The following is a 288,358-nucleotide window of genomic DNA, read 5'->3' on the forward strand; positions in this document are numbered from 1 at the left end:
CTTTAAAATGTTAAAAAGCAAAGATGTCACTTTGAAGACTAAGGTGCACCTGACCCAAACCATGGTATTTTCAATCACTTCATATGCCTGCAAATGCTGGAAAATAAATAAGGAAGACTGAAGAAGAATTGACACCTTTGAATGATGGTGCTGGTGAAGAATATTGAATTCTGGACTGCCAAAAGAATGAACAAATCTGTCTTGGAAGACGTACAGACAGAATGCTCCTTAGAACCAAGGATGGTGAGAGTTTGTCTCCCTTACTTTGGACATGTTATTAAGAGGGACCAGCACACAGAAAAGGACATCATGCTTGGTAAAGTAGAGGGTCAGTGAAAAAGAGGAAGATCCTCAACGAGTTGGATTGACACAGTGGCTGCAACAATGGACTGAAAATAGCCACTATTGTGAGGATGACACAGGACCAGGTAGCGTTTCATTCTGTTGTACATGGGGTCATTATGAGTCAGAATCGGCCCCACAGCACCTAATAACAACACCACCACTAAATCTTGTCGACATTTTAGATATAAATCTTTCATAGTTGCAATACCCAGGTCCATACTTCTTAAACAGAAAATTCAGAACTTAATTTAGTTTTCCTGATGATTCAGTCATTCTCAAAAGCAGAAGGGATCAGACTATACTACATCCCAGCACTGTCAGGTTCTATGGAAGCACGAGGGATTATTTATCCCTAAACTTGGTGGTAGCTCCAGATTGTTCCATACGTACAGCTTTTTCTGTCTTCTGTCTTGTTACTGGGCAGTCGGCCCTCAGCTGTTGATGTTCTCGGAGTACTTACCCATTTCATCTCATCTTTGCTCTGTCCATTTGCTGCTTCTAATATACTTCAGGCTTGGAAGCCAGATAAATAGGTTCTATTAGAACTACAGATAAAATAAGAATAAATAAGCACTGAGTAAGGATCTAAGAGAATTGCCTACACGTAAAATACCTTGAGACTGAATGTGAAAAATCCAGAGGCCTGGATTTTTAATTAAAGATGCATGTGTGTGTGTGCATGTATGTGAGAGAAAGAGGTAGGGAGAGAGAGAATGAGTGTGTGTATGTATGTGTGTGTCAGTGTGTTTGTCCCTTCTGGTCCTTTACTGTTAAGTGTGTGGCAGCTAAGTCCAAGATAAGCAAAGTGTAACAGTCTATAGCTTGCCTAGAGAAATTGGAAAGCATAGAAAAGTATAAGAAAGTCTGTAGTGTTGCATATAAAAGATAATCATGGTTGCCCCTGCTGTTATACAGACCCTGTGATGATTATAAAGCCCTGTAAGGAGAAACATTATCTCTGAGAAATGGTGGTTACGTGATTAGGCCATGTTCCTAGGGGAAATTGGAAGAAAATGATGATTAGAATTGAGGTCTCCTGATCCCTAAACCAGAGTTCATTCAACTACTAGGAAATGCTACCCACATAATAATTATTGTTAGAAATGACAAGAAATCCTACACCCCTGCAATTCTGCACCACATTGGGATGACATTTAACCAGGTGATGTGGATTTGGAGTAAGTCAACGCACCCCAGAAATCAACCTCTGAGCATGCTAAACGGGATCACCTGGAGAGCTTGTTAAACGTACAGATGCTTTGGCTCCATTACCAAGAGTCAAACAGACTGCGATTAAGACCCGAAATTTGGGAGAGATTTTCATCCCTGAATGCATGAGCATCTACCCCGATCATAACTACAATGCCATTATCACATCCAAGTTTGATTTTATGAGAAACCCAAATTGTCTCTGTGTTCCCAACTACTTAGTATTCAGGCCTTGGGCTTAGATAGTCGGAAGGTCATTGCTGTTTCTCAGAACACACTCTCCTTCCTGCCCCTGACTTTTCTGCTCAGCTCACTGTGTACTTTTCAGTCCCTTCACCTACGCCTGTACCAAAATAACAGGACATCTAGGCATGCATGAGATACCACCTGATTCCTTTCTGTTCTACTTCTGCTGATGGTGCTCAACTGATAGGGGTGACAAGGTTACTACAGGACATTCTAACTAGTCTGGCCTTGCTTCCCTGGAAGGTGGAGGCTTTTTCAGCAATGATCATGCTTCTGAAAGAAGAGGCAAATGGTTGAAGGTGATGTTAATAGTAAAAATGGTGATGGTGATCCAGCCAGCAAGTAAAAGTGTTCTACAAGGTTGAAGTCACAGCCACCATATTGTACAACAGCAGCAAAATAGGTGCTTAGTGACAGCAGATACAGGGACAAGTGCTTTGCACGTATCACCTCATTCAACACTCACACCAAACCTAAGATGGAAATATTGTTATCCCTTTATCTATCTATCTATCTATCTATCTATCTATCTATCTATCTATCTATCTATCTATCTATCTATCTATCTATCTATCTATCTATCTATCATCTATCTATCTATATATATATATATGTAATGAAACAAAGACTGAGAAGTAATTTTTCCAACTTAGTACAGCTATCAGCCATTTGCCATCCACATACCTCTCTTCTTTGCTCACAGGGCCCATCTCCCATTGTTTAGGCCGACAACATCAGGTACTCACTTTCCCAGCCTCCCTTATAGCTAGGGCATGGGAACATGACCAATTCCTCCAAGAGGCTTCTGAAAAAGGCTTTCCTCTCTCTTAAAAAACAGAAATGTTCATGAAAATGCTCCCTCCGTTATCTCTGGCCAGGCAGTTGGCAAACGTTATCCTCTTTTATCCTCCTACCAACCCTATGAGGCAGTTAATAATAGAATCCCAATTATACAGATGAGGAAACTGAGGCTTAGAGAGGTGAAATAACTTGATCAAGATTGTATCTAGAAATGGTAGCACCAAGATTTGATCCCAGATCTGTATGACTCCTAAGCCCTTGAACACATTATCATAGTGCCTTCCAGAAAATGTGCAAATTTAGATATGTTTAGCTGGGAATGGAAACCCTGGTGGCGTAGTGGTTAAGAGCCATGGCTGGTAACCAAAAGGGTGGCAGTTTGAATCTACCAGGTGCTCCGTGGAAACTGTATGGGGCACTTCTACTCTGTGCTATAGGGTTGCTATGAGTTGGAATCGACTCAATGGCCACAGGTTTTAGCTGAGAATGGTATCAGAGTAGCAGAGAGAATTCTAGGAAAAAGTAGTATCTTCATAAAAGCACAAATGGAGTCAAGTAAAGCGTGTGTTGACCAAGCAAATAGCCAGGTTGAAGTGGAGACAAGCACACTCAACTTGAGTTTATCGAAGTGAAAATATGGCCAACTGTGCTTCACACATAAGGCTCTCAAATCCCTGCAGGATTGGTGTGGCTACCCTTGTTCTACAGGTAAGGAAACTTACTGGCCCCAAATCCCACAGCTAGTAAAGAGAAGCCAGCATTGACACCTACAGCTCTGACAAGCCCTATTGTTCTTTCCACCACCTTACAGCTGCCTGCTGTGATTTATTCCCACAGGAAACCATCTTTGGGAACAGCTCATTGCCTCAGGATGTGGGCAGACATTAGAAGGAACACTGTGGAAGTATAGCATTTGCCTCATGTTCTATACTTCTACTTGTCCTTGGCTCTCTGAGGGATCAAAAGCAGGTTTTGGTTTTAGACTTCTTAATAACTTTTGAACTTTATTTTTAAACATTACAATGATTTCATTTAGATACACGTTTGAAGGCAAATGTTACATAAAATTGGGTTTCATACTATCAAGATGATTTACAGTTATCAACCTAGCTAAATTGTTATTCAAACCACTGTTTTTTAGTCCACCTATTCTGAAAGGGGGGCCCTGGTGGCACAGTGGTTAAGAGCTTGGCTGCTAATCAAAAGATTGGCAGTTCAAATCCACCAGCCACTCCTTGGAAACCCTATGGGGCAGTTCTACTCTGTCTGTCCTATAGGGTTGCTGTGAGTCAGTTTATTCTGAAAGTAGAGCGATGTTAAGAATATACATGGTAAGAGACAGTTTTCCTTCCCCATAATCCCTTCTAATCAGAAAGTAGGATGAAATCGCTCCAACTCTTTTTTAAAACTTTCTAAATGGCCTAGAAGCTGTCATATGAATTCATAAAAGTAAGATCAGGGTCATTATTTAGAAAAAATACATATCATAGTATATAAACCAGAAACAAAACCTATTGCCCTCGAGTCTATTCCGACTCATAGCGACCCTATAGGACAGAGTAGAACTGCTCCATAGGGTTTCCAAGAAGCAATTGGTAGACTCTAACTGCTGACCTTTTCGCTAGCAACCGAGCCCTTAACCACTGTGTCACCAGGGCTACATCATAACATATGGTCTAGGAAACAGAAGGAGATGCTGTACTCAAAATCGTCTAAAGGAAGTCATCAAAAGTCAATCTTACTTTTCCAAATATGTGAATGATATATAAAAATACAGAAATGTTAAGATTTTTTAAAAATCATTTTTAGACTTTTCTTCAAGACTTAATTGGTTGATGTGACCAGTTGCAGTTCTTCTTTGTGCTGTCTCAGAACACCCAACTGCAACTCCCTGATGGCCTCATTTCCCCCTTCTGTTGTTGTGCACTTCACTGCAGTAAAGCTAATAATTCCAACTAATTACCTTAGGAATTGCCTTGAGATAAGAACAAAAGCACTTACATTAAGAAAGATTGGATTTAGGCAGAGAAACTAGTCCCTTAAAAGGAAAACTTTGACCTTTGGCTTCCAACTCTTCCAACTCTGATGTCACCAAGATTGTAACCTTGAGACTGTTGCTATTCTCTTGAGTGTGTGCTCTACCACCTGGAAGAAATATATAAGGGAAACATTCCCCCCTTTCCCGTATGCTGGGGCTGGAAAAGCTCATTGATACTATGAGTCAGTCATTCCACATTGTCTGAGAGGAGCTCTAGAGTGCAGAAAACAGAAGGTAACAGTGCAACCATACATTCCAACATTGTGAATTCCAAAAGGGAAGGAAAATGTGTCTGCAATTGCCTTTATCATTTAGCTCACCCTTCCAGAACGTGGTGATTCGTAACTCCTCTTGCACCGCTTTTATCATGGAACCCAGCCTGGTAACCTCCAAACTCCAGTGCCTGGCATCCAAAGCTCTCTATTCACCAACACTAACTTCTCATTCCAACCTGCCTCCCCACCACTCCTCTACTTGAAACTTCCTTTCTAACCAAATGACTCCATATATGTTTGGCAGTTTGGTGTCATTTTGTCTCCCTGTTCACAGCACTTCCCCACTGGAATCCCATCACAGACTAGTATAGATGAAAAGGCACCTGTCCTCCAGTCCAGTGGTTCTAAATTGCCTACCCAGGGACCAGATGTATCATAGCCTCCTGAGATGCTTCTTATAGATCCCTGGGCTCAATCCCCGATGATTCTGATGCATAGGACCACTAATAGCCCAAACTCACTCATCCAGTACAGGGCTCTTCTCTGCACCATCCTAAGATGTGAAAATCTAGCCTCTGCTTGAACATTCACCATGGTCTAGAAATCACCACCTGATTAAAGAATCCAATTCTGTTTTTAAACAATGCTAATTGTCAAAAATTTCTACCATATATTGAGGAAAGATCATCTTCTCTGCAAATCCCACTATTTGACCTAATTCTGTCATATGAATCTTCCCAGATTAAGTCCAGTAACTCTTCCCAGTAACAATTGTTCAGATATCTAAAGATAGACATCAACCTCCCTTCACCACCCCTGCTCCTAAGCCTTCGTATTTTCTAGCTGAACAACTCTAATTCCTTCAAATGTAAACCATAATTTATATTATCATAATCTTTACCATAGCTCCATGAAGCCTTCGTATTTTCTAGCTGAACAACTCTAATTCCTTCAAATGTAAACCATAATTTATATTATCATAATCTTTACCATAGCTCCATGAAGTAGACGCTGTTAATTATTTTCATTGTACAGAGATGAGGAAACTAAGGCTGTGGGAGGTTTAGTAACTTGCCCAAAGCCTCATAGTAAGTGGCAGAGTTTGTGTGTGAAACAAGTTACTCTGCTAATACTGCCACCAACGTTTTCACTCTCCTTTGGACGGTCTCCAATTTTAATGTTTTCCATTAAATGTGATATCCAGAATGGAACACAATGTTTGTGGTCTTGTCTTCCCAGCACAGAGTACAGGTTTTCTCTTACTGCCCATTGTACTTCTTATGTTAATATAGCCCAAGATGGTCTTGGTATTTCCTAGCAGCCCCATCACACAGTTCCCTGATCTTGAACCTCGTATCGGTGAAAACCCCTTGGTCTATTTTCACATGGACTGCTGTAAAGCCAGGTATTATTTCTATTTTATTAATTGCCTATCAATGTGCAAACACACCTAACTATGAACTAGGGATACGGGAGTAGATACAGTGTTAGGTAAGGCACACCCTGCTCTCAAAGGAGAAAATGAAAGCAAAGGGAGCGGAAAGTGCTGAGTGGAAGAGATTATAGAACTGGTTCCCAACAACATCATTGGCATTATAAAATTGCCAGCTGGGGAGGTACTGGGAGGCCCAGTCCTTTTCCAACTTTGTGACTGATATTATTTTGTGACTATGCAAAAGAAAAAAAAAATTTTTTTTCTTAATCCCTGTAACTCAAGGATTCCACAGAAGAGTAAATTAGATACTTAAAGTCACTACCCTATATTTCTCATGCTGTACTTGTAAGTTTAATTTATTTTAAACCTAAAAACCTATCTTAAGTAAATTAAATTAGTATATTTAATTATTTAAATTTTTTACTTTAAATTTTTTTAAGCATAAGGATTTATCTTCTATTTGTAGTCAATTGTATTCTATACATTTATGAGTCTTGGCCAATCTTTCCAAAATTTAGAAGCTTTTTATTTACCCTGAGTCTGCGGTACAATACTTTGATCAATATTCCCAGCCCTGAACCTTTCACGAATGGAGTTAACATATCTTCTATGTCACTGATAAAAATGTTGAATGGGACTTGACCTTGAACAGATAGTACTGTAGTAAGAAGACATAAGCTCAAACTGGGGAAGGTCTAAGTCAGGCTTATTTGTCACTGACTCACCAGCACATAACAGGGCTTCGCATAGAGTGAATACTGTGCCAAAAAAAAAAAATAGCCCTGTATAAATCAATCACTCGATTAAGACCCTCCTCCAGTCTCACACCATAGAATGTAACAATATCGTAGCTGGAAAGGACCTTAAAAGTCATTTAATTCAACATCTTCCCTTCATTTAGTCAGAAAGGAAAGGCCAAAGAGGAACAACTACTTACCTCAATTCACCTACTTTGTGAAAGATCAATGGCTTAGGCCTCCTATTTTCTAATACTGAGCACTTTCTACCACACAAGCAGTAGATTTTATACTCTCCTTTTTTGTGTTTTTTAACTATACTATTATTATCTAGTCTGGGGTATCCTATAGAAACCTTAGTTAGGCCAGAAGAAATACCTTTTCTTTCTGACTCAGGTCAAATGCTCCTTAGATACCAAATTTGTCAAAATAAGAGAAAGACCCTTATAACGGAGAGCTCTAGAAAGTAGCTCTGAGCTGCGGATGGAGTTGGGGTGGGGGAGCGTCCATCATTCCTCAGACACAAGGAAAACAATTGCCCTCCAGAGGAGCTCTCCTGGGCACTAGATCCGCATCTGAGGTATCTGACCCCACAGGCCTCAGCATTCTATTTTCTATTCTATTGTGAAGTCTGCTGTCCAAACCATAACAGATGTTCAATACAGAGTGCCTACTAAGTGTCAGGCATCAAACTGGGATTTTACCTTTTTTATTTCAAATTCTCATCACAACTGCATGCTAGCTTTTATTAACCCTTTTTCCAGGTGAGGAAATGAAAATCCAGAGAGGTTAAATAGCTTTTCCATGATAGTAAGCAGAGAAACCAATATTCAAACTCAAGTCTACCCATCTGTTCTGGATTGAATTGTGTCCCCCCAAAATATGTGCTGTAAATCCTAACCTCTATGCCTGTGGCTATAATCCCATTTGGGACTGGGTGGTTTTTGTTACGTTAACGAGGCAGGATTAGTGTAGGGTGTATCTGGAGTCAATCTCTTTTGAGATATAACAGAGATTAAACAAGCAAGCTAAGTAGCAGAGGTAGGGGAAGAGAGATGCCAAGCCACATGAAGATTGCCCAGGAACAGAACTCAGAAAAGAAAAGGACCTTCCTCCAGAGCTGACAGGGAGAGAAAGCCTTCTCCTAGAGCCCTACAGCCAGCACCCCAAAATCCGACTTCTAGCCTCTTAAACTGTGAGAAAATGAACTTTTGTTTGTTAAAGCCATCCACTTGTAGTATTTCTGTTCTAGCAGCACTAGATATCTAAGGCACCATCTGAATCCAAGATTCAATCCAAGGTCATGCACTTTCCATAACACCAGGCTGCTTTCCTCAAAACCTGTCCTAAATTATTCCAAGCTTGACCTCAAATAACCCCAAATAAGCTTTGATCCCAATTCAGAAAAATAAGAATTTGGCTACCACCCATATCTGCAGCCTTTCCCATCTGCTACTCCAGACCCGTCTCCCAGCGGGTTCTTAATGTAGCCTGTATTTGCAGCCTTCTGCAAGAGCTCTCTGCCCCAAATTGTTTTATTTACTAATCACATTATAAAATCAAAAACAATATGACTTCAAGGAGACATTTAACTCATACAGTGCTGCTACTGTAGGGAGTGGTTGTCTTAGTCATCTAGTGCTGCCATAACAGAAGTACAAGTGGATGGCTTTAACAAAAAGAAATTTATTTTCTCACAATCTAGGAGGTTGTAAGTCCAAGTTCAAGGTGTCAGCTCCAGTGGAAGACTTTCTTTCTCTGTGGGCTCTGAAGGAAGAAGGTCCTTGTCCTCAATCTTCCCCTGGTTGAGGAGCTTCTCAGGCACAGGGACCCTGTGTCCAAAGGACGCACTCTGCTCCCGGTGCTGCTTTCTTGGTGGTATGAGGTCCCCGACTCTTTGCTTGCTTCCCTTCCCTTTTATCTCTTGAGAGATAAAAGGTGGTGCAGTCCACACCCCAGGGAAACTCTTTACATTGGATCGGGGAGGTGACCTGAGTGAGGATGGTGTTATAATCCCACCCTAATAATCTTAACATAAAATTACAATCACAAAATGGAGGACAACCACACAATACTGGGAATCGTGGCCTAGCCAGGTTGATACACACATTTTGGGGGGGACATAATTCAATCCATGACAGTGGTGTTTCTTGGTTTGTTTTTGTTGTTGTTATTTGTCTCATTACTAAAATGAAGATCATAAAAAAATTTTAAAAGCTATATTTCCTAAATACTTATAGGAGTATATTTGTTTTCTGTTTTTAAATGTACAGTATAATTTTTATTGTGGTGAAAATATACATAGGAAAACATACACAGACTTAACAATTTTTACACGTACAATTCAGTGACATTGATTACATTCTTCTAGTTGTGAACGTACAGTACGATTTTTATGTAAATGAATAATTTGTTGTTTATTGAGGTATAATTTACATAGTGTAAAATGCATCCTTTTAAGGCACACAGTTCTATAAATTTTTACAAACTTATACAGTTGTATAACCACCATCACAATTACAATACGGCATATTTGCACCGTTCCTAAAAGTTCTCTCATGACCCTTTGTAGTTAATCCTCTCCCTGCAACCTCCAATGGAGAGGTTTATTGTCAAATACCCACTCAATATATTATATCAGATTATTGGTAACCGGGGATCTGATTTCTGTTTCTATAGCTTTACCTTTTCTAGACTGTCATATAAATGGAGTCATACAGTATGTAGCCTTTTGAGTCTGGCTTTTTTAACTTCACATAATGCTTTGAGACTCATCCATGTTGTTTGTGGAAAAAAATATTTTTTGGTGAAGGAGTTTTGAGAATATATGAGAGACATAAAAGAGAGAGAGAGGAGGAGGAAGAACAGGAATAGAATAATGGTTTTGAAGGGAAGGATGTTGGTTGTGTCAAGAATCAGATGTTTGGAAAACTGGTCACGTGCCGCATAGCGTCTATTTGAGCAACGTCCTACTAGCGGATGCCCACAGCGCAACTTGGCAGTGAGCCCTGCCACTGGGCGAGTGGGCGCCTGACTCTGCTCCTGAGTGCCTGACCAGGGTGGGGGCACTGGGTCATCAAGACTGCTCCCTTGCTACCTGGGCCCAGCCCCAGAGCCTCCCCCGATGACACCGGGCAAAACCCGGCTGAGCAATTACCTGAGGCGTCCACAGTGGGAGCTGCCCAGGCCATGCAACACACGGGAGTCACTGGGCCCTGGCACCCAGGGCCCAGGTGTTTGCACAATGTCCAAATCTGTTTCACAGAAAGTATCTTGAACATTAAGCAACACATGACTGTACATTCAAAATATAGTACAAATAATTATTTTTTATTTAAAAAAAATCTAGTCACGACAAATCCCTCCCTTCTCTCTCTCCTTGCTGTGGGGTTATAGTTGAGAAAATCATATTTCTCAGTTCCTGATATCCAATTACCCCCAGACTCTTGCTCTAATGCGTTCATTATCCGTGCTTAGGTGTATATTGACCCTTAGAGCCTATATAGGGCTGATTTGGGTATTTATATGTTTTAAATTTACATAAAGGGCAATGTGGTGTAGAGCTGGTGTTGCTTCTTTTAGACTCAGCACTGTTTTTAAGATCGATCCATGATAAGTTAGCGTATACTCCTTTGTAAACTATAAAGAACTCAACAAATATTTACTACCACTTCTTGCAATAATAATAATAGTAACAATAGCAATAATAATTTATTCAAGAAATCTTTTTGAGCACCTATTATATTCTGGAAGAAACCCTAGTGGTGCAGTGGTTAAGCACTTACTTGCTAACCGAAAGGTTGGTGGTTCCACTTACCAGCCACTCCACATAAGAAAGATGCGGCAGTGTGCTTCTGTAAAGATTACAGCTTTGGAAACCCTTTGGAGCTGTTCTACTCCTTCCTAAGGGGTCTCTGTGAGTCGGACTTGACTCGATGGCAACAGGTTTGGGTTTTTTTTTTTTAGTATTATAGGTAGTATACTAACCTAACCTAACCCATTGCCATCGAGTTGATTCCGACTCATAGCGACCCAATAGGACAGAGTAGAACTGCCCCACAGGGTTTCCAAGACACGTCTGATAGATTCAAACTGCCGACCCCTTGGCCAACAGCCGTAGCTCTTAACCACTATGCCACCAGGGTTGTCTATGTAGTATACTAAAAAAAAAAAAAAAAATACTAGGCCCTGGAAATAGAGAAAAGATTTGAAAAGACAGTTCCCTATGGAGAAATACAGTATGCAGTAATTGCATAATTAATTATATAAATATGATAGTAGTAAGTCTAAAATGGTGCCTTAGGCTGTTTCTTTAGAGAAGCAGAACTAGAGTGTATATAGAGAGAGAGAGAGCTATTTATAACAAGGAACTGGCTCAAGTGGTTGGAGAGGCTGTAAAGTCCCAACTCACGTAGCTGCCAGAGCTGACAAACCCAAGATCTACAAGTCAGACAGCAGGCTGCTGGCTCAAGTATCAAGAACCAGAGTTCACATAACGAAGAGCCAAATGCAGGATCCAGAACAGAGCAAAAGCCAGAGAGCTTTGCCAGAAAGTCCATACGTATTAGATGCAGGCCATACCCCCAAGGAAACTCCCTTTTAGCTGACTGGCTGCTCATAGCAGATCTCATCATGGAGGAGATTATATCAGATCTCATCATGGAAGTTATTGGATTATTACATAACTGCCAAACTACATCATAACTGCCAAATCACTGAGAATCATGACCCAGCTCAGTTGACATCACAGTCCACCCCTTGTCAACCTGGCACCAGTACACATCTTCTGAAATCATACATAATCTCTAAACAAAGGCAATTATAAAGTCATGCTTGCACCTAACATGATACAACTAACACACGTAGCTTCACAGACACATTCAAACTCCCTGAGGGACTGAATTACTGGGCTGAGGGCTGGGGACCATGGTCTCAGGGGTCATCTAGCTTCATTGGTCTTAGCACAGTTTATAAAGAAATTGTTCTACATCCTACTTTGGTGAGTAGGGTCTAGGGTCTTAAAAGCTTGTGAGCAGCCATCTAAGTCAGTTCTGGCTTCTCCCCTTAGGGAGCGAGGAAGAATGAAGAAAACTAAAGACACGAGGGAAAGATCAATCCAAGGGCTAATGGACCACAACTACCACAGCCTCCACCAGACAGAGTCCAGCACAACTAGATGGTGCCTGGTTACCACCACCAACTGCTCTGGCAGGGATCACAAAAGAGGATCCCGGACAGAGCTGGAGAAAAATGTAGAACAAAGCTCTAACTCACACACACAAAGAAGACCAGGCTTACTGGTCTGACAGAGACTGGAGAAACTCTGAGAGTACGGCACCTGGACACCCTTTTAACTCAGTACTGAAGTCACTCTTGACCTTCACCCCTCAGCCAAAGATTAGACAGGCCCATAAAACAAAACGGGGCTAAATGGACACACCAGCTCAAGGGTACGGAAGAGAAGGCAGCAGGGGACAGGAAAGCTGGTTAACAGGGAACCCAAGATCAAGAAGGGGTAAGTGTTGACATATCGTGGGATTGGCAACCAGTGTTACAAAACAAATGTGTATTAATTGTTTAGTGAGAAACTAATTTGCTCTGTAAACCTTCATCTAAAGTACAATTAAAAAAAAAAAAAAAGAGCCCAGCTGGATACATGGAAGGAACATGGGTTTGTAATTTATATGCATATGACTTTGCTGTCTTAGAGCTTTGCTGCACAGCCCAGTTGAGGACTACTGAGTTGGTTCACCTGTGGTTCTTATGAAAGAAAGCACACTCGCCTGATGACCATTTCCGATCGGATGAATCACAGACTGTTCGGTGGGACGTGGGGACCAATGTTTACCTCCCGGGTAAACTCTGCCTTACATCATCAGCTTTCCAGAGGCACAGCTGTACAAAGGGATCACTATTATTAATTCCCAAAAGACAAATACATTTTGTAAGATTGTTTTTCAACGGAAAGAGAAGCATGAGCTTCTATGAAGGGCGATGGTATAATTTGGGAACGGATAAGGGTGATGGTTAAACAACATAATTAATGGCACTGAGCTGTGCAATGTGAAGATTGTTGAAATGTCTTTTATTTTGTAACATATTTTTACCACAATAAAAAAAAAAAAAGAAAAAAATACAGGATTAAGGCTTTGGAACTAAGTACTTGACATGGTATTAATTTTGCTTTCATGTGAAGAAGGAAGGAGAAGCAAAAGAGAGATATACACAATCTAAAATCAGGACACATACCCACATGTGGATGTTCAAGCAGCAAGCAAATCCCAACTCTCTGTACACCCAATAGTCTCAAGGAACAGCACGGCTGGGTGGGTTAATGGCATATACAGACATTCTTCCCTTCAGTGAAATAGTCAGACAAGGATCTCGACAGCTGGAAACAGGATTTTTTTTTTAATGCAAGCCTATGTAAGTGCCTTTCTTCTTCATTTAGAAAGCATTTATATATTTTCTAATAATGCAGATTTATTTGAAAACTGCTTGGTTTATCCTTCCCTGACCTACTCTCAGCCCATGGATTAATCTCTTAAAAATCTGTGTTCTTTTGTTTGAAGGGTGACAGTACATTATAACTGCTTACCGATTAGCAATCCTCTGACTCAGGGAATCTGAAATCCCAGGCCACTAAGAGGATTCACCAAAATGCGTGATGCTTAATGGTGCCTAAAAGACTTAGCAGTCATGGCCTATTTCAAAAGTATTTTGAAAGCCTCTCAATTTCCCTTTTTAATATGTTGACGTGAATAGAGATTTAATACCAGATTGACTACAAAGTAAGGAAAATCATCCTTAAACCCCAACAGTAAATCCACACAACTTTTTTTAGTCTTACCACCTTGCCATTTGAATATGGTTCAGAGTAACAAATACTTATTGAGCTTTTCTGTTATATTCAAGAGAAAAATAAAAATGAAGACACAGGCTTAAAGAGATACACCTCAGGCCCTTAAACGAACTTCCAGTGATGGTTTTACAACCGCATTGCCATTGGATATCCATACCTCTAAATCCATTTAGGGGAAATGGGGCCCAACGTTCTCATCATATTCTCAAAGGCATCCGTGACTTCAAAACACTTACGGATCGTAGTTCCAGTTGTGGGACAGGTCACATAAAAAATTGAATGATAAATTGTTGAAGCCGAAATGGACATTAAAAATCATCTATATCAAATGTTTTGTTATATATATCTTTCTGCAATAAAAAAAAAAAATCATCTAGTCCAAAATCAGCCTCCTTCAGTTTACAAATGATGCAACTGAGGCACGGCAAGGAAAAATGACTTGAATGCCAGAAGGAAATAAGAATGGGCCCCAGTCATCATTCTGGAATTAACTGTGGATGTGACTAGGGAATGGTAAGGTACTCACCAGAAAGGAATTATGGGAGAAGACAAGAAAGATTCAATTTACTTGGCAGTGTCAAAAGAGACTTGATGAGAAACGTGGCCTTTGAAATAGTCTCAGATAATGGATTTTGAGACACATTATTGGGGAGGCTAAGGTGAGAGTCCACCACTCGTTTGTCAGTTTGTTGTACTGTGGTGGCTTTCTTGTTGCTATGATCCTGGAAACCATGCCACCAGTTTCATATACCAGCAGGGTCACCCCTGGTGGACATGTTTTGGATGAGCTTCCAGACAAAGACAGAGTAGGAAGAAAGGCCTTGTGATCTACTTCCAAAAATTAGCCAATGAAAACCCTATGGATCACAATAGGATATTGTACAGTATAGTGCTGGAAGACAAGCACGCTAGGTTGGAAGGCACTCAAAATACACAGTAGCTGCAACAATGGACTTGAGCATACCCACGATCATGAAGATGGCACAGGGCTGGGCAATGTTCTGTTCTGTTGTATGTAAGGTCGCCATGAGTCAGAACTGACTTGGTGGCAACAACAAGGTAAAGTGGGTAGAGTATGAGTGTCATCTAGGAAGAAGAAACATAAGAAAAATAAAGCTAGGAACATATAAACCAAAAAGCCTCTTGCTGTCCAGTGGATTCTGACTCCTAGTGACACCGCAGGACAGAGTACCACTGCCTTTATAGGGTTTCCAAGGCTGTAAATCTTCACGGAAGCAGACTGCCATATCTTTCTCCCATGGAGTGGTTGGTGGGTTTCAACCACTAGCCTTTTAGTTAACAGCCGAGTGCTTAACCACTGCGTCACCAAGCCTCCTTTGTTTTGTTTTGTTTTGTTTCAGGAACATATGGATCCTCCTTAAAAATAGGCAGTTGCCTTAGCGTGAAAGTCATCCAAGACCAGGAGGAGGCCTTACACTGTATGCACAACACAAGTTGAAGAATCAACGAAACCCAAACACGTTGCTGTCGAGTCGATTCCAATTCATAGCCTCCGTATAGGACAAAGTAGAATTGCCACATAGAGTTTCCAAGGAGCACCTATTGGATTCGAGCTGTTGACCTTTCGGTTAGCAGCTGAAGTACCATATATCTCCTGTCAAACTACCAAAGACTTCTTTAAACATACATACTTGCTCAGCATTGGCAACCACTCATAAAAACGGCTGACGGGATTGTAAATCGGTACAACACTCTCTAGAGGGCAATTTGGGAATCAGTATCAAAATGCTTTGAAAAGTGCAAATCTTTTGACAGAGCAATTCCTCTCCTAGGAATTTATTCCAAGAAAACAATAGCGAGTGTGCACAAAGATTTCTTTCTAAGGCAATCCATTGCATTGCTAGTTCTGAACCCAAAACCAAACCCACTGGCTTTGAGTCGATCCTGACTCATAGCGACCCTATAGGACAGAGTAGAACTGCCCCATAGGGTTTCCAAAGTTTTAAACCTTTACGGAAGCAGACTGCCACATCTTCCTCTTGGCTGCTCGTTCTAGTAATGAATAAGGAGAAATCACCTGATGTCCACACACAGGGTAAAAATTAAATTATGGTATGTTCTTATGATGGAACAAAACATGGTCATTAAATTAAAAAAAAATTTTTTTTTTTTTTTTTAAAAAGAGTAGTTAATTGCACGGGGCAATGTTCATGACAAATTGTGAAGATTTGTTTAATTTGTTTTATTTTACCTTCCTGATTATGTTTTTCTCAAATAAGAAGCCAGAGGTTTTGAATTTACCTGTGTGCCTTACCCGTACAGATACAATTTTAGTGAAATAAAGCAAGCTGCAAAACAGTAAGTTTATTATCATCGCTAGTGTAAAAAAGAATATAAATACATGTATAGAGGCTAAAAGAATAGCCATCAAAATGTTAATAGTGGTTATCTCTGATTATGAAATTCACATCTCCAAAATTTTACTGTTTTTCTATGCTTTCAAAGTTTAAAAAAATGATAATACACAATGCTTTTGAAAGCAGATGAATAACAGGTGTTATTTTTAGAAAGAGAGTAATCCCTAACAGTGTTTATTTTTCAATGAGGAGATTGGTCTAGCCAGTGTGATTTCTGACCTCAGCGGTTCTTTCTCTTTTGTAATCATAGCAACCTGCCACATGACACTTCTTTTTCTCAGTCCTTCCTCTCGTTTTGAAACTTATTTCGTTGGGGATGATTTATTTAGGGCTTCATTCACCTCTTAGTACTTCCTGCCATTAGTGAGCATCTCTATGAACCAGCTTTTTGAATATGAATCTCAGAAGACTCCCACCAAACATATTCAAAACTGACTTCCTAGGAAAGTTACTTCAGGTTATGTTGTCAACCGTTCCACTACTATCAGATGACACTGGGTGGTCAGCTGCTAATGACCCTTCCACTGGTCAACAGAGGGAAGAGGAAGTTGGCTCTTGGCTCTAAATTACACTGGCCTCCTTCCAGCCTGACGTCTCTTTGTACAGGGAAATAACCAGTTCGTTGCCGTTTGTTGCTGCAGATTCCGTGATGCCATACCAACTGATATTTCCTAAAGAAAGGAGGAGGGCTCTGCTATACTCAAGTGGGGAAAGATCGTATATTATTCCCAATAATCTTCCAAAGATGATCTCTCCTACCGTCACGCTAAAATAGTCTTAACCCAACTACTCTGGACTTCTGTGGCGTTTACTGCTCAAACCTGGCCATCTCCCGTGCACAGTAGAATGGGTAAATAAATTGTGGTGTATTCATGCTTTGGGTCAATATACCACGTGGGAGGGGGCGATCAAGAGCTTCTGGGGGGCTAGTTCTGTTTCTTATTCTGGGTCCCGGTTATAAGGAATGTGTATAAAAAATATATTCAGTGTACACTAATGACACATGCGCCTTTTGGTACGCATGATATACTTCAATAAAAAAGTTAAAAAACAGAAACCTAGGGAGCACTACTGCCACCCTCAGAGCAAGGAAGGATCCTAGTATCTTTGTTGGATCAGTGCTGAACTTGCCACAAGATCTATGTTGTTGTTGGCTGCTGTCGAGTTGGCCCCCAACTCATGGTGACCCAATGCACAACAGAACAAAATGCTGCCCAGTCCTGTGCCATCCCCATGATCAGTTGTGGATTGGACCATTGTGATCCGTAGAGTTTTCACTGGCTGATTTTTGAAAACAGATCACCAGACCCTTCTTCCTAGTCTGAGTCTGGAAGTGCCGCTGAAAACTGCTCAGCAGCATAGCAACACTCAAGCTTCCACTGACAGATGGGTAGTAGCTGTGCTTGAGGTGTTCTGGCTGGGAATGGAACCCAGTCCCTCACATGGAAGGCGAGAATTCTACCACTGAACCACTATTGCTGCTGAGAAGACCTATAGGCTCATTTATATGCTTTGTGGCCCTCTTGAGAGTAAAAGGAAGGGAAAAGGAGAGTGGAAAATAGGAGTGACCTAAAGGCTTGAAAACATAGTTGTGTATCTCATATTCTGAGGAACTACCCAGGTGGTATACCTCAGGGAAAAGAATGTGGGGAGATTGTCTAAACACAGGTGTCTGCTCCCAGTCCTGCTGGCAGAGACTTGGCCCACGGAACATCTCATCTTTCCTCTGTGCACTGCAGCTGGAGCAGCTGCAAAATGGAGGCATTTGACCTAACATACAAGGACCTAATGGCTTTGTTTGCACTGGGGCTGTATGTTTAAGGAAAGACCTAATTTGGAGGAAAAAAAGTATTGAAGAAATAAAGCAATGACTGGCGGAGTTGTTTTTCTTATAAAAAGCAAAGTCAAGCATTTACGAGTCACTCTCAGGTCACTCAGAGACAGGATGGAAGCTGAGTGGTGACAAACCCCATTTTCCGGAACAGGATGACCATTGTGTAAGCTGAGTGCTTGTGGTCAGCAGAGCTGGAGTATTTTGGGGGCTGTGTTCACAGCACGTTCTTGGTTTGTCCATGCTCATGGTCAAAGTCCCATGGAGAAGCCGGAACTTGTTCCATCCCTTCCCCTCCAGAAGGTGTTAGGGACCCACAGGCAAGGTCAGAGTCGCCTCTCTCTCTCCCTGTTAGTTTTCCTTCCAGCATTACCATCAACGAGACCCTCAATGAGGTGGATTGACACAGTGGCTACAACAATGGGCTCAAACATAGCAATGATTGCGAGGATGGCGCAGGACCAGGCAGTGTTTTGTTCCGTCGTGCAGGGGATCGCTATGAGTTGGAACCGACTAAAGGGCACCTAACACACACGTTGCCACCGCCGAGCCAGTTATCAGCGACTTTGCTCTACCGATTCTATATACAAACTGTGTGTACATCAACGCAGGAGTGTGTATGTGTGCAGCTTGGACTGAGTTGGCTATTTTCAAACAAACTGGTGGTTTAACTGAATGCAGCTGTTGACAGATTTTTACAGCAGCAGTTTCCACACTGTGTTCTGTGGAGCACTAGTACTCAGGGATATTCATGTATATTCCTTGACAAAAGAATGTGTGGGCAAATATGTTTGGGGGATGCTGGGTTCATCAAAGTGTTTACTTTAAAATTTCTCAGAGATTTGATATGCATTAAGAATGCTCAAGAAGAGATACCAAAATTCTTGAATCTTTTTTGTAAGGAATACATAGTAATTTCTCAGGCCACCCAGCTTAGGGAAACTGATACGCTCATTCATTCAACAAACATTTATTAAGCAACTACTATATGCCAAGCAGGAGTCCCTGGGTGGCATAAACAGTTAAGCGCTTGACCACTAACCCAAAGGTTGGCTGTTCAAACCCACCCAATGGCACCTTGGAAGAAAGTCCTGAGGATTGGATTACAAAAGGTTACAGCCTTGAAAACCCTGTGGAGCAGCTCTACTCTACAACATGAGGGTTTGCTATGAATTGGAATCAAGTTGATGGCAACTGGTTTTTTTGTTTGTTCCTTTGTTTTGTCTCGTTTGTTCCCGGCACTGTTTCAAGTACAGAAAAGATATGTCTTTCTTAAGCTCCCTGTGTTCATAGCATTTTTATTCCAATGGTAAGAGAAGACAGTAAAGAACAAGATAGCATCAGAGTGTGACAAGTATCAAAGGAGGAAATAGACAGGAGCTCGTTTGAAGGCCTTACCGTGAAATTACCTGAGGTGAACTTAAGGGTAAAGATTGAGTGAACCCCAGGAAGAGCCAGAGGGAAGCATTCCACAGAGATGAGCAGCAAGTGCAGAGGTCCTAAGGTCAGAAAGAACTTGACCTGCTCTAGGACCAGACCAGGTCTGCCCACGCTGGTGAGGCAGGAGGGCAGTGAGGAAGGGAGAGGTGGTAGTAAATGAGGCTGGAGAATATACAAGTGTCAGATCATTAGGGTCTGGTAGGCCACCATCAGGAATTTGGGTCTCAGTTCAAGGGCAACGAGAAGTAACTAGAGGCTTTAAGCAGTGGGGCACTGGCAAGGGAGTTGGAGCCTGGGTGATGCAAACAGCTAAGTACTCGACTGCTAACCAAAGGCTGATGGTTCAAACTCACCCAGTCACTCCACAGGAGAAAGACCTGGTGATCTGCTTCCATAAAGATTATAGCCAAGAAAACCCTATGGGGCAGTTCTACTCTGTCACATGGGGTTGCTGTAACTTGGAATCGACTCAATGACACCTAACAACAGCAACAGAGCTGACGGACTGCCTAGTACAACTGTTCGGACTCTCCATGCCTGAGCACCTCATTTGTGCTATGCTGGTAGTCTCTCGTGCTATGTGCCGCTGTCTCCTAATTCAGCTGCAAGTTCCATCTCTCTGGGTTCTGAGCAGGAAGCAAAGAGCAATATGTGGGTATCTGAAGTCTTGGGCTCAAAGTCTAGGTTCACACTAACCAGCTGTGAGTGTGGACAAATCACTTCACCTCTCTGGGCCCCGGTAACCTCATCTGTAAAGGGAAACTAAATGACTAAATCATCTACTACCAGTCTGTGTATTCTATGCCCCGCCAAGGCAGGCAGAAAACCCAAAACCAAATGCATTGCCATCGAGTCAATTCCGAACTCAACTCATAGTGACCTATAGGGTAGAGTAGAATTTCTCCATAGGGTTTCCAAGGCTGTAATCTTTATGGGAGCAGACTGCCAAATCTTTCTTCCGTAGAGTGGCTGGTGGGTTTGAACCATCAACCTTTTGGTTAGCAGCCGAGCGCTTTAACCACTGCACCACCAGGGCTCCTTAAAGCAGGCATACCGCAAAAAAACCCAGTGCCGTCGAGTCGATTCTGACTCATAGCGACCCTATAGGACAGAGTAGAACTGCCCCATAGAGTTTCCAAGGAGCACCTAGCGGATTCAAACTGCGGACCCTTTGGTTAGCAGCCTTAGCACTTAACCACTATGCAACCAGGGTTTCCAAAGCAGGCATATAACTAGATAAATGGAGACAGGGGCATTACAGATCTGCCCCACACCGCTTGACAGATAGCAAAGAGGAACGATAAATGGTCCAAAATGAGATATCGTATTAGCGTCCTGCAGCTGCTGTAACAAATTTGCACCAACTGGGCAGCTTAAAATGACTGAGATTTATTCTTTGACACCTCTGAAGGCTAGAAGCTGGAAATCAAGATGTCAGTAGGGCTGCTCTCCCTCTGGAGGCTCTAGGGAAGATTTCTTTCTTGCCTGTTCTAGCTTCTGGGGGCTCCAGGCGTTCCTTGGCTTGTGGCCGTGTTACTCCAATCTCTGCCTCAGCAACTACATTGTCTCCTCCCCTGTTGTCTGTCTCAAAACTCCCTCTACCTCACAAAGTTTCTTTATTAGTGGTTACCAGGGATTTGGGGGAGGAGAAAAGGGAGAGTTATTGCTTAAGGGGTACTGAGTTCCTGCTAGGAGAGATTAAAAACTTTTGGAAATGGATAATAGCGATGGTTGTACAACACGGTGAATGTAATTAACGTCACTGAATTATACACTTAAAAATGGCAACTTTTATATATGTGTTTCACCACAGTAAAACACACACACACACACACACACACACACACAAAGCTAAAACAAAGAACCTCCCTGTACTCTCTTATAATGACATTTGTGATGGCATTTAGGAACAACCCTGGATAAATTCCTCCTCTCAACATCCCTTTTTTTTTCCTTTCTTTTTTTTTTTTAATTGAACTTTAGATGAAGGTTTTCAGAACAAACTAGTTTCTCATCAAACAGTACACACATGGTTGTGTGACATTGATTAATAACCCCATGACGTGTCAACATTCTCCCTTCTCAACCCTGGGTTTCCTATTTCCAGCTGTCCTGTTCCCTCTTACCTTCCAGGCCCTGCCCCAGGGCTGGTGTGCCCCTTTAGTCTTGTTTTGTTCTGTGGGACTGTTTGACCTTTGGCTGAAGGGTGAACCTCAGGAGTGGCCTCATTACTGAGTTGAAAGGGTGTCTGGGGGCCATACTATCAGGGTTTCTCCAGTCTCTGTCAGGCTGGCCCATCTGGTCTTTCTTCTTGAATTGGAATTTTGTTCTACATTTTTCTCCAGCTCTGTCTGGAACCCTCCATTGTAATTCCTGTCAGAAAGTCAGTGATGGTAGCCAGGCACCATGTAGTTGTACTGGACTGAGTCTGGCAGAGGTTGTGGTAGATGTGGTCCATTAGTCCTTTGGACTAATCTTTCCTTCATGTCTTTAGTTTTCTTCATTCTTCCTTGCTCCCGAAGGAGTGAGACCAGTGGATGGTTGCTAGATGGTTGCTCACAGGCTTTTAAGACCTCAGACACTACTCACCAAAGTAGAATGTAGAACATATTCTTTATAAACTCTGTATGCCAGGTGAGCTAGAGGTTCCCTGAGACCGTGGTCCCCACAGCCCTCAGCCCAGCAATACGGTCCTTCAGGCCCATGTGTCTCTGGAGCTACCACGGGCTTGCCTTGTACAGATTGTGCTGGCTTCCCCAGTATTGTGTACTGTCTTACCCTTCACAAGTTACCACTTATCTATTGTCTATTAAGTGTTTTTCCATCCCCACCCCTCCGCTCCCTTGTAACCACCAAATAGTGTTTCTTTTTGTCTGTAAACCTTTTCATGAGTTTCTATAGTAGTGGTCTCATACAATATTTGTCCTTTTGTGACTGACTTATTTCACCCAGCCTAATGTCCTCCAGATTTTTTTTTTAATGTCCTCCAGATGCATCCATATTATGAAATGCTTCAGTTTCATTGTTGTTCTTTAGCATTGCACAATACTCCGTTGTGTGTATGTACCCCGGTTTGTATATCCATTCTTCTGTTGATGGGCATCTAGGTTGTTTCCATCTTTTTGCTTTTGTGAACAATGCTGCAATGAACGTGGGTGTACATATATCTATTCGTGTGATGACGCTTATTTCTCTAGGATATATCTCTAGGAATGAGATTGCTGGATCAAATGGTTTTTCTATTTCTAGCTTTCTAAAGAAGCACCATATTGTTTTCCAAAAAGTTGTGTCATTTTGCATTCCCACCAGCAGTACATAAGAATTCTGATGTCCCATAGCCTCTCCAACATTTGTTATTTTCTGTTTTATTGATTTGTGCCAGTAGTGCCAGGGTGAGATGGTATCTCATTGTGGTTTTGTTTGCATTTCTCTGATGGCTAGAGACAGTGAGCATTTCCTCATGTGTCTGTTGGCCGCTTGAATGTCTTCTTTGGTGAAGTGCCTGTTCATTCCCTTTGCCCATTTTTTAATTGAATTATTTGTATTTTTGTTGTAGAGGTGTTGGATTTTCTTGTAGATTTTAGAGAGATTAGACCTTTGTCTGATTTGTAATAGCCAAAATTTTTTTCCCAGGCTGTAGGTTCTCTTTTTACTCTTTTGGTGAAATCTTTTGATGAGCTTGTTTCATTTTCAGAAGATCCCAGTTATCTAGTTCATCCTCTGAAGCTTGTGTGTTATTGGTTGTGATTTGTATCCTGTTAATGCTATGTATTAGGGTCTCTACTCGGGTGGGGGAGTGCGTGGGTCAGTATTGATCCCATTTTTTCTTCTATGAACTTCATGGTTTTTGGCTTTATATTTAGGTCTTTGATCTACTTTAAGTTAGTTTTTGTGTATGGTGTGAGGTATAGGTCCTGTTTCATTTTTTTTGCAGATGGACATCCAGTTTTTCCAGGACCATTTGTTAAAAAGACTGTCTTTTCCCCTTTGGGCCCTTGTCTCAACATCCTTAACTTAATCACGTCTTTTGCCATATGAGGTAAAATCCACTATTTTGCTATATAATATAATATTCATAGATTGGGGTATTAGGATGTGAACTCATCTATTTGGGGGCCACCATTCCTACCACTACAGATATCAATTACTATCTCACCCCAAATATGCCCTCACACTACCTCCAGGTATTCATTCTTCCTTTTCAGGGCATCCATTCCACTATGACTTTTGTTTCTTTCATTTCTCCATCACAGTGGCTAGTAAAGAACTTTGCACGGGGTAGGTAGTTATTCAATAAGTGCTGCTCCCAGACAGAAACTTCCAGAAACCCTTCAGTTAGTGTATCATGGCCACTTCCCTTACAGCTCAAAATTTGGAAAATCAGCTAGGCATCATCAAAGTTTTAGTTATTAGTTGGTACCAATGTGTTTTATAACTGATGAGGAAAATCCCCCCATCATGTGAACATTGGCTTTCTAAAGAAAGAGACCTAGTGCAGTTGGCTTCTAGGAGCCCATGTGCCATTTACATTCCACAAGAAGAATTCAAAATTAAATATGTTCTTCTTCATGAAGGTCCTTTGAGACGTATTTCCTCTAAGTTACACAAGGAAAACACAAATTTTGCCCTGTCCTGTTACAATTTGGGGGAAAGCATTTAGCTAAAAAAAGAAAAAGACTGAAGTGAGATTAAAAAAATTAAAAATCTTCATTTTCTAGTCCTGATGGCCTTGAATACTTGAGGGTTTTGCAATAAGAAGGGTCAAGTTTCAAAGATTGCTATCTCTGCAGTGAGCCCTATTGCTGTTTTGGAAAAAGTTAGCAGATCCTTCAGCTAACAAATGTTCTTAGGCCTAGGTACATATGCCCAACTGGGTGCCCGTTCCTGTCTTCTACGCTTATCTTATCTTCCCCTAGCATGCATTCAGGAAAATTTCCTTCCGTAAATAATTGGAAGAGCCAAGATATTAATGACAGAAATTATAGCAGGGGAGTCAGAAGTACAGGAAGAGGAAAAGGATTATCCTGCCCTTTTCCCACACCTCCACGGGCCTTACTTAAGCCTCAAAAAAAAAATTCATGAGCTTTTGCACGAGCGAGAAAGGAAGAAAATAACATTAACTAAGGACTTACTATGTGTCAGGCCTATTCCCAGTTATTTTATCACTACAGCAGCTGCCCCCGAACGAACAATAGATAATATCATCTCCATTTAAAAGATGTGTAAACAGGGATGGAAAAACACTAAATAGACAATAGATAAGTGGTAAGTTTTGTGAAGGGTAAGACAGTTCACAATACTGGGGAAGCCAGCACAACTTGTCCGAGGCAAGGTCTTGGAAGCTCCATAAACACTTCCAAACTCCCTGAGTGATCGAATTACTGGGCTGAGGGCCGTGGGGACCACGGTCTCAGGGAACATCTAGCTCAACTGGCATAACATAGTTTATAAAGAAAATGTTATTCATTCTACTTTGATCAGTAGCATTTAGGGTCTTAAGAGCTTCTGAGCAGCCATCCAAGATACTCCACTGGTCTTACACTGTCTGGAGCAAGGGAGAATGAAAAAAATCAGAGACACAAGGGAAAGACTAGTCCAAATGACTGATGAATCACAGCCTCTACCAGACTGAGTCCAGCACAATTAGATGGTACCCAGTTACCACCATTGACTGCTCTGATAGGGATCTGGAGAATAATGTAGAACAAAATTCTAACTCACACACACATAAAAAAAGACCGGAGTTACTGGTCTGACAGAGACTGGAGAAACCCTGACAGTATGGTCCCCGGACATCCTTTCAGCTCAGTAATGAAGTCACTCCTGAGGTTCACCTTTAGCCAAAGATTAGATAGGCCCATAAAATAAAATGAGACTAAAGGGGCACATCAGCCCAGGGGCAAGGACTAGAAGGCAGAAGGGTACAAGAAAGCTGGTGATAGGCATGAGACCCCAGCCTCTGGGTACCATTTCCAACCCCCAACTTGTAAGTAGAGTAGCATGAGCCACCTCCCCTTCCGTTTTCTCCAGGTGTTTTTCAGACAATCGGCCAACTTCCTGCCTAAGACAAGAAAAACAACAGGCTGGGGTCTGCAGATCACAGAACCAGTTAAGATCAAATCTGGCCTGTGCAGAATTATCAACCCTGTCTTCTGGGTGACCCCGGAACTTTTCTCCCACTGGACAGAATCAAACTTTAGTGGACCAAGACTGGGGGTTCTGAGCCTAAGATCTGGTTTGAGAGACCTCCTCCTCTTTTGGACTGAGCAAGTGCAGATGACAGAACCGCCCCGGAATGTCATCTTTGGGCCAGACCAATCAACGACCTTGCTCCTTTCCCCAGGATCCTTCCCCTAATAAAAACTGTTTGGGCCATTGTTCAGGGAGCCATCTTGGTGACACAAGTCCGAGTGTGCTCCTTTGCTTGGCCAACCAAATAAAGCTTCTTCTTTCGCTTTCACCTATTTCATGACTTATGGTCATGCCAAGCAGACCTGGAACAGTCCAGGTACAGGAAAACCAAGGTCAAGATAGGGAGAGTGTTGACATGTCCTGGGGTTGGTAACCAATGTCACGAAACAACATGTGTACTAATTGTTTAATGAGAAGCTAGTTTGTTCTGTAAACCTTCAGCTAAAGTACAACAAAAAATTTTAAAAAGATATGAAAACAGAGATGTTGATTGTATAAGGTCACAAGGCCATTATCAGGAAAAACCAGGACTTGAACCTGCGTGTCTAATGTGATAATTTATCATATGGGAAAAACAATCAGTAGAGAGTGATAATATCGATCTCCAGACAAGCAGAAACAGCAGCTGAATAAACAGCAGCTTTTTTTTTTCTCATGTCTACCACAAGCTAATTTCCTGACCTGAAGTTGTTTGTCAGAAGAAGACTTGGTGGGTAAAAAGCATGTTAACACATCACTCATTGATCACTATCTAACCATATCCTCCTAAGTCTCTTTACGCGGCCTTGTCTGCTGTTTTATCCTCTGGCTCCACCTCTATTTGAACTTTGAGAACAGTTAAAGAAACAGAAGGAAAATAAATATGGCTTCTAAAACCTACAAATAAGGGCAATAATGAGAGTAAATACAGTGATTCTCTTTACCCAGTGTCACAGGATTATTGAGAAGCCACTAGACTGCTGCAAAAGACCTTTTTAAAGTGTTAAAAACAAAGATGTCACCTTGAAGACTCAGGTGCGCCTGACCCAAGCCATGGTGTTTTCAATCACTTCATATGCATGCTAAAGCTGGACGATGAATAAGGAAGACCGAAGAAGAACTGACGCCTTTGAATTGTGGTGTTGGCAAAGAATATTGGGTATACCATGGACTGCCAAAAGAATGAACAAATCTGTCTTGGAAGAAGTACAACCAGAATGCTCCTTAGAAGCAAGGATGGCGAGACTACGTCTTGCTTACTTTGGACATGTTATTAGGAGGGATCAGTCCCTGGAGAAAGACATCATACTTGGTAAAGTACAAGGTCAATGAAAAAGAGGAAGACCCTCAACTCAATGAGATGGATTGACACAGTGGCTGCAACAATGGGCTCAAGCATAGCATCCGTTGTGAGGATGGTGCAGCACCAGGCAGTGTTTCACTCTGTTGTACAGAGAGTCACTGTGAGTCGGAACCAACTCGACAGCACTTAACAACAACTAGACTGTAACTCCTAAGTTTATCTTTGTCTCCCATCCCAGGTATTTGGCATAGTACCTGGCCAACAGCAATATTTGCAAACGTTTAATGAATTCAATTAAATTTTCAACTTTGAGCCCCAAACTTGATTGAGGAGAAACTCCGTCTCGATCAACCTAAATACTAAGTAATCCAAAGTCTCTAACAGAAATGGGTGATCTAAGATTGTTTTTTGTCCCTCCTCCACCCCTACACAGATTAATTCTCCATATTATTGGGTATCTTTATCAAAGCATTTCTTAAGAAGGTATAAGTATTTTCGCGGCAGCAATAACGCCTAATGTTTACTGAGTATTTGCTATGTGCCAGGCACGGTTCTAAAACTTTTTATTCGCGGCTCATTAAATCTTCACAACAACCTGTGAGATAGGTACTGTTATTTTCTCCACTTTAGTGATAGGGAAACTGAAAAACTTGCCCTGGATCACACAATAGCTGAAGAAATCTGCCATTTATGGCCACTTTGCCTCGCAACTCAAAATATTCAATCACATAGTACAGTACACGAGAGACCATGGGACCATTTCAAGGCCAATTCTTGACAGGTCTGAAGTGAATAATTTCACTGAAAATAAATGCCAAAAACAGACATGCTGCAGGCTTGGAATGAAAACCCCATTTGAATTTCAGATTATTTAGTGGTCTCTCTGTCCTGAAAATTGGGCAGAGTGAGGCTTTGGTAGTTCAGTGGCAGAATTCTTGCCTTCTGTGTGGGAGACCTTGTGCGCAGCCACCATCTGTCTGTCAGTGGAAGCTTGCAGTGTTGCTATGATGCTAAATAGGTTTCAGCGGAGCTTCCAGACTAAGACAGACTAGGAAGAAAGGCCTGGCGGTCTGCTTAATCAGTCTATGAAAATTCTAAAATCACAACGATCAGATTCACAACCGATCATGCGGATGGTGCAGGACTGGTCAGCGCTTCATTCTACTGTGCTGGGATCACCAAGGGTCAGGGGCTGACTCAACAACTGCCTGGAAACACAAGCCTTCCCTTTTTTCCTCTTAAATGTTCACTAATGAAGCTGTATCTATTGCTAAAGCTTCACCTCCTAGGAAGTTGTATAACAACAAAAAAAAAAATCTAAATTCTGCCAGCATGTGGTGCAGTTTATGATTTAGGGGTCAAATCACTTCCGTTCCGGATCAAACGGTTATTTCGGGACACCTGGGTGTCTATTCCACGTGTGCAAACAACACCTGTGGGACATGGTGGAGATCATTTTACCTCGCTGGGCCAAGACTCCTTCACTTGCGAAATGAAGAGTTTGGCCCTAAAAACTGTAAGATCCTTTCCAACTGAGACTTGCTGTAACCAGCATTTAGAATAATGAGTTTCACAGCCAATCTGTTCTTTTTTTTTTTTTCCCAGTTATGGAGTTTTTGAAGGAAGTTTCTCGCGATTGGGCAAGTCACTTTCCCTCTGAGGTTTTATGGCTCTATATTAAACATATCCTGTGTCCACTCCCTGGCTGCCTTCCTCCCACGGGTCTACTCACCTGGTACCTGTGTGTAGGAACACCTTGTGATCTGACACAGGAGGTTCAAACAGTGGTGTAGGTAGGGGGATTTTAAATAGCAAGGATGCCTTCAGAACAGGAATGGTCAGGACTGGCCCGCTAAGCTCAAGTCTCAAGCTTCTACATTTCCCCAATTTCATATTTCACAATAGTAGGAAATACACTGTGTAAACCTTTAACTATCTACAGGTTGGAGATAGCCAGATTGGTGAGTGGAGGATACAAGAATTCAGCTAAAATCTATTCAGTGTCAAAAGTCATACCAAGGTCAGTGAGGGTCACTAATGCAAACACCCCTGAGCCGTTAGAGGTGACAAAGATTCTAGTCCTCTAACCAGGAGTCATCGTAATTGGCCTTTGTTCTGATTTCCGTAAGTGTCATGCAGGCCTGTAATTATCCCATATTTCAGTGGAACCCTTGAGGAGCTGCAGTAGAGGCAACTTTGCTGGAGCTGGGCAGTGGGGAGGGCGGCAAAACAGGAGGCCACTCTCCCACATGTATGTCCATCCTGTGACCACGTGGGCAGCGGTAGGGCTGGGCCACCTTGCCGCTGCACAGCCACAGACCCCGCCCCAACTCCCCCAGGGAGTGACTCCTCAGCATCTTCTTACTTAGGAAAAGGTTTTTAGTAAAAGTAACTTTGGATCGTGATTGAGTCCCTCCCCTTCCACCCTGTTTTTTTTTTTTTTAACTGAAATACTTTTTAAATGGAGGCATTTCAAACTCCTTACTTTTGGAAGGCTATTGGGAAAGGGTTTAAGGTTGCCAGGGCTGTTTTGTTGTCATTGTGGGTTTAAAAACACAGTATATTTATCAACTTCAAGATGTAGCGCTGTTGTAGATTGGTTTGAAGTCCTAACCTCTGGGAATGTGACCCTGTTTGGAAATAGGATCTTCGAAGATGTTATCAGGTTAACATAAGGTCGTATTGGAGTAGGATGGATCCTAATCCTATATGGGAGCCCGTGGGTAGAGGAAACGGTTAAGCACTTAGCTGCTGCTAACTCAAAGACTGGTGGTTCAAGTCCACCCAGAGATGCACTGGAAGAAAGGCCTTGCGATCCACTTCTGAAAAATCAGCCATTGAAAACCCTATGGAGCACAGCTGTACTCTGACACACGTGGGCGCGCCGAGTCAGAGCCAACTCAATGGCAACTGGTTTAGTTCAATTTTTGGTTAATCCTAATGACTTTGGACATGTTATCAGGAGGGATCAGTCCCTGGAGAAGGACGTCATGCTTGGTAGAGGGTCAGCGAAAAAAAGGAAGGCCCTCAAAGAGATGGACTGACACATTAGCAGCAACAACGGGCTCAAGCATAGCAACGATTGTGAGGCTGGCACAGGACCAGGCAGTGTTTCGTTCTATTATACACAGGGTCGCCGTGAGTTAGAACCAACTCAATGGCACGTAACAACAACATATGACCGGTATCTTTATAAGAGAGGAGAAGAGACACAGAGACAGGGAACCAAAAGAAGGACGTCAGGTGATAAGGCAGCTACAAGCAAGCGCAGGACTGCTGAGAGCCACCAGAAGTGAGAGAGAGGCATGGAACGGTTTCTCTCTCGGAGCCCTCAGGACTCAACAGGCCAGATATCCTGATTTGGACTTGTAGCGTCCAGAACTATGTAACCATAAATTTCTGTTCCTTAAAGCCACCCAGTTTGTGCTATTCTGTTACTGCAGCCCTGGCAAAACAATACAAACACTAAACCCAAAGAGTCCTCCAGAGCTGCAGAGGACCTGAGCTACCACCACCCAGAACAGCAGCCCTGGGAAATTGCGATCTAGCTCATTGCCAAGCTTGGATGAGGACATGGTAAGGCCTTTTTGTTCCAGTTTGATAGAAGAGCCCTGCTCAGAGGCTGACACCCTCCAACCAGGATATCCTGCTCCCATGTTTCTAAATCAGGACCAAAGGCAACAAAGTATAAACTCTACATTCCATTCCTTATGTAAGAAAGCCTGTGAAGTTCCATTCTGGGCAAGGGAGAAGGTGGGGGGACATTGTGGAACTGGGAAAGGAGTATGCTTTAAAGGCAGATCCTCCCTGAACTCCTTGGGAAAGACTTCTCTCTTCAGAAATATTTCACATATGCATTGGGCACGGGAACTCTATTTTTTTGTCCAAAGGGACTCTCTAAAAGAGAAAGAAGAACACCCTGCCGGGTCTACTCTGCCAACAAAAGCTACCAGGGATAGAATGCGGACTGTGTGGGCATGTTGAACATATATCCTTGTTGTTGACCCCATGCACAATGGGATCGACCTTTGTGCACAGGCTTTTCACTAGCTGATTTTCAGAAGGAGATCACCGGACCTGTCTTGGTAGTCTGTCTTAGTCTGGAAGCTCCATTGAAACCGTTCAGCATCGTAGTAATACTATAGTAATATACAAACCTCTACTGACAGATAGGTGGTGGCTACGCATGAGGCGCATTGGCTGGGAACTGATCCCAGGTCGCCTGTGTAGAAGGTGAGAATTCTATCACTGAACCACCAATGCCTCAGGGAGCATATAAATGCGTCCTGTGCAGAGTTCTGTCAGGTTTGAATTAAATGAACATGTATTAGCTCATTTAATTCAAACCTGACAGAAACTCTACAGGGGATGCATTTATTCCCATTTTTTAATAAAAGAGGTAAATGATTTGTGTAAGGTCTAATAAGGAGCAGAGCTAGAATTCACATCTCTAGCTGGCCTGACTCTGAGGCCACGGCTCATAACCACTTGACCTCCAGCTTCTTAGAGGGTTGCAGGCAGTGATGGATCCAGGTATTAGGAACCCTATTTAAGAAAAAATACAAAATGAGCATGAAAGTGAAAATATATTTAAAATGAGAAAGGAAATCACAAGAAATTTTAAAAGATTTTTAAAGCTAAGTATTATAAATAAATTCTATCAAAAGAAAAAAAAAAAAACACCAAATCCATTGCAGTCAAGTTGATTCCGACTCATAGCGACCCTCTAGGACAGAGTAGAACTGCCCCATAAGGTTCTCAAGGAGCACCTGGTGGATTCGAACTGCCGACCTTTTGGTTAGGAGCCATAGCTCTTAACCACTATGCCACCAGCGTTTCCATAAATACTACAGAATCCAGAAAAATAACATAACATTTTTATATACTGCCTGCCTGAATACCCCTATAGTTTTTATTTTGTCTGCAACATTTTTGGCTGCACACTCTTTAGATTGCAATAATTTCAGGATATAGAGAGAGACAGAATATACTTTCACAGACCAGCCTTTGGCTCTGTGCATTTCAAATCCTGCTTCTCCTTCACTACACACGTTCTTCCAGTACCAGTTTCCATAAGACACGTCCAATTTGCAGTATGACCTCTGGCCCTGCATCTTCATGTCACAGCAGCAGGTATGCTGACACAGTGAACGGTATTCTGGGAAGTTATTCTTCCTCCTAGAAAAAAAAACAAAAACCTAGGAAACCCATTGGTGTTGAGTCAGTTCCGACTCATGACAACCTCATGCACTGTTGCAAAGTAGAACTGCACTCCATAGGATTTTCAAGGCTGTGACCTTTCAGAAGCAGACAGCCAGGCCTTTCTTCTGAGGCGCCTCTGGGTGGGCTCAAACCACCAAACTTTCAGCTCAAGTCCCACCCAAGGATTCCATCTCCTCCGAGACAGACAACAATAATTTAACCATACTTAAAAATGACTGTGATCAATATAAATACATCCCAATAAACCCAAACAAAATGCGTTCTTAGCTCAATTTTCCTGCAACTGCCCATCGCTCCAAGGTCCCCTGTTCAGAAAGGGAGTGTGATGGAGCAGAAGTAGGAGTAAAAAGAGACAGCAGCCTTAACCAATTATACTTGGAATCTACCTTATTATTGCAAATGCTATAAAAAACATACAACCATGTGCTAGGACACCTTCTAGAGCCTCCCCAGGCCCAGGCAAGTGACAGTCCCCGAAGCTTAATTTTCATTGGCTTCATCAGAAATGTACCCCTGAACACAGGTTGCAGAAAGAGATCACTGTCCCTTAAAAAAACCAACAACCAAACCAATTGCTGTTGAGTGGATTCCAACTGATAGCAACCCTATAGGACAGAGTAGAACTGCCCCGTAGGGAACCCAAGGAGCAGCTGGTGGATTTGAACTGCCAACATTTTGGTTAGCAGCTGTAACTCTTAACCACTGCACCACCAGGGCTCCAACTGTCAGCTGAGAGGTGGAAAATCCTCTTCACTGCCTGAGCCCTGAGAAGTTTGATTCTTGAATTTCAACGTCATTTATATTTAAGCCTTGCATACCAAACCTACAGCTAAAATAGGGGTAATCCCTTAGGGAGAGTATCTGCCTGTTATATTTTACACAAATAAAAAATATATAAAGAGTCACATTATTTTTCGGCTGAATTTTTTCTGATGAGTAGTGGTATTAGAATTTGACTCGGAGCCAGTATCATCACTCAAAGTGTTGTGCTCACCTCCGCAGTCTCCGGAGGCGGGAGCTGAATCTCCTGATTGAGAGCAAAGCAACTCTTGCCATGACGTCATCTCCTTTTTCTCCAGGCGTAAGTGAGGCAAGGGATGGATGCAGACACACTAAAATCCGGAGGTGAAACCCAGTGTTTCCCCCACACCTTCTGCTCACCTCCTGCACGTCTTATATCTCCCCGGAGGCTTGTATTGGTCCAGATTGTCTTGGATTTTTGAGTCTCTAAGAATCTCAGTGAATTCCATGCTCCAGATGGTATTATAGACAGAATTAGTTCCTCTTTCTGAGGAAGAAAAAAAGCAGGAAGAAAGTACATATGGGATCAAGAGGTGGCCATTTAGAAGTTGAGGTCCCTGTTAAGATAGAGGATAGCAGGGGAAGAGGGGAGAAGTGGCAAGCCTTCTTTCCTTGCTTGCAGAACAGAGAGGTGGTGGTGGTTGTGAGTTGACAATCCAGTCAGTTCTGACTTATGGCGACCCTACGTGCACAGAGTAGAATTGCTCCATAGGGTTTTCAAAGCTGTGATCTTTGGAAGCAGACTAACAGGCCTGTCTTTCCAGGAGCCTCTAAGTGGTTTCGAACCACCAACCTTTTGGCTAGTAGTCAAATGCTTAATCGTTTGCACTACCCAGGGACTCCTAGAATAGAGCTGTTGTTGTTTCTGTATGCTGTTAAGTTGATTCCAACTCATAGCGACCTCACAGGACAGAGTAGAGCTGCCCCATAGGGGTTCCCAGGCTGTAACCTTTGAAGTAGCAGATTGCCAGGTCTTTTCTCCCATGGAGTGGCTGGTGGGTTCAAACCACCAACCCTTCAGACAGCAGTCAAGTGCTTAACCAGTGCACCACCAAGGCTACTTAGAATGGAGATAAAACCAAGAAACCCAAACCCGTTGCGTGGAGTCAGTTCCGACTCACAGCGACTCTACAGGACAGAGTAGAACTGCCCCATAGGATTTCCAAAGCTATAATGTTTACAGACTGCCACATCTTTTTCTTATGGCGTGGCTAGTGGGCTAGAACTGGCAACCCTTCAGTTAGCAGTCAAGTGCTTAACCACTGTGCCACCAGGACTCCTTTGTAAAGTAACCAAGTCCCTAAATTACCCAAAAAGGATTAGATTTAAAGTACAAGTGAAGGAATAAGCCTCGTAGAAGACATGAACCCCTTCCTTTGAGATTAAGGGAATAAAATTTTATTAGGGTGGAGTCTAGAAGCTGGGACATTCATGTCAGCTGTTCTGTAGAGTAAGAGATATTCAACCAGCAAACACTTTCTGAGCACAAGGAAGGTCATCTGTTGAGGGAGGGAAATGAAAGCTGAGTGAAGAACTTGAAGAGTACTGCAAATACGTATAGTGTCTGTGAACACTAGGGGAGTCCCTGGATGGTACAAACTGTTAACGTACTCAGCAGCTAACTGAAACGTTGGAGGTTTGAGTCTACCCAGAGGTGCCTTGGAAGAAAGGCGTGGTGATTTACGTCTGAAAAATCAGCCACTGAAAGCCACCATATGGAGCCACCATAAGTCAGAGTTGATTCAGTGACAGGTGTTTTTGGAGTCAACTCAATGACTTTTTTTTGTTTGTTTTTTAATGAACATTAGGAGAGGCAGCTGAGCAGAGGACAGATGGATTTCCCAGAGCTGTTGTGGGCTAGCTACAGCTAGAGACATTTCTCAACTGAATCAAAAGAAGAATTAGTCGACAGTCAAATCTGTCCCAACCTGTAATGGGTTTTCCACTGGATATGGTGGACTCAACCATTTGTGGTTGGTTTCAAACGTGTGAGGGTTTCAACCACAGGCCAGATCAACACTTTTCACCCACAAGTTTATGGATTAAGATTAGTCATGACGAGAATTAAAATACTAAATGTTTTGTTACATACATATTTACCACAATTTTTAAAAATGCAATAAATAATAAAAAGATTAAAATTCTAAAAAAGCATTTCACCACCAACTTTTGCAAATGAATGACTTAAAAAAAACATATAATTTAACTAATGCCCCTGGGTGGTACAAATGATTAACTGCTGGACTACTAGCTGAAAGGCTGGCAGTTCGAACCCACCCAGGGCTCCTTGGAAGACAGACCTGGAGATCTGCTCCCAAAAGGTTACAGCCTTGAAAACCCTATGGCACAGTTCTACTCTGCACACCTAGGATTACCATGAACCGGAATTGCCTCAATGGCAACTAACAACAACAACGTTTGTTAAAAATACATTTAGAACCTTATAATCAAGCCTCTCTGTTATAGCATCCCTCTTAATTGCCTGCACTATTGATTCACTTTGAGCGGAAGGAAAAGGAGTGGCGCAAAGTATGAGTGCCAGGAATTACACGTAACCTGCAAGTTATTTCATCAGCACAGGTAATGTATCTCACACGTGAATATTATCCACCGAGTGTGGGGCAGTGGATAAAAGGGATGAGAACTGCCGTAATACATGCAGTGTGGTAGTGGGGAATCCAAGAGCTCGGGGCAGAGTGGTGGGTTGAATTGAACAATAGTTAAAAAACAATTCCAGCTCTGATAAGATGCTAAGAGAACACCTGTGCTTCTAGACATTCTTTGGTTTGAAAGTAAAAGCTTCATGTAAGAGTCATTACATAAATTATTCAGGGCTTGAGGTCCTTCAGAGAATTGCTCTCTGGTTCTTGATTGAGACAGGGATCGTCTTCCATATTCCGAGTCTGAGTCAAGGCTGTATTTTTGATCTCTCACATCCAATCGTTAGGCCGACCCAGTCTTGCAGCATTATCAAAAGCATCATCTCCTACATAGCTTGTAATAAATTCTTTCCCTTAAAACCCAGTTTGTTCTCTGAGCTGGGTTAGGTGTTGTTGCAAAAGGATTTACTAGCTAGCAGGAGACACTGTGGTCTAGCAGTATGCCTGGGTTCAAAAACCAGCTTTTCCGCTTTCCAGGTGGTGAACTTACATAGGCGGCTTTTTGCTCAGGGCCACCCTTATCATGGGTAAAATGAGGTTAACAATGTCTACCTCATAAGGTTGCTATGAGTTGGAATCAACTGGGCAGCGATGAGTTTGGGTTTGGCTTTGGTACCTTCGGGTTATCATGAGGAGATAATACACATCGAGTGCTTAGAACAGCACCCGGCAGGTATGAAGGTGAGTCCTCAGTCCATTTTAATTATTATTATATAATTCCTGCCTTCTAAGAGCTGGGAGAAAGACACACTTAGACGGGCATACCTTTACAATACATGCAGCCAACAAAATAAGAACATGAAAGAAACAAAATTAGTGGGTACTTTATTACTTCTCTTTTTTATCAGTTCTGGGTATTTATATAATTAAGTACCAAGTCTTTGTTTAGCTTGGCATCAAGGCCCATCGTGATCTGATTCCAGCATTTCAATGCTCAGGACACATGTTTCCCCATCAGGTAAGTAACCTGCACTCAAATCAAATCAGGCTTAAACCAATAAAACTTACAGTGGTCCCAGTGGGCTCTTCACCTTCCCATCTCTCAGATCTCCTAGTAATGTCTACTCAAACTGTAACATACTTTTCATTCATCTTGTGGGCCAGGTGACTTTCTCCGTGGTGTCTTTCATTAAAACCCCAGCAGACAGAATTTATCTATCCCTTCTCTGTGCTCTCTTACAATTTTATGCCTCGATCACCATACTGACATGCTCCCTGAGCTTGAGAGTTATTTTGTGAAACTCGCCAGATTTTAAGTACCTGGAAAGACAGGAGCTGTCACTTACTCATGCTCATACCCTTATCTCTGACGCCACTCCAGTAGCACCACTCCCACAATATACACATGGTCTGCCATATGCTCCCCCCTGCAAAAAAAAAAAAAAAACACAAACCCATTGCCATCAAGTCGATTCTAACTCATAGCAACCCTATAGGACACAGTAGAAGTACCCCATAGGGTTTTCAAGGAGTGCCTGGTGGATTCGAACTGCCAACCTTTTGGCTAGCAGCCATAGCTCTTAACCACTGTACCACCAGGGTTACCTGGTCTACCGTAGTGCCTTATATACTCAGTGGGCATTTGATAACTGTGAGCTGGGAATGTGACTCTGTAGGATGTAGGTAAGCATATTATCAGAATCAAGAGTGAGAAGAGTTCCCAATCTGGCCTAAGTGAGGCATGAGAAAGCAGATGGCTGTAGCCCAGAGGCTGTGAGCATTTATCAATATCAGATATTTAGCGTCTAGAACAAATTCTTACCCACACTCGGTATTAGACATCCTTCAGTTGTTAGCCATGCCCATGCCCCCTTTGAAAAGAAGGGCCCCCACTCACAGCTTCTGCTGAAGTGGTGGGTGAGTCAACTATGTTCATTCCACCACAAGCCTCCTCCAGCTTGGATTAATCAGACCAGGGTGAGTGAGCCACAGAAAGCCTAGTTATGTATGGCCCAGTGAGGCAATACGTGCTCAGCCAATGTTTCTTCCCACTGAGAGTTTGGAATTGGGGCATGGAAATGCTCACTGTGAACACTGGAACTATGATAATAGTAATAGTAATAACAACAGCAACAGCTGTATTTATGGAGCATTTACTATGTGCCAGTCACTGTGTTGAGTATTTAAGGACATTATCTCATTTACCCCTCACAACATCCCATGAGCCAGGACTATTATTAGACCCATTTTACAGATGAGGAAACTGGAACCAAGAAGTGAAGTGTTAAATCAGGAGTCAAGCTCAAGCAATTTGTCTCCAGAGCCCATGCTCTGAACCATTGTGCTTAAGTATTTATTTCCCAAGGTCAGTTCAGCTCAAGGTAAACTGTTCTGAAGACTCAAGGATGGGGCACCCATTGGATGGCCATGGACAAGCCAGTGTGTAAGCAGAGGAAGCCAATCTATGGAATAAAAAACAACAACAGGAGGAGGAACAAAGAAAGCATAGATGAAAGATTGTGCAATGATAGACAGCAACAGGCTTATTTCCCATGAGCTATAAAATCCCCCAGGGCTTGGCAATATTGCGTTTCCTGCTGTAGGATTCTGAGATCCCTAACGCTTATGATAAGCTAAACTCTAAAAAAAAAAAAAAAAAACTCTGCATGAGCTAAATCTAGTGGGGCTTCCTCTCAATGAAAAGAGCCCCATGTACACTTGTTAAAAGCCTTTGTCTCAGTATTTAATGTTCAGCCTCTGGACACAAAAGTCAAACCTATGGCATGGCTCTCAACTTAGGTCACCTCCAACTAAAGACCACCACACTCTGGAGAGAATTGCTTTCTCAGAGTCAGAAGACCTTGTTGGAGTTCTAGCTCTGCCGCGTGGTTAACTGAGCAACCCTGAACTTGTTCTTAATGTATTTGAACCTTAGCTTCATTTATAAAATGGGCAAGTGGGGGAAGGGGCTGTCAATAACAAAAATACTTGCCTTGCTGCCTGCCTCCAGCAAAGGGCTATAGCCAAGGCTGAACTAAAGCAGTTTGTGAAGAGGCTATACAAATATGGAGCAATTCTTTATGCTTAGCGTTCTTGAGGGCTCCTGTTTAAACCATGGCTTTTATCAGTGGTACTGAGCCAGTTAGTAAAGAAAAAGGTAATGTTATCACCACGGCATTTCCCTCCCTGGAGTCTCTGTTTACAGAGTCATAGGTATTGACAGAAAATACCCACATTCCTTTGTTCTTACCAGTGAGTCAGCTCTGGAAGCACCAGCCACTTTATCAGTAAGAAGGATCTATTTTTCCACTGCTCTATTTACCATTAGCAAAAGCACTCTCCTGGGCTGGTTCTCCCTTAGCCTTGACCCTGGGTATTCTGGTATTTTCTGCTTTGCCAAACTTTACCTTCTCAGCACAGTTGGGCCCCTACGGAGAGGGACTCTACACAGCAAGGGTTGCAATGATCCCTACCCCAGGGATCCTTAATGGATTGTGTGGAGATAAATTTACCTGGCAAGAAAGACACGGGCCAGATAGGTAACAGTTCAACAGTTCATCCAACTATATGATTCTCTGATACAGTTAAATTTACAAGACCCAGAAGGCTTTTTAATTTAGTTTGGTGGGTTTGTTTTGTAAACGAACCATGCCTCCCTCATAAATATTACTTATTGTGTGGTTTTCCCCATGTTCAGAAAGGTACAATGTCTCATTAAAACCAGGAAACTCACGAAATCAGTCTTCCTAGCTTGTAACTATAAATGTTTACCTCATGCAGATATGACCAAAATTCCCTACGTACAAATTACAAGATAGCTGCTTGTTTTCTTAGTAAGTTATGGAGTGGGGACAACCCTGGGAGGTAGAAGCCCTTGAGATAGGACTGCCAGACAAAAAACAGGGTGCTCAGTTAAATTTACATTTCAGATAAATAATGTGTAACCAGTTGTCACAGAGTCAATTCTGGAGCCTCCATGTGCGTTGGAGTAGAATTGAGTTCCATGGGTTTTCAATGGCTGATTTTGGGGGGAGTAGATCACCAAAAAAAAAAAAAAAAATATATATATATATATATATATATATATATATATATATTTAGATCACCAGACCTTTCTTCCGAGGCACATCTGGGTGGACATAAATGTCCAGCCTTTTGGTTAGCAGCCAAATGCATTAACTGTACCACCCAGGGATTCTAAGTAATGAATAAACAACAAATATGGCAAGAGACATACTTCACTAAAAAATTATTTCTCTGAAATTCAAATTTAACTGGGCATTCTGTATCGTTATTTGCTAAATCTGGTAACACTAACCTGGGGTGGGGGGCAGTTCTGACTTTTAAAACAAGTAGCATTTATCTTCTCCAATCCTCAGAGTCCTCTATAAAATGAGAAGGCTGCAACAAGATGAATCCTAAAGCTTCCAACATCTGAATAATTATGAATTACGTAATTCTATGACTCAAATACTAATGGACTGTAAATGTGATATTGGGCAAGGTATGTGATCTCTTGGAGGATCCATTTCTTCATCTTCAAAATAAGGATGATAAAGCCAACGTCACGGAATTGTTAGATGAATGGACTTGGCTTATGCCTTCAAAAGTGCTTGGCATTGTAGCTTGTGCTTAATAAATAATCATTCATTTATACATTGAAAATACTATAGGCTTCCTCATAGTCAGACTATAGCTAATCAAAATTTGTACAACTTAATTGTATGTGAAGAAAGGGTTTTTGAAGCGAATTTTGGGTGTAAGAAAAGGTATGGGAAACTTGCTTAAAATATCACTAAGTCTTAGCAAATTGTTGGCAAGCAATACAAGTGATGCAGTTGAAGAATGCACCTTATTTTTTCACTAAGGCAGCTTTTAAGATTTGTCCTTCTCACCGTTTTTGTTGACATGGAGTTGGTGGTCTATAGACCCAAAATACATATATTTAAATTATTCTAGGATTTGTATGTTAGCGCTCAGCTTATCACCACCCCCTCCCTTCTTTAGTCCAAAATGAAGAGATTTCACAGTTTCTGAATAGGGCAGGGTACGCCATCGATTTACTTACACCTATACTGCAGTAGACCTGAGCTGGGTCTGGGTAAGGAGCATGGATCCTATTTTTTATTTTTCTTTACTCATTTGATTTCTATTTTGAACATGAGACTGAATTGTGAGGTAACTGTGATGCTCACAGAAGCGGTCATGGGCAGAATTAGATTCCCCCTTGCCTCTTCGTATTAAGTACTCTTTCATCTTTCTCAGATTAGTCCTTCTTCTCTACTTCCATTGATGTTGTGTTTGTTCTGGTCTTCATCACTTCTTGCCTGAATTATTCCAATTCTGTTTTAGCTGGTCATTCCACTTCCAGCTTCACTCACAGTATTTGTTAGGATAAGTGACATGTAACAGAAATAAGAGTGGCATAAATGAGATAGAAATTTATTTCTCTCTTGCTTAAAAGCCGGAGCTAGTATGGCATCTCTGGACCACAGCGTCATCCAGGGCCCAGGCCAGGAGGTTGCCCTTCCATATGATTCAATTGCCTCTTCTCCATGTCTACTCTTCAATCAGTGGAGAAAGGGAAAAAGGTAAGGGGAAAGCACAGCTTTACCTTTAAAGGCATGACCCAGAAATTGCACTTCAGCTCATAACTTGTTAACCAAAACTCAGGCATATAGCCACACGTAGTTAGAAGGCTGGCTAGAAAATCTAGTCTTCGTTCTATTCATATACAGCCATGTGCTCAGCTGAAAACTTGGGATTTCAATCAGCACAGATAAAGAGGAGAGGGACATAGAGCTGTCTTAGTCATCTAGTGCTGCTGTAACAGAAATACCACAAGAAGACGGCTTTAACAAAGAGAAATTTATTTTCTCGCTGTCTAGTAGGCTACAAGTCCAAATTCAGGGCACCAGCTCTAGGAGAAGCCTTTCTGTCTCTGTCGGCTCTGGAGAGAGGTCCTTGCCATCAGCGTTCCCTTGGTCTGGGATCATCTCAGCACAGGAACCTCAGGTCCAAAGGATGTGCTCTGCTCCCAGTGCTGTTCTCTTGAGGTATGAGGTTCCCAACTCTCTGCTTGCTTCCGTTTCCTTTTTATCTCTTGAGAGATAAAAGGCATCCCAGGGAAACTCCCTTTACATTGGATCAGGGATGTGACCTGGGTAAGGGTAGTGTTACTATCCCACCCTAATCCTCTTTGACATAAAATTACAATCACAAAATGGAGGACAACCACAGAATACTGGGAATCATGGCCTAACCAAGTTGACACAAATTTTGGGGGGATATAATTCAATCTGTGACAAGAGCCATGCTGTCCAATATGGTAGCCACTAGTCACCTGCCTTTGAATTATGGTGCTGGTGAAGAATATTGAATACACCATGGATTGCCAGAAGAATGAACAAATCTGTCTTGGCAGAAGTTCAGCCAGAATGCTCCTTAAGAGCAAGGATGGCGAGACGTCTTCTCACATACTTTGGACATGTTACGAGGAAAGACCAGTTCCTGGAGAAGGACATCATGCATGGTAAAGTAGAGGGTCAGTGAAAAAGAGAAAGACCCTCAATGAGATGGATTGACACATTGGCTCCAACAGTAAGCTCAAACATAGCATCAGTTGTGAGGTTGGTGCAGGACCAGGCAGTGTTTCATTCTGTTGCATATGCGATTGCTATGAGTTGGAACCAACTTGATAGCCCCTAAAAACAACAAAGCCACATGTACCTATTTCATTTTTTTTAATTAAATCACATTAAAAATTTAGTTCTGCAGTTGTACCAGCTACATTTCAAGTGCTCAGTAGCCACAAGTAGCTAGTAGCACTGAGCAGCACAGATATAAGACCATTTTTATCATCACTGAAAGCTCTACTGAATACAGCTGATACAGACAGGCAACAGTCTCATTAACACCCCTCCAATTCATTCTCCATACAACTGCCAAAGAGATTTCTCTTCAGTTTCCTGGTGTCTGGGATTGGATTGTGTCCCCCCAAAATATGTGTCAACTTGGGTAGGCCATGATTCTCAATTTCATGTGGTTGTCCTCTATTTTGTGATGTGATGTAATTATCCTACATTTTGTGATAAGTTGCAAATCCTAACCTCTATATATTAATGAGGCAGGATCAGTGTAGGGTATATCTTGAGTCACCACCTTACAAGAGAGTGTGACTCAAGTCATACCCTTACTCAAGTCACACCCTTGCTTGAGTAACACCTTTTATCTTTCAAGAGAGTGAGCAGAGAGGGAGGGACCTCACTACCACTGAGAAAGAAGACCTGGGAGCAGAGCATTTATTTTGGACCTGAAGTCCCTGGGCTAAGAACCTCCTAGACCCAGTGTAAAAACGGCAATGGTGGCAGTGTCTGACCTCTTCTAACTTCACAAGGGGGAAGGAAAATCAAGATCAACAGCTCAAGGCTGATTCCTAAGAGGAAGAGGTCAGATGTGCCTTCTCTCTCTGCCATCTTTACCAACTCTGACACCAACCGTCCCTCCCACAGCACTCTCTACTTCTCTGCTAGGTTTGATGATTCATTGCAATGGCCACACAGAACTCACAAACCATACTCAATTATGGGGTTTATTAGGGAAGTAACAGGTTACAATTCAGGCTCAGGAACACTCAAGGATACAGTTCTTCCATCAAGACAGCCTCTTCCCAACCATGTTCGTAGGCACGCCTCTCCCTGGCCCTAGGCCTCTGCCCATAGGCACTCAGCTGTCTCTCTGTGGACCAGGAAGCCCACTGCACCATCTCCTGTCACCGGGTCTCTGCTGCAAGATCTCTCCTGCCACTGCTTCTCAGCGCCTTCAGGGTTACAGCTTGCCCTCTGTCTCCTGGGTCCAGGAGTTCCCAGGTCCAAAGGACATGTTGGCCATTAGCTGTTCTTCCTTGGTGGTGGTGGGGTCATCTCTTCCCTGCCTCTGGGGTGGCTCACCTCAAGCCCAGTGGGATGGCAAAATTGACCAATCCCTTTTGTGGGCCACAACTACCCTATTACACAGTTATAAGACCATGGTGAGAAAGGCCACACGGAAGTGATACATCACACTGCACCCAGGGAAGGCTGATGTCAAAACACACACAGAGATCTCCAAGGAACCAGGAAGCAGAAGCTGAAGAGACAAGGACCTTCCTCCAGGGCCAACAGAGACAGAGAGCCTTCCCCTAGAGTCGGCACCCTGAATTCGGACTTCTAGCCTCCTAAACTGTGAGAAAATTAATTTCTATTTGTTAAAGCCATCCACTTGTGGTATTTCTGTTAAAGTAGCACTACATAACTAAGACACCTGGTTAAAATTTCTCAATGGGTCTCCACTCCTTTCAGTATAAACTCTAAATCTCCTTAGTATAGCACATGGATCCTTTCTTTAGTCTGACCCCTTCCTATTTCTCCATCTTCAACTTCTACACTTTTCCACAAATGCCTTTCACTTGAATTATGTGGAATTTCAGGTCCTCAAACACATCATGCCTTTGCATATGCTGAGCTCTGTCTACCCTCAATCGTAACTCCCTTACCTTCCTTGCCTAGCTTACTAACTCCTTCTCATTTAACCACTGAGTACTAAGTCACAGTATCATCTCCTTTCACAAATCTCTCACTTGTCTTCATATCATTTAGATACTCCTGTGCATCTGGAAACCCTGGTGGTTTAGTGGTTAAGAGCTATGGCTGCTAACCAAAAGGTCGGGGGTTTGAATCCACCAGGTGCTCCTTGGAAACCCTATGGGGCAGTTCTGTTCTGTCCTAGGGTCACTAGGAGTCACAATTGACTCGAGGGCAACGGGTTTGGTTTTTTTTTTTTTAAATTATGCGCATCTAAAGCATCCTGAGCAGAGGCAGGGCCAAGATGGCAGTGACTTAGTCATCTAGTCCTGAAATACTACAAGTGGAAAGCTTTAACAAAGAGAAATTTATTTTCTCACAGTCTAGTAGGTTACAAGCTCAAATTCAGGGCATCAGCTCCAGGGGAAGGCTTTCTGTCTCTGTCGGCTCTGGAGGAAGGTCCTCGTACTCAATCTTCCCCTGTCCAAGGAGTTTCTCAGGTGTAGGGACCCGTGTCCAAAGGATGCACTCTGTTCCTGGTGCTGCTTTCTTGGTGGTATAAGGTCCCTAACTCTCTGCTTGCTTCTCTTTCCTTTTATCTCTTAAGAGATAAAAGGTGGTGCAGGCCACACCCCAGGGAAATTCCCTTTACTTTGGATCAGGGATGTGACCTGGGTAAGGGTGGTGTTACAATCCCACCCTAATTCTTTTAACATAAAATTACAATCACAAAATGGAGGACAACCACAGAATACTGGGAATCATGGCCTAACCAAGTTGATACACACATTTTGGGGGCGAGGACATAATTCAATCCATGACAAGCAGAGTAGTCTTGCAGTCCCTCTTACAATAAAACCCGAAAAAACAAGTGAATTGATTACATATGACAATTTAGGAGCCCTGAACAGCAAAGCCAAAGTTACAGAATCAGACCGAAGAGCAGAGAGTAGGAGAGACAGTACAGAAGCAGCGAGGAGTTGCCAGACCTGACCCAGCCAGAACCAGCACCCTGCAGCCTGGATCGGCTAGTGGGAGCAGTGAGGCAAGAAGTGGTGCTTGGGATGTGTTTACTACATCGGGAGAAACTGAGCAGCGGAGAGTCTACTCAAGCCTCCAGAACCAGTGAAAAGCAGTGCTCAATTGGCAAAGGATAAGTACGTGCATGTACATCAAAAAAATACCCCTTTTGAGAAGAACTTCTCTCCCTTTTACTTGACCCCTTGCTGCTCTGCACTGGTTCCTGGACTGGCTACAGAGATTGCCATGTCTCCTAGGCCAGAAGTAGGACCTATCATGCATTCTGAGCCATTCTCCCAGCTTTGGAGACAGACCAAATCAACAAAAAGGAAAAAATAATCTTCCAGCTCCCCTAAGCTGGGATCCCAGGGTAGGTACAGCCCCTTTGCCTAGGCACAGACCTAAGGGGTCCATGGAGTATGAATGCCTTTCACCCCTGCATAGACCTGTGTGGGCCCACTTCAACAGCAGAGACCCTCATTAGTACTGTAAAACAGGGCATATACCTGAACCTTATTAACATCTGTATCTTCTATAAGGGGGAGTGGCAGATTCATGACATTTGACACAACCCTGCCCATTAAGCAGGGTCCTCGCCTACCCACATCAGGGGCCTAAGGACTGGTGGCTCCTCCCATGCCACTTAGCCACCCACAACATGAGTCCAAGAACAAGCAGTGCCTCCTGGTCCATACAGCCAAAACCCACCCACCTATGCACTCTGCTTTCCTCGCAGACGCTCAGGGGCAGCCATCAGCCCCCTGCCTTGCTCAGCACATGACCCCCTACGGCAGCCAGATACCTGAGCCTACACCAATCACCCCTGCCCATCTAGGACTGTAGGTGAGAGCCTACACCACACTCTTGGTTACCGACTGCCTGGACACCTGAGCTTAATTCGTATAACAAAAGTAAACACACACTTGGGCTCACATACTTAGTAACAGCTCTAACCACCCGGTGACAGGATGTGAGAACTTCAAAGGTGCAAATAATCAAACTAGCTCACATGACCACCCTATTTGGGTATATCAAAACAAAACAAAAAGCTAGGACACAGTAAGAAAACATAAATATATATATAAAGTAACTTATTGACAGCTTCAACAAGCGCTCAAAACAAAGACTCAAGGAACCTTCCAGAGGAAGAGAACTCCTTGGAATTACTGTAGGTAGAATTCAAAAGATTAATATACAGAGATCTTCAAGAGACCAGACAAAATGCAGAACAATCCAAGGAACACACAGACAAAAAAATAGAGGAACTTAAGAAGTTTACTGAAGAGCATAATGACAAATTTAACAGGCTGCAAGAATGCATGAGAGACATCGAACTGAAACTCAACAGATTAACAATAAAATTTCAGAATTATACAACTCCATGGAAACTCATAGGAGAAGAATTGAGGCAATGGAAGTCAGAATTAGTGAGACTGAAGATAAAGTACATGACACCAACTTACTTGAGGAAAAATCAGATAAAAGAATTTTAAAAAATGAAGAAACCTCAAGAATTATGTGGGACTCTATCCAGAGGAATAATCTGCAAGTGATGGGAGTACCAGAACAGGGGGGAATAACAGAAAATACAGAGAGAATTGTTGAACATTTGTTATTAGAAAATTTCCCTGATATTGTGAAAGATGAGAAGATATCTATCCAAGAAGTTCATTGAACCCCACACAAGGTAGATCCCAAAAGAGGGTCACCAAGACACATTACAATCAAACTTGCCAAAATCAAAGATAAAGAATTTTAAGAGTAGCTATGGATAAACAAAAAGTCATCTACGAAGGAGAGTCAATAAGACTAAGCTCGGATTACTCAGACATGACTTAGACTTAAAGACAAAAATTCAAAGGATGGAACAAAATATATCAAGCAAACAACAATCAAAAGAGAGCGGAAGTGATAATATTAACCTCTGATAAAACAGACTTTAAAGTAAAATCCACCACAAAGGACAAGGAAGGACACAATATAATGATTAAACAGTCAATACACCAGGAGGACTTAACCATAATAAACATGCCACAATCAACCAACTTGATCTCATAGACATATATAGAACACTCCACCCAACCCAACAACAGCCAAGTATACCTCCTTTTCCAATGCACATGGAATATTCTTCAGAATAGACCACGTATTGGGCCATATAGCAAGCCTTAACGGAATCCAAAACATCAAAATATTACAACACATCTTTTCTGACCATAAAGCCATAAAAGGAGAAATCAATAACAGAAAAAGCAAGGGAAAAAAAAAATCAAACACATGGAAACTAAATAACACCTTGCTCCAAAACTACTGGGTTATAGAAGACATTAAGGATGGAATAAAGAAATTCACAGAATCAAATGAGAATGAAAACACACCCTACCAGGACCTTTGGGACACAGCAAAAGCAGTGCTCAGAGGACAATTTACAGCAATAAATATATACATCCAAAAAGAAGAAAGGGCCAGAATCAAAACATCCACCCTACAACTCAAACAAATAGAAGTAGAGCAGCAAAAGTAGCCCCCGGGCACCAGAAGAAAGCAAATAATAAAAATTAGGACAGAATTAATGGAATAGAAAAACAATTGAGACAGTTAACAAGACCAAAAGCTTGTTCTTTGAAAAGATCAACAAAATCAATAAACCATTGGCCAATCTGACAAAAGAAGAACAGGAGAGGAAGCAAATAGCCCAAATAAGAAATGAGAAAGTCAATATTACAACAGATCCAACTGAAATTATAAGAATTATAACAGAATACTATGAAAAATTGTACCCTAACAAATTTGAAAACCTAAAGGAAATGGACGAATCTCTTGAAACACACTACCTACCTAAACTAACACAGAGGTATAACAACTAACTAAACCTATAACAAAAGAAGAGATTGAAAAAGTAATTTAAAAAATGCCCCCCCCCACCTCCAAAAAAAAAAGCCCTGGCCTTGATGGCTTCACTGGAGAATTCTACCACACTTTCAGAGAAGAGTTAACACACTACTACTAAAGGTATTTCAGAGCATAGAAGAAGATGGAATACTCCCAAACTCATTCTGTAAAGCCAGCATAACCCTGATACCAAAACCAGGCAAAGACACCACAAAAAAAGAAAATTACAGACCAATATCCCTCATGAACATAGATGCAAGAATCTTCAACAAAATTCTAACCAATAGAATTTAACAACATATAAAAAAAACAATTCACCATGACCAAGTGGGATTCATCCCAGGTATGCAGGGATGGTTCAGCATTAGAAAAACAATCAATGTAACCCATCACATAAATAAAACAAAGGACAAGAACCACATGATATTATCAATTTATGCAGAAAAGGCATTTGACAAAGTCCAACACCCATTCATGATAAAAACTCTCAGCAGAATAGCAATAGAAGGGAAATTCTTCAACATAATAAAGGGCATTTATACAAAGCCAACAGCCAACATCATCCTAAATGGAGAGAATCTGAAAGCATTTGCCTTGAGATCAGCAACCAGACAAGGATGCCCTTTATCACCACTCTTATTCAACATTGTGCTGGAGGTCCTAGCCAGAGCAATTAGGCTAGAAAAAGAAATAAAGGGCACCCAAACTGGTAAGGAAGAAGTAAAAGTATCTCTATTTGCAGATGATATGATTTTATACACAGAAAAACCCAAAGAATCCACGAGGAAACTACAGAACTAAGAGAAGATTCAGCAAAGGATCAGGATACAAGATAAACATACAAAAATCACTTGGATTCCTCTACACCAACAAAGAGAACTTTGAAGAAGAAATCACCAAATCAATACCAATTACAATAGCACCCAAGAAGAAAAAATACTTAGGAATAAATCTAACCAGTGATGTGAAAGACCTGTACAAAGGAAACTACAAGGCACTACTGCAAGAAATCAAAAGATACCTACATAAGTGAAAAAACATACCTTGCTCATGGATAGGAAGACTCAACATTGCGAAAATGTCAATTCTACCCAAAGCGATCTACAGATACAATGCAATCCCAATCCACATTCCAATGGCATTTTTTAATAAGAAGGAGAAACAAATCACCAACCTCATATAGAAAGGGAAGAGGGCCCAGATAAGTAAAGCATTACTAAAGAAGAAGAACAAAGTTGGAGGCCTCACACTACCTGATTTTAGAATCTATTATACCATCAGGGTAGTCAAAACAGCCTGGTACTGGTACAACAACAGACATGTAGACCAGTGGAGCAGAATTGAGAATCCAGATGTAAATTCACCCACCTATGAGCAGCTGATATTTGACAAAAGCCCAAAGTCCATTTACTGGGGAAAAGACAGTCTCTTTAACAAATGGTGCTGGCATAATTGCATACCCATCTGCAAAAAAAAAAAAAAAAAGAAAGAAAGAAACAGAATCATACCTCACACCACGCACAAAAACTAACTCAAAATGGATCGAAGACCTAAACATAAAATCTAAAATGATAAAGATCATGGAAGAAAAAATAGGGACAACACTAGGAGCCCTCGTACATGGCATAAACAGTATACAAAACATTACTAGCAATGCACAAACACCAGAAGAGAAACTAGATAACCGGGAGCTCCTAAAAATCAAATACTTATGCTCATTAAAATACTTCACCAAAAGAGTAAAAAGACAACCTACAGACTGGGAAAAAAAACTTTGGCTATGACACATGTGACCAGGGTCTCATCCCTAAAATCTACAAGATATTTGCAAAACCTCAACAATAAAAAGACAAATAATCAAATTAAAAAATGGGCAAAAGAAATGAACAGGCACTTCACCAAAGAAGACATTCAGGTGGCTAACAGAAACATGAGGAAATGGACATGATCATTAGCCATTAGAGAAATGCAAATCAAAACTACAATGAGATACCATCTCCCTGCAACAAGGCTGGCATTAATCCAAAAAACACAAAATAATAAATGTTGGTGAGGTTGTGGAGAGACTGGAACACTTTTACACTGCTGGTGGGAATGTATAACCACTTTGGAAACTGATTTGGTGCTTCCTTAAAAAGCTAGAAATATAAGCACCAAAGATCCAACAATCCCACTCCTTGGAATATATCCTAGAGAAATAGCTGTCATGCAAATAGATATATGCACACCCATGTTCAGTGCAGCACTGTTCAAAATAGCAAAAAGATGGAAACACCCTAAATGTCCACCAATGGACGAATGGATAAAAAAATTATGGTATATTCACACAATGAAATGCTATGCAATGATAAAGAACAAGGGTGAATCTGTGAAACATCTAACGTGGGTGAATCTGGGAGGCATTATGCTGAGTGAAATTAGGAAGTCACAAAAGGACAAATATTCTATGAGACCACTATTATAAGAACTCAACAAAAGGTTTAAACACAGAAGAAAACATTCTTTGATGGTTATGAGGGTGGGAAGGGAGGGAGGGAGGGAGTATTCACTAACTAGATAGTAGAAAAGAATCCTCTCAGGTGAAGCGAAGGACAACACACAATACAGGGAAAGTCAGCGCGACTGGACTAAACCAAAAGCAAGAAGTTTCCTGAATACAACCAAATACTTCAAGGGACTGAGTAGCAGGGGCAGGGGTCTGTGGACCCTGGTTTCAGGGGACATCTAGGTCAATTGGGCTAACAAAGCTTATTAAGAAAACGTTCTTCATCCCACATTGGTGAGTGGCATTTGGGGTCTTAAAAGCTATTGATCTAAGATGCATCAATTGGTCCCATCCTACCTGCAGCAAAGAAGAATGAGAATACTAAAGAGTCAAGGCAAATGTTAGCCCAAGAGACAGAAAGGGCCACATAAGCCAGAGACTCCATCAGCCCAAGACCAGAAGAACTAGATGGTGCCCATCTACCACCAATGACTGCCCTGACAGGGAATACAACAGAGTCCCTGACAGAGCAGGAGAAAAGTGAGGTGCAGAACTCAAATTCTAGTAAAAAGACTAGGCTTAATGGCCTGACTGAGACTAGAGGAATCCCAGAAGACATGGCCCACAGACTCTTTGTTAACCCAGAACTGAAACCATTCCCGAAGCTAACTCTTCAGACAAAGATCAGACTCGGCTATAAGACATAAAATGATACTTGTGAAGAGTGTGCTTCTTAGTTCAAGTAGATAGATGAGACTAAATGGGCAGCTTCTGTCTGGAGGTGAGATGAGAAGGCAGAAAGGGATAGGAGCTGGTTGAATGGACACAGGAAATCTGGGGTGGAAAGGAGGAGTGTACTCTCATGTTACAAAGAGAACAACTTGGGTCACATGACATTGTGAGTACAAATTTTTGTATGAGAAACTAACTTGGGTTGTGAACTTTCACTTAAATCACAATAAAAAAATAAATAATAAAGCCAATAAATAAATAAAGCTTCCTGAGCAATATTCCATCATAGCACTCAAAACACTGAATAGTGATTTGTAGCCAATTGTCTTTTTCACCTACTACCTGAAGGTTGCATGAGGATAGGACATCTCGTTGGACTTTATATCTAGCACGTATATGCTTGTTAGGCTTTCAGTAAACGGTCATTAAATAAATGTGTGATAAAGAAAGATAATAAATTATTAGTTATTCAGACTCTTCCTTTTTATCTTCTAAAGAAGACAGATCCACATGAAGATGCTTTGTGATTGTTGGGGATGCAGATGGCAGAAGTCAAAAGAGAAAGGCCAAATTTCTTTGCGTGAGAAAATGTACAGACAGATTTTCTGGGGGTAGAGGTGTTTCCCCACTGGTATGGAGAAGAAATGTTGGGTAGGAAAATGGGATTGTTTGGTGAAAAGAGATATGGAGGCTGGCATAGGGAGTACAACTTTAGAAAAAGAGAAATGTTGACGAGTAATGTGCAATGTATCCGAAAGAAAGTAGTAACAGACTTCCAGCCAACATGGCACCATAGACAGAAGCACCACGCTGTCCCTCCATAGCAAAGACCCAAAAAACTAAGCAAAACAGAGACAAATGTCATTCCTGGGACCTGAAGTGTCAAATGATGAGATAAAGAAATCAGCCAAGCACCAAATGGAATACGAAACTGACAGAGGACAGGGAACGAGGAGAGATACGTGCTGAAGGCCCCATCAGCTAAAGCAGCGCAGATCCACCATCTTGGACTCCTTTCAGGGATCAGCAGACAGGGAGCACGGGAAAGCAGCTTCATGAAGTTCCCAGCAGGAGACAGAGCACCTGGTAACAAGAGAAATATGCCTTCCTAACCCCACCTTCATCTCACCCCCCTCAGCCTCCTCTGCTTCCTGCCAGCTGCAATCTCTTGGCCAGGAGGCAACTGCTTTAGCATCAGGCTGCTTGGATTCGCCCTGCCCACATTGACCAGGCCCCTGAGCTGGTGTTGGTTCTTTCCGTCTCTTTTGGTTTCTTCTGTGCCTCCTACCACCTCCCCCTCCTTTCTCTGGAACACCTAGCTCTGTGTGCCATCTTTGCTTCTTCTTGAAAGACTGGGAAGCCATGCTTAACTGGGGAACCACTCCCCCAGCCCATGACACCACACTGGTGGGAGCCCTGGGGCTTTTTTTTTTCTCCTTGTTTTGCTTTGTTTGTTTGTTTTCTTTTTCTTTTTGCAGCCTGGGAGTCCCTTCTAGCTAAGCTGCACTGCATGGCTTAGGAGCCATGCCCCCAATCTGCACAGAGGCATGGGTGGGATCCCTGGAGGCATTTCTTTCTTCTTTTCTTCCCTCTTTCCTTCTTTTTTCTTTCTCAGTTCTTGTCTCTCTAAACTTATCTTCTTTTCTTGTCTCCTGAATACCTGGTGCTGTGTGACGTCTATACCCCCTCTAGCCAGGAAATGCTGCCCAGCCTGGGAGCCACTTCCTCAGTCTTAGCAGGCCCACCTGTGGGACTCTGGGGCTCCTGTGGGTTTTTCTGTTCCAAATTTTTATCTAGTTATTTTTTCTTTCTTTCTTTTTTTCCTTTTTGCTTTCCTCCATTTTTTCAGTTTCTCATCTGTCCACTCCAACAGCAAGCTCCCTTAGCACTCATTTTTTTTTACTTGTTTGTCTGTTTGTTTTTGGCTCCTGTTTCTCACTCCTGTCTCTCCTCTTTCCCATACCCCTGTTAGCTTCACACATCACAACCTCTCCCCTCTTTCTTGCCTACCTGCACCGTGCACTGAGCATCACATTCCAGAGCAGCACAGGCACGGCCTACTGGAACCTGCCCAGCACTGATTCCTGGCCCACCCTGTTGGCCCTAGTACCTGCCACAAACAACCAGTCTCAGCCCTTCCCCTTCAGCTGGATCTGCCCTGCTGCACCATAGCTGAATGCCTGGCCCTGCCCATTGGACAAGGAGATAAAAAGTACTGTGAGTACAGATGAGCAAACAACAAAGAATGCACAGCCTGTCTGCTCAGACATAACCAAATAAAACAAAAAAGCATGAAACAAACAAATCTACAATTAAGAAATGAAGAAAATAACTACTGAATGTCCCAAAGACAGCAGATAATATCAAAACATATTTTAAAAAAAGGACAGGATGGTTCCAGTAGGCATCCAAAATAAAAAAAAAAACAGATGACTTTCCAGTAGAAGAAAAGGCACTAGAACTACCTGATAGGGAATTCAGATCTCTAATATTCAGAGTAATGCAAGAGTTGAAGCAAAAAGCAGACAAAAATGAGGAAAAACTAGACAAATTTATGGAAAAGGCAGACAAATTCATGGAAAATACAGACCAAAAAATGGAACAGTAAAATAATACAGAAACAAAATGCCAAAATAAATCCCCAACTAGAAATCATTCAAAAACAACAATTAGAAATCCAAAAGATAAAAAACAAGATTTCAGAAATGGACAGTGTCATAGAAGGGCTGAGGAGTAGGTTTGAAATGATGGAAGACAGAATCAGTGAAATTGAAGACAAACACTTGGATACAACTCTGTTTGAGGAAAAATCAGAAAAAAGAATGAAAAAAATGAAGTAACCCTGAGCATTCTGTGGGATACAATCAAAAGCAAAAATTTGCAAGTGATTGAAGTTCCAGAACAGGGAGAGAAAATGGAAAACACAGAGAGGATCATTGAAGAATTACTGACAGAAAACTTCCCTAATATCATGAGTAATGAAAAGCTGACCATCCAAGAAGCTCAATTAACTCCATATAGGATAGATCCCAAAAGAAAAACACCAAGGTATATCATAATCACACTCTCTAAAACCAAAGTCAAAGAAAAAATCCTGTGAGCAGCTCAAGAAAAACAAAAGGTCACATTCAGAGAAGAAACAATAAGCCTAAGCTCTGATTACTTGGCATAAACCATGCAGGCAAGAAGGCAATGGGATGACATATATAAAACTTTGACAGAGAAAAAATTGCCAACCAAGAATAATATATCCTGCAAAACTTTCATTCAAATATGATGGTGAAATTAGGACATTTCCAGGTAAACAGAAATTAAGGGAATATGTAAACCAAACCAAGCTTACAAGAATCATTAAAGGGAGTCCTTCAGTCTGAGAACAAACAGCATTACACCACAGCCTGAATCTAGGATGCAAGATTTTACCAGCCAGGTACCAACGTAGGAAGTGAACTCTCAAGGACTATCCAAAACCAAAATAATTGCAACAGGGAACCAGTGAGGTTAATCTGTATATGACAATAATGTCAGAAAAATAAAAGAGTGAATAAACAGTATAGGTATAGAACTTTCTAATGGAGAGGAATGCAAGGTGGTACCAAGTAATAACAGACTAGTTCAAACCTAGGAAGATAAGAGTAAGTTTCAAGGTAACCACAAAGAAAGTTAACAAACCTCATCAAAATAAAGGAAAAAAAAAATGAAGTCTCAATAAAAACAAAATCTACAAAAACAAAAGAAATGAAAAAGAAATCCACAAACAAAAGGAACTCAGCACAGAGGAGTAAGAGGAACAAAGAAAATGTTAGCACCACAAAAAAAAAGCACTACAAAATGATGGCAATAAACTCACACCTATCAATAATAACACTGAATGTAAATGGCCTAAATGCACCCATAAAGAGACACAGAGTGACAGAATGGATTAAAAAAAAAAAAACAGGATCTATCAATACGCTGTCTACAAGAGACACACCTTAGAAACAAAGATGCAAATTTATTAAAAATCAAAGAATGGAAAAAAATATATCAAGCAAATAGCTACCAAAAAAGAGCAGGAGTAGCAATACTAATCTCAGATAAGATAGACTTTAAAACAAAATCCACCATAAAAGACAAAGAAGGGAACTATATAATGATTAAAAGGACGATCCATCATGAAGACTTAACCATAATAAACATCTATGCACCCAATGACAGGGCTCCAAAATACATAAAACAAACTCTAGCAGCACTGAAAACAGAAATTGACAGTTCCACAATAATAGTAGGAGACTTCAACACACCACTCTCAATAAAGGACAGAGCATCTAGAAAGAAACTTGACAAAGATACAGAACAGCTAAAGAGCACCATCAGCTATCTTGATCTCATAGACATATATAGAACACTTCACCCAAAAGCTGCAAAGTCCACATTCTTTTCCAACACACATGGAATGTTCTCCAGAATAGACCACATCTTAGGCCACAGGGCAACCCTCAACAAAATCCAAAATGTTGAGATAATACAAAGTATCTTCTCTGAACACAATGCCATCAAAGTAGAAATTAACAACAGGAAGAGTAAGGAAAAAAAAGTCAATTACATGGAAGCTGAATAACACCCTGCTTTAAAACCACTGGGTCATAGAAGAAATCAAATATGGAATCAAAAAATTCCTAGAATCAAATGAGAATGAAAACACATCATACCAAAACCTTTGGGACACAGCAAAGGCAGCCTTCAAAAGTCAATTTATAGCACTAGATGCACACATCAAAAAAGAAGGGACAAAATCAAAACATTAGTTACACAACTTGAACAAATAGAAAGAGAACAGCAAAAGAAACCCACAGCCACCAGAAGAAAGGAAATAATAAAGATCACAGCAGAAATAAATGAAATAGAGAATAGAAAAACAACAGACTCAACAAAACCAAAAGTTGGTTCTTTGAAAGGATCAATAAAATCGGCAAATCACTTGCCAAACTGACAAAAAAACAACACGATAGGATGCAAATAACCCAAATAAGGAATGAAATGGGGAACATTACAACAGATCTGACTGAAATAAAAAAAGATCATAACAGAGTACTACAAAAAATTATACCCCAACAAATTTCAAAACTTATAGGAAAGGGACAAATTTCTACAGCTGCACGATCTACCCAAACTAACACAAAATGATGTGAAAATCTGAACAGACCCATAACGAGAGAAGAGATTACAAAGTAATAATAATAGAAAAAACTCCCAATACAAAAAACCCCTGGCCCAGATGGTTTTACTGGAGAATTCTACCTAACATTCAGAAAAAAGCTTACACCAGTACTACTCAAACTATTTGAGAATATAGAAAAGAAAGCAATACTTCTTAATTCTTTCTGTAAAGCCAACATAACCCTGATACCAAAACCAGGCAAAGACACCACAAAAAAAGAAAATTACAGACCGATCTCTCTCATGAGTATAAATGCAAAAATTCTCAACAAAATTCTAGCCAATAGAATTCAGCTTCATACCAAAAAAATAATACACCACAACCATGTAGGATTCATACCAGGTATGCAAGGATGGTTCAATATTAGAAAACCAATCAACATAATCCACCACATAAATAAAAGGAAAGAAAAGAGTCACATGATCATCTCAATCAACACAGAAAAGACATTCGACCACTCCTATTTCACATTGTGTTGGAAGTCTTAGCTAGAGCAATAAGGCAAGAAACAGAAAGAAAGGGCTTCCAAATTGGTAATGAAGAACTTAAACTGTCTGTATTCACAGACGATATGACACTATACTTAGAAAATTCTAAAGACTCCACGAGAAAACTACTAGAACTAATAGAAAGATTCAGCAGATTTGCAGGATAAAAGATAAACATACAAAAATCAGCTGGATTCCTTTACACTAATAAAGAGAATGATGAAAAGGAAATCAGGAAAGCAATACCATTTATAATTGGTATTAGACCTTTGTCTGATTTGTAATAGCCCAAATTTTTTTCCCAGTCTGTAGGTTTCCTTTTTACTCTTTTGGTGAAGTCTTTTGATGAGCACAAGTGTTTAATTTTTAGAAGATCCCAGTTATCTAGCTTAACCTCTGGAGCTTGTGTATTGTTGGGAATAAATACTTGGGAATAAATCCAACCAGGGATGAAAAAGACTTATACAAAGAAAACTAAAAAACACTGCTGCAAGAAACCAAGAGCTGTACATAAATGGAAAAACATACCATGCTCATGGATAGGTGGACTCAACATTGTGAAAATGACAATTCTACCCAAAGCAATTTACAAATACAATGCAATATGATCCAAATACCAACAACGTTCTTTAAAGAGATGGAAAAAATTATCATTAACTTTACATGGAAAGGGAAGAAGCCCTGGAAAAGTAAAACACTATTGAAGAAGGAAAATAAAGTAGGAAGACTTGTACTACCTTACCTCAGAACCTACTATACAGCTACGGTAGTCAAAACAGCCTGGTACTGGTACAACAACAGATACATTTACCAATGGAACAGAATTGAGAGCCTAGATGTAAATCCATCCACCTATGGTCACCTGATCTTTGACAAAGGGCCCCAAGTCCATCAAATGGGGAAAAGACAGTCTTTTTAACAAATGGCAAAAAAATGAAACAGGATCCATACCTCACACCATATACAAAAACTAACTCAAAGTGGATCAAAGACCTAAATATAAAGCCAAAAGCCATGAAGTTCATAGAAGAAAAAACAGGATCAATACTAGAGGCCCTAATACATGGCATTAAGAGGATACATATCACAACCAACAATACACAAGCTCCAGAGGTTAAGCTAGATAACTGGGATCTTCTAAAAATTAAACACTTGTGCTCATCAAAAGACTTCACCAAAAGAGTAAAAAGGAAACCTACAGACTGGGAAAAAAATTTTGGCTATTACAAATCAGATAAAGGTCTAATCTCTAAAATCTACAGGAAAATCCAACACCTCTACAACAAAAAGACAATTACAAAATGGGCAAAGGGAATGAACAGGCACTTCACCAAAGAAGACATTCAAGCGGCTAACAGACACAAGAGGAAATGGTCACGATCTCTAGCCATCAGAGAAATGCAAACAAAACCACAATCAGATACCATCTCACCCTGGCATTACTGGCACGAATCAATAAAACAGAAATTAACAAATGTTGGAGAGGCTGTGGGGAGATCAGAACTCTTATGCGCTGCTGGTGGGAATGCAAAATGATACAATCTTTTTAGAAAATGATATGGCACTTCCTTAGAAAGCTAGAAATAGAAATACCATTCGATCCAGCAATCCCACTACTAGGGATATATCCTAGAGAAATGAGTCATCACACAAATAGGTATATGTACACCCACATTCATTGCAGCATTGTTCACAGCAGCAAAAAGATGGAACCAACCTAGATGCCCATCAACAGATGAATGGATTAACTGTGGTACATACACACAACGGAGTATTACGCAACGCTACAGAACAACGATGAATCTGTGAAGCATCTCATTAACATGAATGCATCTGGAGGACATTATGTCGAGTGAAATAAGTCAGTCACAAAAGGACAAACATTGTATGAGACCACTACTGTAGAAACTCATGAAAAGGTTTACATACAAAAAGAAACAATATTTGATGATTACGAGGGAGGGGAGGGGTGAGGATGGAAAAACAGTAAATAGACTATAAATAAGTGGTAACTTTGGTGAAGGGTAAGACAGTACGCAACACTGGGGAAGCCAGCAGAACCTATACAAGGCAAGCCCATGGTAGCTCCATAGACACATGGACCTGAGGGATGGAATTGCTGGGCTGAGTGAGGGCTGTGGGGACCATGGTCTCAGGGAACATCTAGCTCAATTGGCATAACATAGTTTATAAAGAAAATGTTCTACATTCTACTTTGGTGCGTAGTGTCTGGAGTCTTAAAGCCTGTGAGCGGCCATCTAGGATACTCCATTGGTTTCACCCCTTCGGCAAGAATGAAGAAAACTAAAGACATAAGGGAAAGGTTAGTCCAAAGGACTAATGGACCACATCTACCATGGCCTCCACCAGACTGAGTCCAGCGCAACTAGATGGTGCCTGGCTACCACCACTGACTGCTCTAACAGGGATCACAATAGAGGGTCCCAGACAGAGCTGGAGAAAAATGTAGAACAAAATTCCAACTCAAAAAGAAAGACCAGACTTGCTGGCCTGACAGAGACTGGAGAAACCCTGGGAGTATGGCCCCCAGACACCCTTCCAGCTCAGTAATGAGGCCACTCCTGAGGTTCACCCTTCAGCCAAAGATTGAACAGTCCCATGGACCAAAACAAGAGTACTGAGTGTACCAGCCCTGGGGCAGCGACTCGAAGGTAGGAGGGAACAGGAAAGCTGGTAATAGGGAACCCAGGGTTGAGAAGGGAGAGTGTTGACATGTCATGGGGTTGTTAATCAATGTCATAGAACAATGTGTGTACTGTTTGATGAGAAACTAGTTTGTTCTGTAAACCTTCATCTAAAATTCAATTAAAAAAAGAAAGTAGTAACAATCAACATTATACTTCCTACTCTCCCCTGCTGTTAAAGAATCATATAGGTTTCTGTTTCTTCCAGGTATAAGAAATCTGTAGGGCAGCTGCAAGGGCTTGTCCAAGGAGGGCCGGATGCAGCTGGATTACAAATAAATAACAATCTGCACAACCCTCTGACTGTAAGAGCTGGTGAGGTCTCAGAGCAGCATCCTTCAGTGTGTGCAAGTTCAGGCATTTTCATGGGCATTCACGCCAACATACTCTGATTTTCTCTCTTCAGAAGAGGTTACCTTTCATATTTTCTACCGCATCTTATTTATGGCAAGCTAAGCCCTCATGAGGAGGCTTGGTGGAGCAGTGGGTAAAAGCTTGGCCACTGTCTTAGTTATCTAATGCTGCTATAACAAAAATACCACAAGTCGATGTCTTTAACAAAGAGAAGTTTTATTCTCTCACAGTCCAGTAAGCTAGAAGTACAAATTCAGGGCGCTGGCTCCAAGGGAAGGCTTTCTCTCTGTCAGCTCTGGAGGAAAGTCATTGTCATCAGTCTTCCCTTCGTCTGAGACCATTTCAGGCACAAGGACCCCAGGTCCAAAGGATGCTTTCTGCTCCTGGTGCTGCTTTCTTTATGGTATGAGGTCCCCTGTCTCTCTGCTCACTTTTGTCTTTTATATCTCAAAGATTAGACACTATCTAATCTTGTATATCTCATCAATGTAACTGCCACTAATCCATCTCATTTCATCATAGTGATAAGATTTATAACACACAGGAAAATCACATAAAATGGTAGACAACCACACAATACTAGAACTCATAGCCCCGCTAAGTTGACAGATATTTTGGGGGGACACGATTCAATCCAGGACAGCTACTAACCAAAAGGTCGACAATTTGAGTTCCCCAGCTACTCCTCGGAAGCCCTGTGGGGCAGATCTACTTTGTCCTATAGGGTCGCTATGAGTCAGAATCCATTCTGGTTGGCAGGTCAAACCCATCAGCACCTCCACAGGAGAAAACACCTGGCGGTCTGCTCTGTAAAGACTTCAACCTAGGAAACCCTAGGAGGCACTTCTACTCTGTCCTATAGGGGCGCTATGAGTCAGAATCGATGCAAAGGCATACAACAACAATAACGGATTAGCTGAGACCACACGAAGAACACAAAGAATCTCTTCCCAGTTCATGACTAACTTTGGCAGAAGCAAAGACCCCTCAGATTGCCCCCTGTCCCACTGGTTTCCTAATATTCCTACCTAGGAAAGAAAGAAACACCAAAATAAATGGCTAAATGGCCCCAATTATGGGGATCTGTATTTTGTTAAATATAATGCTTTATACTGTGTGGCTGAAGCAAAAACACAGACACGAGTTCCATACAGACTTATCAACCTAATGACCAATATGAAAGCTTCTAGTGTGATCTTGATTTGGCTGTTAACGAAAAGGTCGGCAGTTCGAATCCCCCAACTGCTCCTTGGGAACCCTATGGGGCAGTTCTACTCGGTCCTATGGGATTGCTCTGAGTCAGAATCGACTCGATGGCAATGGGTAGTGTGATCTTGCCGTTTCTGAACCACCTTTTGAAAAACGCCACTATCAACTTTGTTTTAAAACAGATTTTATTTTTTAGAGCAGTTTTAGGTTTACAGAAAAATTAGGCAGAAAGGACAGAGTTCCCATTTATTCCTCCCTCCCCCACCCCCGTACAGTTTCTCCTATAATATCTGGCATTCCCGTGGGACATTTGTTACAGTTGGTGAACCACTACCAACAACTTTTGTTTTGTTCTTACTTTTGTTTATTTCCTGTTTTGGTCCAAATTTGTTTTGTTTTTCGGGGTCCTCTCTATATCCCCTGCCATTCCCACCTCTATTCTCATCACCTCCCAAACCTTTTGTAAGGAGAGCTGCAGCAATCCTGATCCTCTGTGTGCAGCAGGGGCTTTAAAAACGTCACCAGGCATCAGTGTCCTACATTCAAATCATGCTCTTCGGGGGAAAACAACCACAACAGCCAACAGAATACTGTTTATTGATTGCTTACTGAGACTAGAACACAGCTCGGTGCAGTGAGGAACAGCACGGAGTCATATACCGTAACGGGACACGGAGGGGAAAGCACGGGGCCTGGAGTCGGAAAAGGTAAAATCTTAACTTTTTCACGTAACACTTACAAATTTAAGTAGCTCACAAAACCCTGAGCTTTCACTTCTTCATCTATAAAAATAAAAAAACAGTTGCCATCAAGTTGATTCTGACTCATGGAGATCCCATGTGTTTCAGAGTAGAACTGCTCTTCATGGGTTTTCAATGGCTGTGATCTTTCTTCCAAGGTGCCTCTGGGTGGATTCAGGCCACCAACCACTGTTTGTGCCACCCTTGAATATTTACCTCACAGGATGATTTTAGGATAAAATGAGATAATGGATGAAAAAGTTCCAGGCCCACGTTACCAGTTGATTCCGACACATGGTGACTGTGCTCCATAGGGTTTTCAATCGCTGACTTTTCAGATGTAGATCACTAGGCCTTTCTTCTGAGGCGACTCTGGGTGGAATCCAACCTCCAACCTTTCGGTTAGCAGCTGAGCACGTTAACTGTTCCTACCATCTAGGGACTCCAGGCCCATTTGCCAAAAAACCAAACCATACCCGTTGCCATTGAGTTGATTCTGACTCACGGCGACCCTACAGGACAGAGTAGAACTGCCTCGTAGAGTTTCCAAGGAGCACCTGGTGGATTCAAACTGCCAACCTTTTGGTTAACAACCGCAGCACTTAACCACTATGCCACCAGGGTTTCCACTCTACACAGAGGAGAAGGCAACTTGAAGACAGAGCAGAGAGAGAGATTTGAAGTGGCTGTCCTTAAAGACTGGAGTGACGTGGCCACCAAGCCAGGAGTGTCCGCATCCAGGAAGAGGCAAGGAATGGATTCTTACCTAGAGCCTCCTGAGGGAGCACAGCCCTGCTGGCATCTTGGTTTCAGCCCAGTGAGACTGATTTCAGACTTCTGGCTTTCTGTTGCTTTAAGCCACCCAGTTTGTATTAATTTATTGTAGCAGCCACAGGGAACTAATACACGTATCCAATTCATACTCTAAATAAAACATCCCCCAATCCCTTTCCTCTCCTTCTCATTCCTCTCATATCCCAGATTCTATGAGCCCTTTCACTTTGCCAAATCCCTCCTCATTCCCGTAACAACTTTATCAACATCCCCCAGATTATGAAATATTTTCTCTCTCATCTTCATCATGTAGCTCAATATAGCCTATATACTGAAGTCCTTTCTTTTCCCTCCAGCCCTGCCGTTTACTCTCCATTCTCTCCTTGTTTTAAAAAATGAAAGCCCAAGAACTGGGGATGGCAGAGAAAGGTGCATTTCAGTGGACAGGGAGCACAGGCAGAAGATGAAGTCTGGAAAAACACCATTCCTCTTTTCAGGAAAGGAAAAAGGCTGGAAACATTTACGTTTTAATAATGGCTTTATTCTGTCATAAGGTCCCTAAAAACTCATTGCTGTTGAGTGGATTCCGACTCATAAAGACCCTATAGGACAGAGTAGAACAGCCCCATAGTGTTTCCAAGGAGCAGCTGGTGGGTTTAAACTGCCAACCTTTTGGTTAGTAGCTGTAGCTAACTGTAGCTCTTAAGCCCTGTGCCACCAGGGCTCCATAAGGTCCCTGGGGGGCTCAAACAGTTTGCGCTCAACTACTAACCTAGAGATTGGCAGTTCGAACCCACCTAGCAGTGCCATGGAAGAAAGGCCTGGCAATCTGTTTCCATAAGATGACAGCCAAGAAAACCCTATAGAACAGTTCTACTCTGTAACACACGTGGTTACCATATCAGAATCAACTCGACATCAGTGGCTTTGGTTTGGGTTTTTGGTTTACCCTGTCATATTTGTAAGGGGAAATAAGTAAGACAGTAACCAACAGAGTCTGTTCAGTCAACCTTCCCAGAGAGCCTGGAGCCAAAGTTTGGAGCAGAGCTGCTTGGCTCCTACTTTCTAACTGGATGATCGCAGTCTTTGGGATTAGGTACCAGGTGCTTCCTAGGACGGTCAGTGTCCTGCCCAGGAACTCTGTGTCCCTCAGCAAAGCAGAGCAGGTGTTCTTCAAGAATTTTCTCTGCAGCTGGCGTCCACCCCATCACAAATTCTTTATTGTAGGCATCAGCAGTGCCCATGCAAATATGCTTTTGCAATTTTGTAGAAAGAAGAACTCTATCTCTGAGCTCAGCAAAAATGTCGCATCCTGCGAATGCAAAAAATCTTCCATTTTCTTCCCCTCCCACAGCACTGTCAATGCTAGTGCCTGTTTTCTGCAAACATACTCAGAATTCCTCCTCAGAGATAGATTCAAATAGACGCCTCACTTGAAAATGTGGCAGGCGTTTATCATACTTCATTGAAAGTTGTTTCTGGTATTTTATTTGTATTTTTTCAGGCTCGATTTTATTTTGGGTGGTTCACCAACTACAAATCTGATTTAACTTTGTGATCATATTGTTTAAACAAGCCACTTTCCGTTAATCTTTCCACTTTTCTGTGGACGAGACCACTGTAGGTTATGGTGTTTTATTCTAGCCCATCTGATCTGATTTTTTCTCACTCATTTTTGTTTGTTTTTCTTAAGTATCATTCACATTAGTGTTTCTAAATCTAGGGGGCCTCTCACAAATTTCTCCCTTGCTGACCACTTCTCAGGTCACTGGGTGGCACAAACAGTTTGTGTTCAGCTACTAACCAAAAAGGTTGGTGGTTCGAATCTACCCAGTGGGGCCACAGAAGAAAGGCCTGTTGATCTCCTTCCATAAGATTATAGCCATTGAAAACCTTATGAGTGCAGTTCTACTCTGACACACCTGGGGTGGCATGAATTGGATCAACTCCACTGCTGGTTTCTTATCTTTGTTTAAGCCATTCTCCCCATGTGGAAGTCCATGCCAACTTAACATCCACTGTCTTTCAAAATCCATCTCCAGTCTTCCTTCTCTCCAGCAACCCCTTCCCTAACTAGCCTCACCACACTCTAATCACATCTTTATTCTGCATATTCTTTAGTCATTGATAGGATGTGACTTGGCATCTGTCGGCTATTTTTTTTTTTTTTTTAACTCTTTTTATGTTACTTCATATGGCTATTTTTCATCTGACTTTATTGGCTATTTCCTTTGAAGCCTCCTCCCCCCACCCCATCAGTTTACTTAGCCCAGGGGCCTGACATAGCTTATCAGTGGACGTTCAATCCATGCTCGCTTTTCTGATTTAGTGTGCGTTTTCTAAAAGAGATGTACTTCTTTAAGACTTTGAGAGGCAGTCAGGTTTACTGAAAGGAGCTGAGGGTTTAGTGTTTAAAGGAAGCTAGAGCAAATCCTGGTTTTGCCCTTGGCAAGCTACTTAACCTTCAGCTTCAGCCTTCTTATCTGCAAAATGAGTAGATTAGGCCAATCTCGTGAGATTCTTGGGAAGATGAATGCAATAACCAAGGAAGACCCTGGTCCCTGGAAAAAGAAAGGAGAATTAGGAGCGATGCTCTCGCGAAGGCAGGGTCAACACTCCTCACAGGCTTGAAAGTCTCAAGTTTGGGTGTAGGGGGATGGTGGGGGCAGGCTGCCTGGATAGGAAAAAAAAAAAAAAATTCCAGGAATGGAGAGAAGAAGGCTTAAGAAATCACCCTTCTTTGAACTCTCTTCCAGCAAGCCCTCTGACTTTAGGAGGTTTAGCGACGGGACCCTGATTCAAGTCTATCTTTGGTTTTATTTGGAGGCTTCCAGCTGCTTGAATTAAAAAAATAAATTACAGGATAACATAAAAGGATCCCCTCTTGGTGGTTCTCATTAAGTCACAGAGTTAGAAGTCTTACTGATTTCAACCCCCTCGACAGACAAAAAAGAAAAAACAACAAAACAAACCAGTTGCATCAATTCGATTCCAATTCAAGAAAAGGTTTTAAAATCTGTCCTGAAGCCTCGCACAATACCCTAGCCAGAGTTGGCCCTCAAAATGATGAAGGAATAAATGAATGCAGAGATGGAGAAAGAAATAATGAAGGATGAATGAATGACACAGAGCCAGAACTAGACCGCAGACAATCGTCCTGGTTTGCTATTTCCTTCACAACTGCTTTTAAGAACCTTGGCCTACTTCCTCCTTCACAGTTTGTCTTCCTCTCCCGTTGGTCTTTTATCTCTTCACACCCCAGCTCCTCAGTTTATTGACGTGCACCGCCCCTCCTCCCCTCTGCTCTCCCCTTGCTCCGCCCACTCCTCCGCGAGGCTCCGCCCAGCCGCCTGAGCCCTGCGGGAATGAATGGCAGCTTTGCCGCCGCGCCGCTCCGGGCGCTGATTGGCCGCAAGGCGCGGTGACGCGCGAGCGGCCGCGGGTGCACGCAGACGGGCGGGGCCAGCGGGGGTGGAGCCGGGCTCCGGGGCGGGGCGCGGGCGCCCGGGGGCGGAGGAGCCGGGGAGGCGGGAGGCGCCGGGGCCGTTTAAGCGGCCTCCCTCCCGCCCCCAGTCGCCGGGTCTGGCCCCCGCCCTACCCAGACCCCCCGGCCTGGCCACTCCGGCCCTTCTCTGCCGAGCGGCCCCGCCGGGCACGCGGGCGGCCTCCGGAGCAGCCCAAGCCCATGAGGGCCGCGCGCCCGGACACTGGTGTTGACGAGACGGAGCTCCCCGGCCCCCGAGGAGGAGCGGAGGATCAATGCGGTTCAAGAATCGATTTCAGCGGTGAGAGGGATGGCGCCCCCTGCTCGCCCCCAGCCCGTGTCTGGAGCGGGTCTCCGCATCCCGCACCGTCCCGCGTGGGTCCCGGCTTCTCACCTGGATCCATCTCCCCGTGGGTCCCACGCCTTGGCGCAGGACCAGCTCCCGGGGGATCCCCCGCCCTGCTCTCCCTGGGCGATCCCCTTCCCCTGAGGACCGGGGTCCTGCGCCTGGCCTGGGTCCTCGCTCGTGATCTGCAGACTCAGATGCATTCCCAGACCCCGACCTCGCCCTCCTTCCAGGGGATCCCGTTGCCTACCCGGCTTCACCCTCCAGACCCCTCTCCAGGCAGGGCTCCAGCCAGGGCTCCTGCTCCCTCTGAACTCCAGCCGCAGGCGCCGGCTCCCGGTCCTCCGACCCTGACTTTGGCCTCTACTCCTCTTCTCCTAGGGTGGGGGTTCCCGGGGCTAGCGGAAGGGGGGTCGGCAGCTGCTGCGCCCTGCAGCTGGATTTGCGGTAAAGCGGGGGTGCTGGGCGTTTTAGATGCTTTGTTAGTGAACGGGAAACTGAGGCACGCTCCTTTTGGCTTCGCATTGCCTGGTTCTGTCTGGGCCTTGCTGATTCTCCAGCTTATGGTCGCTGGGCGGTGCTATGTTTTGGGCACTGCGAAGGGGCAAATTAGCATTCGGCTGGTGAGACCTGCTGGTAAGGCGCCTGTGTGTTAGGAAACGAGGAGGAGGAACCCAGGAGGCGCCACCGGAAGGCTGGCCGGCTGCTCATTCACTGGAGAGCTAGTGGGGACACGAGCCTGGGGCGGCACGGTGGCCTTTCTCCCGGTCTCCGAGGCGCTCTGCCGTCTAGTAATGGATGGAAGCTGGCCCGTGCCAGCTCTGGGCTTTTCTTCTAATTCTTTTTTGTTTAAGTGGGTGAAAGTTCACTTCTCCTGTGCTTGTGGTAACCCTCCATCCTTTTGTCTGAATCGAGCAGCTATCCCCATTCCCAGACCTTCACCAGCAGTGATGGGTGCTTTGGAGGAAGAAAAGAAACGCACGAAGTCTTTCAAGAAAGCCACTGTAGTTGAGTTTTAAGCACTGCCTTTTGTTTCAAGATTTTAAACTGCACGTATTTTCTTTCCAACTCCCCGTTTTTTTCTTAGCTGTCGCTTCACCCAGTATGCTTACAGTATTTCATCCTCTCCCAGTTCCAAAGGGTGATGGAGCCAAAAAATGTATAAGAAGAGCTGTGTGAACTGTGCCATCAGCAGGGAGATCTGTTTGAAGACTGGGACAGACGTCTCAATATTACTCAACACTCAGGGTGTTGAATGCCGGGTGCTACTGCCCCAGTGAGAACTTCTTATCAGTACTTTGAAGGGCAGAAAAAACCCATAGCGTTCTGGCTTTGGAGGTGATGTCAGGAATGAAGACTGGAAGGGCTTGAAGGGAGAAAGTGACATGTCTTCAGTCACATCCTGCCATCTTGTGCCTGTTATCTGTTTGATTTGGTTTTACTTCTCTGTACATCTGTGCTCTTCCTGTTTTCAGAGAAAAGTGGCAATATTCTGTGAAATTACCTCTTCCTTATTTGATTAAGGGAAACTCTAATAGTGTAGTGGTTAAGAGCTATGGCTGCTAACCAAGAAGTCGGCAGTTCGAATCCACCAGGCGCTCCTTGGAAACCCTATGGGGCAGTTCTGCTCTGTCCTTTAGGGTCACTATGAGTCGGAATTGACTTGACGGCAGCGGGTAGATTTATTTGATTAAGAGCTTGTGTTGCTTTCCCATGCTGCAGGATTCTTCTTTAAAAAGAAAAAAAAAAAAAAGACTTATTATTTGTTGCATAAATATTAAAATAGTGTCTAAATAAATGGGAAAAAACAAAAACCAAGATTCGTTTAGGGTCCCACCCTTTCAGCAGATTGAACTATCTTCCTTTTGCTGGACACTCATCTGTCTAGCCCTTCTTAGCACAGTAGTGTAATCTTGCACCTTGCTTTTTCCATCAAAAAATTAAAAATAGAGCCATTTTCTTATGGTGCGGCACAGACTTTTGTTTGCACAATGTTTGATTCAATACATGCTTAGCAGTTCCTTTCTTGATGACATCTAGACCTACCCTGATTTTCTTTGAAGACTGAGTCATCCCCACAATTTTCTGTTCCTTTATGATAGGCTAGGTTGGAAGGATATTTTCCAAGGGTCAATTTGAACTTGGAAGTAAAGCCTGCAAACGAAAAGTAATAAAGCAAAGTCCTGATTTTTGTGGTCCACACATTAAAATGTTGACAGTACTTTCGTGCACCTCCTAAAGCCATATTTATTACATATCTTTCACAGCGTTCAGGATTGTTACAGGTAGGCAAGTTGCAAAGGAAGTGGAGGCAGGGGCACGTCGTCTTTGGATGGATGTGCTCCTTCCCCTGGTAGATTTATCAGGACTCAGATAGAGGAGCATTTGATTGCAGTAGAAACATTTCATTGGGCTGTAGTTTATAGTTGTAACTAAACTACAGGAAAACCCTGAACACCTTGCTAGTTTTTTCAGAATGGAGACTTGGTGGTCTTGTGGCTTTGGATCGACTTCCAGAGCTCTGCCATTCCTGCCGAGGAGGGCTGTAAGGAAACTTAACCTGCTGCCTGCTGTCTTAAGTGGAGCTCTTCATACATGCACAGCTTCTCAAAAAGGCTAACCAAAAACCAAACCCAGTGCCGTCGAGTCGATTCCAACTCATAGCGACCCTATAGGACAGAGTAGAACTGCCCCATAGAGTTTCCAAGGAGCGCCTGGTGGATTCGAACTGCCGAACCTTTGGTTAGCAGCCTTAGCACTTAACCACTGCACCACCAGGGCTTCCAAAGTAGATCAGATCCAAGAAATTCCACTGGAACGCAGAGAGCTTCTTTTATCTTTCTTGCTCTTTTCCTTCTAGTCTTGGGTATACACACACGCACACACACACACAGAGAGTCATTCTTCTCTCTTCACATTACCTCTGGCTGATGATAAGTGCTCACATTTATTGAGTTCCTGTGTGTGGCAGGCACTGTCTGGGTGCTTGTCTATTAATCCTCAACTGTAACTCTGGAAGACAGTTTATACCCATTTAATAGAAGAGCAAACAGAGATAGAAAATAAAAGAGAACTTGCCCATGGTCACATGGCCATGAAGGGGCAGATCCAAGGGTTGATGTTCATGTCTTTCTACCACCCATGCTGCCAGCTCACCTTTTCCTCGTTGTCTCCCTGTCCACACCACATCTCTTTGTACATCAGAGAAGTTCAGGACCCACAGAGCTTATACTTCTTATTGATGCACATTCATTTTTCCAGCCTTGCAACCAAAAATCCAAGGAAAAAGATGTTCCTTTCCTCAGCCCTGGCATTGTGATCTACTTTAAAAGTTAATGACAGGCAGTCCCCATGTTACGAACGAGATCTGTTCCTAACTGTGTCTTTAAGAATTTGTAGATAAGTTGGAACAGGTGCGTAGGGTTCTTATTTAGCCTTGCTTTAGTGGATCCTGGAAAACCTGGTGGCGCAGTGGTTAAAAGCTACGGCTGCTAAGCACAAGATCAGCAGTTCAAATCCACCAGGCACCCCTTGGAAGCCCTATGGGGCAGTTCCACTCTGTCCTGTAGGGTCACTATGAGTTGAAATCAACTCCAAGGCAATGGGTTTGGCTTTGGTTTAGTGGATCCTTGGTGGCACAGTGGTTAAGAGCTTGGCTACTAACCAAAAAGGCCGGCAGTTCGAATCCACTAGCCACTCTTTGGAAACCCTATGGGACAGTTCTGCTCTGTCCTATAGGGTGGCTATTCCGACTCAAGGGTAAAGGGTTTAGTGCAAGAAAAGGCCTGAAGGCTGTTCGTTGATTTAAAAGCTGCAAATGAAGGTGATCGTGATGAAGAATTTGTTGTGAGTAGGAGGCACAGTGGTTAAGAGCTTGGCTGCTAATCAAAAGGTAGGCAGTTCTAGTCCACCAGCCACTCCTCGGAAACCCTACCAGGGCAGTTCTACTTTGGTTTTTGGTTTTCAGTTGTTTCAAAGTGAGGGCTAATGTACATACCAATAAAGGGCAGATATAGGAATTACCCTTAAGGTGGACATTAGTAACCTGGGGACTGCCTGTATGCCAGAAAGCATTTTATTCTAAAGCAGGAATCTTTGAGGGCCTGCATATTGTCCCTTTTGCATGTTCTCAGGGCACTGAATCACTGGCACGGAATAGTCATCTTAAATACACATTCTCCTTTATTTAATAATTAAATCAAGAGCCTCTCACCACTATCACCACCTCTGTCAATGGATGCTTTCCTTGGTGTCATTCCAAGAGTGACCCTTCATCATAAACCTGTTGCCATCGAGTCAATTCTGACCCATAAAGACCCTGTAGGACAGAGTAGAACTGCCCCACAGGGTTTCCAAGGCTGTAATCTGCCACGTCTGTCTCCTGTGGAGTGGTTGGTGGGTTTGAATCGTAGACCTTTTGGTTAGCAGCCAAGTGCTTAACCACTGCACCACCAGGGCTCCTTCTTCCATCCTAAGAGGGAGCTAGCTAATGGGTTAACAGTAAGGTGGTATGGGTGGGGATCAGCTTATGTTGCACCCTGAAGTGGTAGTGAAGGAGCTCTTGGGATGTCCAATGTCTTGGCTTTTGAGAGTTTCCTTTTCACAAGTCAGGGTTCTTCTGGCTCTCAGACTGCCTATTTGTCTTTGTTACGCATAGATAGGGAAACTAATTGACTTTATGGGATATCTCTGTCTTAGTCATCTAGTGCTGCTGTAACAGAAATACCATAAGTGGATGCCTTTAACAAAGGGAAGTTTATTTTCTCACAGTCCAGTAGGCTAGAAGTCTGAATTCAGGTGTCAGCTCCAGGGGAAGGGTTTCTCTCTCTGTTGGCTCTGGAGGAAGGTCCCTGTGATGCATCAGTCTTCCTTGACCTGGGAGCATCTCAGTGCAGGAACCTCAGGTCCAAAGGATGTGCTGTGCTCCTGGCACTGGTTTCTTGGTGGTATGAGGTAGCCATGTCTCTCCGCTCGCTTCTCTCTTTTATCTCAAAAGAGATTGGCTTAAGACGCTACCTAATCTTGTAGTCCTCATCAGTATAATTGTCGCTAATCCATCTTACTACATCATAGCGATAGGATTTACAACATATAGGGAAATAACTTCAGAAGATAAAATGGTAGACAGTCATACAGTCATACAAGGGAATCATGACATAGCCAAGTTGACAGATATTTTTAGGGGACACAATTCAATCCATGAGCCTCTCTATTAAGAAAAAATAGTTTTGCAGCGTTGGAATGTCTATCTTTCTAGTCACCCATTCAACAGTTATTTATTAAGCATCACCGATTAACTAGGCATTGTGTTTGGGTTGTAAATAAAGAGGTAAATAAGTCAGTCTTGATGGAATTCTCATTACAGTGGGAGAAGATGAATGAAAAATAAGTTCAAAAAATAACCAATTGTGATAAAGGGCTGTGGTGGGGTGGAGAGCTGGAGTGCTACTTTGGGTGGGGTGGTCAGGAGAACTTTTCTGAGGAGGTGACATTTGAGCTTGAAGGATGAGACGAGCAGAGCGTTCTAGTATGGAAAGTGAAAGGAAAGCGGGGGCCAAACTACACAGAAGAGCTCATGGGCCACCGAGGAGCCTTTATCCTAAGCGCTTTGGGAAGCCAAAGGCAGACTTTTAATCTGGGGTTGGGGTGTGTGGTGTGATCTGGTTTTAACTGACAACTGTGGCTCCTGGCAAACATAGGGACGCATTAAGAGACTTCGTATTTTCACAGCCCAGAGATGCCGGTGTCTTTACGTCTGTAGTGTATGTAGAGCTGTACAGAGGGGGACGGATTGGAAGTGTATTTTGAGGGCAGCACTGCATTTGGAAAGTGAGGAAAACATAGGAGTCGAGGACAACTTCTGGCGTTTGGTCTTAGACCTCAGACATGGTGGGTTGCAGATGCACTTGTAGACGGCACAGTGCTCTGAGCCAAATTTGAAGTGTTTCCTGAAAAAAATCAGCCACTGAGAAACCTATGCAGCACAGCGCTACTCTGACACATGGGGTTGCTGTGGGTCAGAGTGGACTTGACGGCCCCTGGTTTTTTAAGGAGGTAAGGAGTGTCCCTGGGTCCAGATATGTCCTTCCCATCCATAGTTTTGCTTAGGGGGTTGAGAGAGGCGTGGCACATAGGACCCTGGGCAAGGGGAAGTCAAGAGAGTGCTCACAGAAGAAGTGAAGGCGTGAGTGAACAAGCCTTGCTTCACTAATGGCCTTACTAAGTGCAGCCTGTGCACCCAGGACTGAATCACCTTCTCCCTCCCCCGAAGCTTGCTTGAATACTCCATTAGAGCACTGGATCATGTTCCCAGTTGCCTTCGAGTCTACTCTGACTCAGGGGACCCCGTATGTGGCAGAACAGAACGGTGCTTCACAGGCTTTTCAGTGGCTGAGTTTTCGGAAGCAGATGATGAAGCCTTTCTCCTGAGGCACCTGAGTGGACTCTAACCTTCACGCTTCCAGACCGTGGCCTTAGCTGTTGGCATCGCCCAGGGAGTCTATCACTGGGGTTACTCTGCATTAAACGTGAGTGCCAAAAACCAAACCCGTTGCCATCAAGTCGATTCTGACTCATAGCCACCCTGTAGGACAGAGTAGAACTGCCCCTTGGGTTTCCAAGGAGTGGATGGTGGGTGAGGTCTGCTGACCTTTTGGATAGCATCCTACCTAGCTCTTAACCACTAGGCCTCCGGGGCTTTGTCTTCCATAAATGGGTGCCGTTTTCCATACACTAGGCAGCCCTTCTCTTTTGTTTTTTTGAGGAAGAGAATAGGCTTAGTGTGTGGGAGTTCATTTGCATTTTACATCTGCTTTTCCATTTCAGTCTTAGGAGTGATTTCTTCAGGAGGCTTGATTGCACCCTGGCAGGCTGAGAGGAATGGAAAAACGGCATTGTAAATGTTCCTGCAGGGCAATGGGGCTGTCTGTCCCACTGAGCCCCTGAGAATTGTTCTGAGGATAGTTGCTGCTAGCATAGCTGCTCCTACCTTTCCTTTTTGCCCGAACCTTGCCCTGTCCATCATGAGAGGCTGTCTTAAAGTGGAATATTTTTCTCTACAACGGCTGCTTTTATTTTTAACCTGAACTATTCCAGGTGGGTTGGGGCTGTCACAAACATGGCCATCTAGCTTCTTTGCTTTGGGGAGACAGCCTATTCCCTGTTGCTGTGTAATGGTCTGACTATTTTTAGATTGGGCTGCCAGAGATATAAATTGCTATTTTAGTCCGCAGCCTGGTGGTGGGCAGACAAACTGTACGTACTGCGCCCTGCACAGAGAGCTTTCAATTTAATCTAACCTCAACCATCTTGGAGCTTTGCTCTTTGCCCTTTAAAATTCCTAATAGGGTATGCCACTTATAGCTCTGTTGTTATGTCTCAGGGTAATGATGTGATAGGTCCTTGAATGCTTAGGACACTTTTAAAGCATTCTTCCCAAGAGTGTAATTATTTTCCTTTTAACTAGTAAGAGCTGTATGGCAATACTCTCGTCCCTTAGGAAATTAGTAAAATTATTTACAGGATTATCAGGGGAGGAGAGATGATGCTTGAAATTTTTTATCAACATGAGCAGTTAGCTTGGATAAATTCTGAAACTGCTAACTGTACATTTCTTTTAGTTTTCAAACCATCTGAAGGTTTGAATTCAGTAAGTAACTGTATTGCACACCAGTTAGGTAGCTAACCCATTGGTGATCCAGGGGAAATACCATCAGTGTCCCAAATTCATCCCCTAGTGGATTTGCCACCTGATCTATGTGTATGAGTTTAACAGAGACTGCTATTTTATTTCCATTTATTTGAGCTGAGGCGCTCAGGCTCTTCTTAATTCAGGGAGAATGTATTGGCTTGCCTTTTGTTCATATACTGGGCATTATTTAGAATGGCTTGACTGTGCATTATAGCCAATTTTTGGCAACCTGGCTCTGCCATTTATTTCAGCCTGGTACCATTTTTCTTCTGAGTTAATAAGATGTAACTAGTCAGACAATGAATAAGGAAGACCGGAGAAGAATTGACGCCTTTGAATTGTGGTGTTGGCGAAGAATATTGAATATACCATGGACTGCCAAAGGAACAAACAAATCTGTCTTGGAAGAAGTGCGGCCAGAATGCTCCTTAGAAGCACGGATGGCGAGACTGCATCTTACATACTTTGGACATGTTGTCAGGAGGGATCAGTCCCTGGAGAAGGACATCATGCTTGGCAGAGTACAGGGTCAGCGGAAAAGAGGAAGACCCTCCCCGGGATGGACTGACACAGTGGCTGCAACAATGAGCTCAAGCATAGCAACGATTGTAAGGACAGCTCAGGACCGGGCAGTGTTTTGTTCTGTTGTGCATAGGATCGATATGAGTCGGAACCGACTGGACGGCACCTAACAACAACAACAACTAGTCAGAACTCATTAGTGGCAAATAACAACAACAAAAACCTACCTTAACCTAGTTCAAGCAGAAGGGTAATTTATCGTGAAGAGCCTTGTTGACCTCTTGCAGACTCCACATGTGGGAACGCATGGCAGCTGGGCCTCCAGACTTCGGTGCTGTCGGGGAACTAGTCTCTGCCTCTGCTTTCTTTCCGCTTTTATTGAGACAGCTGTGTTTTTCTCCTCCTGAGTTTACATCTCCCTTCTTCCAGAGAACAGCCTCATGAAGTTTGGCTTCGGGGGCTTGGGTCTTGGTTGTGGGGCATCCTCACCCAAACATGTAAATGGAAACATGGTATTCGACTCCTTAGGTTCTGTGCCATTCCTGGTTTTCACTGTAATGCTGATTGTCATAAAGCTAGCACAAAGTGTGTGGAATCTGATTGTCTATGCCTAGAAGAGATTTTGATACTGAGATACATACACACATTTGTGTATGTATGTGAATTTTATAGCTAGAGTATCAAATATTAGTTATGTGTTTGGTTTTTGGAGTAAATTCTTTTAATTAAGGAAGAATGCAAGGGGAGAAAATGAACCGCCTGTTTTAGGTGGCTTACAGGTAGCTGGTATCATTTATTTAACTTGACTGGTGCCAGAACAGGTAATACAGTACAGGGAAGCTCGTTGGACAGGCTTGCTAGTCAGGGAGGGTTCAAAGATCTACATGTATAAAGCCATATGAATTTTGAGAGAGAAAATACAGTCAAACCTGTGAAAGCTGGAACCTGTGAAGGCGGAAACCTGTCAGAAAAGGAAAACAAATATTTTTCACTAAAACGAGCGGGGAAAAAAAGTAATAACGTTGCACCTTGTCAAAGGTGGAGAATTTGCAGGGCCCAGAAAAACAAGGCAGTCCTCTGAAGTTCTGGCTGTCACAGATTTCACTGTGGAAACCTTTCAAATATATTGTGTTTCTTTTCATTTAATGACACACCAATGAGCAATTTTAAAGTGGAGAAAAAGTTCCTTGATTGCCGTTAAGATCTACTTGTGCCTGCCCGCCTTTTTGTTTTGTTTTTTGAGTGTAGGGGGTACCAGTGGAAGGAAGTAAAGTAGATATGGTTTCTGTTTGTTTTCCATTGGTAGGAGGTTTTTCTTTTGAATAAACTGAAAGAATGCTTAATCCAGTAAACTAGGGTATTTGCTGTAGGACCATGGCCATTGGCTCAGTTCACACCTTTTTAGTGGCTTAGATTTTGCTCCTGTAACTAGGCATTTCCAGCAGTCACCTCTTCATTTAGAATAGGCCAAGCAACCACTGGCAGCTTTCCCCATTGTTCTTTACAGGCTTTGAGCTGTTCCCACATGATGTCTTTTTGTTTCTACAGGTTCATGAACCACCGGGCTCCAGCCAATGGCCGCTACAAACCAACTTGCTACGAACATGCTGCTAACTGTTACACGCATGCAGTGAGTATGAGGTTTCTGCCATGTCTACATTCCCCAAGGGCTTTGGTGAGAGGAAAGGGTAATGACCTCTAGAAACCTCAGGATGACTAGTTGGATTTACCTATCTCTGTGACCTTACCTACCAGGGTATCAGTGCTGGATCATGTCGCCAGAAACTGTGTGAGCAGGTAGAACGCTTTGAGTGTCCTAACCTACAGTCAGCTCTGTCCTGGATTTGCTTTCTCCAACAAGGTCTTCTTTAAAAAAATAATAGTAGTAAGTACTCTAGTTATAGGAAAATCCAAGAAACCCATTCCTGAAGACTTTCAGCCCTGGAATGAAATGAATCGCCTTTTCAAGACAATCAGCTGTATTCATTGGCGAGGAAAATTCACAATTTGTTTAAAGAGGTACTTTTTTTTTACCGAGTGATCCCCTGTATAAAGATGGCATGGTGGTGGCATCTGACCTCCTCTAACTTCACGAGGGGGAAGCAGAATCAAGAACAACAGCCTAACGCTGATTCCTGTGAGGGAGAAGCCAGACACGCCTCAGCCCTCCAACCTTTTTACCAATTCTCACACCAGCTGTCGCTCCCAGGACACTCTTTACTTCTTTGCTGGGTTCTATAATTTGTTGCAATGGCCACACAAAACTGACAGACAATACTGAGGGTTACGGGGTTTATTAGGGAAGTATCAGGTTACAGTTCAGGTTCAGGAACACTCAGGATACAGTTCTTTGATCAGGACAGCCTCTTCTCAGTCATGCCTGCAGACACACCTCTCTCTGCCCCCTCTGCCTCTGCCCTGCTTGGGCAAGTGTTACAAAGTTCTTTCACCTCTGCCGATAAGTGCCCAGAGGCACCTATCCTCCAGCAAACCTCTTGCCCAAAGGTGCTCAGCTCTCTCGTTCTATGGGTCAGTGAGTCTAGCTCTGCTGCCAAGTGCCCTAAGGTGCTTGGCTGTCTCGCCCCATGGGTTAGCATACCCACTGTAACCACCTTGTTCTAAGGACCAGGAAGCCCACCTTGCCATCTCCTGTTGGTCTCCTTATTTCACTGCCTCTGTTGCCACTGTTTCTTTGCCACTGCTTCTCGCTGTCTTTTGCTGTCTCCAGTGTTATAGCTCTCTCTCTTTGCCTCCTGGGTCTAGGAGGTCTCAGTGCAGGGATCCTGGGTCCAATGGATACACTCCACTCCTAGCTGTTCTTTCTTGGTGGTAGTAGACCCCCTTCTGTTCTGGAGTTGATTGTTCTTTTAAGCCTAGCAGGATGCCAGACTGACCAATTCCCTCATTATGACTCCATACACCTTATTTGCATGGCTCTACTCCCACAAGATGCCGTGTACCTTATTTATATTACTAGCAAGCTATCCAATCACCTTGGTGGGCCACAAGCACCTTATTTGCATAGTCCTCACCCAGTCATTTGGTGGGAGTTACAAAGGCTGTGGCTAGAAGGGTCATAGTAAGTAATCCGCTGCACCGCACCCTTAAACAGGTAGCCTCTTCCTCCACACACCTATAGTGGCTGTTGCTTCTCAGAGCGTATATTATTCCATATTGCTGAGGAGAAGCAGATGTGGTCCCTAAATTCTCAGGTGTAATTTTTTTTCTTATAAAAGCAAAATATGCTCATTAGAAGAAGCTTTGAAAATACTGAAAAAATATATAAAAAACAAAACTACCCAGAAATAAATTGTTAACGCTTTGGTGCTTTTCTTCTTTTTGTGTTTTTGTATATGTGGTATGTGTGAATATGTATGTATTTTCACATGTCATTATTAAATTCCCTTATCACTGGCTTCGATATTCCCTTTGAAAGTTGGATTTAGTGCGACTTTTGAGGGAAAAGTGGTAGCTGGTATATAGTTTTGTTTTTGCTGGTGGATAGTTTGAAAACAAGAACTAGAGACCAGTTTACTCTTTTGGTGAAGGATGTTTAGGACAGCCTAGTTTAACGATTCTAGATGGTGCTGGTATATTATTTACTTACTTACATACGTCATTAGAATAAAGCTCGCTTCAATTCAGCTTATGCCTTTTCATTTCTTTAGCTCCCCTCCGTCAAAGAGTAAATAGTCACAATGTTTTCTGTAAAGGAACCATGGAGCCAAGTAAACCCTAAATAAGTTATAGGTTTTGGTAGATTACTTTATAATCTCATAGAACAATGCCATTTGGTCATTACTTGGCATAAATCAAACTTTATAAAGCATCTGTTTTGTGTATTTTAATACTACTTGGTAATAGTTAATTTAGCACTGGATGTCTTTTGTCCCTGGGTGTTGAAAACATTTTTATTTAAATAATTACTATGCTAGAACCTTGCTAAAACTTTTTTTTTAGGAAGAAAATTGGTGCCTGACATGCCTACCCTGGATTCCATAAAAGGGCTTAAATAATGAAATTCCACGTAACCTCTTAGTGGACGGTCTCACTGGAACCCATGGCTTAGATTCTGGGGACAGAAAGGACTTAGTGGAATTCTTTAGACTTGAGCTGACCTTTGTCCTTGCCTTAATGACATGCTCACGTGAAGGGAGCTTTGCAGCACGAGAGGATGCGAATGCTTAGAGCCCAAACCTGGTTTTAAAAAATACCTGGCCTAATTTGACTTCCTGCCATCCTTGCCTGAGTGTCTGTCTTTTATTCTTGACTACATTTTCCATGAATTTAACAGAGCTGAAAGTAAATTGAACGCTTGAGAGAGTTGTTTGTCCACAGGCCCCTAAGAAATTAAGTTTTTTAATTTTTTTAAAGTCTAGGGCAGGATTAGGATATAAGGAATATAAAAGTTTGAACAATAGTTCATGTGACCTGTTTCTTCACTCATGGCTTCAATATATGCAGCCAATGTTTTCTCCAGTTACCAGCTGTGCAAAAGACCAATGAAAGTTGCAGGAATAGCTGCCCTGATAGGTTCCATACTATTGACCAATAAAATAATTAATGATATGTCTGTTACTTAGCATAAAGCATTTAAATATAATGGTTGTGGCTGTTGATGCACAGTTCACCTTTAGTAATCATGTCTGTTTAGGATGGCTGCAAATAATCCTTAATTTATCTCTTCTGGATATGCCACAAGCTAAGAAACAGTTGTACAAACTGAAGCGAAAGAAAAGCTGACGAAACCTCCACATTAATTTTTTGGAAGGGAGAATATTATTAAACTTATTAAACCATGTCCTAGATTTTTGGATTTCAGGGACCAGTTAAAATTTCCAAAACATACAAACAAAGAACTTCCATCGTCATCACTTCATTAAAGAGAGGGTGTTAACACAAAGAAAGTAGGAAGGGCATGATCTCCCAATAAAGGATACTCCTTTAAATCAAATACATTTTGCTTAATGAAAAAAACTTGATCGTTCTTAATTTTCTCCTTTTGGTCTGGGCCAGTGAAAGCTTCAGCATTTGAAAATTCATGCTCATCTGAGGGATTTCATATTCCTTTGCAAGAGGGCAAAAGTGGGTATTGGGGGGAGAAAGGGTAAAGAGAATTTCTAAAGTTTGTATTCTTTACCAGGTATATTGTTCGAATATCAAAAATATCTCTATTAAAAAATTTTTACTAATACAACTAGACCTTGAAATTTATATTTCTATGAAGTATGAAGTATGAAGTATGGTGCAAATTCTTTCTCCAAGATTCTGTTCTCTCAAAATGTTTTGAGTAAGTGGACCTAGGGAGTGGATTTCCCTTGCTTACACGAAAAACCCAAAAACCCATTGCTGCGGAGTCAATTCCTACTCATAGTGACCCTATAGAACAGAGTAGAATTGCCCCATAGGGTTTCCAAGGAGCAGCTGGTGGATTTGAACTGTTGACCTTTTTGGTTAGCACCTGAAATGTTAACCAATGTGCCACCAGGGCTTACATGAAAGGCAGTACTTAAAAATGAAATAACCCAAAAACTCCCTGACTCTGTTGTAGCCCCCAAATTGGTAGAATGTACATCCCCAGATCAATCAGGACATAAGACTGGAGCAATTGATTTTTGTGTTTGGTGTATATACTACAATACTGATTTGATTCATTCATTTACCTTTTGCTGAAATATGGGAGTTCAGTAGCTCATGGGGGCAACAGGACAGAATATTTAAAAAGCAGTACCTCTCTTGGAAACCTGGCTATATGCTTGCCATTTGAATATTTTAAGCAGTTAATCTAAATCCAATTAGAGTATAGGGTGAAATATGTCTTTATTTAATGAAATTAGGATAAAGAACGTGTGTTTTGCAACAGTTGAGTAATGTTGTATCCTTAACTGCTTACTCATGTGCCCATCGTTTGGCATAGTTCCTAGACACTGACCAACCATACCTGTTTCTAGTGCCGCAACTGACAACTTCATCTGGCTCTCATTATAATTACCCAGGAAAGGCAAATGTTTGGTTAAAATTATTTTTTCTAAAACTGTCCCTGGTAAACCTATGTGTTTTTAGTAAAGGTCTCTGTTCAGTAAAACCTGGGATTTTTCATTTTCTTCACCTTTCCCTCAGTTCCTCATCGTTCCAGCCATTGTGGGCAGTGCCCTCCTCCATCGGCTGTCAGATGACTGCTGGGAAAAGATAACAGCATGGATTTACGGAATGGGCCTTTGTGCCCTCTTCATCGTATCCACAGTATTTCACATTGTATCATGGAAAAAGAGTCACTTAAGGTACAGTGGATAAAACGTGCTGTTTATTTCAGCAGATCAGAATAATTGACACAACGTGTTTCTCAGTTTCCTATACTAGTGTGTTTTCTTCAGGTGATGGGAAAACCAAAAAAAAACAACAAACCTGTTGCCATTGACTTGATTCTGCCTCATAGCTCGTCGGGGCAACTGTACTGCGTGTTTAACCTCAGTAACCACAAACAAAACCTCACTGGTTCCCAGCACTCACAGCTTAAAATTCCGAGAGCTCTTTTCTGATGCCGTCAAGCATACCAAGGGAGAGCGGCAGCTGTGCAGTAATCAGAAATTACGTTGAACGTGGAGCCAGCAGTCCAGGCTTTGAGTCCCAGCCCTGCCACTTAACTGTGACCTCGAGTATATCACATGGCCTCAGAGAGCCTCAGTTCCTTCATCAGTAAAATGAGAACAATAATGCCTGACTCACAGGGCTATTATGGTAGGCGAATGAGATAAAGTATGTGAAAATGCTTTGAAGATGACAAAGGACTGTAGGACTATGTGATATAAGGAGGTATACTACAGCTTTGGTTTACTGTTTTGTAAAGTTCAGCTTTTAGAAGTAAGTCCTGTGGATATATTAGATGTATATATTATTTTATATATATATATATAAAAAAATAGGATATATATATATAAAAATAAGATATATATAGATATATAGATACACATATTTTGCTACTATTAGCTGCCAGGCACTTTCCAAACAATGCTATGGCCCTCAGCCTCCCAAGGAGAAGGGCTTAAAGGCATTCTTCCCCTGGGTGAAGCATTCATTTTGGAAAATACAAAGCAGCACACCATTCAAGTGGGAATGGGTTGCTTTTGCAATAGGCTAAGAGTGATTTAAAATAACATTAGAAGAATATACCTTTTGGTTTTACAGAATGCCCCCCAAAATCTCAAGCTGTTCAAATAATCTATTATTAAAAAGATACGCTTCACCCCTGAGGGAGTAGGAGAGCGGTGGGATAAAACAGACCCCAAATTCTCGTAAAAAGACCAGACTTAATGGTCTGACTGAGACTAGAAGGACCTCGGAGGTCATGGTCCCCAGACCTTCTGTTAGCCCAAGACAGGAACCATCCCCAAAGCCAACTCTTCAGACAGGGATTGGACTGGATTATGGGATAGAAAATGATACTAGTGAAGAGTAAGCTTCTTGAATCAAGTAGACACATGAGACTATGTGGGCAGCTCCTGCCTGGAGGGGAGATGGGAGGGTGGGGGGTGGGGGCAGAAGCTGGCAGAATGGACACGAAAATAGATGCTGTCTCATTAGGAGGAGGGCAATTAGGAGTATATAGCAAAGTGTATACAAATTTTTGTGTGAGAACCTGACTCAATTTGTAAACTTTCACTTAAAGCACAATAAAAAAATTTAAAAATGCTTCATTTATGAGCAGGATTTGGGTTTTATGAGTTGATTACTGGTTTCCTCATTTGTGGAATCATAGAATTTCAGAGCTGGAAGGATCCTTGGACATCCTCTAATCCAAACTCCTTAATTTTTACTTGGGGAAACTGGGGCTCAGCGAAGTGCCCTGACTTGTCTGAGTCAGTGACATCAGCAGAACCTGAACCCAGGACCTCTGACTGCCAGACTTGTGCTATTTTCACCAAAGCCTTCGAAGTATTGCATATCATTTGCAGTCTGCAACCTTTTCCTATAAGGCGATAAGTATCCTCGGCTTAAAATAAAGCCACAGCACTGAATCGTGAGGGTGCTCTGGGACACAAGAGAGAGCCATGAAAATTCCTGTCCTGGCTCCTCAGGATACAGTGTCACAAAGCCCAGAGGCTAGTCCAGAGCAGAACACTTCATTATCTTCTTGGCACAATCTAATGTTTGTGGTTTGCCTTGGCTGACTTGGCTTTGATGTCTAGATTTTTGAATCAATAAAGAGTTGTAGATGCCTACTGCAGTTTTCAGGGCCTCCCTGCCAGGGTCTAGAGAGGAAGGTGTAATAGAAACCAGACTCTCTTGAACCTTGAAATAGCACTGCTAGAATCATAAGCCACATGTAGATTTTTGCCTTGCATTATATTTTTTTAATATCCAGGGATAGCCCTAATTTAAACAAAGGAGGGGAAGGAGCTAATATTTGAGTGCCTACTATGTGCTAGGTGCGGTGCTAAACACACAGCCTATATCATCTTATTTAATGCTCACGCATACTCTGTGGTAGAGATACTATTTGCATTTTGCCTGTGAGGAAAGTGAGGGTCAGAGAGATGGGTAGCAGATCTTGAATAAAATTCCAGGTCTGACTTTACCCACTATAGTGCACGGCATGACAATCTAGAGAGCAGTGTTAGAAAGGCCCCAAACCTAGCTAAAAATCAGAATCATCTAAGGAGTTAAGAACAAAATCTCCCTTTCCCTCCACCTTCTTTCCCTCCAGCCTTTCTAAATTAGAATCTTCTGGATTGTAGTACAGGATTGTATTTTATAAGCTCTGCAGCTGATTCAAACGTGCAGACAAGTTTGAAAAGCTTTGGTCTCATGTTTGATTTTTTTAGACCTATGGCCTAAATTATTATCTGAGGTTAAACCATAGTTTCTGACTAGTAGACTAGAAACTGTCCTTGCTCACAAATGTATTTTTCACTCCTTCACTAACACAAGTCAGTACTGTGTACATGGCGAGGCAAGTTCTATGCTAGTGCTCTACCACACCATAGCCATTAGCCCTGGGGCACTGAGAATGGATTCAGGACGATGCTGTGCACTCGAGACTGGAGCCTGTCTCATCCATTTCGTGACTAGACTTCAGTGAGCCAAGATCTTTGCACACTTCCTGGCTTTTCCCCTGTGGGGGGGAGAAACTTGATGAGAAATCCATGTGGCCACCCTCTTGTAGCAAATGCAGCTTGCTTTGTTTTTGTTATTCCTGTTCCCAAATTAGATTTTTAATTTCCCTTCTTGTAACTTATTGTCTACGCTAGGATATTGAAAATAAAAGCTTCGTTAAGGACAGCCTAAGTGGGATGGGCATGAAGAATGTGATGTGAGTTCAGGGAGATTGCTGAGATCCACGACTTTGCTCCTGACACAGTGATAGGGACCAGAGAGTAGTCCTTCCTCAAGGAATTTCATTTTTAAGTTAGACTGATAGAATTCAAAAGAAATGCAAAACATCAGAAAAGACACATTTATTTATTTGTTTTTTTTTTTGCTTGTTTGTATTTACCACTTTAGAGTTCCTGACCATTTAGAGGTCTATCCATGTGTCTTATACAAGGTGAGGATACCTATTATATCTGGACCGTTAAAAATAATATGAAGTTTCTACTTGTGGCCCCATCTTTGTCTGACGTTGTATTTAAAATGCTGTGTGACTTTGAAGGTGAAGTTTTAAATGCCATGAGAAACTAGAACAAGAATAGAAATTGCAGCATAGTGAAGGGATGATAACCCCTACTTACGCTCTCCTAATTCGCTAAAAAATTTACCTCAGTTTTTTTTTTTTCCCCACTAGGACGGTGGAGCATTGTTTTCACATGTGTGATAGAATGGTTATCTATTTCTTCATTGCTGCTTCTTATGCTCCATGGTAAGACACAATCTTTCTATTTTGAAGATAGTGTTTTTATGATACTTCGAACTCCTCAGCCGTCCTTTTCTCCCTTTCTCCTGCCCCTGCCTCCAGCCCCCATCACGCACGCAAACACACCCACACACACACAGAACACACACGTTTTCCCCCCAATTTGACTTACTTGGGTCAGATTGCAGATATGGAGGGGAGAATATTGGTGCTGTTCGGAATGCATATCGGGGCTTTGCATTGTTTAAGCAGTGCTGGGGACATGGGTGGCAATATCATGCTGATTTTCAAAATGTATATCATTTGCCCTCCCTATGCTTTCTGGACAGCTCTGTTGCTGTTCAGAACACTTCAACATTACATTGTTCAACTGGAGCTGCTGTAACTGTATATGAGGAAAGCAAACTCACTGTTGAAATTTATTCTGTTTTTCAGTTCACAGAGCAGCACCTGCTATAAACCAAGAGCATTTCTCATTTCTTTAGCCATAGAGTAAAAGAATTAGCCAAATTATTTAGCTACAGACAGTCCCCGGGTTACAAACGAGATCCGTGCCTAAGTAAATGTGTCTTTAAGAATTTGTAGGTAAGTCAGAACAGGTACATATAGTTCTTATTTAGCCTTACTTTAGTGCAGGTAAAGGCTCGAAGTCTTTTCAACGCTTTAAAAGCTGCAGGTGCACCAAGTGAAGATGATTGTGATGAATTCATTGTTGAGAGTAGGGCTGGTTCAGTTGTTTCAAAGTGAGAGCAAGTTTACATAACATTGAAGGGCAAGTATGAGTTGTCCAGTAAGTCAGATTTTCCTAACCCGGGGATTTACTGTGTTTAAAATACCCAGTGTTCTGTTCAGTTGCCTTTATCCTGCTGCCCTTTTGATACTGATCAGATAGAATCTTTTGTTGAAACGCGTAATTAAAGAAACCTTAGCTTTCCCTCCTGAAGACATGGTCCGGTTTGAAACACTCAGAAGTTCATATTATGCAATCAAATGTTGTAATCATTTAGAAGCAAGCTGCTACATCCCAGCTAACACAGCATCAGTTATTCAAAAGGAACCTAATTATCTGTTGGAGTAAAAAGTAGTGCTGCCTCTCCCCAGCGTCTGCTACTGAATTACAGGCCTGCTTCATATTGGAGCAAGAACACTTAAAGGCTGTTGTGAAGTATACCTCAATTTAAAATAAGTCAATAATTTTTTTTTAACGTAGATGAAGAAGTGAATATTAAAGTGGGGGATTTGTTCGTATGTGGTCTTAGATATGCAGGGAATACCTTTTCCTCTTGCACATATTAATTCTGTAGTTATAGCCAATCAGAACGACCTTTTCCCTCACCCCCATGTTTATTCGTAATACAAAATTAGTGTGATTTGCAGCGTTTTCAAATTCAGGCACCATAACAGTCCACAGTTAAAGTCCAACAAAATGTCTCCCAGCATGTTTGCTTGGGATACTCCTTCTGATGTTCTCTACTGGCAGAGAGATGGGTAATAGAGACACTTGGCCTGTGTATTAGGTATCTGCTGTGGGTATGTGATCCCAGTTCGGGATTTTGTTCAGGGTTCTCATTCAGCTTTGTAAGCAGTTTGTTTCCAAATACATTGTCAGAAATTAGAAGGCAAGTGACCTTTACCATAGTCTGCCAAATAAGGAAAATCGGGCGTCACAGGTATGCTGGGACCCACTTCTCCAGGTCTGCTTTTAGCTGGTTCTATTTTTAAACCATGTTGGAAGTATTCTGAGTCTTAAAGGTCAACTGGTAGTTTTGTCTTTGAGTTACTAATTTTACCTGCATTGCCCAAATCCCACCTTGTGTGCTGAGGGCCTTTTCCTCCTAGTACTCTCCCAGTTTTCAGTGACTAGAGGAAAACACAAGTTCTGTGAATTCCCTTCATTTATCACTTCTGTTCTTTGTTGTCATATTTACATTTTTAGGTTAAACCTCCGTGAACTTGGACCGCTGGCATCTCATATGCGTTGGTTTATCTGGCTCATGGCAGCTGGAGGAACCATTTATGTATTTCTCTACCATGAAAAGTAAGAGAAAATAATTTACACTTGCTAGATTTCAGATACAGTACCTAAATTTTATCTGTATTAAAACACAGTTTACTCTGTTGTTTGCACTTCCAAATAGTAGAAATACATAAACAGAATGTATACTGTTTTTAGTAAGTCTTCGGAACCATTGGTTTTCGTTCTTGGTGGACGATTGCTGTGGAAGGAAATGAATGGCTCCTGTGATCTGATGCAGTTAAAGAGGCCACGTGGGCAGTTATCTTGGACTCAGCTGGACCTCATTTCACATCCTGAGGCACACTAGCCTTCTTGGCAAGCTAGCCATAATCTCTGTGATTCACAGTTGTCACAAGTGAGAAAATAACTGCTTTTCAAGGTTGCTTTGAAGATGAAAGAAATTAGATATTAAGTGCTCAGCACACCACTTACCCAGATAGGAACCTAGAAGGTGTTCCAAATTAGAATTCCCTGAGAAAGGGGTTGTTTGGAAGGACATCTAAATTCTGAATAGTCTGTGGGCATGATTTTTTAACTGATTGTTCATAGTTATAGGTACTCAGCAATACATAAAGAAAAACTAATTGAAATGTAGAGTATTAGCTGTAGAGGAGACCCTCAAGGTCATCTAGTCCAACTTCATGCTTATAAAGATAAAGACATCCAGAACATGCATCAAATCAGTGACTCGTTCCGAGTCAGGACCCGAATGTCCTAGTTGCTATTCCATGGCTCTCTCTGTTACCGCATATGCGAGAATTTGAAAAACTCACAAACGTGAAATCATTGTCCTTGGATATAGTTAATTAAATTCTTTATCTATTGTGGTTGGCCAAATGGCTCTCAGAATTGAACACAATTTGTGTTTATCACAAAGTATTATTTCCCTTTTTTAGAAGAAAATGGTCGTTTGACTAATTTCTCTCTGACTTGGAAATTCACTTAAATACCTTTTTGATCAGAGTTAGCAGTTCTTAATGGCATTATGCAGTATCTGTAAACGCAAGGGAACAGGTTTCTTGTTTGGCCTCAAGCCCCTAATTTATATCCTTGGATAAAATAGGAAGTAAAATAAGGCAGCTATCTCTTCTCTTCTTCCAGGACTTCAGATGTAAACTAAACACGTAAACCCATTCTCCCCCAGTTTCCTGATATGGTTACTACATGGTAGGCTTTGAGTATAAAACACCAAGGATGAACTGTCTGAGTCACTGTTGGCCATTGGCTTGGCAGACATTAGGAAGTACTTAAAATGTACCAGGTACTGTTCTAGGCCCTACAGATACAAGCATGAATAAAATTTCACCCCTACCTTTGAGGAACTTATAATCTAGTTTGGGCAGAAATGTAAATTGAATTTCAATATAATGTGTGTCTTAGAGTTATCAAACATTCTGTAGCCTAATGGGATGAACCTAACAAATTGGAGTTTGTGTGCACACAAAATAGAGACAACAAAAATGCATGCCCTTCTTTCCTTAAGGCTGTTATTCCTTTGCAGCTGATAAACTAGGCCTCCAGTTGCATCCCAGTCCTTCTTCATTGTTCAGTTTCTAATATCTCTGGATTGGAATGGTAATGTAGGCAAACACAGTAGGCTTAGAAGGAGAGAAATGCAAGGCAAATTGGATTCAGTGGTAACTACTTGTGGCAGAAAACATTTTCCAGGTAGTCTATCCAGTTTGATGTTTTTTTTTCAATTCTTAAAAGAAATGCCAGTTCATTGTTAACACAATTATGATATTTTAGTTGGAAGCCTAAGAGCCTACTACTAGGAAAATGCATTTCATTTGAATAGTTAAGAGCTTACATTTCTTTTCAAAAGGAAAAACTGGTATAGGAATGGTCTCAGTATTACAGAAATATATAAATAAACACATTTCTGTTCCTGCAGGTATAAGGTGGTTGAGCTCTTTTTCTATCTCACAATGGGATTTTCTCCAGCATTGGTGGTGACATCAATGGTAAGAAGTGGCTTTATTATTTTAGTTATTTCACCTATTTCCTTTATATTTATGGGGTTCTTAATGTGACCATATATATTATATATAGATTTTCTTGCTAAAATTAAAGCATTTCCGTTAATAAAAGACTCAGAAGAAAAATCTACAAATAAGAAAGTGCCAGCAACTTTTACTAGGTGCCATCTACAATTTGGAAGATCTATAAATGTAGACATGTTTCTTCCTTATGGTAATCTACTGTATTTATTTGATTCTTTTTGATGATCCTTTCTGTGTATCCCACTGTCAACTCCACCCTTTTCCTCCCAAAGAAGTTTCTGATTAGAACAAGGCCAGTACTTTTGATTGAATTACTTATTGATTGTCTTCACCCTCTCAACGGAAGAGGGTAAAATTTGAGGTTTCTTACAATGAAGAAGATATGAATTACAGAATTCTAAAATCTCATCAGTGGGAAAGATCTTAAAAGGTCATTTGGTCCAATCTTCTTTCTGATATTTTTGAAATCCCCTTGCTCTTGCTTTTCCTATCACTTGCTTTTATGTCATATTGTTTTTCTCAGGAAAGTGCTTTTTTTATACTGCTTGAAAATTTATTTGGGGGACTTTCATGGGTGGAAGAGTAACATTACCCCCAGTAGGCTATCGCATGTATGTATTCTGAACTCCCTTTCAACTTAAATGATACTTGTGAAGTCTGTGTGTATCTGCCAATTAGAAACAACAGTATATTGTTACAACCTCAGGATCTCATCCAATTGGTTACGTGTGCCTTTAGCTAATGTAGTACAGTGTCAAATACTCTGCATTTTTTGGCACTAGCTACTATTGGCATAGCGGTTAAGGGCTACGGCTGCTAACCAAAAGGTCGGCAGTTTGAATCCACGAGCCACTCCTTGGAAACCTTACGGGGCAGTTCTGCTCTGTTCTATAGGGTCCTGTGTGAGTCAGAATCAACTCAACAGCCACAGGTTTGGGGTTTGGGGGCTGTAAAAGAAGTCCTTGTGGCACAACAGTTAAGCAGTTGGCTGCTAACCAAAAGGTTGGAGGATCAAACCCACTCAGCAGCTCCACAGGAAAAAGACCTGGCCATCCACTCCCGTAAAGACTATTGCCTAGAAAACCCTATGGGGCAGTTCTACTCTGTCACATGGAGCCACTCTGAGTTGAAAATCGACTCGATGGCACCCAACAACAACAGCTATATTAAGGAGGTCACAGCGTGTTTAGTTCGAACTCTGTTTTCATCCTGCAGTGGTCAGAATTTCATTCCTGAGCTCAAAGGCACATTATAAGAATGAAACTTTATAGTTCCTGCCCTATCCATGAAAAGACTTGTAAAAGGTTTGAGAATCTACAGAATAGTTTTCTTCCAAATATAAGGTTTATGATGGCTCTAATAAGTGGCGTCGTGCTTAAGTGCTACGGCTTCTAACCAAAAGGTTGGCAGTTTGAATCCGCCAGGCGCTCCTTGGAAACTCTACGAGGCAGTTCTTCTCTGTCCTATAGGGTCACTATGAGTCATAAGCGGCTCGTCGGCAGTGGGTTTGGTTTTTGGAATAGTTACCTAGCATGAAAAATACATAGAGTTTACTTGGTGAAGGCAACGGGAGACAGTAGAGGGGAGAGGTGACAGATAATGAGAAAATCTGCTGTGAAGGACATAAAATTAGAGGGCAATTCAGGACACTCGAAAGTTTATGTAAATGGGTTATGAATCATTATAGTAGAACTCCAAGTACATTCCCTCTGGGTATCATCAAACAGGTTTATCCAGAATTTTTACTAATCTAATTTTTTAATTGACATTTTCACAAATGGTGCAGTAGTAGGTAGCCTTTGTTTATGTAATCAGGCGAGGTCATCCCCACACTTCCCTTCATAGAATTTGGATCAAGCAGGAAAATACAGTTCATTTTAAATAAGAAACTATAATAAAGTTTGATAGTGACTTTGACTAAGGAAAGTGCAGGTTGTGATGGGAACACATGACAGCAGCAAGTACCAGAGGAAATTATATTTAAGCTAATTCTGAAAGACAGGCAGGAGCCAGGAGATGGTGGGGTGAGGCGAGTGTTATAAGTAGAGAATACAGTAGGGCAAAAGCACTAGCATCTTTGAAGAACTGAAAATAGCTCATTGTTTAGAATGTAGAGTCTGTATATTTGTGTGAGTATGCACATGCTTGTGGTGGGGGTAGTTGTGCAGGTAGCACAGGTCTCATGTGATAGAGCTAGGGAGTTTGTAAACATAAAAGACTGTTTCTCATTTCTTGATTTCTTCAAAAGATTAAGGTGGGGTTTATAACATATGTAGAAGGACAATATATCACAGCAAAGATTGGTGCTGTAGTTAGGTGCCTTCGAGTCGATTCTGACTCATAGTGACCCTATGCACACACTGCCTGGTCCTGTGCCATCCTCACAATTGTTGCTGTGTTTGAGCCCATGGAAGTATATTGTTGTAACGGTCTTATCTTCTGTGTATGGGTATAATAATAAAGATATGCTGTGATGGGGTGTAGTTTGTAACTCCCAAAGTAGCCATCAAGAAAAAAGTTAACAGCTAAATAACCAATGGAAAAGATAAAGTACTGGAGATACTCAGCTAATTTAATTTAAAATAGGGCAGGAAAAGAAGATAAAGGAAACAAAGACTAGATGAGACCAAGTAAAAAACAAATTGCAAGGTGAGAAACTTAAAAGCAACCATATCGATAATTATGTTAAATAAAAATGGCCTAAACACTTGTAGTTAAAAGGCAGAGATTTTCAAACTGGATAAAAAAGCAAGATTTAGCTTTATGCCATTTGTATGAGACACACTTTAATTATAAAGCCACAGGTAGGTTAAAAGTAAAAGGATGGAAGAGGTATGCCATGAAAACACTAATCATTAAGGAAATTGAAATGGCTATATTAATGTCAGATAAAGTAGACAATCAATACCAAGAATTAAGAGGACATTTCATAATGATAAAAGGGGTCTTTCATCAAGAAGATAAAACAATCCTAAATGTTGGTGTACTTAAGTTATTAGTAACAGAGCTTCAAAATACGTGGAGCAAAATCTAACCAAAGTAAAGGGGAAACAAATCCACAATTGTGATTGGGGATTTTAACACTTCTGTCTCAGTAACTGAACAAGTAATTTAACATGTAGACAAAAAAACAGTAAGAACAGCAGACTTGAACATTATCAGTAATGTAACCTAATTGACATTTTAGAACACTATACCCAATCACTGCAGTATGCAAATGCTTTTAAAGTATGGGATGCTCATCAAGATAGATCATAGGCGGGGCCATGAGATAATCCTCGATAAATGTAAAAGAATTGAAATCATACAACAAAGAAAATGTGGAAAATCCCTAAATATTTGAAAATTAAACAATACATTTCTAAATGACCTCTTGGGTCAATGGACAGATCTGAAGGAAATTAGAAAATAGGTTGAACTGAATGATAATGAAAACACAACCTAATAAAAGAATAAAGTTCTAAAATCGGTGATCTAAGTTCCACCTTAAGCTAGGAAAGAAAAGCAAATTAATCCCAAAATACCTGGAAGTAAAGAAATACAGAATGAAAATCAAAGAAATTAAGAATGAAATGGGTAAACAATAGAGAAAATTAACAAAGCCAAAAGTTCGTTCTTTGAAAAGATCAATACAGTTGGTAAAACTTAAGTAGACTGATTCAGAAATAAAGAAAACATAAAATATCAATAGCAGCAATAAAAAGGGAGTATCAGTATAGATCTACATATATTATAAAAGGATAATAAAGGAATATTATAATTAACTTTATGCCATATATACAGCAACTTAGATAAAATGGACAAATTTCTTAAAAGACACAGTCTATCACAACAGACTCAAAAAGAAACAAAAAATCTGCATAGCTCTGTATCTATTAAAGAAATTAAATTTATAATTAAAAGCCTTCCTGCAAAGAAAATCTCACATCCAAGTAGCTTCACTGATTCATTCTATCATGTTTAAGGTAGAAATAATGTGAACTCTGCACAAACTCTTTCAGAAAACAGAGATGGAAGGAACACTTCCCAATTCATTTTGTGAGGCCAACATTACCCTGATACCAAAATCAGACCAAGATATTACAAGAAAAGAAAACTACAAACCAATATTCTTAATAAAATGGACAGAAAGGTCTTCAACAAAATATTCTCATATATACCAAAAAACCCAAACCCATTGCCATGGAGTTGATTCTGACTCATAGCGACCCTATAGGACAGAGTAGAACTGCCCCATAGGGTTTCCAAGGAGTGGACTGCAACTGTCGACCTTTTGTTTAGCAGCCATAGTACTTACCACTACGTCACCGGCATTTCCTATTTTCAAATATAATTAACTAATATATAAAAAGAATAATACATCATAACCAAATTAGCTTTATTGCAGGAATGCAAGGTTGGTTTGGTAATTAGTCATTAAAGCTCTCCTGGAGAGAAACAAGGAGAGAAACATTTGGTTGTCTCAACAGATGCAGAAAAGACATTTGAAAAAAATTGGCTACTTGTTCTTGATAAAAAAAAAAATTAGCAAATTTGAAATAGAAGGAAACGTCATAAATTCATTAAAGGGCATCTATGGAAAACCTACCAGCTAATATCATCCTTAGTAGTGAGAAATGGAATGCTTTTCCTCTAAGATTGGGAACAGGGCCACAGTGTCTGTCCTTGCCACTTCTTTTCAACACTGAACTGTGGTTCTAGCAGTACAGCAAGATGAAAAGAGGAAGTGAAAGGCCTACAGATTGGAAAAGAATAGGTAACTCTGTCTTTATTCACAGATGACATAGGGCATACAGGTAGGAAAAGAATCTACAAAAAGTTACTAAAGGTAAGAAAAAAATTAGCAAGGTAGTAGGATACAAGGTCAGAATATAATAATCAACTCTATTTACGTATACTTGCAACTAAAAAAAAAAAAACAAAAAACTAGTGCATACTTGCAACTAGCAACTGGAAAATGACATTTAAAATAATACTGTTTATAATAACATAAAAAGCATAAAAATTCAGGGATAAATTTAATGAAAGATGTGTCAGCCCCTACACTGAAAACTACAAAATACTGCTGAGAAATTAAGACTTAAATAAGCGCTAGACCATGTTCATGACTTATAAGGCTCGGTGTCATTAAGATGTTGATTCTCCTCAAATCGATCCATAAATTTCATAAATTTAACACTATCCAAATCACAGTCCCAGCAGACCCTTTTTCTAGAAATTGACAAGCTGATTCTACAATTGATTTGGAAATGGCAAAGGAATAGCCAAAAACTATTTCAAAAAAAAAAAGGACAAAGTTGAAGGACTTAATGCTACCTGATTTGAAGACTTACTATAAAGCTATAGTAATCCAGACAATGTGGTATTAAAGATAGACAGATCAATGGGACCGAATGAAAAGCTTAAAAATAGACTCACACTTACATGGTGAATTGATTTTAGGCAAAGACATCAAAGAGATTAAATGGTGAATGGGAAGTCTTTTCAACAAATGATGTGGGGCAGCAGGATATCCATGTGGAAAACCATGGACCTCAACTTCATTCCTTGCACAAAAAGTCATTTGAGGTAGATCATAGTCTTAAACGTAAACCACGCCAAAACTAGAAAGCTTCTAGAAGATAAAATAGGAGCATTCATCATGGTTTTAAGGTAACACCAAAGATTTCTTAGGACCCAGAAAGAACCAACCATAAAAGAAAAAAATGATCATTTGGACTTCTTCAAAATTAAAAACTTTTGCTCATTAGGAGACACTAGTAAGAAAATGAGTAGACAAGTCTCAGGTTGGGAGAAGATACTTGCTCTCTAGGTATTTGACAAAGGGTATAAGAATATATATATATATATGTATATATATATATATTTTTTATTTTTTTTAATTCCAACTCAATAATAAAAACTATCCTATAAAAATGTAAAGACTTGAACAGGACTTCACAAATAAAGATATGCAAGTGTCTGATAAGCCCTGGAAAAAGTGCCCCATATCATAAGTCATCAGGGAAACTAAACAAACAAAAAAACTAGGGAAGTGAAAATTAAAACCACAAGGAGCTCCCACTATGTAGCCTGCCTGTGGAATGGCTAAAATTAAAAAGATTGACAACAGCAAATATTGTCAAGGATGTGAAGTAACTGGAACCCTGATACATTGTTGGTAGGAATGTAAAATGATATGTTTAGTGTGCCATCAAGTCTGTTCCAACTCATAGTGACCCTATAAGACAGAGTAGAACTGCCCCACAGGGTTTCCTAGGCTGTAATCTTTATGGGAGCAGATTACCAGGTCTTTTCTCCCCAGGAGCTGCTGATGGGTTCGAACCGCAGACCTTTTGGTTAGCAGTTGAGTGCTTAACCATTGCACCACCAGGGCTCCTTGTAAAATGCTATAACCACTTCAAAAAAATTGTTTAGGAATGTCTTAAAAAAATTAAGCTTACATTTACCCTATGATCCAACAGTGTCACTCTCAGGTATTACCTGACAAAAATGAAAATATTTATCTACAAGAAGACTTGTAAAAGAGTGTAAATGTTAGTATTATCACAGTCACAAAATGGAAAGAATTGATAAGTTACATTGAGTAAATCAAAAGAATGCTAAGCAATAAAAAGAAATGAACAACTGATATACACAAACATGTGGATGAATCTCGAAAACATTGTGTTGAATAAATAAATAAAAGCCAGACCCAAAAATGTACATAGTATATAATTCCATGTATGTAAAGTTCTAGAACAGATAAACGGTGGTGGTAGGCATAAGAGCAGTGGTTGCCTTGGTGGCAGGGGTGTCTAAGATTGGGGAAGGGAACTCCTGGGGTATTGGGCTAGTTGTGTGTATCAGTGTGAACTCATGGATATTTATTTTATATTCTGGGTTATCATTCAATCGTACTTTATTTTGTTGCTCAGATTGTTCCATCTTTGCCCATTGGGTGCTCTGTCAACCCGCAATTTAAAAACAAAGGGGGTGGAGAGGATCCAGTAGCCACCTTTGTCGAATTCTGATTCTGACACTTAAAAACAAATGGCCTTAGGCAAGTTCCTTGACCTCTCTCTGTAAAGTGGGGATAATATAAGTCCCTAACTTAGGGTTGTTGTGAAAATTAAATGAGTAAATAAAGGCATAGAAGTGCTAAAAACGATGGCTGGTGCATAGTAACAATAAAAAAAAACCAGTGCCAATAATGATTATTAATAATGAAGGAAACACCTTTTGTTCAGTTTAGGATTCACTATGCTGTAGTTCTTTGAAAGTTGGTAAAATAAAGTTGGTATCTTGAAGTGTCTTGAGGACCTATCTGTTAACTAGAATGTGTGTCAAAACCAGCCTGTGTACCAGGTTTGGACCTTTGCTCATTATTTTGACAGAAAGGAAAAAGAGTGGTATTTGGGGGGACTGTGACCAGTTAGGAGACACTTCTATGCCTGTGTCTCTTCATCTTTACAATTGGGAGGCTGTATTAGATGAGTAACTCTTAGATTTGGAAATCATATGCCCCTGCGAGAGTTTGCTGAAAGCCTTAACCATCTCCTGGAAAGATGCGATTCATGCATACACACAGAGAATAATTTTGTTTGTATACTGGGTGTTACCTGCTGTATAACTTTTAGGAAATAATAACTGCTTTTTTTTTTTTTTACTTTTTTAGTCAAAATAAATCTGGCTGAAGTCCCACCTTACCAAGGTTAATGAGAAAGCTGGTATCAATTTGGGTTGGCTTCTCCTTTTTGCTGTCGTTGCGTTTACCCTAGGCCTATATGACCCATTCAGAGTAGGTGGCTGTATTAGAGTCTTCTTTTGCTCCTTCCTGGACTTGGCCCAGGGACCTGCTCCAATGCTCATAAGGGTGCAGCCTTCAGTGCCCAGGCCTCTGGGATACCCACACACCCACCCCCTTCCAGTGCCCCGCCGTGGTCTGGCTCAGGTCTCCACCCATCCTGTGTAACCTGAAGGGTGCCCAGGCCTCTGGGATACCCCCACACCCATCCCCTTCCAGTGCCCCGCCGTGGTCTGGCTCAGGTCTCCACCCATCCTGCGTAACCTGCCGCCTTTCTAGTCCTAGTCCTCAGTATCCAGCAGATTTATAGGGGTCTGACTCGTTTCTTCATCAGCTCCCCAAGCACTGCCTAAGTTTTTAAAGGGAGGAAATGAAAACCAAGGATTGTCCTTTATTAAAACAAACTACCATGTGTGGCCACGATTGTTGTTGCTGTTGGTAGTTGGCATTCAGTGGGCTCCAACTCATGGTGACTTTGTATAACAATGAAACGGCGCTTGGTCCTGCACTGTCTTCGTGATCGTTGGTATATTTGAGTCCATTGTTCTGGCTATTTTGTCAGTCCATCTCGCTGAAGTTTTCTAAATTTTTGTTGACCCTCTGTTTTACCAAACACGCTGTCCTTTTCTAGCAGTTGGTCTTTCCGGATGACATGGCCATGATTACTGTCTGCTTAGACATGCTATAAAAACTCATTGCCTTCAAGTACCACTGCCCCGTAGGGTTTCCAAAGCTGTAATCTTTACAGAAGCAGACGGCCACATCTGTCTCCCATGGAGCGGCTGGTGGGTTCAAACCACCAATCTTTCAGTTAGCAGCTGAACCCTTAACTACACACCACCAGGGCTCTGTCCAGACCTGCTATAGGTGAGCAGAATATGCTGGGTTTAGTATGAGACCTGTAATGTGACTGTGCTTCGTCAAATCAAGACTGTCAGTACAAAGCGCAATCTAGGTAGGTGTCTGAGGGACTTCTTTTATGTTTCATTCATACTTACAGATCAGAATTCTGTATGTGCAGGGCTTCATTGTCTTGAAAATCAGGAGGCTCGGGGGGAATTACAGTTATCTCTGTAGCTTTGCCCATCACAGTAACACCTACACCTTTTTATTTCTCCCCCTGTTGACAGAATAACACCGACGGACTTCATGAGCTTGCCTGTGGGGGCTTAATTTATTGTTTGGGAGTTGTGTTCTTCAAGAGCGACGGCATCATTCCGTTTGCCCATGCCATCTGGCACCTGTTTGTGGCCACGGCAGCTGCAGTTCATTACTACGCCATTTGGAAATATCTTTACCGAAGTCCCACAGACTTTATGCGACATTTGTGATGAATCTGTACTAGGTCTCCAAACCAGTATTATTTCAATGATGACACTTGGGAGTGGGGTAAGAGCTGAAATTGCTCAGGAAAGAAGAAAAAGACAACTGCACTGACTTTCTTTATATCTTTTGAATGTAATTACTGTGAAAGTCTCCAAAGCTGGGTTCTAGCTTTCCCCTCTCACAGCAAGTAAATAAGATAGTGAATTAATTATTCATTCCATTCCACTATCATGAAGGACTCTGGATAGACTTGGCCAACTGATGTTTACAAACCAGAATTTTGTATTTTCGTTTTACAGATTTTACTACATGATTTTTCTAAATTCCTAGGTCAGGTCGTAAAAGTCAGCTTCCTTTTTACGAAAAAAAGAAAAAAAATCGTTTCTATCACTTTCCCATTAGCTGTATAAAGAATCATGGACAGAACTTACACTACTCTTTACCATGTTTCATCTTGGCATAACATGGTTATTTTTTAAATAGAAACTTTAGTTTTTTGTAAATTTTTAAAAAGAGATTTCACGAAAGTACATCTCTGCGGTACTTCCTTCATGTCGTGAGTTCTCGCAGCAAGCAGTGAACATTCCACAAAGGAATAAACATGATACCTCTTCTGACAGTTTTAATAAGTGTGGAGAAATTGCCAATTTTTAAAACCTGCAGTTTTCCAAACTTTTCTGCCAACCTCTAACCTTGAACAGTGCTGCTTTGGGCCATATACTTGAGCTAGTGTGGTTTACCAGTGATGGAAAAAGTGTTTTGATATCATTAAGTTTTTCAAAAGATCCACCTTTTTCCTCTCTCTATGCCTTTGCCATGTTTTTTTCAGGGTCTCTTTCAGTAAGTAGTAGATGAGTTTTCATGTCTGTGTGGCGATAACATTGTGGGGTTGGTCATCTTCCGAAAACTCCTGAGCAACGTTATGACTTACAGTGAATAATTGTATTGCCCGTTTGGTGCCCAATGGTTATGTTTTTGTCACTTAGCTTTACCTTATCGGTTTCATATTCATTTTAAATTGTGGAATTAGATGTGTAAATTCACACTTCTATCTTTCCTCAGTCTTTCCCAATGTACTTTTTTTTTTTTTTAATACAAAAGTATTTAAAGCATCGTTTGACAGAAACGCATGCATCTGTAGCCCATGGGTTGTATCCTGGCTCAGTGGAGTGGTATTTAACGTGTTATTTTTGGTTTTCTCTGTGTCTTATATTAAGATTAACGTATTAGTTGCTCTGTTGGTAAATCTCTCCTATTGGTGTTTTAATAAGTGAAAAAACCTTGCCTTTAGAACAGATGCCAGGTATTATCTGTTTCTCGTAATGGGCTTGATCAAATGGTTAAATCGAATCACACACTTAGCCTTGCTGGTTCTGTGTTTGTACTGATGTGGCTTTAAAAGAGGGTTTGTTTTGTGTGTGTGTGTTTAGAATGCCTCTGGCTTTGAAGGATATGGGCATGAGGAGCAGAAGAACTGGTATTTGCTGGTGAATTCGCAAATAGGCAAGGTACCCAGTGATTGCATCAACCAGACCACCTGTGTGCATGCTTCTAAACATCTGGATGCCTCTTGTTTTACTGTGTATATTTTATTTCTAATATATTTACTCTTTGTGAGTTCATTTAAAGTTTGCTCAAAAGTAACACTGTCAAAACCACTAAAATGTATGTAAAAAATTGTGCTGTAGACTAGAATAAAATTGTTATTTCGACTTGTTCCACTGTCTGTAAATGAGATGACTGGTAAAATGATGATGCAGTGTTTTCATAATTTTCTTTTTGTTGTTGAGAATATACACAACAGAGCATACACCCATTCAACAGTTTTTACATGTACAATTCAGTGACATTGATTACACTCTTGAGTTGTGCAACCATTCTCACCCTCCTTTTCCCAGTTTTTCCTCCCATTTAGATGTGCAAACTCACTGCCCCCTAAGTTTCCCATCTGATTTCTCAAGTTGCTGGTGTCAATTTGATCCCCTATAGATAGTTCTTAAAAGAGCACAGTGCTCAAGGCAGAAGACAGTCTTTACTAGTTAAGCTAAACTATTGCTTTGTTTTAAAAAGATTTCAGGGGATATTGCATTTTTGAAAGCTTCAGCTCATCTGGAAACCCTGGTGGCATAGTGGCTAAGTGCTATGGCTGCTAACCAAAAGGTTGGCAGTTCGAATCTACCAGGCACTCCTTAGAAAGTCCATGGGGCAGTTCTGCTCTGTTCTGTAGGATCGCTATGAGTTGGAATCAGGAATCATCTCAACGGCAGCAGGTCTGGTTTGGGTTTTGAGCTCATCTAGCATTTGTAATTCATACACTAGTTCTTCTCTTCCTCCTCCTCCTCCTTGAAAAGAAATACACCCGGTCATTTAGAACTTTCTAGTCCTAGTCTCTTTTTAATAACTGAAATGCTAGAGCCAACTCAGACATTACTTAACACACATTTTTCGTTTAAAATATACTAGTTGGGGCCTGAAGAGTGTAAATTCTGTAGATGTATCTTCAGCAAGAGAAGGTTTTTGATTTAGTTTATGTGATGTACATAGGACCAAGGTTACAGACTTTTCATGTTTTCAAGCAGTTTGGGGCCTAGTATTTACTGGACATATACCATATCTTAACCCTAATGATTCTGCGGGTATTAGGTGCCATTCTCCCTCTTCTGCAGTGCAGGAAACTGAGGGTCAGAGAGGTTAACTGACTGCTAAGTCAGGACTCTGGAGCATGAACCCAGTTCTATCCAATCCTGAAGTCTCCCCCTCTCCATACTGCTGCTTTTCCAGCGCCAATAAAAGCAAACAGCTAAAAAGTTGAACTGTGAATCCATCATGCTTGGCCATGGGAAAGAAAACACTCTTCACAGAGCTTAGAGCCACAATAAACCCTTGGGCAACCCTCCAAATCTAGTTTTGAGGGTCGTCTGAAGCGTTATGATTCCCAAGAATTCTGTTGTCTAGTCCACCTGGGTGCTTACCTGTTTCTAGAGCACTCACGCACTGCTGTGCTATCATCTCCTGATCAATGTCTCCAGCCAGAGCTATTTTCTTTTTTTATGTATTTATAGCCCAGATGCCCCCAGGCACTTCTACTCAACCTGTTCCAAACAGTTGATTATCTTTCCTCATTCCCCCACCGAGTCCGTTTCTCCTGAGTTTCCTATTTTAGTTAATGACATGTCTGTGGCCACCCTGAATTTCTTTTGTCTCACTCTCCACATCCCACCAGTCAACCAGGCTTTCATCTCCACCTCAGTCACAGCTCCCTGATCCGGTTTCTCACTTCTGTTCCTATTGCAAGGCCCTCGTTAAAGTCCTAGTTAGTAGCCCTTAGACTACTGCAGCCACCTCCTTATGTATATCCCTGCTGCTGGTTACTCCCCTCCAAGGTGCTTATCCTCCACACTGGTACCAGTGTTACGCTCCTGAAATTAAAATCTGAGCATGTCTCTTTCCTGCTTCAAGACTTCTATTGGCTATTAACCTAAAAGACTAAGGGCAGGTGCCTTAGCATTGATTCTTCACATGCTGACACCTCTTGATCCTCCCTCTCCCCACCTGAATGAGCCACAAGAAACACCAGCCACACTGAATTGGACAGCCTTCCCCAACTATACCATTACCTCACACAGCTCTGCTTTTGTGCTTGCTGTTCTCGGCATGGAATACCCTTAGCCCCAGCCCTTTTTCTGCCTGGCAAAATGTCTGCTCATTTTGAAACTCCTTCAGATGCTGCCTCCGCTGTGCCATTGACCTTGGCCCCCTTGACTCTTGTTAGTGCCCCATGCTTTTGGCTCTTCAACACTAGTCTCGATTCTTTCATGACCATTGTCATATTGCACTGTGACTGTGCTGACTTGTCTGCTCGCTCAGTGGGACTGCAAACCCTTTGAAGGCAGGTACTGAGCCTCATCCACCTCTGTCCTCAGCCCCTAACATAGCACTGGGCTCACAGGCTGAAGTAAATGCAAAGACAGTACTCGAGTTAAAGGAGAGTGAGGGAGGGGTGGATTGGAGGCTGGTGGTGGTAAGAAGCGAGACAAACTTGGGTTTTCAGTAAGTTCATTTTGTCCCTCCTGAGCACCAAGGCAGGCTCACTGACTGGCTGCAACCTGCCTTTCCTGCAGCTTGCTTGGCCTTAGTGACCTTGAACGAGGGTCAGCCAGAACATTCGTAGCAACCACAGGGAAGTGGATGTGAAATTGGTGTGTAATTATCAGACAGCAACAACAACGCAAATTCTGATTCTGACTCATGGTGACCCCATGTGTGTCAGAGTAGAACCGTATTCCATAGGGTTTTCAATGACCTTTTTTGGAAGTAGATTGCCAGACTTTTATCACGGGATGCCTCTGGGTGAACTTGAACCTCCACCCTTTAGGTTAGCAGCCAAGTGAGTTAACCATGTGCATCTCCCAGGGACTCCAATGACTAGACAGCGTGTCCTAAATAAGGACAAACACAAGCTTGTTTACTGAAATTTCTAAAGAACCAATTACCCACAATTTAAAATCCTGGCAAATTTTTTTTTTCCTGCTCTATTGCCCTCTGGTCCTCTTTCCTGAAGATAATAATGAAATAAATGGAAAAAGCACTCAGTTCCACAACCCTGGGCCTTAGGGTAGACTACACTCAAAAAAGTAAATTTTAAAATAAATTGAAGACTTCCTCTGTTTTTACTTTAAAAATAAGGCAGCTATATAAAATAAGGAAACCCTGCTGGCATAGTGGCTAAGTGCTACGGCTGCTAACCAAAAGGTTGGCAGTTCGAATCCACTAGGTGCTCCTTAGAAACTCTATGGGGCAGTTCTACTCTGTTCTGTAGGGTCACTATGGATCGGAATTGACTCGACAGCAACGGGTTTGGTTTATATAAAACACTTTGGAAAATAGAGAACATAAGACTAAAAATTATCCAGAGTCAATGTGTCCTAACGCCATTTCAGCATTTTCATGTATTTCCTTTGGATCTTTTTTTTTTTTCCTATTTATAGAATTTGTTTCATACAGTTGTAAATGTAACATATACATAATATTATATACTGGTTTTTTCCTACATTATAAACATTTTTTTTATGGCATGTAGTTTTCATAGCCAGAATTTTCAATGGTTGCATTGTCTTTCAGTGACTGGGTATGTAGCCCATTGTACTTCATCAGTCACCTAATTTTGGATTTTTCGTTTGTTTCAAATTTTACATTATATAAACAGTGCTGCAGTGAACATCTTTGCGCATAAACCTTAGGCATTTACAATTTTTTTTCCTAGTCCATATTTATGATTGGGTCTTTAAAATAATAATAAACAATTGAGTGTTTCCTATGTACCATATACTGTGCTGATTTACATGGATTATCTCATTTAATCTTTACAAAAACCTCACAGGTAGATAATTTTATTATCCCTGTTTTAAAGATGAGGAAACACGCACGGATAAATGAGGTGTTTGCCCAAGGTAAATGGCAGACCTGGATTGAACCCAGAAAACCTAGAGAGTATCTTTATTCCTAGGAGTGTAATTCCTGGGTCAAAGGTTTATTAATGGGCTTATGAAAAGGGAGACCTTTTAAAAACAAAGCTCATTCCAAGCCTCCACATTTTGACTTGGCATACTCAAGTTATATCTACTCTTCTCATGTGCCAATTAGTTGGAGACTAGAAGAAAAAAATCTCCAAATGAAACTGACCTCTAAGAAGCTGGTTCACCTCCCACCTTGTGAAGCAAAATGAAGTTTCCCAAGAGGACCTGAGGAATGTTTTTAGTTTAACAGGTTAGAATTATTGCATTCATGTCTTTCTGGGGCTTTTGCTATTTTAAGTAGACAGTGCTAGCATGTTCCTCCGTTCTTTGCCATTCCCACCTACACCCCTGCAATGTATCCATGGTGTTATTTTTCTGAGGAACAATGCCACTCTGCACCCTGGCTGCTTTGCAAGGGGAGTGAAGCTATTCTCATTGGGGGCCTGTGCAACCCAGCAACACCGTCTCATTCTGTGTAGCTCGTTATCACTCAGACGGGCGCTGCAGTCAGAAGTCATTAAGTCAAAATAGACTGGCTAGGCTGACAGTGTGCTTAGGAAAACGGATGCTTTGGAGCTTTGCAGTGTCTCTTGGGAGACGTCACAGGTCCTCTTGCTGTCCTGTGTCCAGCTGCACTCAGTACACCGGATCAAATGCTGTCAGGCACTGAGTCAGCAGAACTTTTTGAATAAAAGGATTCGAGGCTCTTAAACACACAAAGGTTTTCTGAATGCCATCTGTGAGCTGCATGTTGAATTGGTGTGGAATCAGACAGCCTGTGACAAATTGGCTGGGTGAACTTAGACAAGTTAAATAGTACCTCTGGGCCTCAGTTCCTATCTGCAAAAGGGGTATCAACACCTACCTCATAGTGTGGTCATAAGGATTAAATAATATATTGAAAGTGTCTAGTTTATGCATTCTGGCATATGATTGGCTCCAGATAAATGTTAATTTCCTTCCCACATGGCCACATTTTTAAAATTATGGTTATAGCCCACCGGTGGAGATTTTTCATGCAGAAACAACCTGGAGGTCACACTGTACCATGGAACCAACTGTCAGCTAGCTCTTTCTTATAAATGGTCCTGGATTAAATTATGACCAAGTCCAGAGGGAGGAGCGTGGTTACCTCATGATTTCTAATAATTTTGTGCGCTTTGAAACAAATGTTCTTTAAATATTTAATGTTTCTTTAGCTTAGAGGAGCCCTGGTGGTATAGTGGTTAAGAGCTACAGCTGAATCCACCAGCTGCTCCTTGAAACCCTATGAGGCAGTTCTACTCTGCCCTCTAGGGTCACTGTGAATCAGAATTGACTCGACAGCAAGGGGTTTTTGTTTTTTTGGATGAGAGCCTGAGCACTGCCTGGAGAAAGGGTGGAAAAGGAAGAAGCTGGGGCAGTTCCCTTGTTCTGCGGGTAAGAACATGTGTATTCCACTTAGTAAAACAAAGGGACCTTCAGTTAACTGGACCCACGCTCCTTGGATGGCAATTCAGTCGCCATATGTTATGTGGGAGTCCTTGGGTGGTGCCAACTATTAATGCGCTCAGCTGCTAACCAAGAGGTTAGAGGGTCAAGCCCACCCAGAGGTGCCTCAGAAAAAAGGCCTGGGGACCTGCTTCTGAAAGATCAGCCATTGAAAACCCTATAGAGCACAGTTCTACTCTGACACACATGGGGTTGCTTTAAGTTGGAATCGACTCAACGGCAACTGATTTCTCCTTGTGAAGTGAGTTGCCTCTTGGGGGGTCTCATGACCCTTAGTGGCTTATTAAAGAGTTCCTTCCAACTACAGTGCCCTAATGTCTTCTCCACCTTGTTTGTTTTTTGCAGTGATATTTTAGGATCCCTTATTCATACATTCATTCAACTAATATTTATTGGGTACCAACTATGTGCCAGGGAATATTTTCAGCATTGGGAATGCTATAATGAAGTAAAAAAAAAAAAAGAAGACAAAATCCCTGCCTATTTTATTGCTCAGGCTAGTCGTCCCCACCCCCCACCCCGCCCCGCACGGCCTTCTCTGAACCTGGATTTGATGCCTTGCTGAGTTTTTGCTGCTCTGTCTGTTGGCACTGTACAGACGCCCATGGCCAGTGAACGCAGCAGTGAGCATCACAGGCAAATAGAAAGCGATGCTGATTTCACCAGGTTTTCTTTCAATGGGGATACCTTATTTAGCGCAATAGATTTGAGTCTCCTAGGCTGAGTTCAAATTATTACCTGTTTGAAGATTGACTCTTACTTTTGAGGGCACTCAAGCCAAAAACCAAACCTACTGCCATCGATTCCGACTCAAAGATACACATTATTTAAAAGAACCCAATGGTGAACCTTGCTCAGAAATGAATAATCCTCATATGCAAATGATTACCCTCTACTTTAGCTGCTCATTTGTTTCAGGGTGTCAGGTTCACTGGGAGCACAGTTTACCTGTCCTCCAGGGCCAGGGATGATAAATGAGAAACATCTGCCTGGGCCCAGCTGTTGTCGTTCCTTGTTTACAGGGCCTGTGGTGCCTGAAGCCCCTCCATCACTCACGCCATCCTGCTGTGTGTCCCAGGCTATGCCTGTGCCTGCAGATACGGCACCAACTAAGTCTCTGCCCTCCAGCCTCCTAAAGTCTCCTGGGGAGAAGGACCTGGGAATAAAATAACAATTGTAATGCAGCATAATTGCAGTGTTTGTACTGGATGCTTTTATTGTAGGAAGGAGTGGTTAGCTCTGCCCAGAGGATCCAAAGTCCTCCCTGCGGAGGCATTATTTCGGCTGAGACTTGAAGGGTAAAGAGAGAAGTAGGGGGCTGTAGGTAGAGATAGGGCAAGGAAAAGACAACATTCCAGGCATATTATTTGTTGCTGTTGAGTTGGCCCTGTACTCATGGTGACCCCATGCACAATGGAATGAAACACTGCCCAGTCCTGAATGCTTCCTATGATTGGTTTTGGATTGGACTATTGTGAGCCATAGAGTATTCATTGGTTGGTTTCCGAAGGTAGATCACCAGGCCTTTCTTCCTAGTCTTAGTCTGGAAGCTCCTCCGAAATCTGTTCGTTGTCACAGCAGCACCTAAGCCTCCCCTGAGAGATGAGCGGTAGACGTACATGAGATGCATTGGCTGGGAATTGAACTCAGGCCTTCCACATGGAAGGTGAGAATTCTACCATGAACCATCACTGCCCTCATCATTCGAGGCATAGAAAACGGAAAGCCCAGGGGCAGCACGGTGGGAGGAAGCTCAGCAGGTCTCAGGAACAGCGCGGAAAGTACCCGGGAGAATATTGCATGGGATGCCCTGAAGGTGGTCAGGGCTCAGCTCTGGGAGATGATCTATTTTGTGCCTACTAACGGCCCTCAAGTTTTGCATAGGTATTGACTCATTCTTTTGGGGAGTGAGGAAGATAATCTTGTATGCAGGTGAACTCTGCAGCATACTGTGAATCCTAGGTGGGTCTCCTTTCCCTTGTTCTGCCCCTCACAGTCATGTATCAGTGTAAAATGCTTATGGAAGGCAAATATTGTTAAACTGGGCTAATTCCTGTGTTACTGTATGTTATGAATGATGTTTCCCCAAAATATGTGCTGTAAATCCTAACCTCTGTGCCTGTGGTTATGGGAATGGGTTGTCTTTGTTATGTTAATGAAGCAGGATTATCCTGAGTCAATCTCTTTTGAGACATAAAAGAGATTAAACAGAACAGAAATGGGAGAAAAGAGATGCCAAGCACATGAAGGTTGCCCAGGAGCAGAAGTTTAGAAGAGACAAGACCTTCCTCCAGAGCCGATAGAGAAAGCCTTCCCCTAGAGCTGGCACTCTGAATTTGGACTTCTAGCCTCCTAAACTGTGAGAAATGAATAAATCTGTCTTGGAAGAAGTACAACCAGAATGCTCCTTAGAAGCAAGGATTGGGAGACTGTGTCTTACATACCTGGACATGTTGTCAGGAGGGATCAGTCCTTGGAGAAGGACATCATGCTTGGTAAAATTCAAGGTCAGTGGAAAAGAGAAAGACCCTCACTAAGGTGGATTGACACAGTGGCTGCAATAATGGGCTAAAGCATAACAACGATTGTGAGCATGGCACAGGACCAGGCAGTGTTTCATTCTTTGGTACATAGGGTCGCTATGAGTCAGAACCAAATCAACGGCATCTAACAACAACAACAAAACTGTGAGAAAATAAACTTCTGTTTGTTAAAGCCATCCACTTGTGGTATTTGTTATAGCAGCACTAGATAACTAAGACACTGTCTTAAAATTGAAACAAAGCATGATAAAGTAAATTGTTAGTTGGTTTGATGTATCTATCACCTGTCATTGGGATTGTATAATCCTTTGCTATTGACACAGATAATCCAGACTCTGGGGGTATTTTATAGAGGCATTCAATTCATTCAAGAAAGAATGAACCCCTCCTGAGTGCCACATGCTGTTCCAGGTGTTGGGGCTATAGCAGTGAACAAATTCCCTGCCTCATGGGGTTGACAGTCTAGTTGTGGGGAGGCAGATGATAATATATAAAGTAAAATACATAGTATATTAGACAATGATAGGGGCTACAGAAGAAAATCAATCAGGAGAGGGCATGGGGAGTGCTGAGAGTGGGGAAGGGCACTTGTAAATAGGATGGCTAGGGAATCCACTGCATGGCAACTCACAACAACAAGGGAAGGCCTCATTGACGAGGTGATATTTGAGTAAAGACTGAAAGAGGCTGAGGGTCTTGGCCATGCGGACACCTGCTAGGAAAAGAATTCCTGGCAGATGCAACACAAAGTGCAAAGGCCTGAGGAGGAAGCATGCCTGGAGCAGAGGGAGGCCTGTGACTTGAGGATTTTGGGTGAGTGGAGAGGAGAGCAGTGGTTTAAGATGAGGTCAGAGAGATACTGAGCAGCCAGAGATACAGGACATTGTAGCTACTGTTACTTTGGTAATCAAAGTGTGCCTGACCCAAGCCATGGTCTTTTCAGTTGCCTCATATGCACGCAAAAGCTGGACAATGAAAAAGGAAGTCAAAAGAAGAATTGATGCATTCAAACCGTGGTGTTGGTCAATATTGAATATACCGTTGACTGCCATAAGAACTAACGAATCAGTCTTATAAGAAATACAACCAAAACACTCCTCAGAAACTAGGATGGTGAGACTTTGACTTGCTTACTTTGGACACATCATCAGGAAAGACCAAGCACTAGAAAAGAACATTTTGTAAAGTAGAAGGTCAGCAAAAATGAGGGAAACCCTCAATGAGATAGATTGACACAACAGCCATAACAATGGACTCAGATATACCAATGATCATGAAGACAGCACAGCACTGGGCAACGTTTTGTTCTGTTAAACGTAAGGTCACTAGGAGTCAGAGTTGACTCAACAGCGACTAACGACAACAACAGCAGCTGCTGGAAGGTCCACAGGTGCGTGTGCTGCGGTGGTTATTAGTGGTGAGCCCTGTGAAGTCATCCATTCTTGGATATTAGAAAAAACCCAGTGTTTGGATTCAGAATACTGAGTTTGAGTCCTGGCTCCTCCTTTACTATCCAAAGGATATGAGCAGGTTCCTGAGCCTCAATTTGCTTATCTTTAAGATGCAGATTATAATAAGATCATCAACCTTACAGGATAGTAAAACCCTATAAAAATGTTAATTTAAAAATAATTGCCAGAGAGGTGGTGCCAACATGGTGCCGGTAGACAGAAGCACCACACTGTTCCTCCATAGCAAAGACCTGAAAAACTAAGTAAAACAGAGACAAACATCAGTCCTGGAACGTCAAATGAAGGAATAAAGAACTCAACCAAGTACTGAATAGAATAAGAAACTGACAAGAGAACATACAGCAAGGAGAGCTACAGAGTGGAGATCCCCTATCACCTAATGCAGCACAGATTCACCATTTTGGACGCCTCAGCCACCAAGAGTGGTGAACAGGGAGTACAGGAACGTAGTTTCATGGAGCTCCCAGCAGGAAACGGGCCACCCAGTAACCAGTGATACATGCTTTCCCACCCCCTGCCCTTTTTCCCCTGCTCGGCCTCTGCAGCTTTCTGGCTGGCCGAGGTCACTTGGCTGGGGAGGTGCTGGCTCATTACTGCTTGTATTTTCCCCGCGCATACCAGCCAGCTCCTTCAGTGCCATTTTTTTGTTGGTTTATTTTAGCTTCTTTTGGTTCCTTCTCTCTCTCATCTCCTTCCTCTCCTTTCTCTCAAACTTCTGGCTCCGTGTGCCATCTTCGCTTCTTCTTGACAAGCTGTGCAGTGCTACTTGGCTGGGGAGCCACTTCCCCAGTCTGTACTGCCACACTGGTGGGCTCCCTGGGGGCATATTTTTTTTCTTTTTGTTTTTCTCTGTTTCTCAGTTTCTTCTCTGCCTCTACCTTCCTTCTTTTCTTTTCTCCTGAACACCTGGCACCATGTGTCATCTCCACTCCTTCTTGACAGTCTGTGTAGCATTGCTTGGCTGGGGAGCCACTTCCCTAGTCTGTGCCGCCAAGCCATTTGGCTCCCTTGGGGCTTTTTTTTTTTTCCTTGTCTCTCTCTCTACCATTCTTTGTTTCTTTTCTCCTGAACACCTGGTGCCATGTGACATCTCTGCTCCTTCTAGATGGGCTGTGCAGTGCCACTTCGCTCAGGAACCCCTTCCCCGGTCCACGTCACCACACCAGTGTTCTCCTTCTGGGCATTTTTTTTTTCTCCTCTTTTCCTTTCTTGGTTTCTTGTCTTTCTCTACCTTAATTCCTTACCCTTCTCCTGCACACCTGGTGTCATGTGCCATCTCTGCTCCTTCTTGACAGGCTGTGCATTGCCACTCAGCTGGGAACCTGCTTCCAGTGGGTTCCTTGGGGCATTTTTTTTTTCTTTTTTGGTTTCTTCTCTCTCTCCCTTCCTTCCTTTCCTCTCTCCCACCCACCTAGCTGCACGTGCTGTATCTGTCCTTTCCTGATGGGCTGTGCCACACTGCCCAGCTAGATAGCCACCAGCGCACAGCTTCCCTGGATCTGCACCACTCCAATGGCAGGCTTCTTAAGCACTTTTTTTTTTTTTTTTGCTTCTGTTTCTCTCTCGTCTTTCTCTTCTTTCCCACATGCACTTAGCTCCACACATCACATCCTCCTGCCTCCCTCCTGCCAATCTGCACTGTGCACTGAACATCGCACCCCCTAGCAGCACAGGCATAGTCTACTAGAACCTGCCCTGCACTGCCCCTGGCCACACCCTATTGGCCCCAGTATGTGCTGCAAATGACCTATCCCAAACCCTCCCCCTCCACTGGACCTGCCTCACCATAGCTGAGTGACTGGCCCTGTCCATTGAACAAGGTGGTGTGAAGTATCATACCCCCAGCTGAGCAAACAACAAAGAATGCCCAGCCCACCTGCTCAGACATAGCCAAATAAAACAAAAAGCAGGATGAAACAATTCTACAAGCAATAAACAAGGAAAATAATTACTGAATGTCCCAAAGACAGGAGACAATATTAAAACATATTAAAAAAAACAGGACATGATGGTTGCAGAAGGAGTCCAAAATAAAACACCAGATGACCTTCCAGTAGAAGGAAAGGCCCTGGAACTACCTGATAGGGAATTCAAATCTCTAATATTCAGGGCTATCCAAGAGATGAAGGGAAAAATGAGGGAAAAAATAGACAAAATCATGGAAAAAAAGAGACAAAACAATGGAAGAATTTGGGAAAATAATATAGGAACAATATGTCAAAATAAATTCACAACTAGAAATCATACAAAAACAGCAATTAGAAATCCAAAAGATAAAAAACAAGATTTCAGAAATGGACGGTGTCAAAGAAGGTTTGAGGAGCAGGCTTGAAACAATGGAAGACAGCGTCAGTGAGATTGAAGACAAATTCTTGGATAACACTTTGAGGAAAAATCAAAGAATAGAATGAAGGAAAATGAAGAAACCCTGAGAACAATGTGGGACACAGTCAAAAGCAAAAATCTGCACATGATCAAAGTTCCCAAACAGGGGGATAAAATGGGAAACAGAGAGGATCATTGAAGAATTCCTGACAGAAAATTTCCCTAATATGAAAGATGAAAAACTGACCATCCAAGAAGCTCAACGAGCCCCATAGAGGATAGATCCCAAAAGAAAATCATCAAGCCATATCATAATCACACTTGGTAAAACCAAAGACAAAGAAAGAATCCTGAAAGCAGCTCAAGAAAAATGAAAAGTCACATACAGAGGAGGAACAATAAGACTAAGCTCTGATTACTTGGCAGAAACCGTGCAGGCAAGAAGGCAATGGGATGACATATATAAAACCTTGAAAGAAAAAAAACTGCCAACCAAGGATAATATATCTTGCAAAACTCTTGCTCAGATATGGTGGTGATATCAGGACATTTCCAGATAAACAGAAATTAAGGGAATATGTAAAAACAAAACCAAACTTACAAGAATTATTAAAGAGAGTCCTTTGGTTAGAGGACCAACAACATCAGACAACAGCCTGAATCTAGGATGTAAGACTGCATCAACCAGATACCAGCCTAGGTAATAAACTTTCAAGAATAAAACAAAACTAAAAGATTTACAAGAGAGAACCAGAGAGGTTAATCTGTAAATGACAACAACGTGAGAACAATAAAAGAGGGAATAAATGGTATAGGTATAGAACTTTCAGAAAGGAAGTCAAGGTGACATCAAGTAATAAAAGACTGGTTCAAACTTAGGAAGATAAGGGCAAATTTCAAGGTAACCACAAGAAGGTTAACAAACCAACTCATCACAATAAAAGAAGAAAAACAAAGTCTCAGTAAACACAAAATCTACAAAAATGAAAGAAATGGAAAAAAAAATCCACAAACAAAAGGAATTCACGGGAGAGTAAGAGGAACAAAGAAAGCGCTAGCACCATAAAAAAAAAAAAAAGGCAACTACAAAATGACAGCAATAAACTCACATCTATCAATAATTACACTGAACATAAATGGCCTAAATGCACCCATAAAGAGATAAAGAGAGAGAGAATGGATATAAAAACAGGATCCATCAATATGCTGTCTACAAGAGACACACCTTAGTAGCAAATATGTAAATTTATTACAAATCAAAGAATGGAAAAAAAATATACCAAGCAAATAGCTACCAAAAAGGTAATACTAATCTCAGAAAAAATAGAATTTAAAACAAAATCCACCATAAAAGACAAAGAAAGGCATTATGTAATGATTAAAGGAACAATCCTTCATGAAGACATACCATAATAAGTATCTATGCACCCAATGACAGGGCTTCAAAATATATAAAACAAACTAACAGCACTGAAAAGAGAAATTGACAGTTCCACAATAATAGTAGGAGGCTTCAACACACCACTTTTGGTAAAGATGGAACATCTAGAAAGAAACTTAACAAAGCACAGAAGAGCTAAAGGGCATAATCAGCCAACTTGACCTCATACACGTATATAGAACACTCCACCCAACAACTGCAAAGTACACATTCTTTTCCAATGCATATGCAACATTATCTAGAATAATTCACATCTTAGGCCACAAAGCAACCCTCAACAAAATCCAAACCACTGAGATAATACAAAGTATCTTCACTGATCACAATGCCATTAAAGTAGAAATTAACAGGAAGAGCAAGGAAAAAAAACTGATTACATGGAAACTGAGTAACAGCCTGCTTAAAAACCACTGGGTAATAGAAGAAATCAAAGATGGAGTAAAAAAAAATTCCTAGAATCAGATGAGAATGAAAAGACGTCGTACCAAAACCTTTCGGTCACAGAAAAGGCAATGCTTAGAGGTCAATTTATAGCAATAGATGCACACATCAAAAAAGAAGAAGGGGACAAAATCAAAACATTAGCTGCACAACTTGAACAAATAGAAAGAGAACAGCAAAAGAAGCCCACAGCCACCAGAAGAAAGGAAATAATAAAGATCAGAGCAGAAATAAATGAAATAGAGAATAGAAAAACAATAGGAAAAAATCAACAAAACCAAATTTGGTTCTTTGAAAGGATCAACAAAATCAACAAACCACTTATGGTCACCTGGTCTTTGACAAGGGCCCAAAGTCCATCAAATGGGGGAAAAGTCAGTCTTTTTAACAAATGGTGCTGGCAAAACTGGATGTCTATCTGCAAAAAAATAAAACAGGACCCATACCTCATGCCCTCACAAAAATTAACCCAAATTGGATCAAAGACCTAAATATAAAACCAAAAACTATAAAGATCGGAGAAGAAAAAAGAGATCAACTCTAGAGGTCCTAATACATGGCATTAACAGGATACAAACCACAACTAACAATACACAAACTCCAGAAGATAAGCCAGATAACTGGGATCTTCTAAAAATTAAACACTTAGGCTCATCAGTAGACTTCACCAAAAGAGTAAAAAGAGAACCTACAGATTGGGAAAAAACTTTTGGTTATGACAAATCTAACAAACATCTAATATCTAAAATCTACAGGAAAATTCAACACCTCTATGACAAAAAGACAAATAATCCAATTAAAAATGGGCAAATGATATGAACAGACACTTTACCAAAGAAAATATTCAAGCAGCTAACAGACACATGAGGAAGTGGTTGCAATCACTAGCCATTAGAGAAATGCAAATCAAAACCACAATGAGATACCATCTCACCCCGACATTGTTTTATTGGCATGAATCAATAAAACAAAAAATAACAAATGGTGGAGATGATTCGGGGAGATTGGAACACTTGTGCACTGCTGGTGGGAATGCAAAATGGCACAACTGTTTTGGAAAATGATATGGCACTTCCTTAAAAAGGTAGAAATAGATAAATACCATACGATCCAGCAATCTTACTCCTAGCAATGTATCCTAGAGAAATAAAAGCCGTCACATGAATAGATATATGCACACCCATGTTCACTGCACCATTGTTCACAATAGCAAAAAGATGGAAAACCTAGATGCCCACTAACAGATGAATGGATAAACAAACTATGGTACATACACAATGGGATATTACCTAAGAATAAAGAGCAATGATAAATTTGTGAAGCCTCTCACAACGTGGATGAATCTGGAGGACATTATGCTGAGTGAAATAAGTCAGTCACAAATGGACAAATATTGTATGAAACCACTACTATAAAAATTCATGAAAAGGTTTACACACACAAACAATCTTTGAAGGGTTACAAGGGAGGGGAGAGGAGGGATGGGGATGGAAAAACACTAAATAGACAAAAAAGAAGTGGCAACTTTGGTGAAGGGTTAGATAGTACACAATACTGGGGAAGCCAGCACAACTTGTCCAAGGCAAGGTCATGGAAGCTCCATAGACACTTCCAAACTCCCTGAGGGACTGAATTACTGGGTTGAGGGTTGGGGACCAAGGTCTCGGGGAGCATCTAGCTCAATTGGCATAACATAGTTTATGAAGACGTTCTGCATTCTACTTTGGTGAGTAGCGTCTGGGGTCTTAGAAGCTTATGAGTGGCCATTTAAGATACTCCACTGCTCTCACCCCGTCTGGAGCGAGGGAGAATGAAGAAAATCAAAGACACAATGGAAAGATCAGTCCAAATGACTACTGGACCACAGGTACTACAGCCTCCGCTAGACTGAGTCCGGGACAACTAGATGATCCCAGCTACCACCATCGACTGCTTTGACAAGGATCACAATAGAGGGTCCCAGACAGAACTGGAGAAAAATGTAGAACAAAATTCTAACTCACACACACAAAAAAGTCCAGACTTTTGGCCCCTGGATACCCCCGGGGTGTAATGAGATCACTCCTGAGATTCACCCTTCAGCCAAAGATTAGACAGGCCCATGAAACAAAATGGGCGCGCCAACCCAGGAGCACGGACGAGAAAGCAGAACAGGGCAGGAAAGTTGGTACTGGTAATAGGGAGCCCAAGGTTAAGAAGGGGAGAGTGTTGACATGTTGTGGGGTTGGCAACCAGTGTCACAACAATATGTGTACTAATTATTTAATGAGAAGCTACTGTGTTCTATAAACCTTTATCTAAAGTACAATAAAAAAAAAAACTGATTGCCAATCTTAAAGATAAAAAGTGAGCCAGCATGTTCCCAAGCAGCCTTGAATTGTGTAATTGTTTAGGAGGGGGCATTTGCAACTCAGCAACAGGAAGGGAGCTGAAGTCATCCTGCCTGACCTCCCTCCCCCATTCCAGCTCCCACCCCCACTTCTTAGGGATTGTCCTTTTCTTCTTTGAAAGAAAGCTTCATGTGCAATGTCTTATCTCTCTTCTATCCATTGATTTAACTGGGTGGTAGAAATAGCACTCTACTTCTGGCCCAAGTCTCTATTTTTACTTCTCAGTTTTAGGACCTTGAGCCTATGTGAGATAAAAGACTGCCTGTCCATGGCTCTATACAGATCTGTTTGGGGGTTGTGACCTGGTGGCCCACTGGAGAGGAAAGAGACAAGCAAGTAACTTGGCCATGCTGAGCCTTCATTTCCTCATCTCTAAAGGGTGGGTTATGTTGTCAACCTCAAAGGGCTGCAGTGAGATCATTTGCATAAAGTATCTTGCACAGTACCTGACAATACGTGTCAATTTCCATTCCCAACTATTTTTCCTCATTGGAGGTGCTCTGATGAATATGAAATAGCTCTTGGCTAGGAATTGGGGAAAGGGGTACAGGTAGGTTACTCCCATACTTACCTCCTTTTATCCCATATTAATGAAAGGGGGCCCTGCTCCTACCTGAGGCTGTTCCTAAAACCCATCAGCATCATGGGCCTTGCTCTACCAATCTCTGCCCATTTTTAGCCTTTACCATACTTACCCTCTCTAAGGTATTTGATAGTGTTGTCTACTTTCCTCTTCTTAAAACTCCCCTCAGCTCTGGACTCCCTGACATTACCTTCTCCTGGTTTCCCCACACACATTTCCGGCCACTCTGTCTCAGCCTCCTTACCTGACTCGTGCTCTACTTTCACTTAAAATTGATGTTTCCCAGAGTTCCTCCCCCAGCTCTCTTATTTTCTCTCTACCTAGTCTCCTTTGGTGTTCTCATTCGTGTCCAATGAATGAGATAACCCACAGATGACCTCTACGCCAAACCTGTCTCCTGACTTCCAAATCCGTAAACCCATTTGCCTGCTCGCTATTTCCACATAGATACCCCATAAACCCACCTCAAAGTCAATATTTTCAAAACTGAACAAATCATCCTTACTCCCAAAGCTGATTCTCATCCTATAATTCCTATGCAAGCCAATGGTATGACAATCTACACAATCACCTAAGCCAGAAACTTGAGAATCATTCTAGCCTTCGCCCTCCCTCCCATCTACCCCCCCATCCTAGTGATCTCTATGTACCTTCTACTCTCTGCTCTAACCCCTTGCCTTCTCCACATCCACTTCCTTAGTTGAGGCCCTTATCCTTTCTCACTTGGTTTACTGTATAGCCCCCAGTGAGCCTCTTTGCCATCCATCCCCACTCCTCCAACCTCATACACCTCTAATCCATTCTTCATATTTCTACCAGAGTGCACTTTCTAAAATGAAAATCTAATTTGATTCTCTTAAGTGATACCCCTTCTCCATCAAGATAAGCCCAGTGCTCCATCTGTACCTACTTACCTGTCTGGACTCATCTCCTTTCACTTCATAGGTACGCTTCAGTCATTCAAACTACCTGCTGTTCCTCAAATAAGCCACTGCTTTATTTTTTTTTTTTATCGTGCACATGCTGTCTCCTCTTTCTAGAATGCCCTCCCCATCCCCACTTTTACCCTTATCCATTCACATTAAGATTCCTACTTATCCTTCAAGCCCAAGTTCAAGTGTCACCTCCTCTCAAAGTCTTTTCTGACCCTACTGGGCTTTCACATTCCCTGAGAGTACCTTTTTATGATAGTCACTAATCACAGTGTATTGTACTTATCTGCTTCCCACATTAGAGTTCAAGGTAAAGGCAGGTCTCAAAATCTATATACCCTTGATGGTGCAATGCTGAATTAGTTCTTCACACTCTTAGAGATTATCTGCTGAGAATATGCTCCAACCGTTAGAGTGGGTAATTTAAAGACTGACCTCATTCTTTCCTCAGAACATTCTCCTGATAACACCTTATGGGGTAAAGGCTATGATCAAACCAACCAAATCAACCAGTAGACATCCTGGAGGAATAGAAACAGCATCAGATTCAGAACATCTGAGGTCCTGTCCCAGCCAGGTGGACCCCTAAGGTCCTTTCCAGCTTGACTACCAGGGCAGCAGAGGGCCCTGGACTATAGTAACCCACAGTCTGGGTGGTTCTAAGAAATGCAGAGCTAATAATGTCTCCCAACTTCAGACATTTCTCTTTGGAAACCTTCCAAGTGCCTTCATGGCTAACACCCTGCCTTCTTTTTCAATTTTGGGGGGAGGCCATTTGTGGCAAAAGGCCTTACTCCGTGTGCTGTAGGTGGAGAAACTGAATCCCCTAGGAGGTAAACAAAAACCCAAGATCACACAGGGAACTGCACACCAAGCCAGGACTTTCACCTGGGCAAAAGTAACTTCTGAAAGGGCCAATTTACCAAGACTTCCATGAAGCATCATCTGCTCTTTTTTTTAAGTTTGGGGGAAAATTAAATTTGGGGGTGGGGGAGGAAGAATAGAAGCATAATTAAAGGATCTGGCAAGATAATATAAAACCCAGAGGGAACAGCTGATTCCTTTGTGCTTTTTTATTTATTTATTGTTTTAGCTGCTTGAGCACACACGTAATCTTCCTTATTCCCAAATGTTCTTTCTTCTTTTTTTAAGTCAAATCTTAAAGCTCTGAAACCCAAACCCTTGAATTCCTGACTTCCTCGGAGCCTTACCTCCCTTATTGATTCTGCCAAGGGCTGACAAAAGCAACTCAATTCTACTCTTTTTTTTTTTTTTTACTTTTTATTATAGAAAATTTCTTAGGTATACAAAAATAGACAGCAACTCAACTATACACAGAAACATAAATATATAAACAAAAACCCTAAACCTAAGGGGATTTAAGCATATTTCCATCTCAGGAAGTCATCAGTCCATTCTTCAACTGCAGTAAGGTGGAGTGAACTCAAGACTTGGAAAATATCTGTATCTAGCTTTCCTTCTTAACTGCATGGCTTTGGGAAACTTGCTCTGAGGCTTCGTTTCTTCACTTACAAAATAAGAAAAATCAGCTCCACAGAATGGCTGTGACAATGAAATGAGATAATGTCTGGGAACATGTTTTGTAAGTTGTAAAATACTTTTGAAATGTAAAGAACTATTATTAATATTTCATAGGGCCCTTGGGTATTGCCATGCAAACATGTGGTTAATGTGCTCAGGAATGTAGAGGGAAGGTGTGTGGAAAAGGAGCTCTGTCATGCCCACTCTCTATTCACACTTGGTCCTAAACCATTCACCTCCCGCCATCTTGCTTTCCACCAATTTGACTGCCAACCTTGCTACCCGTTACTCCTTTTCTTCATTTTGAGGACAAGTTGTCCATCAGTTTTGCCTTCCCAACTTTACCCAGGCCCCTTTCTCTGGTCAACAGTCCTTTTTCTCACTCAGACTACACTGACTCTGGCTGCCTTCATTAAAAAAAATCTCTCCAGTGGCACCTGGGATCCTCTTATTCCAGCAAAATCCTGATTGGCAGCACCCACACCCAGTGGTCAGGACCCTTGCAGGAAGCAACATGGGCATAGGGAGGAAGACAGAGAAGGAAGACCTCTTGTAGTAGGCCTGGCCTCTCCGCTGTGAGTCTAAGGAAGGAACCACTATCCTTAGAAGGAAGTTTAGGGCCAGTACTCAACATGATGAAATTCCTGACCTCATGGAGCTATTCCAGGAGGGGAGCTAGACTATAAATAATAAGTGTACAAAGAAATAATAAATAAAATAATAAATAAAAATTTGTATTTCAGATTATGAAGGAAATAAAGCTAAATTAGGAATTAGCAAGAGATTGAGAGTAGGGGATAACTAATCAAGATAGGGTGGTTAAGGTCTTAGATCATGGCTTTTGTTTTGCAAATGCCCTCCCAATCCCACCCCCATTGTGAACAAGGAAACTGAGCCCTACTTGCTACTAGAAGCTATCCTAATACCCTGGGGCAGCTGTTTTAGGATCAGTGCATCATTTTGATAACAGAACTGAAAAAGGAAAAACCTGAGTACTTGATGTAGTTGTTAAGCCACTGCATCACTGAAACCTGACACCCACCAAACTCTGGACTTTCCAGTTAGGTGAGCCAGTAACTTGTTCAGACCATTTTGATTCTGGTGTTCAGTGCCCAACAACCAAAGGCCTATTAACTCTTGTGGGTCATTATCCCTACCCGAGGCAGCTTATGCTTCTAGCCACACACAGCTCTCCCTGTGTGGATTCTGACAGACCCAAGCTTCTCCATCTTCTTACATTTCTAGGGATGCCATTATCCAACTAAGGCACTTCTTAGTGTGTTGACGTGTTAATAGGAGCCCTGGTGGCGCAGTGGTTAGGTAATATGGCTGCTAACCAAAAGGACAGCAGTTCAAATCTACCAGGCACTGTTTAGAAACTCTATGGGGCAGTTCTACTCTGTCCTCTAGGGTCACTATGGGTCAGAATCAACTTGATGGCAAGTTTGGATTTTTTTTGGTTTTGACATATTAATGGTATTCCACAAATGGTTGTTGAACTGAATTGAATGACTACGCGAAAAGGCTGCTTAAAAGGAGAAAAGGTGCAGGAAGGCCTAGTCTCCCAAAAGACAAGGATATTACAAAATAAAATTGCATAGCCCTTTCTAGGTCACAGAGAGTGTTCACATACCTTATACCATTTAATCTGGTACTACGTCAGGGACTATCATTATCTCCATTTTATGGATGAGGACACAGAGAATCAGAATAGAGACATGGCAATTAGGTGATACTCAAAGGTATTCTGACTCTAAACTTTGCATTCTTTTCTGGGTGCTGAAAATAAATGCGATGATTCAGAAAATAACTGGAAAAACAAACGAACATGCAAATAGAAGATATTATTTTAAATCTCTGCTTTCCTTCCTCAGTCATATCTGTAGAGTGCCACAGTTTAAGCACTCAATATTTTCTGTGCGAATGAATGAGTGAGTGAATGAAAGAACGCATGCATGCTTCCTGACCTGTGACAGCAGAGGAGCACTGGAGGAAAGAGGGCAGCCCAGGTGTGCCGGGAGAACATATTGTCTCCAACTCAGTTCATTTCAGAGCAATTCACAGGCTCGTCAGGTGCAAACCCTGGGCTTGGGGAAAGCATGAATGAGTAAGAAAGACACAAAATGTACCATCAGGGAATTTTCAATCTAGTAGGGGATCCAGACACACAAGCAAATATTCGTGGTGGTGTTGTTGTGTGCTCTTGAGTCAATTCATTTCTGACTCATAGTGACCCTATAGGATAGAGTAGAAGTGCCCCATTGGGTTTTCGAGGCTGTGAAACTCTATGGGACAGTTCTACTCTGTCCTATAGGGTCGCTATGAGTCGGAATCGACTCGATGGCACTGGGTTTTTTCTGGGATATCTTTATGGAAGCAGAATGCCACGTCTTTCTCCCAAAGAATGGCTGGTGGGTTTGAACTGCCAACCTTTCCGTTAGCACTTAACCATTGTTCGGCCAGGGCTCCTTAACTAGTCACAGAGGGTGTGATATGTCTTATGGGTACCAAAAATGCATCTCTGCTTTATTATTTTCCATAACCTAACCTCTCTAAGAAGGAGCCCTGGTGGTGCAGTGGTTAAGTGCTTGGCTGCTAACAGAAAGGTCAGTGGTTTGAACCAACCAGCCACTCCATGGGAGAAAGATGTGGCAGTCTGCTTCCATAAAGATTACAGTCTTGGAAACCCTATGGGGCAGTTCTACTCTGTCCTATAGGGTTGCTATGAGTTGGAATTGACTTGATGGCAATGGGTTTGGTTTGGTTTTAATCTCTCTAACAAGTGACCATCCCCCCTCTGACAGAATACTTGGTCAAGCCAATCTCAAGCTGTCTCAGTCAATTCCACATTTTCCTCTTCAGTTTACGCCTTTCTCCTTCCCAAATTGCTCCTTCCTAGGACTGTGTTTGAGTTCAAATTGTCATGGCACTGAATGGGAATTAGGGGTGGGGGAAGCATATTATACATGGATGTCACCTGTCACCATTGTACCTCAGGTGTGGTTATATGTCTATCTGCTTCATCAAAAAGCAGTCCCTGTCAGGATCCACTGGCTGGCTGTGTCTCATTGTCCTTCTTGGAGATACAGGAACATTTGGGAATTCTCCCACACTGCTTTGGGGTCACAGGAAATTCAGGGCAGCTGCTTCAGGCCCTCTCTGTCTTCTGCTCCCAGGTCACAGGTATAAGTGGAATAACTGTGCTAGCTACTGGGACTGGAGACAAGAATCAGGGTAGAGTGTCTCTACTCTTGGATACCCACACTTACTGGGGGCACTCTCACCCCCAACTCCTTTGAAGGTGACTCTGGAGAAAAAGGCCCCTTCTCGGTACATTCACCATCTGCTTTCTTGCTTTCATTCCAGCCCTCTTGTAGCCTCCCTCTTGGGACAGAAGTCAGGCAAGGGAAACCTAGTTCAACAACGAGTCTGTTAAATCATTAAGGCTTATAGCTGGACAATGGTGTTTACTTTAACCAATAATTTGGCAATGCTGTTCTCTTTTAAGTCCCACCATGGACTCTAGAGATCTGTTATCTAGTGGCCTGTATGAAGAGGGATCTCAAGAGAATAAAAGAGTTTGGGTGGGGGGAAGATGAAGTAATTGGGTGACACACCACAACCAATGACATACCACAACACTCCTTTAGGAGTGTTTCTTAGCAAGAAAAGGAGAAGAGGGATAAGAGGAGTCCATATGATTCCAACAAATGCCATTATCTGACCTAAGGCAATCAAAAGCTGGGTTAATGCAGGTGGCTTGCCCTATATTCAGAGCAGCAGATGGCTGGCCACAGTTTTGACCCCATTGACCCGGCAGGCTCCACCCATGTAGACAAGCACAGCCGTTCTTTTGTTCATTTAAACCATTTTCTTTATTGTCCTCTCCTGTTCTCATTTTCTTTGGGAGCCTCAGCACCTCCTTTGATTTGCCTGCTCTTTTTTCCTAAACAAAACCATTCTCCACTCAAGAGAGGAGGCTCTCCTCACCTTACCTTTAATCTGAATATCAATTTCAGCATCTCAACCAGAGAACTTTATCTCTTTCAGCTGCTTTGATTTAGATGTGGCCTGGAAAATAAGTAAAACTGAATTAGTGGGATTTGGCTGGCATCTTTCCTAGTCCTCCTGCACTTTTCTTTCTAGAGATTCTTACCTCTCTTCAGGTCCGGGTATGCTAATGAAATAGGTACTCTGTTTGTGGCGGACTCAGGGTGAGGTCTGTATGCATTTCCTCCTGGTTTGTTTTCAAGCTGGGCTGAGCAGAATCGAAGCCACAAACAAGGGCCAAAGAATAGAACCCATTGCCTTCCAGTCGATTCTGACTCATAGCACCCCTATAGGACAGAGTAGAACTGTCCCATAGAGTTTCCAAGGAGCTCCTGGTGGTTTTGAACTGCCAACCTTTTCTTTAGCAGCCATAGCTCTTAACCACTACACCACCAGGGTTTCCAAGAGAATACTAAAAGAACCGTAGAAGCCATTTAAAATGCTTAAAAAAAAAAAAAAAATCACAGGCCAGTGGCATTTTGTTGAGGGTAGGAGAAGATTCCATCGTTCTATCAGTTGGTCATACTCTGGTGGCTTGTATGTTGCTGTGATGCTGCAGGTTATGTCACTGGTATTTCAAATACCAGCAGGGTCACTGTCTTAGTTATCTAGTACTAGTATAACAGAAATACCACAAGTGGATGGCTTTAACAAGTTGTATTTTCTCATAGTTAAAAAAAAAAAAAAGTATTTTCTCATAGTAAAGTAGGCTAAAAGTCCAAATTCAGGGTGTCAGCTCCAGGAGAATGCTTTCTGTCTCTGCCAGATCTGAAGGAAGGTCTTTCTCATCAATCTTCTCCTGGACTAGGAGCTTCTCTGCACAGGAACCCCAAATCTAAAGGATATGCTCTGCTCCTGGGGCTTCTTTCTTGGTGGTATGAGGTCCCCAACTTTTTGCTTGCTTCTCTTCTCTGGTGGCATAGCGGTTAAGATCTATGGCTGTTAACCAAGAGGTCGGCAGGTTGAATCCACGAGGCGCTCCTTGGAAACCCTGTGGGGCAGTTCTACTCCCTCCTACAGGCTTGCTCTGAGTCAGTTTGGTTTTTGGTTTTCACTTGTAAAATAAAAGGTGGTGCAGGCCACACCCCAAGGAAACTCCCTTTACATTGGGTCAGGGATGTGACCAGTAAGGGTATTATAATCCCACTGTAATCCTCTTTAACATAAAATTACAATCACAAAATGGAGGACAGCCACAGAATACTGGGAATCGTGGCCTAACCAAGTTGGCACGTATTTTGTGGGGAACATGATTCAGTCCATGACAGTCACCCATGGTAGATAGGCTTCAGCAAAGCTTCTAGATTAAGACAGGCTAGGAAGAAGAACCTGGTGGTCTACTTCTAAAAAAAACTGGCCAGTGAAAACTTCATGAATACCAGTGAAACACTGTGTGGTGGTATGGTGCTGGAAAATGAGTCCCTCAGGTTGGAAGGCACTAAAAATATGGCCGGGGGAGAGTTGCCTCATCAAAGTAGAGTTGACCTTAGTGACGTGGATGGGGTATAGCCTTTGGGACCATCATTTGCTGGTGTGGCACAACTCAAAACATCCATTAATAATTGGAATGTGCAATGTATGAAGTATGAATCTAGGAAAATTGGAAGTTGTCAAAAATGAAATGGAACTTATAAAGATCAATATCCTAGGCATTAGTGAGATGCCATGAATTCGTATTGGCCATTTTGAGTCGGACGGTCATATGGTCTACTATGCCGGGAATGACAAATTGAAGAAGAATGGCATTGTATTCAAGATCCATCCTGAAGTACAACCCTGTCGGTGATAGGATACACTGGAAGGTACAAGGAAGACCAGTTAGTATGCCTGTTATTCAAATTTATATGCCAACCACTAATGCCAAAGATAAAGAAATTGAAGATTCTTACCAACTTGTGCAGTCCAAAAGTGATCAAACATGCAATCAAGATGCATTGATAATAACTAGAGATTAGAACGTGAAAGTTGGAAACAAAGAGGGATTGATAGTTGGAAAATAAGGCCTTTGTCATAGAAATGACACCAGAGACTGCACGATAGAATTTTGCAAGACCAAGGATTCATTCCTTGGAAATACCTTTTTTCAACAACATAAAGGGAAACTATATACTTGGACCTTGCCAGATGGAATACACAGGAATCAAATTGACTATATCTGTGGAAAGAGACAATGGAGAAGCTCAATGTCATCAGTCAGAACAAGGCCAGGGGCCAACTGTAGAATAGACCATCAATTGCTCATATGCAAGTTCAAGTTGAAGCTGAAGAAAATTAAAACAAGTCAACTAGAGCCAAAGTTCAACCTTGAGTATATCCCACCTGAATTTAGAGACCATTTCAAGAATAGATTTGAACACATTGAACACTAATGATCGAAGACCAGACAAGTTGTGGGAGGACATCATACGTGAAGAAAGCAAAAGGTCATTAAAAAGACAGGAAAGAAATAAAAGACCAAAATGGATGTTAGAAACTTGCTCTTGAATGTTGAATAGCTAAAGCAAATGGAAGAAATGATGAAGTAAAATAATTGAAGAGAAGATTTTAAGGGGCAGCTTGAGAAGATAAAATACAGTATTATAATGAAATGTGCAAAGTCCTGGAGTTAGAAAACCAAAAGGGAAGAACATGCTAGGCATTTCTGAAGCTGAAAGGACTGAAGAAAAAATTCAAGCCTTGAGTTGCAATATAGGCATATCTTGGAGATATTGCACTTTCAGTCCCAGGCCACTGCAATAAAACAAATATCACAATAAGGCAAGTCACATGAATGTTTTGGTTTCCCAGTACATGCAAAAGTTATGTTTACACTATATTATAGTCTTTTAAAAGACTATAATAGCATTATGTCTAAAAAAAAAAATGTATATACCTTAATCAAAAAATGCTTTATTGCTAAAAAATGGTAACCATCATCTGAGCCTTCAGCAAGTCGTAATCTTTTTATTGGTGGAGGGTCTTGCCTGGATGTGATGGCTGCTGGCTGATCAGGTTGGTGGTAGCTGAAGGATGGGGTGACTGTGGCAATTTCTTAAAATAAGGCAACAATGGGGTTTACTGCATGGATTGACTCTTCCTTTCACAAAAGATTTCTCTGTAGCATGTGATGCTGTTTGATAGCGTTTTATCCACAGTAGAATGTCTTTAAAAACTGGAGTCAATCCTCTTAAACCCTGTTGCTGCTTTATCAACTAAGTTTATGCAATATTCTAAATCCTTTGTTGACATTTCAACAATGTTCACAGCATATTCACCAGGAGTAGATTCCATCTCAAAAAACCACTTGCTTTGCTCATCCTTAAGAAACAACTCATCCGTTAAAGTTTTATCATGAGATTGCAGCAATCAGTCACATCTTCACGTTCCAGTTCTAATTCTAGTTCTCCTGCTATTTCCACCACATCTGCAGTTACCTCCTCCACTGAAGTCTTGAACCCCTCAAAGTTATCCATGAGGGTTGGAATCAACCTCTTCCAAACTCCTGTTAATGTTGATATTTTGACCTCCTCCCATGAATCACAAATGTTCTTAATGGCATCTAGAGTGGTGAATCCTTTCCAAAAGGCTTTCAATTTACTTTGCCCAGATCCATCTGAGGAATCACTATCTGTGGCAGCTATAACCCTACGAAATGTATTTTTTAAATAAGACTTGAAAGTCGAAATTACTCCTTGATCCACAGGCTGCAGAATGGATGTTGTGTTAGCAGGCATGAAAACAACATTAATCTCCTTGTACATCTCCATCAGAGCTCTTGGGTGACCAGGTGCATTGTCAATAAGCAATAATATTTTGAAAGAAATACTTTTTTCTGAGCAGTAGATCTCAACAGTGGGCTTAAAATATTCAGTAAACCATGTTGCAGACAGATGTAATCCAGCCTTTGTTGTTCCATTTATAGAGCACAGGCAGAGTATATTTAGTATAACTGGCAAGGGCCCTAGGATTTTCAAATGAGCGTTGGCTTCAACTTAAAGTCACCAGCTGCATTAACCCCTAACAGGAGTCAGCCCGTCCTTTGAAGCTTTGAAGCCAGGCATTGACTTTTCCTCTCTAGCTATGAAAGTCCTAGATGGCATCTTCTTCCAATGTAAGGCTGTTTCATCTACATTGAAAATTTGTTGATTAGTGTAGCCATCTTCATCAATTATCTCAGCTAGATCTTCTGGAGAACTTGCTGCAACCTCTACATCAGCATTTGCTGCTTCACCTTGTACTTTTTATGGCATGGAGATGGCTTCTTTACTTAAACCTCATGAACCAACCTCTGCTAACTTCAAACTCTTCTTCTGCAACTTCTCACCCCTCTCAGTCTTCGTAAAATTGGAGACAGTTAGGGCCCTGGTGTGCGTTAGGCTTTGGCTTAAGGGAGTGTTGGGACTGGTTTGATCTTCTATCCAGACCACTAAAACTTTCTCCATATCGGCAATAAGGCTGTTTCACCTTCTTATCATTCATGTGTTCACTGAAGCAGTGCTTTTAATTTCCTTCAAGGACTTTTCCTTTGGATTCACAACTTGGCTAACTGATGTAAGAGGCCTAGCTTTTGGCCTATCTCAGCTTTTGACATGCCTTCTTCACTAAGCTTAATTTTTTCCAGCTTTTGATTTAAAGTGAGAGAAGTGCAACTCTTCCTTTCACTTGAATGCTTAGAGGCCATTGTAGGGTTATTAATTGACCTAATTTCAATATTGTCGTGTCTCAGGGACTAGGGAGGCCCAAGGAGAGGGAGAGAAATGTGGGAACAGCTGGTTGGCCGAGCAGTCAGAGCACAAACAACATTTATTGATTAAGTTCACCGTCTTGGATGGATGTAGTTTGTTGTGCCCGAGAACAATTACAATAGTAACATCAAAGATCACTGATCAAAGGTCACCATAACAGATACAACACTAATGAAAAAGTTTGAAATATTGAGAGAATTACCAAAATGTGACACAGAGACACAAAGTGAGCACATGCTGCAGGAAAAACGGTGCTGATAGAATTGCTCTACACAGGGTTGCTACAAGTCTTCAGTTTGTAAAAAACACAATATCTGTGAAGCACAATAAAGTAAAGCACAATAAAACAAGGTATGGCTGCATTGAATGATTCTACGGGCAAAATATTGAATGAAATAGGAAGTATCAAAAGAAGATGGAAGGACTACAAACAGTCACTGTACCAAAAAGAATTGGTCAATGTTCAACCATTTCAGAGGTAGTATATGATCAAGAGCCAATGGTACTGAAGGAAGAAGTCCAAGCTGCACTGAAGGCAATGGTAAAAAACAAGGCTGCAGGAATTGATGGAATAACAATTGAGATGTTTCAACAAGTGGATGCAATTCTGGAAGCACTCACTCATCTATGCAAAAAATTTGGAAGACAGCTTCCTGGCCAATCAACTGGAAGAGATCCATATTTATGCACATTCTAAAGAAAGGTGATCCAACAGAATGTGGAAATTATTGAACAATACCATTAAATCACACGCAAGTAAAATTTTGCAGAAGATAATTTCAAAATGGTTGCAGCAGTACGTTGACAGGGAACTGCCAGAAACTCAAGCCAGATTCAGAAGAGGATGTGGAATGAGGGATCTCATTGCTGGTATCAGATGGATCCTGGCTGAAAGCAGAGAGCACCAGAAAGATATTTGCATGTTTTATTGTTTATGCAAAGCCAATTGACTGCAGGGATCATAACACATTATGGATAACATTTTGAAGAATGGGAATTCTGGAACACTTAATTGTGCTCATGTACAACCCGTACATAGACAAAGAGGCAGTAATTCCAACATAACAAGGGGATACTTGCGGTATGGTTTAAAATCAAAAAAGGTATACATCAGGATTATGTCCTGTCACCATACTTACTCAACCTGTATGCTGAGCAAATGACCTGAGAAACTGGACTATTTGAAGAAGAATACAGCATTAAGACTCACTAACAACCTGCCATATGCAGATGACACAACCTTGCTTGTTGAAAGTGAAGAGGACTTGAAGCCCTTACTGATGGAGATCAAAGACTACAGCCTTCGGTATGGATTGCACCTCAACATAAAGAGAAGCAAAATCCTCACAGCTGGACCAATAAGCAATACCATGGTAAATGGAGAAAAGATTGAAGTTGTTGAGGATTTCATTTTACTTGAATCTGCCTTCAAAGGCCACGGAAGTAACAGTGAAGAAATCAAACAACATATTGCACTGGGCCAATATGCTGCAGAAGACCTTTCTCAGGTCTTAAAAAGCAAAGATGTCACTCTGAGGACTAAGGTGTGCCTGACCCACACCATGGTATTTTCAATTTACTCATAAGCATGTGAAAGCTGGACAATGAATAAGGAAGACCCAAGAAGAATTGGTGCCTTTGAATTATGGTGTTGGTGAAGAATACTGAATATATACCATGGGCTGCCAGAAGAATGAACAAATCTGTCTTGGAAGAAGTAACAGCTGGAGTGCTCCTTGGAAGTGAGGATGGCGAGACTTGGTCTCATGTACTTTGGACATGTTATTAGGAGGGACGAGTCCCTGTAGAAGGTCATCATGCTTGGTAAGGCAGAAGGTCAGTGCAAAAGAGGAAGACCCTCAATGAGATAGATTGACACAGTGACTTCAATAATGGGCTCAAACATACCAATGATTGTGAGGATGGTGTAGGACTGGTCAGTGTTTCGTTCTGTAGTTAGGGTTGCTATGAATCAGAAGTGACTCAACCGCACCTAACAACAACAACAAGAGAAGATTATTTTTATATACATATAAATGTATGTAATTAACAAATTATGCTATAGTAAGTTATTTACCAATCAACAATGTTGTTTTTTTTTAAAGCATATCCACACATCCCCTCATCTAACCAGCCCCTTCTCCTTTACTCCCTCTGAACCCTTACCCTCTGCCACCAAGAACTTCCACTAAGTGATCAGCAAACTCACCTACGTCCTCAAACATTTTTAGCATTTCCTATATCTCCTTGCTTTAGTTGAAATTCAAGGTAGCGTATGCCCTCTTATAGTCTCACAGCTCTGTGTGGGATAGGGGTTCTTCTGGCTCCCCATTGCTACTTGAGACAATTACTCCCCAGACACCTTATTAAAACAAAAGCACACAATAACAACAAACCCAGCTCCTTTGAAGCTCATGCTATCTTACGTTACCTCCCTTTCCCCTTCCTCAGTTGTCACTTTCCCCCGTTCACTGAAGACCTTACGAGCTGACTCACATTCATGATGCAGTCCATGGCATCAATCTTAGTAATTTTTACACACAGGTGAACTGCTCACCCAACACCCTTGTAACAACTTCTTGACTTTTTCAACTCCACTTCAGCTCATATACTCATGATCACACTCCAGGCTTTATTATCGCCAAATGCCAGCTTACCGGTTACCAGTTGCCACGCAGTTGATTCACTCATTTTGACTCCATGCGTGTCAGAATAGATGTGTGCTCTGTAAGGTTTTCAATGGCTGATTTTTTGGAAGTAGATGTCCAGACCTTCCTTCCAAGGCACCTCTGATTGGATTTGAACCTCCAACCTTTCAATTAGTAGCCAAGTGTATTAACTCTTTGCACTACCCCCAGAAAAACCATTGTCATCAACTAGATTTCAACTTACAGCAACTGTATAGGACAGAGCAGAACTGCCCCATAGGGTTTCCAAGGAGCAGCTGGTGGATTCAAACAGCCGACCTTTTGGTTAGCAGCTGTAGCTCTTAACCACTGTGCCACCAGGGCTCCATTTGCACTACCCAGGGACTCCTAAAATTATTTAAGGGGCACAAAATATCCAGCACCCAGCAATGGAATAGTCAAGATGCTGAATTCCTATCTAAAATTACCAGGCATTCAACAAAACAGAAATACAATTCATAACTAGCAGAGAAACAATTCTATAGATCCAGAAATGGCCGACAGGGTAGAATTAGTCAAGAAGAACTTTAAGAATATTAAATACCTGTGCTCCTTCCAAAACATGAATTTGCAGGTCCAATTTTTAGACCACATCTTTCCTGTCTTACCAGGAATTCTTCAACCTGGTAGAGGCCTCCAATCTATTAATCCTACTCCTTTTTTTGGGAGGGGGCGGGGGGTCCATCAATGTTACTATTCCCTTGCCACTACCTTTAACTATTTTGCTCTTTTCTCCTCTGATCCCGCTCCCTTCCAGCTCCTCTAAAAGGCAGATCTCTTCATGTTCACTGGGTGTACACTTGAAGGCAATGCCCCCTCTCAAACTACCCAGTTTGAATATGCCATTGGCTTCCTAGCAGGATCCTAAGGCATCTCCTCTACCCCAACTCTAAATGTTTGAGTTTCTCAGGTTTTCACTCTCAGCTCCTTTTCCTTTCTATATTCATCCTGGTGATCTCTTTCCTTTCTAATGTTGTATACTCACCCTCTAATAAATTATATCCCTGGCTCAAAACTCTCCTTTGATCTTGAGATGTGTATAGCCAACTGCCTATTTGGAAGTCTCACGGATAATAACTGTACGAAAAGAGCGTGGTTCATTCCCTGGTGTATTACTGCTTGACCAATATCTACCCTCTTACTGGTCTAGTTTCTAACAGTCAGTTCTTATAGCAGGACTGCAGCTACTCCACCCCAACTCCTTCTCCCTACACCCAATTTTATGGAATTGTCTCTTTCTGAACTGGCCTTTGCTCAAAGGCAATAATAATAAAAAAAAAACCCAAAACCTAAACCCACTGTCATTGAGTCAATTATGACTCATAGAGACCCTGTAGGGCGGAGTGGAACTGCTCCATAGGGTTTCCAGGAAGGGGCTGGTGGGTTCAAACCTTGGACCTTTCACCTTTCAGTTAGCAGCAGGACTCTTTTAACCACCAGGGCAATAGGGGGTGTTTATTCAAAATGCAAAGCATTCCCGTTTTAAGAGAGCTGTGTTCTGAAAGTTTATCATGAATTTAAAATTCTAATACTTTTCCCCAGAGCCTCAGTGGTACAGTGGTTAGGAGCACAGCCACCCCTTAGAAACCCCATGGGGCAGTTCTACTCTGTCCCATAGGGTCGTTATGAGTCGGAAATCAAGTCTATGCTGACAGTTTTTTTTTTTTAGATACTTTTCCCGCAGAGAAACGAATGCTATAGCTGTGGCCTAGATCTCTAGTCTATGTCACAAAGACTACTGAAGGCATATTGTATTTGTAAGCCTCTCAACAGCAACGGGGGTTTTGTTTTTGGTTAAAACAAACCCCGTACCTATTGGTAGTCACTCTTTTACCCCTAGGCAACCACTCATCTATTTTCCATCTGTCTAGAATTGCTTTTATTAACCTTTCATAGGAATAGAATTGTGCAATATTTCACTTAGCATGTTTTCAAGGTCCACCCATGTTGTAGCATGTATCAGCACTTTATTCCTTTTTGTTGCCAGATACTAGTCCATTGTATGGACATACCATGTTTTGTTTATGCATTCGCCTGTTGATAGACATTTGGGTTGTTTCCACTTTTTGCCTATTGTGAATAATGTGTAATGAACATTCATATACAAGTCTGTGCGTGAACGTATGTTTTTAATTCTTTTGGGTGTTTACCAAGAAGTAAAATTGCTGAGTCATATAGTAATTCTATGTTTAACTTTTTGAAGGAGGGTTGTGTGGAAATCTTGGTCTTGTCAGCTTGCCCTTCCCAGTGTGGCATCTCTGCCCTGCATGTGAGCTGGGGTGGGGGTGATCAGGGCCCCAGTATTCTTGGCTTGCTGTGCCTGGAGGAGAGCTTCCACCCTGCAAGTGGGGGCTAGTAAGGGAAGGCGGATCTGGCCCTCTCGGTGTGCCTGTCCGCAGTAGAACTTCTGCAACATGGGGCTGTGGAGGAATGAGAAAATGGGATCTGGGAGGGAGAGGGTTCCCCTTTTCTTGGCTGCATGTGCCTTGGGTACAGCTTCCATAACACGGAACTGGTGGGGAGAGTAATGGCATGGGGCATGACTCACATGACACAGAATCTTCCTGTTCTTATCGAGATTTTATAGATTTTCTTGAATGAATGTTTTGCTTTTGCTGTATGCCCTTAGGACAATTTCCAGAGACTTTAAATGATTTTTAATATTTTTTGACACCAGTTAAATTGTTGTGTTGCTGAGAAGATCCACCAAGCTTGTTATCTTTCATTTCAAATGTTCCACTCCTGAATTCATCTTGATTTATTCGCCATAGAGGTTAAAAGCATGAGCTCCAGGCTAGCCTGCCTGGATTCAAGTCCCTGTTGTGCCGCTGGTTAACTATGTTACTTAGAACCATTTGTTAAGCTAAGAATAGCTACTGTAGGGGATTTTGATGATGATAAATGAGCTAGCATGTTAATTGGCTTAATTACAAAAACCCGTTGCTGTCCAGTTGATTCTGACTCACAGCGGCTCAGACATCCAAAAAATGATAGCTGTCATGTCCATCTTGGTAATCTCTGCATGGTGACAGTCTGCCACAAGGGGGCATCAAGAGCCAGGTGTATTGATGAAGCATTTTGCCCTGAAGGCGTTTAGTTAGGTCGCCTCAATAGTTTCATCTGTAGGCCAACCAGAGGTAGGTATTTTTGCAGACAACAGAATATGAAAATGGACAGCACTTCCTAAATACCACCGTACCATTTCCCAAGAAGACTGAAATTCAGGACCCTTCCTAAACATTGACAGGCCAATTCCCAAACTGGAAGTTTAGCTATGAGGAAGTATACTGGGGAGGGGATTGTCTCATTTGATTTCCTTCAACAGGCATTCACTGAATTCTTCCTGTGTACAAGGTACAGTTCTAGGCATTGGGGGAGGGGGATAAGGGGTTCTCTTGAGCTAGCAAATATAGTGAGCCAGTCAGTATTTACTTACTGAGTGCCTACCGTGTACTAGGGATTCTAAACGGCATAAGGCATAATGCCAATCCTTTAGTTCTGATTGAAGAGGGTTCCCGAGGCTAAACTGGGCATCTGACAGTTTGTCTAGAGGGTGACAAAAAGTCAGGAGACCCCAGACTCTCTGTTAGCCCAAGACAGGGACCATTCCTGCAGCCAACTCTTCAGACAGGGATTGGACTGGACTATAAAACAGAAAATGATACTGGTGAGGAGTGAGCTTCTTGGTTCAAGTAGATACATGAGACTACACGGGGAGCTCCTGTCTGGAGGGGAGACGAGACGGCAGAGGGGGACAGGAGCTAGTTGAATGGACACGGGGAATACAGGGTGGAGAGAAGGAGTGTGCTGTCTCATTAGGGGGAGAGCAGCTAGGAGTACATAGCAGGATGTGTATAAGTTTTTGTATGAGAGACTGACTTGATTTGTAAACTTTCACTTAAAGCACAATAAAAAAAACAGATACCGTGGAACAGAGAGGGGGTAACTTAATGAATGAGGCATTTAGCATGATGTATTTAGGGTAGGATGCAGGAAGGAAGAGGGGCAAAAGTCGGAGATGCCGCTGGGAATGTTGCAGTAAAACCAGAAACCAAACCCATTGCTATTGAGTCAATTCCAACTCATAGCAACCCTGTAGGACAGAGTAGAACTGCCCCGTACGGGTTCCAAGGAGCAGCCGGTAGATTCGAACTGCTGACTTTTTGGTTAGCAGCCAAACGCTTAACCACTGCACCACCAGGGCTCCAATATTGAAATAGCCCAGTAACAAATCAAGCTTTGTTAGAGCAGCAGAATTCTTAGTAAAACTAAATTTTAAGAGAAATCCCAATATTTAAGAGAAATAAAAATGAAGCTGTTGTGGTTGAAACAGGGATAGAGACTCTGTGTCTCCACTGAGTAGGCCTTCTTTTCTCCTCCTAACAACTAAGAAAGTTGTGAATTGGCTGCAGTTTTTTTTAAAAAACTGAACCTACCTTGGAAAAACCTTGGAAGCATCTCTATGTAACATGGTTTGAAAGCCACTGCAATGGTCCAAATAATAAAGTGAATAGATAAGACCCAGTATAGAGTGGCTGTGATGATGCGGAAAATGGGGCAGAACTTTACACCAGTTGCCCTCTGGTAACCCTTACTCAGTCACAGCTGCGTCCTTCACACTTTGCTTCCTTCCTCCTTGCGCTGTTTCTCCGCTGTCCTGGGCATTCTGTCCTTGGCCTCACATTAATTAGTAGGCTCAAGGTCTAAGCCTCATCTTTGGCATTGATCTTGATTCCCATCCTTGGTTATAGTTTGCATTGCCTCTTACTTCCCGAAAACAACCTAGCCTGACCCAGCCTTAAACCTGGGAGCCCTAGGATGGGCCTACGAGGCTACTACTTTTGCCAGGATTTTCTAGTTCCTGAGAAAGTTAGGAAAGAAGAATAAAGAGGATTTAGCAACTAATTGTACATGGGCACAGAAAATAATAGAAAGAAGGAGGAAGGGTTATTGATAAACTAATGTTTATTAAGTGGTCTATGTGCTAGACGTGAATATACATAACATATACGTGTATGTGTATTTACATCCGTATAATCGTTGTTATGCTTGAGCTTACTGTCGCAGCCACTGTGTCAATCCACCTCGTTGAGGGTCTTCCTCTTTTCCACTGACCCTGTACTCTGCCAAGCATGATGTCCTTCTCCAGGGACTGATCCCTCCTGACAACATGTCCAAAGTATGTAAGACGCAGTCTCACCATCCTTGCTTCTAAGGAGCATTCTGATTGTACTTCTTCTAAGACAGATTTGTTCGTTCTTTTGGCAGTCCATGGTATATTCAATATTCTTTGCCAGCACCACAATTCAAAGGCGTCAATTCTTCAGTCTTCCTTATTCGTTGTCCAGCTTTCACGTGCATATGATGTGATCGAAAATACCATGGCTTGGGTCAGGTACACCTTAGTCTTAAGGTGATATCTCTGCTCTTCAACACTTTGAAGAGATCCTTTGCAGCAGATTTATCCAATGCAACGCGTCTTTTGATTTCTTGACTGCTGCTTCCATGGCTGTTGATTGTGGATCCAAGTAAAATGAAATCCTTGACAACTTCAATCTTTTCTCCATTTAATATATGAAACCAAAACCAAACTTGTTGCCGTAAGTCGATTCCGACTCATAGTGACCCTATAGGACAGAGTAGAACTGCCCCATATGGTTTCCAAGGAGCGCCTGGTGGATTTGAACTGCCGACCTTTTGGTTAGCAGCCGTAGCTCTTAACCAGTATGCTACCAGGTTTTCCATATATATATATTCTTCAGCAAATGTCTATACCAAATCCACTACCGTTGAGTTGATGAGTTGGTTCTGATTCCTAGTTATACTATAGGACAGAGTAGAACTGCCCCATAGGGTTTCCAAGGCTGTAAATCTTTACCAGAGCAGACACATCTTTCTCCTGGGGAGCAGCTGGTGGGCTTGAACAACTGACCTTTTGGTTAGCAGCTGAGCACTTAACCACTGTGCCACCAGGGCTCCATAAAACTCTATAAGGTGGGCAATTTTTATTATCATATTTAATACATGAGGAAAATTAAATGACTTGCTGTCTTAGTTTGCTAGTACTGCCATAACAAAAACACCACAGGTGGGTGGTCTTAAAGAACAGAAGTTAATTTTCTCACAGATCTGGAGGCTAAAAGTCCAAATCAAGGCCTCGGCCGTGTTGGTTCTTTCTGTGGGCCTCTCTCTTAGATTCTGGTGTCTGCCAGCAATCCTTGGTGTTCTTTTGCTTGTAGATGATTCCTCACATGGCATCTTTCTTCCCCTGTGTGTGTCTCTGTGTCTATTCCAGGGCTTCAAACCAGTTTATTCCAGTTTGAACCCCTGCTCAGAATTGTATTTCTAACAAGATACCAGGTGATGCTAATGCCTCTGATTAGGGAGTAGGGAACAATTCTGAGAACCGGTAGTAGAGCAGTGGTTCTCAAAATTTATTATACGTAAGAATCACCTGGGGATCAGACTGAATCAGAATCTACATTTTAACAAGATCCCCAGAGAGAGTGTGATCCACTCTACCTCCTCACCCAATATCCCAGATAGCCTTTTGAACAACCCCAGGAACAGGGAAATTCTCTTCTTTCATTTACAGGCAATCTCATATTGAGTTCAAAATGCATCTCTCTCACTTTTATCTATGCTTCCTATCTACCTCCATCTCCCAATGCTACAAAAAATTTAACCTATTTCTCATGCTAGACTTTAAATAGTTTTCCCCCCTATCGAGTCAGTTCAAAGTGTTCTCTTTCTTAGATTACACAGCTCCTGGTTCTTTCAAGGGTTGTTGTTATTAGATGCCTTCGAGTTGATTCCAACTCAAAGGACACTTTGTACAACAGAACGAAACACTGCCTGGTCCTGTGCCATCCTCACAATCGTTGTTATGTTTGAGTCCATTGTTGCAGCCACTGTGTCAATCCATCTCATTGGGGGTCTTCCTTTTTTGCGCTGACCTTCCACCTTACCAAGCATGATATCCTTCTCCACGGACTCGTCCCTCCTGGTAACGTGTCCAAAGTAAGGGAGACAAAGTCTCGCCATCCTTGCTTCTAAGGAACATTCTGGCTGTACTTCTTCCATGACAGATTTGTTTGTTCTTCTGGGAGTCCATTGTGTATTCAATGTTCTTCTCCAACACCATAATTCAAAGGCATCAATTCTTCTTTGTTCTTCCTTATTCATTGCCCAGCTTTCGTTTGCTTATGAGGCAATTGTAAATACCATGGCTTGGGTCAGGCGCACCTTAGTCCTCAAAGTGACGTCTTTGCTTTTTAACACTTTAAAGCAGTCTTTTGCAGCAGATTTGCCCAATGCAATACATCTTTGAGTTCTTGATTGCTGGTTCCATGGGCATTGTGGATCCAAGTAAAATAAAATCCTTGACCACTTCAACATTTTCTCCGTTTTATCATGATGTTGCTTGTTGGTCCAGTTGTAAGGATTTTTGTTTTCCTTGTGTTGAGGTCTAATCCATACCAAAGGCTGTAGTCTTTGATCTTCATCAGTAAGTGCTTCAAGTCCTCTATGCTTTCGGCAAGCAAGATTGTGTCATGTGCATATCGCAGGTTGTTAATGATTCTTCCTCCAATGCTGATGCCACATTCTTCATATAGTCCAACTTCTCAGATTATTTGCTCAGCATACAGACTGAACACATACGGTGAAAAGATACAAGCCTGATGCATGCCTTTCCTGATTTTAAACCATGCAATATCCTCTTGTTCTGTTTGAACAATTGCCTCTTAGTCTATGTACAGGTTCTGCAAGAGAACGATTACGTATTTTAGAATTCCTGTTTGTCTTAGTTATCTAGTACTGCTGTAACAGATATACCACAAGTGGATGTCTTTAACAAAGAGAAATTTATTCTCTCACAGTCCAGAAGGCTAGAAGCCCGAATTCAGGATGCCAGCTCTGGGGCAAGGCTTTCTTTTTCCATCAGCTCTTGGGGAAGGTCCTTGTCAACAATCTTACCCTGATCGAGGAGCTTTTCAATGCAGGGACTCTGGGTCCAAAGGCTGTGTTTCTTGGTGGTATGAGGTCCCCGTCTCTCTGCTCACATCTTTCTTTTTATATCTCGAAAGAGATTGACTTAAAACACAATCTAATCTTGTAGATTGAGTCCTGCCTCATTAATGTAACAGCTGCTAATCCCACCTCACTAACATCACAGAGGTAGGATTTGTAACACATAGGAAAATCACATTAGATGACATAATGTTGGATAGTCACACAATACTGGGAATCATGGCCTAGCCGAATTGACACACATTTTGGGGGGACACAATTCAATCCATAACACCACTCTTCACATTGTTATCCATAATTTGTTACAATCCACACAGTCAAATGCTTTTGCATAGTCAATAAAACACAGATAAACATCTTTCTGGTACTCTCTGTTTTCAGCCAAGATCCATCTGACATCAGCAACGATAGCCCTCCTTCTACATTCTCTTCTGAAACTGGCTTGAATTTCTGGCAGTTCCCTGTTGATGTACTGCTGCAAGTGTTTTGAATTATCTTTAGCAAAATTTTACTTGCATGTGATATTAGTGATGTTCTTTGATAATTTCTGCATTCTGTGGCATCACCTTTCATTGGAATGGGCACAAATATGGATCTCTTCCAGTCAGTTGGCCAGATAGCTGTCTTCCAAATTTCTTTCATAGACCAGTGAGAGTTTCCATGGTTGCCTCTGTTTGTTGAAGAGTCTCAATTGCTATTCCATCAATTCCTGGAGTTTTATTTTTCACCAATGCCTTCAGCTCGCACTTCTTCCTTCAATACCATTGGTTCTTGATCATATCCTGTCTCCTGAAATGGTTGAACATCGACTAATTCTTTTTGGTACAGTGACTGTGTATTCCTTCTATCTTTTTTTTTTTTTTAACAGTTTCTACATGTACATTTGGCATTGATTCTATTCTTTGAGTTGTGCAACCATTCTCACCCTCCTTTTCTGAGTTGTTCCTCTCTCATTAACATAAACTCACTGCTCCCTAAGATTCCTATCTAGTCTTTTGAGATAGTTCATAAAAGAGCATAATGCTCAAGGCAGACCTTTTTTACTAGTTAAGCTAAGCTATTGCTCAGTATTAAGATGACTTCAAGAGATATTTTTGGTGTAAGCTTTAAAGATTATCTCAAGGCAATAGTTTCAGGGGTTCATTCACCCTCCATGGCTCCAGGAAGTCTAGAGTCCACTAGAATTTGAAATTATGTTCTGCATTTCCCCCCTTTTGATCAGTGTTCTTCTATAAAGTCTTTGATCAAAATGTTTCTTAGTGGTAGCCAGGCACCATCCAGTTCTTCTGATCTCATGGCAATCTTCCATCTTCTTTCAATGCTTCCTATGTATTGTTCAACATTTAGCCCATAGAATCCTTCAATATTGCAACTGAAGAGTTGAGTTTTTTCTCCAGTTCTTTCAGCTTGAGAAATGCCAAGTGCTTTCTTCCCTTTTGGTTTTCTAACTCTATATCTTTGCACATGTCATTATAATACTTTGTCTTCTCGAGCCACCCTTTGAAATCTGTTCAGGTTTTTTACTTCATCATTTCTTCCTTTCACTTTAGCTACTCTACATTCAAGAGCAAGTTTCAGAGTCTGTTCTGACATCCATTTTAGTCTTTTCTTTCTTTCCTGTCTTTTTAATGACTTTTGATTTCTTTATGTATGATGTCACTGGTGTTATCCCACAAATTGTCTGGTCTTTGGTCATTAGTGTTTGATGCATCAAATCCATTCTTCGCAATCTACTTCTGAAAAAAAATGGCCAGTGAAAACCTTATGGAGAGCAGTGAAACATTGTCTGATATAGTGCCAGAAGATGACCTCTCAGGTTGGAAGGCATTCAAAATACGACTGGTGAAGAGCTGCCTCCTCAAAGTAGAATCGACCTTAATTACAAGGATGGAGTAAAGAGTGGTCTCTGAATTCTGGTGGGATATACTTTGGCTGTGGTGGACTTGTTTTAATTTTCTTAAGCTTCAACTTGAACTTTCATATGAGCAATTGATGGTCATCAATTGGTGGATGATGGTCCACCACTCTGCTGTCAGTTTGTCATAATGTGATGGTTTGTGTGTTGCTGTGATGATGGAAGCTATGCCACCAGTATTTCAAATGTCAGCAGGGTCCCTGATGGTAGAGTTGTTTCAGTGGCGCTTCCAGACTAAGACAGACTAGGAAGAAGGACCTGGCAATCTACTTCTGAAAAAAATGGCCAGTGAAAACCTTATGGAGAGCAGTAAAACATTGTTTGATATAGTGCCAGAAGATGACCCCTCAGGTTGGAAGGCATTCAAATACTACTGGTGAAGAGCTGCCTCCTCAAAGTAGAATTGACCTTAATGACATGGATGGAGTAAAGCTTTGGGGACCTTCATTTGCTGATGCGGCATGGCTCAAAATGAGAAGAAACAACTGCAAACATCCATTTCAAGGGTTAGTTTTATGATATTATCCAGTCCTTTTCACTACCTTTGTCACTCTCCTCTGGAGCCTCCAAGTGTGTGAGTGCACATTTCAAATGTAGTTTCTTTCAAATTACAGCAGCCCAAGAATGGCCTGGTTGACAAGGGACTCTATTCCTCCTTCCTATGGACTTTTTCCTTCTGTGAATGCAGCCTGAGGTTGCATTACTTTCTTAAAGTGTATTTTTCTGGGCTTCCTCATGGGCCATTTCTATTGGCAGATTTTTACCCTGTTTATAGGCCATACTTTCCTTTTTCTTTCCATGTTTATGATTTTTTGTTGTCATTGTTGTTGAAAATGGACATTTTAAATAATACAATGTGGCAACTCTGGAAATTAGGCCCCCTTCCTCCCCAGGGGTTTGGTGCTTATTGTTGGTGTTGCTGTTTGTTTTCTTACTGACTTTTAGGAACGAATTCTGTGAAGTTTATATTCTTTGCCGTGTGTGGCTACTGAATTCGCTACCCAGTTAGCTTAGTGGTCAGCTGATGACTAAACAGAGATTTCCTTAAATGAGAACTTGCACTAACAAGTTTCCCAGCTTTTGCCAAGGGCTTTGTGTGTATATTGGGGCATGCCACCAACATTCCAGTAAACAGTTTACAACACTGCATTAGACCTCACTTCCTTCTTGTGCAGAGCCTCAAAGTCAGCAAATAGTGAGAGATTTGGACCTTCTCAGGCATGTGCGTAGCTCTGCAGAAGTGTGTGGTCTTCTAGATTCCCAGAAATATGTCAGAGCTTTTCAAAGCCCTTTGTATACGTCACAATTGCCAGTTTTTCCCTTTCAGTTTTTAGGTCAGCTTCTAGTTTGCCCTGAATGTTATCCCTGCCTCAGGCAGCTGTGAGGTTAAACAATTGTCAGTGACTTTTGGACCAACACTCTGGGAAAAAGGCTGTTTGCACTGAGGAACTTCTAAGTCAGGTCAAATAAAGACGAACTCTGTGAGTGGGGATTTCCAGGGAACTGCCAGGCAAGTCAAAGAGTGGAAATTCTCCCAGGGCGGGACTTTGGGGTGCTCCAAATTTGTTCTGCCTCCTCAGTGGCTGTGGGGCTGCTGGGTTTCACAGCTTCCATGGTTATGAGTCTGCTGGTTTTCAGGTTAATTTGACTTTGGAGAGAGGTATGAGAATAGGGCAAGTTAAAATGCAACAAAGTTCACTATTCTTACAGAGATTCAGCCACTTTTCTGAATTCCTTGGATTGTTGTAAGCCTTTGGTTAATTCTAGACTTCGGAAAAATGTTAATTCTGACAATATTTGCTAATATTTTCATTGCTTTTATGGAAGAATTTCATTTTCAGAGATCCTTGCACTGCCATTCCATGAGTTGAAATCCCCCAGTTGTAATACCTTCTAAATAATTATATCACATTGGAAACTCGTACTCGTTCTTTTTGCTATGTACCATCGAGTCAATTCCGACTCATAGCGACCCTAGAGGACAGAGTAGAACTGCCCTATAGGGTTTCCTAGGCTGTAATCTTTAGGAAATCAGACCTCCAGGTCTTTTCTACCGTGGAGCTGCTGGTGGGTTTGAATTGCCAATGTTTCTGTTAGCAGCCAATCACTTAACCATTGCACCACCAGACTCCTGTACTCAGCTCCAAGACAAACCAAACCCACTGCTGCTGAGTCGATTCCGACTCTTAACAACCCTATAGAACAGAGTAGAACTGTCCCATAGGGTTTTCAGGGAGTGGCTGGTGGATTCAAACTACTAATCTTTTGGTTAGCAGCTGAGCTCTTGACCACAGTGCCACCAGGGCTCCCTATACTCAACTAGAATCACCAAAACACCTTAGTTTTGTTTTTTTTTTTTTTTTTTTCCCCAATAAACTGCTGGCTACTCCTTGTAGTTGGTTGTTTTTAAAATAGGTTTAAGGCTTTTCATTTAAGCGTATTAAGTTTTATTTTCTTAATTTTCACTGTTGTTCTAGAATGTCAAATAATTTTGAATCTTGACGTGAATGAATATGCTTTTTTAGTTTCTTCTAACTTATGGATAACATTACTTGTCAGGTCAGAGCATAGACCAGCCTTTCTGTGCTCTGCCGGGAACCCCCTCCAGGAGGACATCTATTCCATTGACTAGTTTTGGAATTTTTATGCATTTCCAAACTGTGTCTCTAACATTCCAGTAAGACAGCTTTTTCTAAAAAGGAAGGGTGGTTAATTTTACAAGACTTTATCATAGAGAATTTTCCCAGCTCCTGTTTTTCACTGTTTCTTTATTGTTCACACATTATTTGCTTCTAAAGAATGTTATACTTACTGGTTCAAAGTATCAAGGATCCATCGTTGCTGCTTTTTGAAAATGGGGACAATATCTATCCTTGATTTCCTAGACCTTCTATCTCTCCACACATTTCTTAGTATAGTAGCAATTGTGTCAGAATTAATAAAAAAAAAAACCTTAGCAATCTTGTCCCTGATGAAGGAAGGAAAAAATCTATGGGCCAGAAGGACATGGGCTGGGAAAACCCAGCTTAGCTGTAGTGGTTGATTCCTAGACGGGCAACCCCAGAATCTAACAGCTCTAGATTGTGTGGGAAACCATTGATACCAGAGTTCCAAGCCATGCTCAGAGGACAAGCAGTGATGGTGTGGTTCTGGGATGTCTTCTTTGTAATTATGGTAGCACTACTAACTACTGAAGGTCCTCCTTAGATGGTGCAAATGGTTTACACTCAACTGCTTACCTAAAAGGTTGGCAGTTTGAACCCACCTAGAGGTATCATGGAAGAAAAGATCTAATGATCTGCCTCCCTTAAGATTACAGCCAAGAAAACCCTATGGAGCAGTTCTACCTTGTAACATATGAGGTTGCCATGAGTGGAAATAGACTCGATGGCAACTAACAACAACAAGTAACGAGTGGGCAGACTGAGGAGGATCCATCCCCATTCCCCAACTGCCAGGAGATGGAGCTAGTGAGACTAAGATAGGATAATAAAGCCACATCTAAACTGACTGAAATTCAGGGCTGAAGCCCCAGACATAGTTCCCAAGGCAGGACTGGCCAAGGGCATGGGCACAGTGGACAGCAGGCGTATTGATACCCCCTGCTGACATATTTCTTGCCCATCTGGTGAATGGTTCACATGGAGTGTGGAGCATCCATAATTCCAGCTGTGAGGGGCTGGGGAAGGCAGGAGATACGGAGAAACATTACTTTTGAGAGTTTGCATCATACAGTGGAAATAAAGGCCTGAGGAGGCTAAACAGACCTGTGGTCAGTTCCCTTGGCAAATTAATATTTTGAGCTTCAAGTTTATCACCTGTAAAATAAAGATAATGCTCTCTCCCTTGCAGGATCTGTATAAAGGAAATAGATAATCTACGTTAAGGAGTCAACACACAAGAGGCCCCATAAATTGCACTTTGTTGTTGTTGGGTACCGTTAAGTCAGTTCCAATTCATAGTGACCCTATGTACAACAGAATGAAACACTACCTGGTCCTTCACCATTCTCACAGTTGATGTTTGAGCACGTTTTTGCAGCCACTGTGTAATCTATCTCTTTGAGGGTCTTCCTCTTTTTTGCTGACCCTCTACTTTACCAAGCATGATGTCCTTCTCCAGGGACTGTTCCCTTCTCATAATATGTCCAAATTAAGTGAGACAAAGTCTTGCCATCCTTGCTTCTAAGAAGCATTCTAGCTGTACTTCTTTTAAGACAGATTTGTTCTTCTGGCAGTCTATGGTATTCAATACTCTTCGCCAACACCACAATTCAATTGTACTTTACCCAGTGCCGTCGAGTCGATTCCGACTCATAGCAACCCTATAGGACAGAGTAGAACTGCCCCATATAGTTTCCAAGGAGCACCTAGCGGATTTGAACTGCCGACCCTTTGGTTAGCAGCCGTAGCACTTAATCACTATGCCACCAGGGTTTAGGGAATTTAATTTTGTGTCTTTATTTCTCAGAGCAATTTCCCACCTTTACTGCCAGATGGCGCTTGTGAGCAGTGCTGCCCTTTCCGAAGGCTTTTATTTCCACCCTGTGGGCACTAGGTATCTTCCTCTCTGTCTATGCTCAGGCTGGCATTTAAATCCAGTGCAGCACACAGACTTTGTGTTTTTGATCCATCTGCTCCATGGAGAACTGTGAAACTCAGAGGTACCTATTTCTAGCCAGACACCCATTTCTCCAATAGGATTTGTCACTTGATAAGCATTTATGACATAACCTAAGTAGTTCTGCATTCAAAAGAAGTCAAACAACACTTCAGTAGGAACCATATTTTATACTTCTTCTTGTTAGTTGCCATCGAGTGGGCTTTAACTCATGGCGACCCCATGTACATCAGAACAAAATGTTGCCTGGTCCTGTGCCTTCTTCAGAATTATGCTTGTTGTTATGCTCAAGTCGCTTGTTGAGGCCACTTTGTATTTTGTTTTACTTCTAATCTAGGGGACTCACCTACCAGCTCTGTATTGGAAATATCCTGTTGTGATCCATGAGGTTTTCAGTGGTCAAATTTTGGAAGTAGATTGCTAGTCTTTCCACTTTCTTCCGAGTCTGTTTTTGTCTGGAAGCTCCACTGAAGCTTGTCCACCATGGGTGACCTTGCTGGTATTTGAAATACTGATGGCATACCTTCCAGCATCACAGCAACATGCAAGTCACCACTGTACAACCAATTGAAAGATGGGGGGTGGATTTTATACTTACCCCTATTATAACTTAGAGAGGCTAGAAAGAGTACAGGGATTCACAGTTCAGGCTGTGTGGTTTGAATCTCAGTACTGGTATTAGCTAAGCAATGTTGGACAAATTTATTTGCTCTCTGTGAACCTCGCTTTTCTCATCGATGAAATGGTGTGATAATAGTAGCTACTTCATCGGATTGTTGCAAAGATAAGTGAAAATAATACACATAGGGAACTCAGCACCAAACATGGTACATAGTAAAAAAACAAAAACCAAACCTGTTGCAGTTGAGTCAAGTCTGACTCGTAGCAACCCTATAGGGTTTCCAAGGTGTGGCCAGTGGACTCGAACTGTTGGCATTTTGGTTAGCAGCCAAGCTCTCAACCACTACACCACCAGGGCTCCACTCCTTAAATATAAGCAATTATCACTCTTAAGACCATGAGTTTTGAAGTCAGACGGATATAAATTTGACTCCTAGCTCTTTGACTTCAAAGTTGCATATCTTGAATAAGTCATGTAACCTCTCTGAGCCCACTTTCCTTAAAAGTTGCAAGATTATTACGAAAATTAGAAAGGTATAAATACAACACTGTTTACTTTTTAATCATTTGTAACATGACCCATTTCAGAGATTTGAGTTTACCTACTGAAAACAAAAATTATGCTAAATGGCTTCTTTAAAAAGCAAGTCCTAAAATCCGGGTGAAGAAAGAACAAGGGTATGAAAAATAAGGACAAATCACATTTCTGGTTAGGATCTTAGATCTCATCGTAAAAGTTGGCATACTTGCTAGAGATGGGTCACAAACTTGACATTGAGCTCCTTAGCATCCAAGACAATCAAGAAAGGAAATATGGTTCGTTACCTGATTCAGAGTGTCAAGATAAATGCAAAGGAGTTCTGAAGAAGAAACCCAGCTATTCCTAGTTCTAAGACTGAAGAGACTGTAGCACATGGTGGGTACACAGTAGATGTATAAACGCTAGCTATCCTCATCTTCATTATTCACAAAATGCAGTGGAAGCACAGAGAAAAGAGTAAGTCTAAGAATAAAAGTGATATGGCAGAGGTAACTTTTGAGCTGAGTAAGACTGAATGTGAATTTGCCAGGTGCCTGAAGGGTGGAGAAGGGAGGGGTCTCTCCACACGGGAAGAGTGTGAGAGTTCTGGATGATTCCCACGCATCCATGGCACAGCAACTTTAAAACCAGGAACTCATGTGGTTTCTTGCAGGGTGGAGATGAATCTCCCATTGGGCCAAAAGGCACAGGGACTGAGGGGGGAGGATGACCTGGGAGCATTGTCCAAGCAGCTGCTTTGCTTTAGAGTCTCTCCCGACTAGACATCTGGTGTTTAATGACAATTCTCAGAGGGAAGCTAGTTGTCTTTTTTTTTGTATATTTTGTTTTATTTTCCTGAGGACCCAGACTTATGGCTCTGGAAGGGAGAAAATGGTCAGGATAGTTACAGGAAACATTAACTTTTTCCTCCAGGCCTTCTCTGTCATCAGGAGCAGTGGTGGAATAACCATAGGGTGAAAGGGGCTTGGAGGTGCAAGTCAAGAAGGAAGGATTCTGGTATTCTTCAAAAGTAGGGGGGAAAAAAAGCACAGGAATATCACTTTAATAGAAGGCCCACATTCTATCTGTGGTGTCACGAGAGGAGAGGAGAGGGGAGGGGAGGAGAGGAGAGGAGAGTCGTAGAGGCAGAATCTTAGCGATCTAGTTCCTCAGTTTGCAGATGAAGACTCTGAGGCCCAGAGAGCTGAAATGAATGTGTTTTGGTGGTTTAGCTCACACAGTCCATTTTGGAGCCAAGTCTAGGACCTACGCCTCTGGACTCCCAGGCCACTGGCTTTTGGGAGAATATGTTCTTCCAGAACATGTGTTATGAGCTAGAGAAGAGATATGAGGAAGGAATTTGGGTCTCAGTCCCTAGGGCAGTAGAGCACAAGTGAAATAGCTGTGGAGATATGCTCAAGGCCTTTTCCTTTGTATGATGATTATGAGTTTCCCTCTTAGTGTTGCATTGGCCACACCCCAACAGCTTTAATCCCCACAGAGCTCTCACTACTCACCTGCTATGGGAGGCAAGCCCCACAGTACCCCTCCCCATGCCACTTAGTAAAATTGGCAAAGAAGTTGGCCGATCCTGGATCTTTGGTTTTCAACAATCAGTGGTGTCCACCCACATCCCCCGGACATCTCAGCCAGCTATACAATTTCCCGATGTGGGATCCCATATTGCCCCCAGCCCACCTGGAACCTTATAATGCTTCTTTGGTCAACAAATAAGCATCCATTCAATCACACATTGGCTGTCACCAGAAGCCAGTGTACTGGAATGTACTAGGCACTTGGGTTAAAATACAGATTCCCTGTCCTAGTGCACTCCACTGTCTAGTAAACAGACGAGGATAAATGCCCCGACCATCATTAATTATAGGGGGCCTTGGGAACACAGAACAGAGAGCATTTATCCCAGCCTGGAAATGGGAACAGGTCAGGGAAGGTCTGCTTAAGAAAGGCTGCCTGAACTTGGCCTTGAGAAAGGGGTAAGCACTGGACGGGAGAAGAGGGAGGAGGGCACTGAAGGCAGAGGGAGTGACCTGAGCAAGGGCACCATGGAATGAGAAAGCATGGCATTTTCAGGAAACTGAAAATCCCCAGAGAATAGGGTGTGAAGCGGAGCAGAGTTAGGTCTCCTCTTAGCTAGCACTCCTCCCCCCAAGCCACTTAATAAAATTGACAAAGAAGGTGGTCTGTCCTGGGTGTTTGCTTTTTAATAATCAATAGTGTTCACCTCCATCCCCAGGAGATCTCTGCCAGCTATACACTTTCCCATCCTCCTCTCCAATCCTGTTTTCAGAACATAGTGATATAAATGCACAAATGCTTAGATATAAATGACTGATAAGGCTTATTATGGAAACCTTCCCCAACTACTTGGATTTCTAGCAGGGCTCAGGAAGCCTCAAGCCAAAGTCGTGACTTTCTCTGATAGTGGAATTCCAGATTTGGCTGAACAAAGTCTTATTTGCAGAGTGTATGGAAGATTCCCAGGGGCTTCCTTCTAAAGTGACTGGGTTCCAAGACAGGGTGTCCCAAGACATTCCCAAGAGTGAGTCTTCTAAAAGAACCAGGTAGAAACTGCATTTCTCTTTATGACTTAGCCTCAGAAGTCCCAGTGTCACTTTTTCCATACGATTTATTTGAAGTAGTCGCAACCCCACTCAGATTCAAGGAGAGGGGACATAGACCCCACTCTTGCTGGAAGGAATGTCAAAGGATATCTGGCCGTCCCTTAAAACTGCCACGCCCACCCTTGTATTGCAAGTAGACAGGTCTGAGACTTATTAGCACTCAGTATTTGCATACAAGAGTAGCTTTTCCTCTGCCCCTCACCTATATAAGAAAGGTGTCTCTCCATATCTCATAAGACCAGAAGTCCCAATTCTGGGGTGCAAACACCGACTTTGATATTTAGTGCATTATTCTAGGGAGAGAATTCATGGCTCTTATTAGATTCTCTAAACCACAAAAACCAAAGTTGCTGCCATCGAATTGATTCCAACTCATAGTGACCCTGTAAAAGGCCCCTAATCCAAAACACCTTGAATCGCTACCTAGGTCAACCAAGTGTTTTGAGTTGGGAAAGTAGAAAAGGGACAAAAAGCAGGGTACTCATTTTACCAGCACCTTAACTGCCACCCAGTTCCTAACCCCACAACCCAATCACCCAGCAAATTGTTGATACCAAAACTCATTGCCATTAAGTTGATTCCAACTCATAGCAACCCTATAATGCTTCCTAATTACTATTTGGTGAAACTCCTAGTATCTTTCACCTAAAAGATCCCCAACTAACTCTGAAGGGAAGTGAGAAACAGGATATTGCTGGGAAGAATTGTCTCTTTGCTTCTCTCAGTGTTCCTCGTCTGTAAAATGGGGTAACAATGGCTGCCCAGCCCTCCTTACAGGCTGCTAAGATAACATTTTGAGTGTTTTGTGTACTGTAAAGACAACAGAATTGTTAGGGAACTGTGTTCTTATTTCTCCTTTTCTCACACCACTCTCTGCTTCTTTTTCTTTTCCTTTCCTTTTTCGTTTCTTCTGCCACATTCCCTCTCATTTCTTCTAACACATCCTCTCTGTCTCTCTCCCTCTCTGTCTCTCTCTCAGAAATCAAGCTGGAGGGGGCGGGATAAGCTTGGCAGAAATCTGTGTCTTCTGCTTTAGACAGACACCCGGAAGGGGGCAGACTGGGAGGAGTGTCCCAGTGTCTGCATTCCCTTGGGACTTTGCCCTAAAAAAACCTGTCTGCAAAGACAGAGCTTTGTTGCTTGGAGGTATTTGTGCCCAGGAGGTTGAAAATGAGCTAATTAGTGATTGCAATTAGGTCTGAATTCCTGAACACAGCACTTCTATTATTGCCTCCCTTGCAGAGACAATCGAGTAATCACCAATTTTCAGGACTGAAAAGCCCTTTGAGCTCTTCCCGGCCTGCCTAGGACAGGCATGGTGTGCTCACTGCAGCCCAGGGTAGTAGTTTATTATCTCAGCCATAATCTGTGTTCTAAGAATTCTCCCCAGGGCCATTCTCAGCATGGTTCTGATGGTTATCGTTGCACCCTCCCTGTGAGGCACGTGGCAGCATCCAAACTTTAGCCCTCTCTGCTCTGCCCAGGACTGTAGAATCAGGCCATCTAGATTGCAGATGTCACTCCATCACAGACAACCTTGGTGGCTTTGGGTAAGTCCTTTCTGTTTTTTGGGCCTCAATTTTGCCATCTGAAAAAAACAAAAACAAAAAGCTTATGTCTTAGTTTCCCAGGGCTACAAGTAGCTGGCTTAAAAAACCAGGAATTTATTTTTTCATCATTCTGGAGGCTACAAGTCTAAATTCAGGGTGTTGGCAGGGCTGTGCTCTCCCTCTGTCAGCTCTAGGGAAAGCCCTTTCCTTGTCTCCTTCAGTTTCTGGTAGCCCCGGATGTTTGTTGGCGTCCTTGGCTGCTTATAGATTCATGACATGGTTTCTGTCATGCCTGTGTGTATGTTGCTATTTCTGCATCTTTTTTCCCCTTTATGAAACACCACTTAGACGGGATTAGGACCAGGACCCACTCGGGTATAATTTATCATTTCTTCAAAGAAAAGACCCTACTTCCCCAAACACAGGCACAGATACAGGGGATATGACTTCAACACACATTTTTGGAAAACATAATTAAATCCATAACTCTTTACATGCATTAAAAAAAAATTTTTTTATGTGGGTTTTTCTGGAGAAAAGATCCATGTCTGTCATTATTTTCTCAAAAGGATCTGTGACCAACAAAAGTTAAGTCTCCCTGGACTGACCGATTTATAAGTTCTCTTAATCAGGTTTTGAGTATTCCTTGGTTCTGTGCTTCCAGGAATATCGTACGTCTAACTGGTCAGCGACCGTTGGCCAACTGCCCACTGTGTGCCAGGCCCTACAATAAGCCCTGAGGATGCAAAGGTAAATAAGACACCTTCCAAGGAGGTCACTCTCCCATGGAGGAGACAACCCACAGAGTTACAAAAACAGGTCCGAAATATAACACACAGGGCGTGTGAGGAGCACAGGACACCTGAAATGTTTGTACCTTTTCCTCCTCACCTCCAGAGGGGACATGAGCTGCTGAAAAGAGAGGGGGTACTATTAGGGACCCCCCTTCAACAGGTTTACAAAATGGAGTGCATGTCTCCATCCAGTAATTTCTGAAGGCCGCAGGTCCCACGCCCGTCTTCCTCCCAAACATCCTCCACAGGCCTTTCTGCCCATACTGCCAGCAAGCTTGTTGATCTAAGTGGAAATGAGCCTCCTCCTTCCTAGATTTAACCCCCACTGTGTGTCCATCAGAAACCCTGGTGGCATAGTGGTTAAGTGCTATGGCTGCTTACCAAAGGGTCGGCAGTTCGAATCCACCAGGCGCTCCTTGGAAACTCTGTGGGGCAGTTCTGCTCTGTCCTATAGGGTCCCTATGAGTCAGAATCAACTTGATGGCAATGGGTTTGGATTTTTTGGTTTTTGGTGTGTCCATCAAGGAGCCCTGGTGGCACAGTGGTTAAGCATTCAGTCGCTAACCAAAAAGCCAGTAGTTCGAATTCCACCAGCAGCTCCTTGGGAACTCTATGGGGCAGTCCTACTCTGTCCTATAGGGTTGCTATGAGTCAGAATCGACTTGATGGCAACGGGTTTATGTTTTTTGTGTGTGTTTGTCAAGGAGTCCTGGTGCAGTGGCATCACTAGGAGGGTGTGATGGGTGTGGACTACTCTGGGTGACACTGTCAGAGGGGGTGACACCAAAATGACTATTAAAATACCTTTGTAGTTGACTAACAACGAAAACATTTTTGTAAACCCAGCTTACATGTATCAATATACCTACAAGGCTAAAACTTTATGCTAATTTACATTTCAAACCTTCTAACGCTCTCCAGTCAGAGCTGTCACTACCGCCCAATTACAATGGGCTTCAAATCACGTGGTTTCGTCTGCATGTGACACATGCTGCTGCTGTTTTTGTAGTCGCTGATTTTGTCGAATTTTCTGGTGTTTTAACCTCAATATGGTAATTAGTATTTGTGAAACTAAATCAATAACTTTGTTGAGACTGAAGTAGTAATTAAGGAAAAGAAGGAGTGATGTACAGGAATTACAATTTATGAGTAACATTGGTATAAAAAACATGACTAAGTATTCTGTATGGTCTGGTACAGGAGGAAGTTCATGGGGCGAGTGACACCATGTGACACCAACCCTAGTGACGCTCCTGCTTTGGTGGTGCAGTGGGTAAGCACTTGGCTGCTAACGTAAAGGTTGGAGGTTCAAACCCACTATCCGCTCCACAGGAGGAAAATGTGGTAAAGATTATGGCCTTGGAAATCCTATGGGGCAGTTCTATAGGATCAGTATGATTCAGAATCGACTTGACGGCAATGAGTTTGGTTTGGTTTGGTGTGTTAATCAAGGAGCCCTGATGGCGCAGTGGTTAAGCACTCTGCTGCTAACTGCGAGGTTGGCGGTTCGAACCCACCAGTTGCTCTGAGGGAGAAAGATCTTCCATAAAGATGAAAAAACCAAACCAAACCCATGGTTGTTGAGTTAATTCCAACTCACAGTGACCCTATAGGACAGGGTAGAGCTGCCTCATAAGGTTTCCAAGGCTGAAGTGTTTACTGCTACATCTTTCTTCTGTGTAGCGGCTGGTGGGTTTAAACTGCCAGCCTTTTGGTTAGCAGCCCAGAGCTTAACCACTTCACCACCCGGGCTTCTTCTGTAAAGATTACAGCCTTGGAAACCCCATGGGGGTAGTTCTACTCTGTTCTATAGGCTTGCTATGAGTCAGAATCAAGTTGGCAGCAAGGGATGTGTTAATCAGACCTCTGCTGCCAGGGGTGAGAAGCCTCACACCCTACAGGAGCCCCAGAATCCCATCAGCTCTCTTTTTCCTGCCCGTGCTGGGCCCTTTGGGCCCCTTTCATGCCCAGCACTCCAAGAGAGTGAACCTTAGAGACACTGGTGAATACATTATCCCAATGGCATGTCATTTGGCTCCGGTGCCAACCTTAGCAGTTCCCAGTAGCTCCCAGTGACTTTATGGCTCTGCAGGAAGCACTGTTAAATGGGAAATCCACTTAATAGAAGAAAAGCAGGAATGTTTTCAATGAAACATTAAAAGAGGAGCAGATGCTGCATTGGGCCCTGATTCTAATCCCAGTTCCTTTACTAGCTGGGTCTAAGTTTTCCCATCACACTGCTACCCCCTGTCCAGGCAACTATCCTCTCTGCTCTCCACTATTACCCTGAGCGTCCACATGTGCCTCACATTCTCCATATGGCAGCCAGAGGGATCTTTTTAAAATGTTAATCACAGCATGCCGCTGCCCTGCTATAACTCTCCTTAGAATAAAATCCAAACGCAACCAAGTTCTGCCACACCTTCCAAGATCTGTCTTTTGCCATCCTCTCCAGCCCTGTCCTGCACCCAGCTTCTCCTCACTCACTAAGCTCACTGACCTTCTATCTGTTCCTGCATCTCAGTCAGTTCTGCCCCAGGGCCTTTGCACTTGCTGCTTTTGTTGACTGAACTGTTCTTCCCCCAGATCTAGGCATGGCTTCTTACTCTTGTGATTCAGGTCTCAGCTTAAAAAGCAATTTTTTAATGCGAGGTCTTCCCTGACCATCTCATCAAGCATTTCCCCCACTCTACCCCCGTTACGACTTCTTCGCTCTGTTTCCTTTTACTCTTTTCATATTGCACCTGAAATTATCTTGTTTATTGCCTGCCCCCCACCCCACCCACACTGACGAACCTTGTTGTCCCGTTCAACTAATATTCCCAGCATCTAGAAAAGGGCAGAAGGATCCCTAGTGGCGCAGTGGGTTAAGCTCTTGGCTGCTAACCGGAAGGTTGGCAGTTTGAACTCACCAGCTGCTCTGTGGACGAAGATGTAGCAGTCCTCTTTTGTAAAGGCTACAGCCTTGGAAACCCTATGGGACAATTCTACTCTGTCCTGTAGGGTCACCATGAGTTGGAACAGTCTCAATGGCAACAGGTTAGAATAGGCCATGTCCCATAATAGACAGCTAATAAATATTTGTTGAATGATTGAATGAGTAACTACCACGAAGTCATTTAATATATTTGTGCTCCAAATTCCTTAGCAGTAAAATGAGGGTAGTAAAACCATCTACCTGGCTATATTTCTCATCTTTTTCAATCCTTAGAAAACTCTCTGGAATAGACGTGACTGTTAGAGACATTTTACAGTTAAGGAAATGGAAAGTTAGATGGGTTAAATAACTTACCTCAAATCATAGATGTGGCTTGAAATTCTATCCTCTTAAAGATACCAATATAGGTTTGGGGGACAGAGGCAAGGAAGAGAAATTCTATCCATCCTTCCGAATTTTAAATCCCACCAAAAAGATAGCCATCCACTGGAAAAATCTCTGCCGTTTATCTGGCTTTACACCTGAAAGCAAAGGCTGTGGCCAGCAAGGGTTCAAGCCTGTGGCGTGATAATTCCCACACACCATTCTTCTGCACCTCATTCACTCTGGGCACATCTCCTGTATCCAGTCACTCATTTATTTATCCACCGATGCACCACGTATGTACTGTTAGTAGCCAGGCACTTTGACGGGCACATGGTGGATCCAAGGAGGAGCCCCTGGCTCATACTAAGGATATGCCCCTGGTCTGGCCTAGAAATGGATGGTCCTCAATCAAGTCTGTTGGTCAAATTCTAATTCTTTGACTAAATAAAGTAATGCAATAAAAAGCTTATTAGCCAGGTGTCTGGCATGGAGTAGGCACTCAGTGAATGTAAGTGAAGATCATGATGATATTAGAGCCTAGAGCTCCTTTCTCAGCCAGGTTGCCTAGAAGGAGAGAAAGAGATTTAAAATACGCTTAGCAGTTTTTCCCTTCCAGAGCCTTCTCATTAGAAAATCCTGTTCACATGACTCTCGTTGCCTCTTGCTAAATCCACAGCCTGTACAAGCAACTGAAAATAATAAGCATAATTTAAATGCTGTGTCTTTCCTAATTAAAATCTATCCAGAGGGGTTGCCAGAGTTATTTTAGCCCATGTGGCAAAGGAAGCTCCATTATATAAATCCAGGCTTCTAAAGAGTCAAAGGGGAAGTGTGTGTGTGTGGGCGCGCGCGCGGGCATACAAGTTTGCGTGTTGTGTGAGAACAGGGGTGCTACCAAGAATGCATAGTTGGATCTGAACAGTTTGAAGAGTCTGGATTTTAAAAGGGAGCTGTTGATGGATCCACTGGGAGTTGATCCCTTGAGGTGCTTCAGGCTGGTGAATAACTCTGGAGTCTGCCTTGATCTTTTTAGAAGGCTCTGAACAAACACACTGGAATGGCTTTTTCATGAGAAGATGACACTCCAGCCCTCTCCACAGAGGCTCCACATGCTTGGCGGCCCCCCTCGGAAACCTTGGTGGCCAGAGCAGCTGTGTCAGCCTGCTTCCCCCGAAAAGCTGGGAAAGCAAGCAGGGAGCCCTCTGCTAACCCAAGGGCCTCTTTCCAACAGACAACTCCCCAGAGCAAACCACACAGGAAACCAAATCCAGATAGAGAGAAGGAGATACTAGTGGAAAAACGAGGCAGCAGGAAGAGAACGAAGGAGGATGAAGAAGGGAAAGGATATTAAAAAGCTTTAAGACAAAGTCTGAGGGAGGTTTTACTTTTAGAGGCAGGGGTGTGTGTGAGAAGGCAGTTGGTTAAGGTATGAAGACAGTTTGCGGCATGCTTTTAATTTTCCAAAAGTCTTTTTCCCCCATCACCTTTTCCTTAACCCTGGCTTTAACTCTGCTAATATTTTTGAAATACATCTCAATGTGTTTTATTGATAAATCGGTTTCTTTCCCAACAGCCCTGCTGCCATATTGCCACCGAGAAAGAGAAGAGGAATGCCATTGAGTAGGGAAGAAGCAAGATATGATGTTAAGGGAACACCCCACCCAACAGGAAATGGGACAAAAAGAAGTTAGAGATCTGGGAGGGGTCTCAGAGGAGAGAAAAGACAGAACAAGAGACATGAATGTGGGTGTTCCTGCTCCCCAACTCAAGAGCAAACTTAAGGTTGTAGGAGCATAGAAGGAGAGGGAAGATGTCCGGCAGGAGTTTAGAATCACCCAGATAGGGGAACAGGATAAACTTACCCCTGGGGAAATGCAAATCTCTTGGAGACATCCCACAGTCAGCCCAGCACAACATCCAGCATGGTGCCAGGGCAACAGATTACCTGGGCTGAGGTAGTATCCAGGTAAATGGGCTTGAGGTCCAACTTGCAGACTCCAGCTTGGTGCAGAGAACACATATGAAAGTTCTGGGGCCCTTAGAGAGATGCAGAAGGCTGAATGAAATTAAGGACCCACATAGACCTGGGCTATAGATGAGGTGCTTCAGGGTGCAGGAACCTCAACTCTAGGGGCCAAGTCAGGGCCACACATAAAGCTCCAAAGAATGGGATTACCTTCCTAGGCAGATACTCAGAAACCAGACCAGAATGGCCACCAATCAGCAAAGACCCAGGGCCAACATGTACAACCGAGGCTTCTCTCATCACTATTTCAAGGATTTCTAAGTTCTGCTTCCACCCAGATATAGCCTTGGGAAAGAGAAGAGGGCAGAACGATACCTTGAAAGAAACTGCCATGGTAGGACATTTGTATTTTGAATTGATTGAATTCTTACCCCAAAGAGATCATGTTGATTAACCAGTAAGCAAGGTACAAACAGGCTTAGTTGTATTTACTTACTAATCATCTGTGGTGAAACCTGTGTAAAATTGTGTACTACAGATTAGTAACTAAGTATTAACTAAGCTCATATGTACCTTGCTTACTGGGTAATCTGTCCCTGTGTTGAGTGAAAAAGATTGTTTTTAATTTGGAAACGAATAAATTATTTTTAATTGACCAGTTAAGTTTGGACCGGGGGTGGGGGTGGGGGTGGGGGACTCAAATCAAGATGAAATCAATTAAAGTTTATTTTAAAGACTGTATTTTTCCCAGATCTGAGTTGTAGTGTAAAAATTTTGATCTTTCTGTGATAATGACCTGAAATATTTACAAATAAACTTAGAGCATACAAGTCATTTTCATGTACATTATCTTTTTTTAACTTCACATCAAATCGAAACAGATCTTATTAACCAAAGTTTACAGATGTGGAAGATGGAGGCTCAGCTATGGTAAAGGCCTTGTCCAAGTTCAACAACTTACAAGAGAGCTTTTTTTTTTTTAATATTTTATTTATTTTGGTGGCAATATACACAACCAAACATAAATCTGTTCACAATTTCTGCATGAATAGTTCAGTAACATTGGTTACATACTTCACACTGAGTCACCGTTCTCACTGTCTCAACCCATATTGTTTAATCACCACACCATTAGTTTAGGCTCTCTATCCCCTAAAGTTCTCATCTGTGCTTTAGATGAACTGTTGTCAGTTTATAGTCATAGAGATAATTCTTGACCAGAGCACTATACTTGAGGCAGAGCCCTGGTGGTAAGTGGTTAAGAGTTATGACTGTTAAGCAAAAGGTCAGCAGTTCAAATCCACCAGCCACTCCTTGGAAACGCTATGGGGTAGTTCTACTCTAGGGTCACTTTATTTATTTCTTCGTATACTTGAGGCAAACTTTCTTTATTAATTGGCCAAAACTGTTATTTAGTTTAATGATAGCTTCATGGGATGGTTTCAGTTCAAAGTTCAAAGATTATTTCCAGGCATTAGATTCAGGGTTCCCTCAGTCTCAATGGATCCAGTAAGTTTCGTTCCACATGAGTTTGAGTTCTGTCCCATGCTTTTCCTCCTTTTGATCATGATCCATCTATTGGGTCCTTCATCAAAATGTTTGGTAATGGTAGGCAGGCACCACCCATTTCTTTTTGTCTTGTGGTAATGAAGGTAGTAGTTTATGGAGGCAATTAAACCTACAGCCCATTTCCTTCTACAATTCCTGGGTCTCCTTCTTCCTCTGCTGTTCCTGGCAAACAGAGACCAGTTGTTGTGTCTTGGGTGGCCACTCCCAAGCTTTGAAGACCCAGGTGCTACTCACCGACCTAGGAGGTCGAACAGAAACTCTAAAAACAATGTTAGGCCAATTGGTTAGATAGACCCGGTAAGTCATGACCCTAAACGGAAGAAAAAAAATTAAAAAACAAAACAAAACCCATTGCCGTCGAGTTAATTCTGACTCAGAGCGACCCTAAAGAACAGGGTAGAACTGCCCATAGGGTTTCTAAGGAGCAGCCATAGCTCTAAAACACTGTACCACCAGGACTTCTAAACAGAAAGAAAAGGAACTTTTTTTTTTAATCTTTGTAAGAAGAATCTGAAAATAGAGAAATACATTAAAGAAGAAAATAAAGATCCAGACTGAATTAGTTAGGATTAGGTTCTGCTGCCATCCCTAAGATATAGTCCCTGCCCTCAAAGATGCTGACATTTTTGTGGAGGAGCTGAGCTGTGGATAAACATGTCTAAACCACATCGTAGGAAGCTAGCCATCGCAAGAGAGGGACAGACGCAGAGCTTGGGTTGGAAGCAGGGCGCAGTTTACAGGACAGAGCAATCACTTCCAACTGGGAGACAAGAGATGATTTCATTAAAAAAGTGTGGAATTTCAATTTGTGTTAAAAACTGGGTAAGATTTGGATACTTTAAAAACTACACTTAGGCCTAGAAGGCAAACAGTGGACTGAAGAAACAAGGCTCTTCTTGCCTCCATTTCCCCATCTGCCAAACAAGAAGCAGAACATCTTAGCCCTTGGGACACAGGGAGGCAAAATGCCCCATTAAACAACACAGGCCTGGGAAATAGGGTTGCTGTAATTTTATTTAGCTGTGTGAAACATTCTCACTTTCCTTCTCCAGACCACACATCTGAGGAAGAGATGGACCAGATGAAATATCTCAAAGACATCCTCTGGCTCAAACATTTTATATTATTTTGTGATCCTAAAAGAGCCTCAGGGTAAGTTTCTGAGAATGGGAAATGGCTTCCTGCTCTCACAGATACTTTGGTGAATGGATAACCCTTAAGAGAGTCAACTATGGTGTGTTTTCAAGGTCAAAGCTGGGGAGGGGGTAGGAAGTCTGGGCGCACATGCATAGTTTTCCTTTCCCCATCCAATTTCTGTCCCCGCTCCCCCTTTAGCCGTTCCCACAGACATCCACTCACACCTCCTTCTTCTTCTCCCCTCTACCCCACACAAATACCTATATAGGGAAGGAAGGAAAGAGGGAGGGAGAGGAGAGACAGACAGACACACGCAGGAAGAGAGAGAATGAATGGCCAAGCCAGTATTCAGATAGCACAAATCCACACTTCTGCTGAGAACTGTGAGACCAATGGAGGTCTCATCTCCTCTCTGCTCACCCAACCCAGCCTCCTCTTTTAAATGGCTTTTCTTCTATTTCTGAGATTCATCTTCATTCAAAGGAAAGAAAGGCACTTTGGTCTTTCATGGGCACTTTTTCATGAAGCTTTTGTGTGTGTGTTCGCTTCCCTCTGAAGTTCTGGGGAGGCCGCAGGGGGACCTGAAAGGAGGGTGAAGGGGTTTCTGCAATCCCACCCAGGTAAGAGGGGAGATGGGCTGGAGACTGGGAGGGGCACCTGTGGGCTGTCATGGAAGACTTGTCAAAGGACATTCACTTTCTGCCCTCCAAAGCTATACACAGAAAAATTAGGAAGAGAAGAAGGTCATGGGTGGAGAAGGCTCATTTTAGGGAAAGACAGTCCTAGCTCCGATGGCATCACCTGAGCAGTGGCTTCCACCCCACAAATCATCATCTCCAGTCTCAAAGGCTGTGGGTTGAAGAAGCACAGGATGTAGGCTGAGGAGTCAGCAAACTCTCAGAGCCATTTATTTTTAAAAATGTATTTAAAATGAATTACCACTGAGGAAGTTGGGGGTATATTTGCAGGGTGGTTGAGGAGGCACTAGTGGTCCCTGCAGTGTGAGCCCCTCTCAGCCCTAATCGAACTGGGTCAGGGTCAGCACGCTTAACTACCCACCACTATTTTCTGTTGACCCCACCCTGACTCATGGCAACCCCATGTGTGTCAGAGTAGAACTGTGCTCCATAGTGTTTTCAATGGCTGAGTTTTTGGAAGTAGATTACTGGGCCTTCCTTCTGAGGTACCTCTGGCTGAATTAGAACTTTCAAACTTTTGGTAAGCACCCTAGTGTGTTAACTGCTTGTACTACCCATGGGCTCCTTAGGGGATGTAGGGAAGACAAAACACTGCAGCACAGACCTCTCCCTCCTTTCTGACCTTGGGCAAGTCTTGGAATCGTCAAGTCTCAGTTTCCTGGTTTATGCTGTCCTGAGTACCTCACAGGGTTGTTGAAAGGGCCAAAATGAAAACAGACAAGGAAATGGTCAACTGTGCGATGGTATTCAGACGTATCAGGATCCTTGTCCTATGGAAGAGAATCTTCCTTCCCTGAAATTCGTTAAGCAGTCCTCCCCTATCTTTCTGTCCTCTTGCCCCTTCCCTTGTCGCAGGATGCTGCAAAAAAGGAAAGGATAGAATTGGTTACTGGGGATGAAACCTGGGTTGCAGCTGGGCCTTGTGACGCACATCGGAGGCCCATCACATCTACTTCCCAGGAATTTCCAATTCCCAATTGACTGGGACCGCATTTCACACTAAAGGTCGTTGACCTACAGTACTTTACATCCAGGGACCCATTTTCAGTGGTGGCTCCAGAATGTCTACATTTACTCCAGAACCAGCTTAGAGGCTGTAATCTATTTGGTGGGGGAGGGCAGTGGAGCAGCTTGAAGAACTTGCAAATCTTTCTCACAAACTATTGAAACTGAGAGTGATCTTGTTAGAGGACCTCCCAAACCTCAGAAAGTTACAAAAAAGTTGTCATTCTATCTCTGTGAGTATATACATTAATTTATTTGGAAACAAATCAAACATTCAAATTTGAGGCTTTTCAAAAATGTAAGACCTGGCCAAATGGCCTTTCTGCTTTCAAATCCCTGTACCCCTCTCTCGAATGCCCTGCTTTAAGTCAGCAGTGTCTGCAAACTGGGGGACCCACACATCTAGTAGTGCCCAAAGTCTTTTCAAGGGGTATGTATACACAGACACACTTTAAGGGAATTTCCCAATCCTCAACTTCTGTATGTTCTTTTTCTTAAAACTGATCTGCCCAAGAAAGTGCTAATCAAGCCAATGAGGCCTCGTGCCAGTTCTCTTTCCTCCCTCCCCTTTCATATGGTCATACTTCTTCCACTTACCAAAAGAGAGGCGTACATCTCACCCATCCCAAATCTCACTATGATTCAGGGCTCTAGTTCCAGGTACAAAAATGTCTGGAGCACCAAACAAACGGATGGTGATGAATTTAGGTGTCTGCAAAGACTTTTTTTCTTCTAGGTCCCCAAACCACCCCCATCCATCTCCCTAAATTTGCAATTCCATTAAAATTTGCTTTTTAAGCTTAATATTTATTTATCAAAACTTTTAATGAATGTATGTCATTTTTATCAATTATATACTAATAATGGTGGCACAATGGTTAAGAAGTTGGTCAGCAGTTGGAATCCACCAGCTGCTCCTTGGAAACCCTATGGGGCAGTCCTATAGGGTCACTGTGAGTTGGAATTGACTTGCCAGCCATGGGTTAGGTTTTTTTTTTAATACTAATAATAAAATATAAATCATACCTAAAGAAAACATTTTTTAAACTTTTTGAGATTTATGGTCAGAGGGAAAAAAAATCTGTAAATATGGTTTTATGGATGAGAAGTATGATGGAGGGGGCCAATGTAAGACTTCTAAGCATAAAAATACATTAGAAAAAAATTTAATGAGGGAAAATAGAATGGAAATGATGATTCAAGGGGAAAAAGGGATGATGTACAAATTCTAACTGCAGTTTTCAAATGGCTCTTGGTAGGTATCGAATCACCAGGGTTTTTACAGTTCATTGGCTATATGAAAAAGAGTGATGTGGTACCTTATTTTAAAATGCCAATACTTGTAACAGAGCAGCTGTTATATCGTTTGCAACTATTTAAACTTATGATGAAGAATTTTAGTTGCCAATTTTATAATGTGCAATATTAGTCCATGGTTAAAAAAAAAAAGTTTTAAGGAGTATGTCAGCAAGAAACTGGACAATCATGGCTCTACGAAATGTTAGGTCTCACTTCCAGGTGAGTGTCTGAATATCTGGGGTGGAGTATGGAGGATGGTTGAGTGGCTGGAGGGGAGAGTCTGGACTTGGGGAGGGGACAAGGGTTAGAAAAACTGCCCTGGGTGTAGAGGTTGGTCCCCCAGGGGCAACTGGGCAACCCTGGACAGTGTTTCAAATGTAGGACAAACTGAGGCAAGATGTTCTGAAGGTGCGACTCAGTAGACTGAGCCAAAACTAGGGGGGAGGTCTGTTCAGTAAGCAGGTAAAACTCCAAGTCATATATGTGTGAGGTGACTAACTTGGATTCCAACCAGTAAACTCTGGGGCCAGGAACCATCCTCCCCAGGAACCATCCTAGCCTGGGGAGGAGGTTGGCAAAGATGTCAAGATCTCAAACAAGCACACTGGGCTTCAGAAGTTGACCACTGTAACTACCACCCCCAGTATCTCAATGGCTTAATGCTAGAGAAGACTTCTTCTCCCTCATGTTAGAGTTCAGTGACTCAGGGACCTAGTCTTCCTTCTTAGTCTCCACCTTCCCCAGGACCTCTCCTGAAAATAGCAGGAGAAGAGAGAGGGGATCGCTTAGTTTCTTGGTGCTGTCCTAACAAAAAAATACCACAAATGGGCGGCCTTAAAGAACAGAAATTTATCATCTCACAGTTCTGGAGGCCGGAAGTCCAAATCAGGGCACCAGCTCTAGGGGGCGGTTCTTCCTCCTTGGTAGCTCCTGGTGTTCTTGACATTCCTTGGCTTATACACATTTCCTTGCATGGTCTCTATTCCCTGTGTGTATCTGTCTATTCTGATCTTTTTTTTTTTTTTTTTTGTTACTATGCAGAGAATTCTTAAGATTCTTGGTGGACATATGGACATTTACTAATAAACTGAGAAAGTTGAGGCATTAATGTGGAAAAACATATTTTTTCTTTATAGCTCCAACTGCATGAATACTCACTATTCATATGTGCAAAAATACAAATTGGACCCTCAAGGTTCATTCACTTTCAATAAATTTCTTACCAACCTTAACACATATAGGTGAAGTTTCCCATCATAAATAAGATTATTGTTGTTGTTGTGGTTAGGAGCCATCGAGTTGGTTCTGACTCATACCGACCTTATGCACAACAGAATGAAACACTGCCCGGTCCTGTGCCATCCTTACAATCGTTGTTATGCTTGAGCACATTGTTGCAGCCACTGTGTCAATCCACCTCATTGAGGGTCTTCCTCTTTTCTGCTGACCCTGTACTCTGAGAAGCATGATGTCCTTCACAGGGACTGATAGCTCCTGACAACATGTCCAAGGTATGTAAGATGCAGTCTCGCCATCCTTGCTTCTAAGGAGCATTCTGGCTACACTTCTTCCAAGACAGATTTGTTTGTTCTTTTGGCAGTCTGTGGTCTATTCAATATTCTTTGCCAACACCACAATTCAAAGGCGTCAACTCTCCTTAGGTATTCCTTATTCACTGTCCAGCTTTCACATACATATTATGTGATTGAAAATACCATGGCTTGAGTCAGGTGCACCTTAGTCTTCAGGGTGACATCTTTACTATTCAACACTTTGAAGAGGTCCTTTGCAGCAGATTTGCCCAATGCAATGTGTCTTTTGATTTTCTGACTGCTGCTTCCAAGGCTGTTGATTGTGGATCCAAGTAAAATGAAATCCTTGACAACTTCAATCTTTTCTCTGTTTATCATGTTGTTGCTCTTTGGTCCAGTTGTGAGGATTTTTGTTTTCTTTATGTTGAGGTGGAATCCATACTAAAGGCTATGGTCTTTGATCTTCATTAGTAAGTGCTTCAAGTCCTCTTCACTTTCAGCAAGCAAGGCTGTGTCATCTGCATAACGCAGGTTGTTAATGAGTCTTCCTCCAATCCTGATGCCCCGTTCTTCTTCATATAGTCCAGCTTCTCATGTTATTTGTTCAGCATACAGATTAAATAGATATGATGAAAAAATACAACCCTGACGTACACCTTTTCTGACTTTAAACCAATCAGTATCCCCTTGTTCTGTCCAAACAACTGCCTCTTGATCTATGTAAAGATTCCTCATGAGCACAGTTAAGTATTCTGGAATTCCCATTCTTTGCAGTGTTATCCATGGTGTGTTATGATCCACACAGTCGAATGCCTTTGCATAGCGAATAGAACACAGGTAAACATCTTTCTGGTATTCTCCGCTTTCAGCCAGGATCCATCTGACATCAGCAGTGATATCCCTGGTTCCACGTCCTCTTCTGAAACTGGCCTGAATTTCTGGCAGTTTCCTGTCGATATACAGCTGCAGCCATTTTTGAACAATCTTCAGCAAAATTTTGCTTGCGTGTGATATTAATGATATTGTTCTATAATTTCCACACTCGGTTGGATCACCTTTCTTGGGAATAGGCATAAATATGGATCTCTTCCAGTCAGTTGGCCAAGAATCTGTCTTCCATATTTCTTGGCATAGATCAGTGAGCACCTCCAGCGCTGCATCTGTCTGTTGAAACATCTCAATTGATATTCCATCAATTCCCAGAGCCTTGGTTTTTGCCAATGCCTTCAGAGCAGCTTGGACTTCTTCCTTCAGTACCATCGGTTCCTGGTCATATGCCACCTCTTGAAATGGTTGAATATTGACTAATTCTTTTGGGTATAATGACTCCATGTATTCCTTCCGTCTTCTTTTGATGCTTCCCGCATCATTTAATATTTTCCCCATAAAATCCTTGCTTATTGCAACTCAAGGCTTGAATTTTTTCTTCAGTTCTTTCAGCTTGAGAAATGCCAAGTGTGTTCTTCCCTTTTGGTTTTCCTTCTCCAGTTCTTTGCACATATCATTATAATACTTTACTTTGTCTTCTCAAGAGGCCCTTTGAAATCTTCTGTTCAGTTCTTTTATTTCATCGATTCTTCCTTTTGCTTTAGCTGCTCGATGCTCAAGAGCAAGTTTCAGAGTCCCCTCTGACATCCACCTTGGTCTTTTCTTTCTTTCTTGTCTTTTCATTGACCTCTTGCTTTTTTCATGGATGATATCCTTCATGTCATTCCACAACTCATCTGGTCTTCAGTCACTAGTGTTCAATGCATCAAATCTATTCTTGAAATGGTCTCTAAATTCAGGTGGGATATACTCAAGGTCATATTTTGGCTCTCATGGACTTGCTCTGATTTTCTTCACTTTTAGCTTGAACTATTCTGATCTTTTTGTAAGACAACACTCAGAAAGGATTAGGTTTAGAACCCCCTACTCCAGTATGACCTCATTAACTAACAAAAACCCTATTTGCAAACGGTTGTATTTACAGATACCAAAAAACCAAAAACCAAACCCATTTCGGTCAAGTCAATTCTGACTCATATCAAACCTAAAGGACAGAGTAGAACTGCCCCACAGGGTTTCCAAGGAGCAGCTGGTGGATTTGAACTGCCAACTTTTTGGTTAGCAGCTGAGCTCTTAACCACTGTGCCACCAGGGCTCCACTTACAGATACTGGGATTAGGAATTCAACAACTTGTTGGAGGACACAAGTCAATCTATAATGTGGGAGGTATTGAAGGGCCAGTCATGGAAGTGGCACTTGTGATCAATTCTGCTTATATTTCATTAGCCAGAATTCAGTCATATGGTCACAGCAGATGCCAGGAAGTTAGGAAAATGTGGTCTAGGTGACTATCCAGAAGGAGAAGGATTGGGTTTCAGTAAGCACTTTGTCTTGCAGGACTTATTTGGGAGAAAGAGGAAGTAGCCCAGGTCTCTGCACTGTTTCAGCTTGGTGTGCAGAGGGACAGCTGTACCTGAGGTTCTCGAGCAACTACGTTCCTGTAGAACCAGATTCCTGATCTAGTAGCAGCACAATTCTAAGCTCTTCTAGATGAAGCTGCAGCTGTTGATACATGCCCTAGCCTTGTCATGAATGGCCTCGGCCTGTGCTTGGGTGATTAGCTGCAGCAGATGTATCACTGGGGAGACTAAGGTAGGTTAGAAGGCAGACGGTGACAGGGAGACCTTTGGGAATCACCTAGGACTTCTTCTCCAAAAGCGAACACCTTCTGATCATCTCCGGGTTAACAGGGGCTTTTAGCATGCTGCATCAGCCTTTCAGTACCATTCAGTGAGCTTGTTAAAGTAAATGTCTCCAAAATGCCAGCAATATCAGAGGCAATGTTGTTGGCTTAAAGTCAGTAATGCTTCATGAATTTTATTTATATCAAATAAAATTCTGAAGCTAACAACTTGGTTCAAGAAGTGGTCATAGTCTCTCCCCTGTTTACTTGTCCATAAATAGGGATGGAGCCAAAACAGAGCAGTGGCTCTTGGATCAAGTATTTGCAGAGTAAAAATGTGTTCACTAAAATATATAATACATGGTCTGACTCTATTGTAACATTCATTAGAGAAATCAAATCAAGCCATAGTTATTAATAATAATTGTTACAAAAAGCAAGTATCTGTTGAATTCCGATTATACTCTGGGCATTGTACTAAGTACTTTATGTGCATTTTCTCACTTAATTCTAAGAACAACCCTCTAAGGAGCATATCATTATCCCCATTTTACAGATAAAACTTACAGCAATCTGGTGAATTTTCTAAGAGCACACAGATGGGAAGTAATAAAGCTGTGATTCAAGTCCAGGTTTGCCTGACTCCAAGCCCACCCTCCTAACTACAGTAATGGTCTTTGCCTTTGCTGAGCACCTAACTGATACGGGAAACTGTGGAGTGGAGCGGTTTAGAACGTAGACTCTGAAGTCAGGCTTTGTGGCTGGGTTTAAATTCAGGTCACTCAGTTTCCAGGAGCCTGTTTCTTCATCTACAAAATAGGAATAACAATCGTACCTGTTTCACAGTGTGAGGATGACATGAGATGTGGCAGATACAGAGTTTAGGCCTCAGCAACTGTGAGCTCTTCATATTGTTTCCAGACATCAGGCCAGATTTTACAGGATGAAAAGAAGTCAGACACCGGGGGCTCCAAACCCAAGTCTCCATTGACTCAAAGCCCAGGGGGCGGAGGACGGGCACCACCTTTTTCCATCGGGCCTTTCTCCTCCAAAAGGCCCTTTTGATTTATTATCAAGAAGCCATCTTGCGACCACAAAGGCAAAATTTCCACGATTCTCACACCGTTCCTGGCTAAAAATGCTCTCAAGAGACTTCTAAGCTAATGATTTTTCAAAGAGGGAATTGACTTCATATTCTTTGAAGCCAGGGGGCTTTTTATAAATAGGACTTAATGGTTGGGCGGTTTTTATTTTTTAAGTGTAGATGGAAGAGCCCTCCCACGCAGATAGCATGTGATGGGGCCACAGGGGACTGGGAGTCTACAGAGACACAGAGCCTGGCTTCATAGCGAGTCTGGGTTATCTTGGAGTCCAAAGGCTGTCCAGGCATTTGCAGATTTTCAGATACCAAATCTAACATCAGTTGCCCCATGAGAGCCTTAAACTAAGGTCACTGTACGTATTCTCCTGCGAGAGAAGAAAGATGTTTGCTGATGAAAATGATGCTGACCCCTAACTTGTAGCTGCTCAGTCTAAATTGGAAGGTGCCACCAAGTGAATGCCCAGCGAGCCTGTATAGAAAGCTGGGGTGCTAGTCTGTGATCTGTTAGCAATGTCAGATTACCAAACCATGTCTGTGTCAGGCAATCACCCATTGCCTCATCACCCATCACCCTGTTTCCTGTGAGTAGGGGGACTATCTTCTGTCCTATGTGAAGGAATAAATGGTCTGAAATATCGATCTGGAAGAAGTACTCAGGTACTTCTCTACTCCCTCCCTCCCCACCCCAGCACTTAGGGCCTGTGGCGTGCCACAGACCAGGCATCTGGTATGTCATCAGTTCTCCCCGCAGCCCTCAGACATGGGGATTTTACCTTCATTTCACAGATGAGAAGATTCAGGCTCAAAAACGTTCACAAGCTGCTCAAGGTCACACAGCAGATTTGAATCCAGAATCACGGAGTTCCTCACCACAGAGCCCCGTCTCACCATGCCAGACATGCTGCGATCATTGGCTTGGGCTGCGGCCCATGAGCTGCTCATCTTTTGAGCTCCCCCAAACCGGTTGCCAAGGAGTTGATTCGGACTCACGATGACCCCATGTGTGCCAGGTAGAACTGTACTCCACAGGATTTTTAAGGCTGTGGCCTTTGGGTAGCAGATCTCCAGCCTTTCTTCTGAGGCACCTCTGGGTGGGTTTGAATCACCAACCAACCTCTCGGTTAGTAGACTAGTGCTTAACCATTTGTGCTCCCCAAGTGTCTCTAATACACTGTACTACATCAGCCTTCCAGCAAGTTGTTTTTTTTTTTTTTTTAATTCCATCTTGCATCACAAAATCCTTTAGGCCTTCTCTATAGAGAATGAATATGTACCTGTATGAACAAAACGGTACACACAATTTCAGGTCTTTATGGAAGTTTTGAAGCCTCTACATGGATCTCCCAAGGGCCGTGGACTCAAATTAAGAATCACCTCTATAAATCCTTGGCTCCAGTTACTTGGCCACACAGGGAGTTAGCTTGGAGCTTTAAAAAAAAAAAAAAAATTCAGATTTCTGGGCCTATCCCATATCTACTGATTCAGAATTGCTGATCTCTCTTCTTATAATACGTTCCCAGATGATTCTTACACATTTGACCAGAAAACAGTCTACATGGTGGCTTTTAGGAATTACTGCTCTAAATGACACCCATTCAGGGGATCAGAATTCATCTCTGTCACTTCGACTGGAGCACCTGGTGGATTCGGACTGCTGACCTTTTGGTTAGCAGCCATAGCTCTGAACCGCTACACCACCGGGGCTTCCTCTACTTCTAACAGTGTTAGGTAAGTCCCTGAACATCTTTTACCTTCAATTTTCTCGTCTGTGAACTGGGGATAATAATTACCCCTACTTCATAGGGTAGATGTGGGGTTAGATTATTCCATTAAATGATTAGCAGTGTCTTCTTGCAAAGGACATCATAAAAACCCGTTGCTGTGGAGTCAATTCCGACTCAGAGTGACCCTATAAGACAAGAGTGGAACTGCCCCACAGGGTTTCCAAGGAGAGCCTGGTGGATTTGAACTGCTGATCTTTCGGTTAGCAGCCATAGCTCTTAACCACTACACCATCAGGGTTTCCAAGTACTCCATAAATGTTAATTTATCATTAAGCATGTAATATCATTTTATGAGAAGCCCTGGTAGCACAATGAAGAGTCAGCTATTCAAGCCCACTGGCCGCTCCACAGGCGAAAAGACCTGGTGTTCTGCTCCTGTAAAGACGCCAGCCTAGGAAGCCCTATGGGCCAGTTCTACACTGTTCTATAGGGTCACTGAGTTGCAACTGACTTGATCGCACATACTACCACCAATCATTTTATCGGTCATGTAATCAACAATCTCTGTAAATGATATCTTGGTTACTGAAGTGGGAACATAATCCAATTGCTACCAAACTGTAACAAAAATACATGAAAGAAAGGAAAAAAAAATCCAAAGTTTATTAAACATTAGTAACAGACAAAGGTTTAGACTTAACAGCATAATACCACCAATGGCATGGTGTACAATCCAACTGACCTCATGTTAACTTGTACTTGTTTAGCAGATGCAATCTTTGTGGTGCTGCCAAAAGGATGATGGTGGATTATTATGTTTGGTAAAGTGTTCCAAAATTAAAGATTTTATGTCTTGACTTAAATATTCACTGCTCACACAAACATACCTACACACACTTGGCCACCTACAAAACACATTGACTTTAGGAGCCAAATCCATTCCATCAAGATCTAGGATGAGACTTTGCTCATGTTTCTTAATGACATTATTAGTTGTAGACAAAACTGGGAGGGCCTCCCCAGTAGGAGGCCTAGGAGTCCTTGGCAGGAAGGTGACAAGTCTGAGAGCAGGTGTTTACTACCTGGAAGGCTGAACACCTAGCCTGGAGCCATCTGCAGTGTGCTGAACCAAACCAAAAACCTGTAAGGCAGAATAGAACTGCCCCATAGGATTTCCAAGGCTATAAGTCTTTACCGAGGCAGACTGCCACATCTTTCTCCTATGGATTGGCTGGTGGGTTCAAACCGCCAACCTTTTGGTTAGCACTTGAGTGTGTACCCATTTTGCCACCAGGGCTCCTTGCAGTGTGCTGACCCCATGTTAAATCCTTACCTCCATTCTCCACACACAGGCAAGCAGGCCAGGCCTACTTGGCTTGGGATCATTCTAATTAACTTGGGTGAAGTTTGGCCTTTCCTAAAAGGGACATTCAGGGAAAATTAAATGAACTCTTGTAAAAACCAAGGTATAACTTTGCATCTTACATATATGTGTTGTTTTACTCTAAGGGAAGGGGGGCTTCTCTTCAAACTCCTCTCGACTATTCTGAAAACAGAACCTGTACCTTTTTATACTTACATTTAGAATTCTTGTGAGTCCCTTTCACAAAACCATTTAGAAACAACCTTCTGGGTTATCTAGTACAACTTCCCATCAGAAACCCGTCTGCAAGTCTCCTCATCGTCCTGCCTCCAGGCATGCTTTCTTGGAGGCCTATCACAGTCTTGACTAATGCTGACTAACATCAAAGGTCAAAAGTGGCCACTTCCTCCAGAAGAGGAAGCAATCATTTACAGCCCTCCCATCGTCCCCTACCTACCCCCTCAAGGTAGCACAAGCAAAACCAGAAGCTGAACAACCTTTGCCTTTCTTTGCAAGTTTAGTCAAAATACACAAGGATGTAACCTTACCAGAAAGTCCTATGCCCCTTATTTCAAATCATATCTAAATGATGTTGGCGTGGTACAATTTGTGTTCATTGTTAATGGTCAAGAATTAATCTATGAAAGATGCTTATGATGAAGAGGGGGAAAATGACAACAGGAGTCATAATAGCTGCATTCATTTGACCCCAGTTGATCCATGTCACTCCAATTCAGACCCTAGCTTCCCACTCTAGGAAAACCGGCTCATTTACAAGTTGGCTGCCCTGGGCAGACAGGCAGTGAATCGTTCACGTGTGTGCGTGTGTGTGTGGGGTATAAATGACCTACATATAAGGCACCTGTACAGACTCCAAAGTGTTTAAATTGTTAAGACGAAGTAGGTTTCTGAAACCCTTCCTGGCACACACAAGAGTAAATTTTATATTATTTTTTTTATTTCTTCTGCAGAAAACATTTGTAGTGATCCCTGGATACAATCTAATACCAAAAAAGACCAGTGCTCAAACATAGGTTTTTCTGTTGGTTTTTTCAGTTACCCTTTTATACTCTTGATGAATTTGGATGGTCCAGGGCGGAATCCTTCAACACTTCTCCACTGAAAGGCGCAACACACTTAAAACATTTCTCTACTAAATGTGTCTCCATTTGCACACCAAGATTGATTTGTCTGGACTTATCAATGATGACCACTGCCATTTCACAATTCTGCTGCACTTAGCCTCTTCACCTGTAAAAAGTCCAATGCTATTTCCACTGAATATCTTTTACTGTTTTGCTTAAGCTTTTCAAATGCTCTATTTATTTACTTTATTATTGGCCTGAACGTTGTATTCCAATTCCAGTACTGTCTCATCTTCCGCCATAACCTGTAACTTGGGACAAAATGGATACCTAGGAGGAACATCCCACTAGACTGGTTTCCCAAGTCTATGACACCAGGACAACCAGTGCCGATGGACTGACCAGGAGACCACCAGATCAGTCAAGAATGAGATACTCTGGAGGCAGGAAATGGGAAAATCCCATTGATGAAAGGGCGTTTTAATCTAGCACAAAATGTTCCTTTGCAGCAACGTCAGAATCTTGACATTATACAACTTAGTGATACAAAAGAGCCATCATCTTGAAAGTCAAAACATCTCTCAAGTTATAAACCATACACATAGCACCGATGTCAACCTGGTCCTGCATAAGATACATGCTCCTGCAGAGGAGAACAGGATTGTTCGGGGCACTGGCAACAGTGCTCCATTCCAGAAACTCATGATTTTGAAGTGAACATTCTTGTGGCAGATGCTTTTCCTAAAAAAACACTGTATCATCCGATAAATATTTGACTAAAATCCATTTTGTGCTTTTGGGTGGCGTGAACCGACTTCTGAGACCAAATAGGAAATAAGAACGCTCCTCATGTGCTTAGGAGCAGGATTCATCGCGGCAAACCCCGGTACTGTCATACAATTTTAATTTAAAGCAGGAAACATGCTGATCTGTCAGCCATAGGCTTAAAATATTAAAGACTTCAAAAACCCCGAAGCACTTCTTCTCTGTACAACATTGGTGAATATATATCTTTGCTATATAATTTTAAAACACGGAATAGTTTTCCTTTTCTCTTTGCTATATATAATATATGTCTTTCAAAATACATTTGTCAGTATTTATATCTGAAAAATACTGTACAAAAAAAGAACTTCCTATAATTACTCTGTAAAAACATTAAACAATTTAATCATCTCTCCTTTTGGTCTATAGTAAACACTGAACTTGATTGGATTCACCACAGTTTGCGACAACACCATCCCTTCTGAGATACACCAGTGTCTTTTACATTCATTTTTCAGAAGTCCACTTGATAAAAGCACATACGTTCAAAAGCAAACACAGAATAAGCAACATAAGCTCCAGAATCATTAATTTAAGAGGCATTCAAAAATGACACCACTAGGAAAGAGGGTCTTACAAAACATCAACTTATTAACTTAACCGATTTTAAAAAACAGCAGGTATAATTCACAAAAATATATATATTACAAAAAAGGGGGAAAACTGAATCTTGAGTAATTGAACTGTTCTGAACATCAAGAGGGATATGAAAAAAGTCAAGTGGAAATGGGAGTGGGGAGGAGAAGACTGGGAGAGGAGAGAAAACCAAACCAAACATATCAATGTCAAAAGCTGTTTCAAAACACATTTTTTTTTTTTTTTGGCTCGTGTAGATTAACCCCTCGTTCTTAGACCCTGTGTTCTCCTCTGCTTCTCTGCCCTGGGGATGTTCTGGGCATGCTCAAATGCATGACTTTAACGTTTGCTTTTTAAAAGACAGTGAAATTCTTAGGTAGGGAAGATATCCTACGTCCACTAGTAATACTCAGGCAGCATGCTCCAGCGTACAATAGGATTATTGCTTTAGGTACAGACAGTGCAAAACACACTCTGTGTTCTATAAGAGTACTCTTATCTGGGGTTGGTGGAATTAAAAGGAAACTTAGTAGATACGAAGTAAATGTGGGACCTAATGAATCTAAACAGCACTTTAAGTTTGAAGACAATTATCACCAAAACTGAAAATATGAGGAAGGCAACCTATCAATGAATAGAGCTGCACCGTAGCGCTCATTTTGTGCATCTCATTAGCATGATAACTTACAGATTAAACATCAACAAAAGCGTGTACTCTTGCAAACTGAGATCTACTATTTTACCAGGGCCCTTCTTAGAGGATTCCAAGGTGAGGGTTTTGGAAGAGTACATAAGATCGAACATGAAGCTAATTTTGACAGGGAAGGTGTGGAGAAGAAGGGAGGAGAGGAAAACCCACGAGAGGTCTCCATAGTCCAGTAAAAACATGGCACCTTTCTTTTTTGGAACTAAAAGATGAGAGGGCTTCTTAAAATGGCAAGTGCAAAGGAACACGCACACACGCACACTTACTGTTGACCACGCACATAAGCACAGATACGCGTGCACACACACACACACACACACACAGATGCACACCAAAATGTGAGTCAGTTGTGTTTATTCCTCTGGTAAAGTGCTGATGACAGAAAGGTTGGTTTGGGTGTGGTGCTATCAGACAGGAAACAAATTGTCCATCTATTCAAAAGCCAGCCCACAAAAATGCCATCCTACAGGGGCCCGTGCCTGGCTTCGTATTTGGCAAGTATGTTCTTGCATTTGCCCAGCTCCTTCCGCAGGTCAGCCACCTCCTGGCGGAGGGCTGAATTCTCCTTCTCCAGGAACGAGGCCCGGATGGCGATCTGATTCTCCTTCAGCCGCCGGGCATCTCGGGAGCGCTTGGCCGCCATGTTATTCTTTCTGCGCCTTGCCCAGTACTTGTCATCCTGCTCATTAGTTACAGAAGGAAAAAGAAAAAAGATATTAGATTTCAGCAAAGCTGAGTGTCAGCCAGAGCACTGACAGGCTTCAGGGTTGTGCTAGGGCACCAGCCCAGGTTTCTTAACTTGCCTCTCCTTCCTTTACTGTTTCTGGATGCCTGAGAGAATGGTCCATGAGTCATGGCTTCCTTCCTGGAGCAAGGACCAACCTGTCACAACAGGCTCAGACTCTCTCTGCTTATGCCCCATCTGACAGCAGTGGTATATGCCCAACAAGGCAGAGATCAGAGACTGACTGAAAGCAAGGGCTCACCTCAAACCCTGTATTACTCCCAAAATTTCTTCATTCTCCTTGCTTAAAATCTCAAGAACTCTTTTCTTCCAGACGTACTCATATGCTTTTTTGTATGAGTATAAATTGGTATAATATTTTTAGGAGGCAATTTAGAAACGTCGCTGATGTTAGGTGCCCTCAAGTTGATTTTGGACTCCTAGCAACTCCATGTGACAGAGCAGAACTACTCCATAGGGTTTCCTATGCTATAATCTTTATGGGACCAGATGGCCAGGTCTTTCTCCCACAGAGCCGCTGGGTGGGTTCCAACTTCCAACCTTTCGGTTAACAGCCGACCGCTTAATCAGTTGCACCACCGGAGCTCCTTAATTTGGAAATACCAACATCTACATGCACATACCCCCTGATCTAGCAATTCCACTTCTAGATTTCATCAGACACAGGCCAAAAATTTTATGGCAGCATTGCTTGTAATAGAGAAAATGGGAAAAAACCAATTATTCATTAGTAGGAGATTTAATAAGTATATTATGATAGAGTCATACAAAGGAATATTCTGTAGCTGTTAAAAATAATGACCCAGCTGAACGAGAAAATGTTCATGATATACCACCATGTAGGTGGAAACAATGGCAATTTGCAGATAACTATGCAAGACCTCTTCCCATTTTTATTAAAAATACTAATATTACAAATTCATAGACAAAGACCCAGAAGGAGTTATACCAAGCTTTAAAAAGTGGTGCTTCTAGGAGGAGGAGGCAGGCCAACGAGAGGTATAGGACCTTTCACCTTTTACTTTATGTCCTTCTGAACGATTAGATTATATAAGGAGCATGTACTTTGGTAATTAAAAGCAGAACTTTTTATTTTTTTTAACTCTTCAACCTGCCACTAATCAGTACACTCACTGGTAGATAGCATTTAAATAATTTACTCTAATTTCCTGGAACTATTCTCTAGGCTTTAATTAACCTGGGTAATATTTAACTGTGGTCAATGTGAATCCAACCTCTCCTTTCTCCCACTGCTGCTCCCCCACCCTGGCCTGAAGAAAGGAAGAGCTTCCTAGGAAAACTGAGATGTGAATCTTCTTTTAGACCTTCCCAGTGTAATCACGGTGCTGCCTGTGTTGCCACTCCTTTTTTTTCAACAACCTGCGAGAGCAAATTCCTCAATCCTAGCAAGGCTAATACCTGTAGGTACATGCCACCCAGAATAAGTGGGTGAGGCCATTCTTATACTCCCCCAGGACTCCAAGGGGCAGTTGGCATTGGAGGTCACAAGGGTTGGGACCAAGGCTGCAAGGAAGGTCCAAGGTCAGGGGTCTGCCCCAATACGTGCCCATTACGCTCAGGAGACGACTGCCCTGCACAAAGACAGAAAGTGTGAAACAGAACGTGTGTGCAGGCAGCTCTGCCATTCACAAGCTGGTCTACTATATACATATACCATATGTATACAGCAGAGCCCTGGCAGCACAGTGGTTAAGAGATCAGGTGCTAACCAAAAGGTTGGCAGTTCAAATCTACCAGCTGCTCCTTGGAAACCCAATGGGGCAGTTCTACTCTGTCCTATAGGGTTACTATGAGTTGGCATTGACTCGACAGCAACAGGTTTTTTTTTTTTTTTTAACATATATAGCACCCCAGCTTTCTGTACATTTCATAATTATAATATTAATAAGGTAAAAGTATTTTCATTGCAGCTAGTGTTATGGGCTGAAATGTATCTCCCCAAAACTTGTGTCAACTTGGCTAGGCCATGATTCCCTGTATTGTGTGGCTGTCTACCATTTTGTGATCTGATATGATTATCTTCTGTGTTGTAAATCCTAACCTCTGTGATATTAATGAAGCAGGATTAGAGGCAGTCATGTTAATGAGGCAGGACTCAATATACAGGATTAGGTTGTATCTTGAGTCAATCTCTTTTGAGATATAAAGGAGAGAAGCCAGCAAAAAGGAGTGGGACTTCATGCCACCAAGAAAAAAGCTCCGGGAGCAGAGCACATCCTTTGGACCTGGGGTCCCTGTGCTGAGAATCTCCTAGACCAGGGGAAGATTGATGACGAGGACCTTCCCCCTGAACTGACAGAGAGAGAAAGCCTTCTCCTGAAGCTGATACCCTGAACTGGACTTCTAGTCTAGACTGTGAAAGAATAAATTTCTGTTTGTGAAAGCCATCCACTTGTAGTATTTCTGTTACAGCAGCTCTAGATAACTAGGAGCTGATACCAGCTATTCTTAGGGAGGAGGCTGTGCTTGGAGAATACCTGGATAAGTAAGCTTGGGGCAGGTATACAATGGTTGTTAGGAGAGATACCTGATATCTGCGTAATACAAAGGGAGAAATTTGTTGCTTGTGCTTCTGAAAGGGAGCAGGAAAATTGGAGGAAGGGGGAGAAGACAGCTGGAGGGAGAGAGGCTGGGAAGAGCCATCAATGACTTCAAAGGCATTTTAACAAACGAAGCCTCCAGTTCTGACAGAAATTGTTTGTGTCACCTTGGTATAAACTCTAATTCCATCCCCTTCTTACTGTCAGGAAATCTACCACACTCCCATTTGCTTGTGGGAGTTCCCGGGGCACTGGAAAGAGGGGCTGACTTAGGATCTCACAGAGCCTCCACACAGGGGAATGGGAAGCCAGGGAGGCCATGAGCACACCCCCTGGGAAATGACAGGAAGTTTGTGTGGGGAGAGGGAGTGTACCATGATAGGCCATGGACTTGGTGGTTTAGGACAGTCCTGACCATGTCTTATGGGTCAGGCAATCACCAGCCGACCTCAGAAGAACAGCCACCTTCTCCATCTCTTAGAGCTCTTCTAAGAAGTGTTTTCATTTCTTTTACCTCACCTGTCCACACATGCAGATGAGCTGGCAAAGGTGTGGAATGGGGAACTTCTCAGGTAAGAGCCAGCTGAGAGTAGAGGATGAAGCAAGCAGAAGTGTGGGCAGAAGGAATGTCATGGACTAGAAAAACCAGCTTGCACCCCTTTGCCAGCACAGAATGGTTGGAGAGGAGGAAAGAAGCACCATGTGCTCTGTACCCTTCTCTATCTCCCAGGTACCAACACTATCTGGCTGCCCAGTTACCCCTGCCCGGCAATGACCCACTCAGCCTTGCTCCATCATCTTTCCAAGGATCTCATGTTTGATGCAGCCTCCCCATCCAGGACCCCCCCTGACAGGTCAACACTCCCTTTTCCTTGCCAGAATGGAAGCTCCATGAGGGCAAGGACTGGCTCATCTTGTATCCCTAGCCCTTAATGCAGAGCTTGGCAGAGCACTTGAACAGTATTTGCCAAACGAATAAATGGACATTGAAAAGCATTAGGAAATCGAGGTGATTAAATGGATTTTCCATCAGGATTCCTTGTATCCCACCCCTTGATTCTCCTAGGAAATGCATGCCAACCCAAATGAATTGCTCAGGGAGCTGTGGGGGAGACCAATTTTGGCCAGGCCCATTCTACTCAACTGGTTTGCTCCTCCCATGCTAGGAACCAGATACCTCCTCTCCCACCCAGCTCAGACCTCTCTGCTAGAAGGAGAAATATGGTATGGCTCTGCTTCCTGCTTCCACCAGCTTGTTGTCTGTGGCCTGAGGCTTCACCCACAACTGGAAAAAAAAAAAAAAAACCCAAGAACACACGACAGGAGAACGTTCTGCCTGCTCTCTACCCACTATATGAAAAGGTCAAACCTGGGCCCAGCAGCAGTGATATGGACAGTTTTTACATGGCCTCTGTGTTGCCAAGCTTACCTGGTTTACTAAGTAATCCTGACTTTGCTTTGAACATATAAATGTGGAGGAGACTCTGAAGGTGGCTGGAAGTTATATCTATCCAGCAGTATTCTTTCAAACCACTAACCTCCATTCGAGGGGAAATCCATGCTGGACGCACGCCCTAGTTTAGTTTAAGAGAAGGCTCTAAAATACACATAGAATTGGATTGCTAAAAACACAAGGCCAGGAAAAGCATTCAGTTTAAAGAAGATATCCAATTGCTCAGGACTTAATCCTGTGGTGCCGCTCTTATTCCAGCTTAGTCTAACCATCAGTGCCCTTAGAAGAGACACAGAGGACATGCCCAAACTTCCATCTGAAGGCTCTACGGGCTGAACCTCTGGTTTTAGGGTGTTTTGACCATGCACTTTTCTTTTATGATTCTCAGGATGATAGCTATTGACTTATCACCTAAGGGCCCCGGATGTAGCCTCGGACAGGGCCTTTCAGGAAGCTAGAAGAGCTGGGGGCCAGGCTAGACCTGACTCTCTCTAGCAGTGTTTACCTAACTTTACCTTTCTGCTTCTCCATTTCCTCAAGTGCAAGATGATAAATTTGGACTAATGGCTCTCTGAGGTCTCTCTGAGCTCTGGCCGTCTATGCTTGTGCATCGTGGAGGGTCCCCTCAGGTACATGGGCAACGGCAATGATTTAATCTGCCAGGTACTTCAGCCACCGCACCTGTGGTTTTTCTCCCAGTGTTCCTTCCAGGCACTAAAAGCAGGAGTGACTAGTCTAAATCAGTGCCAGCACAATGTCTCAAACTCCCATTTTCTCCATATAGGAGTGTCACTATCTCTGAATCATATTTAGTTTTGGAGAATAGGGTCAGAAGTTAGAAAAAGGCTATGAGGCCCAGCTCCAATGCCCTTAATGTATATAGTCATATCTCTTGTTATCTATATTATTGGAAAGAAGCATAAACACAAAAAACTCTAAGCAAAGACAAAGCAAAAGCTGTTCTATTTTGGAACTATTAGACATGGTATAATTTTGGAAAGCAGATTTCTCTTCTCTTAAGGTATCAATGAAATGTGTCAGATTAATCTTCAGTTGTATTTGACTTCCTAAGGTAAATCTAGTTCCCTTTATAAATAATGTGTCCCTTCAACACAGCAGAGAAGACCAACCCGGAATTACCCTTTTGTTGCAATCATTTATAAGGTGAACACTATATATAGTGTCAGAGAACTCACTAGCTTCCTTTACAAAATTCCACCCTGCTCATCCACGGTTGGCAGTGTGGAGAGAGGTTGTGTCTCTGGCTGTTAATTCTCTGAAATATATAGGACATGGCAGCAGCTAATTATCCAGAAATTTCCAAAGGGAAGTAACCATTGGAAGACTATGAGGTCCAGATGCTTTTCCCCAATATTTTTCCTTCTGTGTCTACTCTTGAAAGATTTTGGTTTGATTTTATTGGCTTTCATGGGTTCCCTGGTAGATAGTAGCAGGTTTGCCTCCTTCATGGGCTTCAAATTTCTCCAACATTTTACTGATTCTCCTTATTCCTATGCATTATCAAGACTTGAAAGGTATTATTTCAGAAGACACCCAGAAAGGAAGCAACTTGCCTAGAATCACGTGGCAAGAAACAGGATCAGAAGTCACGAGTCCTTCATTCACTAAATTATATGATCTTCCTGGGGTTACCCTTTTAACATGCCTCTTGATCCCACCCTTTACTAGCCCATAGCCTGATTACCAGTTCCAATTTACCTTCAGATCATCAGGGATGAAGACTTTGCGAGCTTTCTTAATCATGGGCTGTGGTTTCAGTTCTTCCTCCGAGAACTTGCGTTTGCGAGGATCAAACATTTCCTGGCCAGGGATGCTGGAGAGGGCAAGGTCTGCTGGGTCTGGCTCATAACCCACCGGGACCTGGATGGTGTCAGGATCAATGGGACTCGGTGTATTGCGGTTTGCTGGCAACAGCTGACCTGGAACAACACAGGAGTTTTAATTCATGGACACTCTAAGGAGCCTCAGGAGGCAGCTACTTAATGATACTCCAAGGTGAGTGGCAAGAGTCTTCTACATTATCTTATTCACCCTCACTATATTCCTGAGAACTTAGCAGGCTGAGTATGGCTTTATTCATGTCACATCTGGCAAAACAGAGAGCCCCCCCCCACACATGTTCTCAGATGGGGGAGAGAGAAACTAAATTAAAAAATGCATGCATCTATTCCTTTGTAAACATATTCATGGAGCAGCAACTGTGTGCCAGGCATTCTCTACAAGGCACGATAGATAGAAATACATGATTTTGACCTTTGAAGTGTTTTTTAGGCTAGTCAGGGAGACAGACCATCCCTGACCAATAACTAGACAGTTAGGATATAGTGTAGGTTCTAGGAGGGAAGTAAGCATCACATGCTTTTAGAGCGTGGAGGGGAACAGTACCTGACCCAAGGGAGGTTAGGGAACCCTAGAAGTGACACTTGGCACAGTTGAGTCTTGAGACAAACAGTAACTATCAAAAAAGGCATTCCAGACACAGAGACAAGACAGAGGGTTGCATTTTTGAACACCCACAAGTAGTCCTGAGTAGCTGTAACACTGAGTCAGAGAACAAGATGGAATGGGGACAGGTGCAAGTGCAAGAGATGTATTACAGATTCAATTGTGTCCCCAAAAATGTGTGTCAAAGGGATCAAAATAGAGGGTCCTGGACAGAGCTGGAGAAAAATGTAGAGCAAAATTCCAAATCACAAAAAAAGGCCAGACCTACTGGCCTGACAGAGACTGGAAGAACCCCGAGATTATGGCCCCAGACACCCTTTTAGTTCAGTAATGAAGTGACTCCCCAGGTTCACCCTTCAGCCAAAGATTAAACAGGCCCATAAAACAAAACGAGACTAAAGGGGCACACCAGCCCAGGGGCAAGGACTAGAAGGCAGGAGGGGACAGGAAAGCTGGAAATAGGGAACCCAAGGTCAAGAAGGGAGAGTGTTGACGTTGTGGGGTTGTTAACCAGTGTCATAAAACAATACATATACTAACTGTTTAATGAGAAACTAGTTTGTTCTGTAAACCTTCATCTAAAGTACAATGAAAAAAAAATGTGCGTCAATTTGGCTAGACCAAGATTCCCAGTATTGTGTGGTTGTCCTCCATTTTGTAATCTGCTGTGATTGACTTATGTGTTGTAAATCTATATGCCTACAAGGAAGACCAGTGAATAGGACTATTATTCAACTTTACGCACCAACCACTAGGGCCAAAGATGAAAAAACAGAAGATTTTTATCAGCTGCTGCAGTCTGAAATTCATTGAACATGCAATCAAGATGCATTGATAATTACTGGCGATTAGAACACAAAAGTTGGAAACAAAGAAGAAGGATCAGTAGTTGGAAAATATGACCTTGGCGTTAGAAACAATGCCAGAGATCGAATGATAGAATTTTGCAAGACCAACGACTTCTTCATTGCAAATACCTTCTTTCACCAACATAAACGGTGGCTATACACATGGACCTCGCCAGATGGAGCACACAGAAATCAAATTGACGACATCTGTGGAAAGAGATGATGGAAAAGCTCGATATCATTAGTCAGAACAAGGCCAGGGGCTGACTGTGGAACAGACCATCATTTGCTCATATGTAAGTTCAATCTGAAACTGAAGAAAATTAAAGCAAGTCCACGAGAGCCAAAATATGACCTTGGGTGCATCCCACTTGAATTTAGAGACCATCTTTTTTTTTTTTTTTTTTTTGAAGAACAGATTTGACGCATTGAACACTAGTGACCGAAGACCAGATGTGTTGTGCAATGACATCAAGGACATCACACATGAAGAAAGCAAGAGGTCATTGAAAAGACAGGAAAGAAAGAAAAGACCAAGATGGATGTCAGAAGAGACTCTGAAACTTGCTCTCGAACGTCGAGCAGCTAAAGCAAAAGAAAGAATTGATGAAGCAAAAGAACTGAAAGGGCATCTCGAGAAGGCAAAGTAAAGTACTATAATGACATGCGCAAAGAGCTGGAGATGGAAAATCAAAAGGGAAGAACACGCTCGGCGTTTCTCAAGCTGAAAGAATTGAAGAAAAAATTCAAGCCTCAAGTTGCAATAGTGAAGGATTCTATGGGGAAAATATTAAATGACGCAGGAAGCATCAAAAGAAGATGGAAGGAATACACAGAGTCATCATACCAAAAAGAATTAGTTGATGTTCAACCATTTCAAGAGGTGGCATATGATCAGGAACCGATGGTACTGAAGGAAGAAGTCCAAGCTGCTCTGAAGGCACTGGCGAAAACAAGGCTTCCCAAATTGACGGAATATCAATTGAGATGTTTCAACAAACAGATGCAGCGTTGGAGGTGCTCACTCGTCTATGCCAAGAAATATGGAAGACAGCTTCTTGGCCAACTGACTGGAAGAGATCCGTATTTATGCCTATTCCCAAGAAAGGTGATCCAACAGAATATGGAAATTATAGAATAGTATCATTAATATCACACACAAGCAAAATTTTGCTGAAGATCATTCAAAAACAGCTGCAGCAGTATACTGACAGGGAACTGCCAGAAATTCAGGCCAGTTTCAGAAGAGGACGTGGAACCAGGAATATCATTGCCGATGTCAGATGGATCCTGGCTGAAAGCAGAGAATACCAGAAGGATGTTTACCTGTGTTTTATTGACTATGCAAAGGCATTCAACTGTATGGATCATAACAAATTATGGATAACATTGCGAAGAATGGGTATTCCAGAACACTTAATTGTGCTCATGAGGAACCCTTACATAGATCAAGAGGCAGTTGTTCGAACAGAACAAGAGGATACTGATTGGTTTAAAGTCAGGAAAGGTGTGTGTCAGCGTTGTATTCTTTCACCATACCTATTTAATCTGTATGCTGAGCAAATAATACAAGAAGCTGGACTATATGAAGAAGAATGGGGCATCAGGATCAGAGGAAGACTCATTAACAACCTGCGTTATGCAGATGACAGAACCTTGCTTGCTGAAAATGAAGAGGACTTGAAGCACTTACTAATAAAGATCAAAGACCACAGCCTTCAGTATGGATTGCACCTCAACATAAAGAAACAAAAATCCTCACAACTGGATCAATGAGCAACATCATGATAAACGGAGAAAAGACTGAAGTTGTCAAGGATTTCATTTTACTTGGATCCACAATCAACAGCCATGGAAGCAGCAGTCAAGAAATCAAAAGATGCACTGCATGGGGTAAATCTGCTGCAAAGGACCTCTTTAAAGTATTGAAGAGCAAAGATGTCACCTTGAAGACTAAGGCGCACTTGACCCAAGCCATGGTATTTTCAATCACATCATATGCACGTGAAAGCTGGACAATGAATAAGGAAGACCAAAGAAGAATTGATGCCTTCGAATTGCGCTGTTGGCGAAGAATATTGAATATACCATGGACTGCAAAAAGAACAAACAAATCTGTCTTAGAAGAAGTACAACCAGGATGCTCCTTAGAAGCAAGGATGGCGAGACTGCGTCTTACATACTTTGGACATGTTTTCAGGAGGGATCAGTCCCTGGAGAAGGACATCATGCTTGGCAGAGTACAGGGTCAGCGGAAAAGAGGAAGACCCTCAGCGAGGTGGATTGACACAGTGGCTGCAACAATGAGCTCAAGCATAACAACGATTGTAGGGATGGCTCAGGACCGGGCAGTGTTTTGTTCTGTTGTGCACAGGGTCGATATGAGTCAGAACTGACTTGACGGCACCAACAACAACATGATGTTAATGAAGAAGAATTCAATCTACAGGATTAGGCTGTACCTTGAGCCAATCTCTTTGAAATATAAAACAGAAGCAAGCAGAGAGAGGGACCATCTACCATCAAGAAAGAAGGGTTGGGAGTGGAGTGTGTCCTTTGGACTCAGGGTCCTTGCACTGAGAAACTCCTCGACCCAGGGGAAGATTGATGACAAGGACCTTCCCCCAGAGCCAACAGAAAGAGAAAGTCTTCCCCTGGAGCTGGCACCCTGAATTCGGACTTCCAGCCTCCTAGACTGTAAGAAAATAAATTTCTGTTTGTGAATGCCATCCACTTGCGGTATTTCTGTTATAGCAGCACTAGGTAACTAATAGAAGATATGATCAGGAAGGTGAGCAGTGAGCCTGTTAGAAAAGACCTGAAGGTCGGTGAAGGATTTTGTGCAGTGAAGTGACACACAGCCCTGAAATTTGGAAAGAAGACTCAGGCAGCATGATGAATGGACTGAAGGGGGCAAGGCTGGAGCCAGGAGATCAGATGCCATGCTGTTGTGATAATCCAAACACACATGAAGAGTGGCAGTGGAGACAGTGAGAAAGGGATAAGCTCAAGAAATATTTTAAAAATTGGAAAAGACAATGGCGACACCCCAACTTCCCCTTGAAACTCTACAGGTTGAACCACTGGAATGCATAAATGTTCAAAGAACAACAGTTTTATTCCATTTCTGATTATTTCGGGTGAAAATACATTTAACAACAGACCAAAATGTTTACATTGGGAGCTGTGAGTCTTAACTTTTCGTTTCATCTGAATTTTATAATTGCTCCTTTCACACGCAGAGAATAAATGAGACCATACAGCTTGGCTATGTTTGGCCCAGCTCCTCCTCTTCCTCACTGTCAGTGTAGGATAATGTGTGAAGTATCATTTAGGTTTCATTAAAACCTGGCCCAGGTTGAAGCATGAAGGCCACTGGTGTGGATTCTAGCTAAACTGTGAAATCAAGCTTGTGTTTTCTGGAAAGGCCCAGTGGGGAGCTTACAAAATGAATGCTCTGGGTGACCTTTTAGGTCGTAACTCTGCTTCGAGCTCTCTTTGTATCCTGGTTGCCAAAGAGGAAGAGATGGGCCCCTGAGGTGCTGGCAGAGGGTGGAGATTTCTCATTAGCCAAGCTGCAGCTCAGCTCCAGCTTCTAGAGACTGCTGAGCTCTGTACTGGATGGTGTCAGGCTAGATTTGATCTTATGCCTCTTGACATTGCCTCAGAAAACGAACCATATCTGAGCAAAACGGGGATTTTATTTTCCCTTTAGAAACTGGTCTTTGAACTTAATAACAAAGCTATCCAACACCCTCATCCCTAGAACAGCCATTCCATCACACACACACACTTGTGTACACGCGCGGACACACCCTTCTCCTATCCTCTGGCAGAATTTCTTAATTACTACTTTCCAAATCTAATTGCTCCAAGTTACTTCAAGTTCCTCCTTAGTACTTCAGTGTTCTGTTTACTACGCTATATTAAAAGCTTCTGCTTTGTTGCTGTATAATGTTCTTAAGATTTCCACACACATAGGCCTTCTCTACCTGGCTACATGATTATTCATGTGTTACCTATTTTATGCCCACCCCACTCCTCATCATGGTGCCTACTTCAAAGTTCAGCTTCTACAAAGAGTATTTCTCATTTAATGGCGGCCCTCTGAGGTGCTAGGCTCTGACATTCATTCATGGGCATTCTAACAATAACACTTTGCACTTAGGTAGAGCCTTTCTCTGCATTCTCTCTCTCTTGCCCTTTCTCCCACAGAAGTAGGTCAGCCCTACCTGCAGAATGGAGAGAGAAAACCTAACCAGACCATACAAGGTAAGTGGCTTCACTAGGATCAAACAGCAACAAGCAAAGGACCCAAGGCCAAGGAACAAAGTCAGGTCCCCTTCCTCCCCAAAGATACACTCTCACCATCTTATTTATTGATATTTTCTACCTAATTAACTCATTTTTTTCTCCTTTATCCCAAAATATCAATAGTGTCACTGGGCAATGGTGAACTTTATTATTTTTTGAAACCTTTTGTAGACTTTCAAATTTTAATACAAAAATTTTAAGTTTAAGAATGCATCATTCCATTAACTTTTTAAATTACCAAAAATCTTCACTGAAAAATTTCAACAAACGTGGAAACATGTCCAGAAATTAAAAGTCCCAGTTTTTGCTCCTGTCACCTCATTCCCCATCCTTCTCTTACTGCTCTTCCCAGAGGTGAAGACCCTTAACCTGGTGGGAACATCTCATATCTTGGTTTTCACATGGAGATAATTTAACCCAATAGGATTATACTACCCACACATCTTAAATTACTTTTTCAATATATCAGTAAGCCATATGCAATTTCCCATTAGTACAGAGCTATTTTGTTCTTTTTAAAGAGTGAATAACCATTACTGTCAAGTTGATTCCGACTCCTAACGATCCTATAGGGACAGAGTAGAGCGGTCCCACAGGGTTTCCAAGGCTGTAATCTTTACAGAAGTGGACTGCCACATCTTTCTCCTGCAGAGTGGCTGGTGGGTTCCAACCGCCAACCTTTCAGTTAGCAGATGAGTGATTAACTACTATGCCACCAGGGCTCCTTAAAGAGTGAATAGTACTCCATAATTAGGATGTATAAAAATTCATCACTCCCCAAATGATAGATTTTTAGGTTGTTTCAAGTTTTCTGTTTGTATATGTATCACTTTACACATATGTGAGTCTTTTTGTAGATGCAATTCCTCGTAGTGGGATCCTTCTTTCAGAGGGCATGTTCATTTTATATTTCTATATGTACTGACAAACTGTGCTCAAAAAATGTACCTATTTACACTTGCATAATTATGAGGGTACACATTTTCTCACAATAATTAAAAAATATAAATCTGATATGCACAAATATTGCTTGTTTTAATTTGCATTTCCCTAGTTACTAGTGAGACTGAACATCTTCGCACAAGCTTATTGAGTATTTATTTCTCCTCCTGGGTACCACCTCTTCATATCTTTTGTCCCTTTCTAAAGTGGGTTTTGTTTCTTCTTCATTTGTAAAAAGTCCTTCTACAAAGACCATTCATACTATTCTTTCATCTGTTTTATCTATAATGAATACTATCTCCCCGGCTGTCCTTTATTTTCAACTTTATGGAGTTTTGTTTGTTTGCTGCTATTCATAGGTTTTACATTGTAATGTAGTAATATCTATCAAACATAGCTTCTAACTTTGACGCCTTCTCTACCCCAAATTTCTCATTCCATTCCTGTTGTACTGAGATTTTTTTGTGTGTGATTTTTTTTTTTTTAATCAGAAATATATGTTGCAACAGAGAGTCCCTGATGGAACAGGAGAAAAGTGGGGTGCAGAACTCAAAATTCTAGTAAAAAGCCCAGCCTTAATGGTCTGACTGCGACTAGAGGAACTGCAGAAGACATGGCCCCGGACTCTTTGTTAACCCCAAACTAAAAGCATTCCCGAAGCCAACTCTTCAGACGAAGATTAGACTGGACTATAAGACATAAAATGATACTTGTGAAGAGCGTGCTTTTTAGCTCAAATAGATACATGAGACTAAATGGGCAGCTCCTGTTCGGAGGAGAGATGAGAAGGCAGAGAGGGACAGAAGCTGGCTGAATGGACACAGGAAATCCGGGGTAGAAAGGAGGAGCGTGCTGTCACATTATAAGGACAGCAACTAGGGTCACACAACAATGTGTGTATAAATTTTGTATGCGAAACTAACTTAAAGTATAAGCTTTTCACTTAAAGCACGATTAAAAAAAAAAAACCCGTAAAGTCAAAAAAAAAAAAAAGGAAATATGTGTTAAATGTTCTTATTGAAAGGACCCTGCAGTATTCTCTTGAATTTGTTAAGTCTGAGCATGGCGTTTACAGGGTGGGCAAGACCAATCCTAGGATAAAGCCTCCTCAGTTCGCTGGGGCATTGTTTTCTTCCTTCTAAAAGCATCTTGATGCAAGTCACTTCCATAAGGGCCACGGAGGATTTCTGGGGGAAAGGGTGGAACAAAAGGCTTACGGAAATCTGAAAAGAGATTAGAATATACCTTTAAACCCAAAGCTGGACTCCACTTTCGTCACAGATTAGGCATGAGTGAAATTCCAAGGAGTATCACTGCAGATGGGCTGTTTTCTTTGTCTTACGTACTTTAGTAAGAACTTAGTAGCTCGTGTTCAATTTGCTATTTAGCTACAGTCATCAGTGAATGGCATAGCAGCAATCTGTGTCCTTATCTCTTCTCAAGCCAATGGTTTATTTCTCTAATTTATGGCTACATCAAAGTCATAAATTATAGCTGTAGCTACTACTTAACCCTCAAGGCTAATTTCAATACCACGAACCTGCTGGCTGTGCTCCTTGTTCAGGCAGTTAAATAAAACAAAGCATTAGATTAGCAGCAGTGATACCAAAACACATAGCATATTCCAGTGTTATCACTGGTGAGCATGGCTAGCGGATGGATAGCACTCTCCATAAAGTAAGGCTGAGAAAAGGGAAAATGAGGAAAGGGCCAAAAGGTTCCTGATTAGGAGTGATGGGTGGAATTCTTTGTGATTCAAAGTTTGGTGGTCCCAGATCTTTCTCTCCTGCCCATCCGACCTCATCCCCATCACTAGCTTGTGGTACGTTTGCTCGCCATGGCCCCTGGACCTTAGCTGTTCAGAATTTGAGTTTGAAAGAGCATCTTTTACCTTCTTGGCGCCCCCTGCTTTCAGAAGAGAACCATCATCAAGGCTCAAGGCCTGCCTCCTTCACTACAAAACACCTCTGACCCTGAAAATCCCTTACATTACAAGGAGCCAACTATTCAGTGGTAGAATTCTTGCCTTCCACAGGTGTAGCCACCACCCATCTGTCACTGGAGGCTTGCATGTTGCTATGATGCTATGAAACATGCTATGAACATGTTTCAGCAGACCTTCAGACTAGGACGGAGTAGGAAGAAAGGCCTGGTGATCTAAAAAACCCCAAAAAATCAGCTGATAAAGACTGCCTTGTGCATGGGGTTACCATGGGCTAGTCCTGAAGGCAGCTAACAGCAGTGGTTAAGAGCTCAGGCTGCTAACCAAAAGTCGGCAGTTCAAATCCACTAGCTGTTCCTTGGAAACCCTATGGGGCTGTTCTACGCTATGCGTCAGAATCAACTCAACAGCAGTGGGTTTGTTTTTCTGCTTTAAGAACAACAACAATTAACACTATAGGCTCCAAAAAGGGTGATCATAGTGTGCACAGAGATTTAAAAACCCTCACAAATACATCCTAAAGGATATGGACTTTCTAGACTGAGGCCAGACTTGCAGGTCTCTATTCCAGTGGCAGGAACCTGCTATCTTGTCCAATGAGTATTCTGCAAATGCAGCTATATGCTAACGGCCAAAGGGCTCCCCCATCCCTCCACCTGTGTCCTGCTCCATGTGACTTTGCAGATCCAGGCAGAATCTACTTCTCCACCTCGTGAATCTGGACTGGCCTTGTGACTTGCACTGGCTCACAGATGTGGTAGAAATGACAGAGTGTCAATTCTGAGCCTGAGCCTAGAGAAGTTTTACATGTTTCTGCTTCTTCTCCCTTGCACTTCTGCCCTAACCATAATCATGTCCAGGCTAGCCTGCTGGAGGATGAAAGACCATGGAGTAGGCCAGTCTGCTGCTGTTGTTAGGTACCGTCAAATCGGCTCTGACTCATAGCGACCTTATGTATAACAGAATGAAGCACTGCATGGTCCTACGCCATTCTCTCAATTGTTGCTATGTTTGGGCCCACTGTTGTAGCCACCGTGTCAGTCCATCTCGTTGAGGGCCTCCCTCTTTTTCACTGAGGCCGACTTTACCAAACATGATGTCCTTCTCCAGCAACTGGTGCCTCTCGACGGCATGTCCAAAGTAAGTAAGACAAAGCCTCACTATCCTCACTTCTAAGGACGATTCTGGCTGTACTGCCTCCAAATCTGAGTTGTTTGTTCTTCTGGCAATCCATGGGCTATTCAATATTCTTCACTAATATCACAATTAAAAAAAAAAAAATCACAATTAGAATGTATCAGTTCTTCTTCAGTCTTCCTTTTTCATTGGCCAGTTTTCACACGCATATGAGGTGACTGAAAATACCATGGCTTGGGTCAGGCATACCTTGGTCATCAAAGTGACATCTTTGCTTCTTAAGATTTTAAAGAGATTTTTTGCCGCAGATTTGCCCAATGCAATACATCATTTGATTTCTTGATTGCTGCTTCTATGGGCATTGATTATTGATAGAAGTAGAATGAAATCCTTGACAACTTCAAGATGAGCCTAAATCACCTATCCTCTACATTTGTGAGTAATTCTAGCCAAGATCAGCCAAATCACCTGACCAACCCATTGCAATTTCAAATGAGTGAACAATAAACCCTTACTGTTATATGATACTTCATCTTTGTGGTTGTTGGTAAACCTTACTGAGGCAACAGATGGCTGATAAACTGAGCTACTAGGGGGATGCTTATACGATAACGTTAACATTATAGCAGGATTTAAAATTCTTCAGGGTAGTGATTAAACTGTGAAGTAATTCAGATGTGGGTTTGAATTCTGATTCTTGTTTTCTGTATGTTATAGACTTGGGCATTTGTGACTAAAGGACCAGAAAGAAATACCCCCCAAATCCTAGGAAGATCTGTTTTGGGGAACAGGGACAATTGGCAATTTTTCCTTTTTTTTACCTTCCTCTCTGAGTTTGTTTCCTCATCTGCAAATACAGGTTACTATACTATACTATGGAAACCCTGGTGGTTAAGTGCTACAGCTGCTAGCCAAAAGGTCAGCAGTTCAAATCCATCAGGTGTTCCTTGGAAACTCTATGGGGCACTTCTACTCTGTCCTGTAGGGTCCCTATGAGTTGGAATTGACTTGTTGGCACACAACAACAACAACATACCTGCCTCATGGGATTATGTGAGAAAAGACTGAGGCAACCACATGAAAACCCTCCCAAGCCTTTCCATTGCCATGTGTAATACAATACAAGCTTCCTCATGCTTGGCCACTGTGCCTTCTGTCTGTTCTTCACATACCCCAAGCTTCATCCCACCCAGACCTTTGTACTTAGTATTTTCTCTACCTGAAACACTCTCCCCTGCTTTCCGCCTGCCTGGTCCTCTTGCACCATTTAGGGGCCACCATGAGTCAGAACTGACCACAACAATAAATACCACCTCAAGTGCCATCTCCTCTGATCCTCTGCCCCCATCACTGCCTATCAAACCACTGTCTGATTTACTTTACAGTATTTCCCTCTGTCCAAAATAATCTTGCTTATTTGTTTAATATTTACTGGTGACCTCCCTCCACTACCGTGCACACTCCTTGTGACAGGGACCTTGTCTCGCTCACTGTGTCCTCACGCTCAGTACAAATTATTGTGTAACCAGATCCTAACCAGCACTGTTTTGAGGATCCTGCAGTATTTTTTCTTTTTATTTCTTATATTTTGCAAGTTGTCTGTAAGGAGTGTCTTTCATTTTCAGAATCAGGAAATAAACATTTAAAAAAAAATAGACTTTGCTTCGCTTTGCACATATATGTTTCAGGAGACTATGTTAAATGCTGCTGAGGATAGATCTATTAAAGCTTCTAGAAAGGAAGAAGAGGAGAGGGGAGGGGGGAAGGAAATGAGGAGGAGGAAGAAAAGGGAAAAGGGAGAAGAAAAAGAAATGCATTGCTCTGTGTGTATGTGTGTGTTTACCCCATTTGGGACTGCAATTCACTGACAGACCAACCTGGCCCTGACTCAAGGCTTCAGGTCCAAAAGGACACATCTGCTGCCTCTCTCTCAATGTCCACCGAGAGTGGACTGGGTATTGGCATGGGGACGAAGGAAACAAATAGAGGGAAAGAAGAATTAAGAAGTTAAAGAAGGAATAAGAGAATGAATGAAAGAAAAAATGAAGTGAAGGAAAGAATAAAGAAAGGGAATATGGAAGGAAAGAAGGACATAAAGAGGAAGAGGAAGGAATGAAGAGAAAGGAAGAAAAAGAAAAGGCTTGGCCAAAGAGTAAATTGGAAAGCCTCCTGGATCAAGCAGCTGGAATAGTCTATCATATGTAACAATCTGTCATCATAGGTAATAATCTGTCAAAATTGTAATGATTTTCAAGAGTCCTAAGCCTTACACTGTTCTTAAAGGCAAAAGAAAAACAAACACATCACATATACACAGGCATATACACGTATTCACACACTTCCTCTGTGCCCAATTCAGACAATACGCTCAGTAAATGCTCACTATACAACTGCAGAACAAATATACCAAAAAACTCGCTATCGAGATCCCTTTAACCTAAGCAGCTCTTATCCAACAACTCTTCTCAGCCAGTAACAGGCTGTCAACAGAAATACAAATAAAGCGTGATCCCCAAAAGCCAGTTCAATTCTTTGTGTGTAAACATTAGGGCATGGGGTTGTCCATTACTGTTTACTGAGATGATGAAGGAAATTCAAGTCCTGCACACCAGTAGGCAGGCATCCCCAGCCCGCTGAATAACAATATTAGTGTTATTGAACTGGGTCAAGCCCTTACTATTCACCACGCCCTTAGGACGTACCATATTTTAATGCCAAGTAACGTGCACCTTCTACATTTGTTTGTCAACTGCGCTCTCCTCCGTTTAAAAAAAAATAAGCATAGCGGTGCTTACGAAAACACCTCATGGGGGGAAAACAAATGTAGAAGGCATGCGGTATGTTTGTCAAAATACACTATTACCGCATTTAATTCTCACAATAACTGTATGTAGGTGGAACTATTATTATCCCTATTTTCCTACTGTGGAAATGAAGAAATAGAACACATTCAAGAAAAGCTCAGAACTGGTAAATAATTTGCCCAAAGTCACTCAACCAGCAGATGGCAAAACAGAGACTCACTTCCCGATCTTTCTGACTCTAAAACACACATTGTTCATCATATGCAAAGGCATGCAAATGGCTAATGCGCCTGGCTGCTAACCAAAAGGTTGGTGGTCCCAATCTACCCAAAGATGCCTCAAAAGAAAGACCTGGCAATCTACTGAAAAACCAGCCACTGAAAACCCTAGGAAGCACGGTTCTACTCTGACACACATGGGGTTGCCATGAGCTGGAACTGACTCAAAGGCAGCTGGTTTTTTCCATCATGCAAAGGCCCCAGCCATAGCGGCTGGGCAGCCTAACTCTGCCTGAAGGGAAAGCAAGGGATCTAGTGCTCTCTGAGCGAGAACCCTACGTCAAGTGATAGTTAAGGATATGTGTCAACTTGGCTAGGCCATGACTGTCAGTGGTTTGGCAGATATTATGTAATCATCTTCCATTTTGTGATCTGATGGAAGCAGCCCTTCAGTTGAAAGGGAGTTTCCTTGGGGGTGTAGCCTACATCCAACATATATAGAAGCTCTGGCAAAGCTTCCCCTCTCTGGCCCTGCATCTGACTCATCATCCTCTGACCTCCCGTTCTTGGCATGTGAGCCAGAGCTTGCCATCTGACCTGCAGATTTTGAGATTCACCAGCTCCTGCGGCCTCTGCAGCCCCGTAAGCCAACAGCCTGCTGTCTGATCTGCCAATTTTGGGTTCGTCAGCCTCTGCAACCATGTGAGTCACTGGTTTTGCTCCTCTAGAGAACCCAGCTGCTTAGTTACCTAGTGCCACTAAAACAGAAATATCACCAGTGAATGGCTTTAACAAAGAGAAATTTATTTTCTCACAGTCTAGTAGGCTACAAGTCCAAATTCAGGATGTCGGCTCCAGGAGAAGGCTTTCTCTCTCTGTTGAGTCTGGAGGAAAGCCCATGTCATCAACCTTCCCTTGGTCTAGGAGCTTCTCTGCGCAGGAACCCCAGGTCCAAAGGACACGCTGTGTTCCCAGCACTGCTTTCTTGGTGGTATGATGTCGCCATGCCTCTCTGCTCACTTCCCTCTTTTATATCTCAAAAGAGATTGACTTAAGACACTACCTAATCTTGTAGATCTCAGTAATATAACTGCCCACTAATCCATCTCATTTCATCATACTGATAGGATTTACAATACATAGGGAAATCAAATCACATCAGATGACAAAATAGTAGATGACCATGCAATACTGGGAATCATGACCTAGCCAAGTTGACAGATATTTTGGGGACACAATTCAATCCATGACACCAGCCTAAGACAGAGCCTGATGTGCAACATCCCACTGAACCATCACACCTTCCCACAAAGGAGGCATTGTGTCTTACATTTTAAGGAAGAGGAAATGGAGGGTCAGAGAGACGGAACCACCTGCATAAAGTCACACAGCTAGAAAGCTGGGGCAAGGTCGGGTGGAGGTCAGTCTCTAGTCCACTTGACCCAGAGCCCATGTCCTTTCTGCCCCACCTCACCCTCCTCCAAACCCACAAGGGGAGGAAAGGAAAGAAAAGGGGAAGATGGAGACCTCAAGAGATGGTCTGTGAAAGAGGCAGGTGTAACTTCCTGTCCTGACAAAAGCCCCCAGGAAGCTGCAGATCTCCAACTGCAGGGGAAACAGGCAGAAAGGCAGCCAGCCTCCCTAATTCCTTTTCCTCTCGCCTGTCATTTCTCCCCATCCCCACCCATCACTCCTTCTACTTCAGTCCTCCTGAATGGCAAGCTTGTGCCCAGAGCACACCTGCATTTGATGAAGCAAAGAGGCTGAGGATTCCTGGCAGAAATGGTGTCTAATACACTCCTACCTGAATGTGAGGTTGGCTCCAAAGGCCACTAAGTGGGGGTGGCGTGTTCTGTTTTCATACACTTAAATTATTTGTATGTCAATTAATGCTTGGTTGTATTTGGGCAGAGACTCTGGGAGGTGAAAATGGTTAAGCACTTAGCAGCTAACTGAAAGGTTGGAGGTTTGCCTCCGAGGCACCTCAGAAGAAAGGCCTGGCGATCTAATTCTGAAAAACCAGCCACTGAAAACCCTATAGAGCACAATTCTGCTTTGATACACATGGGGTTGGAGTCTACTCGACTGCAACTGTTTTTGGGGGGTTTAGGCAAAGATACACAGTTGGAACACTGTTATAAGGCTCCCCCTCTGGACTTGGCCCTGGCACTCAGCCCCTGATCTGTCTGTAGGAGGTAGCATGGTTTATCAGAAAGCCTAGACAGACTTAGGATTCATCATGGCTTTGACCCTCAATAGCCTGGTCGCCTAGGATCAGCCACTCCACTGCTCACAGCCTCTGTTCCCTTGTCTGTGAAGTAGGGGAGATAACACTTCCTTCTCAGGGCTGGATGAAACAGACTGCGTGTGAAGGCCTGTGAGGAGGAACTGAGTTCAGACCTTACTTCCGTCCTCTCCCCAGCTCCCATTCTCCTATAGCTGCAGCCCAAGCAAAGCCTGTTAAGCATGACCAAATGTGACCCCAGGCCCAGGGCAAGCAATTTGCCCTGGGGTTGTGCATCAGGACTCAAAGTATCCCTGACTTGACTTGGCAGCTTCTAACGTGGCAGGAGCTTGGATTAGCTGAACAAAGCCTCTCATTCCAATGGTGCTTATCATCACACTCCTTGTATGACCCACAGTGTCAGCAAGAACACTGCCTCCTGGAGCTGGCTGAGGGGGTGAGGCCATAGGTGCTCCTGATCGCAGCCTGTTCACAGTCGGATAAAGAGGAGGAGAAAGGACGGTCCAGCCAGTGGTCATGCACGTATGTTTTCAGAACATCCACTGGCCCTCACCATTGCTGCTGAGAGTGCGACGGGGTGCCCTCTAGCTCCTGCGCCCAGCCAGTGGGGCCAGCATGTGGCAAACTGAAGATTGGGCACATGCTGCTCTGTGTCCACATGGCTGTCACAGCACCTTGGGGTGCAGAGGAATAACATGCTGGCAGAAATGAACTTGCAGGGTCAGAAACCAAGGCCTGGATGAGGTATATTTCAGATTCTGCAACACCAGTCCTCTGAGGTGGGGATGAGGGGTCACACGTGGGAAACAAGAGGCACTGTCCTCCTCTTCCACCCCACTCACATCCCTTCCCCCCATTCCATCCCAATGTCAGGGGACTAGGGAAGGAGGAGAGGATGCCTCCTCACTTCCTCTCAACACTTGTGGGGAAAGGATGGTGGTGTTAGATGTGGGAAATGGGACGTTAAGTCCCAGCCAAATGCTGCCTAGCTCAAAGTCTTCAAGTGGTTTGGTGCTTCAGTTATGTCTTCTGAGAGAGTAGAGGTCCAATCCTTCCCAGGCTGCCATGTGACAGTGGAGCTAATAAGAATGACCATTGTAAGCCTCCCTGCAGCTCCACGCACTGGAGGACATGTGGATGGTTCAACTGGAGACTGAAGTCCAGCGTTGGCCTCACCAGCCCGTCCTCCAAGTGTCCCCTACGGAGCACACGGGTGGGGATGACCGTCAAGACCACAGCTTTCCAAAGAGGAGCTGTAACAGGGAAGGGGGGGTTCTACTTTCATTAACACCCTGCATCTGGGTCCACTTGACTGTCCCCCACAACGACCCTGTGAAGTAGGTCACGCAAAATGGGTGCCTTTTACCTAGGAAAAACCTGAGCCACTAAGCAATTTACCTAGGTTCGCCCAGGATGGGGCTACCATCTTCTCAAGCAGAGACAACAAGCTGTCGTTAACCTGATGTCTATTTTCAGTGGCTCTTTCGATTTTTAATGACAATATGCACCGCTTCGGTCAGCACCACCTAGGCCTCTGGAGTACCTTTAATAGTCTGCATTGGTGAAAATGTGCAGGCCTAGCTGTATGAAACCCGCAGTTTTCAAAGTGCTGCCATGGCCAGTTATTAAACTGACTATTCTCCCTGGGCTATATGATTTTTTTTTTTTTAGAGGAGAGAGTGAAGCAGGAGACTAGGTAAGTGAAATTGCTTGCTGATATTCACTGTGAACCCAGGAACCAACCGCAAACAAACAGCCCACACCCTCCCTGAGCACCAGCCCAAAGCAAGCCAAACGCTGGGAGGAAAACAGGATTGTTTTAAAATCTGAGTTTCCGGATGAACACGAATAGGATTCAGGTTATGTCTGTGCTTCTGTGGCTTCTCACGGACAGCCACAAAGATTCTTTGCTGCATGAGTTTCCAAGTTCAGCACCCAAAAGTCAACATGCTTTCCCAGAGCCTCCTTGCCTTGGTTCCTGGCCAGCATTCTCTGTAACTCTCTTGCACCAAAGTTCACAGAGAGCCCTGGACGGCTCTGGGGGCTGCTGGGGGGGGGCCTCAGTCTCACTGTCTTCTCTGAGCTAACGTGTTTCGGCTAAACTCCTCTCCAATCTCCAACCTACCATCGGCCTATCCTCCAGGACTCCTCCTGCCTGGGAACTATTTCTCCATTCTCTCCAAAGGTCTCATCAGTTACGGGAACCTTGGAGAGCTTCTCTGCTCTCAGTTTGCCCACCCCGTTAATAAGGGGGTGAGAGCGTAGAACGATATTAAAGGCTTCTTTCAGCTCTAGCACTAAACCCTCATTTGAGTTCAGTTGAGGTTTTCCTCTGTGTTTCAGATCCAGGCCGTACCTCTAGGGACTTAGACAACCGCAATACCTTCCTAAGTGGACTCTCTGCCACCTGTACCCACATTTGCCAACCACAGCTAGGTTGTTTTTCCTGGAACATCTCTATCATGATCAAAGGTAGCCAATGGCTTCCCACTGGCTCCCAGTGCCAAGCTTCTTGTCTGGTAGTCAAAGACCTCCACAGGTAGACACAATGCTCCCATCTTGTATCTAAAATATTCTCCTGTATTCTCTGCTCAAGCCAAGCTGGTTTGCCTTATTTTCTGGACATTCTTGCATTACACCTTCTGCACCACGCTTGTCCTACCATCCGTTGAGGTCTAATTCACACCCTCTTACTTCTGACTGGCCCAGTGCTGACGTTTCCCTCAAACTTGATGTCTGTACCATTTGAAACATACCATATACCAAACCAACCAAACCAAACCTATTGCTGTTGAGTTGATTCCAACTCATAGCAAACCTACAGAGCAGAGTAGAACTGCCCCATAGAGTTTCCAAGGAGTGCCTGGTAGATTCAAACTGCTGACCTTTTGGTTAGCAGCATATACCAGTCTAGAATTTTTAAAAGGCTGACTCTATAACTTTCAAGCAATTATCTACTAAGAGATGGGAAACCTTTCCAAGACAAAAGCCACATTAATTTCTTACACACAAGATGATTAATAAAGACTTGTTGATTAAAACATTCATTTGCTTAACAAGCATGTACTGAGCACCTACTATGGGCTAGGCTCTGAGAATATATAAACAGAATCCAAACTCTGGGAGCATACAGTCTGTAGGTGGAGTATAGGGTGCTAAGTGCTATGGGAGAGCTCTGACCCGCCACCACTCACACAGCTACCACTAGTTCAGTTCAAAGTGTGCTCAATGATCCTGGTTCTGGGCAGGGGCGCAGGGCATTGGGAAAGGCTTTTCAGAGGGAACTGGCATCCCAACAGTCTTGCAATTGGCCAGGCAAGTAAAGGGGAAAAGGATGATTGAGGCAGAGAGAATAGAATATATGAAAGCACAAAGGTGTGAGAGAATTCATGGGCCTGTCAGAGAACTGAAAACAGCTGGTGTAACTGGAGCTTAGGGGCAAGAAGAGGGATAGTTAAGAGTTAAGGCCAGACAAAGATGTGCCTTAGATGTTCAGGTTTTATCTTCAAAGGAATGGGGAACAATTGATGGAATTAGAACAAGGGAGGCACTACTTGATCACATGATTCAAAAGATTGCTATGGCAACCGAGGGGAACAGTGTCAATGGCTAACTGGATACCGGGGAAAAGAGAGAGAGAGAGGCAAGATTCACTCTAGGTTTCTGGCTTGGACAGCTAGACAGGAAGTGTCAGCACTCACTCAAATGCGGAATACAATGGATTAAGTAGAGGGTCAGTGAAAAAAGAAGAAGACCCTGAACGAGATGGATTGACACAGTGGTGGCAACAATGAGCTTGAACATACGTACTATTGTGAGGATGTCACAGGACTAGGCAGCTTTTCATTCTGTTATACCCAGGGTCACTATGAGTCAGCGCTGACTTGATGGCACCTAACAACAACAAGCAGATCTGAAGGAAAAGACATCTGATTGTGGATCAACTGAGCTTAAAGTGTCTGTTGAATCCACGTGAAGCTTCATGTGTGGGTCTGGACCAGAAGGGTTATGTCAACTGGAGATACAGTTTTAGTCATCTTGAGATCTCCCTGATAAAGAATACAGAGCAAAAAGATAACCAAAGAAAAGGCCCTGGGAAAACACTGATATTTTAGGGATAAGTAGAAGATGACGACCGGGTGAGGAATACTTAGGAGAAGCCAGAAAGGTAGGAGGTAAACCAGTTCTTGGGAAAGCTAGTAAAATGGGACTGACCAAAGAGGTGGTTCTCCTAATTATACTGTTAATCCCTCTTGGCAGACCCTGTGCTGCCTAACCAAGGAGCTTCACTATTACCTCCATTAAACAAATGAGAAAAAATAAGACCAGACAAATGAAGTAACTTGCTCAAGGGCAAATAGCTGGTGAGTTGGAGGACCCTACATTTGAATTAGAGCTATGCAACTGCAACGCCCTCACTTTCTATCTACATTTCCACCCCCACCCATACAAGTTAGCAATGGCAACAAAGGCACTATGAATGCAAGAAGTGTCAAGCAGTTTCTCTCAAGCAACACTCATCTGGCCCCTGTATATGTCAGGAATCTTGAGGTTCTTATATGCTTCTTGGGACATTACATGTCTACTTTTCATTCTCCATGAGAGTATTTTGTCAGCTGCACTTGTAAGACCACGTCTTGTTGTGTCTAGCAATGCAGCCTAATAGAGGTATTTTCCTTGGTTGTCTATTGCATCTAATGCCTAGTTAATGTTCCCACAGGATCTTGTTATGTTTTGGTCTGGACAGTGTGTTTTTGGGAGGTGTAGGCTATGGAGGTAGGGAAGATGGTAGCTGAAAATGCCTGTAGAGATAGCCTCTGTGGTCTATAATCAACAATGTCTGTGCCAAAGACTGTGTAAGTAACATAGAATAGGTACATTCTCTTCCCATTAGTTAATGATAATTCTGAAAGGTTACTAAATAGGTGTTGCTAAGCAATAGAAGCTGCCTAGGGGGGTGTATGCCAAGTCGGGGATATGGGTTTTTTTGTGGGCTGGAAGTGGAGTCAACTTAATTCAATGGAGTGAGCCGGTACCTAAACAAGATGGATTTTGTCCCCCAGCATCTCATTTAGGGTGAGGTTCACCACAAGCAACCTCCTAATGCTGCCAGCCTTTGAAGGTGCTGCTGGGTACTTCAGCATGTGCTTCATGTAAGTATTCATTGTACCAGTCTTGTTACTGCCTGACTAGTATATACCTTTGTGATGATGTATCACGGGAGGAACTCTATTATAAGAGAGTGACATCTAGGCAGAGAGAAAGGGAAGGCTGTAGAGCAGCATATATGCTTCCCAGCTCTTTGTAATCTGAATCAGCCTTCACTGAGCATGCATCTAATTTTTTTTATGTTCCGACGCAAGCCAAGACTTGAGAAAAGTGATAAAGTCTGATTTTCTCAAATAAATTTAAGTCCCACACAGGAGGAAAATTGCCAAACAGCCACAGATTTGACAAGCAATAAAAATGACAGGGTTTATTACTTCTAGTTCTTACCACCATCACCTTGGTGGGGAAAAACAAAGGGGACGCAAATGAACTTACACGTGTTTATAAAAAAAAAAAAGCCTGCAGTAAATCAGCATTGCTCTAGTTCCCTAACGTACACTAGAATAATATTCTATGCCAATGTCTTAAAAATGAGTTTGCAGTGTGATGGATCATTTTTATATGGCCTTCTAGCCATTGTCTTGTAACTCCCACCAAAAGATTGGGTGGGGCTATGCAAATAAGGAGCTTGTGGCTTATCAAGGGGATTGGACAGCTTGCTAATACAAATAAGGTATATGGCACGCTTCTGGGGGTGGGACCATGCAAATAAAGTATATGGAACCCTACTGAAGGGATAGATCAGTTTTGCCATCCTGCTAGGCTTAAAATAAGCCACCCCAGAGGCAGAAAGAAAGGACTTCATTACCATCAAGGAAGAACAGCTAGGAGTAGAGCCCATCCTTTGGGTCTGGGATCCCTGCACTGAGAACCTCCTAGACCCAGGAGACAGAGAGAGGCGGTTGTAACACAGAAGACAGAGAAGGACAGCAATGCAGCAGTAACAAGAGTGTCAGTGGCACAAGATAGAGGGTAGGAACCAGGAGACCAGCTCAAGATGGCTGCAGTGGGGGCCTGCTGACCATGGAATGAGAGAGCTGAGTGCTTTTGGGCAGGAGGCTTGCTGGCAGAGTGGGGTGCCTCCAGGTACTTGGTGGAGCTAGGCTATGGACCTACAGGATGAGAGACCTGACAGCCTTCAGGCTCAGACTTACTGGCAGAGCAAGGTGCCCCCGGGCACTTACTGGTGGAGCTAAAGACCTTTTAGCTCTTCCCGAGTAGAGGAGAGGCCAGGGCTGAGGCCCAGAGAGAGGTCTGCCTGTGGGCAAGGCTGAGAAGAGGCTGTCCTGATGGAAGAACTGTATCTTGAGCATTCCTGAACCTGAGCGGTAACCTGTTACTTCCCTGATAAACCCCATAATCATGAGTATTGTCTGAGTTCTGTGTGACCATTGCAATGAATTATTGAACCCAGCAGAGGAATAGAGAGTGCCATGGGAGGGACGGCTGGTGTCTGAATTGGTAAAAAGGTTGGAAAGAGGAGGTCTGTCTGACCTGCGCCTCTAGGAATCAGCCTTGGACTACTGATGCTGACAATGACTCTCCTCTCACCTTGTGAAGTTAGACAAGGAGGTCTGATGCTGCTGCCACACCATTTTCACAATGTTGTCTCCGAAAGATTGAAATTTTCTAGCTTGCACTAAGATTAGCCAAGCTAAACCCATCTGGCTCCTGCTTAACGTAGTCTATGAAGAAATCTGCATGGGAAAAAATCTGACTTTGTATTTCACAGGCACAAGGTGAGGTCTGTGTGCCTCCTGGGTAAACGTAAACTAGACACTAAGTAATCATCAAACACTCAGGCAGGTTCTTAACGTTGTTCACGCTTTCTCCTTCAGCTTCTCAATGCCAGTACCTACCACAGCCTGCAACTTTTCAGTGGACCAAGAATATCCCAACACCTCTGAAGTTCTCTGCCATTCCAATGTACTTACAAACCCCCATTCCAATCAGCTTGAATTTTCTTAGGCAAACCCTCTAAGTAAGGCGGTTCTTACCTAATTGTGTGAGTTCCAGTTGGTTGATAAAGAGACCAGCTGTAAAGATATGCTAGGGAAGTTCTAGGTGGGAGGGGGCCAGAGTCAGTGTCTTCAAAAAGGAAAAGAAAAGGGCTGTTCCATTAAAAACCCATTGCTGTTTGGCTGCTTCTAACTCATAGCAATCCTACAGGACAGAGTAGAACGGCCCCATAGGGTTTCCAAGGCTGTATTAAGGGAGCAGACCGTCACATCCTTCTCCCGCGGAGCGGCTGGTGGGTTCAAACCTCCAACCTTTCAGTTAGTAGCCAAGTGCTGTAACCACTGTGCAACCGGGGCTCCTTTAAGAGGCTGTTAGATGAAGACAAATGGTCTTTAAGTCGGTGGTTGGGAGCAAGGGTGAAGGTGTCACATGGCATCCTGATCTATAGAACAAGGAACTGAATACAAACACTGCCCCTTGTAGCAGCCCAGTGGGCAGAGACACTGAAAAGGACATGGCAAGACTTAACCTCAAAGAAAAGGATCAGAGAACTGAAGGCTGTAAAGAAGGACAATAATTCCTTAAGATGGTTAATTCTTAGAACAGATTTTCTGGAAAAGAGGGGCCCAAGGAGACACTGACAATTCCCAAAGCTGACAAGCTGTGTACAAGCCCAGAGACTTTTCATACTGAAATAAGACAAAGCATTATTGGCTTTTAATATTGACAAACTCCACCTACTTTTAATATAATCTGAAGCCATATAAAAAGGAATTAAATGATTCTTTCTTAAAAGCCTATGAAAAGACTAGATTACGACTAAAATACAAAACAGTGAGGAAAAGTATCAAACTGTACCTAGGTGCTACTCCTCTGGTTCCTGTGGCTTTAACCATATACTACTTTAGTAAATACTGATTTATTTAAGGTTTATGTCTGTCTAAATAAAGATCTACAATTTGAAAGGAGCTTGAAGAAACAGGTTATTCTCTTTCTCTCAATCACCGAGTTTAACAGATGTCTTGCTGTCTGGATCTGAAAGGGCATGACCTAGACTCATCCAGGATTCACCCACCTGGGAACAGTGTCTCCTTATTTTACACATAGCCCTGGTGGCTCAGTGGTTAAGTGCTCACCAGATAACAGAAAGGTCTGTGGTTCAAACCCACCAGCCGCTCCGTAGGAAGACATGGCAGTCTGCTTCCATAAGGATTTACAGCCTTGGAACCCCATGGGGCAGTTCTACTCTGCCCTATAGGGTCATTATAAGTTGGAATTGACTCGATGGCAAGAAGTTTGGTTTTGTCTTTGGTTTATCTAAAGCCATAGCTCTCAACCCTGGTTATGAATCAGATTCACATTGAAGCCTTGGTTCTTTTATTTATTTAAAGAGGAAATAGCCTTTTCACACACTTGTGGTGCGAAGGTAAACAGTACAATTCGTTCTGAGCCCACGTACTTTGAGCAATTCCACATCTAGGAGTTCAAGCTTTAGATATACACCCCCACAGGTATACAAAGACTGGCATCCGAGGATGAAAACAATCTAAATGCCTACAGGGCAATTGTTAAATAAATGATGGCATATCCAGACAATGGGATTCCATGCAGCTGATTAATTTATATCTACTAATATGGAAAGATCTCTCAAAGATATTAAGTGAAAAAGGCAATATGCATAACCCTATGCATTGTGTGGGGCCCCAGTGGCACAGTGGTTAAGAGCTGGGCTGTTAACTAAAAGGTCGGCAGTTCGAATCCACCAGCCACTCCTTTGAAACCCTATGGGGAAGCTCTACTCTGTCCTATAGGATCACTATGAATCAGAATCAACTTGATGGCAACTTTTTTTTTTTTCAAAGCACTGTGTGTATATATGTAATTTCATACACACGCATATACACATACACGCGTGCACTTATTATACACACAAAAAATGGGAGCATATCCCAGAAACTGTTAACAGTTAAACCTGGGAATGGGATGTAGGAACTCAAGTTGTACAACTTCTGTACAGTTTTGACTTTATTTTACAATGATCACTTTTATACTCTAATTAATAAAAATTAAGTATTCCAAAATATTTTTAACGAAGGTCCACTGGTGATTCTCATATAAGACTAAGGTTGAGAACCACTGGTCTAGAGGAAATAGTCTCTCTTCTTATAAGTAGGTTGTGAACTCAACCTACGTTGTTATAGTTGTTAGGTGCCATAGAGTTGGTTCCAACTCATAGCAACCCTCTGTACAAAAGAACAAAACACTACTCAGTCCTGTGCCATCCTCGCAATTGTTGCCATGCTTGGGCCAATTGCTGCAACCACTGTGTCAATCCATCTTGTTCAACGTCTTCCTCCTTTTCGATGACCCTCTGCTTTATCAAGCATGATATCCTTCTCCAGAGACTGGTCCCTCCTGATAACATGTCCAAAGTATGTGAGACAAAGTTTCACCATTCTTGGTTCTAAGGAGCATCCTGGCTGCACTTCTTCCAAGATAGATTTGTTCATTCTTCTGGAAGTTCATGGTATAGTCAATATTCTTCTCCAACACCATAATTCAAATGCATCAATTCTTCTTTGGTCTTATTTATTGTCCAGCTTTCACATGCATATGAAGTGATTGAAAATACCATGGCTTGAGTCAGACGCACCTTAGTCCTCAAAGTGACACCTTTAACATTTTAAGGAGATCTTTTGCAGATTTTTCCAATGCAATACGTCGTTTGATGTCTTGACTGCTGCTTCCATGGGTGTTGACTGTGGATCCAAGTAAAATGAAATCCTTGACAGCTTCAATCTTTTCTCCATTTTTCATAATGTTGCCTATTGGTCCAGTTGTGAGGATTTTTGTTTTTTTATGTTGAGGTGTAATCCATACTGAGGCTGTGATCTTTGATCTTCATCAGTAAGTGCTTCAAGTCCTCTTCACTTTCAGCAAGCAAGGTTGTGTCATCTGTGTAATGCAGCTTGTTAATAAGTCTTTCTCCAATCCTAACGCAGCGTTCTTCTTCATATAGTCCATCTTCTCAAATTATTTACTCAGCATACAGACTGAGTAAGTATGGTGAAAGGATACAGCCCTGATACACACCTCTCCTGATTTTAAACCAGTCAGTATCCCTTTGTTTTGTTCAAACAACTGCCTCTTAGTTTATGTACAGGTTCTTCACGAGCACAATTAAGTGTCCTGGAATTCCCATTCTTCGCAATGTTATCCATAATTTGTTATGATCCACAAAGTCAAATACCTTCACATAGTCAATAAAACACAGGTAAACATCTTTCTGGTAATCTCTGCTTTCAGCCGAGATCCATCTGACATCAGCTGTGATATCCCTCATTCCATATCCTCTCCTGAATCTGGCTTGACTTTCTGGCAGATCCTTGTTGGTGTACTGCTGCAACCATTTTTGCACTATCTTCAGCAAAATTTTACTTGCATGTAATATTAATGATATTATTAAATAATTTCCACATTCTGTTAGATCACCTTTTTTTGGAATGAGTACAAATATGGATCTCTCTCAGTTGATTTGCCAGGTAACTGTCCTCTAAATTTCCTGGCATGGATGAGTGAACGCTTCCTGTGTTGCATCTGATGGTTGAAACATCTCAGCTGGTATTCCATCAACTCCTGGAGACTTGTTTTTATGCCACTGCCGTCATGAAGCTCGGACTTCTTCCTTTAGTACCATTATTTCTTGATCATTCATAGAGTTTGTGTATTCACACCATGTCATGCCTCTGAGTTGCCAGAAGATGGCGCCCCAAAGGCAATAACTCAGCCTTCCAGCCCAAACTTGTCACAACCAATTTTTCATTAACCCAAGAATATTTTTGCTATTCTAAGAACTATTATATTTATGCCCCAAAGCATTCTATGGTTCTGCTTCCACAAAGTGCAATATACACACACTTATGCCTTAAGCATTTTTTTTCATAGAAATCCACGGGTCACTCAACATCTGCAAATATAACACTGGGGAGATGTCTTCCTGAAAGGTGTTAGCAATGTTTGCTCAGATCTCCCCTTCTCCTCTCAGTTTTCCTGTCTTTGCTCTAGTTACTCATCTCCTTATCCTATTCCAGGGTCAATTCCACAAAGGCAGCTGGCAACTAGCCATGTGGGGCATTTGTCCTTTTGCACCTGTCCACATTTTTGACCCAGAACAGGCTGTGTGGGGCACAGGGCAGCCGAGGGCAAGTGCCACGAGTGTTCTTGCCCTCCCACTAACAGTGATTTTCTGGAAAGTGGGTGTGTTACCACAGCAACTGTCAAATCCCATCAATTATTCCGCCTCTAACCTCCCAACATCTTCTTTAAACACACCACGTTTCAGACACGTGGCTCCACTGTCCTGGAAGTGCACAGACTCTCAACATGTAGCGGAGTTTCTGTTATCTGTATAGGAGGGCGCTAGCCCTTCAATGGGCTAACCAACGTTTTATTTTTTTTAATTCTCACTTATTTTTAATTTTTATAGTGCAGACCCACATCCCCTAACACTTTAATCTGAGTTACCATTCCCCGTGAGCTATGCGTGTATACCCATAAAACCCAGTGCCGTCGAGTCGATTCCAACCCATAACGACCCTGTAGGACAGAGTAGAATATTTAATAGAAATTCACCCTTAATTACCAAAGAAAAAAAAAAACTCAACGAGCCACTTGTATGTGTCTTCCATTTTTTACTAATCATTCTTCAAGACAATTCAAGGGTCATCCTGAATAAGAACCTTTCCATGGTCTTCCCTTCACACCCCAGGCAGAGGTGACCATTCTGGCCTTCCTGGTTCTACCTTGTACATGCCCTTAGACCATCTATCATACTCTATTCAGTTACTTATCTGACTCTTTGTAATCTGGAAGCTTCTCAAGTCCAAGAGATGGCATCTGCCTTACCTTTGCCTTCCTGGCACCTAGCTTGGTGCTGAGTAGATAACTTGGCCCTCAGTAAACGTCTGGTCAATAAATGGATAAAAGCACTCCAGAAAAAATGTCCGTTTGCTTGTGGCTCTCCATTTTTATTATTCGAATGCTTTTTGGAAAGGGAGAACACAGAAGGTCCATTCCCTGAGCCTTTTATACCACCCTCCTTTTTGTTATTTTTCCAGTCTGAGAAGTGCATAAGAAGGCAGCGTTCTCCATATGGAGAGAAGCAATGAAGCCCCGGAGAAGGAAGCCACTACATTCCTTGAGTCCTCACAAGGCAGCCTGACATCTGGTCCCCACTCGGGGAAAAGAGGTCACATCCTCACATGGAGATCTATTTTTGCATTCGGAATTGCTGATGCTTCGCTCATACAACTTGCCTCGCACACAGGCAGGGGAAAGGAACCAGTACTTAGCAAGTGCCGGCTGCATGCCCTGTGCTACTTCACGTGCCTGTCTCTCAAGAAGGGATTTGCCCCACACTGCGTACCTGTGACGAGCTCTCACCAGGCAGGTTTCCGAAAGCGGCATGGAAGTGAACACTGACTACGTGCCACCACTGTCTCCACTCGCCCGACTAGTGGCAAAATGCAGCACTGAGGCCCAACAGAGCCATATATTCATGCATGCTTCATTATAAAGAAGTAATTCTCAGGGTACCTGAAGGGGAAATGCCACATGTGAAAGATGGAGCTTCTTCTGACTCTATGTGTCTCCATGTCACACAGGGACAGATGGTCACACTGTGGGCACAAGGAGAAGGGGACGCTGAATCCTCTTCTCTTCTTTGACTTATATGGACTGTGCTACAGGATTAGCACCCAGCGGTTCCAGGGACACAGCAGCACTAAGTGTCCCTGATCCCCTTCTAGGCTGTCCCTACATCTCCCTGGATCCCCATGTTGGTCGTTTTATGGTGCTTTACTTTTATGATCATATTGGAAGGAACTGTAGATTTGTCAGACAAAAATACGGGAGTCGTTTTTAAATTAAATCCTTCACAATTTAAAAGAAATGGCTGTGTTTTAAAACTAGCCTTTCTCCATCCTTTAAAATTAGACTCCCTACAAACTGGCTGAGGAACCCTGAGGACCACCACAGGCATTGGCTGAGGAGCCCTGAGGACCACCACAGGCATTGGCTGAGGAGCCCTGAGGACCACCATAGGCATTGGCTGAGGAGCCCCGAGGACCACCACAAGCATGCACTGAGCTCAGCCTAGTTCTAGTCGCTCCAGTTCCCTTCCATCCCTCCACATCTTGGTACCCAGTGTGCATACCGTCATGTTGTCCCATCCATACAAGTGTTCTGTGGTTCCAGGAGTTCTCGCTCCCTAAGGAGACTGCTGGCTTCCACAAGGCAAAGACTGTGCCTCCTCCCAAGAAGCAGAAGAGGGTGCTGGTTTAGCTCATGGGCTCTGGTCTTGGACCACAAGTTTTCATATTCCGGATCTCCTGTCTAATAACTGTGCTCCCTCGAGCATTTTACTCACCTTCTCTGGGCCTCAGTTTCCACAACTACGAGGAAGATAGTAATAGTACCTGTTTTTTTTTTAGTACTAATTATAGTGCCCAGAGAGTGCTCTGAGTTTTAAAGGGATAGCACATATAAACCACTTAGCCCAGTGCCCCAACTACAGTAAGCACTAAGGAAGGGTTAGCTCTTATTCTGCTGTTTCTTAGTTACCCAGCCAACTTGACAGAGTTCTAGAATCAGGGAAGAGCTGGTTCGCCCTACTGATTGCCCAATTCTCAGTATTTCACCAGTCAGGACAGAAAGAAGGAAACTGCTCTCTCTCCTCAGAGCTCAGTGGCTTTTGGCCATTGCCCAGTCCAGCTGTCACACCCGACAGGCACTCCGCTGGCATTCCCCAAACACCTGGAAGAACACAGCAATCCTTGGGGTCAGCCAGTATCATGACACGACTAAGTCTTGAGATTGCACTCAGCCCTTCTTGTAACGTTACTTCTGATGATAAGTCTGTCTGTTTTCTTTAGCGCTAAGAAGACCACCCCAGTGTGGTTTCCCCTTAGGCTGTCTCAGGAGGAGTACACCTTTTACCTTCCGCGCCCCCCCACCAAGTGACACATCTGTGCCAAAGAGCCCCCAAAGAAGTATAACCCGGGGAATGCAGAGTTCTAGTGAACTAAGCTGGGCTTTTTTTTTTTTTCTTTTCCTAACTAGGTGAAAAACAGGCTTATTTATTAATACAATGGATGCAAAGTGCTAGGAGGGATTAAGACCTGAGAAAACAGACTTGGAATTATGTCAGCTCAGCCTCCTGAGTTAACACATTTCTCTTTTTCAAAACTTCCCAAAGACCTCAACTTGACCTGTAATGTTTAAATTTATAAATGAATGGATGGACAAACTGACATATGAATATACAGGGCAAATAGGTCAAACCGTTAATGCTGTGTGACCAGAAAAACGGTGACTTGCTACTGCTACATTTTTCTTATGTTTCATTTTTTTAAGTCTTTCTCAAAATAATTTTTCCAATGTCTCAACTGTTGGGGTAATTTTATGCACTATTCTATCCAGAGAACTTTGCCATCTCACCCTGGTAATGGGGATGCTATTTTTCTCAACACGCTACTAATATGAAGCCCAGTACACCGACTAGCAGCTGCAGCGGTGGGAAGGCTCAGGCATCTCCGGGCATTGCCAGAAGGTGCACACTATATTCCCTGGTGTAGGCACATGGGGCTGAGGGGCTGAGGAGGAATTCAATGTAGGGGGGTACACAGGGAGAACAGAGGTCATCGCAAATCTGGGGATCAACTCATTCCAGCTCTTGACTGCTGTTGTCGAGGACGGAAGCCCGAACGGCAGGTTCCTGCCAATGACACCGCTGCTTCTGGCATGGTCCTTGGAACCTCCACCCCCTGCAGCAGTGTCATGTCTGTCTGTCTGTCTTATTGACCACAACCCCCTGCCAGTATGGAGAGAAGTGCCATTCCATAAGCCAGTCAAATCCTAGGCTCAAAGAATCTACACCCTAATATACCACATGGAGAGAAATCTTCCTGCGTCTATTAAGAATTTTTTTTTTAATCTACATCCTTCTGCATTCTTCCTATCCTGCCAACCAACATGGACCTCCTCTACTTACCGAATTAAGATCCCAGGTAAGAACCTGGTGGGTGAATTTGGGAGTACCTGGGTGGTACAAATGGTTAGTGTGTTCTGCTAACTGAAAGCTGAAGGTTCGAGTCCACTCAGAGGTGCCTCAGAAGTGCCTGGTGATCTACTTGTGAAAAATCAGCCCCTGAAAACCCTATGGAACACAGTTCTACTCTCAGAACTGTGCGTCACTCTGAGAGTCGGCTCGATGGCACCTGGTTTTTGGCAGGAATGAGTTTTAAGAACTCTTATAGATGACCTGGGAACACGCAGGCAGGAGCTGCTGACTTCCAATCATTGGTCTGTCCTTGAGGGATGAAAAATCAGAAGGGTCAACATTCACCTTTACATGGAAACATCTAAACCTCCTTGCCAGAAAACACTGTCCATCCCTGACTGGTAAATAACCGATCCGAAAATAGTAGGATGTTTGCATGTGAAGAACAGCTCACTGAAGCAGTATGAGGAGCCCAGTAACCGGAACTATGTCATCAGGTGTCTGTCTGCACTTGGCCTCCTCCAAAGACCACCCTGACTCAGCTCTGCCCCAAATGGGCTCATCACATGAGCCGGGGCCCTCCCCACGACCTTTCACTAAGACTGGCCCTGCTCAACAAAAATCTGCCCTCTCCACTGAAGATACTAAAGTAGGCACAAGTACTTTTAAAACCATTCAGAGTGAAAGTAATAACTTTGTTATTTCATTCATTTGTTCAACAAATATTGGCTAAGTACCAGCTCTGGTATAAGACACACGTTAGGTGCTGGCATGCAAAGCCTAGACCCTGCCTCTGAGGAACCTGCGAGTCAAATGCAGAAAGTGAACAGGCTCCTACCACGAGGCCCACACAGTCCTTTCAGAGTCCAAAGATGGGTTTAAACAAACCTTCGCCTGTTTTAATCAAAATAAGAAAATCCTACAGAATTCAAGTACTCACACTGGCATCAGGATAGGCCAAATTTGGGTCCAACAACTTAAACAACTGTTTTTCAAACCAGTCGTGATAGTCTATTTGGGATAATAACTGTCCTGCATTAAAAAATGCACTGTGCATTGCCACAGTTAATGATAAAATTCCCTGAATGTTTCCCAAGTGAGTGTAGGGGTGGAAGCCTTAAGGTGTTATCTTGCTGGGTGGCAGATGGCAACTAGCCAGGGCTTACACATTTACCATGGCTAATACACCCAGCAGATAATCCACACATGAGTAATGGAGAATGAACATTCGATGCTGACTACAGATGTCTTTTAATCATCGGCCAGAACTTTCGTTGTCCAAAAAAAAAAAAAAACCAGTCTCCTTTATAAGGGGAAGTGGGGAAAAAGCTTCAGATAAACTTCTGAACTCCAACCATTTCTCAACACTTTCTGGAGACTGCTTGGAAATTGCAGGGCAACTTTCATTTCTCCCACAACCTTACCTAACCTCACCTGGAAAGGCTAGTCTGTTTGCAACAGTATCACTCTGTGAAGCAGCACTCTTCACCTGCCACCGAGCTGGGGCCTCTGCCAGCCATGTGAAAATTTGGCATTATTTTTAAAGCTAATTACCAGCAGGTTTTTGAGACAGGTGGGATGAGTTTCTGTCACCTCCCTTCTGCAGAGTAAGCAAAGGCTTCACCAGGTGAGCGGCAGGAGACTGGAGCTTTGTCCCTGAGGTTCTGGGCATCCTCTACCATGGGGTCCTGTCCTATGAAGAAGCAGCCTGTCACGTGCATGTTGCTGGAAAAGTTTCTGCAACCTTGAATAATTGTTATTTGGCTGGCTAGTACTACAGCAACAAGCAACATTCCAAAGCAGTAAACACAGAGACAAGAACCAGAAGAAGGGCTGGCACCTGGGAAATCCCTATGAAATTTAGGGGTTGGTATGATGGGGAGAAGGACCCTTGGTGGTGCAGTGGTTAAGTGCTCGGCTGCTAACTGACGGGTCAGCAGTTTGAAGCCACCAGCTGATCTGCGGGAGAACGATGTAGCAATCTGCTGACTTCCATAAAGATTTACAGCCTTGGAAACCCTATGGGGGCAGTTCTCCTCTGTCCTACAGGGTGGCAATGAGTCAGAATCAACACAAGGGCAGTGGGAGAGGGTGATGGGGAAGGAAGAGTTTATTTTCAAGCATTTGGTACAAGACAGGTCTGTTTCATTGAGAAAAGAGAAGTCAGCATTAGTCCAATAAATCTTTGTTTTCCAAACCATTCAGAACTTTCCAAAGGAGAGTTGTAATTCCAAAAGCAATTTTCTTTTCAAATCCAAGTCAGGCTTCAGGCAGTCACCTACGAGAACAAAATTGTGGTGGCTGGGGCTGGGGGATTCAAAGAAGTGAATTATACCACCTCTTTTTGAAACTAGGTATTTGTTCTACTGAAGGCAAAATAATCAGCTTGGTCCCTGGGAAAAACGAGACTGATATGGGGTTGGGGTGTTGAAGGGAGGGTATTACAAACTGGTAAAATACACGGGGTGGGGTGGGGTGGGGTGGGGGGAGGAGGAGAAATAAAAAGACAAGTAAGGGAAAATCAAACGGAAGAGGTCCGTTTGTTTGTTTTAACAGTATTTGCCATTCCAAGAGGCTTGCTGAAGTTCCTTCCTTCAACCACTGGCCTTAGACCAACATTAGAAAAGTTTTAGATCTCCAGAAAGAAAGATTTGGGCAACAAAGTTGTTTTATCTGGGAGGGTAACTAGTTTACTCAAGAGTTCCAGGACTTCGGTTTTGATGCTATCACGTTGGCCTGCGTTTCTCCGTCCCGGGCGGTCCTGGATATGTTTACCGATTTAGCAAGGGACAAGGGTGAGCCCTGGGAGGGAGGCCCTTCTCCCGGGCACTCCTGCCATATCTAGCTGGATCGCTTTACTACCTGGGCACCCCAAAGAAGATGATGCTGGAAACAGGAGAAAAGCAAAACATTTTTTAAAGGTCCTATCTCCCAACACTCCTAGAGGGAAACAACACTTCTCTAACTTACTCCCCAAATAGACACCGCCATGGATGTTCTGCCAAGGAGTGATGTGAAAGTGTGTTCCAAAGTGAAATGTAAGCTTGGCCTGGTGCCCAGCGCTCTGCTGTATTCTGCACAGGGAGCTGCAGCCTGGCGTACCGAAGGAACACATTTCCCTCCACGTGACTGCGAGAGCCAGGCAGCCCAAGCAGATTTCTTTGTGTTAATAAAATGGGATCTCTAGACTGTACACACCAGCAGCCTTGGTAAAACAGGATCCAGAGAGAAGGACCCAAGGAAACCCATGGCCCTGGCTGAAAAGGGACCACAGCTGCTGGCAAACTCTGTTGTTTCAAGGCAGGGCATTCCAGACTTGGCAAATGAGAAATGAGAACAGAGTCAGAGAGAAAAGACTCGCCAGATTGTCAGGTGAGTGCTGCTTAAGAAATAAAAATACTCCATGGATTGCATCAGACATGATCCTGTGCAAATGTCTACCCGTTCTTGGTGGGCCACAAAGTCCTTAATGGTCACTTTCTCAAAAGCTGGAGTATACCTGGGATCCAAGGTACCGCCCCCCCCCCCCCCGCCCCGAATTGAGATCAACCCAAATGTATGTTTAAGTTGTGTCTATTCTGGTCTGGTGTACGGTGTGGCAAACACATGTATCTCCCGTTTTTCACTCCACAGGGACCCAGGCGAACGCAGTCAACTTTCCACGGACTGGGACAACCCCTGGGAGGCGCTCACTGCAACCTGAATGAATAATCGCTGTGCAAAAGCCACGGCCATGAGGAGCTTGCTTTTGTGGCAACTCCTGCCTCATTGCCACTGGAACGTTTTCCTCCCCTGGCCTCAGGAGGGATTCATTGCTCAGTGCCTCAAGCCTGGTGGTGGGAGGTTCTCGGACAACCTCTGCTCACTGGACTTCCTTTCAGAATATTAGATTACTTAATCTACCACAAACTATCTTCTGGGGCACTGGAGCTGGGGCTTTAGAATTCACCGTTTGCTGGGTCAACTTGAACTTCCCAACTTGAAGACTGTGTTGAGGTTGGGCTGGAAAGTACCAGCTTTGGTAGCAGAGTGCCAGGACCCTGGGGAGCTCTGAACCTCCTGGTAAGTGTGCTAGAAGACACAGAACTTAACAGGGCTGGTGGGCCCCTCTGGTTGAAGAGGGCAGGCCCCCCGTCCTGGAAGACACAGCTCCTTGGCAGCCCCCTCCCCTGCAGTAGCCCAGCCCCCAGGCTCCCTGCCCATGACTTAGGCAATCAGCCACAGCCAGCTAATTACGGGCAGCTGAGTTGGTGAGCACCTCCCAGGCCCAGGTGAGACTTCACCTGGGTTAATCTGCAAACCGGTTCATCAGCCCCAGGATAATTGAAAGTTAATCGTAGCCAGAGCTCAGGTTCAGTCGCTGGAAACAATAGGAAACAGAAGTACCAGAGGAAGTTGGGTCCATGCTCAGTGAACTTTTTTGTAGGTTCTCCATCGACAATGTTTAACCTCAAGTCCACTTCACCCCATTGCCCAACACTCTCCTGGACCTAGCCCTTGTCACACAGCTGCCTTGATCCCAGGAGCATACAGTAAGTGCTCGATGAATTGCACGATTATGCCACGGGTTTTTTTACTACCCACGGATTAAAAGTTAGGAGTCTGGAAGGTCTCCGAGACACGCAGCTGCCGTGAGAGAAGTATCGGAGGGGCTGTGGCAAGCATTACGGTCTCCCTCCAGGGTCCTTGACAGGAAGAAAAACACGAACATCACCGGGAAAACAGAGCAACAGCACAAAGGCGTGTGGCACATCCCAAAGCTGGAAGGAAAGAAACTTCATGGGACCTGTGCCGTTAGCACGGATAATTGAGAATCACGCTTAATCTTAAGTAAAAAACCAATTGCATTGAGTTGATTCCAACTTGTAGCGACCCCTTATGAGTCAGAGTAGAGCTGTGCTCCACGGAGTTTTCAATGGATGATCTTTTTGGAATTAGATCACCAGGCCTTTCTTCTGAGGTGCCTCTGGGCGGATTTGAACCTGCAACCTTTTGGTTAGCAGCTAAGCACTAAACCACTTAACCATTTGCACCACCTAGGGACTCCCAATCCTAAACAGACTAGCAAATTCTTCAAAGCCTCTTTAAAGAAGGCTGGGGCAGTTCTGTTCTAGATGTCAGGAGATGCACAGTACATGGATTACTGGGGTCTCACCCTTCTAGTACTTCCAATGGCCCGGTTTCCAGGGAGCCTGCAGCTGGGACCACTGGCTGCAGCCTGTCAGGCTTTGGGGTCTGTGGCTGTCTCTGTAGGGGGAGTGGGCGCCTGAGCCTAAGGCTTCCCTGTGCATCTACAGGAACCTGGGGTGGAAGAAGAGATTGCTGGCGTTACAGCCTCTCCCCACCTTTCAATTCCTGTCCTGTGACTGTGGAGCAGAATCAACTGACTTCCTTTCTTCCATTCTCTCTGTTATGCTAACCAGAATAAGCCTCCTTCAAAGAGCAAAACAGAACATGCCCGGGGGCTTGGAAAAACACGTTTCCGGGACACCGGAAATAGTACTGGCCCGAGTCCTTGATCTTCTGCCCAGTGGAGAGGGACAAGAACTAAAGGATCTTCCCAACCTGCTCTGTCAAGACTGTAAATACCTAGCAGTGTATGGCCACACCTAGACCCATGGCAGACATCGCTAACTGATCACAGAGCTCTTTCCCCTGAGCCCAGACCAAGCCTCACAATCTGTCAAGATGATATTCCAGACACCTACTAATCCATCTAAAGGATAAACCTACTGCCATGGAGAGGCTCTATGAACCTGAACCCAGTGACCAGAGAAGCAGTCAAAAGCACAGCTAGTCACAGCCTTTCTAGAAAAGTTGCCATCAAAAGAGGTACCTGTGGGCCTTGGGGGTTTTCCTTCTGTGGTTTTCTTTTTTTTTAATTTTGTCTGACTAATGAACCAGCACTAAGAAATTCAAGCCTTGGAGTAACGATTCCAGCCAGATAACTTACTTGCAGGGTTACTCTGGAATGTCAAACACCACAGAAAAGCCAGAGGCTCCCATTCGGAATGAAGCCCATTTTTTAAGGAACTATCTAGCAATGTTTTTTCAAAAGGTGCCAAATGTCTTTTGCTTTTTGGCTTTAGTTTTTAAACTCCATCCTTTATGAGTGGCAGAATGTCAGATTCTTCATCCACCTACTTGCTTCAGAGTAGTGCCATGGCTCTGAGAGGCTTGAAATTTTTTACACACAAGTTTGGATGTTAGCCCACCAGGTCAAAGTCGTATTAGAACACAAAATCACAGAGCTGCAAACAGTACCCCATTTCCCAGACAAGAAAACTGAGACCTGGAGAGATTAAGTGACCTGTGCAGGGACATACAACCTAATCCAGGCAAAACTGCTCTAGAAGCTAAAATGGCTGACTCCTAGTTCAGTGCTCTTGATGACCGTCCAACCTTTCCAATTGTTACTACATGTTTCCCCCCCTTGCCACCTAAAACCTCATGGAAATAATACTGCTAATACAATTTGGTCAATTTTCTAACTATCTTATTTTACGTTTATGACATATTTGTAAGTTAGAAAAGACAGATTATTCCCATGTTACAGGTGAAGAAGCAAAACCCACAGAGGCTGATGTTTTGCTTAAGGTTATAGTTCTAATAATAGCATAGCTGGGACTACAAATTAGATCTCTTGTATCCAAAGAAGCATTGTGGGGCTTGCAAATACCCAGCCCAGCAGCTCAGAAACCTGGAAGAGAAACAATCCCAGATTCTGACTCTCAATTAAAACTTCCCAAGTACCAACTCCGAACAGGCACAGCCCCAGGCCCTTTCACTCATTAGCCCATTTAATGTAATTTAACCCTCATGACAATCCTGTGAAATTAGCCAGCATGTTGCCGATGAGAACACAGAGGTTCTGAGAACTTAAAAGCGACTTGCCCAAGGTCTCCAGGCTTTTCAGGAGCTATGCTGACTCTATTTCCATTTAGGTTCCAATGCTATCGGAACTGTGTTTTCTCTGAGTATCTTTATCAAAGCTTGTTATTTCTGCCTTAAAAGTGATTTCATCCTGATCTCCATGGTTTTTGGCCACTAAGATAAGCCCAAATTTATTTTTAAGCTGCCTGTAGTCAGAGTGGAAGGGCTGCTGAAGAAAAGGGAAAACAGACGTTGGCAATGTATGTATCCACATCATTCAATCTTCTTGGGAACAGACTCAATTCCAGGAACTGATGTAGTTTCTAATATGAGCTGATTTCCTACAACCTCTTACAGGGAGTGCTTAGCACCACCCTGGCTTTAACACATCATGAGCATTGCTATGATTTCAGGTTGCATTTAGCTGATTTAAACTTAGGTGCGTTGTGCCCATTCCTCGTATAAAAAGGAGGCCTGGGGATATTTGACTGGATGTAAAAATATGCTGAGGGAATTAAACACCCTTTTTTTTTTTTTTCCTCAAGAGGGGAAAACCTTGCCTAGTTTGATGCTGACATACTTGTCATTCCTTAAGACTGCTGTGCCTTTAAAGCTTTATCCAGCCCGCCACACCCTTAAGTACAGTACACACTGTACTGTATAGAGCCCAGGTGCCAAGAAACCCCACATCTCTAATCTGGCTGGAAAAGTCATATCAGGTTAATCCCCAATTCTTAAATCAATCAACTTCCAGTTGTCCCATTTGTATAAAAACTGCCCTCCCCCACTTCTCAGTAATCTACTTTTGTTTTCTCCATTTCCTCATGTTTCCATTTCACTTCAACAGAAGGGTCCACTTTTTCTACCTGGAGAACTCCCTGCCACTTTCCCAGCCTGCGGGGAGAGTAAGAAGAGACCATGTGCGAGACTGCCACTGGGGAAGCAGAGGTCCACTAGGGAGACCCACTCTGCTGCCTCCCCCAGCTCAACAGCCCACCAACCACTGGGGATACTGCCAGCTTTCCACTTTATGACCCAAAGGTGTCACCAAAAAGAAACAAGAAAACCCCAAGTCACAAATCTTATGGCACGTTGGAAGGGCTCATGAGCACTACGGACACACGATTTCTGGTTCACTCTTTACTCGCTCAAGCTCTGCCAGGTTCAGGGTCAAGAGCGGTAGGAACACAGAGCCACAGCCCTGGCCACGGAGCTACATCTGGCACAGCAGCTACCCCAGAAAATGGGCAGTCACACTCTCATGTACTAGGGGATAGAGGAGCACCAATGGGGGCAGCTTAGAGGGCCTGGGGGCTCAGGGAAGGCATTGGAGGTGGGTGGGGTACATCTTTTCACAGATGTAAACACAAAGGATGCTCCCCCATCTGCCTCTTCATTATCCTTTCCTTCCTACAGTAGCTCAAAAGGCGGGGAGCAGTTTCCAGGCCATCATCACTACAGTACAAGGTCTATTTCTACTGAAGTGCCCAGAAGATGGTGATAGAGGTGGAAGAAGAGAAGAAACAGGAATAGCAGGATAAAAATAAAAGTATTGAAAGCTGTCGTTTGTACATTGAGCACTGTTCTAAGTGCTTTACATGGATCGTCTCGTTTACTCCTCCGTGAACCCTATAAAGCAGGTGTTAGCATCCCCACTTACAGAGGAGGAAACAAAGGCAGAACAGTCACAGGGCTGAGGATTGCAGAGCCCAGCTCTAAGCTGAGGCTGTCAGTCTCCAGAGGTCGTGAGTTTAACCGTGACATTCTGCCCCTCCATGAGAAGTGAAAGAACAAGTCCCTCTAATAGGGGGTTATGTCATTAGTAAAGTTCTAAAGGAAACCACTATCTTTGTGACATCCTCTCTGATGACAGGTAAAAGAACTAAAATGCTCTCTCGGTTCCACATACTTACACAGAAATTTAAGTTTAAGAGTATGAAAATTGAGGGGGAGTGGAGTGAAAGGGGGGAGGGAGACGGAGGGAGATAAACCACAACAACTTGGTGGGAATGCTAATTGGAATTACCGAAATGTCTGAATGACAGAACGTCACTAATCTACACGTGTGATTTAAAAGTCTATTTATATACACACAGTTAAGGTCTTTAAAGACACGATGCTATACTCAAATAAGTCAAATGTGCCGCCTAAAATTATGTTTGCATAATTAATTTATTGGGTAACATCTTTCTTTATAAAGAAGACAAAAGAAAAAATTCAGTTTAATCAATTCAAGATCAAATGATCACAAAATCTGAATGAATGCTACCGCCGGGCAAGCATGAAGGTACAAGAGGTAACTAAATACACACAGACTCAAATTGCTTTCTTTACACCTAGTGTTTGTAATGCTGACTCTTCCTGCCATTCATCCTCAACTTCTAAGGAATCTAACAACTAAATACCACTAAACGGCTTGTTTTGTTGGGGTAAAAACTTGTGTTTTTTTTTTTGACATGGATATAAATATTATTTTTAAAATCATTCAGGTGTTACGGGCCTTTGCAAATAAGCACACTTTAGATTCTCTGAGAAAACAGATGCTGCTGTCCCTGTTCCCCCCGGAAAATGTATTAACGTAAAGAAAGCAACTCTAATGAATTCTGTGAAGTCCTTACAAAGTCAATGCTGCGAACTTTTCTTATCCTCAGAAACTCTACGCAGACTTCACGTCTATCTTTAAATTTCACATTATCTACTCTTTGCTCTATAAACCTTTCAATGGCCTTTGGCCAAATGCAATACTATTCTGATTGGATCTGAGATCTTGGTTCTATTTTTAAAGTTCTCTCTAGTGAAAGCTTCCCTAATCTTCAGCGGTAAGAACTAACTAAGCCTATATCATAATGAATCCATCGTAAGGTGAATTTAGTTTTCTGTTCAATCCTCAGGACAGATGGAGTTTAAGAGTTTGCCACTCTCCTTACAACCCTTCCTATCTCGGTTCTGGGTAACCCGATTACTGCGTATTTTTTTTTTTTAGATGATCCTGTTCATCTGGTTTAAAGCATTGATTCCATTGGTCAGGGCCTGGTGGCATCCTTCCCCGAACAGTCACTTTTCCCATTCAATTCAAGAGGCATTTGTGGCGCATGCATGGACAGCCATGCTTAACTCTTTCCATTAAGCACGGAAGCACTTACAGAGCAGCAATGAGACTTCCCTTCTCTGCACTACTGCCCATGTCTGAGTCCCCCAGGAAAGACATCAGAGCAGACCGTGTTACCCAGAGCTAATTAGAAAAGAAAGCGCTGCTCTTCCCCGCTCAATGAGTTTCTGCCAAAGCATTTATTTCTGTCGATCCGTGTACGCAACCCCACTTTCTAAGAGAACATTTGGTCACAGATGATTTCGTGTTGTAGCTCCCTCGAGCATCTTACTATAGCACACACTCCTTGTTTTTAGGAATCTAGAGTCTCCCAGGCAAGATTCGAGAGTGAAGAGGGTTTAATTAGCCACCAGCCACGTCTCATTATCAGATCCCAAATTCCAAAGCATTCTTCCAAAGATCATGAAGGTACAGGATTCTCAGATTAAACTCCCTCCCCACTTAGGCGAACTCTTTGTGACAGTGGGTCTGTGTAATTTCTCAGAAGAGGGAACAAGGCAGGATTCCTGTTAGGAGCTGGATGAGCAGTGAGGTAAGGCAGTAATGATATCTCTTAAAGGCAGAAAAGAAGGAAAGCAAACATTTTAGGAATTTTCGCATCCAGTCATGGAGTCTATATCTACCAGGAGCCAATTTAATAGAAACAAGGGCTATGTAGTTTCTACCAACAGACACGAGATTCTGCCCACACTCCTGTAACCGTCTACTGCACGTAGCTGGAGGTGAAATTGCACACAATGACTTTTTTTTTTTAAGTGAACTGATTTGGGTTGTGGCAATTCCTCCAGTTTTCAGTAATCTTGGCATGATAATCAGAGTACACTGCAGGGGTACCTGAGTAAGATTTTTCATGCAAGTGCTATTCAGTACCTCCTCCCTCCCCCAGGATCCTGTTTCCTCCTGCACAGACCCTTCCCCGGGCACACACACACACACCCCCTCCATGATGACGTCTCATGTATAATTCATCGTGGGTTTCAGGGAAGAGGGGAACTACAAATACAAGGTCAGGACTCGAGAATGCAAAACTGTTTAATAACGACTCCTTTGTCTCTTAGGAGTAAAATTAATAAGCTGGCCAGGAACCTGGCTAAGTATTTTTAGCTTGATATGGACTGCTGCAGGTAATCCTTAAAATCAAGCTCTATTCGTGTCACTCAAGTGTTAACTCTTTCTCATACACACACACACAACTCGGTTTAATATACTGTTTGCAAACCTAGCAGGCTTTATAAAATAGAGGCATTTAAGAGTGATGAATGTCAATGGGTTGGGCTTATTAAAATCTATTTTTCTACTCCTTTGAGACACACCAACCAAGCCTGATTCTGGAGTTTTAAATTCTAAACCATTCAAATCCCTCAAACTATTTCTTTGCCCAAGAGTGCTTCCCCCAATCACCAAAATTAAGGACTTTATATGTGAAACCTAAACCCTGTGTTTTTGAATTACTTTCTCTAAATCATCAGAACATTGTGTTTTGAGAAGCTTTTGATGTTCAAGGAAGAGTATTTATTTTTAAAATAATAACAGTAAGGAAGTCCCGATCTGCCAGAGGGAACTAATTGTCAAGTATCTAAAAATGTTTCAAATCTAACCTTGAACCCAAGTGGAAATGTCTTCATGCCATTTCCCTGCTCAAAAACCTTCAATGGCTCTCCACTGCCTCCTGGATCAAGTTCAAGCTCTGTAGCCTGGCACTCATGAAGCTGCCAGCCTGGATGGCACCTATCTCTCCGGACTTACCTGCCTCACTCTTCCATGTGCATTCTCTGCACCAGCCAAATTGGATCTATACCTTGTCCCCCCATGGACATTTCCGCCTCTTTAACTCTGCCCGCTCCACTGCCCACTCCCCAGTCTGGCTCCCTCACCTCTCTCCTTCCCAGGCTCAACAAAGGTCTACCTCTTCCAAGAAGCCTCACCCTGGGCACTCTTGCCCTGGGCGCTCCTGCCCTGAGCACTCCTGCCCTGGGTGCTCTTGCCCTGGGCACTGGCTGCTTCCCGTGAGGTCTGGCAGCCCTTATTGTCTACACTGCTCGCTCATTTATCTTTAAAATGTTTTACTCACTTTTCATGTCTTTCATCATCCTCTTCTCAACAGGCAATGGAGGGAGCCTCTACATGCCTGTCATTTGGCACCTGAAAACACGCTCATCATCCCTTTTCCCGAAAGCTCTGTGTTCCCTACTCAGTTGTCATCTCTTTGAGACTAGAGGACAAATCCTCTTCTTGACTGTCTTCCCCAACGTGCAGCACAGAGCAAAAACAAACACTGTCACAGAGCAAAAACAAACACTGTTTCTGGGGCCATCCACATCATTCCTCTCCTCCGATGATCTCCTCTGTTGCTTCCTAATGGCTGTATCATTTACTAGAGAAAAGTAATGGAATTGACCTGGGGTGAAGGCTGCCCTACTACGTGCCAGGTGCCGCACTGGGCCCTTCGTGCACCTTAGCTATAGAAAGTTCACAACAACCCAACAAGGCAGCCATTTTGCAGATGAGAAAATGAAGGTTCAGAAAGATTAAGAACTTTCCCGTTGCAGGACAACTTGGGCTGAGGCAGGGAAGACAATTATTATTCTGAGATGCTTATGAACAGTATTGCTTACAAGCAGGAGAATACACTGTATCTCTCTCCTCCTCTTCCAGCACTGTACCATGCTTTAGTTTCCTTACCCCGAGGTCATTAGACGGCCTTCAAACATAATTATTGATGTCTATGGTTAAAAATTCAATAGTAATGTTTATTTATGTATTAATTCATTTACTTATTTATTTACTAGCAAATATGTCATGGAAGAAATCTCAAGAAGTACTTCAAACTTCTTTGTTTGATTTTTTTAATCCTAGGGACAAAGAAGAATGAGAAAAGGGTACAGTCATCTATCCAACGTTGCCTGAAACTCAGGCTAGGAGAGGGGCAAGCAAGATCAGCCAGAGGAGCAGAGGAAAAATTCAAACTCCTTGATCAGAGTCCTTAATTGGTTAGGAAGACAAAAGTGTTGCAACTCCCTGTGAGTCCAATAGGAGTTCCTGGGCGGCTCAAATGACTAGGCGCTAGACTACTAATTGAAAGGTTGGAGGTTCAAACCCACCCAGAGGTGCCTGGGAAGTAAGGCCTGCCGATCTGCTTCTGAAAAGCCACAGCCTTGAAAACCCTATGGAGCAGTTCCACTCTGCACACATGCGGTTGTTATGAGTCAGAATCAACTAGATGACAACTAACAACAAAACATGAGCCCAGGGCTAGGTCCTCCTATGAGACATGAGACGAGATGGTGGTGAAGATGTAGCTCGTGCAGCTAGCTGTTATTGAGTGCTTCCTGTGTGCCAGACCTGCCAGACCCTGTGCAAAGTACTTTACATACTCATATGACCTTCAATTTCTGAGGCAGGTCCAGTGATTATTCCAAAGTCCCGATGAGAAATCAGAAGCTCAGTTTATTTAAATGATTTGCCCAAGATCCTGAGTAAGCTAGTGAGCGGTGGGGTCAGGATTCAGACCCAGGTTTGTTTGTTTATTGAAGCCTGTGCTCTAAAATATGACTGTATTGCCCATACAGACCTGTGTCTCCAACACAGGCCATTCTGACTGACACTGAATGGTGAGCCAGCAAGCCCCTAGGCCTTAAGGAAGTTTGAGTTTATAGCAAAAAAATGGTTTAGCAGCTTCAGGTTAAGACATATTGCCAGCAGCTCAGGGGAACCTCAAACATAAAGGAAAAATATAACATGGGACCAAGATACTGAACCATCCCCACTATGGAATCAGAGACCTGTACTTTCTCCCTCCCCTCTTTAATAGATTCTTTCCTAATGTTTTCTCCATCTTATGACTTCCCCTATAACTTTCCCTCTTCCCTACATTTTCACTGCTGGGACATAAAAAATGACTCCTGGGTAAAAGTGATTAGTGCTGGTTGGAAGAGAGGTTTCTGAGAAACCTAATAAATCCCTGCTGTCGGCCCATCCCCAGCTTTCTACACGAGGACGTTATCAAGGCTCTTTTCTCCTCCCGCCCCCACCTTTCCTTCTCCTGCACCTAGTTCTGTCTTTACACTGCTGTTTTTCTAGTCTGGTAGGCACAGTGCTGAACTGGAAAGACTCTGCCAAGCCCCTTGGCAGGAGCTGGCCTACAAGAGTCCTGCCCACTGCAGCGGAGCAGAGAAGACAGGGCCTCTGGGCAGGAGAGAGGGCCAGTGCTGGGGTCTGGCTGGGCCGGTGGACAGAACAGGTTTCCCTGGCATATGAACTGCCCTACAGAGCTCAGCTTTCTTATGCCAGGGCCAGGATTACAATTTCGCGCTGGCACTTGCTGTAATTCTACTGGGAGGAGATGAGAGGGGGCAGGGAGTGAGCGAGCACACCACCAGAGTTGGGCGAGCTCCACAGGGCACAGCCACGTGCCTGGAGCGCACGGTCACGCAGGCAGCAGCCACTGTTGCCAGGGCTCACATGAGCGGCTGCTTCCACACTGGCAGAAGAGGAGCTGCTAACCCACAAGTGATGCTGCTGGTTTAACATCAGGGAAGTGGCTCCTCCAGACCCGGGAGGAGGAGAGAGCCCAGGCAGAGTGCACAGGATAAGTGTGGCCACGCTGGAAAAAAAACCATGTCCTAATTTTGCAGAGGGGAGGGGACTGCATGAAACAAATCCATAAATGGACATGGGGGTTGGGGATCCAGCTAATCTTTTCCTTACCCCAGGCCACCGACCTCCTAACACAGCTCTGCGCCCAGCATTCCTGTGCCACACATGGTGCCAATACCTTGTCATGCATTATTTAATTTAATCCTGCTAACGGCCCACGGCAGCAGGACTCTATAATCTCCATTGCATGGATGAGGAGGCTGAGGCTTCACGAGGGTATTAAGTCCACACAGAGTTACGCAGCAAGTCAACGGTGGGCCCAGGACGTGATTCCAAGCCCCTGCGTCCCGAACCTACTCTCTTAACTGCTAAATTTCCTCACTCTACATAAACCAGTAAAAAACCAGTTGCTGTCAAGTTAGACTCCGACTCATGGCAACCCCTGTGTGTCAGAGCAAAACTGTGCTCCATAGGACTTTCAAGGACTCTTTTTTTTTTTTGGAAGTTGATCACCAGGCCCTTCTTCTGAAGGCCTCGAGGTGTACTCTAACCTCTAATCTTTGGTTAGCAGCTGAGTCGTCAACCATTTGCACCACCCAGGGACTCCTCTGCTTTTCATGTTTTTGTTGTTGGATGCTGTCAAGTCGATTTTCACACAGTAAACCCATGTGACAGGACAGAACTGTCCTGTAGGGTTTTTTAGGTTGTAGTCTTAACAGGAGCAATCTCCAGGTCTTTTCTCTCTCAGAGAGGAAAGGGTAGGTTCCAACCACCAACATTTCAGAAAATGCCTTTTGCCAGAAGGCTAGGGACTATTGTCATGGGAATTTCAGCAACACTAATGGTGGCACAGAAACCCTGGTGGTGTAGTGATTAAGTGCTACGGCTGCTAACCAAAAGGTCAGCAGTTCGAATCCACCAGGTGCTCCTTGGAAACTCTAATGGGGTACTTCTACTTTGTTCTACTCGGTCGCTATGAGTCAGAATCAACTTGATGGCAATGGGTTTGGTTTGGTATGAAGCTAGAATAGGGCAAGCACGTCATTTACAAGGTTTGGTGAAGAAGACAGGCTTTCGCAAGAAACAGAAGAAAGTCCACTGCCTTCCTGAACGAAGTGGATTCCCTTTTTCCTCATAATCCCCTTGATCCTGATGCATGGGACACACTACCAAGATACAGCAACTGTCCATCATGGCGCACCCAACCTGCAAACATAACAGTATCCTGGCAGGTGGGGGTGGGATCTATGAACTGCATGCCCCTAATGGGAGGGAGGCACGGAAGCCTCATCTCATGATGTTGGGGAAAGCAAGAGAATCCTGTTGCCCTAGCAGGCCCTCCCATAATCCCAGAACCACCAGCACAGAGCCCCACTCATCTACTACTCAACCTCTGCGACCAGCATTTCCCTTCCAGGCCAACACCTGGTCAAAAACCAAAGTCAGCAGAGACAACACCAACTTCCAAGTAGGCAGGTGCAGTAAGTTCTGTCCCACTCCCCAGCTCTTTGTGTGCCACCCTCTACTTCCATCCAAGACCACATGGAAGGGCTTCATAACCTGCTCTCAGTGCTTGGAACTGGGAAGAGAACCTTCTTAATTCTTAGCTGAATATGGGCTTAACAGTGGTAGGATACCCCCAAGCTATTCAAAGAAAAACCACCAGAGGAAATGATTTCAAATCTGGCTTTGCAAGCATGTGATTTAAAAATAACTCTGCCTTTGTCTGCTAGAGATGACTTTCCCTAAAGGGATTGCTGTCCTTAAAGCAATCGCTCATTTCTCAGGGCAAACACGCATTCTTATTTTTCCATACCGAGCATATACCTCCAGGACAGTGCCACCTCTGATAGCATCTGAAATGTAAACCCTGAAGCAGTCCCGCATCTCTGCTGGCCTGGGAACACCTAGGGTGCTGCATATTGGATGATTGAGAAGGCCCCGCAGGTGGCGACAATATCCAAGAACCACCACTCTGCACTTCCTTAAGATATCAGCCTAGAAAGTTTAGTAATCTCAATATAGCCCTAACAGGCTTCAATGACTCCCTGGATCGTTTCTTCAAGAAAAAGTTTATTTCTTCAGATATTTGATTCAGTCTGATTGGAGAGCTAGACAGAGGAATAGGTGTGGGAGGGGAAACAGGTTAAAGAATGGGGTCGGGGGGAGCAGCAATCAGGGTAAATGATATGAGAATTTACAAGAATGCTCACCTTATCTTCTGAGACACCCTTGGGGGTAGACCTACGAATGCATAATTTCTCAGTTTATGGCTTCATTTCCTTTCAGCCAGACAGGTGGCACTGACAACAACACAATGCTACTGAGCATGACTCCAAAGATGCATGCTGGGCAAACAGCAGAAAACAAACGGCTAGTGCCACTGGTCTGCAATTATCTCCTGATTAGCCTGATGACTTAGGTTTGAGCAACTAACAGCTTACAACTACACACTACCGTTCTGTTTCTTCTTCGGAACCTAACGTCTCCTGATGTTCCCCAAAATTATGCCATAAAGGGTTAACCAAAAAAACCAAACCCACCGCCGTGGAGTCGATTCCGACTCATAGCGACCCTTATAGGACAGAGTAGAACTGCCCCGTAGAGTTTCCAAGGAGCGCCTGGCAGATTTGAACTGTCGACCCTTGGGTTAGCAGCTGTAACACCTAACCACTACGCCACCAGGGTTTCCCCATAAAGGGTTACGGGACGTAAAAAAGGATTCATCTAGGTGACAGCGCCCTGAGTTAAAAACAGATTTTTCTGACCAAGTTAAAGATCTAGACCAGTGGTTCTCAACTGGGGGTGACTGTCCCTCCCAGGGACATTTGGTCATTTCTGGAGACATTTTTACTTGTCACAGCTGGGGTTGGTGGTGCTCCTGGTATCGAGGGTGTAAAGGCCAGGGACGCTGCTAACTATTCTACGACGCACACGGCAGCTCTCCACAACAAAGGCCTGTCCAGCCCAAAGTATCAGCAGCGTCAAGGCTGAGAACCCTTGGTCTACACTGAAATTGTACAATTCCCAGAATGCCTAAGGCTACATCTGTGCTCTTCCCTTCCAAGGACTCATTTTCCTCAGGCTGAACTTCATACTTCTAACCTGGTCAGCTACCCAGAATCCAGGCAGACCTCGGGTTATGAACACCTGATTCACGTACAACCTGAAGGTTTGAACCAACCGCTGTAAAGCCTATTAAAAATTCAGGGTACATACAATGGTTCATGACAACAAACAGGAGCTACTTCACGAAGCCCATCCAGACATTATTATTATTACTGTATTGTCATGTTAAAGATATTTTAGTGTATCTAGAAGTGTTTCTTTAATGTTTTTATGCATAGAAAGGCATACTATATTCCAAGACAAATGTCTGATTAACCGATGTTAGATACAAACCGTACCTAACTGTTCCGACTGTACGAATTCAAATTAAAGAGAGACTTAGGCATGGAACCCTTCAGGGACTGCCTGTAATCAACAAGTTTCTCCTTTTTCAGGCGTTCTCATAACAGACCATCCATCAAGCCCACATCCTCTTGATTTTTTTTTTCATTATATTCTTGTAATGATCAACAATATATGAACAGTACAGTCTTATTTTATCTGAATCTGAGATCTGAAAAAAAGCTTTCAATTTTTCCTTTCTTATTAGGTATATTGAGTTTTCAATCAGAAAAAGAAAATTATTTTAAAGTGTATTTCCATTATTAAAAAAAGACATTTAAATGAATAGCTTATTTCTAAACTAGTGCCCTCTTGGTCCTAGTGTCTCGCCCCTATTAACATGATACTCACTGAAACTCAGAAGTCCTGTGCTATGGACTGCAACTCTGACCAGGGCATCCGAGTTACTGAAATTTACGAAGAATGCTGACACAACACATTTCATAAGTAGGCTCTGGCAAATGACCATTAAAGAAACTTCAATTTCCAAAACCCCAATTCTTGATTCGCAGTAGGGACCAAAATGTATAGGCCAAATATTAGCATACCTCTTCGGGAAAAAAAAATACAGTATTTCTAACATGGTTCACATGCTATACTTGGCTTGTTGTTGTCAGCTGCCATCGAATGGGCTATGACTCATGGAGACCTTATTGACAGCAGAACAAAATGTTGCCCAGTCCTGTACCATCTTCACGATCGTCGGTATGTTTGAGTCCAGTGTTGCAGCTATAGTGTATTTTGAGTGCCTTCCAACCTAGACAGGCTCATCTTCCAGCACTATATTCTGTTGTGATCCATAAGGTTTTCATTGGATAATTTTTGGAAGTAGATTGCCAGGCCTTTCTTCCTAGTCTGTCTTAGTCTGGAAGCTCCACCGAAACCTGTCCACCATGGGTGACCCTGCTGGTATTTGAAATACTGGTGGCATAGCTTCCAGCATCACAGCAACACGAAAGCCACCGCAGTGCAACAAACTGATGGACAAGTGGTGGCTACACCTGGCAGGGGACTGACAATACTTGATAAGTGATTGTAGGTATTAGAGTAAAACATCCCAATCTATTAACTATTGGGCAAAATCTCCAGATATTTCTCTCCAGAAGGGAAGGTTATATACTGTACCTAATTACTTTAAGAAGGTATTTGAGACGACAAGAATGGAGATAAAAGATACAAGCTAACATAGATATAACAATGACCACGAGAGTTCCAATTAATCCAACACCTGGTGCTAGTCAGCTGGCCCTTTATACATATTATCTCCAATTTTCTCAATAATTCAACTGAGTAAGTATTCATACTCTTTTACATAAAGAGAAACCGAGGCACCAAGAGGTTACGTCACTTTCTAAGGTCCCCTGGCTACAAAGTGGTAAGTCTCAGTCTGCAGAGCAGAACCACTAGGGGCTTCACTCCCTTCTCCTCTGGTCCTTTTCTCAATCTGAATGGCTATTTATTTTGCTGGTTGTCTTTTCCTGTGAAGAAATCAGAGATAATGGCACTGCACATTCTAAGTAGCAGGGGCTCAGGTTCACACAAAGGAGTGTTTTCCCAAGTTTCTGCAGCCTCCCGGGGTGGCCAGAAGTTAAGACTTAATTCTATTGCAGCCAGTGGCCTTGCGTTATGATACAAAGTAGATTTTGGAGAAGGGGACAGCAGAGAGAGATTTGAAAGGGAGAGCTTTAACTCCGATATTAATATTTCAAGATAGGATGTTCTCTTTCTCCTTTGCATCATTTCCTTCCATTTTAACCTCGCTCTGTGTGTCACAGAAATTTCTACAGGAGTCAAGGATGCAGAGTTCAGTAATGATCTCTAGTACAAGTCTCACATTGTCCTGCTTTCTCTCTTCCCCTGCAGCTAAGGCCTGCAGCTCCATGACCTTCCTCACGCTTTCTGTTCCTGGTTACCTGTGCACATGAAATGGTCTTTCTTCCTGTTCATTTTGTGTTATACGGTGCTAAAGACATAAAGCCAGAGCTGCCTCAACCTGTGTTTGGATCTGAGCATTTGGCAGTGGGTTTTGAAGTACTGGTCATTTTAGATGACGTTTTCGTGTAATATTTCAACACCATTTACAGCTGACATTGCAGCCCTGGAGGCTTTGGTAAAAGTGGATTAAGAGTAATGTACAGATGAAAATGAGAAGAAAACAAAAGCAGGAACAATTTAGTGTATGCAAACAGCAGCAGGAGAGAGGTGGGGCCTGGCACTGAAAAAGGCTAAGCCATGCTTAACATGAGAGACTGCTTTTGGATTCAACTTCTCAATGAAATCAACTGGCAACACGTGATAAAAAAGATATCCGTCCCTGACTCCAAACTCACTTTTTTTTTCCTTCAGACCAGAGAAAAAGAAATGTAGGTAAACCACAGCCTTGTTGAAAATGTACCCAAATTGTTTAGCTAAAAAAAAAAAAAAAAATTTTTTTTTTTTTATTACCCATTCATTTTGAGAATGAGGAAGGGAGACAGGAGGTGAAATGGATATTAATTAGCCCAGTCACAAACTGGAGACTGGCATTTCTCAAACTGTAGTCCTTGGATCAGCTGCATCAGAATTCCCTGGGGAGTGGGTTAAAAATGCCTATTCCTGGGTCCTCACCCCAAGGTTCCTCTTTTAAAACATATATGTTAAGCCACCCTGAGTATTAAGACATTTACGCCATCTCCACCCTGCTGGATTTTTTTTGGCCACCCTGCTCCTCCCCTTCGCCCTCCTCTGCATCTGAAGGGAGAACCTTCTGAGGGGTTTACCTGGTCTGACAGGGCTCTGCATGCAGCTCTGGGACGGGAGGCCAGGATGAATAGGTGCAGAGGCCCGACTGCTGAGGTCCATGACAGGAGGGGCAGCGGAGGAAGCAGGCTGCAGCCCAGGAGGGTGAGGGCTGTGGTCGTGCTGCGACGGGCTAGGGGGAATGCCATTTTCTGACAGAAACTCCTCCAGGTCCATGTATTCCAACTGGAAAGTATCTCCGTCATAGGGAAGAGTTTTGTCCCATAAGGTGGGCCCCAGGAATGCTGACTGGGGGACCGTCGGGCTATTACTGTCATCATCCAGCTTCTTCTCCTTGTCTTTATCTTTACTAAATGCTGCAGAAAAAGAGGAAAGACGGACTTAAAAAAAAAAAAAAAAAAAAGGAAAGAAAAAAATAAAAAGCATTGCTTTTAACACCCCTCCTGGCCTCTGCCATTAACACTGCTTCAGAACTTCGCCTCTTCTCACAGACACAGGGGTCCTTCCCGGGCTGCTGTTCTTTGTGGATCCAGAGTTAAAAGTTCAGGCAGGACATGGCTCTCTGCCTGTGTTTCAACATCTTCCTATTTACTTTGGAAAGAAAGCACTAGTCCTTGGGAAGGGCTACAGACTGATCTAGAATAAAAACAGCAGAACAGAGCTCCAGTGCGTTACCTGAGGAGATAAAGGACGTCAGTCTAAAGTGGGGAAATAACACCTGCGACTACATACGACTGCTGTGAGATTTAAGAAAACAGCCAATAATCAGGCAGGATGCATTTTCTAGGAAACCCATGACACCAATGACATTGGGTCATTCAGATGACAAAGCCAGGGTGTGGGTGATCTCAATTTTGGTAAAGCAGGGACTCTCTGCTTTTCTTTAAACAAAGTATTGAAGATATGGAAGCTCTGAAATTTGAAGGCACTTGATCCATGTCTTACACACACGGAGAAGAAAAATCAGAGCCTTCTGAGCTCCGGTGTTTGCTCCTCAAGCCAGTGGAGCACACTGTTTTACACAAAAGCAGTTTTTAAAATAGAAAGTGCTTTTTTTTCCTCCTCCTTCCCAAACGCTTAAGTATGATCCGATTTACAAGAATTGTATGTCTATGCACTGTCACATGTACAGCTATTGGAAAAGATGAGACACTCTACATACTACTCTACATATGGAAGTATGTAGCTGTTTCCTACCTGGAAATATCAGTCACCTGATCTGGTTTTTAAGGGGATGCTCTGAATTTTGCCAGTTCTTTTTTTTTTTACCCAGGCACTGTGGTAATCTGGGATTAGGGAATTCTCAGTTTCTTCCTCAAGGAAGCAGAGCCTCCACCGCCATCCATTCCAACCCTCTACAGTCTCATTTCCCGAGAATCTGACTTAAAACACCCACAGATGCAAAAGCCTGCAGGCGGCCCCTTCCTCCCAAGGTGCTATCCGTTAAAGGAGAGTTAAGGGAGGGAAGCTATGCTCTGCAGACTGCGAACCAAACCTCTCAGCTCTTGCAAAGCAACAGGTTGTCCCTAGGAAAGGAGATGCAAGCACTGCGAAGCTATTTGCGGCCAAATAATCTTTCAAGACTTTACGCTATGAGCCGCAGGGTTCACATTTTCTGCTGGGATTCCGAAAGCACGAAACCCATCAGCCCAAATGACAAATGCGTGGCGGCACCAGCTTGGCTCCGCGCCTCCCTGCACGCACCCCTCCTCTCCCGCTACAGTCAAGGTTGCCTGGGGAAGGTTTGCGACTTACCAAGAAATGGCTCAAGCCAGAGGAGGCTCCTGCGCGCTTACACGTGAGCCGGCTGGACTCTCCCCTCCCACCAGGAAAAGTGAACCGGGAAAGTGTCAGCGCTGGAGGCGTGCACGGCTTCCAGCCGAGAAACCACTCCCCCCACCGGCCCCAGCCCCCACCCCCTTTCTGAATTACCCTTCTTGGGGAGCAAACGCTCGGCCGCTCTCCCCTCCAGAATTCCAAATACTAATAACAGAAGCAATAAGGCCATCCCAATACCCAGGCTACGCGGCGAGAGCCCCCACTCGAGCCACTTCCCCCAGCCCCCGACCGGGCAGTAGCGGGCCCCCCGGTTTCTCCTCCCAGCCCGCCGAGCCCCGCTCTCGCGCAGGCGGTTTCGCTCTCCGTGCGGGTACACCTTGTAGGGGACAAGCCTGACCTGACAAGTTACACCTTCTCCCTGCGCCGCCGAAGCGGCACCAGGGAGGCTGGCAGCGCTCCCCCCCATGTTGCTGACCGAGGGGTTCGCCAGGGACAGGGAGGGCGGGAGGTGGGTACTCCAGCGGGCCTGCGGGGATGCCAAGCCGGGGGGTCCCGGGAGCGTCGCCCCTTCCCAGAGCGGCGCGGCCGCCGCAGCGCTCACCGTCTTCGTGACGAAGGGGGAGCTTCAGCGGGTTCTCCAGCAGGGACCTGAGCACGCCGTAGGGAGGCGGGATAAAGGTGGGGTTCAGGGGGAGCGGTCGGGACATTTTCTCCATCGCGATGCACTCAATTTTTTTTCTTTAAAAAATAAAAAACCCAACCGCCCCCCCAAAATGTTGCTGAGCTGTTTCCTCCGTCCTTTGGCAAAAGTAGTCTCTTTCAAGGCGGTGGAAACAAGAGAAGAAAAAATTTACTTTTATCTTTGTAAATACGTATGCATAAAAATTTAAAAAGCAAAAACTTTCGGGTTCCCGTTGCAGATGGTCCCCGGAGAGTGCGCCAAGTGCCCCCGGGGTCCTCGGCGACGTGCAGGATGCTGCCACCTGCCTCGAACCTCTCGTCTCGCAAAATGTTGAAAATTGCGGAAAAGAAAGACAACAGGAGAGAGCGGCCGCAGGCAGCGTGCGGGCCCCAGCCCCGTCGCGCGAGCACCCGAGGCCGCGCGCCGTCCCGCCCCGCCCCCCCGCCCCGCGCCACGGCCGCTGCTCCCCCACGCTCCGCGGCCCCGCAGCGCCCGGCTCAGCGCATCCGGCCGCCCATGTGCGGGGCTCTGACAAGAGTGACGTCAGGGTCCGCACCGCGCGCCGATAGGCGTGTGGGGGCGGAGCCCCGCGAGGCCCCGCCCCAATCGCCACCGCCCCGCCCGCCCTCCGCCTTGTGTTTAGCGTCGTCGCGCGCGCCAGTTTTCCGGGATCTGGAAAGCGTTGGTGGGCTGCGAAGGGGCAGGTGCCCGATCCACCGGGCCACCGACCTGGGCTGAGAATCTAGTTGTTTTTTTTTTTTTCCAGGGCGGGGAGAAGCATGAGGAGTTTCTATCATTGGCTCTCAACCTGGGAATGACTTAAGTTTAAAAAATCTCGATGCCTAGGCCGCGCCCCAGATCAATGAAATCAGAATACCTGGGGTGGGACCCAGGCAGCAATGGTTTTTAAAACGTCCCAGGTAGTTTTAATGAGCAGCCAAGTGAGTATGCGTGGTTTACATCGAACGGAGACAAATATTCCTCTAAAATCGTGTTCTGGCTCCAACCAAGCTTAGAGCCTCTTGGCCGGTTTCCACAACCACCAATAAATGACTACTGGCTAGAAGCTCAACTGTGATGCGCAGAGCGGAGAGGAGCGTGGAGCGGCGGACGGGGCTGCTGTGACTACTTTCCCACGCCATCAGGGGAAACTGGACGAGGGCAGGACAGAGCCACTGAACAGGGTTTGGGGTGTATTTGCTCCAGGAACGTATTTGTGACTGTGCCTGGGTCAGGTTACAAGGTCTGCACCGTCATTAAAATAATATTGTAAAGCATTTTTTGGGGGCGGGGGAGAGGTGTTCGTGGTCCTAGCGGCGACTGCAGCTCCTCCCTCGGCCAGTTGGACCCCGAGGCGCTCGTGGTGCCCAGAGCCCTGCGTGTGACCCCGGGTGTCCACCGCGGACACAGGCACGCACAGGGCACGGTGGCGGGAGCGCTGGCATCCAGGCCTGGAAAGCTGGGGGAGGACAGCAGGTTCTTTCCCTCCCCGCTTTTCCCCTACTAAGATGAGAATAGCAGGATCTGGGGCAGGAGCTACAAGGCAGAATGGGCCAAATGAAAGAAACATTATTTTGGTGAGACAGAAAGGCCTTTGTGACCCTAGACTGAGGTTTTGGGGTGGGGTGTGGTGGAGCCCTGGCAGGGTCCACTTCCCTGAAGCCCCCCAGGAAGGAGGGGTAAGAGGGAAGGTCCTTAGAAGCCAGAAGACCAGTAACTGAAGAGGTGACTTCTGCTCTGTTCAGAGATGCACTTTCCTTAACAAACGGCCCAGGATCAAGTGACCTCGATAGTTCTCCTCACTCTAAAGCTATGAGGACAGGGTAAGGTAACTTTCCAAGTGAGATGGTGTCTCAGAGACAAATTTCAGTCCAATTCCAGAAACATCAGGATTTTAGTTAATTCCATATACATTTATTGAGCACCAACTGTACGCCAGGGACCATGCCAGGACTGGGGAGAAAACGATGAATAAGACATAATCGTATGTTCAAGAACTCGTAGTTTACGGTCTGGCGTATAAACAAACATTACAACTTAGTCTTAAAAAAGCAAATATGGATAGATGGAGGTGACATGGGTACTTACATTAGGTGAGTTTAGAGCTAACGGTCTTTCACGGACTTTGCGAATCCTCCAATTCTGTTGTATTATTTTTCACAAAAGAGACTCCTTCTCCACCATCATTCTATTTATTCTGTTTGGAGATGAGGCCATTTCCCTGACTTGATTCCCCCACATACTTCAAGCTCATAGGTAGTGTTGTCGGGAGTATCCTCTCAGACTGGTTAGAAACAGATACCAGGTGCACAAAAGTATGCGTAACCTAGGTTTCGTATAGCAATCCACCATGTTACTAAGAGTGGCACAAACAGCTAATGCTCGGCTGCTGTCTTAGTCATCTAGTGCTGCCATAACAGAAATACCGTAAGTGGATGGCTTTACCAAAGAGAAATTTATTTTCTCACAGCCTAGTAGGTTGCAAGTCCAAATTCAGGGTATCAGCTCCAGGGGGAGGCTTTCTCTCTCTGTCGGCTCTGGAGGAAGGTCCTTGTCCTCAATCTTCCCCTGGTCGAGGAGCTTCTCAGGTGCAGGGACCCCATGTCCAAAGGATGCGCTCTGCTCCTGGTGCTGCTTTCTTGGTGGTGTAAGATCCCCAACTCTCTGCTTGTTTCCCTTTCCTTTCATCTCTTGAGATAAAAGGTGGTGCAGGCCACACCCCAGGGAAACTCCCTTTACCTTGGATCAGGGAGGTGACCTGAGTAAGGGTGGTGTTATAATCCCACCCTAATCCTCTCAACATAAAATTACAATCACAAAATGGAGGACAATCACACAATACTGGGAATCATGGCCTAACCAAGTTGAAACACACATTTTTGGGGGGACATAATTCAATCCATGACAGCTACTAACCAAAAGGTTGGTAGGGCAAACCTACCCAAAGGTGCCTTGGAAGAAAGGCCTGGCTATCTGGTTCTGAAAACTTACAGCCATGAAAACCATATGCACAGTTCTTTACTCTAACACATGGACTTGCCATGAACATACCCAGATGTTCTACCTGTTCACAGTTGCCTGCCCTCCCTTACTTCCCCATGTTTCCAGACATGAAACCCTAATCAATTAAAGTAGTTTGGCTTCTTAAGGTAATCTTTTCCTTACCACCTGGAAGAGCCTAATACTTGGGATTGGAAATTACATTTCTCATTTTAAATGGATAACTTCCATTCTGGTTGGCCAATCAGCCTCTGGAGAATTTGGTTCATGTAATTCCCCTGACTGGACCAGATTGAGGGCCAGGCCCTTAGACTACCTGCAATGACTCTTCTCTCTAGCTCAGCCTTCTCTAAATTCAAATGTATTTGCTAGAGACTTGAAATTATTATGAGAGTTGACTAGCTTTCAAACTTTTATTGTCCTTTCTCTTGGCAAGATCAATGAAATTGGTACATCTTTTTTTACTCAGTTTTTCTGTAAACTTGTTTTATTTGATTTTTCATAAGACTATAAATCAATCTCTCTTTTTCAACAGAAAACAGTGATGGATACATGCCAGGTGAGAGAAGAGGGATAGAATGAACCAGAAGTTAAACGCCTATAGGATGATAAACCCCAAAACCAAACCCATTGCTGTCTAGTCTATTCTGACTCATAGCAACCCTATAGGACAAAGTAGAACTGCCCTATAGGGTTTCTGTGGCTAAAATCTTTACACAATCAGACTTTCACATCTTTCTCCCACAAAGTTGCTGATAGGTTGCAGCCACTGGACCTTTCAGTTAGCAGCTGAGCGCTTTAACCACTGTGCAATCAGATCTCCTTATAGGATGGCAAGAACCTCAATTCCACAGGCCAGTTTTTAAAGGGATGATCTCTGCAGATGAGCATGAACCGTGACTCCTGTGCATACGGCCAGAAATAACAGCCGTTGGTGGTGCAGTGGTTAAACACTTGGCTGCTAACTGAAAGGTCAGCAGTTCGAACCCAAGAGTTGCACCACAGGAGAAAGATATGGCAGCCTGCTTTTGTAAAGATTACCCACCCAAAAACCCAAGATTACAGCCTTGGAAACCCTATGGGACAGTTCTATTTTGTCCTGTAGGGTCACTATGAGTCAGAGTTGACTAAATGACAATGATATGTGCTTAGTGCTTCTCCACTGAAAAGCACCTCCACACGTACCATCTCACTGGGTCCTGAAAACTGGTGAGGAACCAATGGTACCCACTTTGTATGTAATAAACCACACCAAGACCTAGTGGTTTAAAATAACAACCATTTTATTATTTCTCACCATTCTGCAATCTGGGCCAGGCTTACCTGGGACGGTCGGATGGCTGGCCTTCTCTCTCTTTCCACGTAGTCTCACAGCCTCTCCCCTTTTCACATGGCCCCCTTATACGGTCTCTTCATGTGGTCTCTCCAGCAGAGTAGCCAGACTTCTTACATTGCAACTCAAGGCTGCAAGAGCCAGCATTTCAAGATAAGCTCCAATGTGCAAGTTCTCATCAAGGCTTGCTAGTGTCCCCATGCCCAGAGCAAAGCACTTGGCCAAGCCTGGAGTCAATGGGAAGGAAACTCCACAAGGACATGAAAATTAGGTGGCAGAGTTCATTGGGAGTCACCAAAGTAACGGTCTACCACAACCATTCAGTTATTTTACATTTCAAACAAAGACCACTGAGATCAGAGGATTTATACAAGGTCACCAGGCAGAGCCAAGACTTGTACCAAGATTTCCTGACCATAAGTCCATTGTGTTATTGGATGTTTACTCACCTATCCATTCAATACAAGTTCAGAACAACTGTGTGCAAAGATAATCAGACATAGATCCTGTCTGATGGGAGCTTACAGTCTACTTAGACACATGCCATATAAAACCATAATACAATATTGACTGTGATGTTCTAAGAGGAGCACAGACTTCTGTTATGGATCCAACTGTGTCCTCATAGAATGTGTGTTGTAAATCTCAACCTCTATGCCTGTGTTTATAATCTCATTTGGGAATGGCTTGTCTTTGTTATGTTAATGAAGCAGGGTTAGTAAGGGTGTATTTTGAGTCAATCTCTTACAAGATAAAAAATGAGTGGATTAAGCAAGCAGAAGGTAAGATAAATGCTGAGACACATGGAGAGCTCCAAGGAACCAGGAGGCAGAAGCTGAAGAGACCGTGTGATTGTCCTCCATTTTGTGATTATGATTTTATGTTAAAGAGAATTAGGGGGGGATTGTAACACCCTTACAAGATCACATCCCTGATCCAATGTAAAGGGGGTTTCCCTGGGGTGTGGCCTGCACCACCTTTTATCTCTCAAGAGATAAAAGGAAAGGGAAGTAAGCACAGAATTGGGGACCTCACACCACCAAGAAAGAAGCACTGGGAGCAGATCGTGTCCTTTAGACCCAGGGTTCCTGCACAGAGAAGCTCCTAGTCCAGGGGAAGATTGACAAGAAAGACCTTCCTCCAGAGCCAACAGAGAGAGAAAGCCTTCCCCTGGAACTGATGCCCTGAATTTAGACTTCTAGCCTACTAGACTGTGAGAAAATAAACTTCTGTTTGTTAAAGTCATCCACTTGTGGTATTTCTGTTATACAGCACTAGATGACTAAGGCACAGGTTTACAAATGAAGAGAAATTTTGCCCCAGGATGAAATACACCTAAAGTCTCACCCATGTTTGACTTAGAGGATTCAGGAGATGAGATTTCGGGCTTGGAGCTGATTTATGACTTCGAGAATGATGTGACGGCGTGAAGGTGTTTTGCATGTGAGAAGGACGGAATTTTGTGGGGCCAAAAGGTAGAGTATTATGGATTGAACTGTGTTCCCCAAAAATATGTATTGTAAATCCTAACCTCTATGCCTGTGATTATAATCCCATTTGGAAATGGGGTATCTTTGTTACCTTAACGTGGCAGGATTAGTATAGGGTATGTTTTAAGTCAATCTCCTACAAGATAAAAATTGAGCAGTTTAAGCAAGCAGAGATGGGGTGAGATGGATGCCTAGACATATTGAGATCTCTAAGGAACTAGGAAGCAGAAGAGACAAAGACTTTTCAGCAGAGCCGACAGAGAGGGAGAGCCTTCCCACAGACCCAGTGCTCTGATTTTGGACTCCTAGCCTCCTAAACTGTGAGAAATAGATTTCTGTTCATTAAAGCCATCTATTCGTGGTATTTCTGTTATAGCAGCACTAGATAACTAAGACATGTGCCAAAGGGGTTTGGAAATAAAGAGATTTGTTTGTTGTTTTTGCTAGGTGCAATCAAGTAAATTCTGACTCATAGCGACCCTACAGGACAGAGTAGAACTGGCCCATAGGGTTTCCAAGGAGCAGCTGGTAGATCTGAACTGCTGACCTTTTGGTTAGCAGCCAAGCTCTTAACCACTATGCCACCAGGGCTCCAAAGAGATTTGTTTAGGGAAGGGGAAATCAGCAAAATTCCTCAAATCAGGACTTTAAGGATGCATAGTATTTGTACATGCAGAGATCAGGGATAAGGTTAGGGGAAAAAAGGGCATCCCAGAAGAAGGGAATTTCAGGAATAAAAACATGAAAATACAAAATTGGCAGACATACATAAATATTTTATTATATATATAGCTATAGATGTTTTTGGTAGATATCATTTGAAAATATGGTAGTTTAAATGTTTTAACTGTGGCCAACGGGTTTTTCTAATATATTGCATACGAGCTTTCAAAGCCATACGTCTTACTCCCCAGAGCCTGTGGATATGTTACCTTACATGGTGAAAGGGAATTTACACATGTGATTAATTAAGTGTCTTGAGATGAGGAGATTATCATGGATTATCTGGGTGTCGTTGTTAAGTACCATGGAGTTGGTTGTGACTCATAGCGACCCTATGTACAACAGAATGAAACAATGGCCAGCCCTGCACCATCTTCACAATCATTGCTGTGTTTGAGCTCATTGTTGCAGCCACTGTCAGTCTATCTCACTGAGGGTCTTCCTCTTTTTCACTGACCCTCTACTTTGTCAAACATGATGTCCGTCTCCAGGGACTGGTCCTTCCCGATAACATGTGCAAAGTACACGAGACAAAGCCTCACCATCCTCGCTTCTAGGGAGCACTCTGGCTGTACTTGTTCTCAGACAGATTTGTTCATTCTTCTGACAGTCCACGGTAAATTCAATATTCTTTGCCAACACCATAATTCAAATGCATTAATTCTGCTTAGGTCTTCTTTATTCACTGTCCAGCTTTCACATGCATATGAGACTATTGAAAGTACCATGGCTTGGGTCAGGTGCACCTTATCTGTGTGGGCCCCATGTAATCCCAATGGAGGCAGGAGATCAGAGTGAAGAGAAAGCAATGTGATGACAAAAGCAGAGCTTGGAGTGATGTGGCGAAAAGCCAAGGAACGCTGATAGTGTTACAAGCTGGAAGAGACAAGGGACAGATTCTCCCATGGAGCCCTCAGAAGGAACTAGCCCTGCCAACACCTTGCTTTTAGCTCCATAACACTTATTGCGGACTTCCAGCTTCTAGAACTGTAAGGGAAAAAAATTTGTGTTGTTTTAAGCCACTACATTTGTGGTGGTTTGTTACAGTGGCAAGAGAAACCAATACATTTTGCTGTAACCTGTCCTTTCATCTACTTTCTATCCCATAGTTAAATGGATGAAAGAAATTCACTTTTGCAAATATTCTCATCAACTACCAGCCCATTAAATGATCACCAGCCAAACACACCTGGAGCTAATTTTATTCTGGCTAAGTTATAACCTAAAAGGAGCCCAATAATGCAGTGGTTAAGCACTTGGCTGCTAACTAAAAGGTCAGTGGTTCTAACCCATTAACTGCTCCATGGGAGAAAGACGTGGCAATCTGCTTCTGTAAAGATTTACAGCCTTGGAAAACTCTATGGGGCAGTTCTACCCTGTCCTATAGGGTCACTATAAGTTGGAATCTACTTGATGGCAATGGGTTTGGTTTGGGTTGGTTTTTTAAGTTATACGCTTACCAACAACTTAATGAGACCAAATAATAATAATAATGCTTGGAAATACCGATCTCTATGTAAAACAACAGAATTCAGATCCAAAAAATCACCACCAGACTCCTATGTAAGAAATTGAAAATATATTCCATGTCCTAACAAATCATTGGAATATTTACCAAAATGACCTAAACGTTTTTACACTATGTAACCTATTCCTCTTTTAAGATTTAGAATATTTTTTTCACCACCAAAAGTTCCCTCATGCCCCACCCAGTCAATTTCCATGACTTCCATGGGAACTGACCACCACTGAAGTGAATTCTTTCAGAATAGATTAGCAGTTTTACTTATTCTAGAATTTTGTATAAATGAAATTATCCTGCATGTACTCTTTTGTGTGTGGCTTCTTTCACTCTGCATCAAATTGTTTATATTCACCCACATTGCATGCTTCAGTACTTTGTTCTTTTTTAATCATGAGTAGTATTCTGCCTTATGAATAGACCACAGTTTATCTTTTTTCTGGTGATGGACGTTTGCATTGGTTCCAGGTTTTAATGATTCTGAATAAAATTTCTATGAACATTCTCGGACAAGTTTTATTGTGAACATATGTTTTTAGTTTTCCAGAATAAACCCAAAGGAGCAGAACAGCTGGATCCTAGGGTAGATGTAAGGAGTCCTGGTGGTGCAATGGTTAGGTGCTCTGCTGCTAACCGAAAGGTTGGTGGTTCAAACTCACCAGTAGCTACTCGGAGATCTGGTGATCTGCTCCCATAAAGATTTCAGTCTAGGAAACCCTGTGGGACAGTTCTGTTCTGTCTTATAGGGTTGCTATGAGTCAGAATCAAGTCAATGGCACACAACAACAACAAGATAGATGCATATTTAACTTTATATAAGAAACCGCCAATTTCTGAAATGAGTGAATTATTCTACACTTCCAGCAGCAATGTATGGGAGTGGCATTTGGCTCTGGATTCTCACCAACATTTAGTGGTGTCAGTTAAAAAAAAAAAAAACAAATTATCCATTGCAGTGGATAAAAAAAAATAGCATTTCATTATTTTTATTTTCCTGACAAATAATGATGTTAAACACTTTTCTGTGTGTTTCTTAGTCATTGGGGTATCTTTCTTTGTAAAGTATCTGTTCAAATCCTTTGTCCATTTTAAATTCGGTTGTTAATCTTTTTTGTTATTGAATTGTAGAAGTTCTTCATATATTTTGGATATAAGTTCTTTGTAAGATATATGTGTTGTGAATATTTTCTCCCAATATGTGGCTTGCCCATTAGTTTTCTTAAAAGTTTTTTTTTTTCCCATGAGCAGAGGCTTTTAATTTTGATGAAGTTCAATTTAACAATTATTTTCATGGTTACCACTTTCTGTGATCTAAGAAACTTGACTACCTCTAAGTCATGGAGATACTCTCCTATATTTTCCTCTAAAACGTTTATAGTTTAGCTTTCCATTTAGATATATGATCCATCTCTAATTTTTGTGAACAGTGCAAGGTAGGGTTTGTGATTCTTTTTTTCCCTCATGTGCTATTCAGTTTTTCCAGCACAAATTGTTGAAAATTCTTTCATTTCTACTTTGCATTGCTTTGGTGTGCTTGTTGAAAATCATTTGACTGCATATTTGTGGGTGACCAAAACTTTTGACCCTTTGGGAAAATGGGCACTTTATCTTCAAAGACAGAATCATGCTATTTATAATTTTCCTGGGCTCTGATTCATATCGAGCAACAGAACAAAGTTCAAAGTTTGTGGCTAAAATGAATGGCCCACTTTCAATGGCTCATTTGGTTTGTGGACAAGATTTTCTACAAAGTTGTCCACATTAACTTCGGTAAGAGCCTAGAGGCAGAGGCAATGACCAATTTGCTTTTGTTGCATATGAGCAAATAATCAAGCCTCTTGGATGCTTTTGGTTACAACTACTAACACCTCAGTGTTCCTGTCTTAACCTGCATGCACTTAGAAATAGAGTCAAAATTAAACCACTTTGTTGGAGAAACCCAAACAACTAAGTACTATGAGAACATTTCATAAATCACTGGAAAACTCTTCAGTTGGCTCTTCAAGAAGGGAAGACAAGGACAGCCAAGGCTGCCTAGGTGTGGAACTGCTCTAAAAATAAGAATGACCATAGAAAAAAGGTATGTCAGAGTCAACTTCTTAAGAGATGCCAGCAAGCCTTGCTCTGCCCTGAAGCTCTGGAAGTCAGCCTTCTGCCCAGCCAGTGGTTTCCATCTGGCCTGTCATTTCAGGTGTTTTAATAGTGAGGTTGGGTAAAGAAATCTTTTTCACAGCCCAGTGAGGGCAGATGCAAGGCAGCCATCTTGGCACCAGTCCTGCAGGTCTGCGGAAAGATCTTTCCAGGGTAAGCAGTGTCTGTGTTTCACATTCCCAGTGGGTGTGAAACCTTGTTGAGTACACAATGCCTGCCACTGCACCTTACCAGGGGCTGGGAGTCCAGGGTGCGTGGAGGTGAGCACTGTGTTTATGAAAGGCTTTGTACACCAGCAAGCCAAACCTCTAGATGAACCTGTTCATCTTGTTGCCAGAAAGGGCACTTTATCCAGGGAATTAGTAATTCAGAAGTGAAAGGCATCACGTGGGAGTTCAGTTGAATCCTCCTAACTCAGGCTTGTCCTTTCTCTTCTTCCTGAAACCTCTAATTCAGCTAAAATGCCAAAAAGGAAAATTATATCCATTTAGCTTAACTACTAAAACAACAACAACAAATTCGTTGTCATCAAGTCGATTCCTAGTCACGATGGCCCCAGTGTGTTTCAGAGTAGAACTGCTCCATAAGGTTTTCTTGTCTGTAATCTTATGGAAGTAGATCTCCAGGCCATTCTTCTGTGGTACCGCTGGGTCGATTGGAGCCACTAACCTTTTGGTTAGTAGCTGAGCACAAACCTTTGTACTGCCCAGGGAGCTAGCTTAACTCCTGGAGACCCTCAAATCTGTTCACTTGGTGCAGGAACATGCAAAGAAAAGTGATGAAATATTTCCAGGGAATGCTAAGCATTCCTCAACTCATGGAAAGGACCATGGCTATGCTCCCCCTCCCCCTTTCCTAAGCCCTGTTTTGCTCTGGTAAATTTGAGTGGGAAAGAGAAGACAGACATAGGTATAAGAGGTACTGAGCCAGGTGTGTGTCACATGTATTTTTTTTTTTTTTTTTTTTTGCTTTCTTTCTCTTGTTTACCATTTTCCTTCATCTTCCTTTTTATCACATATACACAGGATTGCAGGGTGTTACAGTGGCATGAGCACAGGGTTTGGGGCCAGACATACCCGGGTTGAAAATATCTAATAACCATAACAACAACAACACTATGAGGAAGGAGGACAAGAAGGCACATTTATTATGTGTTTAACTATGTTCTAGCACAGTATTAGTCCTTTTTATACATAACCTCAAGGAGTCCTGGTGGCTCAGTAGCACTTGACTGCTAACCGAAAGTTTGGTGGTTCACACCAATCATCTGCTCCATGGAAGAAAGACATAGCAGTCTGCTTCCGTAAAGGTAACACCCTTGGAAACCCTACGGGGCAGTTCTACCCTGTCCTATAGGGTAGCTATGAGTTGGAGTGACTCGATGGCAATGGGTTTGGATTTTTTTAAAATACATAATCTTATTTATTTCTTGTAAGAACAATATTAGGTTTGTAGGGTTATTATCCTCATTTTACAGATAGGGGCAGTGAGACCCAGAGAAATTATAGCGACTTGCCATGTTCTTCAGCTAATACCTGAAGAAGCTTGAATTGAAAACAGCTTTGTTTGACAAGGAAGCTTTACCTCCATACAATGAGTAAATAAACAAATGACAAACATTCTCTCATTAAACTCACTGGCTCAATTTCTACCTCCGCCCTGTGACCTTGGGTGACCTCTCTGGTCTCTATTTTCTTTGTGTGGAATATAAACTAAGGCTTTTGTTTCCCAGCTCACAGAGTTGGTAGGAGGATTAAATGAGAGAACCCATATGGAGGCTCTTGGAGAATTGTGAAGGGCTAAATAAATGTGACAGCTTGTTATTTGGGCATATTTGTATGTTATGGTTTCTTCGTTCTTTCACAGAGATGCTCCCACTTGTGAATCTGTGTATCTTTTTATTTAGCCTGTGGTAATGGAGGCTACTTTCCAACCAAACACACAGGTTCCTTTTTTTCTTCTCACCTTTTTTTGCTCTCTCTCTCACCAGGGGCAGCCCCTTTCTATTGCTCCCAGTCTCCTAAAGAAATACAAGTTTAAAGCTCAATGAAAAATCAAATACAGCAGCCAGAATAGGCAAGGGATGCCCATTTCACGAATCTTACTAAGGGATGAGGAATAGAAACTTGTGCGCTAAAGAATGTGTTAAAATTATTTCACGTTGAGTAAATACACCAGAAGTTAGAGATGGGTGAGCAATAGGTGTAGGGAATCACCATGACTCAGATCTAGTCTTCAATTTGCTCAGTATCCAGAGTCGGCCAGGCTTAGCAAAATTGACTGACATCAACCACACACTGAAGCATGATTTTCAAGCTGTGTGTTAGGCTCTTTTAGATGCAAGGAAAATGTAAGACCAGGTGCCCTCAGGTGATGAGATTGTATTTTAAGCTGAAGAGGAGAGGAAGCCTACAGAGCTGTGCTAAGGGCACGTATGCTCTCAGTACCCAGAGCTTCCACAGCCAAGATGTCTTGCAGACCTGAGGAGGCTAGAACAACGGCCTGTCAGCATGCAGGGATTCGGGTTCTACTCCCCGCAATCATCGTCTCTTCATTCCAAGATAAAGGTTCTGATTTTTAGGTCAGTCACCATACTGTATGCAGTTTGTGCCTTGGGTGGAGTTTCACATGAGCCATCCGTTGGGTTGAATTGTATCCCCCCAAAAGATATGTTGAAGTCCTAACCCCTGATACCTGTGAATGTGACCTTATTTGGAAATAGGGTCTTTGCAGATGTTATTAGTTAAGATGGGGTCATTAGGGTGGGCCCGAATCTCTTTATGACTGACATTCTTATGAAAAGAGATGAGAAGCAGAGGCGAGCCAGCCCTGTGAAGATGGCAGTAGAGATTAGAGTGATGCCGCCACAAGCCAAGGAATGCCTGGGGCTACCAGAAGCTGGAAAAGACAAGAAAGCCTCTTCTTCTAGAGCCTTCAGAGAGAGCATTGCCCTACTGACACCCTGAATTTGGATTTCTAGCCTACAGAACAGTGAGAAAATAAATTTCTATTGTTTTAAGCTCCATACCCATTCTACCCTGTCCTATAGGGTCGCTATGAGTTAGAATTGACAGCAACGAGTTTGTTTCTTTTTTGGTTAATGCCTGCTATAAGTAGGTGCCTTTGTTGATACATTGGTAAATTAGGTCAATTACTAGATACCAAAACTACTGGTTTAACTCAGGCATGTGGCACAAACCACGTGCAACGAGATGAGCCTAGCATGCCTTTCCTTTAGAAAGAGGCCCTGGGCATGCCGGATAGGATGAACTTGAAGCAGTCCTTAAAAACTGGTGTCATCAGCATTATGTGTTTCCTGCCCTGTAGGAATACTCTCCATGGGAGTCTTCTTGCTGAGCATGGCATCAAGAGCAGGGGAAGTGAGTCGGATGACCTTAATGTCATCATGCAGTGCCAGCCTGGTGCCACATAGCCTTGCTTAGTGTGTCTTTCCACTTGAGTGCGAGGATGTGGACGTTTCCATCAAGAGACAGAGCCAGTGTAGGAGAAGTGGGGGATGGCGGAAGAGCACAAAGAAGCATCTTGAAAAGTCTTGCTCGGCCCAAGGTGATTTTAGATCTTCTTACTTACATGTTGACCAACATATTCGAAGGTGAGTTTATTCCTACTCTTTATGTCTCTCAGGCATCACATCTGCTGGTCTTTGCATGGCGCTGGAAGCAGCATTCCTGACTCTTTGGACTCTGCTTTTACTTTTTTTTTTTTTCCACTAGGTTCCAAGCACACCATTCCCCATCTGTTAATGCATTTTTTTGTCAGGCAGGGAACATTAAGATTGATGAGCTTCCAGTAGGTAGCCTTCCTGAGGACACCCTAGTCCTCTATTCCTGAAAGCAGACAACACTGATGCAGGGCTGTGCTAGGCCAAGTGCTGTGTTGATGTGAGGATCAAAGCAAGGAGAAATTGTACAGGGTTTCTGCTCTCAAGGCCCTCACAGTCAGGTGGAGGAGAAAGCCACTTAGCAATATACCTACCTCAGTGGAACATATGTAACTGATAGAGAAGGGAAAAGGTAGTATGACTGGGAAGTGATTAACTCTGCCTGAAAGTTTCAGGGAAGGTTTCATAGAGGGGGCCTCACAAGGAAGGTTTTGTAGAACAGGGAGGCAGTGGATAGGAGAGGTGTAACCAGCTACGGGGCACACAGGCATGAGCTAACACAGTCTGAACTATAAGAGGTTCAGTATTTTTGGAACACACAGTTTCCTAGGGGAAGAATGATACAGATGATTGGAACAATAACAGCTACTGTTCGCAGAGCGCTGCCTGTGCCAGGCACTGTGCTAAATGCTTTGCATGCATCACTAAAGTCCATCTTCAGAACAACCCTATAAGGCAAGCTCCATCATATTTCTTGGAGCCCTGGTGGTGCAGCGGTTAAGCGTTCAACTGCTAACAAAAAGGTTGGCAGTTTGAATCCACCGGCTGCTTCTTGGAAACCCTATGGGGGCAGTTCTACTTGTCCTGTAGAGTCATTTTGAATCAGAATCAACTTGACAGCAACAGGTTTAGTTTATCATATTTTTTGGAAGAAAGGCCTGGCAATCTACTTCTGAAAATCAGCCAGTGAAAACCCTATGGATTACAACGGACCAACTGGCAACTGATCATGGGGATGAAGCAGGACTGGGCAGAGTTTTGTTCCATTGTGCAGGGAGTCGCCATGAGTTGCAGGCTGACTCAAAAGCAGCTAACAACAACGTCGTATTTCTTATTGGTCAAGACTCTTTTGGCCATGTCATAAACCGAAATCAAACTGGCTTAGGCAAGGGCCTTGGAAGCCTTTTTGTTGCTTTTCTCTACATCTCTTAAATCCTCTCTTGATGTTGTCTTCATTCTTTCTTGGCAAATTGGCCTCCTCCAGTACATGGATCTCCAGTAGCTCAGGAGCTTCATATCTTTGGCTTTCCTCCACCAGAGAGACACTAATCCTCTTCTGCAGTTTCAGTATAGAAAACACTGGAGAAGGACTCAGATGGGCCCTGCTTGGGTCAGCTGCCCATTCCTGGATTAGTCAGCAATGTCCCAGGGATAGAGTAGCATCGCTATCCTATTGTAACACATGGCTAGAGAGGCAGGAAGAGCAGTTCTCAAGGACGGGGATTCCTGGGCAGGCATACGTCCACTGCATTCTCCACTTTACAGATGAGGATATTGAAGCTTTGAGCGGTTGAGTAACAGGTAGACGTCACAGAGCTAATAAAAAAAAAAAAGACTGGAATCTAAGTCAATCTCTGTGGTTCTCAACCAGGGAGGATTTTGCCCTTTTCCCTAGGGACTATTTGGCAATGTCTGGAGACATTTCTGCTTGTCCCAGCTTGAAGGGATTGCTACTGGCATCTAGTGGGTGGAGGCCAAGGATGCTGCTAAAATCCTCCAATACACAGGAAAGCCCCCCACAACTAAGAATTATCCGGGCCTAAATGTCAATAGTGCTAGCATTGAGAAACCCTCCCATAAACCCCATTGCCGTAGAGTTGCCCTAGTCTATCTGAATATTAAGCCAACACTACCCAGCACCACCTCCTTCTCTTGAGGGGCCTTGATTGGCCTTTGGGTGACCCTAGGTCTCCACCCCACAATATAAAGACAAGGAAGTGTTGGGTTATTCCAGCTTCATTCTTTATGTTTTGATTCTTTGAAGTTTCCCTGTCAGAGAGCAGCTACTTTATTTCGAAGTTGAACTTGTTTTGTCCTATGCACTAGCTACATATGAATGCTAACTAAACGCAAAACGTACAATCTGAACACAAACGCTTTTGAGTTTAAGTACTGTATTAAACCTAAAGCTGGGCATCCACAGCAGACTTTTAAAATGCCTTCACTCTGTAAGGATTATGTCCCATCTCTACCAAGAATTATTTTTCCATGAGGAGAGATGGATTTGCACTGAGGGAACTATATTCTTTGATCTCTCCCCTTAGTTATTTTTGGCCAAAGATAATAGCGCAGCCTGTAGCCATGAAAAGGTTATTCTGGGACAGAATTGGTGAACATGTCTGGTTAGCAAAATTTTCTAACTCAACCTAGTAAGCATAGATGCCACAGTCCTGTCGTAAATCCCAAATATCTGAGACTCCATTCCTTTTTGCAATTTAAATTGTCATCCTCCCCCCCGAAATAAACCAACTCTTCTTTTTCTTCTATCTCCTCTCTCCTCTAATGGCACCACTTTACCCAGTCACTAAGTTGGAAGTGTCAGAATTGATTCTTCTTTCTTCCTCATCCCCCAATTTGATTTTTTGAAGATTATTTAAATCAGATCCTAACTTTTTCTCAGAAATATCCTTTACTGCTGCCTTGGTTCAGGATTTTATCAGCTCTCCCTTGGATAATCCCAGCAGCCTCCTTACTTACTACTCCTCTTGCATTTTCCCTCCTCAATCCCACCGCCATATAATCTTCCACCAAAACTGTCTTTCAAAATTACTGATTCTGTTTTGTTATTTTTTCTCTCTTATGAGCCTTATGTGATACTGCACGGAGTGTCTCCACGCTACATGTAGAATCAAGCCCAGTGTCCTTATCATGCAGTGGACAACCCACCCCCCAGTTGAACCCCAATCTCCAGACTCATTTATGGCAGGTAACAGTTCTCCACCCCACACCTGTGCCCCAGCCCCACCAATAGGAGGCAGCATGCAATGTTTAGGTAAGTGGGCAGGCTCTGGAATAAGAGCCCTGAAGCTCAAATCCTGGCTCCACCATCTGTTAGCTGGGTGACTTTGGACAAGTCACTTAGCTTGTTTGAGTTTCATTTCTACCAACTATAATATGAGAATAACAATTGTACCCATATCACAGGTGAGGATGAAATGCATTAAGGTACAAAAGGAATTTAGACTAGTGCCTGGCATGAAGCGTGGGCTCACTCAGTAAATATTAGCTGTCCTGCTCTCCTCCTTCATGCTCCAGCTTGTTTCCCTTCTTCCTCTGAACGCCCGTCTCGACCTTTAGAACTCAGCTCAGCTGCCACTCCTCAGTGATGCCTTGGTGACTCACCCAGAAAAAGTTAGTCCTCCTTCGTGCTTCTGAAACTCTTGCTTACATTTCAATCTCCCCCACTGCTCCTCAAGGGTGTAGTTCTTTCCTCCTGATTTCTTCAGTACACCTAACTCTGTATCCCCTACATAAAAACCGCAACAGCAACAACAAAACAATTGCCGTTGAGTCTATTCCAACTCATGGCAACTCCATGTGCGTCAGAGGAGAACTGTGCTCCACAGGGTTTTCAATAGCTGATTTTTCAGAAGCAGATCTCCAGGCCTTTCTTTTGAGGAGCCTCTGGGTAGACTTGACTCCTAACTTTTTGGTTAGCAACTGAGTGTTAACTGTTTGCACCAGCCAGGGACTCTCACTACATAGTTGTTTAAAGGCATAAATATATAGATTTCATTGGGGGCAACACCGAAGTTCAGAGTCACACACCTGGGTCATCTAAAGGTACTGATCACTCCGCCTAAGCATTGTTTTCTCTAACTCTCACATTTCAACTGTTCTTACTTGCCTCTCTTTGAAGGAGTTAAAAATATCATTTACAGAGTTCAGTAGCTTGGTCCTTCCTCCTTTGCCTCTCAGCTTTTATCCAAATCTGAATGTAGTCGTGTTTGTTATCAATGCTTCCCAGATTTCTCCATTACATCTCCAGCTTGGGTTTCTATTTACCTGCCTTGACTTAACCCTGACCATTCAGCTCTCCTTCCTTACCAGTTTCTACACCTACTGACTGAGCAAGGTTTCCCATCCACATGAGATCCACTGCCATGTTTCCAGGCTTGTGGCTCTACTTGCTACCCAGTCAGTACTTATGCAATTACAAGTCTCCAATAACTGGTAGTCTGGGTATCTCAGACAACTGCCTAATAATTCTGGGCTCTTTGCTAAGACAATGGCAAGCAGCCTATGGGATGTCCTTTTCTATTAAAAAAAACCTTGAATTATTGGGCCATTTCAGCCTCAAAAGACAGAAGTCACACTCAATTTATCAGGAGCTAGGGGGAAACCCTGGCGGTGTAGTGGTTAAATGCTATGGCTGTTAACCAAGAGGTCGGCAGTTTGAATCCGCCAGGCGCTCCTTGGAAACTCTATGGAGCAGTTCTACTCTGTCCTATAGGGTCACTATGAGTCGGAATCAACTTGACGGCAGTGGGTTTGGGTTTGGTTTTGGTTATCAGAGTGCTAAAGTTTGCAGGAGCTTGTTAGAATGCTGATTCATGGCCTGCTACCAAAGACTCTCATTTAGTAATCTGGAGCGGGGTCTAAATACCTGCATTTTTAACAAGATGTATTTGTTTCTTAGTGCTGCCACAAAAATTACCACAAACTTGGTGGCTAAAAACAACAGAAATGTATTCAGGTCTGAAGTCTAAACTCAAGGTGTCAGCAGAGCCATGCTCCATTCGAAAGGTTTATAGGACCTTTGTCGTTTCTAGATTCTGATGGCTGCTGGCATTCCTTGGCGTGTGGCAGCATCACTCCATTCCCTGCCTTCACCTTCATGTTGCCTTTTCCTCTGGGTATGTGTGTCTCAAATTCCCCTCTGCTTTCTCTTGTAAGGATACCGTTTATTGGACTGAGGACCCATCCTAAGTAGAAGGGAGTCCCTGAGAGGGTGCAAAAGGTTAATATGCTTGGCTGCTAACTGAAAGGTTGAAGGTTCAAGTTCACCCAGGGGCACCCCAGAAGAAAGGCCTGGTGACCTACTTCCGAAAAAAAAAACAGCCATTGAAAACCCTATGGAGCACAGTCCTATTCTGACATACATGGGGTTACTGTGAATCGGAGTTGACTTGATGGCAACTAGTTTGGTTCCAAACATAGGATGGTCTCATTTCAAGATTGTTAACTTATTACACCTGCCAAGATCCTATTTCTAAATATGGTCACATTCATGGATAAAAAGAAAAAGAAAAAAAAATTAAAACGTGTATATATCTTTTTGGGGGGACATAGTTCAACCCACTACACAAGGTTTTTCTGATTTATGGGGTTTCAAGAGTGTACTCTAAGAAATACTGTCTTGATAAGTTTTAGAGCTTATACTGACCCTAGTTTTTGTGAAATCTAGACAGTTCTAGGGAGTTAAAAAAAAAAAAAGAATTCTAGAAAGAGAATGCTCCTTACCCAGCTGAGCACGTCTCCCTGCCAGTGGTTGGTATGGGGTGGGGAGGAGGAGAAGTAGAGGGCTGGCTGGTTTCCCCTGTTCCACATTGCTCTGTTTCTGTCTGAGCTCCTGAATGCCTGGCCCTTTCTTCCCCAGCAACTAAAACAAGACTTTGGCTTCGAGAGTCAAGTTCTAGGCTCCCAACAGACATTGCCTCTTACTCAAACTCACTGAGCCTACTGCCTAAAACATAAATATTATACATACAAATGAATGAACAAACACACAGAAGAATGAAGTATTTCCTCGCCTTTTTAATTCATTTGGAATTTTGAACATTGTACCTTGAAAAAACTAGCACCTTCCCACTTTTAATCCTTATTCTGGCTTTCCCACCCTCTATCTTATCAGTATAATTTTCTCATTGAGATAAAATTTGTCCTTTTTCTCTTCCTGTGTGTTAGTCACCTCCCCCATCCTGTTTCAAACCAAAGGTGTCCTTGAAACCAAGGATCTACAATATTACCTGCTCTTTCTGGAAAAGTATAGGAGTCTTAATTTCCTGGCTGCTATCAGCCCTGTCTCCTTTACTGTATGTTCATTTCCTGTACAACTAATCCTCCAACTATCAGTTACAAATCCTTTAGCTGGTGCCCCTTCCTTAGACTTGACACAGTTTACCTCTTATTTAGTCTTCAATCTCTTCTCCTCCATAGCAGTTCCAGGTCCTGGAAGCCCCTGCAGAAGCTGTGACCTCTGTTTGCCATTTGCACTTGGTTGCAGCCCAAAGCTCTCCCTCTCCTTTCTAAGCCCACTCCCAGACATTTTCCTAGTGGCAAAATCTGGCCAAGATTACCTCTTTGCTGGTGTCTACTTCTCTTATCCAGTATCCCTGCTATCCATCCTCCGCTCAGTGAATCCACTTCATGCAACAACATGAACGAATCTCACAAATAGTATGTGGAGCCCAAAAACCAGACCCAAAAGAGTATGTATGGTATATAAAGCGTCTATGTGTTTAGAAGCCAGCATAGTGGAAAAGAAAGCCATTTGCTGATTTCTGTAGTGTAAATACTCTACCTTGGCCAATTCCAAGCTCTGGTGGCAGAACAGTTAAGTGCTTGGCTGCTAACCTAAAGGTTGGCAGTTAGAAGCCACCCAGAAGCTCCACAGGAGAAAGACCTAGAGATCTGTTCCCATAAAGATCACAGCCAAGAAAATGGGGCAGTTCTACCCTGTCACATGGGGTTGCTATAAGTTGGAATTGACTTGATGGCACCCAACAACAATGTGGTGTCATTGAATACAGAGTTGGGAAGAGATACAATAGATGTAAATAATCTCGAGAACATAAATAATAACAAAATGGAGTAGAATGATTACAGAGTGGTGAATTTTGAGTATTTATTACCTTTTAATGTGTGCCAAATGATCTTTCCAGTAACTCGTTCACAAGTTTGAAAGCCCCAGCAGGTAATGTCACCAGGTCTCAGATGACTTCAAACATCCAACGACACTCTTGATTTCCACCATCCTTGAACATTCCTAGTCTAGTCTATATTTAGTTTTTTAACAAATATTTATTGAGTTGTGTCCCAGTCACTTCCCTCTTTTTGACAACTTTATTGAGGTATAATTTACATACAATAAACTGCACATGATTAAGTGTACAATTTGATCTTCTGTCGTATGTATACACCTGTCTTTGTTATCTAGTGCTGCTACAACAGAAATACCATGAGTGGATGGCTTTAACAAAGAGAAGTTTATTCTCTCACAATCTAGGAGGCTAGAAGTCTGAGTTCAGGGTTCTGGGGGAAGGTCCTTGCCATCAATCTTTCCCTGGTCTGGGAGCTTCTCAGTGCAGGGACCTTGGGTCCAAAGGATGTGCTCCCTTTCTGGTTCTTCATTCTTGGTTGTAGGAGGTCCCTCTGTCTTTCTGCTTGCTTCTCTCTTTTATATTTCAAGATACAACCTAATTTTGTAGATTGAGTCCAGCCACAGTAACATAACTGACTCTGATCCTGCCTCATTAACATGATAGAGGTAGGATTTACACACATAGGAAAATTACATCAGATGACAAAATGGTGGACAATCACACAATACTGAGAATCATGGCCTAGCTAAGTTGACACATATTTGGGGGGACACAATTTAATCCATAATAACATCCACAGGGATGCAATGGTTAAGTGCTCAGCTGCTAACCAAAAGATCAGCAGTTCAAAACCACCAGCATCTCTTAGGGAGAAAAGACCGGCAATCTGCTCCTGTAAAGATTAAAACCCAAAAACCCATTGTCACTGAGTCATCTCTGACTCATAGCAACCCTGTAGGACAAAGTAGAACTACCCCATAGGGTTTCCAAGGCTGTAATCGTTACGGAAGCAGACTGTCACACCTTTGTGCTGCAGTGCCTAGTGGGTTCAAATCACCAATCTTTCAGTTAGCAGCCTAGCACTTAACCACCCCACCATGAGGGAAAGTTTTTGTAAAGATTACAGATTAAGAAACTCTATGGGGCAGTTCTATTCTGTCACATAAGGTCATTATGAGTCGGAACCAACTTGAGGGCACACAACAACAATACACCCATGAAGCCAGTACAATCAAGATAATGAACATAACCATCACTTTTAAAAAGCTTCTTTGTGCCCCTTTGCAATCTCTTTCTCCTGGCCCACCCTGCCCTCCTCCATTTCAGGCCATACTGATCTGCTTTCTGTCACTATAGATTCTTTTGCATTTTTCTAGAATTTCTCACCTTTGTTTTTAATATAATTTATTTAATTCTAAATTTATATAAATTATTTTTAATAGTGGCTGTGCTTAAGAAACAGCTCGTTAATTCCTGAAATTTGATAATGGGCACTCAAAAGCCAGTAGGAGATGGCTTCAGCCTCCCACCAGGGGTGGGTAAACTAATGAAACAGGACATGAGGGGATTCTGGAGTTGGGTTAATGTTCTATTTCTTGATCTGGGTGCTGGTTAAGCAGGGGTTTCCACTTTTAAAGTTTATTGAGCTGAATGACTTACAACATGGACTTTTCTGAATGTATGCTATACTTTAATAAAATTTACCCCAACCAACATGGCAAGCAGATAAAAGGGTGGGGGCGTAGGATCACTTTTCTTCCCTATTTAAATGCTTCTCTGGCTTTCTGCTGCATTTCAGTCAAAATCTAAGCTCCTTACCACAGCTTTCAAGTCCTGCCCTGCAGGTTTTGATCTGATTATATTTCCAGCTTCACTTACTTAAGCCTCAATTCCTCAAACTTACTAAGTTCTTTCCAACTTTAGGGCCTTTACATATGTCGTTCCCTCTGCCTGGGAATATTCCCGCCACTTTCCCTACAACTATGGCCTCCTTCTCATCTATCAGAGCTCCTCCTAGATGAGTGCCCCTACCCCGACTGCCACTCTCTGAAGCAGATCCTACTCCGTTACTCTTCATCTTGAAGTCTTATTCATTTCCTTCTTAATATACTTACTAAAATGTGTAATTGTGCATTTGTTTTGGGGCTGTGTCACTGTGTCGCCTGCTAAAATGTAAGCTCCTTGAGGGCAGGGTGTATCTCTTGTCCATCAATGTAACCACGCACAATGTTAAGCACCCAGAAGTTGTTCAATAAATAGTTACCATTTTTTTTTTGCAGATAATGTGCCTATATAAATAATGTGCACACACATATAATGGGCAGAAATAATGAAATTAAGTAAAACAGTTCTGGCATCGCATGCCCATGCATATACCACATATGTCTTGTGACTTTTCCAGAAGTGAATTTTGGTCTCATTCTCTCATCCTCCCATATTATAGGTTAATCATACCGTTCTGTTAATTTTCTTTGATCTCCTGCTTATGTGTATAAAAATAGTCTGAAAATGTCGTTTTTGATCATAATTGTGTAATAAAAGTATTAGCCATGGTCAAGAAGTCATGGATCAAGTTTGGTAGTCCCATCATGGGAAAAGAAACAATCAAAACTGTGCCTTTGTTTCTATTAAGTTGATAATACCTGCCTTAAGTGAAGTTCCCATGTGATCAGAAATGGAAATTGAAGTCAACGATACATTTAAAAAAAACTGGCATAGCGTGTTTCTGAAAATAACATGGGGGTGGAGGGGGATTGCACAGTTGGCAAAAAATGTATAACACATATGTTATTTGCATAAAAATACGGTAGTGGATGAATCAATTAACCCTTGGTTTTCTTGAGGAATGCAGGTGTTATGGATTGAATTTTGTTCCCCCAATATATGTGTTGTAAATCCTAACCTCTATGCTTGTGGTTATAATCCCATTTTGGAATGGGTTGTCTTTGTTATGTTAATGAGGCAGAATGAGTGTAGGGTGTGTTTTGAGTCTATCACAAGCAAGTGAAAAAGCAGAGATGGGGGAAAACACATGCCAAGCCATGCGAAGATCAGCCAGGAGCAAAAGCTCAGAAGAGATAAGGATAGTCCTCCAGAGCTGACAGAAAGCCTTCCCTTAGAACCAGCACCCTGAAATCGGACTTCTAGCCTCCTAAACTGTGAGAAAATTAATTTTTGTTTGTTAAAGCTTTTGTTTGTTTGTTGTGGTATTTTTCTTATAAGCACTAGATAACTAAGACAGCAGGGAAGGTGTGGCCTAGAACATGTGGCAGAGAAGTAGACCTATTATGCTGATTGTCAAGCACTTTGGGTCATCCAACAACAGGTGTGGACTCCACATCCTTCTACCCATAAAACTTTGAATGTTAACTTGAGAGATCCTCCAGCTCAGCTCCAGCACCCACCGTTTTCAGAACAGAAGACTGAAGCCAAGAATGGTGAAGGGGTTTAACCAAGGTCATGAGCAGTGACACAGAGGTGGGGTGAGGATTTGACTCCCCTGACTCCTAACCCCGAGCTTCCACCTTATCGCATTGTCAGAAGCCAGGGGTGAGGGGTAGTGGGGAGTCAAAGGACACAGATACGGAAGAGAAATTGGCTTTATAACTGTCTGATTCAGCATTATTGGGCAAATAATTAAATCTCCCAAGCCTCTGTTTACTCATCATTAAAACGAGGATCATAATGCCTATTTTCTAGTGGTCTTGTGGAAGAATGAAAGAAATAACATATGCAAAGCACCATCACAGCTGGGCATTTAGTGGAAACCCACTGACCATTGGTTACCTTCTTCGTGATGTTGCAGCATGGTGTGGTACACAGTGGGTGCTGGGCAAGATAAGGCCTCTCCCCACTGTTCCATGAATGTTCTAATCATGGCTCTGATTTTGCCCAATTTAATTAATCCCATGGCAGTGGGTGGGCATCCACAAGCTTTAACTCTCTAAGAAAAAACTGGTACAACACTGTTGTGCTAATACATCAAGCCTCTGCCACTGAATATGTACTGAATTCATTCCTGTAGGCAGTCTGGGAAGAGTGAGAAAATTAAGGCACAGATCAGACAAAGAGCTATCTTTGATAATGGTAAGAGGCACAAAACCAATAATGTTTCACTTTTTCAAAGAATTGGCACCTTTCCAATGTCAAAAATTTAGTGAGACATGTCCTGACATACCTATCTAGTGATGTCATCCTCTTAAGAACAATCTTTTCTGACTATAGGTATTAAATTTCCCATTAAAATTTGGCCACTCAAAAATCAGCCAGATGCAAAAGGACAAACATTGTATGATTTCACTTACATGAAATATCTAGAATGAGCACATTCATAGAGAGAGAAAGTAGATCAGAGGTCGCCAGGGGCTGGGGGAGGAGGAAGTAGGGAATCATTGTTGTTTGGGGTGATAGGAAACTTTTGGAAATAGATAGTGGTAAAGGTTGTACAACATTTTGAAAGTAATTAACATCCCTGAAATGTATACTTCAAAACGGTTAATATGGCAAATTTTATGTTATATACATTTTACCACAATAAAAGTAAAAAAAAAAAGTCACTCAGATCTTAGGGCTTCTAGGCATTAAAATGATGTGCTGAATGAAGCAGGAGGAAGAGACTTGATATATTTTAGTATTTACTTTGTCCTGGACACCATGCTAGGTGTTAGCCTCCATATGAGGTAGACATACTTGTCTCCATAGTTAAGGACTTCCGATTTCATTTCATTTAAGTGTGAAAGGAAATATATCAGTTAAGTAAATCCTAAGTAGAAGCAGTTAGGTTGTACCAAAGAGATCTAAAAAGTACAGTTCAAACAGGTTAGAAGTTTCTTTCTTTCTCATGTACCTGTCCCAGGATTAGTAGATGGCTCTGGCATCCTCAAGACGATGTTTCCATTTCTGAATCCAGGATGGCATCTCCATTTGTCACCATCATGTTTGCATTCCAGACAGCAAAGAGAGGTAAAGACAAAGTGATCTTTTATTTTAAGGTCATGACCCAGAAGTGCCACACCTCATTTCTGTTCATGTCACTAAATAGCAATGGCTTAAATAAGATAGAAGTTTCTCTTTCATGTAACAGTCTGAGTGTAAGCAGTTCAAGGGTGTCCAGTGCTAGGAACCATATTTCTCCTATCTTGTTGTTCCACCATCCACCAGAGTTTGCTATCTTCTACATGGTGTAAGGTGGCTCACCACCATGTGAGTCCATATTTCAGCTAGCAGAACAGGGAGAAAGGAGAAGAGGACAAACCTTTTCTTCTTAAGGCTGAAGCCTAGAAATTGTTCACATTACTTCTACTCATATTGACCAGAATTTAGTCACATGGCCAAAACTGGCTCCAAAGGAAGCTGGGAAATGTGCCTACTTAAAACTCGGTAATTCTATTATCAAAGGAAGATGAAATACATGGTTTTTGGTAGAAAATCTCTCTTTCTGTCGTAGGAAGCCATTATAGGGATTTGTGCAAGGCACTGACACAATCTAACTTCTTTTTCAGAAAAGATATTATGGATGCTAAATGGAAAATAGACTCTTGAGGGTGGGTGTAAGAGTGGAATCAGAGAGACCAGTTGACAGATAAAGGTAGGTTGCTCTAGGATGGTAGTAGCTGAGGTGACCAGAGGTGGTCAGATTCAAGATGTACTTTGAAATCTACTTTCCAAAGCTCTCAGCCGGAGTTTCTTAGGGATTGGATGTGCAGTATGGCAAAGAAAGAGGAATCAATGAATTTTAAATGAATGGCTTCTTCAGGTCATTCCAGGTTCAACTCAAACAGTGAGGTTGTCCTTGGGCTACTGCTTCATGGCAGCTATGCCATCATATCGCCCTGGTTTTTTAATTCCTCCTAAAACATATCACTATCTGAGATTATCTCATTTAGTTTTCAGTTTTCTTAATTATTTTCTGCCTCCTTCCAATAAAAAAATTAGCTCCATGGAATGGACACTTTGTCTATCCTGTTCATTCTTATTGCTGATATACAGAGCAATGCCTGGCACATAGTAATGTTAAGAGTGGCAGCCAACACTTATTTAATATTTGTTGAAAGAATGAGAAAGTTAAGACAGATGGTTGGTGTTTCTGAAGTTAATAACAGAGAAAAAAAATAATATAATAGGAAAATTCAAGGATAGAAGTTAGAAATCCATACATCGAAGGGTCTACAGTGTTGTTTCAAAATGATTAAATACAGATGAGTACTATCACATATCTTTATGAAGTTGCTAATCTAAAATTTACAGCCTGTAAATACCTTAGCAGGAGAATCAGACTGCTCTAAAGGAAGAAATAACCAGGCTGATCTCAAACTTCCTTTCAGCCCGATAGATTACAAAAAATAAGCAATCCCCAGAGATTTAAAGGGCAAGTGTCATTCAGAAGTGATTCCGACTCATGGCAACCCCATGTGTGACACAGTAGAACTGAGCTCCATAGGGTTTTCTTGGCTGTACTGTTTACAATAGTAGATCATCAGAACTTTCTCCCACGAGTGGGTTAGAAGCTGAGAGCAAACCATTTGTACCACACAGAGACCTTATGGTCACCTAAAACCTCTGTTATTATAGAAGTAGAGAATGAACGGGGCAGGGAAGGGGGAGGGGGAGAGGGAGAAACCAACAGTCTTTGCCATGATACTTCAGGGTTTGTTGTGAAGATGAAATGAAATAATTCAGGACACATTCTTCATACATTTACAACATAGTAATTGTTGTTGTTTTTGTTAGGTGCCATCAAGTTGGTTCCAACTCATAGCGACCCCATGCACAACAGAACAAAACACTGCCCAGTCCTGTCCATTCTCACAATCATTGCTATGTTTGAGCCCATTGTTGCAGCCACTGTGTCAATCCATCTTGTTGAGGGTCCTTCTCTTTTTAGGTGACTCTCTACCAAGCATGAGTGTTTCTCCTGGGATTGGTCCCTCCTGATAACAGGTCCAAAGTATGTGAGACAAAGTCTCACCATCCTTGCCTCTAAGGGGTATTCTGGCTGTACTTCTTCCAAGACAGATTTGTTCGTTCTTTCGGCAGTCCATGGTATAGTCAATATTCTTCGCCAACACCATAATTCAAAGGCATCAATTCTTTTTCCATTTTCCTTATTCATTGTCCAGCTTTTGTATGCATATAAGGCGACTGAAAATACCATGGCTTGGGTCAGGCGCACCTTAGTCCTCAAAGTGACATCCCTGCGTTTTAGCACTTTAAAGAGAGCTTTTGCAGCAGATTTACCCAATGCAATGTGTCTTTTGATTTCTTGACTGCTGCTTCCATGGGCGTTGATTGTGGATCCAAGTAAAATGAAATCCTTGACAACTTCATTCTTTTCTCTATTTATCATGATGCTGCTTATTAGTCCAGTTGTGAGGAATTCTGTTCTCTTTATGCTGAGGTGTAATCCATACTAAAGGCTGTAGTTTTTGATCTTCATCAGTAAATGCTTCAAGTCCTCTTCACTTTCAGCAAGCAAGGTTGTGTCATACGTCAATGAGTCTTCCTCTAATCTTGATATAGTCCAGCTTCTCAGGTTATTTACTCAGCATACAGACTGAATAAGTATAGTGAAAGGATACAACCCTGATGGATACCTTTCCTGATTTTAAACCACTCAGCATCCTTGTTTTGTTCAAACGACTGTTTCTTGGTCTATATACAGGTTTCTCATGAGCACACTTAAGCGTTATAGAAACCTCGTTCTTCACAATGTTATCCATAATTTGTTATGATCCACACAGTCGAATGCCTTTGCATAGCCAATAAAACATAGGTAAACATCTTTCTGGTATTCTCTGCTTTCAGCCAGGATCCATCTGACATCAGCAATGATATTCCTGTTTCCACATTCTCTTCTGAATCCAGCTTGAATTTCTGAAAGTTCCCTATCAATGTACTCCTGCAACCTCTTTTGAATCATCTTCAGCAAAAGTTTATTTGTGTGTCCTTGGAAACTCTATGGGGCAGTTCTACTCCGTCCTATAGGGTCGCTATGAGTCGGAATCGACTCAAGGGCACTGGGTTACTATTAATGATATTGTTTGATAATTTCCACATTCTGTTGGATTACCTTTCTTTAGAATGGGCACAAATATGGATCTCTTCTAGTCATTTGGCCAAGTAGCTGTCTTCCAAATTACTTCAGGAGTTGTGAAGATGAAATGAAATAATCCAGAACACATGCTTAATACTTATATCTGTAACAGGGTGATTATCTAGTACCTATTATGTATTCTTTTTAAGTGAAAAAAACTTATTTTTTTCTTATAAAGGTGATACATGTTTGTTATAAAAAGTTAACTAATATAAAAAAGCACACACACACACACAAATAACACCTTCGGAGTTAACCACTGCTAACACCATGTCCATATTTGAAATTTATCAAGTGTTTCTTTGGGTCCTGATAGGTAGTAACTTTTACATATATTCCAGCACTTAAAAAAAAAAAAACACACACACATTCTGTATTTACAGGGTAAATAGTTGACGTATATACTCATTATTACAAACATTTTATTTTTGTATTTTTATGTTGTAAAAGATTTGTATCTTCATTGTGGGCTGCATCATTCATAATTACAAAATACTTCAAGTTTTCCCCTTGATCTCAAATGCCTGATTTTAATATCACAATCCTTCCTTCCTTTCTGCCTCTACTTGCTTAGATACGTGAATTTGTCCCAAGAAGTTCAGGATCTTCATCGGTTATTTCTTTTTTTAAAAAAATTTCTTTTTAAGGGTTCAATTTTCTCCCGTTCCCTTAAGACAACTAAGGCACAGCCGCCTTCTTTGTTCTTCCTAATCCTAGGTTCTGTAAGAATCTGAGATCTTGTAAACACTACACATCCTATTTGGATCCACTTCCTCCTGTGTTGAAAAAAAATTGCTCCAAAAGATTGCAGCACCCCAACTCCAGGGAGTTCAAGTTTTCACTAGACTTCAAGGGAAACTATCAGTTCATAGCTATTGCATAGTGCAAAGGCATCTTGTTTTTATTCCCGTGAACACTTTACAGATAGCTTGATATTTGTACACATTTTGTGCTTCATCTATAGAGAAGCAGGCACTTTGATATGGCATCCCCATTCATAAATGGGCTGTTAGGGCCTTTCCAAATTTAGTCTAATTCCTACTGAAATCCTCTCATTAAGATGAAACTATAAAGGAAAGGTGAGAGGATACTGATGAAGAATATTGACTCTATCATGGACTGACCGAACCAACAAATCAGTCTTAGAAGAAATACAACCAGAATGCTCCTTAGAAGCAAGAATGTGTAAGACTTAACTAGCTTACTGTGGACATGTCATCAGGAAAGTCCAATTGCTAGAAAAGGACATTATGGTTGGTAAAGTGGAGGGTCAAAAAAATGAGGGAAACCCTTAATGAGATGGATTGACATAGTAGCCTAAACAATGGACTCAAGTATACCATCGATCATGAAGACGGTGTAGCAGGCAACATAAACGGTCACTAGGAGTTGGAGCCCACTGGATTAAAGCTAGCAACATGAAGGAAAAGTAAATCCTCGCTTATTTGCCTCTGGCTATTTTTTCCTATGAAAATGGTGATGATGGTGCTTATTGGGTTCCAAGCACTTTACATACATCATCCTTGCTCTGATCCTTACAGAAGCCCTGTTGCGTAAGTGTGGTTACCACCATAGTGTAGGTAAGACTCCGAAGCTTGGAAGATGAAGTAATGGGTAGAGTTACACAGGACTAGTAGTGGCAAGGGGAAACCCTGGTAGCGTCAAGATTAAGAGCTGTGGCTGCTAACCAAAAGGTCGGCAGTTTGAATCCACCAGGCACTCCTTGGAAACCCTACAGGGCAGTTCTACTCTGTCCTATAGGGTCGCTATGAGTAGGAATTGTCTCTGTGGCAGTGGGTTTAGTAGTGGCAAGAGGGAGCTGGGTCTCAAGCACATTCTGTTTGACTCTGAAACCTCTGCTTGCTCACTGCTTCAAAATCTGGACTTGTGGAGATGAGCAATTCTTTGTTCTTCTATGTTTTGAGTAAATATTGTCCTTTTCTCTCCCTGGATGCTCTTTACTGAAGTCCAATGAGACTAGATTCCATATGCAGCCATAGAGATGCAAGCCTAAAGGAGTGGAAGGCTAAACCAAAACCAAACCCATTGCTGTCAATTCCGACTCATAGTGACCCCACAGGACAGAGTAGAACTGAGCTGCCCCACAGGGTTTCCAAGGAGCACCTGGTGAATTTGAACTGCCAACCTCTTAGTTAGCAGTTAACCACTACGCCACCAGGGTTTCCAGTGGAAGGCTAGACCTGTTTAATGTACAGTTCAGCAAACAAATACAATTTCCTTAAATAAACTCTGAGAAGGTTGATGCAATCACGCCTCTTGTTATTCCAGTACTATAATTCTGGAATATACCTCAATGATTTAACAGAGAACACTGATACCATATATTGCTCTCCATCTTTTGCAAATGCCATGTATAGTTTAGAATATAGTAGCTCTGTATCAAATCATTATATACCTAGTTTTAGAAATGCTAAAAGCACTTGGAATGGCAAACTAGGTAAAATTCTCAGAATTATTTAGATTTTTTTCTTATAATCAATTAAAATCCCTAATATGTAACTTAGGAAGAAGTGTCCCTCTTGTTTGCAGACGTATTTCCATTAGTGTGAGCTGTACAGTGTAATACAAGACGTTTTAGTATCATTGGCTAAAAGGACCTGCGGATAATTTAACAGGAAGGAGGAAATGGTTTGGACCCAACCAATAGCTCTGAACTGGTGTTGGGTGCACAGTATTCAGGCCCTTCTCCTTAGACTTACTTATTCAAGACTTTGAGAAGTGGAGTCCCAGGCACATGTATTTAAAAAATCTCATGGGTGATTTTGATCTGCCCCCCTGGTGAAGAAAATCTGATCAAGAGCACACCTTCCCTGGGATGGTACGCTGCCTTGAAATAGCAAAATATTTTCTGTTGAATGCTGACTTCCACTTCACACAATTTTCCTTTCTTGTTCCTTTCTTCACTCCAGGAAAAAATAAAAGAATTGTACAATGAAATAACCAGAAACATGTTCAAAGATGGGAGACCTGAATCACCTTATTCTCAGAGAAACCCTCCTTGGTTGTCCATAGTGAATATTTGATGGAGGTGGGGCTTACTGGCCAATTGCATGCTGGGAAAGGGCATCTGAGACCGATATGTGCAGTTTTCCTAAAAAACCCAGCAAAGAAACCAAAGTACCTTCTTTTCATCCAGTCATACAGTGAGTAGATGGATAGAACCTGAGAACTCATAGAGTCTAGTTGTTTCATTTGGAGAAATTGAGCCTTGAGTGGGGAAGTGACCCCTTCAATGTCACACAGCTTTTCCCTACAGTACACATAATTCTATTCAGTGGCCAACCTGGAAATATAAACTGAGCTGTCCATTCTTTTTGGAAGGCTGCTTTACTGAAATTAGAAAGAACAGAGAAACAGCTGTTTAATCATGTCCAGAAATGAGTCTACTCCAGTAAAGCACCAACACATTAGCCAAGAAATATTAAAAGAAAAAAAGAGAGAAAAATTAGCCTGAAACAGATTCTTTAGCAAAGTCGCCCATCTTCACGGAGGCACACAAAGAATAAAATAATCAAAGCTACCTTTATATGTGCTTTCCTGCCATCAGCGTGGATTGTTCTTTGACAAAAGACATTTCAAATAGACTTAGAGCTTCCGTACATGCTGTCTTTTTTTCTGGAACCATACTCAGAGAAGTGCTCTTCCAATCTCAATCTGTCTCCCCTCTTCAGCACCTACACACACACACACACACACACACCCCTAATCAAAAACCTTGGAAACAAGATTTAGAATAAGGTTGAAGATCTGATACTAAATAATCCTCATGACAGATATAATGTCTTGTTGGATCATTGTATTCATCTCCCACGAAGTTGAGATTTAATTCCATTCTTCAACAAGTCCATGCTCAGCACAGAATGTCAGTGTTATCACTTCTAAAATGAGGCCCTGGGCATGGTGTCAGGTAGGATGCTTCTGTTGCAGACAACAGAAAACCCAACTCAAATGACTGCAGTAACAAATGGAATGTGGTTGGCTCAAATAACTGAAATGTCAAGAAGCAGTGGTGACTGCAAGTGAAGTTTGATCAGGTCATGGCCTCCACTGCCCCTTCCTGTTTCTCAGGTGTGTGGTTGGGTTGGCTTCCCTCAAAGTGGGAAGATGGAATGAATAGTTATAACTGCTTTTTCACCCCCATCCACCGAGAAAAGGTCATCATGTAACCACTGAAACAAGTCTAAGTCTCCGTCTGATTGAGTGAGTCATTGTTACACTAATGATAACAACAACATCAACAATTGATATTCATTGAGTGCTTAATAGGTGCCAGGAACTTTTAACTGATTTTGATGCATTAACTCTTCTAGTCATCATAAACAGCTCAATGGAACAGCCTTGATTTGTTAAATCAATGAAGGTCAACCCCTGAAGTTGGTATTGTCTGATAGCTGCCTTCCAGTTGGCCCTTGACTCATGAGGGGAGGTAGAATACACCCTAAAATGTGACGTCACTACAAAAGGTGAAGAATGAATATAATGGAAACAACCACAGTGTGAACCATAGCCAAGTCTCTGGAAATTATAATTCTACTCCACGCTTAGTTTTCCTTAATGATCTAGCTGAATACAGGCAAAAAGGAAGATACCTTCTTCATGTGTTGTCCATACTACCTAAACTGCCTTTTGTCCTTGCCTTTCAGGTACAAATGGCAACAGACACGACATTGGGAAGTTCATACATTGCCCGAAATTTATTTTAAACACATGACCAGCTTTCCTGCTACAAATTATAGTGGCCTCTTAGGGCAGACCTGGGGTCCTTTTGATTCTGCTGCTTTTCTTCTGACATTGGCAGAGAAGTATGGAAGCTTCTTTGCTTGCTCTGTCTTGTGTGGAGCTTCTTTCTCTGTTACTCTTGATTTACAGTAAGAAAGGGGCAACCAGAGCTGCTTTAGTTTGTCTCACTCCCCGCTTCCTCTAGTTCTCACCTTGTACATCCTAGGCGGTTCCCTCTAAGAATTAAATGCACTGGTCTGATACTGCCCATTTCTCAAACTTGAATTCAATTAGAATTTTATCACGGGTCACAAAAAAACCAAAATGTTTTATTATGATTTATGGCATTCTAGTAAACCAAGTGTTAATCTCAACAAGCTTCATTGATTTGAAATAACTAATGGACCATTTACTGCCTGAATGCTAAATATTTAAATACCACCTTGGTATAAACTGGAAACCCTGGTGGCATAGTGGTTAAGTGCTGCAGCTACCCTTTGGTTAGCAGTTCGAATCCGCCAGGCACTCCTTGAAAACTCTATCAGGGCAGTTCTACTCTGTCCTATCGGGTCGCTAGGAGTCAGAATCAACTCTACAGCAACAGGCTTTTTTTTTGGGGGGGGGGTATAAATTAGTATAACATATTCGGGAAATAATTTGACAATGCTTTATGTACTATCCCACTCCAAAGATTAACATAAAAGTGGGGACAAAAAGCATTATTCACAATGATGCTCATTAAAGACAGGCTTAGAGCAACATAAATGGAAACAATATACATTCCAACCATACGCACGGCTCAGACAATTATGTATAGTAAAAAAAATCCTTAAGGGACATGTTATGTAACTATTAGTAGTTACCTTTGTTTGGTACACTTTTCCACCCCCTCTGCCTTAATTCTCTGCCAGCTAACTCCCACTTAGCCTTCAAGACTCAGGGTGCCCACCCCGGAGTTTGGGTCCCCCTCCTCCTCCGTGCTTATGTAACACCTGGGCACACCTCTATTGAAACATTTATAGCCCATTGCATGTAACCCATTGATTTTGCTTGTCAGCCTCCCCCACTGGATTGCAAGTAGTTTTGGCAGAGGCTGTTTGTGCAAGTTAAAAGTCAGGAGTGGGAACAAGAAGTAAAACTATTCCTAATACATAAAATTTAGGCTTCAGTTGATTTTGAGCTGCTGTCTTCACCCCCTGCCCCTTCAGCCCACCTTATGAGCAACACCATCACCACCAAAGTCTCTTATGGAAGAGGAGGAATTTGCCTAAAAGTCTTCTTGAAATGGTCAAGAAGCACGTGAAAAGAACTATTCAACAACATTGGTCATTAGAATATGCAAAGCAAAAACCACAATATTTCTTCACACCCACTAGGATAGCTACAGTAAAACAAAACAAAACAGAAAATAACAAATGTAGACAAGGACGTGGAACAGTAGGAATCCTAGCACATTGCTGGTTGGAATGTAAAATGGTGCAGCTGCTGTGGAAAATAGCTTGGTGTTTCCTCAAAAGGAAACCCTGGCGGAGTAGTAGTTAAGTGCTATGGCTGCTAACCAAAAGATCAGCAGTTTGAATCCACCAGGCGTTCCTTGGAAACTATGGGGCAGTTCTGCTCTGTCCTGTAGAGCCGCTATGAGTTGGAATCCACTCGATGGCAACAGGTTTGGTTTTTCATTTTTTTCTCAAAAAGTTAAACATAGACTTATCATACCAACCCTATAGGACTGAGTAGAACTGCCTCACAGGGTTTCCAAGGAGTGGCTGATGGATTTGAACTGCCAACCTTTTGGTTAGTAGCCAAATGCTTAACCACAGTGCCACCATGGCTCCAGACTCACCATATGACCCAGCAATTCCACAGCTAGGTATCTAGCGAAGAAAAACGAAAGCATGCATCCACACAAAAACTTGTACAGGAGTGTTTACAGCACCACTCGTAGTAGCAAAAGGTGGGAACAACCCAGATATCTATCCACAGATGGATGGATAGACAAATGGTGGAATATACATAAAACAGAACATTATTCAGCCATAAAAAAGAAGGAAGTCCTGATACATGCTGAACTTGGATGAACCGCAAGACATTATGTCAAATAAAAAAAGCTAGCTATAAAACGTCACGTAATGTACGATTCCTTTTATATGACATATTTGGAATAGGTAAATCCATACAGAAATCCACACACAGGGGATGGAAGGAGGGTGGGATGGAAGTGACCTACTTCATGGGTACAGCGTTCTTCTAGGACGATGAAAACGTTTTGAAACTAGAGGTGGTCGTTGTGCAACTTTACAAATGCACTGAACTCCACTGAATTGTACACTGTGAAATGTTTACTTGCCTGTTATGCCAGGTTCACCTCAGTAAATAAAAAGTCTTATAAAGTAAAAAAAAAAAAACAAACCCTTTTGGGGTGGGGGTACCCTTTCTGGAGAGTGGGTAAGAGGAGATCAGATATGGGCCCGCGTTACATTGCTGCACAACTCTAGGTACCATCAACATTCTTCCATGTGCTTTTACAAAGTTTGTTTCCCTGGATGTCGCAATTACCCCACAGACAAATTAGGATCGCAAAAGATCAGTGTATTTCGGTTTACACGGACACGTGGCGCGCGATCCCTTCTTTCAGACAAAACTGCTCCAAAAAGCATTACGATGGGATATATTCCTCAGCCCTGTGCCCGCTTCCTAAGCCCGCCGTCAGAAATTTGAGGTCGCTTTTTTTTTTTTCCCCTCTCCCCATTCATTCCCAACCCGGGACACCCGCTAGCAGCGCTTCCATTTGCCCGCCCGACTTCTGAGCGGAGCATTCCGGTGGGAGGAGAACCGTGAGATCCTCGCGGGCGCCGGGCGCTCGCAGGTCGGGCCCGCCTCCGCCCGCGCCCGGCCCCGTCACGTTTGCTGCAGAGCGATTCCAGGCTGCGCCGGGGCTGGGAAGCGACGGGCTAGCTGAGGGGAACGGTCACGTGAGAGGAGGAGCCTGACCTACTTTCCCCAGCGGCAGGCGCATGCGCACTTCCACTCGCGCGCCGCCCGGAAGCCTCACGTGGAAACGCACGTGCCGGGCTCTCCTGGAAGCGGCTTAGGGCGCCGGGCGCAGGGGTGGGGTCGCGCCGGGAGGCGGGCCGGGCTCGGCGGGACCGGCCAGCGGGCGCGAGCGGGTGCGGGGCCTTTGCGCGTGCTGCCTTCCCGCGCAGTCGGAGGGCGCTCTGCCTCGGGAAAGCGCAGACACCACCCTCAGTAACCTGCAGCCTTGGAGAGCTGCCTCGCGCCCCACGAGGCTTGCTACAAATTCATCAGATTCGACGGGTATTAAAAATTCAAACGAAGTAACTGCACACAGGTACAGAACGCCCTCTGAATCCCGTATTCCACAGCTCGGAGTTGATCCTACACAAGGACTCGCACTTCTGTGAAAAGACGTCCCCTGGGAGGATATTCGTTCCTTACGTCACTGTGTTATACTGCAAATGATCAGAAACCATCTACATGGCCAACAATAAACGTTGACATAAATCACCGCTGGGCCGTACGCGTAGTTCTCTGCAGCTGTCACAATGAAATAGCTCTGTAGGCACTGAAGGAGACCCTGGTGGGTAGCGGTTAAGTGCCCCGGTCGCTAACTGAAAGGTCGGCAGCTGGAAGCCACCAGGGCTCCTTGGAAACTGTGTGGGGCAGTTGCACTCTGTCCTATAAGGGTCGCTATGAGTCGGAATCCTCGCCGGCAGCGGTTTGGTCTTTTTTTTTTTTTTTTTGGTTTATAGGCACTGATATGAAGACACTTCCAAGATACATTACGTAATTAAAAAAAATGCAGACCATTATGTATGGGATGCTAATGTTTGTCTGAAAAAAATTAAAGATTGTGTATAAGCTTGTGAATGTATAGAATAACTCTGGAAAGATGCAGAAGAAACTGGTAAAGAAAGAATATTGGATGGCTGCGGGACAGAAGCCGAGGGATGGCTGACTCTCTGCTTACTTTTGTAACTTTTAAATTTTAAAATAAAATGAAAAAAACAAAGAGTTATTTAGCATTTGCTCTGTGCTGGGCACCAGGTTTTATGTAAATCATTTCCTCGTAGAGAGCTTGTCATGTACAGTTTATGGACATTTCTTATTCTGTTCAGCTTGTATCTGAATGTCTCAAGGTTTCTGATGAACTCTGTTGAGAATTTTTTTTTTAACTCCCAAGATGCACAACCCAAAACATCATCTGCATAATTTGATTCTTTCTAAATTCTCTCTCTTGAGAAAAGAGATTTTAACCAAGGGACTCTCAGCAGCAAACGTTTGCATAATAAAGCCTACACAGCAACCTCACATCTGTGATTAGCTTTAACCCTCCTAATTATTCTGTGAGTTTGTAGTGCAGATTTTATCATTATTATTTTTAAAATATGTGGAGTCCCTGGGTGATGCCAACAGTTAACGTGCTCACTGTTAACGGAAAGGTTGGAGGCTCAAGTCCCCCCAGAGGCACCTTGGAAGAAAGGCCTGGTGATCTACTTCTGAAAAATCAGCCACTGAAAACCCTATGAAGCACAGCTTACTCTGACATACATTGGATTGCCGTGAGTTGGAATCGACTTGACAGCAACTGGTGGGTATTCTATGTATACCAGTTACATTTGGTTTGATTTAGGAAATAATATTGGAATCATTATTTCTTGTCCTTGAGAATGTGACCCAGCTGGAGCGGGGACTCACAAGAACTCACAGGGACACATCACCTGGGCCCTAAGATATAAAGACAATAGCTAAGATAACCTTGGAAGATATCTTTTAGGGAAACAAATCAATGGGAACACAAAAGACTTTCCACTTTTATCTTTTTCTATTAAGATTTCGTGAATAGGACTGGACCAAAAGCAAAGAAGTTCCTGGGATAAACTGAATGCTTCAAAGGTCAGCAGAGCAAGGGTGGGGGTTTGGGGACCATGGTTTAAGGGAACTTCTAAGTCAATTGGCAAAATAATTCTATTATGAAAACATTCTGCATCCCATTTTGAAATGTGGTGTCTGGCTGGGGTCTTAAAAATGCTAACAAGCAGCCATCTAAGATGCATCAATTGGTCTCAACCCACCTGGATCAAAGGAGAATGAAGAACACCAAGGTCACACGATAACTATGAGCCCAAGAGACAGAAAGGGCCACATGAACCAGAGACTTACATCATCCTGAGACCAGAAGAACTAGTTGGTGCCCGGCCACAACCGATGACTGCCCTGGCAGGGAGCACGACAGAGAACCCCTGAGGGAGCAGGAGATCAGTGGGATGCAGACCCCAAATTCTCACAAAACGACCATACTTAATGGTCTGACTGAGACTAGAGGAATCCCGGCGGTCATGGTCCCCAAACCTTCTGTTGGCCCAGGACAGGAACCATTCCCGAAGACAACTCAGACATGGAAGGGACTGGACAGTGGGTAGGAGAGAGATGCTGATGAAGAGTGAGCTATTTGTATCAGGTGGACACTTGAGACTGTGTTGGCATCTCCTGTCTGGAGGGGGGATGGGAGGATAGAGAGAGTTGGAAGCTGGCAAAATTGTCACAAGAGACTGGAAGGGCTGACTCATCAGGGGGAGAGCAAGTGGGAGTATGGAGTAAGGTGTATATAAACTTATATGTGACAGACTGACTTGATTTGTAAACGTTCACTTGAAGCTCAATAAAAATTAAAAAAAAAAAAAGATTTAGTGAATAGAAAATTTGTTGGACCAATGAAGACCCCTCCTGACTGAAACCTGTATCAATGATTGTTAAGAAAGAGGATTCAAAATGTAGAATCACGCTTTCTAGCCAATCTGTGAAAAGGTGAAGCTTTCAGTGGTTTTGCCCATTTGTAATGTTAATATATACTGATGATTCTGTAATGTTTCTTGGACTCGGACAGACATGGCTGTGACAGCATGCGTGTCTGTTTTCCCGTTCTTGCCTATTCTGTAGTATTCTTTGGACGCGGGCAGACATGGGTTATTTCTACCATTTGGCTATTATAAATAGTGCTGTAATGAACATTGGGGAGTCTCTTTGACTCACCACTTGAAAGTCTTCTGAGTATGTATATACCAAGCAGTGGAATTGCTGGATTATATTTCTTTGTTTAACTTTTTGAGGAATTTCCAACTGTTTTCCACAGTGGCTGTACCATTTTATATACCCACCAGCAATTTACGAGTGTTCCTATTTCTCCACATCCTCTCCAACACTTGTTATTTTCTGTTTGTTTTTCTTTTTATAAAAGGGACCCTAGTGCATATGAAGTGGTATTTCATTGTGGTTTTGACCTGCATTTCCCTGATGACTAATGATGCTGAGCATCTCTTAAGAGCGTTATGTTAGCCATTTATATATCTTCTTTAGAGTAATGTCTATTCGAGTCCTTTGCCCATTTTTAAATTGGATTGTTAGTCTTTTTGTTGTTGAGTTTAAAAAGTTCGTTATCTATTCTGGATATTAAACTCTTATCTGATATATAGTTTAAAAATCTTTTTTCCCATTCTGTAGGTTGTCTATTCATTTTCTTGATAATGTCCCTTAATGCACAAAAGTTTTTAATTTTGATGAAGTCCAGTTTATCTATTTTTTCTCTTGTTGCCTGTGTTTTTGGTGTCAAATCTAAAAATCCATTGCTTAAAAGAAGGTCCTAAAGCTTTACCCCTATGTTTTTGTCTAAGAGGTTTATGGTTTTAGCTCTTATATTTAGGTCATTGTTCCATTTTGAGTTAATTTTTGCATATGGTGTGAGGTATGGGTCCAGCTTCATTCTTTTGCATGCAAAAATCCAGTTGTCCCAGCACCACTTGTTGAAGAGACTATTCTTCTTTCCCCATTGAATAGATTCGGCTCCCTTATTGAAAATCGATTGGTCATGGATGTGTGGATTATATTTGCATTTTTCCCTTGTGCTGTACACCTTCCCAGCAAAGGCGTGAGAAAAGGCATCAACACATCAAGGCCAAATTATAACTACTACTGGAAAAACAACTTGAGTCATGATGAAAGATCAGTAATGTCATTTTGGCAGAATTATGTAAAATGAAGTATACAAACACCCATTTATGGGCTATTTATTTATCCACCCATCCAACAAGTATTAAATCCCTACTGTACATTTTTTTTTTTTAACATGGAAGCAAAAAGCCCTGGTGGCACAGTGGTTAAGTACTTGGCTGCTAATCGAAAGGTTGGCAATTTGAACCCACCAGCTGCTCTGTGGGAGAAAGATGTGGCAGTCTACTTCTGTAAAGATACAGCCTTGGAAATTCCATGGGGCAGTTCTATTCTGTCCTACAGGGTCGCTACGAGTCAGAGTCGACTCAGGCAACGGGATTTCAAAATACTTGGAAGTATAAAGGTTATTGAAGAAGTACAGAATATGTATATGACCAAGTCCCTGCACTCAAAAGGGAATATAGTTAAGTTAAGCTGACAGAATAGATAGTTGGAAAACATTGAAATTAGGATATGAGACAGCATGCAATTAAGTGCCTAAGTAGTGATAATGTATCATGGCAGGTGTTCAGAGCAGATGGAGATCTCACAGGCTGAGAGTGGTTGAAAAAGAGAGCAAATAGGAGAGGGTATTGAAGGACTGCTTAGATTAGATAAGATACTTCACGGTAGAAGGGAAGGACCTTTCAGCTGGTTGGACACCATATAAGCACTAGTCATCTAGTGCTGCTATACCAGAAATACCACAAGTGGATGGCTTTAACAAAGAGAAATTTATTCTCTCACAGTCTAGAAGGCTACAAGTCCAAATTCAGGGCATCAGCTCCAGGGAAAGGCTTTCTTACTTGTCGGCTCTGGGGGAAGGTCCTTGCTATCAATCTTTGCCTGGTCAGGGAGCTTCTCAGTGCAGGGTCCAAAGGATGTGCTATTCTCCTGGTTCTTGTTTCTTGGTGGTATGAGGTTCCCATGTTTCTCTGCTTGCTTCTCTCTTTTCTATCTCAAAAGAGATTGGCTTAAGACACAATCTGATCTTGTAGAATGTGCCCTGCCTCATTAACATAACTGCCACCAATCCCATCTCATTAACATAGTAGAGATAGGATTTATAACACATAGGAAAATCACATAAGATGACAAAATGGTGGGCAATCACACAATACTGGGAATCATGGCCAAATTGATACACATATTTTCGGGGAACACAATTCAATTCATGACACCAGCTATAGATGTTAATTTTGACTAACAGCCATATATTTACTTTTCTGTTTCTCTCTTTCTTTCTTTTGAATTTTTTTTAATCTATCCTTTTTCAGGATGAATAAGAAATAAGCCCAAATCATACTATAGTCTTCCAACTATTAACTGTATGTGTGTATTTATGTGGCTCTATAAATTGTATGTTTGATAATTCAACAAAGATAGACAAGGTCATGCATTAGTTGATGGAGCTACCAAGAAAATAAAAATTGCCTTTCCAGGAGATCAGGGGAAACAGTCTGTAAGGAAGAGACAGACTTGTTCAAAAATACAAAAAACCAAAACCACTGCCGTAGAGTTGATTCCAAATCATAGTGACCCTATAGGACAGAGTAGAACTGCCCCATAGAGTTTCCAAGGAGCACCTGGTGGATTCAAACTGCCGACCTTTTGGTTAGCAGCCATAGCATTTAACCACGATGCCACCAGGGTTTCACAAATAAGAACCATAAATTGAGGTACTGCACGGATACAAGTTTACCAGGCTGGAGGGCACATAAAAGAGTGAATGGCTATCTCTACCACAGTTCTCAAAGATGGAAGGAATACACAGATTAACTATACCAAATAGAATTGGTCGACGTTCAACCATTTCCGGAGGTACCATATGAGCAGGAACCAATGGTACTGAAGGAAGAAATCCAAGCTGTACTGAAGCATTGGTGAAAAACAAGGCTCCAGGAACTGACAGAAAACCAGTTGAAGCGTTTCAACAAACGGATGCAGTGCTGGAAGTATTCACTTGTCTATGCCAAGAAATTTGGAAGACAGCTACCTGGCCAACTGACTGGAAGAGATCCATGCTTATGCCTATTCCCAAGAAAGGTGATCCAACCGAATGTGGAAATTATAGAACAATATCATTAATATTGCAGGCAAGTAAAATTTTGCCAAAGATCATTCAAAAGTGGTTGCAGCAGTATATTGACAGGGAAATGCCAGAAATTCAGCCCAGATTCAGAAGAGGACCTGGAACCAGGGATATCATTGCTGATGTCAGATGGATCCTGGCTGAAAGCAGAGAATACCAGAAATATGTTTACATGTGTTTTATTGACTATGCAAAGGCATTCGACTGTGTGGATCATAACAAATTATGGATAACATTTCAAAGAATGGGAGTTCCAGAACGCTTAATTGTGCTCATGAGGCACCTCTACATAGATGAAGAGGCAGTTGTTCAGAGAGAACAAGGGGATACTGATTGGTTTAAAGTCAGGAAAGGTGCTGTGTCAGGGTTATATCCTTTCACCATACTTACTCGTCTGTATGCTGAGCAAATAATCCATGAAGCTGGACTATATGAAGAAGAATGGGGCATCGGGATTGGAAGACTCATTAACAACCCACATAATGCAGATGACACAACCTTGCTTGCTGAAAACGAAGAGGACTTGAAGCAGTTACTGGTGAAGATCAAAGATCACAGCCTTCTGTATGGATTACGCCTCAACATAGAGAAAACAAAAATCCTCACAACTGGACCAATATGCCACATCATGATAAATGGGGAAACACTGAAATTGTCAAGGATTTCATTGTACTTGGATCCACAATCAACAGCCATGGAAGCAGCAGTCAAGAAATCAAAAGACGCATTGCACTGGGCAAATCTGCTGCAAAAGGCCTGTTTAAAGTGTTGAAAAGCAAAGATGTTACCTTGAAGACTAAGGTGTGTCTGACCCAAGCCACACCATAGTTCTCAGTGGGTGGGAGGTTGAAGGAGGTCAAGAAAGGGCTTCATTTGGGATGTGATACCTAAACTAGGTGTTCAAAGGTAAGCCCCTCTCATATGCCAGATATTTTGTTAAGCAGCTAGAATAGGGAAAGGAAAAGTATTTAAATCCTAGATACTAGAACATTCACAGTCCGGTTGGGGACAGACCTGCAAACAGAAATTGCAAAGATCCTGAGAAATGGTCAAGAGAGGTTTCTACCCAGTGCTAGTAAGGGACAGGAGGAAAAGCAAGGTACCTGATGTACGGAAATTAGGTGATAAATTTTGGGTGTGGCAAAGCCACCCATTTCATAATTCCTTGTATGTTGTTGTTGTTAGGTGCCATCCAGTCAGTTCCGACTCATAGCGACCCTATACACAACAGAACGAAACACTGCCTGGTCCTGAGCCATCCTTACAATCATTGTAATGCTTGAGCTCATTGTTGCAGCTACTGTGTCAATCCACCTCGTTGAGGGTCGTCCTCTTTTCCGCTGACTCTTTACTCTGCCAAGCATGATGTCCTTCTCCAGGAACTGATCCTTCCTGACAACATATCCAAAGTATATAAGACACAGTCTCTCCGTCCTTGCTTCTAGGGAGCATTCTGGTTGTACTTCTTCTAAGACAGATTTGTTTGTTTTTTTGGCAGCCCATAGTATATTCAATATTCTTCACCAACACCACAATTCAAAGGCGTCAATTCTTCTTTGGTCTTCCTTATTCATTGTCCAGCTTTCACATGCATTGATGCAATTGAAAACACCATGGCTTGGGTCAGGCGCACTTTAGTTTTCAAGGTGACATCTTTGTTCTTTAACACTTTAAAGAGGTCCTTTGCAGCAGATATACCCAATGCAATGCGTCGTTTGATTTCTTGACTGCTGCTTCCATGGCTGTTGATTGTGGATCCAAGTAAAATGAAATCCTTGACAACTTCAATCTTTTCTTTGTTTGTCATGATGTTACTCATTGGTCCAGTTGTGAGGATTTTTGTTTTCTTTATGTTGAGGTGCAGTCCATACTGAAGGGTTTGGTCTTTGATCTTCATTAGTAAGTGCTTCAAGTCCTCTTCACTTTCAGCAAGCAAGGTTGTGTCATCTGCATAACGCATGTCGTTAAGGAGACTTCCTCCAGTCCTGATGCCCGTTCTTCATATAGTCCAGCTTCTCGTATTATTTGTTCAGCATACAGATTAAATAGGTGTGGTGAAAAAATACAACCCTGACACACACCTTTCCTGACTTTAAACCAATCAGTATCCCCTTGTGCTGTCTGAACAACTGCCTCTTCATCTATGTGCAGGCTCCTCATGAGCACAATTAAGCGTTCTGGAATTCCCATTCTTTGAAATGTCATCCATAATTTGTTATGATCCACACAGTCGAATGCCTTTGCATAGTCAATAAAACACAGGTAAACATCCTTGTGGTATTTTCTGCTTTCAGCCAGGATCCATCTGACATCAGCAATGATATCCCTGGTTCCACGTCCTCTTCTGAAACCGGCCTGAATTTCTGGCAGTTCCCTGTCAATACACTGCTGCAGCTGTTTTTGAATGATCTTCAGCGAAATTTTGATTGCATGTGATATTAATGATATTGTTGTATAATTTCCACATTCGGTTGGATCACCTTTCTTGGGAATAGGCATAAATATGGATCTCTTCCAGTCAGTTGGCCAGGTAGCTGTCTTCCATATTTCTTGGCATAGACGAGTGAGCACCTCCAGTGCTGCATCTGTTTGCTGAAACATCTCAATTGATATTCCATCAATTCCTGAAGCCTTGTTTTTCGCCAATGCCTTCAGATCAGCTTGGACTTCTTCCTTCAGTAGCATTGGTTCCTGATCATATGCCACCTCTTGAAATGGTTGAACATCGACTAATTCCTTGTACAGAGAGTTTAAAGATTGCTGGGCAGGAGTTGACCACATTTGCATAAGGAGCCAAGTTTACTGGGAACTCCCTTTTTCTTTCCCTTTTTATGTTCAATATTATTTGAAATTCTCTGATGATTGAGATAGTACTGACTGAGGCCAGTAGGTAAGGATTTCAAAATGTCACCATGATGGAGACAGGGTGTGGTTGGTGACAGTGCCTTGATTGTCAAATGAAGGTTGGAACATGTGCTCGAGGCTGGGCCATCTCATCGCCACGGTTATGATGTGGGAATACTAGCCAGGAATGGCCACAACATTGGGAGCCTTGTCAAAGATGAGCCTAATACTAGAAGAAGGGGCCTTCTTTTTCCTTCCTTCATATTTTCCCTAAGAAAAACCCTAGGAAATGCCATATTACAAATATCCACTGGTAAAGAGTCTTTTTGGATTATCAGTGAGTGTATCAGTCAGTGTAGGCTAGGATGTGTCACAGTAACAAACAAACTCAAATTCCAGTGGCCTGAAAGCGTAAAGACTCATTTCTTGCTCATACTATATCTGTATTGCAGGTTGGCTGGGAGCTCTGCTCCATCTTTTCACTGTTCTCACCTGGGGACCAAGACACAGGAGTAGCCATTATCTGGAATGTGGTTTTCTTGTCAGAGTGAAAATAGAGCTCTGGAGGGTCCTGCATCAGCAACAAAATGCTTCTGCCTGGAGATGACACTCATTACTTTCACTTAGTAGTCCTTTCCCCAGAACTAGTCACATGGCTCCATCCGACCACAAATGGTTGAATACATACAATTCTACCTGGTTCCAGGAAGGAAAGGGAGCTGGAATATCTGTGATCAGCTTCAGTGACTACTATGTATCACAAGTGTGGCATCCTATGCCTTAATTTGGCTCACCAAATCCTGATTCCAGTAGTCAAGATGAAATACCAGGAATGATAACTGATGGTAGGAATAATAATAATACTTATCCTTAATACTTATAGTACTTAAATAATAACACTTGCTATTCTATTGAAATAGAGATAGACATTTATCTAAACACTTTGTATTCTTAAATTTCATAAACTTAGAGACTGAGATAATCATGGAAAAGGTAATCCTAGGGCAGGAAGGAATACAGTCTGTCAGCAAGTGGAATTTTGGATCATATAGATTTTATTATTAAAAGAAAAGTGACCTTATTTTATAAACTAGGTTTATGAAGTGGGACATATCGATTTCACATACATAACCATTTTCACTTTGTAAAGGCTGGATTCAGTGTGTAAAAAACCAGGGAACTGTCGATTCAAAGGCATGAATAAACTAACCAGGACATTCTTTCTTGTACTTTGCTGTCTACAGTAATAATAGTTACTTTATCAATTCATGCACAGCATTTTATTACAGGCTTTCCTCAACTCAAGCAACCGCAGGCTTCTCAAGGGGAACAGTGATTAGAGTGCCTTCTTCCACGCTGGCGCTGGGATCATCCCTGGAGGAATACCACCAAGAGTGCTTACTACACATATTGTTTGCAGAATTCTATTTGAGGAACACCTGGAAAAGATGTGTGTGCGTGTGTGTGTGTGTGTGTGTGTGAAACTGTTAATGAGAGAAAGAGGGAGAGGGAGATCGGTGCCTGTGAATCCCTAGGTATGTTTTTCTCTTCATAGCTGCACACTCTGCCCAACTATTCATTAGTAGCTTATTGAGAGTCTTTCTTTTATAGCTCATTTCCCAGCCCCAATGGGAGTTATCTACCAAATCTTTCTGAGAAATTGCTGCTGATTTGGGGAAATGTTTTATGAATTGCATGCAAAAATAGTGAAATAATAACAGCTAACATTTGAGAGCTTATTATGTGCCAAGCACTTTACATGCATTATGTTATGCAGGCTCAAAATGACCCTATGGAGTGGGCACTGTTACCAACTCAGGTTCACATAGGATGAAACTGAGGCACAGGGAAATCACATTGCTAGTGAACAGAACCGAGGTCTCACCGACACCAGGCCCCGTGCTTGGAAACACTGTTCTATCCTGAACTCTCCAGCCTTCCTGTTACCCCCCTGAGTCTGGTACTCAGAGCCCTGTGTGTTCTAACACAACTCACCTGGAAGACCTTGTTCACTGAACACGTCTAAGCTGGTTTACCTGACTTTTTACCGTGGCTTATCTTACCTCTTTGCCTAGAGTGTTTTTTCCATGGCCAGCGTCTCACTGCTCCTTCCAGGCTCAAATCAAGGAACACCTCATTCACAAACTCCATCGAGTCCTCCGAACTTTGTCTATCTAACTACTGCCCTCCTTCCACGTTGCTTTGGTTTTTTACTTCCCTGCGTGTTTCACCTCAGTCCACCTTCTACTGCAGAGCATGGATTATGTCACATGACCAGTTTTATCCTCCAATCACTAGCAGACCACGAGGCAGACATTCAGGAAGTGTTTGGTGAGTGAACAAAAGAGACGTTTCCATAGATCTGAGAAACTATCAAATGGTCACTATGTAAAATGAGGGTACTGTCTTTCTTCCTCTAATATTTAAACAAAGTCATGTTGGAAAATAGAACCTAAAGAAAATAAAGCTTGTTATAACACACTCAAATGCTCATTGATCAAACTACGTCCCTCAGAGCTTAATGACATTGTAACAAAGTTTGATATAACCTGGTCATTCATCCATTCAGCAATTATTTATTAAGCACCTACTGTGTAACTAGAGGGTCACTATGAGTCGGAATTGACTTGATGGCAGCAGGTTTGGTATAACTAGGCACTGCTCTAGATGAGAGATATTCAGCAATAAAGCAAACAGACAATATGCAAACAAATAAGTAAACCTATGGTATGTTAGATGGTAATAAGTGCTATGAGGGGGAGAAGAGGAAGAATAAAGCAGTATGAAGGATAGGAAATGCTGGGTGGGAGTGGTGGGATGCAATTTTGTATACAGAGGTCAGAGAAAACCTATCCAAGAAGGTGACATTTGAACACAGATCTGGAGAAAGTAAGGGAGAAAGCTATGCAGATACCTGCGAAGAGAGCATTCCAGGAAAAGGGAACAGCAAGTCCAAAGACCCTGAGGCAGGAACATGCTCAGCATTCAAGGAATAGCAAGAGGGCTAGAGTGGCTGTAGCTCATGGAACAAGGGGAGAGAGGTATGAGAGGGGTTCGCCAAGGTTATGTGCAGTGGCACTGCTGCAAATTAGGTAGGACTTTATTTTAATTTTTTATTGTTTTTGAGAATATACACAGCAGAATATAAACCAATTCAACAATTTATACAAGTACAATTCAGTGACATTGATTACACTCTTTTGAGTTGTGCAACCATTCTCACCCTCCTTTTCTGAACTGTTCCTCCCCTATTAACATAAACTCACTGCCTCCTATGTTTCCTATCTCAATCTTTAAAGTTGCTGTTGTCAGTAAGATCCCATATAGATAGTTCTTAAAAGAGCACAATGCTCAAGGCAGACATTATTTGGTTTTAAGAAGACTTCAGGGGATATTTTTGGTTTAAGGCTTAAGATTTAAAGGTTACCTCAGGGTGATAGTTTCAGGGGTTCATCCAACTTCCATGGCTCCAGAAAATCTGGAGTCCATGAGAATTTGAAATTCTATTCTGTATTTTCTCCCTTTTGATCAAAGACTCTTCAGTAATGGTGGCCGGGCACCACCCAGTTCTGGTCTCCTGGCAAAGGAGGCAGTTGTTCATGGAGACAATTAGCCACACATTCAATTTCTTCCTCCTATCCCTGGCCCTCCTTCCTTCTCTGTTGCTCCAGGCAAATAGAGACCAATTGTTCTGCCTTGGATGGCCACTTGCAAGCTTTTAAGGCTCCAGGCACTATGCAACAAACTAGGAGATAGAACAGAAGCACTAACACAATATCAGGCCAACTAGCTGGGATGTATCATAGAACCATGACCCAAACCTCCCAACCAAGAAACGAAATCCCATGAAGGATAAGCAGCCTCAGCAGCTACTCCTTTTTTATTTTTATAAATATATCTGTCACAAAACTTTTGCCAGTTTGACTTTCTACAGGTATACAACTTATTGACAGCAATTACATTGTCTGTGAAACCCTACCCTTAATCAATGCTATTTTTCCATCACCTTAAACCAAAACTCAGTGCTCCAGAAGCAATATCCACCCCCCCCCCCATCCCTTTTCCCTTTCCCTCCTGCTCCTGGTAACCACTAATAAACTTTGGTCTCGATACATTTGGCTGTTCTTGTCTTCTTACATAAGTGAGGTTATACAGTATTTGTCCTTTTGTGATTGACTTATTTCACTTGACATTATATCTTCAAACTCCATCCATGTTGTAGCATGTGAATTAAGGACCTAAATGTGAAAACTAAAACAAAAACATTCTTAGTAGATAATGCAGAGGCAAGGCTGTCAGGTCTAGGTTTTAACAATGGATTATCTACTATAATAACAAAAGCACAAACAGCAAAAGACAACATAAATAGATGGGACCTCATAAAAATTTAAAACATTTATTCGTCAAAAGTCTTTATAAAAAAGTGAAAAGACAAGCTACTGACTGGGAGAATATCTTTGGGAAGCCATAGATATGGTAAGAATCTAATTTTATATATATATATATATATAAAACTTTGACAACAGACATTTCACCAAAGAGGACATTCAAATGGCTACCAACCACATGAAAAGATGCTCAACATCATTAGCTATCAGAGAGATGCAAATCGAAACCACAATGAGATACCATTTCACTTCCACTAGGATGACTAAGATAAAAAACAAACAGAAAACAAATGTTGGAGAGGATGTGGGGAAATTGGAACCTTTGTCCATTGCCGGTAAGAATGCAAAATGGTGCAGCTATTGTGGGAAACAGTGTGATGGTTCCTCAGAAAACTAAAAGCAGTGCCACCATATGACCCAGCAATTCTACTGCTAGGAATATACTCAAGGGACTTGAAAGCAGCAACACAAACAGACATATGTACACCAATGTTCACTGCAGCATTATTTACAATAGCCAAAATGTGGAAACAACTTAAACGCCCATCAACAGATGAGTGGATAAACAAAATGTGGTGCATATGTACAACGGACTACTACTCAATCAGAAAGAGAAATGAAGTCTACCTACATGCTAGGTAGGGCTTTTTAAGCCATTATAAGGACTTTGGCTCTTAATGGGTGAGATGGTAGTCACTGGAGGGTTGTGAGCAGATGAGTGGTGGCATGACCTAACCTACATATTAGAAGAATCCCTCTAGCCCTCTAGCTGCTGGGTAGGGGATAGTTTGTAGTGGGGCAAGACTGGAAACAGGCAGACTAGGCAGTAGGCAGGTGCAATAGTAGAACTGCCCCATAGAGTTTCCAAGGAGCAGCTGGTGGATTTGAACTGCCAAACTTTTGGTTAACAGCCGTAGCACTTAACCACTATGCCACCACGATTTCCACAGTGATTCAAAGGAGGGGTGATAATGACTGAGTCTGGAGGAGTGGTTCTCAACCAAGGGCAATTTTGCCCCCACGGGACATTTATCAATGCTTGGAGGCATTTTTGGTTGGCACAGCTGGAGGTTGTGTTGCTACTGGCATCTACTGTGTAGAGGGCAGAGATGCTGTTAAACATCCTACCATGTACAGCACAGGCCCCCACAACAGAGAATTATCTGACCCAACACTCCAATACTGCCGAGGTTGAGAAATCCTGGTCTAGAATAGTAGCAAGTGGAGATGGTGAGAAATAATCAGCTCCCGGATGTACTTTTGAAGGTAGTGCCAATGGGATTTGCTGATGGATTGCAGATGCAGTATAAGAGAAAGAAAGGAGCCAAAGATAACTTAAAGTTTGTTGCTACAGCAGCTGAAATAGTCTCCTCTTCAAATCTGAAGGATTCCGTTAACTGAAATGGGAAGACAGGGAGGAGCAGATCTAGGAAGGAAAGCCAAGAATTTGGTTCTGGACACATTAGATTTAGTCAAGGTGTGGCTCAGATCTCCACTGTTAAACAGGGGCCTCATTGTATATTGCTAGTGAAGGCATGCACAGGTAAATCAAAGAAGATAGTCCCCAAATTATTTATATTTAGCCTTGGGCTGCATTATATGATATTCTCTTAGCAAGTCTGTGGCCCTGCTTACATTTTGCTTAAGTGAGTATTCTCCTGGATTTACATTTTCTGAAAGTAGTCTGCTTGGGGAGGGTGGAAGAGGAAGCCTAGGAAGCTGGGAACAGCCTAAGAAGCTGGGGACAAGGATGAAGCTAATATCAGCTTAACATTAGGGCCTTGGCTGATACCAAACATTATCCTGTTTTCCTTCAGATTCGAAGATGACTCCTGGGGGTAGTGATCAATTTCTGTGTTCATGGTCATGGTTGGAAAGGCTGGAGTGTGATCAGTTGTCCTTTCCTCAATGTGAGATCAGGTGCACATACCATAATATCTATAGTGAGGTGTCATGGTGAGGAGAGTCCATGTCGTGTGGTGGGTTAGTGCTCACTGGAGCCAGGTAGGGTCACATTCCAGGTTTGACATTTACTACATATCTACTACATGGGAATTACTTCTCTGACTCTCAGTTTTCTTATGTCTAAAATGACAGTAATAATAGCACCCACTCATAAGTGTTTGTGAGAATTAAATGAGCTGCTTACTATGTAGTCTAGCATTTAGGCTAGGCACTCAGTAAACATGAGCTTATTATCACTGTGAAGACTGAAGGCTGGAAGTGAGAAAGACGGAGGTTCAAATTCCAGTTTCACCACCTATTACCCCTGTGAACTTTGGCAACTTTAACTTCTCTGACCCTCAGTTACGTCATCTGCAAAATGGTTATGATAAAAAAAAAAAAATCTATGTCTTAGAGATATGAACATTATGTGAAATAATCTACATAAAATAGTTGGCAGAATGCCTGGCACTCAACAGCTCTCAATGAATGAGGCTTGATCATTAGCAAGTGAAACCAGTGTCTTGTGGCGAGTCCAACAGATCCTCATCCTGAAGCACTGGGAAGACTCCTTACACATTTCCAAGGGCTGCTTAGACAGAATCCCAGAGAACCAGGGTGCCACTAGCTAGACTCCTTATTGCTAGGCAAATGGCCCTAAGATGGAAGGGGAAAAGCCCAGGATTGGATAGGACAGTCATTTTATTTTGTTTTATTTTGTGTTATGTTATTTTAAAGGACGAAGAAAAAGGAAGAAATGAAGATAGTTTGAAACACATGAAAAAGAGAAACCTAAAGGACTCCAGTGTGTCTGAAGGGCAACAGAGAAGGTTCTATGGTAAGCAGATGCTTGGATGGGCTTGTGTTGGGGATGGAACTCTTGACACCCTTCCAACTAAGTCCAGGATGTGGTATGGGGGGAAAGCAGGAGAAGTTCCAAGTAGGTCATGGGAAAAGATATATGTTTATACTTTACAGTCCAGGACAAGACAGCAGCATCCTGAACCCATACATTCTAAATCATTCAATCTACAAACATTTACTGAATGCCAGGAGCTGTGTTAGATGCTTGGGATACAAAGATGAATAAGTACTGTCCGTGCCCTCAAGTACCTTACAGCATAGTAACAAGATAGACACGTAAACAACTAGGTTAGACGCAAAGCAGAGTGGAATTAAATGTTTTATGAAAGAAGGCATGGGAAGCAACTCATACTCATTGAGAGTCACAGAACCTGATATAGCAATGATAGCTTTGATCCAGACACATTGCTACGTGGTAAGAACGCAGGGATTAATGAAGTGTGGTCCCTGCCCTTAAGTGCCCTACGATGGTAAGGCCTGAGACTGTGGTCTGTGGCCTGTCTGCTGTATGGAGACAAGTGATCAGGTTCCATGGGGGATCTCAGGCTCCCCTCCTCGCTAACCACCATTTGCTTCCCTCAAGTCCCCTCCATGCTGGGCTATCCCTGATTTCCACGTTATGAGATCAGAAACTCAGATTAGGAGAACCACTCAGTGACCATCTATTCAATGGGTTTCAAACTTTGCTCTGTAGGGCCTTCAGAGGTTCTAAGGGGCTCTCACAGGGGCTGCTGCAAGTGAGGAAACGGAGGAGAGAGAAATTCAGTGAGAGAGATTAAGTTACACCCCGTTTAATTTCAACCAGAACATTTCTGTTTTTTGTATATTTTCTTTCTTTTCATTTTCATATAAGCTTTCATTTAAACAAAGGGTTCTGAAGCTGGAAATGGTTTGTGAGGCACTAATTTTAATTTTAAAGAGACAAGACCTGGAAGAGAAATTATTTCCCAAGATGTTGGGTTTAGAGACAGCTAAGACTAGAGTCTGGGTTTTTCAATTCATGGGACACCGTGCTTTCCATGGTACCAAACTGTCTCATTGCAAAGGGGAGGCAGATTTGCAGGTGGCCTCAAGCTTCTTCCAAAAGTGTTTGGAGAGAGGTTGTATGATGGGTTTACCTTGGTGATGGGCTGGGAGTTTGGAAGAGCTGTTGTTTGTGCCTACTTCTCCCTGCCTGCAGGTCAAGGCGGTGAGGGTGGGCGAATAGAACAGGGGTGTGTGCTGGGAAAGAACCCAGAGATCTTTCCCTGATTCTGAGAAAGAGAGCTCAGCTGGGAGTCCCCGGGAGCCAAAGAGCTGGAAGGTGTTAGTGCTTAATTTTAATCTGAAAGAGGGATAGCTTATGAAGTGCCCCAAAGGAAACATTAAGAACAAGACACTTTTCCCTGGGCACCAGGGACTTGAGCAGCTTTTAGGATAAGGATGCAACCTTCATTTGTTTGCTGAGTTCCTATAGGGGAAAGACCTTAACCATGTCATAAGGAAGCCTACAGTCCAGTGGTGAAGTTAAGGCATGTTCATATGTCAGCATTTACAAGGGTAAAAGAGAAAGGGCTATAAGAAATAAGGGAGCACGTGCCATGTGAGCTAGCTGCTTGTGAAGAGGAAATCACTGGTGTTTTCTGTTGCAGGGTTCCCTTTGAGCTGGCACTTGAAACAAGACAAGCCATCAAGGGATGGGAAAGGGCTTTCCATACAAAGGGCACAGCAAGAGACAAGGTGCAGAGGAAGGGCCTCATTAGCTATGTGTGGGGAAGTGGGGGTCCTTTGGTTGGGTTTGAGCACAACTGAAAGGTTATTTTGCACTGGATCATATTCTTTCCAGAACTTCAGGTACCCCTGTTCCCTGAAATAGTAAGTGGGCCATAGGTGACATGGGTAGCTTTGGGGGATTCAGTTTTGCTGCCTAGTGAAGAGGAAGCCGGGATCATTCAGAAATAGTAGAAGGCGTCTGAACGATATAACTTCTCATCTCTTCTTTTGTTCTTCCCCAGAGGGAGAAGCTGAGAGGTGATGATCTGTGGAGCCCAGTGATGACTGTGGGTCTGGGAAGGTGATGTGCTGATGGCGTTCACTTAGAACTTTGTCCTCCTTTCCTACCTTCTTCAAACAGCTTGGAAATCAGCCTGAGATCATGAGGAATTACCAGCCTTCTTGAGTTGGTTTGAAAATGGTGTTTATTTTTCCTTTGGCATTTCCCCAAGCCAGCCACCTGACATAACTCACAGAGAGGAGAGGGACTGGAACACGGTGAACCGGGGCACTTTCCTCTCTGCTGGCCTTTGTGTTAATGCAGAGAGGTTGAAAAGGTGCCAAGGTGGGGACTGGGCAGGAGATATTAGAGCAGTCATTGAACAACATGGGCTGGATTCTGATCCGTTTCAGTTCTTAGAAAATTAAGTCATTATTAAAGAAAATTCAG

At 42.7% G+C, this 288,358-nt stretch overlaps 2 protein-coding genes across 6 annotated transcripts; one reads left to right on the forward strand and one right to left on the reverse strand.

Moving 5' to 3' along the window:
• Nucleotides 1-66,306: 66,306 nt before the first annotated feature.
• Nucleotides 66,307-168,543, forward strand: MMD (monocyte to macrophage differentiation associated). 4 transcript variants are annotated; one of them, XR_007514198.1, is made up of 10 exons: nucleotides 66,307-66,580; nucleotides 76,386-76,467; nucleotides 80,958-81,118; nucleotides 84,619-84,693; nucleotides 86,624-86,725; nucleotides 88,599-88,668; nucleotides 155,527-156,313; nucleotides 158,541-158,640; nucleotides 167,720-167,943; nucleotides 168,454-168,543. XR_007514198.1 is itself a non-coding variant. In XM_049861139.1 (7 exons), the coding sequence occupies exons 1-7, from the start codon at nucleotides 66,555-66,557 to the stop codon at nucleotides 155,575-155,577; spliced, it is 567 nt and encodes a 188-aa protein (XP_049717096.1). In that variant the 5' UTR covers nucleotides 66,307-66,554; the 3' UTR covers nucleotides 155,578-156,497. The 4 variants fall into 4 exon arrangements, 2 of the variants coding, with proteins under 2 accessions (XP_049717096.1, XP_049717095.1); XR_007514197.1 differs by lacking the exon at nucleotides 168,454-168,543 and having other exon boundaries at nucleotides 167,720-168,413; XM_049861139.1 differs by lacking the exons at nucleotides 158,541-158,640; nucleotides 167,720-167,943; nucleotides 168,454-168,543 and having other exon boundaries at nucleotides 155,527-156,497.
• A 798-nt stretch (nucleotides 168,544-169,341) lies between these two features.
• On the reverse strand, nucleotides 169,342-233,655 carry HLF (HLF transcription factor, PAR bZIP family member). 2 transcript variants are annotated; one of them, XM_049861133.1, is made up of 4 exons: nucleotides 233,162-233,655; nucleotides 230,802-231,137; nucleotides 179,691-179,911; nucleotides 169,342-173,894 (listed from the first exon to the last, which is right to left on the reverse strand). In XM_049861133.1, the coding sequence occupies exons 1-4, from the start codon at nucleotides 233,274-233,276 to the stop codon at nucleotides 173,676-173,678; spliced, it is 891 nt and encodes a 296-aa protein (XP_049717090.1). In that variant the 5' UTR covers nucleotides 233,277-233,655; the 3' UTR covers nucleotides 169,342-173,675. The 2 variants fall into 2 exon arrangements, with proteins under 2 accessions (XP_049717090.1, XP_049717091.1); XM_049861134.1 differs by having other exon boundaries at nucleotides 169,344-173,891.
• Nucleotides 233,656-288,358: the final 54,703 nt, after the last annotated feature.

The sequence above is a fragment of the Elephas maximus genome, chromosome 19 (assembly GCF_024166365.1).
Source record: "Elephas maximus indicus isolate mEleMax1 chromosome 19, mEleMax1 primary haplotype, whole genome shotgun sequence".
Lineage (NCBI taxonomy): Eukaryota > Metazoa > Chordata > Mammalia > Proboscidea > Elephantidae > Elephas > Elephas maximus.

Excerpts from the sequence above, each read along its gene's own strand:
- HLF (XM_049861133.1), bottom strand. The coding sequence starts at position 233,276 with ATGGAGAAAATGTCCCGACCGCTCCCCCTGAACCCCACCTTTATCCCG. Across the intron at positions 231,138-233,161 it reads CCCCCTTCGTCACGAAGACG|CATTTAGTAAAGATAAAGAC; the intron begins GTGAGCGCTGCG and ends CTTTTTCTGCAG. Across the intron at positions 173,895-179,690 it reads TCATCCCTGATGATCTGAAG|CAGGATGACAAGTACTGGGC; the intron begins GTAAATTGGAAC and ends GTAACTAATGAG.
- MMD (XM_049861138.1), top strand. The coding sequence starts at position 66,555 with ATGCGGTTCAAGAATCGATTTCAGCG. Across the intron at positions 81,119-84,618 it reads TGGAAAAAGAGTCACTTAAG|GACGGTGGAGCATTGTTTTC; the intron begins GTACAGTGGATA and ends TTTCCCCACTAG. Across the intron at positions 86,726-88,598 it reads GTATTTCTCTACCATGAAAA|GTATAAGGTGGTTGAGCTCT; the intron begins GTAAGAGAAAAT and ends CTGTTCCTGCAG.